The sequence below is a fragment of the Vanessa cardui genome, chromosome 16 (assembly GCF_905220365.1).
Source record: "Vanessa cardui chromosome 16, ilVanCard2.1, whole genome shotgun sequence".
NCBI classification, from domain to species: Eukaryota; Metazoa; Arthropoda; class Insecta; order Lepidoptera; family Nymphalidae; genus Vanessa; species Vanessa cardui.
The window spans coordinates 10,787,945-11,031,737 of NC_061138.1; the positions used below are offsets into that span (position 1 = coordinate 10,787,945).

Genomic DNA, 243,793 nt, shown 5'->3' on the forward strand with positions numbered 1-243,793 from the left:
ATTGCTAAACATTTGCCATTATTTTAAAAAAAAAGTAACTCAACAAAATATTGCTATTGCTAATTTAAATATTTAATAGTCTTATCAAATTAAAAAAAACTGATTCTATCCATTCCATTTTTAAATATATATTTTATCTGTTCGGCAACATTATTCCCACGGAATCCTAAAACGTCACGTAAACGTTAAGCGCGCCACGGTTTTGTGGGTCAATTTGCATTAAACTTTATCAGCCATCTTGGTTAATTGAGAACCACTGATGTTTAACCGTCGCCACTTATCTGATAGTTGCTGTTACACGCGATCTGCTTTACTCCAACGATTTTCGTTTTTAGCCCCTAAATAAATAAACTAAACAGTCGAAAACGAAATTTAAGTATTAAAACGTCGTTGAAATAATATCAACTGGTTTCCGTTACGTCACTCGTGTTTTTATAATTTACTTGTTGTCGCCCGCGGCTTCACTTGCGTTTTAGGAGTTTGGTTGTCATATGTTAGGCTAAAAAGTAGCATATATCCTTCTTTGGAGTTCAAATTTACTTCTTCTTCTTCTGCCTCGCCTTATTCCGTTACGCGGGGTCGGCTTTCCCAATCATGTGACGTCATTTGCATCGTTCTTGAGCGCCTTCATGTCCCTTTGGACATTTGTCATCCTAGTTGTTTGGGGCCTTCCTCTACCCCTCTTTTTTGTAGCGATGGAAAGACACTTCTTAACCACGTGATCATCCGGTCTTCTTCTTCATAACGTGGCCTGAACTGATAGTATCAGTCTAGTCTCAGATTTTTTTTGGGATATGGGAGCAACTTTGAAACTTCCCCTTATATATTCATTGCGCACCTAGTCTTTCAGAGTAGGAGTTCAAATTTACTTCATGCCAAATTTCATCAAATTCGGTTTAGCGGTTTGGTCGCGAAAGATCAACAGACAGACAGACGTAGTTACTTTCACATTTATAATATTACTATAAATTATGTCTACCTCTAAGCTAGATTTTTTGTGCCTATGAAATCTTGCATGCATTAAATAAGGTTAACAGAAAAAGTCGTAACAAACAGACGAACATTCCGATTTACAATATTAGTTGCGATGTTAACATCTAAATACTTGAATGGCTAATAAGATTCTGATATGGTATCGTTCGATAATCGTAACCCGTTAATGCAAAAAGGTCGTATGTATGTAAATCGTTTACGGCGAGTTATACTTTATGTGTTATTAGTATTCAATTAATATTTTATAACAGTTTCGGTGACTATATTCACCGTTACAGGACATACGACGTAAACAAGTGCACACAGTTTAATACATTCTCGTCTGATGAGACGGCAAGACGCGAGAGTGTAAACACTGTATTTAAATGTGTAAATGTTTGTTACTCAAGAATCCCACAACGGATTTCAATGAAATTTGGAATAGAGATAGTTTATAGTCCGGACTAGAATATAGGTTATCTTAAATCCCGATATGTTATCAATAAAATAGACTCTGTAATGAGACACTTAATTTCCAAGCGCGCTATGCATTTTTATTCTTATTGTCTTCTGGACTCTTAATATTTGTGACAGGAGCAATTAATTTCTAACAAGGTATTTTTTTTTAAATAAAACAATTTGTTTCCTAACTAATTATATATTTTATTGCAACTTATATTCATAATTATTTTTATTATTTTATATATTACTATAGATTATAATATGAAGGAAAGCTCTTTGTTTCGTTTTTCTGTATTTCAGATCTGTAACAAAATAAAAAAGTATTATTAAATATAGTAAACAAATAAATATTAATCTATCATCAATCAATCAATAAATCATTCTAGTAGTAAATATTTTTAAAAAATGACTCAAGAGCCGTGACACCTACTACACTATAAAATGCATATGGTATAGTAGATGAAATTAAACTTTGTAATATTTTATCAATTATTCTTAAAAGTAGATACCTATAAGACATCACAAATTTTACCGCTAAACAGTAATACTTAATATTGTGTTTCAACTTGTTAAGTGAGTAAGCCGGTGTAACTACAGAAACATATAACATCACAGTTCCTAAGATTGGTGGCGCATTGGCTGTGTAAGGAGGTTGATATTTGATCCGTTGCCAACGTCACGATTAACAATTACTATCAGGTCCATGTGACCACCCTCAAATGAAATTTCTCAGTGTATATGTAGGGGTTAATCTCCGGTACTAAAGATGGAATTCAAATTTTTTTAGTAACTGACGGATAAAATTTTCTTATCTGTTACAGGGTATCCTTATGGAACGTGGACACTAATATATTAAATGAAATAAAAAACATATATATAAATAATAATAAATAATAAATGTTCATTTCATCAATAAACAAGACAGTACAATAACATATCAAAGGTTAACTTCCTCTTCTGAGTGCCCGAGAAGAAATAATAATAATCAATATATCAATAATCAATATAATAATAATCAATGTCATATTTACTGAGAATTTACTCGTAGTCATAGTATATAGTCCTTATTCCAAATCGATATGATCGAAGTCCAAGCAAAGTCGCGGAAGGTAACCATCATGCAACCATTCGATCATGTTCTATAATAAAAATGATACGTCGTTTAAAAACATAATACTCATTCGTCTTAACAGGGGGTTGGTATCACCTGGTTTCAACAAAGAATTCCATTACTATAACTATAATTTACAAATTCTTTTAGTTATAAAAATGATGTTATATCTCTACCCCCAATTAAATAAAGGCAAATTAAACTGTTATATTAATATTTACATCCGACATATTTAAGATCATCCTCCCCTGATTTCATAGCAACAAGTCGCGTTGTATAGTAGACTATAGCTTGAAAATAGACTTAAATAATATTTAAGTTAGTACATCGCGGAAACATGTTTTTGTGTAACCGAAAAAATAACTAAATAAATATGCGTTTCGGAAATTTATCTTATTTGTAAAACACGACAGACGTGTTCGACTTTGCTTGTTAGTAATGAAGATATTATAATAAGAATTTGTGTAAAAAAAAAATAAAGTTAGTCTAATTTCATCGAAATTCTGCCATAGAATTTTTATACCACATTTTTATAAGACAAAAAAAGACAAGATGATAAAATTACCTTTTTTTTTCTAATTGTAATTCCTATTAGAAATTTTAAGAGATTCAATTATAATGCTTTAGTTATGATATGTATATTTCTTTTATTGCTATATTGGTATTGTGTTATACCTTTTTAATAGAACATTTTACTACAATAAATATAATTAAAACCATTATGATTCTTGTTCTATATTCATTTCACACAACATGAACAAGAAATATATCATAAAGAAAGAAAGAAATAAATCAATAAAGTATAATAAAAAGCTATAAGTTATCATGTTATCGCTCGCATCCTGTTAATGACCGTCCTTATTTCCTGTAACGGCATCTCATAAGCAATTAATTCCGGGGACACGTTATATTTGTGATAGATCGTTAATTCTGAATAGAATTTTATGATAATTACGTCATAATCAAAATTTTTTTAACTACCATCATAATTACTGTCAGCTTATTATGACTATTAACCGTGCTACGTAATGGTTCTCGGGGCGCTTTGAGGCTTCATATTTTATTGTTTTTTTTTTTCGTACTTCCTCTATAATTATAATTCTTAAATTTACAACACTATTTATTTACTCTGTAATAAAATATATTTTTTGTTCTTGATGAATAATGAAAGTAATAATTGAACAAGCGGAATTTTTTGCGTTTAAAAATTTATGAATTTTGCGCCACGCATAGTTATTCTAACAAGATTTAAACGTTCTTTCCGGTGTTATTACAGAGTGTGATAATGCAATGTGAATTAGAAGCACGTAGCTTTTTCGAAGGATAAATATTCTTTGAAAACGTTAAATACGAAGTCGCGAAACCGCGATAAAATGGCTTCCACACACTTTCGAAAAATCAATTTAAACCCCAAAAGAACGTATCATATTTTCTACCGCCACCCCACGCCTGCACGATAAGGAGACAAGGACGGGACATATATAAATAAGCAAATAAGAAAGAGATGGGTGACAAACAAAAAATTTTGCAGGAAAAAACATGGTCGCGAAAAAGTTCGTAGGGGTTGATTCTGAAGTGGCACATTAGTGTGCCCTACACTGAATTTGACTGGAGAAAAATGAATAATAACCACCCCCGGTGCGGGGCGAAACTTTTACGAGCATATTCTAGTGTCTCGCGGATATGAAAAAAATATTTAAAAAATCGTGTCATCCATTATCGAAGAAAGTCACACCAAACACATTAATTAATTCAAATAACAAAACTATACAATATTGCGTGATCGATCATAAAAAACCTTTCTTTGATGTTATCAAAAAACATTTCTATGCCTATCACTATAAGATCTATAGATACGAAAATATTTTGGGACAAATTCATTAGAAAAAACCGTTATCTATATTCGATCAATAAATAAACTGACTTCGATTCATCGAAATCGCTATCATTCTAACAAAATAATTGATTGTTTTCGAAAATATTAACTACCTTTATCTTTATTAGATATCGGAAGATCACATATTTTTATTTTATTTTAGGAAAACAAACTATAAGATAAATTTATGAGATATTAATATACAAAATTACATATATCAGCTAAGTTTCCACTGGTCATTAGACACATATTATTAAAATAAAAAAAAAGACTAACATACATAAAATCAAATATTAAAAACATGATGACGAAAATCTTAGGCAGTTATGAATAAAATATAAATTAACCCGTTGTGGGGCTTGCTGTCAAAATAACCCGTAGTGGCGCTTGCCGAGTCAAAATAACTTTTAAAAAAATGTGTGAGCGTTTTGTAACCGTTTTCGTCTCTCTGTTTTCTTAACTCTCTTTCTTTCTTTCGTCTTTATTTAAAGAAACTTATCCTAATTGATAACATGATATTGCATTAACCTAACATTAGTTAAGACCATTCAAGTATATAAAGCTACCATCGACTCGGAAAGTAGATTCTACCGAGAAGAGCGAGCGAGGATGACACCAGTTAGTCTTTACCATTTTAATTAAATGTATGTCATTTATGTACTATAAAATTTATATATTTCATAATCATAATAAATAACAAACATAATCCTGTTTTGAGTCATGTGTATTAATTTAAATACATATGACTCAAAACTTAATATAACTTAATATAACTATAATACATCAAGAGACTTATTATTCATTATTAACTTAATAAACCGAAAGTATGCTGTGATTATTAAAGTTATTAATTAATTTTAATAACGAAAATAACCACGTTAATTTAAAATATTATAAATGCTGTGATTGTTCTACAAGTAGGTTATAGATTTATCGGACTGTTATAGCCTAATATTTTCTGACGTTTTGAAAAGAAAGTGGTTTTCGACATACACGGGATTCCTAAACGGAAATTAAGTACATAATAATTATTAATATTAATACAATATGCCATATCGGCTTATCATCAAAATCATATTTTTCTGAGACATTCCAATCAACAAAGTTTCATAATTATCATATTTCATTAATCACAATTCGATAGATTTGATTATCAAATGGAATTCAAATAACATTCCTTAGTTATTTTCGAATAGTCTACTAAGGTGAGTTGACACGGCATAATAAACAGACTCGATACAGCCCAAGGGCTATAAACGTTGATTTTATTTAAATATTGTTTTATAGGTAACGTGAAATGTGTGCCGTATATGCACATAGGTATTAAAGTAAACAGTTAGTAAAGTTACACATTCTATAAAAGTCGAAGCATTGCATATGTAAAACAGAGTGTCTATCAAGTGCGTCACAGTCCGTATAATTGTACCGTCTCGTTAATAAATCGTGAACCAGTTAGTGACTTTCATTATCCTCTACACAAACCCAGCAATAAATGTTAGCAGATTAAGTTAACTTCTAAGTGAGAGAGAGATAGATATATATCATTATCGTATGAAGAATTAAAAATTGATAAAAGTCTTTTTGACTATATAGACTAGGATATTTTAAGATAGAAAAATACAGAGTTATAACAAAGAGACACAGGAACTATCATCTTAATACCAATGGTTGGTGATGCTTTTCTAATGAATGGTTACAATTTCTTGTATCGGAAATGTCTAGAGGCAGTGGTAGGTAGCTTACCAATTCCTTCAAAGAAAGGTTATTTTTCTGTATAGATTATAAATAAATCAATAAATAATAAATAAATGAATATGAGACAACATCACATACATTATTCTATTCCCAATGTAAGTAGCTAAAGCACTTGTGTTATGGACAATCAGAAGTAACGAAGGTACCACAAACACCCAAACCCAAGACAACATAGAAAACCAAAAGTTATCTACATCAACTCGGTCGGAATCGAACCCTGGACCTCGGAGTGGCGTACCCATGAAAACCGGTGTACACACAACTCCATCGGAGGTCGTCATTACTGAATGAATACTAAACAAAACACGTTGAAATAATTATATCGAGAAAATCAATTGCTTTCTTAAATTCTTTTTCTTGTAGAAAAGCTGTTACCGATTTTAGTATATGTACCTATATATCAAATATTAAATACATACTCGTATGTTCATCCAAATCCAATATTTAAATATCCTCGTTTAAGTTAACTTCTGAAAGTAGATTTAAAACTTTTTGTTATAGATTTAAATTCTAATAAAATACTATAGAATATTAAGAATGTACTGTACGGTCCAACATATATCTGAAAAATAAAGCTATACAAGATCTACAGTTTCGTTTTCGTTTCTACACAATTCACATGAAATAAACTATTCGACTAATCTTCTAGAAGCGTTCATTCCATTAGCATATAAAAAAAAAAAACAAAGATATCGAGATTTACATTAATTTTAATATGTAGTTGATAAATTAATTCAAATTAACAATAAAAATGTACTTTGTCATTTTACAATTTTATACCAAGTGAAGTTACCACCAGTTCGGAATGTAGATTCTAACGAAAAGAACTGGCAAGAAACTCAGTAGTTACTATTTTTCAACATTTAAAATACAAGGATATTGTAGTTAAATTCAATTACATATTATATAATATTTCCTGCATGGAAGTCAACAAGTGTTACGTATTACTTCACGCGTTTTTGTCATCTATATAGTCTTGAAATGTAACAATTATTATAAATAGACAAAACGTTATATTTAAATGTATAAAAACAAGAAACTAACTATCTATAAATGCACCACAAAAGTAAAAAGTAAAGTAACAGCCTGTAAATTTGCTACTGCTGGGATAAGGCCTCATCTCTCATTAAGGAGAGGGCTTGAAACATATTCCACCACGCCGTTCTAATGCGGGTTGGTGGTTGCAGGTTTCCTCACGATGTTTGCCTTCATCACGGAGCACGAGATGAATTATAAACATAAATTAAGCACATATATATAGTGGTGCTTGCCTGAGTTTGAACCCGCAATCATTAGTTAAGATGCACGCGTTCTAACCACTGGGCCATCTCAGCTCTTAGTACTCAACACCACAGTAGCTTGTAAAAGAACACGCATCGCACACGTTAATTTATTAAAGACATTGATGAAAATTTTACAGATCAAATCCGAAACCATATTTGAAACAGCGAAAACTTTAATTAAAATCAAATATTTACGACAACAATATCCCTGCTTTGTAAATAACATAATATAAAAACGAAGTCAAACACAAACAAGACAAAAGTGTTATACAAACTTAAAGTATTACTAAGTCGATTTTTACATTTATTCATAACAACTTTATTTAAGTAAAATAACACGTGACAATGTTTTTATATGATATGTTCTGTGATTGAGTTTTTTTTTTAAATAGCCGATGATTCATATTTTAAAAATATAATGTCAAGTAGGCATATTTCCAAATATAAAGCACGTACGCTTAACTACACCTGTCTGGTTTTTAAATCATACGAGCGAAACTCAAACATCTATTGAAAACCCAAAACAGGGAGTGCACCCCCTCTCTTACACCCCCTCGTTATTCCACTTCCCTTCTCCCCTTTCTTTCCACTAACTTCGCATCGTCATCCATATTACTTGGGCCTTAACTTATGTGAGGGTATACGATACACAATGTCAACCAGAAAGGAGCTTTACGTATCACATTATAGAGTTTAATTTTGATTATAATGAAAAACCAATTTATAATCTCTATCGTTACTTGATTTTGATCTCTAATAGTAATCTTGGAGAGTATAATTTCGTTTGCAGATTTCCAGATCAATTTTGAGATAGTAGTTGGTACTGATTCCTTTGCATTACTTTTTTCTTCTTTGTGGAGGTATTTTATGCGAGTTTAAGGTCTTATGTGTACAGTCGCGTAGCAAATGTTTATAGCTTTATGTGTGCCGCTGTCTGTACTTATTGGATTCGTATAGAATGTGGATTATTTAATTTGACCCGATCTCAGCTGCTCTTTCTTAAAAAATTACACTTTATCTGAAGATAAACGACGTATAACATACTATAAATATGGACATACTGACACTCGAAAATAAAATCAATTACTGAGAGAATGTATTTAATTTTTTTGCGTTTATATAACGGATATATTGGTTTATATATGGGTTTTATTATAGATATCAAATAGTTTTGCGTTGTCATTCCGTGCAGTCGCAATAAAATTATAGGTGTTAAGTATAATAAAGAGTCCATCTAGAAATAGACAAAAGAGGTTTTACTACACCTTTTTTTTCCTTTTTTGTTTAATAAGCTGCGACGAACTTTAATGTAAACAATATGATTGCTTATATCATCACGGTTATTATCACAAATATATCAGCACTTGAACATGTTGATAGAATAATATTTTGACCATGAGATATAGTCATACATATCTGTTAGGTCATAATAGTATAATTAATTATGTTTGTTTCTCGTATATATTTCCTTTGAACTCCCGCTAGGTATAAAATATACACATAAGACGTATTATGTTATGCTATGCATATTACGGAATGGTCTTCGAATTAATCGACCAGATCGCCTCGTAAGACACACTGTCCCTAGGAGCTCACTAATCCAGCACGTATCTACACAGCTCTCCTGAGGACAAGTGCTGAAAGCTGATGATGCAACGAGATTACATTATCGAATTAAATTCTAAAACATTATACTCGAATAGTCTTCGAAAAACATATAACGTAAAGTATATATTTATTGATATGGTGATGAATTATAGTATAAACTACATATTAAACAGCCAGTTAATAATAGCATAAAAATACTTTATTAACAATAAGATTTCAACTTTCATGTTTGTCGGTCAAACAGTGTTTATCTCGAAGAAATATACCGACATACATTTTTATACATGAGAATCAACTATTATTTGATACATATATATAAACTAACCTTGCTATAACACTAACACATGAACACTTTAGTTTTTACGTGATGCTAAGTTACCCAGTAAGATTGTTATATACGTATTACAACAGATACAGATACATTGTATACCATGGTTTCAACTATGTGTAAGGGGTAGGTATTTCTGTGCCCATGTGTGTGCAAAATTTAATGGCGATCTATTGAAAAGTTTTCATTGTATTACAAGCTAACTCACTTTAAAATTTATATAATTCCTTAAGATTCCCTAATCTTTCCAAAGACCCTTATTTGCCAACCCTGACGATTGACAGTTTCCACCGTCAACAATAGGTGAAAGGCACACGATTACTTTCAACTTGTTGATTCCTAATAAGCCAAAATGCAGTCCCTTTTACTCAATATAACAGGCAATTAGTGGGCTTGACAAATAATTGCGAAAACTTAGGGTGGAGTAGCAAATTAGACGAGGAAATTACGCGAAAATAAACCTTAACGTTAGCTATTAGAGTTTAATTTAATTGTGTTTTAGGTAATACGAAAAGACAATGCAGCTAAGAAAAGATGTACCGTTGCTTAATGACGTCACAACATTGTCCAGACGGGGATAATCTGCTTTTTGAACGGTGCTCGAGCGATAGATTGTTTATGAATAAAAAATTTCATCTCGAGAGAAAAATAAACATTTCATCTTTATTTTGATGGTATACAATTTAGCTATAAACGATGCTCAAGATCTAAGCTCTGTCTCACCTTTTATTTTAAAATTATAGTTATTGATATTACATAATAATCGTCTCAGCGTTGAAGGGCTTATTATTAAAGGGCTAAACAAATTTTAAGCCGTACTTCAAAATGATAGCGTCTTAAATATATATGTACTGTATATGTAATATCATATATAATATACTGACTGGATATACAAGTCCTGCCAGAAATCAAACGTATAACTTCAATATTTAAATTTATAAGCCAGTGAATTACAGTGTCAAATGATATTAAAACCGAATTTTATAAATGAAAAAGAAACGTATTTTATAATTATTATAATAATTCCGTTCAAAGACAGACTGATTCAAGAACATAGTTGATTATCATCAGAATATAAATCAAAAATATAAATATATATATTATATGCATTAATATGTTGAAATGAATTTAAAAAAAAATATGGTGAAAGCTTTCGTTCTCAAATTGATAATAATAAATAATGAAGAAATGCATTCTATCATAGTATTTATCAAAGAAATGTCTTGTGGAATGTATACTCGTGGTGTTTATAAAAGAGAATATTTTACGTTATTCCCAAAACATTTCACCATCACGATGTTTTGCGGAACATTTTTCAAGACAGCCCCTAGCGTTACTCAAAGATTTTTTAAATGGTCTAATCTGTGAGACACAGGCGGATCATCGGGAAATAAACATAATAACATATATCAGATTTCTATCTATATATTATAACAAGCATAAAAAAAACATATGCTGTTTTTGTATACTTATGGGGGTTTTACTTTTTCAGTAATAAGAGCGTCCAGTCCTTATGATAAGCAATATTGTTTTATTATACAAGATTATTTAAGTTACTTCGATGAGGACAAAAAACACAAAGAGGTTTTAATACTATCGAGTTAATAGTTTAATTTTGTTATCTGTACGAAAACACATAGACATGGAATGGGAATGAACACATTCGATAATTTAAATTTCGAATTTTCGATCAGCCTGTTCGAAATATTTAAAATCTGTCACCGCTCGTAATATGCACCAAAGGAGGTTCCCTCCCACTCTTTCTTGGCAGTTGTGATGCATCGTAATATTTTTGTGTCAGGCACATGCGTCTGTGACGTCACGTGATATATTGGCTTTCTGCGCCATTATAATCTTGATGATGACTTCCGTTTTTTGCTTCTAATCGTCAATATTGATTTCGGTACCAAGTACAAATATTCAATACTTTCTTTTACCGATTTAATCTCTTTGCGTTACTATATCTATGTATGTATATCATATAATAATGGTACAATAATATATTATACACTAGAATCCTATATAAATATATAGATTAACACATAAAAGACATCACAAAACAGTCGTTTAATTGCAAAAGTCAAAACTAATGCCTCTGTTTTGTCAATCAAAATATTGAGAATGCGTTACATTTATTCATGGTGGGTATTTATCTAATCCAGTTTTGAGACTTTATTAAAATAACAAGAGCATTAACTCTTATCTCAATCGTCTAAATTCAATGCATATATTACATACTAAAACCTTTTTCGAGCGCTATTTCTTGTCTAAATTTTATGTATATGGGCTTAGTGATTATAATAAATATTCTTTTATCCGTATGCATAAGTATTGACCATTAAAATAAGTATTTAAAGAAAGATACCTTACAACGTTAAAGGGTACGTTAAGGACAAATAGTTTTAAGGCTTCATAAGCAATAAATTGCGCGGATACGTTACGTTATAAAGGGAGTTTGATGAGGCTTCTTTCGATAGAATTAGCGTTAGAATGTTAGAAACTTTTAGGCACTTTAGCCATATGGTCTAAGACTTGTATGGCACGAAATTGTTGTACGAAACGAAATATTTATTTAGACCAAAGATTAGATATTATAATATCTGTCTGTGTGTGAGTGTTTCTATCAATAGTACATATTACACATACCATGATATTTTTTACTTAATATCATACATATAAAAGTTAATCGATATTGAAATTAAAATTTAGATTTAATACATATACTTAACATAATATTTTGTTCATTATAATGATAAATTATAATTTGTGGATCATATGTTTACTTTTATAACAGTTAATAGTAAAATAAGAAACATCAAAATCCCTCCAAAGCTTCCCTATACAACTACGTGTTTCAGAACATCACCACACCTCGCATTGAAGATTTAAAAAAAAAACGTATCTGAATATTCAGGCTTGCATTAATCTAAGCTCAAAGTATCTTATCTACGTAGATAAGACAAAAGTGAAGACGGGAACAAAAAGTACCTAACTACAAAGGGGCCCTCGTTTAGGCAACATTTTCCATCTCACGATGTCTACCTCATATGTATGGAAATAGGTTGTAAGACCGACGGCGAGGGGCGCGTTTTCATACATTATTTTTATTTTTTCATAAAACACTTCCCTCTTAAATAAATTCACTTATATGACGATGTTTTTCTATACTTATTTTATAATGTACGATTTGTTTGTTTGTATACAATTGTATGTAAGTAGTCTCTGGTACTAATAACCCAAATTTTATTTATTTTTTGACTGAGAAAGCATTATTGTATTTATTTTATTTATATGATAAAATTTTCTTAATTAATGAATTGTAACCTGTGTTTTGTGTAAGATTTCAGTCAATATTATTCAAATAATATGTTATGATTTAAACAACGACATACACACACCGTTGAGCTTAGCGCTACCATTGAATTACAAAATATACCCAAATTATTTTTAAGTATTCGAATAGTCTATATAAAACCTTCATGGTCCAAACAAATGATACATTGTCATGTTAAAATAAAAAAAAAATAAAAAGACCAGTAGAACGCATCCTTAGACTGTGTTATACATAAATATACGTCAGGTGCTCCCAAACTCTGTTTTACGAATTTATTTTTCTCCGAGATATTACGCGTGGAGATTTGTAGCTCACCAGCTATTTACCTTATATAAAAGTCTTACATAAAACTCGCTAAGGAAGATATATTGAATAAGTTTCACATGATCTAGGTTTATGAGTTAATGTGAGACATTTTGACGAAAGAAAATCTATGAATACAAAATACATTCGCTTTTACACCATATAGTTTCAATACTACAAAATATTTAATATCCCACATAAAGGTCTATAGGTGTGTATTGTTATTTATTGATGATTTATAATGATTTAATTCGAGTGTCTAGAATAACATTTTGTTATATGCTATAATTAATATGCAATCAACTTTAAAAGCAAATACGCCACTATAAAATTGGATATCAATCTGTGTATTTTCAAATAATCTATTAAAAATACGGGATCATGTATTTATAAAAAGTTTAAATTAATATAACACGAGTTGCTTTTCCTGACTTCGTTCGGATTCGGAAAAAAAAATATGTTACATCGAAAATCGAAATATTATCGAAACAAATATCAGTAAATATACACTGTGATTATTAATTAATCTATATATTTTTGAAAACATCAATATATTTCCACTAAATGTTCAATTGATTACATTAAAATCGGTACAGTAATGTAATATTAAATCTAAAGAATATTATAATTAATTTAAAATTCTATACGAATAGATTACTGAACGAAATTGCGTTTTACTCTACTGCTACAAAATTATATAGAAATTTCTAAACAAAAAACGTGAAATCTCAAAATAAGTACCGTTTGAAAACCATCACGTAATACATCACCGTAATCTCCTTACACTTCTCAATTCCGGCCTACCCCCCCGGGATTACCCCCCTACTTTATTACCGCGCTCGCAATAGTTGAATTGTAGGGAAATTATTTATTTCATTTTCATTTTGATTTAATACAACGAAATCAATAAAGATCATTTTGTAAAATTTATCATTGATAATATTAAAAAATAATAATTACATATATACCCTTTAAATATGCTTTTATTTAAAATGTTTATTAACCTATACTTTGTTCAAATCTAGGAACTGAATTTATATGTACGTATATATAATCTATACACATACCTTGTTTAATCGAACCGATTGATACCATATACGTATTAAAATCGTTTTTGAGCTCAGATTAAATATTATTTTAAATATCATTTTAAATTAAGAGCATCTAAATTTTATGCTATTTCCACACAACCGATAGTGCTAAATTTAAACAAGCATGTATTATATGTAATACTAAATATTAATCAGCTTAGTAAATATATCAGCTTGATTGCTTTAGTCTACATAGTATATAAGAAAGTCGCTTCCATACTTTTGCGCTTCTTACGTCTTGCGCTTCTATATCTCTCTTAATTACAGTATTATAAATAAACATACTGATTTTAGAGCAAACTTTTTATTTATACAATACATGCATTCTGTTTTTATTCATAAAAGAATCAATGATTTTTCTTTTTATATTTGTCCCTCAATCTGAGAGTTGTATACTGCCTATTATTAAAACGCGTGAAGTCAGGACGTGCCTAATAAATATTTAACATATATTTAGATCCTGCTGGAAAACCCCAGATATATCGCAACGATAACCCTTCTGACCTTTGCCCGTCCTACCAGTAGTAGTAGTAAACACAGGTACCATAAATTGCATAGAACAACCCAGCGATCCCAGTAAGACGTGAAGTTATTTTTACCCCTATTGCGTTTATTATTTACCTTAGAGTTTTAATTTTAGAAAATTATTCAATATGTAGCCTTTTCTTTAATTCATCCTCCTGCCTCTATCCTATTTTTTTAGTGCATAACTAGATTGAGTGGATCCGAATTTGATTTGGTATAAAACAAGCTTGGACTCCAAGAAAGCACTTGGGCTAGCCTTGTATGTCTATTACATCACGACCATTAAACGAATAGAAACTAATATGAAAGTAAGTTTACTTGTTGCCTTTTTAATATTGCTTGGAACACAACAGTACTGAGTATTGCTGGTTGATGTTAGAATATTTTATCATTATTGGTAATCCAGACGAGTTTCCACAAGCCCTGCTACCAAGTAAGAACAAAACCATACTCAAGTCAATTTCAAAATTACAATATTTAAGTTTAACAGTCAAACTAAAATACAAAAAAAAGCTACACATACAGTGCCATATCAATCTATTACTAATAGAATTAAAACATTGCGTATGTTTGTTAAAAAAAAAAACAAAGAAAAGTCACCCTATGGCAAAAAAATATAATTTACTTATATCCATTGAAGACATTACTAAGGCTCTAACAAGACAATGGCTCCCGTAACCTCCCCCCAAACGACCACCCTAACAAGACCCCCCGAATCTACAAGGTGATATGTACTAATAAAATATTTATTGAATTTTGTTTCTGTATGAAATGTATTTTATGTTTAAATTAAGTTTTCCAAAACATTGAGGATCGATTTCTATAATAATTAACGTATGTGTTATTTGTTAAAAAAAATCGTTTATAATAAATATAAGTATAATTAAATATTTAATAAACAAATTTATATTAATATTTGGTAACGATTTAAATAAATATTATGAATAGTGCATTTTTGTGTTTCCATTTGTAACGTTGTCAATGATACGTGTCTAACATAAAGAACAGAAAAAGAAATTAACGTTTGTCAATACAACATGTACACTAATTCATTAAAAAAAATCTTTATAACTTGTAGAGTAAAAAATAAACATATTGATCAACGCTCCTATTGTAAAATTATACGTTTGTAATATACATCATCCCTATACAAAATATATGTATTACACGAAAGCCTGTAAAATACATAAGTTATGTTTACTGTACTGTTATTATGAGGAACATTTAAAAAGGTAGCACAGTACCTATATTGTTTTGTTAGATTACCAATTGCAATTTAAAAAAGTCGGGTAATATGTTTAGTGTCGCACGAATCCGTGCGGTAAGACGGGTCAGGGTATAGTGTTCGCCGCCACCCACTTGGTGTCATGGTGCCTCGTTGTCGGTGATTGATGACGTAGGCGTGGCGAATCCAATCATTATCTGTGATGCATGGCTTTGGTACATCACTAGTTCGAAATTTGAAATAAATTAAAATTTAACTTTCTGATGTAATTAGCTAAGACTTTTTATTAAATTTGGAGAAGATTTTTGTTATTTCGTTAAAGCTTTTTATATTTATACATATGCTTAAATCTTTAATACTACGCAACGGATTTTGATGCGGTTTTTTTAATAGATAGAGTGATTCGAGAAGAAGGTTTTTCATATAATACATTGATAATTTATCAAAGAAACACTGATCATTTTAGAAGCTTCCACTGTGACGTCATATCATTGCATCCGTGCGAAGCCGGGGCGAGTCGCTAGTAAATAATATTTTTCGGAGTGCTAATTAATAATCTTAATTTCGAGCTGGCTAAGGAACAATAACACACTAAGGTCTCACTAAATTGTAATTACAGAGCTTAAAAGCCAAGTAGATACTGCGGCACGGTCTTAAAAATAAAAATAATAAATAACTATAGCAACGCTATTGTGTTCATACCTTTAGTCTATTCTTTAAGGACGCCATTTTTAATTCAACTCGACTCAATACAAGATTAGTCTAAAGCATGTATGTAACCTCTTTGTCTGGAACTCCTTTGATCATCTCTCCTCTGTATAGTCTGCATTTTTTCTAATTACCGCCTAAGATCACTCCAGTTTAATTACACTACACTTACGTTCCACTCTCGGCAAAACTCTATGACGTACTGAATCTTTTGCAAAAAAATTAAATCAGCATCTGCATTTCAAAAATGGAATACATTATTGCCAACCCTTGAATAATTAAAAATACGCGTGAACTCAAATAATCATGAAGACTTAACCCTTTGCATGCAAATTAGGTTCGGATGTGACGAAAAAATTACAACCGGTCTCGTTTCCAGGTGTGTTATTATTTTAACTGTTGCTCATATTATTCATTTTAATAATGGAGTACTTTACTTACAATGTTAATATATTAATTTTATGACTTTTTTTATTACATTGCAACAAAGTATTAAAACACATTACTGTAGAATTTTATAGTTGTCTAATAATTTTTCAACATATAAAACCTCTTTGAATATATTAGCTATAAGAACAATAAACCAGAGACAATGATTAAACGACGAACCTGCGTGCTTTACAAACGTTTCTAAAAAAAACCTAATGCAATCTTTTGTCTTCATTTCTTCCATATTTATATATGGTATGTGAAAAGTAAATTATAGAGTAAAACAGTGGCAGAAACGGAAATTCTTTCAAAGATCACCTACCCACCTGCCGCAGGGGGACAGAATTTGAATTTGAATACAGACGCGGAAGGGTTAAGACGTTCGCTTTTTGTACTGAACTTTGTTTGAACTATGAACACATTCCACTTGATTTCAAGCGATTCTATTGCTTATGCAAATGACATAAAGTCATTTTTCCTGTAACCTTTATGAATTCTAATTAATCATTTGTTGCATATTTTTTTAATTCTTATGCAAGTCGAGTGTTTAATTACAAAAGGATTCAGCATAAAGCCGGAATACAGAATTTCGTTATTTATTTCATTAAGTCACCCTAGTAAAAGTCCAAGAAACGGATTATACTATGAGTATGAAAATGTTACCATTATAAATTAATGTTCAGTGTTTACTATATTTTACTCTACAACAACAACAACAACAACCTGTAAATTCCCACTGCTGGGCTAAAGGCCTCCTCTCCCTTTGAGGAGAAGGTTTTGGAACATATTCCACCACGCTGTGCGGGTTGATGGAATACACATGTGGCAGAATTTCTATGAAATTTGTCACATGCAGGTTTCCTCACGATGTTTTCCTACACCGCTGAGCACGAGATGAATTATAAAGACAAATTAAGCACATGAATCAGAGGTGCTTGCCTGGGTTTGAACCCGCAATCATCGGTTAAGATGCACGCGTTCTAACCACTGGGCCATCTCGACTACTACTCTAGCAACATCGAAATATAGGTGAGCTTGCGAAATAACAAGTCGAGATTGTTATTAATATTTACGATCACCCGGACATAATTAGCATATTACTGATAATGTTGACACAGCTTCCGACAATATTCAACCCCATCGATTACCTCACAAAGACAGAATTCTCACGTACAAAAACACGTCCGTTCTCACGACTAGAGAAATCCATGAATACATTAACGCGTTATTAAGAAAAAAATCTTTTATCTATTCAAATCACTATTCCACTTTAATACTGGCCATAGATGAATTTAATTTAAATAAAAATGCACGATAGCGAAAGGGTTAACCATTCTTCCAAGTGTCAAAATTGCTCTTCCGCATCCTGTTGCAGAGGATGGCTCATTTGAATATCGAATGCGGATCTGTTTTGCATGTCTATGTCCTTTTTTAGGGCTTTCTTAGACGGGCTAAAGAATATTTTAACTTTTCACACGGCGTAACAGGGACGACAAAGCGCAGTATTGTCAGCCATATTGATTTTATGAATATATATTGTATGGGTAATGAGATTAAATATTTTCGTTTCGCTGTCAAATTCGTTGTTTAATGCTGTCGTAATGTTTTCTTCTATTGTTGAAATGATATATGTTTATTTTGCGGTGTTCCCACGGTGTAGTATTTTGATATGTGCTATCATTATTGCACACCCAGATTTGAAGTTTTACCGTAAATCTGCGCAACTTATGATCATTTTAAATTGGTGGTAAGGTTTTGTGCAATACCATTTTTTTTAGGTACCACCCACATAAAACACATTCCACTGTCAAAAAGCAATGTTCCTTGTTCAGTGTTATTGTCTTTCCCTTTGAAGGGTGAGTTAGCTCAATATCTTAGTACGCAAGGAATTTCGAATTAAGTATTTAAAAGATACTTAAAATTTCCGCTAATGGACTTACCTTATATAGCAAATTCAGCAGTTGTCTTAAAAGACAATTGAAAAGGAAACAAAAATAGAAGAAATTACAAAAACATACGTTATATAAAATAAATAAATATTTGACAACATCACATACATTACTCTGATCCCAATGTAAGTAGCAAAGCACTTGTGTTATGGATAATCAGATGTAACCACAGTACCACAAACACCCAGACCCAAGACAACATAGAAAACTAATGAATTTTTTCTACATCGTCTCTGTACCTATCAAAACCGATGTTACTACTCGACTACGGAGGTCGTCAAAAAGCTTATTTTTCTATGATTATTTTTATAAACAATAAATAGGTAACAAAAGAATATTCCAGCCATTGTCATTCGATATTAAATATTATCGATAAATTTAAGCGAACTCTATTAATGTCAAAAATAAATAATTCATTTGATATATTTCGTAACAGCGAGATAAAACCAATTGTTTATCGATTAATGATATGCACGTGAAATATAAAATGAATTTAAATTAATAAAATATTATCACCGAACATGCGAGTACTCGATAATAGCGTGTATCGGAACACAAGATTAATTGCGGCATTACAATAACAATTGATATTTTTATTGTTCCATATTTAAAATAAACAGTTGGCAGATCATAAAAATGGGTTTGAATAAATTAAAAAAATTGATTCGACGATCGATTCTTTATTCGAATTCGATTGTTGATATTTATAGGTGTTTGTTTTTTTGTAATAATATTTTCAAATTTAGAATGGATTTAAAAAGTTTCACCTTTGCCTTTTACGTTCTATTTTTTAATTTAAATTATATTCGTACATTATTCTTTTTTTAAAAGTTATCAAACCTTGTTTTTTAAAAATATTATTTATGATAAATATAAGTGCGTTTGCAATTACAAATAAAATAAAAACACAATTGAGATATACAACCTCGTGCAAATATCCAGGTTTTCGCAATATTAAGCAATAAAACGGGACGAATGGAAGAAAAATATTTTTTGCCGAGCAAGACATCCCAAGTACGAGTTAATCGTTCGTACTTAAAGTATAAAATATCGTCGTATTTAACTAAACAAACTTTTGTTTACATTGATGAATTTCTAAGCAAGTTAAATATGTTTATTTGACATATTTGATTCAATTTGAAACAAAAATGCTTAAGATAACCCCTTTGAAATGTTATGGGTTATATGTGTGTAGGGTCGTACCCTAAGGATGAGACAATTTATAAACAATAGTGTCTTTCTGTGACACATGTTTTTAGGAAAACATCAAATACACTCAAACATTTAAAATGGATTATAATATATATTTTGATAGAAATTAAATTATAATTATATAATCCTGACTCATGACTGACTTTTAATAAACCAACAACATTACTAAATCCAGACTTATAGATGGCACATTTCAAAACGTAAGTATAATCTCACCTAACAGACTTATTATTACATAATTAAAAAATAAACAATTGACAACCAAGAATATTGAGAAAAAAAAATCCGTATCCGAAAAAAAAGTCAACAACAAAAACAAAACCTCGTTTTATGAACAGACACAAAGAAAACGTAATAATAACATTGTATTAGGCGTGCAAAAAAAGAATATGTCCCGTCCGTAGAGGGCACATCCGTAATGCATTTGCATACATTAAACGACAAAGACTTAACCGTCATAACTTTGATATTTAATTTTTTACAGTTACAAGTACCGGTTTTCGACTATTGTCACGTGTTTAAAATATTTAAATTGAGAACAAAATCGTCGGGTCGAAACAATAAGCGTACCTTTTTGTACCAGTGTGTCTGTATTATTCAAGCGATAATCACCTCTATTGTAAGTCATTAAGTATCCGTATCGTGTACACTAATATAAGATGACAAAATTAGTAATAACAGCATGAAAATTATACATCGTGATTTAAAGTACTGTAATGTGATTCGGTATTTAGTAATTTGCACATTTAAAGGTACGTTAAATAGCGAAAAGCGCTTTAAAATGTTTTAATAGAATTTCATTATAATTTAATTAAGCGATGTTATTGCTGTATTATATAAAGATGGATTTAAATATATAATTTTCGCGGTTTTTTTATAAGTCGATGGAAATTTGTTACTAGCGTAGCTATTGGGAAATATGCATATGTATATTTTTACAGTAATTATATACTAGAATCATTAATGATTTGACAAATATTAGAAACGCTGATCAAAGTTTTATTAAACTATTGATTAAACATTGATCAGGAATTACATTGATAATTTATGAGAATATAGGTCTTTCTCAAAAACAAAGAAAGTTTAATTTAAATATTTCAGTTTTAAAAAAGACCTATTTTTTCCATAACGATATAAATTTAAGGCCAAATTAGTTAATCTGACTTTGATTAATGTTTAAAAACTGTAGTTTAGTGTTATAAACGCTTAAATTTTTCCGTAACTTTGTTAATTTTCAAATAAAATTTTTATTCTACTATGTCACATACATATGATTCAATTAAATAGGAAGCTACCGGTTCGAAGCATCGAGACCGGGGAGATGCAACCAAAATCTACGTAGTTACTCTTAGTGTGTTCAATGGTAAACAAACTAAGAAGCCCACAGTAACCCAAGATTTAAAACCCAACTACCATTTAATCACGATCGTACAATAAAGTTTTACATTATAAAATATATAAAGGAGAACCATTAAAAGCGTATCTTTACTGCGAATTTATGTACCTCTGTATAAACTGTAAACAATTGTTTTACATATAAAACAAAAATCATAAAATCAATTATAATTTTACTCTAACCAATCCCAAGGATTCTGCAATTTATACAAATAATATACTAAGAAACTTGATAAGTGAGAATAGAAATATAGATTTATTTAACACTACATAGCATGTATGCTTAAATCTTTAAACTACGCAACGGATTTTGATGCAATTTTTATTAATAGATAGAGTGATACGAGAGGACATTTATGTATATAGCACATGATAAATATAGTAAAGAAACACTAATAATTTTAGAAGCTTCTAATGTGATGTCGTAAATAAACAAATTCTGTAGTACATTTAGTATAAGCCGGGGCGGATCGCTAGTAATATTATAAAAAAATGTTAAAATTATTCGTCTAATAATCAAAACACGCATATTAATGCGGGTCTCACCACACCGGTCCGCATCGAATCGCGTTCAAACAGAGTGTCGGAACGAATCGTCGAATGACAATAAGATGCTAATCTTCAACACCTTTGCATTTGCATAATATTTGCGAACGGCTTAATGTCACTGCTCGCATCGGAATCCGTTTAACGGATGCTTTTGGCTAGATTTTTATAGCTGGTTTAGTTATATTTAGGTACAAATTATTTCAACAAAATCAACACATAATTATAACGTTTTTATGTTTTTATTGGCAGAACCTATCGCTACCTTTGATTTATTTATATTTCGAAATTCGAACAGTCTAACAATTTATAATGTTCGATTTTCAAAATTCAAGAATGATAGGTTGCAGCTATTTAAGATGACACCACACACATGCATAATGTGTTCCGTATTCTCAGTTCACTTTAATAAAACATCTTCATCAAAAGCCGATAAATAAAAATGTTACTCTGCCAGCATTTTATAAAACATACAATACACAAGCAAGCGCTAAGCTAGAAGTAGGTATTTTGTGTAAATAAGACGATAAAGCTGTATCACCAATCGCTAGCGGTCCGAAAGCCCGGCCGCATTATACGTAAGTATGTCTTTAAAAAAACAGCACACCACCTGAACGCGAGCATGTGCTGAAAAATCAATACGGAGCGTGTCGCGAACGCGTGATTCCAACGAAAAACTACTACGAGGCTCCCTCCCTACGCCCCACGCGGATTTTTCTTCACCCCACACCCCCCGGCTTAGGGGGACGAGAGAATGACGCAAAAAGATGCCCGCTTTTTTCTCTCTCGTGTGTTTTTGTTGACTGTCCCCCACACACGCGAAACACCGTCTTTATGTAAACATTACAAAGTTGAATATCGCGTGCCAGCAATATTGACATATAAACAATTGTCTCTGACGCATCGCAGACGAATGTCGATCGTAATTATTTATCATAAGGTCGATAATCGCGTGTCGGATTCGTCGTAAAGGCCCGTTCAAACTCGTCCGGGGGTATTGGGGACCGTTTCACTCGAATGCCTAATGACTTCTTATGATTTGATGTCGTGTAACGTGTAAGTTTCGTCTTTATTTGACTTCGCGTCGGGTTGAATGAACGCGAATTGTGTATTCGAAACGCGAAATTGGAAATTCAAAGCGAATACGTGTAGGAGCGTTGCAGGGAAATTATGTTGCGTTCTATCTCGTTATGCTCGAACCTCCACGCGTCATGGAAACGAAGGCGCCGTGTCTATGCTGTCATGCGAGAAAAAACCGCGTTATATCATGTAGATTTACAGAACTAATTCATAATTAACAAGGCCGAAAACACATAATTCTGTGCCGATACAATCTTGAATTTAAAAACAAATCTTTATTTTATACTTTAGTTCATACTCCCCTTAACTAACCTTTGAAAACGTAATAATATGGTATAGAAATGAAGAATTGTTTGTATGTAAACTAAGTTCAAACTTACAAAGCATTTCTTAAATCCGAAATAAAATACATTTTAATAATGAGTACTTCAAGAATAACTTTAATAGAAACGTTTGTATACTCTGTACTAATTTAGATTATTTTTAGTCTTAGTATCGGAAGTGGTCCAATGGTTAGCACATGAAGCCTTTCGATAAAGATATTTTATTAAGTGAACTGAACATACGAAACACACTATGTATGTGTGTGTGGTATCTTAAATAGCTACAACCTATCATCGAAAATACATTCTTAAATTTCGGAAATCGAACATTTTAAACATGGTTACATTCTAAAATTTCGAAAATCGAACATTGTAAGCGTGATTATATTCTAAAATTTCGAAAATCGAACATTGTAACCTATCATCGAGATTACATTCTTGAAATTTGAAAATCGAACGTTGTAACCTATCGTCAAGATTACATTCTTGAATTTCGAAAATCGAACATTGTAAATTGTTGCAACTGTTCGAATTTCGAAAAAATAGCGTTTAAAAATCTGCCGTATATCCACCAACAAGCAATGAAGAAACAATGCGAAACAAACTCCAAGAAGCCCTAAGTAGTCAGACAGATACAAACTACTAGTTACTTACGTGTTTCCGGCACAACTCTTGACCTTTCTTGAATTTTCCAATATATATATTTGTATATGTCTGACCTCTAATCAGATAGTACATTTCGATAAAAACTGATATCTACCGTGCGACCAATTACAAATGTGCACAGAGTAATAAAACTCACAGAGACAAACAGTGAGCGTACTATCTCGAGTATGAATCTTTTTATCTGTGATCTTAACTCGTTAGCATGGAATAGCTCGGGATTAAAAATAATTGTGGAACTGTACTTTCATTGAGTTGTCTCTTTTATATTAGTCTTTAAACATTTTAATTTTATGTTATTTCATATTAAATGCGAATATAGTTACAGGTCAATATAGGCGAGTGATTTGGGAGAGCAACTCAATACATATGACAAATGAATAAATATATAAGTATCGACACGTTAACCTTACTATTTCAAGGCCATAGCTGTCAAAGAAGTCTCATAATTGAGTATTACAATTTTGTAGAACACATATTAGAAGCAAACAATCATAAAACATACCTACATTTACATATAATAAAAGCTGTCTACGTGTCAAAAAAGTATGACAAAAAAATTTTACTGACCAGTAGTCGCCCGCGTCTTCGCTCGCGCTTTACGGTGTTGGTAGTCATGTGTCAAACAAAAAAAGATCCTATGTCCTTTCTTAGAGATCAACTTTGCTTCATACCAAATTGCATCAAAATCGGTTGGGCGATTTGGTCGTGACAGAGCAACAAACAGACAGACAGAGTTACTTTCACATTTATAATATTAGTACAGATTGTTTACCTATTACATTCATGCACATGACTCGTTAAAAAGCAAATTTATTTAAGTACTCTCGTAACACGACAACGACAACATTTTACACACAAATAAATACATAATTACAATCAATTTACACTCACTGTAAAATAAGTTATGTTATATTTATCTACACTGACTAATTTACATCACGCTTACAAAGTAAGTTTAACGATTATAAAATAAATAATTTATCTGGGTTATCATTACTCTGTGCAATAAATGCCACCGTAGCTTGTTATCTCACTATCAAAACGCCTTAAATGCTTTATAGATAGATGCTTTTAAGCCAGCAGTTACATTTCGATGACCCAAGATATCCTAACACTTAACCTGAATAATAATATCGCTATATAATTTTACATACATTTATGGATTTATTAATACAAGAACGCCTTCCTGCTAGATGGGATATCGCCTATATAACTGGTTACAACTTTCTAGCTAATAAAAATGTTATTTACGATTTAAATAACTATTATTCAGTTGAATTTATTAATTTTGAACAACATTTACGAATCTATTATTAATACATTAAATATATATATTGTATTTAAATATTGAATGTACGAATGTAATACATAAGTTTAAATGAATACGTGAATCAACATGTTTATTTCTTGTCATACTTTTTATATTAATTACATTTGAATAAAGAATTTTATTCGTATTAAAATGTTATCTCGTTTCAATAAAACTGTATTTGATTCTTAAAAAAAAAGAATCTGTTCTTTTTTCAAATTTATTATTTATTCTGTATAATTTTTATAATGTTGTTTAAGTTATTACAAGTAATGTGTATTAAATAAGTGAAATAAATAAAAATCCTCATGTTCTTTTTTTAAATTTATTATTCTATATTATTCCTATAATGTCGTTTAAGTTATAACACGTAATACTCGAACACATTTAATTATACCTTAATATCATTGGAGTATAAAATGATAATTTTGAATTTGGAACGTAATTCTAAATTAAAAATTTCGAACGAGATTGTTCGAAACTTTCAATAACGGATAACTTGGGCGCACAAAAAACAATTAAATTACTCATACGCCTATTTATAGGCACAATTAAGAAATAAATTATACGCGAACGGAGATAGAAATCTCTTCATGGTAGCGAGCTGGGACAAAGGTATAATGAAAAACAAACGGCGAGTACTGGTTGGTTGCAACTAGCCATTGTGTAATTCTAATTTAATCTGTGGTAATTAAAAATAATATATAATATATATGTAACGTTATTATGAACGCTTCCATTGCAAGTATAAATCGCATTTTAATATGTTAATGGTAGCCGTAATAAGGGTTTTTTCCTTTATTAAGTGTCAGATACTTTTGACAGCTAACTAAAGATTCATCACAATAGAGTAAATTGTTTGTAGGAAGGAAGGCATACATGCAAAAAAAGAAACATTTTTTTTTCATTATGAAGATTTGCATGTAAAAATGAAACAACTTTTTGTCAAACATTAGGTGTTGTAACCAGTTATAAAAAAAAACGCAATAATTTAAAGATATATTACTAATTTAAATAGTGTAGTTTGTTCGGATTACTTTAAAATATAATATTATATCTCTTAAAAATATGTTACAAGTATTCACTTATTATAAAGTATATATTTACAGCACTGATGTACATAAACAGTACATTTTCTATAAAATTCACTAATACTATAAACAATCTACATTTGTATAAAAAACAAATGAAATTATGTAGTGTAATAGGTATTTGTAATTCAATACATATATATGTTTATTTACTTAAAACATAAAATGTTCTTTACGTCAAATAAACTAAAAAAAATAGTTTTGGTTATATTATATATTATTACTTTAATTTATATTCATTTAATAGTTTTGAATAATCTAATGCTATAATTATTGTTATTAAACATTTTTTTTATCAAAATTTATTAAAAGCTTTTTATAATACTGATGTATGTGTTTATATTGTAATTAAATATTAATGATGTATTGAAACTTGCTGTAAATAAATTGTTATTTTTGTATTCAAATATAGTAACTTCTATATGGTATCAATTCTACAGCTATTCTTATTACTAGAAACAATTGACTCATAAAATACATAATAATATAGGTACATATATATTCTTATTAATATTTTTTACATAATTAAGTTTAAGCAACTTAATAAAATAATAATCATTGCGTATATAATGCTGTTGCGTTAAAATTGTTACACTGTTAAGTTTTGCCGAATTCAATACGTAAGTATTTTGACTCCATATTCAAAAATAGAATAATGATAAATTACCTTTCAGTGCACAATAATTAAAACTTCACAAAAAAACGAAAATTATATAATTTTCATAGAACTTACAATATTAATAGTTTAATAATATTATAATAAGTAATCAGAAAGTAACTTAAAACATAATAATAATCTGTTTTAATTTAAAATTAAAAACTAAACTCTTGCGCAATTTGTCGTTCCATCGTTATAAAAAATTTAAACGGAAACTCTTAACAAAATGGGGTGGAGTTGAATCTAATGTTTAAGAGTGAAAGAGATAGAATATGCAAAAAATAAAACGGGTGGTAGACAAGGACGGATATATATTCCGACATAAACCCCAGTACAGACAGACAACTAATAATATCTTTAAAAACTAAAGCAATGTTTCCACAATATCAAATATTAAGTATATTTTGATAATTTAAGCTTTTAGAAATCGTAGTATTACATGATACAAAATTGAATTAAGAACCGGTTCGGAATGTAGATTCTACTTTAATCTCCTTACTCTCGAACAATTCAATTATATAAGTAATTAAATACAATTAAAATATTATTTATTCGTCATGTAAATCGACGAATGTTTACAGATAATCTTAACAAGCAATACAACTTATTAATGAATGGTATTTTAAAATATCATATTATATTATAATTATAATATATATTATACATTCGATAATTGAAATTGACTCACGATACAGATAAAAAATTGCGTGTTGTCAATTTTAAATGAGTTAAAAACTAAAAGCACGCTATTTACACACAGACGTACAATTACAATGTAGAGAAATTCTGTTTGTTTTAAGTTTAATTATATATAAACATTTAAAGTGGAACACGCAAATGGTAAATTTAAATATTGTGTTTATTAAATATTAAATATTTAGACAGAAAAAATACGTTAACAATTTAAATATTAGCTACATTTAAGCAAAATATTTTGTTACTAATTTAATTGAAAATAAAATAGATTTGTTCAACTCCATTAAATTCCAATTAGATCAAAAACGACTGCATTTATTCCTTGGGTATACCTATCTTATAAGGCGTCTTATTGGACTTCGTAAAGAAACATACATCTTTATAAGACACGTAGAAATGAATATAAATGCGTAAAAGCGTACAGAATAAGATGTGAGGAGGCAATTTGGATGGAAAATGAGACAGTTTACTTTAAAAGTCACGTACCGGAGGCGTTACGCGCGAATTTTCCTTCACTTGCCTATAAATATTTAAATAGTATTAGCAATTTATTTTTATACTCGATTTGATACACGTGGCACCATCTAGTAATGAGCGGACGAAAGAAAACTTTTTTGAAATATATTATATATAAATTATAATATTTGTGGTCATCGATGTACAATTTCAATAAATAAATATAATTATTTTCCTCGTTTCTTATTTTCTGTTATTTATTAATTTATCGTAATTAAGTTTCTGTCGTGGTTACAGCGCCATCTAGCGTGAAATAGTAAGACTAGAGAACTGTTTTACAACCGTTCTTGACACACATCCACCCCTCTTGAAAGTGTGTATGTGTGGGTAGTTAAAAGTGGCGCTCAAAATTCAAAAGAGTCGACGAAAGAGGCAGGAAATTTTACAACATTATAAGAATTTTATTGTGAAATTTAAAAATATGGATGGAATTAAAAATGATGTTTTTCAAATACTATACAATCGAAATTCTTACTTGGTTACTTTCTTGTCTTAATATTAAATAGTAAAAGCATGGTCAGTACAGACGTAATACATGTGTTCTATTATTTATTTATATAAATGACAACTTCATAATTAAACATAATTAAAATGTATATTAGAAGCAAAATCTTGAAAAAATAAACAACTTTTTCATTTGAGTAATTATAGGCGGTCAAAATATATTTAATTTACTAGAAATTATCGCTAAGATATACCTGTATCCCTATATCCCTATATCCTGTATACTGTAATCATATAATATAGTTCACATTCTAAATTTAAAACAATCATTCACAACTCATCAATCAAACACATCAAAAAGTTATAAATAAGAAACAAATATATAATTAATAATAATTTACTACACGTAATATTATAAGACGTTCAAATATAACAAATTCCATTTATTATTTACAAAGACTTTCATATAAAGGCTTGCTGAGAATTCCTCAGTCTTTCACGGTTTTGAATTAAGCGTCGGCTCGCTAAGAACCTTAGCCCTCATAATGGTATAATAGCTACTTAGACATGAATGGACCTACATTGTGCGAATTCCGTGCCGTGAGAAATTATCGGAAAACCAAACACACATAATAACAGATTTTTATTTTATTTTATGTGTGTGTTAACAATTTAAAAATAGAATTTTATTTTATTTATGTCTTCAAGAACCACTAGCAAAAATTACATGTATTATTAAATACAATACATATTATGAAGTGCTATTTATATGTATACTATATACTTACAGTTTAAAGAAAGTTGCAGCATCAATTTTACAAAATAAATCGTACATATATAAAAAAATACTATCTTTATTAAGTCCATTTTGACGTCATAATCCAATTAAAGTAATAAAATTTTACATACTAGGTTTTAGTGTTACCAGTATCGAAAATGTGTGCAAAATTTCAATTTTATCGGTCATATGAAATTGGGTTAAAATTTCGTTGCAAGATTGAACGCGCTTATTAAATAAAACCTTGTTAAAATATTTTTTGCTTATTACAAGTCTTGTTTTCAACTTTAACTTTGACAAATTTAATTAAAACATAACTAATAATAACACATAAACACCTACATGTCTTAATAAAAATTAGTGTTCGATTTTTGAAAATAAAAATGTTTAATCGACTGTAAAAAAAGGTTCAATTTCTATTTTTAAATAAAAAAAACAATCTAAATTGTTTGCAGTAAAAAAATGGAAAAAATCCTTAATAAGAATAAGTATATTAATATCTACAACTTAAATATTAATAGTACATTTCATTAATTAAATAATAACAGAAAATTGAACAGCATCCAAGTACCATAAACAGCCATTTTCATTTTTTACGTAAATAAATAACTCGAATCTCCGAGATAAAAATATTTCAAATTACTCATGTCTTATTAATGAATACCGTCGCATTATTACCGTTAATTAACTATATATGTTTATTCGAGAGAATTTTACGATCAGAAAAAAAATCAATTTAGACAACTCAATTGCAATAATTATTCATAAAAATACAACAATTAAACTTGTTCATAACTATGTTACAGCTTTAATGGTTTTCACTTGGTGGCTGGACTTTTTGTAAATCGGTCTGGTTAGGTAGTATACCTCATTTGATCATCACCAATATAGCGGTATTTCTCAGTATTACTATGTTTCAGAAGGCAAATAAGCCAATATAACTACAGGGTACATAACGTGTTAATTCCCAATGTAAGGGTTGGTTAACTTTTGTTACGGCACGAAAGTCATTAGTATGTTACCATAAGGCCTATTTACATGACCGCCTAACTATGCCATCAAAATTGATTCCCAGTTACAACTACTTACGGTACAGCACTTTGACTGAAGAATCAGTTTAATGTTCTTTAGACTAGACAGCTTGTATTTGGTTGTATGACGTTTATCTCAATCATACAACAAAACATCGCTCAAATCAAATTAAAATCAAAATCAAAATAAACTTTATTCAAGTATGCTTTTACAAGCACTTTTGAATCGTCATTTTACAAATAAGCGAATCTACCATCGTTTCGGAAAGTAGATTCTACAGAGAAGAACCGGCAAGAAAATCAGTAGTTACTCTTTTTTTTAAACCAAATAATCTACCATCGAAAATAAATATATCCGTGTTACGGGTCACATGTACATTTGACCGGAAATTAAAAATGACTGTAGCACGGTATAAATAAAACCGCAATGAAATATAAGTAAAAAATATTCGTCGCAGGTATTTCTGTAAATTCGGAGGTCGTGTATTAATAACGCACGCGGAAATTAACCAAACGCACCTAGTAACAAATACTACAAAAAATGCAGCTGGATATTAAACATATATAAAATAAAGCATGATCCGGAATACGATAAAAAATAAAACTTTACTTCATCATCATCACGTATGTTTTGAAGAACTAGATGATTTTTATTACACAGCCATTAGCGTTATAATTTATTTCTTAAATAAAACAAAAAAAAACATTTAATTTTAAGTAAGATTTGATTCTTTCATTTCATATCTTTATATAAGTAAATATCTTATAATCATATCTTTAAATACAGATTAAAAAACGCAACCTTATTCAAGGTAACGCAATTCGTAAATATGATCAAATTATTTTAAATAATAAAATACCTATGTATTTTATTTTTAAAATTATAAATAAATGTTTTATACAAATATAAATACAACGATATTTTTAATAAATATTGTTTTTTCGCAATAAAAAATATTCAAAACTGTTGCTTCTTTAAATATATGTTAAACGAAACGAATGTTAAATAAGTTATATTCAAAATAAATACAAAAACATTTAAATTGCCGTATTACATATTAATTTATAAAATATTAAAATCGATATTATTCGATTCGATTCGAAAACACATTCGATATGTCATCTATAAAATCTAGATATGCTTAGTTTATAACAGTTTCATTTCGATGATAAAGCTGTTCTATTATCAAATTAATACGAAATAACTAGACACAATAACCGTGAAATAAAATACAAAATTTATTGTTTTACACTACAAGCGAAAGGGGTGTACAGTTGCATTTAAAAAAAAAAACAAAAGCAAGGTAAATCAGATAGCAAGCGATGCATGAAAAATGACTCTATGCTTTTAATTAAAAAAAAAAATATCACATTGACAATTGTTGGTCGTATAAAAAGTCTCTCCCTACACTATAAAACAATGGTGTGAAATTCGGATAGATTCTTTTGAAACATTTGATTTAAAGCTGACGTGTCAGAGTTTAAAATGTATATATTCATTCTGGGAGTGTTTTTTTTCGTTGTTTTTTTTTTAATAGTTCAGATTTCAATCGGACTTTCGTGCAGTTTATACTGGTTATAACATGCTTTTCATTTCAATTATCTTCGATATACATTTGGAATTTTTATATGGCAATATTTTTACTTAATTATTCGGAAAAATTAAATTTAATATTCCCCTGCGTTCCTTTTTTAAAAATATTATAGTTTTCAATTTGGGAATGCATTCGAATATTTTTTAATTGAGCAAATGTTCATTATTTATAATATTTTTATATAATTCTTAAATATTAAGTTTTAATGTTCCATCCCTCGTTATTATTATTTCTGTAAACAGCGAACACGGTCGGTTTTTAAGAATAGTTTTGAAAATAGAACTTGTTATTTTTTACTTATAAATGTAAATGTTATTTTTCTTATAAAATATAGGTAACTTCTTTATATCAATAACTTACTTCTATATATTTAAACTAAATTATATATAAACTTACCATCGGGTCGGAATGCAAATCCTAACTAAAGTTTGAAAACTAATTCATGTAACCAATGACAAAATAAAAATATTTTTTGGCTCCAAAATGATAAGCTTATTCTCAATGACAAAACAAATATAAGCAAACATGTTAGCTTATTCTTACGCCAGGATCCAAATAGGAAATAGAATAAATAGAAAAAAATAGGCGCTTTACGATTTCTATGTAAATTTTACAGTCATTGAATACGTTACAAAAAGAATTAACATTGTTGCTTTATATAAATGACTACATAACGAGCACCGTGGACATCATTATTTACGTCCCTTTGCCTATATAATTAACGATATTATTTAAATATCGAACAGATAATTAATACTTCTTCGTAAAAGACATATCAATTTCATAATTTCATACGTTTACGTCAGCGGCGTTCGACTTGTCTATGTCTAGACTTTAATTAATTAAAAATATGACGTCATACATAGATACATAATTAATTTAATTAACTTCATTACCATTTAATATAATCATCATTATCAGTTTTTAATTACATATTTTGTTAATTATAATCCAATCATAACATAATTTTACAAAATTTTATTCCATATTTATTTAATTTAAATGAATTTCTTCATAATAAATAATTGCATACTATTATGTTATAATAATTAGGTATTCAATGAAAATCCGTATATAGGATTTAAATTAAAAACTGTTGCTGTACAAATGATGATCGTATGGCATACTAGCATTTCTCAGTTTAATCGCAATTCTGATCTTCCAGGCGAAAAGATTGCCATTATTCCTGTTATCAGGGAGGCAATTAATTTTAAATATCAATGTTTTCAACAATTCTATAACATCAAAAATACTACATCATACGAATATTCAATATGGCTGTATCGATTATTTCTCAACAAATATTTAATTAGGTATATCCCAAAATTAAAATTCTATTCGAAAGCGTTCGAAATTTAAATTTCACAAAAATTAAATCGAACATCATATTAGGCTCAATAAATATTTCCCTTAAAAAAATATTTTGGATTCAAAAGTTACGTTTTATAAGTTATTTATTTTAAATGAAATTAAAAATACAGCTTATTGCGTTTAGGAGCGGTAAAAACTTTTTATTGTTTCATATAATTATAAATTTAAAACACAGGTAATAAATACTTCTCCATAATCATTCGTGTTTTATAAATGAATATTATATGAATAAGTATATAATGTAATTATAATTATAAACTATAAAATCAAATATCCCTGCAAAAAGTATAATTTATACTGAATGTATAGTGACTATTTAATTATATAACGCACTAATAAACGTGACACAGAATATTACTCACATTTATAATATTTTCAAAATGGCCGTCTGACATCGCGTGACTTGGGGTGGGCCTGACTGACCCGTGGAATGACCTAATGCGTTACACTTAAGTGAATGTGTATACTTGCGAAAAAGTTGTTTTTAAGATACTAAATTATTTTCAAGATATTTTAAAAACAATAATTTGTTAATTTAATTTAGTAAAATTGTATTGTAATTCCTATATGGAATGAGAAATTATGTAGTGAAACGCTTGTTAATTTTTTTTTAAGTTTCAGCAATATAATAGCGAATTTACGATTATTTTAGACAGATATTATCTGTGTGTATGAATATCTCATTTCTTACTTTCTTTGACAGTTTCACATAATCTATAGGTACTATATTATAAATGCAAAACTAACCATGACAAAACTACGGAACCAAATTTGATGAAATTTGATATGAAGCAAACTTGAAAGGAAGGACCAAGGTTTAGCCTGTAAACCGACCATTAAAACGAGAGTAAGGCCGCCTGCAACAAATAGTTTATCACATATTGATATAAAACTACGAAATCATTTGAAATATTTAAACATAATAACTATGCCCAAGATTTCGTTCGCGTTTAAATTTAACAGTAAAGGTATTGTTGTAGCTTAAGTTACTCTTCATTACATCAACTACATGCCAGTGAAAGTCCCGTCACAATCAGCACAGGCGATCCAGAGAATAGCTGGAACAAAAAGACAGATACATAGATAGACAAAAATTGTATTTTTTTTTTATTTTAAACATACACTTGCATTTAGTAATAAGCGGTTATTTTCATATCACAAACCGACACTAAAATTTATTATACTTAGGTTGGTATAGTATACGTACGTATAACTACCAAAACTACTAAACGCATTAAGCTATTAAAAACAAATCAAAATAACATTACTTTGAAAATCACAAAATTCCTGTACTTTTACGAAAAACGTACGACCAAACTACAGGCATATGTCATTTTAATAAATTATATTATTAAAATTAAAAAAAAAAACAATGATTATAAATGAATTTTTTACAAGTTTATTAGGTACTATCCCCATGGTATTCCGTAATTATAAAATATTAAGTATAAAACATAATGTGCTATGACTTCTAGCATTTAAAAATAAATGTCAGTATAGCCATAGGTGCGGTGTAAAATGTCCACGGGGAATATTACATAAATTAGCATTTTATTGTAACAATTCCAAGCACGCGTAGTTTCGTGTGGTTTTGAAACAACATAACACATTAATAAATAATAATACAACATTACTCAAATAATAAACAATTAAAAAATATTACACAGATAATAAATTTGTTTTACATGAGAACGTTTTCGAATTAATCGTCTTGGAATTTTTTATTTTCGATTAACGTGTATATTTAAACCTATGGAATTGATTTTCGTGAAACGAAACGTAATCTTTAGAAATTACATAATGCATACTAATATTATTAATACGATGGTAACTTTGTCTGCATCTTGTTCTTACTTCTTGTACGGGATAAAACGGAACGTCTTTTGTTGAAATTTGGTATGAACCAAACTTAGGTATTTTTAGGTGTAACTGCTGACGACCAAGCGTTAAAAGCGAACCAAACCACAGCCGGCAACTAGTATTACATATATACGAGATACGATCTTCTGTCGTTATACTATATATGTATTTATATATCAATATATTTAACTTATCCGTACTATTCCAAGTATATAATAAGTTTTATTTTATAAATTGGAATAGTAATTTTCAAAATTCTGTCCCAATAATAATAATTCGTTTAAATAATGAGGCGGACAAATCGGCCTCTTAGTGGTAAGTGATCACCACTGCCCATGAACAAACAGTATGAAATTTTAACCAAAGGATATCGCCAATGCGCCTCTAACCTAGCAACTAAGATATATCCTAGTAGTGTAATTCTAACTACCACAACTTTCACCCAAACTTAGTATGCATAGCTGTTTCATGATAGAATAAATCTTTAATGTGTGTTAGGTACCCGAAACTTGGTATTGGTTTTGATATTTCAGGTGGTTTAGAACGTGTCGCATTGTAAAACAAATAAATATACTCAGAAAACCAAAAATATATATATATATATATATATATATATATATAAGTTCTGAAGTAGTAGTAGAATTTAATTCCAGTTAAAAAAATTAAGACGAACAGTTGACAATAAAATTACTTACCCCGGGTTAAATGATCTTAAAATATTACACCATTACAAGCTAGCCACTACACATACGAGTCAATAAACAAACTATAACATATATGTATATTATATATGTTTATAATATAACATGTGTTTAGGGGAACGTGTGCAATTAACTAGAACTGATCGCATTAAAAAACTTCTAACGTCCACAAAAAAAACAGGGTATAGCTTCTAACGGCGAATCTAAAGATAGAACTTGCATAGATTAAATATGAAAAACAGACACACTACAGATAACTGGATTACTAATATTGAAATAAAAAAAAAATTATGACGTCATTTCTTTTGTAATAGTAATATGATATTTATTATAGTTAGCTAATCTCAAAAGTTATAGATTATTATTTTGGATTTTTTTTAAGGTTTGCGTACTGGTATATTGTACCGTAAAGTGGTCACAGCCCGTAATGGCGCCGTATTTTTTTATAGATATTTTAAATTACAAATGCAATTTCAAACATGGCAACTAAGCTGTTGCGTCTCCTGTACAAGTTATACTAAATTATCCTTCAAACCGAAGAACAATATTAATAAGTACTGCTTTTTGGAAATATATTATAATAGGTATGTTGAGTGGGACCTACCCAGAGGGGTTTTCACAAAGCCCTACCACCAAGTAAGGACTCGTTATCAAAACGATTCATCTCTATTTAAAATCAAATATAAATATTAATTTACAATCTGTTGAATTCTGATTTTCGCAAACGCTAATGTCGTATTAAATAATATCAACTTAAAGGCGTTTCTTAACTTTTAAATTTTTAAATGTAAACTACTTTTATATGTGTGTTAGCAAAATAAAACGATCGATGTCGAAATGAAAACAAAATCAAAATGATTTCTATCTATTATCCGACAGTAGAAATTTTACGAACTACTTGTTTATTTCAAGAAGAGTTTTATGTAATTAATTTTACTTTAGAATTGTTTATTAAATATGAATATATTTGTATAAATAAATAGATATTGGACAACTTTACATACTTTGCTCTGATCCCAATGTAAGTAGCTAAAGCACTTATGTTATGGAGATTCAGAAGTAACGACGTTACCACAAACACCCAGACCCAAGACAACATACAAAACTAATGAATTTTTTCTACATAAACTCGGCCGTGAATCGACCCTCGGTGTGGCGTACCCATGAAAACCATTTTACAACTTATTAATTTGGTGGTAGGGTTTTGAGCAGACTCGTCTGGGAAGGTACCACCAACTCAACGACAAACAACAATATTGTACACATTTTTCATTTATGTAATTCTCTGAATACTCTGTTGGTACATAAAAAAAAAAAAAATATTTAGTATGGTTATGTTCAAGTTTGAAAACTTGAACATAACATCTTAGTGACGTTACAGTACTGTCAATAAGCAGTGGTGACCACTTACCACCAGTTTAAATGGAAAACAAACTAACATATGAGTCAGTTCTGTTGAATAGTCTTCAACGCACTATTGCCGCTAATAACATAGCTAGCGAATATTGTATATTAGCATATGTGGGGGACAGCTGTTTGATTTACCTATCAAATGGTACGGTCATTCTCACCCTAAACGTTTTTATAGCTGAGCGAAAATATTACATATATATATTTATTTTTTATTACTTTTTATAATTTTATAAGTTTTTCAATTCGTTATTAGACAGATGGTGTTCAGACGTTTTAATGAACACCATGTATATTTGTCGTAAAGAGTCAAAGGCCGAGTGGATAGAAAACTCATTTGCGATTTTTGTGAGAAACGATGAAGGTGGGTTCGAATTTAAAAATCTTAAGAATGCCTGTATTTTATAAATGTTTTTTTTTATTATATGGGTAATATATATATATATATATATATATATATATATATATATATATATATATATATATATATATATATATATATATATATATATATATTATAATATTTCCGTAACGCTCAAAAGTACATAAACTCTACTTGGTGGTAGGGCTATGTGTAAGCCCGTCTGGGTAGGTACCACCCACTGATCAGTTATTCTACCAAACAACAGTACTCAGTATTGTTGTGTTCTGGTGTGAAGGGTATGTGAGCTAGTGTGAATATTACCTTGTGCCTGACAAGGGACATCTTGGTTCCCGAGGTTGGTGGCACATTGACGATGTAAGGAATAGTTATTATCGTCATTTTCTATGGTCTATGGAGACCACTTACCATCAGGTGGCCCATATGCTCGTCCACCAACCTATACAAAAAAAAACGGTATAAGTAAATGTCACACTGCTGGGAAAAACTATGCTGCTCCAAAGCGGGTTGGTGGACACATGTGTACAGATTAATTCAGGAAGTTTTACTTTTTTTATTGTAGGTAGGTTTACGGGCTAATAGTAGCCCAGATGGACCTGGTGGCATGTGATAACCACAGTCCAAAGATATTAGCGGTGTAAGAAATTATAAACATTAGGTACTCACACTGACAATGTGTCAACCTCAGGAGTTATATGTTATGTCCCTTGGGTTTGTAGTTACACCAGCTCACTCGCCCTTAAAACTGGACTGAATAGTTGTTGTCGAATATATAATGAGTGTGTAATGTATAATCCTAACACTAAATAACAAGTTCCTTTGAGGACAATTGAAAAAGCACTTGAACGTTAGTGGTACCCACCCGAGACTTGAATACGTGTCTATTCACTGGACTATTTCATCTCCTGCGTCACTTTCTAGTGAGCCAGTGTAGTTATAGGCTAGAAAGATGACAGTATACAATATTGCAAATAATATAGTAAAGATAAAGTAATCTTAGATTTACACATTTCGATTTGCTTAATACTCTGTATTATGTACTAAAACAATTCTCGATTAATATATATTTTAGTCATAATACGATACTAAAGGTATCAACTTGCCAACTAACATAATCACATCAATTTTACTTCCAAAAGTTCACGAATCCATAAATATTATATAATTAACATCCCGATCGATGGTATCGAGTCAATTCAATGTCATAGTATTTTGATCTTCTCTTGTGTAATAGATTATATAGTTATAGATAGAGTAAGATTGAAACTTTCTTACAGAACTGTATCGGGCGGCAGCGAATAGTGATGCCTTAGCCTATTCCTTTTTAGAATAAATAAAAAAATAAAGAGACATTACTCGGAATATTGCCATTCGAATTTCAAATATCGTTCCATTTAGAATCGAATTCCATTTTTAATAGTAGAGATGATAGATTTATTATATACACATTCAATTGTGATACTATGTTCTACTTCCCATTGTGACACAGACTCGGAATTACGAATTAATTTCCAAGAAATTATCACGAACGATTTAAATTAAAATTTTGAATCGATAGTCGTTGTGTTAGCTGATTCATAAGATTCCTCCTTTCTAATCTAGACATCTACCATTTTTACTATTATTTTAATATTATTTGTATCGTCATAGCTTTGCGTCCTAAGTAATTTATCCTAAAAAAAAATTGTTCTGACATTTTAAAATTTATTTTTCTAAATAAATTTATTTACATAATCACATTTAAATGTATTTTTATAGTATCAACTAATTACGATAAAATCATTAATTAAGGTTAATAAAGTAAAATCGCAGGAGATACATAAAATACATAAACGCAGCTTTTATGATCTAAATATATGTAGTTAATTTCATCGAACACTTAAGAACAATATAGCCTTCCTACTAGCGTTATTTTTATCATTAGTTCCTGAGATCACCGTCTACAGACAAACAAACAAACTTTACATCTTTACAATATTACTATAAGTAAAAACATCGATTGTTAAAATATCCTTTGAAAATGGAATAAATAAAGTCGTTCATTTAAAAGCCATTGAAAAATACATAGAAAAACGTATTATGTACATCGTATAAAAACCCAGCTAACGCATAATATGTAATTTATTAGCAACATATAACACCCTTATCGAGCGAGTTACTTGTAATTTATCTAATAACACCAGCTGTCCGCAAATGCGTCTTTGTTTAGACCAAGGTTCTATTCCTAGCGGATGCAATGCAGATGTTCGGATAGCGTCGCTTACACTTAATTCAGTACACCTGGTCGATCACGGTTCATTAGTTTAGTGATGTGTTAGAATATACTTACAAGTACACTTAAGTACTTAAGTGATGTGACTAAAATAACATATGGCCTATTTTACATGTAAGTAAATAAACTTGTCCGGTTTTATAGTTATTTATTGATATAAAATGTTTGTTTTTTATTGCGCCTGCGCACCAACGACTTATCTTTAGCCGCTTGCTTCGTTCTCGTTATGTTTTATTATTTATCTGTTGTTGTTATTACTTTTGAAGTTATAATCTATGTTAGTTTAAGTTTGATGAGCGTGTAGGCATGTGTCCGATATAACGAAATTAAACAATTGACGACCTCCGTGGTCGAGTAGTGTGGATACCGGATTTCATGGGTACGCCACTCCGAGGTCCTGTGTTCGATTCCCAGCCGACGCGATGTAGAAAATTCATTAATTTTCTATTCTGTCTTGGGTCTGGGTGTTTGTTGTACCGTCGTTACTTCTGATTTTCCATAGCACAAGTGCTTTAGCTACTTACATTGGGATCAGAGTAATGTATGTGATGTTGTCCAATATTTATTTGTTTATATTGTATACAGAGTCTTAATGAGGCCTTATTCTAAAATGGGATGTCGTCGGAACATCAGATGTCATCGATTCGATGTTGACGATAACCGTTTTCATTTAAAGAACTATGATTATCGCTCTGGTACGTCAAAGTACACAAAATACAATAACTATAATATTCCCTCTATCTCTCTTTAACTTTACAGTATGGTATCTGTGAGAAAGAGATGAAGCGAATGTAAGACAACGAGGACGAGAATGGGGTGGGTGAGGATAAGAGAGAAAAGGATGTGAAAGATCAAATGACATGTTGCGAAGACCTCCCCCCCCCCAATAGATTAGGACTCGGGCAGAGAAAATTGGTATATCATTATCAACACTCAGAGCGAATATGTTAGTCAGTTAACGTTGATGTTTAAACAATACCTGTGGAAATGATATTGGCAGACCATGGAGCCGTTAGGTCCGCGTCCAAGATGCTCATGCCAGTCCGATGATATGATAAATATAAATATAAATATGAGACAACATGACATACATTACTCTGATCCCAATGTAAGTAGCTAAAGCACTTGTGTTATGGAAAATCAGAAGTAACGACGGTACCACAAACACCCAGACCCAAGACAACATAGAAAACTAATGATAATCTACATTGACTAGGCCGGGAATCGAACCCGGGACCTCGAAGTGGCGTACCCTTGAAAACCGGTGTACACACCACTCAACCACGGAGGTCATCATATGATATAATATTAATATACAGTTATCATTAATTTTAAATTAGTCCATAACATTGATTCCATCTTGCTTAAGTTAGTTTAAGTTTAGAAAGCTTCATCATCATCATCATCATCTGCCCGTTTCCGTCCACTGCTGGACATAGGCCTCTCCAAGTGCACGCCACTGTGGTCTTTCTCCTAATAATAATATAATAATAGAAATATATAATAGTAGAATAAGAAAGCTTCTCGTTTCTTATTCTATGATATTACAATGTCTACATATCTCTTATTAAACATATTTAAAAAATACGACAACCGTTTGAAAGATGTAGTAGATACCATAAAAAAATCTCCTAGTCGAGTCGAGATGGCCCAGTGGTTAGAACGCGTGCATCTTAACCGATGATTACGGGTTCAAACCCAGGTAAGCATCGCTGATTCATGTACTTAATTTGTCTTTATAATTCATCTCGTGCTCAGCGGTGAAGGAAAACATCGTGAGGAAACCTGCATGTGACAAATTTCATAGAAATTGTGCCACATGTGTATTCCACCAACACGCATTGGAACAGCCTGGTGGAATATGTTCCAAACCTTCTCCTCAAAGGGAGAGGAGGCCTTTAGCCCAGCAGTCAGAATTTACAGGTTGTTGTTGTATAAAAAAATTATCGTTTAAAAATTTTTATAGGCTAAAAAGACCTTACAAATATAATTTGAATCTTGATCGATGGTAATGACATTTGTTTCTTTATCTTTAAATAACTGCGTTTCACAAAGGTCAATTATTAGGCCAGATTTTGTGTGCACAATACTAAAAGTCAGTCAGTCAGAATGTGGTTCGTTAGTTTGAGTAATTACTATTTAATTAACAAATTACAGTGCAGTAGATTTAAGCCGCTTTACGATTTTGGCACCAGTCTCACTCGCAGGCTGGCAGAACAAATGACAAACGAATATTTACGTTCCAAGCATTTCATCGGCTAAAAATTAGTAGCTAGTATATTATATATTAATTGTTGTACGTGTTTTATACGTTGGTCTTCGTGTGTTAGATATTCCTGTGCCCGCGACTTTCATCGCGTTTGAATTTAACAAAAAAGTTATTGATGTAGCCAAAGTTACTCCTTATTAAATCAACATAGTAACCAAACAACTTAAAGAAAACCTCCACGGAAAGAAATTTAATTCAAATAATATATTTATCGATAAAAGAAGACAAAGAGTTACACGTAAATTCAAAAATCTATACATACAATAGAATCGGAGTGTATTTTTGTAATATTAACATACCGCTAAGCACCCAATGCATATGTATGTACACACGGTTTATATACAAAAATAACACCTTTTTACAATATTTTGTTTGTCTGTTTGTTTCTCAGTAACGGCTGTACCGATTTTGCCGGAACTTTTACGGGTAGACAGCTTATGCAACAAGAAGTAACTAAGGGTACAACAATAACGTTTTATTTAAATTCAAACGCGCATAAAGTCGCAGGTACAGCTAGTTAACAAATGTGAAATCGTATGAGGCATATTCATACTGCTTATTAACTCATCTTCTGGAAAAGCTGGACCGATTTTGATGAGACTTATACTGGTAGACTGAGGCAAAAAGGAGTAACTTAGGCTACGACAATAACTTTTCCAAATTCAAACACAGAGACACAGGGAACAGCTAGTTAACTAATATAGAACCTATATGAGTCATGATCACTATATTTTAATTCATCTTAAATACCAATTCTCTAGATGCAAACGAATGCTCCATTTGAATTAGTTCTTTTATGGATTGCGGAAATTCCATCATATTTCAGACATTCATCGTCAATTAGAGCGACTTCCGATTGGTTTGTGGCGGATTCGATGAAGACAGCTTGATTGAAACCGTTATGGGTGCGTTCGCTGATGAAGGCGCGTTCTTTCACGTTAAATTAGTACGGACGTTTATTGGGTCGACATGGCCCAGTGGTTAGAACGCGTGCATCTTAACCGATGATTGCGGGTTCAAACCCAGGCAAGCACCGCTGATTCATGTGCTTAATTTGTCTTTATAATTCATCTCGTGTTCAGCGGTGAAGGAAAACATCGTGAGGAAACCTGCATGTGACAAATTTCATAGAAATTCTGCCACATGTGTATTCCACCAACCCGCATTGGAACAGCGTGGTGGAATATGTTCGAAACCTTCTCCTCAAAGGGAGAGGAGGCCTTAGCCCAGCAGTGGGAAATTACAGGCTGTTGTTGTTGTTGTTTTTTACTGGGTGATGTACCTGTTAACAAGTACTGTGAGTAAGTCTAGAGTCTAATCAAGAAGACTTAAGACGGCTAAGAGGTTTTTATTTTTATTTTAATTAATTTATTTAATTAATTAATCTGTAATCGTAAACCAAAACTCTTTCAAATTGTTATAAATAATAAGTTATAAAGAATTAAACCGACTTCAAAGTTAATAACCGCTAGTGTACTAAAAATAAAAATATATATCTAGAAAACTACTAGACCCCTTTTAATGAAACTTACACTGTTCCCAAAGTTAAAGGATACCATAGAATAAAAATGATCATCTCAATACGATCTTCTTTTAGTTTTCAAGAAATTGTTGGACAAACAAATTTTATGTATACATAAACTTATAAAATTACGAACAAGTGCTTGGAAGCCTATATGGATCATTTTCCTTGAAAGACACGTCGTTTTCACGTTTCAGGTATTAGCCGGAACAAACGAACAGACAAACAGACAAAATTTGTTACCAATATTATTTTACTATATATTTGTATATATATATTTAGTAAAAAGCGGTTATTTCAATATACAAAAAGACACTCCTATTTTACTTTATGTATAGAAATAGCCTTTCATCGAGTTGTAAGCTATATTTATCGATGTTTTATTTAACATGAGATTGAAATTCGCTGATAGGACGAGCTAAAATATCTGCGGAATCTTATTACAAAAACGAATGTCATTCCACAGGAAAGACGTATTGACTTTACGTAGTCGGAAATTACGTTCCATATTTATTGGACTTATGTCATCCGTTCTTTGCATACTTTGCTATAGACTATAAAAAAATCATAGAACAATTATTATAGGTAACTTAAGTATAGTTAAGTAAAAATAATTTTCAAAGTTCATTCGTGGTTTGTTATTTTGTTATTTGTGTAATATATTTTATTTTATTATTATAATCGCGGTGATATTAATATTGAAATAAAATTATTCGAATCTAAGTTCAAACACGAGAATTCGTGCTTTTTACTCGTTACACAGTAAGTTAACACGGCAAAGATCGTAAATAAACATTTTTATCAACCCCGCAATGCCACTTACATTACAATAAATTAAAAAATAAAATATAATAACGCCATAAAAACTTCTTTCTTAAAACTATGATAATTATTTGTAACAAAAAAATATTATTTAAATGTTATTCTTATCTCGAATTCAAAAGACACATCGCGAATACCAGTTCGGTGGGAACGGTGGCAATGACATTATTTTTAAAAGAAAAAAAATATTGTCTATGATTTTAATTTTGTTGCATTTGCATGCGTTACTGGTTCGGTATAATTTCTAATGAATTGTATGAATAAATTATAGGCAGGGACAATGTCTTCGAGAAGCTTGGGGACGAGGAAGCTGTAATTAAAATACGGGATGTTTTAGGGTTGGCACTTCAATGAAAATGTAAAAACAAATCAATTACTTTCATTATAACATATTTATTTTAGCTACAGTCAGCACTCTTTTTGACATAACCATTTTTCAAAATTGGAATTAGGTATATTTTCTTTGATATTTTTCTTGGATTGTTTGGTTTTAAAAGCTACATAAATATTAATAACTAGTAATCGCCCGCGGGTTCGCTCGCGTTTTAGGCCTATGTCCTTTCTTTAAGTTCGAGTTTGTTTCATACCAAATTTCATCAAATTCGGTTCAGCGGTTTGATCGTGAAAGAGCAACGGGCAGACAGAATTTACTATCATATTTATAATATAAATGTTATTATGCTAGATCATTATCAACGCGAAATATATTAAGATTACATTGTTATGTCATACTAAGTTACTATGGCAGAAGCGCCATAAATCGTAAAAGAAAATATTCAATTTTCGAACATCACATACAGAGATGTAAGTTATTACGATTACGATTCATCCGTCTGTCAACCCTATAATCTTCAATGGAACACTTCACTAGTTTACATCTCACTTTACCCTTTCTAATGATAATGAAAACCTGTTCCTTGTAACAATCACTTTTTTTGTTTTAACATCAGGACGTTTGGAGGGTTAAGTAATTGTGTCAACGCGTTGCATTGTATTGTATTTTTACCTTTGCAACTATAAACAAAAGAACCGTGACGGGTTAAACAGATGTGTAGCTACATTTCGCTGTTTCATTGTCTTTATAAAATAAGGTGTAGTATGTAGATGAGGTTTATTGAAATTAGTTTTTTTAATTTGTGGGAATCATTGACCCCATTTCATTCGGACGTCAGTATTGCATTGTGTAATTCGCTTTTTGTTTTTTTTTTAAAGTCGGCAGTTATTTTTATTCTGTACCGGTTGTTGGTTCTGGTTGTTAAGCAGACTTTTTTTTTTAATATTTCGGTGGCTGTTTATGGTTATTTAAATTGTTTGAAATATGAACGCGATTATAATTTTATCTGGTTACATTATTTTGTATTTCGAATTTCATTTTTGTAATTTTTTTTTTTTTAGGTACACGATGCAATGCGTATTCATACATACAGCCAACAAGACAAAATCGAGTAAAAGTCATACGAATATTATCGCTTGAATAAAAAATAAAAAAAGCAATTGTAAATTAATTGAAATACATATTTTTTAGAAATCTCTACAATTTCGATTCATTGCGCGATTATTTCCAAACATGGCCGAACAAAATATTCCGCAGAGTAATCAAACGAACAAATCATGCGTGAAATGATGTTCATGCCGATTTTTTTTATATAACAACCAATACCTATTGATATAAGGGTGATATTCCCGTAAAACTAAAGTATATAGACGCGTATTAACAAACTCAATAATACCTACGTAACAAGCGAGGGAGTGCATCTGATTTGAGAGGAAAAAACTTCATCTCGTAGGGGCAGCTTATAAGGATAAAGTACATGCGAGTACAGAACTAATGTTTTTGTATGTATTGTATATAATACGTCAAAAATTACGAATAAATAAGGCATTTATCACTAAAATATAAATGATATAAAGCGATACCTACTAAAATAAAAGGTGGCTAATTATAAAATAGGATATGTAATTCAATTGTTTTATTTTATTAATATACCTATGCTCTTGAGATGGCCCAGTGGTTAGAACGCGTGTATCTTAACCGATGATTGCGTGTTCAAACCCAGGCAGGCGTCATCATCATCATCATCATAATTCATCTCGTTCTCGGCGGTGAAGGAAAACATCGTGAGGAAACCTGCATGTGTCTAATTTCATAGAAATTCTGCCACATGTGCATTCCACCAACCAGCATTGGAACAGCGTGGTGGAATATGTTTCAAAGCCTCTCCTTAATGGAAGAGGAGGCCTTATCTCGGCAATGGTAAATGTAACAGGCTGTTACTTTACTTTACTTTTACTTTACCTATGCTCTATTCCAACCATTAGGGGAGAGAAGCCAAATAAACAACATTGGACAGCAAATAAACGTTATTATTACTTCATTGACTGATTTGATTACTATATGATCATCACAATGGATTTTCGACGTAAGTATATGACGTTTTAAATATCGAAGAAATAGTTATCGGTATGTTAAAAGTAAAATCAAAGTGGATTGAAATATGATGATCATAGTGTATTATAAATATAGATATATCAATCACATATTCTTAGTAGTAGTCAATGTGTTTGAGTCATTAGAAAAGCGCATGAAAAACGTAAGTCGTCAGTAAGGTTAACACTAACAGTAAATCCCACAGCTGGGCTAAGGCCTCTTCCACCTTTGAGGAGAAAGCATGGAGCATAAAACGCTACTCCAATGTGGGTTTGTGGATATATGCTATTTTATTGATGGAACTAAACAGCTTATAAATTTATATTGACATTATAAACGCTTTATTCATATTTAGACATATACATACTACATACAATATATTATTGTAGTTATTTAAATGGTAGTTAGATGTTAAAAAAGCGTGGAGTTAATACCTGTTGACTTCCAAGCAGTTGTATTAACTTACATGACTTTGTATTTTTTAAATGTTGAAAAAGAGTAACTACTGAGTTTCTGGCCGGTTCTTCTTGGTAGAATCTACTTTCCGAACCGATGGTAGCTTCATTTAATTATAAAATGATAAGTCAAAAGTGCTTGTAAAAGCCTACTTGAATAAAGTTTATTTTGATTTTGATTTTTTTTGGTGTTTTCTCCGCGACTGTACCTCATGAAGACCCTACTTGCTTGGATGAAAAGTTCATTTTCTTCGACGATTCCCTTCACTTTGAAACCGTACCCTGATACATTTTTAATAAATATTCGAGGGTGAATTTTTCCGCGATGCATTAACTAAGCTACGTCCTTATTTGAATGTAAATAAAGTCTTTGTACTTTAATAAGAGAGTGAATGATTGAACGATTGTTCTTTGCCTTTATTTAGACGGAACGCTTGACGCGACTTCGTTCGACGGAATTTTACTCTTATTTAAATATCCTTGCTTGTATTTTGGCGTGAAATCCCGCAACTGAAAGTAAACTAGTTTCACCCAATCTTGAATTTACTATATATTATATACTTTATTTTATGTGAAATCAAAAGCAAAATATATTTTATTCAAGTAGGCTTTTATAAGAACCGGTGGTAGCTTCACTTAATACAGTTGTTAAATGGCGATTCAAAAGTACTTGTAAAAGCGTACTTGAAATAAGTATATTTTGTGTTTTTTTTTTTTTTTTAAATTTGACTATCGTTATATTGAACAAATGTTATATAAAAATCATTAAAGTCAGGTCATTATAATATTAGATTTGTATTCTAACCACCATGTTTGATGAGTTCACGTGACCACGTGGTTAGTGTGGGGGAGAAGACCTCCTAATGGGGATGCTACCCCTAATATAAAATAATTTATGTGCTAGCAATGTACCTACTGCTTTGATTTTTTGTTGGGAATTTAATATAAGCGCGAGTAAATCGCTACAAAATGAATAATCTTTACGAAAAAACGTCGACCAAATCCATATATAGATAAACTAGTGATCCACCCCGGCTTGGCACGGGTGTTATACTAACACTAAATACTTTTTTTTTTATTTAAGACATCACATAAGAAATTTCTAAAATTATCAGTGTTTCTTTACTACATTGTCTATGTATTATATACAGAAACTTTCCTCTCGAATCACTCTATCTATTACAAAAAACCACATCAAAATCGGTTGCGTAATTTTAAAGATCTAAGCGTACATAGAGACAGACGGCGGTAAGCGACTTTGTTTTATACTATGTTATGATGATACTTAAAAACACCTACAAATGGAAAGTAATTCGTAGTCTAAATCATAAATGTAAATATTGTCTTAATATTTTAATAGTTATCTATTTTTGTAGTTTTCTATGTATTTTATATATTTACATAGACATTACGCTATATCATAGTATAGACAATACACTCTTTGTTCTCTTATGAGTAAATATAGCCCTACTTCACATAGACTTTCATATTTAACTATGAATTGTGACCGTTATAATCCAAACAAATAAAACTAGAAACTTTCTTTTCTATTTGATTAGCCTTTCTAGATTGTAAAATATATCTTTTCGCTAGTTATTTCATTGTTAAACAGCTAATCTATAATATAAAAATATTTTTGCTCAATGCATATGTAATACACGCTACATATACCAAAATAATATTTTTTTTTAATTTTGTGGGTCTGTCTGTTTGTTCCGGTTAATCTCTGAAACGGCTGGACCGATTTTGACGGGACTTTCACTGGCAGATAACTGATATAATAGGGAGTATCTTAGGCTACAATAATATTTCTTTTTTGTTAAATTTAAATTAATGTTAAACGGGCACAGCTAGTAAATAATAACGCATTGTGAGCGGATTTTAAATAATTTATAATGTAGGAACTTTTCGTGGTAGAATAGACTTATACTGTCCACATACTTTGGTTCCATACCAATTTGCCTTTGCCTAAGCTAAACTTAAAAAAAGTGAAAAAGTATGTATGTTCTAAATATAAATATATCCCCTCCCTCTCATTAATCAAACATCTGAAAGAGACGAGAAAACGACTGGAAATGATTGTTTGAGATTGTTTTTAATGGCTTTTCTTTTCTGCTCAATTTCGGAACAGTTTATTGCGTCTTCCCTTCATTGTTCAAGAATTGAGTGACATTCGTTTTATCTAAGGGTGAATCCCTCATTTCGCGAGCTTAGACACAATTGAGAGATTTTTATTCAATCATTTGTTTCGAAATTCAAAAATCTTCATCAATTTTTTTTTTATAGTCTTCATTGCACACAGAAATTAAGACACACATGCATCATTTATATGCTATAGGTATATATTATATATAGATGCGATGTGAAACAGGTGCAAAAAATATATATAAACATTTTCATGTACATACATAATGTTTTTTTTTTTTATATTTAACAAGCTGCTTCGCGAATTATAGACGTAACTCTTTCGCCCACGTGCGTCGATGTTTTTTTTTAAATTTATAACCAATAATTAATGTGTAATTTAACGAAAATGAACGAAGATTTTTGAATTTATTGCGTTAAAAATATAATACCAAGTTAATATTAATAATTACTATATCTTTACATGTTAGAATTGATATATGATAAATAATCTTTTAGCGTATATACCTCAGAAACTTTGGCCAAATTTCGCGTTAAATAGTCTGTTTATTAAAGAAGTAAACGTATATATAACTGCAAAGTACATATACGGTGCAGGCCAGTAAACATGAGTGTTCACCAATACGGCACATTTAATAAAACATATCTCATCATACTATCTTTCCTCTTACGCACACAAAATCCTTTACAAAATTTACCATTATACATATCAATAATATACATATATGTAAATAAATAATCAGCCAAAATATTTCCGTATCCCTTTCTTCTCCTTTCTTACGTAATATTGAAAATAGGAGTAAAAGAAAAATAAATTAAACCATCCATTACAGCGATAATCGAACATTGAGCCACCTGATGGTAAATGGTCACCACTGAGAGTCGTAAACATATTCGAAAATGCATCGTCTATTGGCTTAATATTTTGATAAGTACTTTCAGATAAGCGTTACAAATTAATCATTATTGTTTCTTAATTTAAATTTTGATACACTACAATATATATATTTGCATGATGTGATAACCTATAATTAAAAGAACATTTAAGTCATTGTCATTAGCTTTATAATATAATGCATGTAATAATGTTACTTTTGTTGGTTATCCAAATAAATAAATAAATAAAAATAAATAAATAAATAAATAAATTATGTCTGCACGTCTATGTATATAGTTTAATTTTTAATGTATGATATGAGAATAATTCTCAATTCACTTTTGTTCAATGAACAAAACAAAGCACGGAGGTACTTAGGTCTGAAATATCAACCAAGCGTTATATTACGCCTCAGCGATTCCAATCCAGATATACTAGAGGAGCCTTATTTTTCATCTCCAAGTATATGTACCTACCCTTACGAACTTCAAAGGAGGGGACCACCCCTTGTTAACAAACTTCTACCTATCTGCATTTTTATTTAAGTTTCGACAAAAATTTCCACCCCTTAATTCAATTTTTTTCGCTAGAAAATTAATTAGGGAACGCGTATATTTTTGTCGATGACGCCGTGTTTAATTTGAGGGCATTACGAGGAAACGTGTACGGGTTTATTTTTGTTTTCGACGAGGCTACATTGATTTTGGTACATTTTGATTTTGATATTTATCGGATATAATATCACGAATGCAGCGCTACCGTACAATCTGAGCTTTTGTACGCTCTGTGATAAAATGGCCGTCAGTATAAATGACTTAGTCTTAGTGCTCTGTTTGTTTATATTATGTTGTTTTTCATGCAGATATTTAAATAGTTATTTTATCAATCCATAATCGTAATTTGATATGTCGTCGATTTATTTAATAATTCTATATAAAACTACTTACAAATACTTAGTCGTTTGTCTACAATTCAAATATGTACATATATGGATACATTTCTTTCGAATAGATCAATTCAAATAGATTACGGAAAAATTGGAGCTGTTTCATTAATTTGAGTCTTTTTAATTAAAATTACAATAACTCACACACAATGTATGTATGTTTAATACTTCATGATGACCAATTGATGATATCGTAAAATAAATATAAATCACATAATATATAAAAGCGAGTATGAATACATTTTTAATAATTTAATAAAAATACACTGCGTTCTTTTTTTTAAATATAGATAATTAACTTTTGTATAATTTTAATATTTTTAAAACAAAAAAAAAAAGGTTTATAATCCTACAATTTAGGTATATATAAAAAGCATTCTTTTATGCACAAAAAATAATATTATATCGATTTCTTTTGAATACATAAATTAAAATAATCTGCATTCTATTTTCAAAAATTTCGAATCCCATAAATTACGTTTTAAAAAAACTCATGAACGAATGAATTCATGACAGTCGGCACAAGTTGGTATCTTCTAAAGAATTAATTTAAAGTAATATTATCACGTTGACCTCTTAATCCGATTTTTACTTCACCTCTGAAAGGTATAATTCACTCCGCCGTCACTTTTATGACCGTTCTTTCTCTCGTCTAAATTGGTTGTGACAGAAACCGTTTAACAACTTGAAAATATTTTTGGAATATTTACCTAACATGGATGGGATATCTTTGCTAAAATTAAACGTTTTTTTATTATTTAAATAGATTATTATAAAAAATATTTAGCTTTTAAAATACTGTTGTACTGGACTAATGAATATATTTTCTTATTAATCATAGCATATACATAAAAAATAATGCATAAAAAGCATATACATAGTTTTAAAAAAAACTTACACGTTGAATTAAATCACAACTAAAATTATTATCATTAAATGAACTTAATTAATGTAAGAATATCTTAATTAATCTTCAAAGGTAATCTTAATTAAACACAGAAAAAGGTTATGTATATATATAAAAACTGTCGTTAATCGTTATGCATACCAAAAACTCTTAAATTTACTGCCTTAAAATGTAAAGCCGTAAAGGTCGTTAACTTAAAAATGTCATTAATTCAAGCACAAAATTGATGCAATTTTGTCAATTATAGAAAACAATTTAAGACACATAATCCCATGAACACCCGTTACGGATCTAGCTACCGACTTTAATCCGTATTTGTATGTGATTTTTAAGATGAATGGAATGATTGAATGAATAAGAACCCGTTGCGAGATCTTTGAAACCGGCTGGAACCGCTTTTTGTTTCAGCCATTACTTTTTATTTATTTTCTCCTCAGTATTGCACTGAGGTCTGAGATGCATAGCGTAATTGGTACTCAGCTGGCAGATATAAACTTCAAAGTATGGTCTTGGCAAGCTCGCCTGTAATTATCATTCCCTATAGACCTTAAACAAGTACGCTGTTTTAAAAAAATCTTAAGTCCATTTTTATACAATTGCATTCCACCTTCAGAGTTGCCAGTACGTATTTGTTTTTATTGTGCTCTCTATTGAAACAATAGGAGACAGAATTAGCATTTTAATTAATTAAAACTTATAATGATGATTAAAAAATTTCAAGAGAAAATTCTTTGGGCGTGACAAGAGTCAAATACGAGTTATATTTGCGTTTCGATTTGTAACGTTTTTGGAAAATCGATTTCAATTTAAACTTTTGACTTATAACTGCTATCATTAATTATAATTTTAATTCTACAAAATAGAACTATGAAAAAAGATACAAAAACCTAAGACTATAAGTATTTCATGTGATTTGCAAGCTCAGCAATATTGTGCACAGTTCATGTATAATAAACATACATATATTAATTTATAATGCAACATCATTGTACATAACTGCTTATTTCCACTTTAATTTTACTCATTCCGATAACAGTTTTCCATTTTTTTTTGTTTTCACAAATCCAATGGAATAGAGTATAAGGTCTGTAAAATTGAGTGAGAATAATTTGAGTATGTTAATGCTCTTGTAGCTCAAGAACTAACACATTAAGATCTAAATATTAAATTTTTACATAGCCTTTTTTTGAAGTGAAGAGAACGTATGATTAACGTAAACTTTGACGGATTAGTTATCTGTGACAGGTATTATTTTTTTTATATGTGACTTCTACTGGCCCTTAGAGGGCGCAGATTATTTTGCCAACGTCACGTGCGAAACTGTTATTATTATTGTTAAATAATTAACCTGTTTCATCAATTTGATAAAGGAACGATCATTATGCTGCCTTTCTTTCAAGATCTTCTCAAGCTCTGAATTGTCTCTTTCCGAACCCGTGGTAAAAAAAAATCTCGACAAACAATACTCAAGTGTCTATATTTTGATTTATTTATTACCTGTCTGTAACTATTGTCAACAAATATTCCTAATACCCCATTGATCGTTTACAAATCGATGGCTCGTGCTACCGATAATGTGAAAGTTATAAAGAGAAACCAATACAATTGATCCTTTTAAGAAATGACTTGAAGCTGTCAAAAATATTTGCTAATTTCAACTCTATGGCCTTGGGATAAGGAACAATTTTTTTGGAGTGTTTTTTTACATTGTTAACTTTTTGCTACTCTAATCCGACGTGTGAACCGAATATTAATGGTAAGACGGTTTTTTTTATTATCTGGGGGATTTTTTTTACTGTCGCCACTTAACTCCACCACGGTGGATGGATTTAAATGAAATGTTTGTGATGAATTCGTTTTTTAAACGTGATGTTCAATTTCTTTTTTTTTTTCGTTAACAGTTTTTGTCGGTTTAAAAACGTGTGAAATTGACGGGATGTCTTTTTTTAAAATGTTTTTTTATATTTATTTTAGTTTTTGGGAATTGTATAATAATGTTTTTTTTATGTTTAAATAACATGAGAATAACTCTTTCTTTTGCGTAGCGATATTTACATTTCTGTTTTGTTTTTTTTTTATGCTTTTGCCCGATTTAGTTACAATAGCCGAAAAAAAAAAAACTATCGACTGAAGAAAAACACGTTAAGACGTCATAGCAATTACCTATTGTGTCTAGAGTACTGTGCCTCATAGTGTTATTAATTAATTGTAATGGTTCTTCTCCTACTTCTGTGGTAGGACTTTGTCCAAGTTCATCTGGATAAGTACCACTATTGTTGTGTTCCGGTTTGAAGGGTGAGTGAGCCAGTGTAACTACAGGCACAAGGGACATAATATCTTAGTTCCCAAGGTAAGTGGCGCATTGACGATTTAAGGAATAGTTAATTTTTCTTACAGCGTCATTGTCTATGGGTAATGGTGACCACTTACCATCAGGTGGCCCAAATGCTCGACCGCCAACCTATACCATAAAAAATAATAATAAAATAAACGTAACAAATATAATTTGATTTTTTTTGCTGTTTTTTTTTTACTTTTAGACGTCTCAAACACACCAAAAACATCTCGTAAGCACAAGCGTCACTCACACTGCAGCACGCTGACAGAACAATTCAACGTAAGATAAATAGATCGGTAACGACTTATTTCAAATGATAATATAAGTCCTATAATAATACAGTCTGTGTAACTACAAGCACAAAGGACATAAAATCTTAGTTCCTAAGGTTGGTGGCCCATTGGCGATGTGAGGGACGGTTAATATTTCTTTCAGCACCATTGACTAAGTTCACTGCTGACCACTAACCATGATGGCTCATTTGCTCGTCTAAATAATATCATGAAACACAATTTGTAGGTATTTTCAATACAATGGGTAAATGGTCGGCCAAATTAATCTCATGATGGTAAGTAGTCACTAATATTAATAGACAAATGTCTAATGCCAATGCAATAAAATGTAAGAAATAGAAATCATCCCTTACTACGCCTATGTATCAACCACCTATCTTCAAACTAGGATATAAAATTTTCATCTTGTCTCTAGTTATACTGAGTCACCCTTAAAACCGAAACACGTCAATTTTGTGTACTGCGGTTTTGCAGCAGAATATCTTCAATAAAACCTTCGTGTTATAATTAAAAAAAAAAAACTTATCCGTAATCCCTTACCAATCTTTATAGTATTTAAAATTAATAAATTCAGTTACAAGAGCTTATTTAAAAATCTCAGCTTATCGATCAAAGTACTTTATCATTTTTATTTTATTTCAAACATTTAATAGTGATTTTTACATTTAAGTAGGTATAATTAAAAGCATAATTCTTATGGTAAGACATGGCAATTTCTCATAAACTAGCGTGTTAATAAAGTAACAATGTGTGGGCGTGGCTTTAATGTTAATTAGTTTATATTACGATTGGCCAGTGTGGCGTGGGCGTTAGTTGAACTATTAGAGGTAATGTTAGAAGATGGCCGCTCTTGTTTTAAAACTAATGTTTGTTAAAAATATAGTTAGATATTAAATAATTATTAGGAAGCGCGTTTTAATTAATGATAAGATAGGAAAATACCATTTTATTGTTTAATTGTGTTAGCAAAAAATATATTCGTATATAATTTGAAAATGTATATTTTTGTATGAAAAAACATGTAAAGCATGATTTTATAATTTTGCTTATTAATTTACATAAGAATTAATTAACATTAAATGCTTAAATATATACAAATATGAACTAAAACTAGTTATAACTAGTATAAATTTTGACCGCGTGGAATGGTGGCAAGAATACTAGCTTATTAATTTTGATTCTATTAATTTTTCAGATGTAGCTGAAAATGATTTTTAGGAAACGTTCTAATATCTTTAATAATAATTGAATTCGTTTGGAATCTAGTCAATAGGTACTAAACCAATATACGTAAAACTTTTACAAAATATTTTAGAATAATTTTGTTAAGTACATAAATAGTATTTATTATTTTTTAAGTTAAATATAATACTATTCATGTTCGAAATGTTATGTTTATTATATTATAAAATATAACTACTTAAGTGTATTTAAAAAAAACATTTTAAGAATAAGGGCGCAATGGTTAGTTTTTAATTGAAGATCATTCGATTATAGGCTTTTTCGGAACTAGCTCTTTGTTTCTGTCAAATTCAAAATATTCTTAATTTAACTATGTGAAATTTAACCAGTCCACACTCACATAAGTACTTTTGATCTGTCGTATTAATGCAGAAAGTAAGCCTACCTTTTAGAATGAAGATTCTACCGATAAAACAGAGTAAACTCTGACCAATTTAATTTTCGATCTCATTTCAAATAAATCTTAAAAAAATAAGGCATATTGCATGATTGATATAAACTTTGCAATTAAAATGATAGAAAGGTGTAACTATTGTTTCTTGCTAGTTCTTCTCGGTAGGATTTACATGTAAGTAAGTTAATACTATAACATGAAATAAATGCTTTTTGATCCTAATTGAATGAGAAATGTTTTGATTTTGATTAAATTCAACTTCAATATGATAGTTACTGATATTCAAAGCCAAACTATCTGTTTAAAATAACGAGTAAAGAAAAGAAATTTATATGAAAATAAAACCATATCATTCCCAAAGTGTAGGTATCTGTAGGTACCTATATAATATATGTAGTCAATATATATTATTAATAATACCCTTGGCAGGGTAATGATTCTATATATTTTTTAAGTTGCCGCAGTTAGCAACAAAACAGTTTCATTATTGTCTTCCATGACAGGATCATATCAGTTTGTAATTGTTACTTTTAATACGAAGTAAGATTCATAACCCCTGGATTAAGGCTCAAGACATTTTAAGACCAAGATTTGAAGCTTGTTCCAACAAGCGGCTCTGATGTTGGTTGAAGGATACACATTAGACATCAGACAAGCTTGAAGGTTTCCTCACGATGTTTTCCTCCACGCTCACCATGATGTTTTATTTAACAATGATCAATGACACTATAGCAATATGTATTACTTTCAAATACTGATAGCTTTCATTATTATGTGTTAGAATGTTTCTTAACAACGCACATTTGCACAGTTATAAACACAAATTAAGTTCCCAGATTCATGTGTTCTAGCTTATGGGTCATCTTGGTTTGTTTCTAATTCAATAAAAGTATCACAACTTCCCACAATTTTGTCATTATTTTACGAATATCCATAGATAAATATGTAGGTATAAATACGTGATATATTATATACGGAATCAACCCTCAATAGCTTGTAAGTTGATCGTTTTGACGTTACATTTGGTTATAACTTTTACTATACGCAGTAGTTAGGAGAATCTTATGAAATAATCTGTTTTTATTATAGGGAGTTATGTTATAGCTTATTATAATAAGAGATACACAACTTTAGGGCTAAATTGTCGCGATAATTTTATTGGTGGTAACAGTGGGCTGCCGAACAAATTGGTCACCTAATGGCAAGTATACGTCATATACGTTAGAGCTGTAAGAAATGTATGTATGTCCCTTGTTCATGTAGTAACACTGGCTCATTCGACGGCCCTTAAACGCTTGTACCTGTAGTGTCAATTCGTCTTTCAATCTTGAGCGCATTCGTTTTTGGTAACTACCCAGATTAGCAAATACAACGCACCTTGAGAACTTGAATCTTAAATATATGTTATGTTTGGTAAAAAAACATCTTTTCATATTATAGATATAATGAAAATAATTTTTTTACCAAAGTTATTGTAACTTTCGAAGTAAATTGAATGTGTAGGTATATACGTAGGTAAATGGAAAAGTGCTAAATTATGATTATAAATCTATTAATTACGATCTGTTCATAGTTTTTATTAGGAGATCTATTTGATAGGAAATATGTAAATCTAAGATTTGTTTTCATTCCATTTTCGACTGGAATCAGGTACCCAAACTGTGATGTGTCAATGTACAGAACACGTAGACTTGAACCTTTTCTTGGCTGGATGGGGTTTGTTCAAGTCCATTTCGACAGGTACGGCTCTCTCAACATACACTGTACTGTCAACAGAATACTTGTTATTGCTGTGTATCTATTTGAGGTGAGTGAGTCATTGTTACAAGGGACATAACATCCTATTCCGCAAGATTGGCGCATTGGCGATGTTTTTTTTTATGTTATAGATTAGCGGATGAGCATATGGGCCACCTGATGGTAAGTGGTCACCATCACCCATAGACAATGACGCTGTAAGAAATATTAACTATTCCTTACATCGTCAATGCGCCACCAACCTTGGGAACTAAGATGTTAGGTCCCTTGTGCCTGTAGTTACACTGGCTCACTCACCCTTCAAACCGGAACACAACAATACTGCGTACTGTTGTTTGGCGGTAGAATAACTGATGAGTGGGTGGTACCTACCCAGACCGACTTACACAAAGCCCTACCACCAAGTAAATAATGTCAGTATTGGTTCATATTTTATACAACGTCAATGTGTGGCAGTTGTATTATCATTGTGGCTCATTTTCCATTAATATCTTTCTCGCTTTCATATCCTTAATACTTTTAAGAGCAGTAGGTACTCAAAAAGTATCGATAATTTTTGTATGACATCTAAATGTGATCGTTATCCCAAAAAAATATATCTCATTTACAACCGTAAGTTGCGAGGATACGTGCATCATTATTTCGGATCATATGTACCTACTATTATATAATATATAAGCAACCGGTATTGTTATTTAATTTTTTTTTTTTTGAGTATGAATTTAACACTGGTGTTATTTACCGAAGAAATCAGAAATCATGTACAACAATTACAGCAAGTGATATGCAAAATTGACTAGAATATTTTTCTATATTTGCAAGTAGAATGTAAGTTCAAGATAATGAAAATTTTCAGAAGAAATAGGAAAACATCCAATGTCGTCATGAAAAATAACTATATAAAAAATAAATATAAAAAAAAAATGTTCTTTTTAGATTTCAATATAGGGAACTAGCTGATATATTTATCTGTCTGTAAAGTGTTATAAATGATGCATCATAAACCTAAAGTAATATTTCATTTCATTATTTCATTATCTTCTCCGTCATAATATTATATTGCGTAATTTTAAATAACGGTCAACTAAAATACTATTACTACAGCTTGTGTCTAATATAGTGTACATATAACTTACCAGAGATCAATATGAAAATGAAACATACTGCTAAATACAATCATTATTGAAAGGTAAATACACAAATATCGAACACAGTTCTCATTGGACGGAACACTGATCAATAGATAAATAACCCAGAGTATCAATTGAGACGTTATATAATATTAAATAGACCCCAAAATCAATACCTATTATATACCAATAACAGAAACGAGGCATTACGTGGGGTGACGAATCAAATAAAAAACCCTTAGGGTGAGGTCCCCGAAATTTTTTACATCACTTTTTCTATAGGGGAACGTCGGGCAAATCGTACGGCTAATGTCAAGTCTTTATGTATTTATTTATGAGGTACAAGAGGGTATGTAAAGATAAGGGCCCTCCTTTTTGTCTGAGTTATGATCGTATAAGTACACTATAGACGTAGAATTGATATTGTAACAAATATATACTATGGTTCACAAAAGTATTAATGAAATGGATATTAAATGATATTAATGAAATTGCTTTTGTTTTTTTTTTATAAAACTATTTAACGTAATATTCAAGGAAATATACGAAGCGAAAATTTTAGCGTTAATTAAAAAAAAAACACTCCATAGAGGGTGCGGATGTTTTTATTATCTGTATTTGTATTATTTGACATTTCGAGTAAACGGAAATATTTTTATTTTATTTAACATTATAATTATCTATGAAATACAAATAATTAATACTATAAATGTTATGCATTTTATTTTCAAAATGCTTCGAATAATTATTTTACATTTATGAACATAACGTCATTTTTTTTTTCATTTTAATATTTATGATTAAAGCTTGTTATCACAAAACAGTACCAAAAATAAAATGTTATTAATAGCATTGATTTCATTTTATTATGATAAAAAACAATACACATAGTAATCTCTGTAACAATAAGTACTACACAGATAATAATAAAAAAGTCATGCAATATAATATTAAAATGAGCGAAATTTGAATTTCGAAATCTATCCACGGATATAAATTACCGAGCCAGCATTTTTCCATCGCAAAAATCGACGCGACGGTTTTAAAGATGGCTGCCGTGCCTCTTAGCACCCTATTTTTGTGTTCTTTCCACCCTCACCGCCTTCTGTTTATGCATACACCCTGTCGCCCCTCGCAAAAGTGCACCAAGTTTTATTTCGGTTTAAAATAAAATTAGTTTGACTAAGTCGAATGCGAGTATACTTTTAATTGGTCGAGTTTTGGCTCGCCTTTAATTAATGTATTATTGAATGCGGAACTTTATTCATTTCAAGGCGAAAAGTCTCTCGTACTTGTCTACGGTGTTTTCTTTCTGTTTCTTAATTACAGACTAAATTACTACTGAGTAATGAGATACTTGTACATTTTTTTAATATTCATTACAAAATTATTATTTATTTTATAAAAATAAACGCGGTAGCTTCAATGAATTAATTACACGTATAAAAATACACGAACATAGATGGTTAACTGATTCGAAAAATATGTTTTATTAGTAAAAAATAGAATAATCATTATGTATGTGTAATTAGCGCGTAATTCGTAGGAAATTCGTAATACTAGGAAAAGATCTATTATTTTTAATTATAACGAATAAATTTTAAAATAATATAATATGAAATAAAACGTATAAAGATAATATCAGCCTGAACGAGTTGAATGGATCTTGAAATACTAATTATGATGCTTTAAAGCAGGAACCAAGTTTGAAACAAGCGTGGCTACGAAAACTTCGGAACAAATAGCCGACCGAAGTTTGAGAGCCAACTCAAACAATAACAGACGAACTATCCTCAAAGTTTTTGTAGAAAACAACCTAATACCTGTTACGATTCAGCTCTTGACTATATTTTTCTTAGAACTTTACATAATCAATTTGGAATATTTTATAATTAAATTTAACTACATTAATGCACATAAGCTATAATGTTTCTTTAATTATTGTCTTTTATGTTCAAGATATATTTCTCATATCGTATAAATTTTGTCGATTTAAATTAATTTAAGGTTAAGATGAAAATGATAAAAAAACATTATGTTCATAATAGAATATTTTTTATATATATTATTGGTATTATTCTATCTATAATAATAAGGTTTTTGTAAATTCTCTCAAATGTACTGATCCTATTATTATGTTTTCACGATTAGATAAATTTTAGATTCAATATATAATTGTAGATATCAATCGTATTTATAAATTAAATATATATTTTTATTTCACGCCGTAAAATGGTGGTTTCAAACAATGTGCATTCATAACCCTAGTAATTATTTTAAAATTTTCTAGCGTGTTGTTATCAATAAAATTAAAAAGAAAGTATTAAATGTTATTTATAAGTATATGATATTAAATCCTATTCTAGTAATTGTCCCACTACAGAGTTTAGGCTTTTGAAGAAAAGGTAATATATCAATATGCCTTGTTATAAAATAAATTAGTCATCAATAGTATTCATGTTTAAACAATAGCTTTACGAAAAAATAACAGCAATATGTATGACGCTTTCAATAATAAGCCCATATTAGTTAAAATGGAAACTCAATTTTTATTCTTTTATATTAATCCCTAGTTACCAGGATAAAATCATGTTTAAAAATTTATCCAATATGGATAATTATTTTTCAATTTTATCTCAAGCATCCAAATATTTTTACATAGATGTATGTATGTATTTGTTTTATGCCCTACGATCATCTGATAACAACTAAGTATTTAAAAAATATAAATTTACCAACGAAATACGGTTCACGTATATACTCAAAAAATAAAAATAAAATACTTTACTTTGTTTTCGAATTTCGTGTTACCACTTAAAATTATTGCAATTTTTTTTAATTTTTCCTAATAGCAACATTTTTAATAAAATATTATAAATTTAATGCATAAGCATTTGTAAAAGAATAATTAATTGTATTTTTAAAAACAAATACATTTAAAATTCAGTTTGTTATTATTCATACATTAAAAAAAAAAACAAAATACTTTAACATGTTAATTAAATACAAGTTGTATAGTTCGACGTTTCTTGGAGGTCTCTTTGGCGTCGGGATCAATGTGTGGGTCAATGATTCTTTATTCCTGTGTGTGCTTCCTTTTAGGATAGTACTTGAACAAGTTACTCTTTTTTAATTACGTTATAAAAAAATATAAGCTGTTAAAAACTCAATATGTATTATTATATAATTAACCTACAACAAATATCTTTATTACTTGTAAATATTGATAGTTAATCTTTCTTGCTCTAAAGGCAAATATTAAGCTGTTATTGTATCTTTTGGGATGTAAGTTTAATTATAGAAACTTCTATAGCGTAATTGTTTTTGTTATTGTCTGCTTTCTTACACCAAAGCAAGCTGTCGTTGGTTAATCGCTTCTAAGATAAATATAACACTAAACACCAATACTAGTACTTAGAAAGAGTCTAAAAGTATTTTTTTTTTACGTGGTTAAACGAATTGTACGTAAAGTAAAATTAATACCAGCATTTAGACACAAATCTTTACAGACGTATAGACTACTTATTCTCATGTTAACTCGTGATGCAAGCTACTTTCCCATGATCATGTTAGTAGAGTGCGCTAGTTACTGGCTCAGCCCCAATTCAAACGGGGCACAAGTCCGCAACTAAGGCGCGGGCACGTCACCCTCGTGGGCGCGACCGAAGGGACACACCCTCTGGCTCGCGGTATGGTTGCATGCTACTGTTTATTCTTATTGGATTTTTTTTATATTTAAATATACTTTATTTTTTTTAAATGAATCGTGACTTAAATATACTTTATATTGGTATTAAAATGATCATTTAAGCAAAACTATCATGCAATGTATTTACATTTATTATTAATGCCATGCTTGGTGATGAATTTCTGTCAAATTCTTCTTCATTTTATTATTATTTTTTTATTAAAATTATATTTTACCTACTGACTTGGCTAAACAATATAATAATTGAAATATAAAATAATTTATAACTTTTTGTTATCATGTAGGTATATTTATGTGTTGTGGTTTGAAGGACGAGCTAGCCAGTGTAACTACAGGCACAAGGGACATAACAGCTTACCTCCTAAGATTTTTGGCGTATTGGCAATGTATTGGCCTTTTTGTGACGTTGACCACTTACCATCAGGTGGAACATTTACCGAAACGCACAAATTAACCGTTAATTAAAAAAAATCTTAATCTTTATTAATTAAAAATGTAACAAATTTTAACTTAACCGTTGACTCACAACGGAACAGCTGAATATTCTTAAAAAACCTTCCGATAACATTTTATTGAACTAGTAAGCCTTCAAATCGAAACATATAATATAAATTACATGTTATAAAAAACATATGGCATATATAGTTAGTATGGAGGACCATATAAAATACCTACTGAATAAACCTTATTTCAACTTTAAATCCCAAGAGATATACAACTGAATTTTCATACCTACATATATATTTTTAATTGATATTTGTAGAAGCCGATGTTCGTGTAAAAATATACCATAAAAAATATATGTATATTTGAACCGTTATTGAAACTTAAATATTATATTGACTGTATTTTTTTAAATGTTGAAAAAGAGTAACTACTGAGTTTCTTGCCGATTCTTCTTGGTAGAATCTACTTTCCGAACCGTTGGTAGCTTCACTTAATTGTTAAATAACGATTCAAAAGTGCTTGTAAAAGCCCATTTGAATAAAGTTTATTTCGATTTTGATTTTGAAAACGATTCCAAAAAATCTAGATTCTAAAGGGAAATAACAACAAGAAGCTATATATATTTCAGTATTGAATTTTATTGAAGTACTAATATAATAAATAATGCGTCATTATTATCATATTTATATTATACATTTGTAAATACGATACACTTCTCTTGGCAGTCGGTCAACATGGCTCCCACACCGCGAGCCCTCCTTAGCAGCGAGGGAGGGCGACCCCGCTTTCTTTCTCTTATTTCCACTTTTTTCGGGCGCCATTTTTGCCACGCACGCGCACTGCCCCTGTACGTCGAATAGCATCGATTTATTCAATGTGTAAATAAAATAGGTATAAAGTGATATGGACTATTAACTGGGCAACGAATTATGTGGCGGTTTACGGAAATTATTATTATTATATAAATAAATAGAAATGGAAAAAATATATGTTTTGTTTTTTATAAGATATTGAGGTTTTCTTTTCCTTATTGATTTCATAAGCTAGGATTTATAGTATAAATTTATTTATATGGGAGGTAGGTATGTAAGTTTGAACGCGTTAATCGCAGAAATTTGTCTAATTTGAAAGAGATTCGATGAAATTAGATTTGATGAAATTTTATAGAATAATAGGATATGACGTCATGCTAGGACCACGATCATCGAGCCAAATAACAGATTTAATAAAATAGACACTTAATATCTGAAAGTACCGCGTACAAATCAAGAAGTAATTAATAATAATAAAAACAACGTTAAAAGATTTTTTTTCGCGAAAACGGTGTTAGCTCTGATTTTGATGGACGGGTCAATGTGCTACCCGATGGTGAATGGTCACCACCGCCATTGGCAATTCGTTACATCGCTAATGTGCCACCAACATTGGGCTCTAAGATATTATATCCCTTGCAGATGTAGTTACACTGGCTTATTGAACCCTTTTCATCAGAATACAACAATACTAATTTTCTCTTTGGGGTAGAGTATTTGGAATCATACTCGTATCATACAATATCATAATCGATTTAATCATAGGCTCACCCAGACCTGATTTGTAATCTTCGGTTAAGATACGACTCCATTCTTGGCTGACAACCATGAAAAAATTTTGACCAATTACGTTTACCTAAGCTATATAAGAGATAGCCTAATCTTTACCTCTTTGATAGATCGTTTATGAACTTATATCATTAGACTCCCACTTAAATGATTTACCAACCCATTACCCAGGTAATGGGGCACAATTATGGCGGCCGGATGTGCCGGGCCGAGTTCCGGTAGCCAGATCAAACCGGATATTACCACGCCTCCGATGGAATCCTATGGCATAGGTGAGGATTTTTAATTTAGTTTTCTGATTCCTAATTATCCTTTTTTGATTAGTTTTCGTATGGATATGTTCATTTAAAAAACAATAACATTTTATTATGTTTTTAATCTATTGATATTATATATCTCTACATTATTTTTTAATTTTTTTTTACGGTATAGGTTGGCGGACGAGCATATAGGTCACCTGATGGTAAGTGGTCACCATCACCCATAGACAATGAAGCTGTAAGAAATATTAACTATTCCGTACGTATCGTCAATGTCCCACCAAAATTGGGAACTAAGATGTTATGTCCCTTGTGCCTGTAGTTACACTGGCTCACTCACCCTTCAAACCGGAACACAACCATAATGAATACTGTTATTTGACTACTGTTAATTTATTATGAACTAGTTGGCGAAAGTGGCTTCAATTTCGTTATCCTGGTCAGTATTTAGATGGTAGGCAAAAAAATTATTACCCATTAATTCCTGAAGGTTCGAGCTTGCTTCATACAAAATAAATTTCAATCCATTTAAGGACACAAAATAAAACCATCAGTAAAGATGTCTCCTATGGTGGGGTAGGTAGGTTTGGTTTAAGAGATTATTCGGCACTCCTCACGATTGTTCATCATTCACATTCGTTCATAGAGTTTTACGAGACAAAAATTAAGCGTAATCATAGAGTCCGTTATATTTTTAATCGATCTACAAATTAACTAAATAACGTTACAATTCGATAAATAACGTTATAAACTGTTATATAACGTTATTGACAAATAATATATGATCTATATTATGAAAGTAACTCTGTCGCTCTTTCACGAAAAAACCGCTGAACCGAATTTGGTGAAATTTAATATGAAACAAACTTGAACTCCGAGAAAGGACGCAGCCTACTTTTTTACCCAACACACTAAAACGCGAAGCTGCGGGCGACTGCTAGTTATACATAAAAATGATGCAAGTTAAATACCTATATAGGTAGCTAGTAGACAAAAATTCAGCGTTATTTTACACATCAAACGCCAGACGTAAACAGGTTTGCTCCGAACATGCTGGTACATAATTGGATAACATGTCCCGACGTGGCTCACAAAACATCGGCTGCGGTTTTGTTGATTAATTAAATAATTTGCAATAAACTCTGCGTCCTTTCGAATTATGACGTCATTTATATCTTGATTATTATATATGTTGTTATTAAATTTTACATACTAACTCCACTCTATTCGTTTCTCAAACTTATATTTAAAAAAAACATTACAAATCACTTATAAAATAAACATGTCACTAATTTGGCGGATGAGCAAGTGGTAGCCTGGTGGTAAATGTTCTCCACCGCCTATAGACAAAGACATCTAGCTGTTTGGTGGTAAAATATATGATGAATGGATGGTACCTACCCAGGTGGGCTAAACTACATCTTAATACATCATCATCATTACATATTATTAAACAAAGTCGCGTACCGCTGTCTGGCCCTATGTATGCTTTGATCTTTAAAACAACGCAACAGATTTTGATGCGGTTTCTTTTTACCTATAGATAAAGTGATTCGAGAAAAAGTATTTTGTATTTATTACATGAACAATATAGCAAAGAAACACTGATAATTTGTAACGTTTCTAATGTGACGTCATAAATAAACAAATTCTGTAGAATATTTAGTATCAGTATTGCATCCGTGCGAAGCCGGGGGCAATACTGACTTTGGTACCAAGAGCATAAAAAGGCATTAGGTACATATGTTTTTCTCTCATTGTTTTTGTCGAAATAATATGTGTGTGTGTATCTGTGTATACAGATATACACACAACTGTCAAATGTAATAATTAATATTTTATGTATACACATAAAATATGAATATGTTGCGTTTTGTAATTCACAGGCAAACATATATTTCACATTGCTACGTTATTTTTTGAATATTATAAAGCCATACTTTTGGTACAATATACATAACTTACTTACTGATCAACTCAAGAAAAAATAAACATATAATAACATATATGTAAAACATTAATCGAACAAGCGAAGAAGCTTAAGATAGTTAATGAACAAACTTAAATATAACTTAAAGTTAGTAAAATTCCTAAGCTAACATTACATGCAAGACCAGACCAGACTAGACGGTCTCAGCTCACGATATTTAATACTTGCAGAATCCGACTCATCTTCGTCTCGCCCTGGACCCTATTACTAACGCTTGGAATAATTAGAAGACCGCTTTAAGATCGAACTTACAAAGTGTTTTAAGCTTAAACGGACTCCTCACTTAAATCATTATAACTTGATACTTTAAACAGAATTTTAATACATAGCGCGCTTGGAGGGGCGATCGAATACCTTATTATTAAAAATATATTACAACAAAATGAATAGATACATATAATTTGTCAAGATTTGAAACACGCACTACAAAGATAAACAGACAGATAAACAAACAGAGAAACAGCTTGGTTTTATCAAAGTTAATTAAAATATTCCTTTATTGTGATACATTATATACGTTGTTGGCGTGTTATAATAACCTGTGGTGTTTTAAAATATCAAATCGACACCACCAACGCATAGAGTTGTATGACAAATTTTTTGATTTTTCAGAAGAGCTATTTTTAACTTTCATCTTTGCATTGCTCAGCCACCAAATACAGTTTATGATTATTTTGGTACGCAGCATAGATTGCAATGCAAGTCTTTATAACATATAAAGATTTTTTATTGAAATAAAAAATCATATTTTAGTAAATCGGTAAGAATAAAACCTTACGACTTTATTTGTGTTATCATAAGATCTTTACTTTCATATGATACGACGCATATAATCGTAAGTTACAGTTACGACGTTATAGTAACGTTTCATGTCGGATTTAGCAATATATTGTCCTTTTTACAGTTTATGACATTGGAGCTGACCCATGGTTTACTTGTACACGCTCTATTAGATAAACACAAATCGTGATAACCGGTGACAGAAGATATACGCGGTAGTTTAAATATGATAAGACTATTTAAAGAACAAGACAAAGCGAAAAACACGGTATTTAAAGAAAATATGGTTTTCACGTATGTGTAGTATTAATATTTTAATACATTATGGTACAAAATCTCATTATTGCCAAAAATCATGTTACGACCTTATGCGTAGGAGGTGTGGAAATACCTTCCTCGGTTCAACGATTTGCTTGATGACTGCGTGTCCTATCAGAATAGACCACTCGAATAAATCAAAAACTGGACGCCTAAGCATTTAATACCCTCATCTCTGTCAAGAAATCTTTTATGCTAATTAAGAGTTCTCACTTTGATAAAAATCTTTCTTCATAATTTGATTGAACATTCGACGCGATTGTACTTGATTTGTTGAATATTCTTTCGTTTCAGTTTTAGGAGCCACATGTACTTTCACAACGAAAAGTGCGATTATCAAGAATATATTTATGTACCTACTATTTCCTAATTAATAGACTATTAAATTCGTTCAAAACATAGTACAGCTATTAAATTAAAAGGTCTTTGAGGTTAGTTATTAAAGTTTGACAGCTGACAACAGCTTATTGACGTCACACTGCTGCACTAAGGCCTCTCCCTTAGAGGATGGATACTACAACAAGAATTTCATTGAAGTTAGACGCATGCAGGTTTCCTTGTGATGTTTTTCTTCATCGCCGAGCACGAGATGAATTATAACACAAATTAAGAACATCAAAATTCAGTGCTTGCAGGTTTGAACCTGCAATTATCAGTCAAGATGCACGTTTCTAACGACTGGGAAATCTGAGCTCTAAAATGTCTATGAATTACTTTAATTAAGTAGAAATCATCTACAAATCATTATTAAAAGTAAAAGGTTACTTTTAACGTTCCCACATTTAAATTTTGTCACTCTAAAAAAAAATATTTTTATTTAATCGTTAAAGTTCCTAAGCATTCATACGATTCACATGAAAACGTATTCCGATTAAATCAAAACCCGTTCCATCGAAGATACGTTTACGATTCCATATAACTGACGAAACACATCGCATTAATTACGTATAAACTTCGTCAAACATCAATAAATATACTGTTGTCATTATAAAAATTCTTCGTAAACGATTGAATTGATTAGACACAGCGATTAGATCAACCTCCCAACGAGCGACGGTAGCCTTTACTGTATTAATTCAATAGCAATTTTCACACCTTCGATGTCAGGGTTGAAAGATATGCTTGAAAGTGGGACATACATTCGAATTCACGTCCGACAGATGTTTTGCCACCGGTCCCTTTAAGGAACCGTTCGGTTGATTTTAATACTGCTTTAGAAAGCGATTGATTTGGACATATCATTAGCTTGGAAGTAATCTGAGATTTGTTTATTACGCACAAATGACGCTAATAAAATATTATTCAATGTTTATAGGAGGTATGTTATTCAAATAATATCGATGAATATTTGAATATTCATGATCTAGAATTCGTCTTTGAAAAATTGTTTTAATAATCGCTGATGATAAGTTTGATTTATTGTTTATTTACATTAATACGTCTTTAGAAATTTTTGTATGATTCTAGAAACGATTTCTCAACCTTTATTGCGAAAGTAAGCTCAGCTAAGGGCTTCTTTTGAGAGAACACTACCACGCTGTATTAATACACAAAGTCGCAGATTTTACTTTGACACATGCAGTTTTAAACTGTAGGAAACGATATCAGCTGTGAACTCTAATTAAATAAATAGAAATTTGGAGCTTGTACAAAAATGCTTGGTTAAGATAATCAAAGCCATAATTTTTTGTATTGTATAGTAAGATTGGTATGTGGTCACCACCGCTTTGTAGTAGATAAAACCATTCCTTTACAACTTTGGGAACTTAGATGTTATGTCCCTTTTGTTAGTTACATTGACGTACTCTTCAAACCGAAGAACAAATACATGTTATGAAGGTGGTGCCTATCCAACCGGACGCACAAATTCCTGCCACCATATAATATTTCCGGTGCCGAAATATTATGAAAGGGACTTTTCATATACAGATGTGAATTATTGTATTGTTTAATGAATGTGTTTGGACGTGCCGTCTTTTTTATGGTATAGTTTGGCGGACGAGCATATGAGCCACCTGATCGTAAGTGGTCACCATCACCCATAGACAATGACGCTGTAAGAAATATTGACTATTCCTTACATCGTCAATGTGCCACCAACCTTGGGAACTAAGATGTTATGTCCCTTGTGCCTGCAGTTACACTGGCTCACTCACCACAACACAACAATACTGAGTACTGTTATTTGGAGGAAGAATAACTGATGAGTGGGTGGTACCTACCCAGACGGTAGCACAAAGCCCTACCACCAAGTAGCTTGCTGTAATTGTACGGCCGACTTTAATTAAGGAAGGCCTGATCACTGGATTTGGACTTATAACGTAAAACATGATTGTATCAATCTCCTCTTAAATAAAATAAACTTGATTCAAATATGCTTACTTACCTATATCACGACGAATATTTGATATAGGGATCCTATATGCAATACCAGTCGCCCACTGCTCGCGTTTTAGGGTGTTGGTTGTCACGTGTTAGGCAATAAAAGCCTAGTCCTTCCTTGAAGTTCGAGTTTACTTCGTAACAAATTTCATCAAAATCGGTTTAACGTCGTGAAAGAGCGACAGAGACAGAGTTACTTTCACATTTATAATTTTAATATAAATTTACTAATCACCTTATATACTTTAACTATGTTACACTGATTTCATGATCACTGATTCCACCAACCCGCATTGGAACAGAATGGTGGTATATGTTCTCTCTCCTCCCTTTCCCTCTCCATAATGGAAGAGGAGGCCTTATCCAGCAGTGGAAAATTTACCGGCTCTTACTTTACTTTACACTGATACATTAAATACTGTTATATACGTATTCTCGATAAGTATATAACCTTATATCAATGAGGATGAAACGATAATGACTGTAGATTTGTCTCTCCCCATTGCAGAATCCTTAAAAAAATGCAAATAATAATTATATTCAAATAGCGTCCAGGTGTCCGTTAGATCTCGAAAAATTTCAATAGAATTAGACTAAGCATACTCTATCAGAACAATTCCTTAACTGACCCCATCGTGTCAAAAAAATTAAACCCTTCTACTATATCGTACATTAGATTTTGAATCTTATTATAATGGCATTACGATTGAATTTTCGTTGTACATTTTTAAATATCGAACGCAAATGAACTTATGTTTGTCCGATAGTCCATTGTGGCAGTGACCCCTCTTTATACAGCCATGTATTGACAAAGCGTAATAATGTTCTGTGTTTAAAGAGAATCGCAGGTAAGCAGATGTGTGCGGATTTCTACAATGGGCTTAATCGGACGTCTGTTGACCTTGCATATATTAAAAAACGTTTTCTAATAGAATAAATTATAGTTACCAATGGTTACTTAATAATTTGATAAAGACCATAGACCAGGTGATGCGGTTTTGGACCAGGTGACTGAAGGGAATCGGTCATAAATTAGCAATTAATATGCTAATATAAAATTCAAAAGCAAATTTACACGTGGACATATCAAATTAAATATCCATCAATAGTGTCTAAATATAAATGCTAATATTGTCATTGGGTGACTTAATATTATCCAGGCTGAATGCTAAAGAAAACCAAGCAACTTAAGATATATCATTAAACCGTAGTTATCTTGATTTAACTGATGTTACGGTGTTTCAAGGAATAACATTGGATTCTAAACTTCAGTAGAATCCTCATTTATCATCCCTAACAAGAAGACTCAACACTGCAACACATAGTAAAGTAAGTAGTAAAGTAACAGCCAGTAAATTTCCCACTGCTGGGATAAGGCCTCCTCTTCCATTAAGAAGAGGGCTTGGAACATATTCAACCACGCTGTTCCAATACGGGTTGGTGGAATACACATGTGGCAGAATTTCGATGAAATTAGACACGTGCAGGTTTACTGACGATGTTTTCTACCACCGCCGAGCTCGAGATGAATTATAAACACAAATTAAGCACTCGTTCTAACTACTGGGCCATCACAGTTCTGCTGCAACACAGCACCACATGCGCCTACTAAAAGATACAGCTCGTCTAGTATGTTTTAATTATTTTTATGCGATAATCTGATGAGACTAAACTGATATTGAATCTCTTTTTATCTTACAGAAGAGAGCTGCCTGGATTATTTGTAATCTTGGAGAGATTCCCTCTGTCGCCGACAGTCAGGATGCTTTGAACAAAGTTAGAATAATCACAGCGACACAATATGTTTACAATAAAGTTATGTTTACTGATTTACAGTAATACTGATCGCTTTAATAGAATCAGTGATAATCATTGTATATACGCGGGTAAGCTAATAACGACTTTCCGACATTTTCGACGAATACTATAAATCCTTCTTGGATCAAAGTATTCATTATTATATTAAAATTCCATAGATAAGTGTCCTCCTCGGCACAACACAACTGATTTGAAAACAATTACGATGTCTTTAACCTAGTATAGGAGCAGTGGCGAATTTAGAAATCTGCCGCTAGTAGGCTACTAAATTTTTGCCGCCCCTACATTTTATGCAACATTTACGATTTGTGTTCTATAGTCCTCATTACATCGGTTTTTTCCCGTTATTAGTATGATTATAAACTAGGTGATATTTCTGTCAGTAACTAGATTATTTTTCCAACCCGCTATGAAGTGACGAGTAAAAGGATTTTGGACGTAATGTGTATACATATAATTATAAGTTTTTTTTTTAATTTCTGTAAGACAAATTTTTGCTAAATTTGCCGCCCCTCTAAATCTGCCGCCCTGGGCTCTAGCCTACTAGAGTCAGATACTGATTGATGATAATAATAAAAGAGTTAGTCATCATAGTTACAGCCTTATAAGGGCTGTTTCTCATTTATTACACTCATATTAACAATTTTACCAGTACATTACAGTAACGCCTCTTTTACTGACTAGTGATTACCTGTAATTTAACAATCTAAGATTAGATCAGTAGTGCCAGGCAGGCGACTAAGTTGATTTCTTTTTCATGGTTATTATCTTACAAATATTTATAGGTTGCGCAAGATAATGCTTACTTTGTTCTTAATCACGTAAGTCCTGTTCGAATCCAAATCTCGTGTCGAATCTGAAAGCATTCGTGTAACAGCAATATACGAATGCTCCCGGTCAGGGACGCTCTAAGCCCATATTTGTAATGACTCTTCGTTTTAATTATTATGTAAACCCATTCTTAGCTGATATATCTATGAATTAAACATTAATTTTTTAGATCTGTCGAAAACTAAAATTTTTATTCTCGAAGTATTAAAAGAAAATAATGAAAAAGCACAAAATCTGAGTAAAATTATTTATTTTAATATATTTAAAATGTATAATATAGAATTGTATATGAACATTGTATAACGAAATCAAGTATCTGTATTACAGCGCCATCTATTAGCACGAGAATAAACTACACCCTATTATAAATGTCATATTACTTTGAAGACGAGTGTTTTATTTAGTTACGTAATTGTGCAGGAGATGGCGCTGCTCTCATACAAATTTTTATATCAATCATTAATCATATCTGGGGGCACGGCAGTGCCCCCACCAAGTCGAGCAAAAAAGCAGCACGGCCGTACCATCCTTTTCTCGAAGCAATTCAGGCCATTTTCGACCCCCTGTAACTTCGTTGTGGATAAAACTAGAAGACTGAATTTTCAGTAACCATGCAAGCATTGTAAAGACACGGTATATTTCAAATTTCATTCAATTTGAACTAGTAGTTTAAGAATTATAACGGGTCAAAGTTTCTTAATTTTGTCACTCACTCACTGACTCACCGATCATCAAAATTCTAAGGCACTTCTAGCAGACCTAGAAGCTTCAAATTTGGAATATAAGTAGTGTTTAGTGTATGAACCAAGGAAAAACTAAAATAATTAACAAAATGACAAAATTAAAAAAAAAAAAAATTACAAATTCAAAGGAAGATTATTTATTATATTATTATAATAACAATATAATAAATTTATTATATTAATAAGCTTTCGAAAATGTTTGTTAATTGTGTAATTACGTTCTCAACTAGTGCACACTTATAACTACAAGACCAGACTAAACTATGACCATGTTTCTTTACATTTCCAAAGACCGCTTTTCCTGTATTTATTTATTATTTTTTAATTTATTTTATAATATTATTAAATATTTGGATATTATGTATTATTATTTTTAATAATAAAATTAATATTATTAATAATAGTATATATTATTAATAATAATATACATATTAATATTTTAGTGTATTAATTACATAAAATATGGATATCGGTTCTGCAGTATTCACATCCGGTCAAGCTTACGTGGCACTTTCGAGAGTTACAAGTCTGGGCGGTTTACATCTAATTAACATCGACTTTGGAAGTGTTAAAGCGCAGGAATCCTCAATTTGTGAATACAACAGACTAAGAATCATTTACCGTCCCGATTTGTCAAAAATTTTAACATCAAGGCCTCCCAGAAAAACACATAGAGATAGGGAGTGGGCTCTTAGAAAAACTGTAGCTGAAGCTCAAGAAGTAGTACCGGAAAAGAGAAAACGGAAGGCTACCTACAAAAATAAGAAAAGTTAATAATTCAGAGAGAGGGCTTTAAGAAAATTCTTTGCTGGTAGATATAAGTAGAAGGTACCGAAAAGAAAAAAAGTAGAACTGTCTACAAAATACAAAAAGAAATGAGATTCCATCAAAAACAATACTTGTCAAAAAAACCAAGTCTCGCAACTCAGTTGTTCTGCGGTAAAAAGTTGTGAGATCCATGTAATACCAAGTCTTATCCATGTAATACTTAAGCGACTTCCTGTCTTAATACGTCCACTCCCTAAGACCACGATCGTGGTCCATATATTGACTTGGTCATCGCACTAAATAATTTAATTAACACGTGTTTTTATGCGATGGCCGAGTCAATATATGGACCACGATCGTGGTCTTAGGGAGTGGACGTATTAAGACAGGAAGTCGCTTAAGTATTACATGGATAAGACTTGGTATTACATGGATCTCACAACTTTTTACCGCAGAACAACTGAGTTGCGAGACTTGGTTTTTTTGACAAGTATTGTTTTTGATGGAATATTATTATTACCAAACAAAGCACTTCTAAACGAATATATTCTATTTATTCTAGTGGTAATCATTAAAAAAAAAATTTAATTGACGTTTTGTACTATCACCGTTTATTTACTTTAGGTAATTATTTACTAAACAAGAAAAATAATTATATTTATTCATTAGTTTTTATTCGAATCGACGGAGTAAAAATATAAAATACATACAACTTTTTTAATTATATTTGAGTACAACTTAAGAATTAATAACATGAAATGCTTAAATATATAGAAATATGAACTAAAACTAGTTAGGTACTGTATAAATCTTGACCGCGTGGATTGGATTTGTTGGTGGCCCCGTTGAATCACAATTCTGATCCTCTGGGCAAAAACGAACCAGCCCTGTCACCAGTGGAGGCAATAAGTCGAGGTGTTATACTTTCGATGAAGCATTTTTCACCACTTTTCCAAGGACCAAGCGTTTCGACAGCAAAAACATACAACTTAGATTTAACACTCCATACTATATGCTAACAGCTCTCTTGTACCACGAACTACAAACAGTTCTTCATTATTATATCTTAATACAACCAATGACTTATATTTATTGCACAAGACAAGCAGTTCTAAATTTAAATTATGTTTCAGTGAAGGAAAGAAGCAGTAGGGGAAGTTATGGATTAAGCTGAAACGATCATGCAGATGTGACACAAGAGTTTTTATCATTTTCTATTTGTCTTTTAGAATATTATAGTCAGAGCCGGCCTTAACCATCTATGTGCTCCTGGCTGGACATGTCTTCTACGCTCTTTGATATGAACAGAGGCAAACAGCAAAGATTAAAGTCGCCCCTTGCAACAAAAACATGGGACATCTTTTTTTCTATTACGCAGTCAGCGTTATTGCACGTGATCGAACACCGACTCTAACATTATGGCTAATATGGCGTATGGTATTGAGGTTATGTCGGACGGGTACAGGAGACTCCAGATCTCAGCACCCCCAAAATTTGGCACCTTGCGCTGTCGCCCCATCGCGCATTTCTTCACGTCAGCACCGATTATAGTGTAATGATGTGGTTATTGATTTCATTCTTCAATTAACAATACCAGTTATTTTTGATCGATTTGATAATGGGAATAATTGTAACAGTAATTAGCATATGAACAAACATTAAGAATATATAATCTACATAAGATTAGAACTTACTTGATAGAATGTATGTCTTCAGTAAAACTATGTCTAAAGAAAGCCATTCGGCAGTTTTGTAAAAATAGTAGCTGTAATAGTATTAGTTAAATTAAATTTTTATTTTATCTTTTTCACTTTTGGCTCCATCTTAGGTAAATCTAGTAAAGATTTAGCGAAAAGGCATATAAAAGTACGTCATACATGTAATTTACGACACATATTTTGTTCAGAAGAAAATACAACAACAATCAGTAACCTAACCATAAGTAATGATCAGGTTCATGTAAATGAAGAAAGAAAGCCATTCGGCAGTTTTGTAAAAATAGTAGTTTATTTTATATTTTCCGCTTTTGGCTCCATCTTAGATAAATCTAGTAAATATTAAGCGAAAAGGCATATAAAAGTACGTCATACATGTAATTTACGACATATATTTTGTTTGTTCAGAAGAAAATACAACAATAATCAGTAACCTAACTATAAGTAATGATTAGGTTCATGTAAATAAATACAACAATATCAAGATATAAAGAAATCTATTGTGTAATAGGTACTAAACGTAAAAATGTCCGAATTTATAAAGAATAAAAATAAATTGCTGAATCTGAAAGACTGCTCTCGACAACTGTCTGTTTCTCTGGCTTTTTCTCATTCGACTTAATGAGTTGACCGTAACCGTAGAGCAAAATCTTAGTGCCGGACAGCGCATCTCGTATACATATAAGACAATGAATACAATACTAAACTTCTCTAAACGACTTATACCACAACACAACATAGATGTAACAGCGCCAAAATTCTTAAAACCTATCACATCCGAATTAAGTACGCTATCCTAAATTACCAATATTTATTTCTTATGTGAATATGATCTTGACACAAACGTAATGACTTGTAATATCATATGAACTAATATATTCCTCAATTTGACGCGTCACTGACGCGATAATCTGTAGCGACGAATAGCGTCGAATGCCGCGATAAGGAGCTATTTCTTTTAGTTGTGTAAATCCGCAGTAATCGGTTTTATTCAATTTGACGATGCTACATCTAAGTTGTGTCGTACTAGACATATATCATAAATTTTATTTCCAAAATACCGATAGCAACATCGCCGATATAAAAATTCTAATTTCAAGATAATAATCATTTAATTCCATTTCAAAGATCTTCATCTGTTTTGACTCCTGTGAATGGAATAGACTTTACATTTACACGATTGATCATATGTTTATCACTTTTTTTTTATTGAGTGAATTCATAAGTGATAGGTAAAAGTCGTGTTCCTTCTTCACACCTTTCTTTCCTAGAAAGTATGGATAAGTATTAGTGGTCGCCAAGTAGAATATCCCTTCGTTAGTCTTGTTTACATTTAATCCCAAAACATTGGTCACCACAGGTCGCCTGTCGAAGCAGTTTTTGTTTCTCGCTTGTTGCACAGAATCACATTGTATCGCGACAAAGGAATCACGATACCTCAATGCTGTCTTCCAGATCGCATGAGCCCTGACGTGACTACAGAATGATGTGCACATCATCCAAAAGAGCTCCCCCGGTTGATTTTCCCCACCATTTACATAAAAATTAACATGGCCGACAGGAGCCGCCATGCCAAATTCATCGATATTTGTATTAATTGTTTCCACAAAATCAGCATCACTTTTGTCGAGCCTGTCCTCTGGCCCTAGGTTCCTGAAGCAAGCGCCAGCAGGGTCGAGTGCTGTTATTCTAGATATGTTCATTCCAGTTAAGAGTCTATAGTTCTTGGCAATGAAACTAGCCGTATGGGCGCCGAGACTTAAGCCGAGAATTTCCAACTTCTTCGGGTCCAAGCCTTGTGCAGTGAGATCAGCTAACATCTTGGCTGTGTGCATTCCAACGGGACGCATGAATCTCGCAGCTCTGAAAATGAAAAAAAAAAACTTGTATTATAATATTCAATTAGAGTACATAGAACATAGTTGGTAATAGGAAAAAAGAGACAACCCATCCCACGCACCATATATTTCATGCGAAGCATGCAGGTTTCATCATGATAGTTTCCCTTACTGCAGTCACGATGTAAATTCTAAGACAAATTAAGACAAGCGGACAATATTTCAGTTAAGATTAACTTCATATGGATATGTAGTATATCCCAAGGACTTGTTGTAACAAACAGGTCCTCATAATTTTAATTAAACAAAATAGCAGTGAGTCAACTACAGTGAGTGAGTAGGCTACAAAAGTGATAACTGAAAGACAATTGCATGTTGCGGAGATGAGAATGCTGAGAGGAATATAAGGTATTACGCGAATGGATAGAGTAAGGAATGAGTACATAAGAGGAAGTTTGAAAGTGACACCGATAGCCGAGAAGTTATGTGGAAGGCGGCTATCATGGTATGGGCATGTAATGCGGAGGGATGAGGAACACATTGTGAGGAAGGCCTTGAGCATGGATGTGCATGGATATAGAGGTAGAAGACGACCAAGGAAACGATGGATGGATTGTGTGAAAGACGATATGGCTAGAAAGAATGTTACTTGTGAGATGACGTCTGACAAAGAAGTATGGAAGGAGAAGATATGCTGTGCCGACCCCAAATAAAATTGGGATAAGGGCAGGAGGATGATATATATATGCGAGTCAACTTACTGGGGATATTCCACTGTTGTGAACGTATTCGTGTCCAAACGCAGCACGTTATATCCAAAGTTTTCGTACGACGCGGCCATGTTAGAAGCCAACGGGAAAAATGGACTATCCAAAAATCCCCCAACGTACAACATAGTATTCTTCCTAAAGTCTATATTAGGATCTTTGGCGAGTTCATTGGTCTGAAAATAGTTGTACTTACGACGAATTGAACTATTTGAATTTTTCACATATATTCTGAGGTATTTGAGAGTGCCATTATTTATAAATGCTTCTTTGGTTGATCCTGGACCTGAAAAATTATTTAAAATCGAAATCAATTATTTACTTATTTTCCATTAATCTTTTACTTTTCAAACGGTTAAGTCAATATCGCGTGTAACCCAAGTTATGCTACTACACACTAATGCATATCTGCCGATAATTTCAGAGCAGATCTGTCAACAGTGCTGTGTGTGAGATGTTATCCAAAGTATACAATATGGGGCTGCGAAATATAGAGCTGCGTTTTATTTTACTCTTAGTCTGGTGGATAAAAATCGGACACTACTTGAGATATATCGGACAGATTTTGACTGCTTTTCGTAAATTTTTCTAATAATAGAGAAATTTACAGGCTGTGATTTAATTTACATTACTTTTACTATTGCAGAGGTTCATAATTAGTATTTATATGTTTTTAATTTGAATCTTTGTTGAAAACGATTTTGCCTCCTCAAGTGTCGAATATTAAAATGATTGTCCAATATTGTACGATTTCTCGTAACATACGTTGCTTTAATGGAAACTGGTGCACTGGTCCATTCAATCGGAAACAAATCCAAAGTATTATTGTTCCATCCTATAACAACTGATCAGTTTACTTACCCAGGTGAACTATATGGGCAAAAATTATGAAAAAAGTTTTTGAGATAATTTGTTATCATTGAAAACAACTTACAATCTGATAAAAACCCAGCTGGATAGCCCTCGAGCTCCTTCGAACTTTTCATAGCGAAACAACTACCCGCCAAAAGTATCACACACAACAGATTAAAAATCATAATCATTGAAAATTAACTGTCAAAAAAATATTAAGACCTCGTATACACTAAAGGAGCACGTCTGATCCCTCAGAATTTCAATGTCGCTATGTCAAGGATATGTTATCGTCCTTATTAATATTGAGCCCATTATTAAGGGCTCGTAAATATTCATATATTTATTTTAACTTTTTTTACATATAACAGGTGTTATACATATTATATCCTTGACAATATGGAGTAAACTTACCCATTACTGTGAACAACGTTAAAAGCTTCATGCTTTTATTACAATTTATTTATTTTTTAAATATGTGTTAATTTATAGTTAATAGTTATTTCCGCGCTTGAGTTTGCGTAGGTACCTATTTTGAAATAGTTTTAAAAATATTTTTATATGTTGTTTAAAGATTACTATTTTAAGAAACGTATAAAAAGATAATTCCGTAATAATTTTGATTTGCACGCGACATTGGCGAAATACTTTGTGCCTTTTTTGATCGTTCCGCATGGTCCCCTTCATTAATGAGGTGGTGAAGCTTGCTGCGGCGGTCGAGTCAAAGTTGTACACCCTCTTCTCATCCCACCTATCTTGGAAACCACACCCAAGTCTACAAGTGTCCGATGTATGCGCTCCCGCTAGGTAAACCCTATGCTCAACACACCGGAAGCGGAAGCTCGAGTCCACTATCCAGCTTGACTTAGGCCAGGAAGATCACGGGAAGAGAGTCACGGGTAAGCAGGTATGTGCGAATTTTCACAATGTTTGTTGAATTTGAACTAAAATAATGGGTAATAATAATACCCATCAATGTTTGTTTAATGATTTGATAGCCTCGAAGACCTTGGCCAGGTGATGCGGTATCGCACCAGGTGACACGGAAGGGAGTCGGTCGTAAATTAACAATTAATTGAAAACATATATTTAAAAGCAAATTTACACGTGCCCATACCAAGTTAAATATCCATCAATAATGTCTAAAATGGTAATATTATCGTTGGGGTCTGTTTGGGTGACTTCGTCTAATGCAGGCAGCATCATCATTCATCACATTTAACATCCTAGGAAAGTTTTGTAAGTAGTGCCCTAAGAAGTTTACATAATTGCAGATAATTAGGGGACAGATATGATTTTCTTTAAATGATGTGATTGTCGTCATTTATACTTCTATACTAATATTATAAATTTTAAAGTGGTTCTGTCTGTCTGTTTGTCTGTCGCTCTTTCACTAGAAAATCAATGAACAAACAATGAAAATTTGATGAAATTTGGTGTGAAGTTTTGCCTAACACATGATAGCCAGCCGCGGGCGACAAGTAGTTGTAAATAATAATTGAGACATCATTATGACTACATATGTGACTGCATAAATGTGAGGAATGTTTTTATTTTAATTTAATGTCCTTATGTCTACACGCGACTTTGCTATACCACCTCAGACGACATTACGTTGCACATCCACCTCAGCATTTCATCTCCGTTACGTGAAGCTCCTTTGTGTGCCACGATAGTGCTGGCCAGTTAGGTATATGAGACTTTAGTCTCTTACACCTCATTTACGGCTGTAATACTAGCCGGACTTTAGTTCCACTTTAGTTCTAATATTATTCAATCAATTTTGGGCGCATTATAAAATTTTATGCCCCATACTCGAGAATGGTTGAAAGAAACAAAACGTTATGGCGATTGGAGAGAAATTCAAGCCCCTTCTCGTTTTATACCTTTTTAAAAATTAGTTAAATATGTATGGATCCGACAGAAGACATCCTTCAGCTTGTCGTAAGAGGTGTTAAAAGAAAAGGGACCGATATCTTATAACTCGAAATGTTGATATTTATCGTTAATTGGTTATTTAAATGTATTTTACAAATATATAAAATATACATTTATATTAATATGTATTTCTTAACTTTCTTATTGTGACTCCTATGTACACATAGTACTAGGAGTCACACTTTTAAGGAACACACATATGTACAGTCGGGGTAAGAAGAGGTTCGTCACCTTAAGATCTATTTTCGTGTACTTATTATGGATCTGCTTTACCGATCGAAAATGTATGACACTGACTGAAGATATCATATAAACATATAATTTAAATATGGAATGTCTAATTACGCCATTAAAAGATTTCATGTTGATATGAAACTGGGCGTAGAAAAAGATGTTGCACTATTTTGAACCAAGTTATCATATTATGTAAGTTTAATTTTATATGCAGTTGTTGGTTTAGTGCTTTAGTTACAAAAGTTTAAGATTTGATTAAAGAATGAATTTGAAAAATGACGATGGCTTTCTTACTCTGACTGTACATACTTCATATGGATCCTAACTACTTAGATGAAATCACGAGCTAAACCGAGGACTAATATAAAAATTATATACTTTAAATTATATTTCAACTAAGTTTGTCAGGATATAGTCAATCAGTACGTTGTGGTACCAATGATTATATATGATGTCATTAACATATGTCAAATAGTAAATAGTTCTGACAAGAACAGAAAGCACCAAGTGATGCCATTAGTAATATAATTGAAGTCCTGACAATAACGCTTTCCTTCTAAAAATTCTATCTTCAAATCTTCACTTCCGTTGGAATCTCACGCGCACTGTCGCCTAACATGAAAATGTCACTAAAATAAAAAGCGAAGGAAAAGGCGCGAGAGTGAGACAATCTATTCCACGCATCTATCAACGCGCAGAGCTACTAGTGCTTCTTTTAGTATAGGTTTTCTAATTGGTTTAATGTTTTCTTGTAGTTTCATTGGACAATTTCAATTTAAGAATTCAATTATTTTAACTATTTACAATAAAATATTACTCAGCCATTCGTCTTGAAATTATCGAAAAGACGCAAAAACTAGATTAATATGATTTATTTTCTTGTATTTATATTTATTGATTACATGCATAAACACATTAACTTACAAACAGATTACATACATTAGTGCTATTGATATGCAACGGCATCTATGAGAATTAGGATAAACGATACACTATTACAATGAATGTCAAATAAAACGTCGGCGAAAGGCTGCTTCCTCAGACTATCCTAAGAGGCCAGAACTTAAAGTGACAGCCTTCAGTTTGCTACCTGGGTTTTCACATCGATCGATCGATGCAGAAATTTCAAACTGTCAATAAGGCGATGTGGCGTCATGCTGTGGCGGCAGACTCCCTAAGTTGCAACTAAACTAAGTTTTTACAGTGGCTTCCTCCGCTCGCGACTGGCACATGCGGTCCCCGCCTAATGCATTCTCTGAGCATCCAAAGGCGAACTATCCAGATTTATCAGATGCGATGCCTACCTTTGATAGTAGGAGTTCCGATGTATGAAATTAAAACATCCACCGAGACACCTTGCACGCACTAAGTTCGCTTACGCACTTCTATGCGGCCACCTCTACGGTATTGACCTGATACATACAACCTGACGGGCCTCAAACGACACAACTTGGCTTCTTAGATCCCTACCCATTGGGTCAGAATCGTTGACACTGTAGCTGTACCATTGAGGAAATCATCAGGCAAGATGGGCCTCAAGGCGCGTATCCGACTTGATCCGTAGACCAAGCAGGAAGAGCTGTTGCTGAATGTCATATATAGACGAGTGTTCTTTTCAGTTAAGTAACTCCACAAGAAATGGCACTATTTCAATTCAAAAATTTATATGAACATTATAACAAATACAAGGATTTATAAATTAACATATTGTATTTATTCAATCTGTCATCATTGAAAACATTTTATTTTAAACTTAAAATGTATGTCAAATAATTTTGATAATAATTTTATATTGTATGTTGTTTACTGAATAAGTAAACAACATACAATATATTTACATACAAAATTATCTATTTTGGAATTCAAAAGAAGTACACTTATCACAAACATTTCACTTAACAACTTACATAATTTTAAGTTGTAATTCAAAAACTCGCGTTTTTTCAATCAATCAAAGTCCATTCAATGTCAAAGATGTCTTTACCCACTCCTGTCATTTTAATTAATCAAATCACATTTTTATCACGTCTTTTTCATTAAGTGAATTCGTAAGAGATAAATAAAAATCGTGTTCCTTCCTCACACCTTTCCTTCCTAGAAAATATGGCGGCGTGTTAGTGGTGGCCAAGTAGAATATGCCTTCGTTAGTCTTGTTTACATTTAATCCCAAAACATTGGTCACCACAGGTCGCCTGTCGAAGCACTTTTTGTTTCTCGCTTGTTGCACCGAATCACATTGTATCGCGACAAAGGCATCGCGATACCTCAACGCTATCGTCCAAATCGTATGAGCCCGGACGTGACTACAGAATGATGTGCACAGCATCCAAAAAAGCTCTCCCGGTTGATTTTCTCCACCATTTACATAGAAATTAACATGGCCGACAGGAGCCGCCATGCCAAATTCGTCGATATTTGTATTAATTGCTTCAACAAAATCGGCATCACTTTTATCAAGCCTATCCTCTGGCCCCAAGTTCCTGAAGCAAGGGCCAGCAGGATCGAGAGCTGTTATTCTAGATACATTCATTCCAGTTAAAATTCTATAATTCTTGGCAATGAAACTAGCCGTCTGTGCACCGAGACTTAAACCGACAATTTCCAACTTCTTTGGGTCCAAGCCTTGTGCAGTGAGATCAGCTAACATCTTGGCTGTGTGCATTCCAACGGGACGCATAAATCTGGCAGCTCTGAAAATATTAAAAGTAATCTTTTTTTATTGTAATGTACACACAAACATAAATTATCATATAAGAACATACTTGATAAAAGGATTCTTATAATTTCGTACGAAGCATGCAGGTCTCTGCTAGATATTTGATATTACCGCACGCGTGACATAAATTCTAAGGCAAATTAAGCACAATAAAAGTATATTGCGCTTTTCCCATCTTTAGGTATTTATTAGGTAGAGATGAAAACCTCTGATTATTTTTATTTAAACAAATAGCAGAGACAACTTACCGGGGGTATTCCACTGTGGTGAACGTGTTTGTGTCCAATAGTAGAACATTATAGCCTGAGTTTTCATACGCCGCGCCCATGATAGAGGCCAACGGGAAAATTGGACTATCCAGGAACCCCCCCACATACAACATAGTATTCTTCTTAAAGTCTATATCTGGATCTTTAGCGAGTTCATTGGTCTGAAAGTAGTTGTACTTACGAAGACCAGAACTACTTGAATTTTGTACGAATATTCTGAGGTGTTTAAGAGTACTATTACTTATAAATGCTTCTTTGGTTGATCCTGGACCTGAAAGAATATATTCAATTACTTCATTATCATCATACATTAAATCATTAAATCATTTCAGATGGTAAAAATTGATACGTATGAACGCTATACGAACGCAAAGATAATATTCCTGTTTATAGCAAAAGATATTCTAGTCTTAGTGTAAATCTGGTGACACGGAGTACTTGGATGTAAGCTTTATTCCCTACTTGGTTAGGAGACATCAAAAATAAGATTTTATAATTATAAACATGGCTATTTTTATTTTTACAGTTACTTGAAACATATTTACTTTGTTTTTTATTTTTATTTGATGGCGCCAGTCTCGTGAACAAGACATTCGTAGATAATGTCGAAATATCGAGCTTCACTAAAAGAAAACAAAAAACATGGTAAATATCCCGTTTTAAGTAACTATGGCATCAAAAATGGTCATTTTTAAAACAATACAAATTTCAATAAAAATTGAAATATTGATTTTAGGAATATGTCGGAAGGAAGTGCGTTTCCATGAACGGGTTAAAACTATTTATTTTGCGATACCAAATCCGTTTCAAGGGTGAACGCCAACCTAAGATATATACTATCTGTAGAATCTTACTCATATCATAATATGACTCAGATTCCACAGATAATGTTACGAGAGGATGAGATTATTTACTTTTTGCAAAAAACAAATTGATCTCGAATATCTAAGACCCCTTTTTATCACTCGTGGTTATCTAGATTGACAATCAAAGATATAGCTATATCGAAAAAGAATAAATAGAAGAAAATTCTTCTAACTTAACGAAAAATCTATTCCAGTATCTATGTTTCCTTGGCTTTGAAGATTATTTCAAGCAAGCGCATTCCACCCGAAGACTAAGATATTAATTAAAAACAAATATTTGCTAGTTTTTTATGTATTCTTAATTCAAAACTTAAAAATTTAAATCAGCAAAGGTTTTCTTTTAGAACAAATTCGAAAATCACCGGGAATACGACCGTGAAATTTCTGGATCTGATATGCGATATTGACAATAATCATTACAAAATTTGTAGGATACACGTATCAAAATGGCATATCACGAATACTTTAATGTTGTCTTAGATTTTCGCGATTATTACACATTGAAATAAAACTAGCTATAACGGATTTGAATCGCGTATATTAATTATTGTTAACATCCCGACGTTTCGAGCACTTTACAGCGTTCGTGGTCACGGATAGACTGATCAGAGGTTTTATTTCAACGACTACTTTAACATACGCACTACTTTAGTTAATGGTTGGTTTGCATTTTGTGTAGTACTTGTTGAAATTTAAAGATAATAAGACGGATGATTCTTTTGAAACAAGATGACAACAAAAAAGGTTTAATGATATTTGATATGAAGATTTAAATTTGGAATATCATTGTTTAGATCCATGACGCATCACCGTATTACGATAATCACTTATAACATAAAAAAATATAGCAAAGGATGTTTGTCATTATATATCTGCTATAGTATGCATATTATAGCAGATTTATGTTAATTTTTTTAGTAGTATAATCAAAATTATTTGGAATGGTATTCGTATCATAATCTATTTTTAATGTATGTATAAAAAAAGCGTTATCAAGTTCTATAAATTTATAAATAGTCAATTTCTTTTTGAATAAACTTATTGCATCGTTCGACTAACAAAATTCTTATTCCAAGATCATTTATAGAACGATAATTTTCATAATAAAGTGGGTAATTGTTAAAATTGTTATCATTCTTAACTGCAGTCTATTGTCCATTACGAAAAGTTACAATGTCTATAGAGGCAAAATAAAAAACCTGATGGGCGATGTCACTGTAGGAAATATTAACCATTCTATGGAATGGCACCAAAACCATTCTTTTGATAGCATCAATGGATCATTAACCCTGAGAACTAAGATGTTGTGTTCCTTATAACTGTTGTCTGGAAGACAACAAAACCAAATATTGCTGTTTTATAGTAGAATATCTGTGTATGTTTCTTACCCAGAATAGCTTACAAAACGTCCTGTAGCTAAGGCGCATTGACGATTTACAAATCTCTAATCTCTCTCAATGTATAAATATTAATACGCATTGATGAACACTACCGATCAGTTGGCCCGTATGCTCTTTTGACTATACCATAAAAAACGACATTTAAATTTAGACCTAAAGTAAAACCACTTAGATCACTTTCAAGTTTCATTAGGATGATTATACCAGTGACCCGTCCCGGCTTCGCACGGGTGCAGTACTGATACTAAATATACTACAGAACTTGTTTATGGATGTCATTACATTACAAATTTCTAAAATTATCAGTATTTCTTTACTACATTGTCCATGTATTATAAACAAAAACATTTCTCTCGAATCACTCTATCTATTAAAAACACCGCATCAAAATCCGTTTCGTAGTTTTAAAGATTTTTTACATAGCGATATAGGGACAGAGAAAGCGACTTTGTTTTATACTATAAATAAATAATAAATAAATATGAGACAACATCACATACATTACTCTGATCCCAATGTAAGTAGCTGAAGTACTTGTGTTGTGGAAATCAGAAGTAACGACGGTACCACAAACACCTAGACCCAAGACAACATAGAAAACTAATGGTAATCTACATCGAATGGGCCGGGAATCGAACCCGGGACCTCAGACTTGCGTACCCATGAAAACCGGTGTACACACCACTCGACCATAGAGGTCGTCAACTATGTAGTGATGCTGGCGACGTGAGTATGACGTGGAAGAGATGACAGTCCAAAAAGTGATATTTTACGATATATAAAGAGAAAGATATTACGACCGTGAACCACTAGACTTATATTTTCAATATCATCAATCTGATAAAGACTACAAGCCTTACTTGTTATATATAACGGCGGAGGGCCATCACCACAGTTATAATTCATGGTTTCCTTTGTGGGCGTCTATCGGTGGGTGACGTAGGATCAAGAAAACACACTTGTACAATCAACCACAGTATAATCACTCAGTAACACAGTTTAAGTAGGTAACCGGAATGCGCGATGGTTCTGTGACCGCACGCGCCGAACGCTCGGAGAGTAGTGATGTCCGACGTTCCCCTCTGGCGCATGCTTACACAAACTCCATCGAGTGCCACTACGTGGCGCTGGCGTTCCGGAAACGATTCCATAACGTAGTCTCGTGGTAGTGGTATACGTTCCACTAGATGGCGTTGACCGAAATAATTAACCCGGTTGCGACACGGCCATCCTGCTTGCACACGCCCACGTGTGATTGTTAACCTGCCGACAAAACATACCACAGAAAACCTTGTTCTGCTCGGCCACTTCTGACATTACATACACATTGGATAAATAAAGAAACTCTTAGACCACTACAGTTTAATTTCTATTAACAACTCAGCTTCAACTCTACTTTAAAACAATATCGAACAATAGGAATTAAAAATAATCAAAATTACAATCACAGTCAAGATCACCACGCCAGGCCAGATACCACAGTCATTTTATTCCTCATTAACACTATACTGCAACATTATCTTTAAAGTTTACAAAACTCTACGAGTAAAAACCTCTAGCGCCACGGCTCTCTAGCCGACTGGCAATCACATTGCCCTGCCGCATCCACCGCGTGGATCGAAACCTTGCATATGCCCATGTGTATCACCCCGTGACTACACACCATTGTGGTCTCTCTTAGACCCCGACCTCCGCCTGAGTTAAACGCGCACCGCGCACCCACGGTCTACTTGAGTTGCCTCAAGAGATGCCGACTTCTACCGGGCTACGACTACGTAATAACTACAGGTACGGTCGAACACAATACGGCCGCTAGCACCCCTTACTCGTCTACACACATTAAGCTTACTCGTCTATACCGTTACAGCTATCATCAACATCGACTGGTAAATGACCTGCTGGCATCTTTCTCAACCTATCGTGTGCATATTTGTACGTACGCTTTGAATTTAAAGCCTTTAACATGTAACGATCACCATCCAAAACCTTAATCACCTTAAACGGACCTTTATACTTCGGGTCTAACTTTGTTTGGTTCCGTTCTTCGTTTTCTAACAATACAAAGTCACCTACTGCAAAATTCTTAATTTTAGCCTTTGTTTTATCAAATCGAGCCTTATCATATTCCGCACCTTGTGTTATATTCTCAGCCGCGCGATCGCGAATTTCGTTCAAATCAACATCGGTCTCTATTTCGCTACACATCAATGACAACGGTCTTGCAACTTTCCCGATTAAAAGTTCAAGTGGAGAAGCTTTTGTAACTCTATTCATTGTACAATTTATTGCTAGTTGAACCTCGCCTATAGTATCCTGCCACGATTTATCACCGCTTGTTTCTACTGCAGTTAACATTGATTTAAGAACACTCATAACTCTCTCTACTTGCCCGTTGGCACGAGATGAACCGGTCGCTATCAGATGTAAGTCAATATTTTTACTAACACAAAAATCACGAAATTCCTTACTCGAAAAACAACGTCCTTGGTCAGCTATTATGCGACTTGGAGCACCAAATAGAGCTGTACTTTTAGTTACGGCTTGAATGCTACTTTTAGAGTCAATGTTTGTCGAATGAAAGAGCAATACATACTTCGTAAACGCATCTATTAACACGAAAATGTATTCTTTTTTATCGTTTTTGCCGCTAAGTTTACCCGTCGCGTCTATGTGAACCGTATGCCATGGCGTCGTTACTTTAGGTATTGAATGCAATTCGGCTTGAACTTTACCAGAATGCGATTTCGCTACTTTACATGTAACGCAATTATCAATGAATTTTCTAACATACTGAGACATTCCCGGAAACCAATAATAATGAAATAGTTTTTCAGTAGTCTTTTCGGCACCAAGATGAACAATAGCGTCGTGAAAGTTATTAACTACGGACCATCTGATAGCACGAGGTAAATATGGTAAACTCTTAGTTCTACCGTTGCGCTGTATTTTTCGATGTAATATACCCGACCGTAACACATAAGTTTTCGCTAATTGTTCATCTAAACGATTTTCTTCTAAGTCAGTAATTATTTTTGAAATCTCAGTGTCGCGCTGTTGTTCTGCTTGGAGCCAGTTAGAGGAAAGCTCTGTTACGTCAACGCATTTTGGACTAACACGATCTATTGCTTTTGAATCAAGTGACAAAGGATTTCGCGAGAAGAAGTCTACATGCGACATACGTTTTCTCTCTCTGTATACGACATCAAAATCAAATGATTGTAGAAAGGACTACCATCTATGCGCCCGAGGAGTGAGTTCCTTTTTCGTTTGAGAAGATTTTAATGAAGTACAATCAGTAAAGACGGTAAACTTTTTGCCATGAAGATATTGCCTAAAATGCTTGATCGAATTTACAACAGCGAGAGTTTCAAGATCGTACGAGTGATACTGGCTTTCTGCTGGAGATGTTCTTTTACTGTAATAAGCTACTACACTACGTTTATTATCTTTGACTTGAAATAAGATTGCTCCATAACCTAAACTACTCGCGTCTGTATGCAACTCTACTGGAAGCTCGGGGTCATAGATCGATAATATAGGGTCACTCGTTAGAACAGAAATTACTTTTTGACGAATGACTTCATGTTCAGGTTTCCAATTTAATTCGCCTTTCAATGAAGTTAATCGGTGCAAGGGAGCCATTATTTTAGAGAAATCTTTAATAAATTGTCGAAAATAAGACGCTAAACCTATAAACTGTCGTAGTTGAGTCACCGTTTCAGGGGGCGGTAAAGCAGTTAAGGCCTCTACCTTTCTACGATTGGGTTTAATCTGACCGGACTCTACTTCGAATCCCAAGAACTCTACCTTCGTCTTGAGGAAGGAGCACTTCTTGAGGTTCAAAGAGAAACCAGCTTTAGTCAAAACTTCCAATACAGTGTAAAGTCTCTGTAAACCTAACTCTACGTCGGGTGAAACTATCAAAATGTCATCGACATAAACAATCACGTAATCATGAGCTAGATCACCTAGAGCGTTCATAATAGCCCGTTGGAATACTGAGATAGCGTTCTTTAAGCCAAAAGGCATGGTTAAAAACTCATATTGTCCGTCATTTGTTATAAAAGCAGTCATTTCTATGGAATCTTCACTAACCGGAATTAAATGAAAACCACTGGTAAATCTAATTTAGAAAAATATTTGGCACCGTGAAGTCGCGCAATTTGGTCAGAAATAAGAGGGAGCGGGTAACGATCGGAGACGGTGTTACTGTTAAGCTCGCGGTAGTCTATACACATACGATCGGAGCCGTCATGTTTCTTTACTAGCAGTGCCGGACTCGCGAATAGAGAACAACTAGGCCTAATGATATTAGCTTCTAATAACTCTTTTACACGTTCGCGTACAATACTACGTTCTTCTGTTAACATTCTATACGGTCGCCGCTGCACCGTTCGATTCGAATCAATTAATTTAATCTTAAGCTTGCCTGTGTTTACACACGTTGTAGGTAAACCGGTAATAAAATACTCAGAAAACTGATTAAGCACGTCCAATAGTTTAGATTTGTGTTCACCGGACACACCTGTCGTAATAAAATCTAATCGTAATGTATTATCACTATTTTGACTGATCGAATTTACACAACAAACCTTAGTGAACGAAAGCTCGGTAGCTGTCATATTTACCGCGAAACCACGATTTAAAATCTCACGGCCTAACATAACGTTACTTTGCAGATAGCTGTCAGGTAAAACATGTAATAATATTTCTAGAGGGTGACCGTTAATCACAATACAACATAAAATCTGCTCTGTACTGAATGCTTGTGTTTTACCAATACCAGTCATAGCAACAACATTATAGTGGCGCTTGCCACTGAACTTTGATGAAAAACTGTCTTTAACTAGCGAGCATTCAGCACCAGAATCATATGTAAACTGAATTAATTCACCTTTGTGTATTAATGTCCCGGACGGTGGCTGCACCGTGCAGATGTCGACGCGTCGCTCGCCGCCGTGTGCGCCGCCGATGGCGGGCCCGCTGCCGCCGTGGCTGCTGCTGTTGCACCGCGCGGCGATGTGACCCGGCTTGCCACATTTAAAGCAAACCAAGGTCTTGGCTGCCGGCTGCTGCGATGCTTGACTCGATGATGTTGTAGGTGTAGGCCGTCCTCTCGTGTCAATCGTTTTACTTCTACATTCAATTCGCTTATGACCACTTTTGCCACAATTATAACACTGAACTTGGGTCATCCTCGCTCGCTTCATGTCAGTTGTATTTGACAGCTCACTGGTGGTGTTTATTTTGCGCTTGAGATGTGAAAAAGCACTCAGTTCTTGTTGTAATTTTTCTCTTGACGTAATGTTCGTAGTAAATGCCATGCGCTGAAGTCGCGGCTCGAACTGTGACAAGTGAGCGAGTACTGTTGCTACGGCGATTTCTTCTTTGTTTACGTCTTTCCATCGGTTGGTCAGCGACGAAATTAATCGACTTGCAAATGCGGGTAGTGTTTCTTTTTCACTTGGTTTCTCAGCACTCATCTTAATGAGGGTACCCGCCAATGTTTCGGTCGAAATAAATCGTGTTGCGAAGAGAGCTTTGAATTCAACCCACGTGATACCCTCATAGGCTATTTGAGATAACCAAGTTGATGCTTCACCTTTTAGCGCCTTGCTGACCGCCAAAACAAGTCGACCGCCGCTTGGAGGATTTTTGGCGAAACACAAGTCAGCCGTCGAACACCAGGATCTTGCATCAGCATCCTTTTTGTCAGGATCGAATGCTGGTAGTTCTTCATGGTGGGCCGGCTTAGATGATTGCAGGGCCTCAATCAATGCTCGCATGTTCTGGTTTTGTTGCTCGAACATTGCACGCCAGATGTTCTCATTGTTTTGATCCAACGCTGATCCCGCTTCTGATGACGGCGGAGGGCCATCACCACAGTTATAATTCATGGTTTCCTTTGTGGGCGTCTATCGGTGGGTGACGTAGGATCAAGAAAACACACTTGTACAATCAACCACAGTATAATCACTCAGTAACACAGTTTAAGTAGGTAACCGGAATGCGCGATGGTTCTGTGACCGCACGCGCCGAACGCTCGGAGAGTAGTGATGTCCGACGTTCCCCTCTGGCGCATGCTTACACAAACTCCATCGAGTGCCACTACGTGGCGCTGGCGTTCCGGAAACGATTCCATAACGTAGTCTCGTGGTAGTGGTATACGTTCCACTAGATGGCGTTGACCGAAATAATTAACCCGGTTGCGACATATATATTATTCTAAACTTCGATACAGTGATAACATATATATACATTGTTTATTCGCATCAAAATAAACTACATAGTAATTTTCGCATCATTGTCCGTTAACAAACAATGGCGTTACAGCTATGCAGTCGACACTAATCGTTTGAAAAAGAAAATACACAGACTTTGTTAAGATTTATATGATTAAGCATTGACACGTAAGTAATCGTAGAACGTGCTCTTGTAATAAATAAGATCAAAAATGAAATTGAAACAATTTTATATTGGAAAATCTCCTTATAATTTTAATACTTCATAATAATTACCTATTTTCATTATGAAAATTATCGTTCTATAAATGATAAGTTAATCGTGGAATAAGAATTATGTTTCATAAGTTGAACATCGATAGGAAGTTTGTTTGTGTAGTCGGGGTAAGAAGAGTTTCGTCACCTTAAGATCGATTTTCGTGTGCTCATTATGAGCGGTAATCTGCTTTACCGATTGAGAATGACATATTGCGTCGCAATGATTTGATTTTTAGTTTCAAAAGGTACTAAGAGTTAAAGACTTGATAAAGGAATTAATTTGAAAACTGACGAACTTTTTCTCACTATGTACAAAATCGGGCTCATTATTATATTTCCAGTATAATCATGTAACTCCTTTTTTATTTCACTCGTGTAGTGTTGAAAAATGACTTAAAATAATATAATAACAATGTATAATATGCTAGAAACGCCTACATTTTGATAAAACATGTCACTTTCTGACATTTAGTGATCGTGCTCTGCGGTGACTCACGCACTCAGAATAAACTTATTGTCATAGAATCTCTCCAAAATATATATTGAAGCAAAAGTTATTGTACTTCAAATATTTTTACATTCCAGTATACTTTGTTGGTGCTAGAAAAAAGGCCTTCTCTCCATTTTGAAAAGACTTCAGCGCTTAATCTTGGTGGATACATATGACAGATTCTCATCCGCTCAATGCAGGTTTCCTCACGATGTTTTCCATTACCGTCGATATGAACTATAAATACAAATTGAGCACATGCATTATCGATTAAGTTCACATTTTGTAACTACTGGACCATCGGTACTAAAATATACCCTCAAAAGTAACTATATCTGAAAGTTGTAGACTAAAAATTATATTATTACCAACGCTCTGTACGCGTCGTATCTTTAACTAAGGAAAATACATCGTAATTTATATTAGGGTAAAAAATTACTTAAAAGTAAGATACTAATAATTGAGTTAAATACGTTTATGACATAAATTAAATATATTATACTGTAAAATTTACTGCAAGTAGATTTTATAATATCGATAAGGGAAATGGGGAACTGATGGTAAATTGTCTCCTATTCCAGCCTTCCAAACTATAATATAAACACTTTTAACTTGCAAATACCCTAAACTAATTGATTACCCTATTATCAATAACTTTTGCACTGTAAGAAATTTATAAAGTGGGAAAGTGAATAGTCCAACAATAGAACATAACCCAAAGGCTTTGCTGTAATTGACTGGTTCTATTATACGTCAAATTAAAAACCAATCCAAAGTTCCATTAATAGACCCTAAATCAGCTGATCAATGTTACCAGGCGAACCAATACGAGTCCATGGTCTAAAAAGTAAAATATACTATTAGTTTTTGAGTAAAATTTTATCATTAAAAACAACTTACAATCAGCTAAAAATCCAGCTGGATAGCCCTCGAGCTCCTTCGAACTTTTGACAGCTAAACAACTACCCGCCAAAAGTAACGCACACAACAGATTAAAAATCATATTCACGGAAAATTAACTGTCAATATAAAATATTAAGGTCTCGTGTACACTAGAGGAGCACGTCTGATCCCTCACAATGTCAATGTCCTAGTGTTTATGATCTGTTATCGTCCTTTAAATTTACTCTGAAAAACGTTTCCACAGATAGACGTCTAACGACGAATGTATTGTCTTCGTAAAGATAACTAAATATTAAAATGTTAAATGTATATATATTTATTTCAATCTTTTGTTGTTATTTTAATCGGCTTATTGCGCCACTAATACTTAAATATAATGTAATATTTTCAGGCATTTAAAGTTTTAATTATATGTCATAAGGATTTTGTTAATATTGTCAATATCTGTATGATAAAGAGATGTACAAAAATAAATGTCGCTTGATATGGAGTGAAATTACCCATTATTCAGAAAAAAACCGTTGAAAGATTGACATAATACAATAATACATTTTGAGCAATTTTGGTTATGAATATAGGTTGATTTAGCGTTAAAAAAAGTAATGCGTCAATCTAATTGTCATATTCTAGGATACCTCAAACTCGTCCGATATTTATATCATGTTATAATATAACAAAGAACAATGTATTCAACGATAACTAGATAATAATTTTTACAATGGAAACGCGCACTATGTTCTAACCCTAAGTGTCGTTTAAGCCTCAGTGACGCTACAGTTTTTCTCTTCCCGTTGTTTCAAGGCCAGGCATTATATTTTGCCACACAGGTTAACTACATAATAAAGGCCATGAATTCTCTTATTAATAATGTTTATAGTTATACAAAGAAATAACATATTTTCCTGTCATTTTGTTATAACTACAAAACAAACTAGTTAAAATATATCTATAAGAACAAATATAATAAATAAAGTTCTACCTTATAGTGCGATAGAAACAACCTTTGTTTAAAGGACATCGCACACTTTACAAGGCAATCTCAATACTATTACCTAATATTTCCATGAAATCTTGATTATAAAAAGAACACAACTAATTAAACAAACAGATAAATAGCTTGATATATAAAATAGGTTTGAAGTTTACAACTTTGTACCTACAAACAATTCAGTTCAACAACAATTCAGTGGTGTAACCACGAGAACCGGTGTACACACTACTCGACCACGTCGTCGGACTTAGGATTACAATAATTAAATAATATATAACACTAAAATATATTTAAAACTGGAGCGTCAAAACACTTGTTATATAAAGTAAAGTGTACATACATTGACAATACATAAATATAAACAGTGAATACGTCTTCATTTTAGACAGCTTAGTTTTTCAGCATTGTATTCTTCTTGGGGAGCTTACGAATGAAGCTACCTCGTGCATTTAAATAACGCGCGAAAACGCTACTTGGACAATATAGTGCTGCAATGGGGTCGGTGACGTCACTTTGCTGTATTTTAATCTGTGGTACATTAGTAGAAAAGCAAGGTTTACAACAAAGTGACTTCATAATAAGCCCGGCCAATGAAAAAATGCATTTTTATTTATTGATTTTTGAATAAATTTAGTATTATTTTCAAGTTTCGTTAGAAAATAACCACTTTTAAACTAAACACTTAATAACACTAACACTTAATATACACTGATTACAATAATTTACAATTTATTTTTCGCATTGTCAAATAGCCTATTGATTCAGAAATAAATAAATATGTGGAAATTTTCAACGGCACTAATACTATGAGTATAATTGATTTTGCAAGAAATGTCACATCACGTAATAATTAATACCATGTTCTATTTATGTTCTTCGTGTATAAAGTGAACTACGTACGCTCATAAACTATTTTTTTTTTAAAGTAACATGCGATCTGGTTGCGTCTTTGCTGTGTGCAAGAATAAAATAAGATTGTAAGGATAAATTGTTGAACGTATTTTAAAATGCCCTAAGTGCGAATTCAATTGGATTATTAGCCACTTGAATAGAAAAGAAGTATTTTTATTATACACACTAGTGTATATACTCGCCCGCAGCTTCGCACGCGTGTTAGTTGTCATGTGTTAGACAATAAAAGTAGCTATGTCCTTTCTCGGAGTTCTAGATTTCTTTCTTCTAAATTTCATCAAATTCGGTTCAACGGTTTGGTCGTGAAAGAGCAACGGTCAGATAGGCAGAGTTACTTTCACATTTATATTAATATAGATATACTAATGAACTTAAAGCAATTCTCGGTGAGTCTGATTCACTCAGTAGAATAATTCATGTCAGTTATTCTACTGAGTGAATCAGATCGACCGACAAAGCGCCCAACAGTATTGCTTTTTAATTCATTCTTAAAAAAACTGTTCATGTTACTACAATATCTAAACAAAAGACACACATCCAGATCAACTAAGTTAAACTTGTGACGTCACAGTATATTAACAACAGCATAATGTCTATACACAAAAGTATTGATAACTTTGAAGAAATACAACGGAGACAAAATTGTTTATACACGAGAAGTAAAGACAAATTTCCGTCCAAATGTTTGCTTAGTCATTTCATCCTTTCTTGGGCAAGGTATTAACTTTAGCTAATTACGTCATGAATAAAATCAGCCTTATATTAGTTATATAGGTTTACATTTAATAAAAGATATAGATGCAAAAAAAGTATATTTTATACTAGTATGGCTTTACATTAATTTTTTTAATAACTATATCAAATGACCTAATTGATTGCATTTTATTTAATTACTTTCTCTAATGTATCTCTATACTCGTACTACATCTTGTGTTGCTTTAAATTAATCTAAAATATATTTTTGTTTTGAATTTTTGTTATCATGAACAGACCTATTTATCAGATATATTATCTATCAGAGTTATTGAATTCATTCCGTATACAATTGCATCTTAAGTTCGTTTAATTTAATCAGTATTAGAGTATCATTAAAATAAAATAAAAAAAACTGATACAACTTTGTCAAAAACAAAGTCAAAGTCAAAAATCTACCACCGGTTCCGATCAGACCTCGGAAATAGCACCTCGGACCTGAGACGAACCGGCGAAAGAAACTCAGCGCAACATAGCAATAAAGATATGTATAAGTAAGCCAATATGTATAAGTAATCAAAACAGTTCATATTCAGTTGATCATTTTGTTATTATTAATTCTTGATTATAAAATAATAAAACTGTACTTTCTTACGTTATAAAAATTAATAATGATTGTCATAAACAAACAGACATAAAATTTATCGAGCAAAATCAAAACGCCAATTAATGTCAAAAGTCAAAACATACCGCCATTACTCTTTTGTCAATGACAGGAGTAAAGTTCATTATATAATAATAATTAATTACAATTATTATTGGTAATTTTATACAATGTATTTATAATATTTATTTATTGTATTTTTATTATTTCAAATTCTAGCTAAGTATGTGAAGGTAAATAAAAACTACATTAAATATGTAAATAAAATAAAATTTTAAAATGATATAATACATTTTTTTTAAATGAAACAAATCATTACACCTCATCAACAACAAACAGCAAATCGTAACAAATCATTATAGCAACAAAAATATATTCCGTTGCAGGCAAATTATTATTTACAATAATTTTACTGTGTTATAAGTTCTGACTTTCACACGTACTAATATAGCATGGTGTTGAATCTTAGATATTCTACAGCTAAACAACAGTACGCAGTATTGTTGTGTTCGTTCGTTGTGTTATGACGATATAAGGAATAGTTAATATTTCTTACAGCATCATTGTCTATTTGTGATGGTGACCACTTACCATCAGGTGGCCCATATGCTCGTCCGCCAAACTATTCCAAAAAAAAAGAATACTAAAATCCCATAGATAATCATGAGGTTTCTTACGTAATAGGACGTATTCTAAAAAATAATAAATAAATATGCCCTAAAAGAGCTCTACATAATATATGTATATACTTGGTGGTAGAGATCTTGTAGGTCTGGGTACCACTGATCAGTGATCATATATTTTACTGCCAAGTAGCAATACTTATGTGTAACTACAGACTCAAGGGATGGAACGAAGGGATGTTCGTCTTAATTCCCACGGTTGTTAGCGCATTGCCGATGTAAGGAATACTTAAATTTTATTACGATGCCAATTGCTATGGATGAAATAAAGAAGTCCTCAAGATCACGTGATATATGAAACTAAATACTACATAAAATATCTACTTACATTCTTCATTAGCCCCGAATAAATCGAAAATTGTGTTAATAAGATTCACGTCACTGCCGTTTTTCGAATCCAGATTAATTATATCAGCGTTTACAACTAAAAAAATTTTAAGGATGAATAGTGCAATCATTTTTGCAAACACACGCTATCGTGTAGTTTTGTGGAAGTTATGTACTTTTATCTATTTTTAAAAAATAAATCATTTACCTTAAATACGAGGAAAAATTCGCATAGATTTGGAACGCGATACGCCTGAATAATAAAGTAAACCAAGATTGCTTTGTTAGTTTGTTTACGATTGTAATTTTTTAAATTTATTATGAATTTTACTATAAAAAAGGACGTCTATAATATTTTTATTAACTTGACAGCCTTGTTAATCTAGTCAGGTGACGATTTATCTTGCGAGGGAGAAAAAGATAGCTAGCTGGGAAACCCTCAATAGGCGTTAAAAGTTCTCAATTATAATTATATATGTACATATATTACTATCAGCCGATCTTATTGATATTGATCGTTATATCATTACCAAATTACATAAAATCATTATAAATTGTAGTATGTGTTATTCTGATATATAACCTATATTATTGTAAAATTGCATGCAAATCCGTTCGGTAGTTTTTTCGTGAAGGAGTAACAAACATATATACATCCATCCTCACAAACTTTCGCTTATATCATATTAGTAGGATTTATGAAGGCGGATGTAGAAATTTGGCATTATAGTGACCATCATCGATAAACACGTTATAAGAAAATTTAGCCATTCCTTACATCGCCAATGCACCATTAACCTTGGGGAACTAAGATTTATATCTCATGTGCCTCTTGTACACTGGCTCACTTATCATAAAACTACAACACAAAAATATTATTGTTATAAATAACAACGATGGTTAGATGTTACCTACTTAGACGTCCCAGCACAAAGCCCTACCACCAAATAAACCAAGCACCCGAAGAAAGGTTTGAAAATATCGTTCATATTCACTGGTCATATCGACTTATCAGACTATGACGTGAACTTCATTTACCCAGTAGTTTACGACAGTATCTGACTTTTCCGTGACCATGACCGAAATCAAACGTCAGAAGCATCCATGATGATAATATCTGGCTATGTTCAGTTTAACGAAGGCCAATTTTCGTCATCCAGGTATTCATTTAAACCACTTATATTCTTGTTATTAACATACATTCCTCAATATATGTTTGATCTGTCTGCATAGATATTTGAATTTTGAGATGAAATGAATCGCTGGCGTTAAATATAATATCAATATGACTTGACTTGTTTTTGTGATTTGACGCCTTTCAATTTTATTTTCTGTGAAGATATAATGTTATATGTCGATACAGATAAACTAGAAAGAATTAATGGAAATGGCTAATTTTAATGGAATCCTATATTTGACGTAAAGTGACATATTTTATACGTGTTTTAATTTTGTAATACACTTTGAGTAGCCATGAGTAGCCAGATAAGACTATGGCAATTTTGCTGTCTAGGAATTTGCAAACATTTAAATAATAAGGAAACACTAAAATCATATTTAAATCTCATATTTTAAGGAAAACATTTTTATATACTATATAGAAGTTGGTTTACTACCTTAACCGACAATAAGGTAAGGGGGTACATATTTGACGCGTATAGTACTTATATGAATTTTACTTTTATTACTAAAAACTGCATTACTAAATATTGCTTTTTTTTCATTAAATATAAGATCAACATATAATAAATCCCTAATATATAGTAACAAATTACTTTTAAATCGTCGGCTCTACTAAAGACTACTTACTAGTTAATATCTTGATTTAGTTGAAAAATACTACATTGATATATAATCACAAATATATATGCTTAAATAATAGCAAAATATAAATCAAAAACAAACGATGGTAAAGTCGCGGGTAAACCATATTCCTAACCCGCATTGCATTATGCTTTTATTTTCAATACATTTACATAATTACACAATACCATACCATTGATAAGTACAGTAATTTGAATACATATACAAAATTAACTATAAACATTATCTTTTTTGTGTAACAAAACGAAAAAAGAGATAAAAATAGACTCTATTTACAAAAAAATATTCTACGTTTTGTACTATAGCTATTTTGACGGTATTCATAATTGCTATAAAATTTTTGCAGGCGTTTTTCAATTTTTGTATTTTGCCATTTTGATTTCATTTTTAATCGATTATACTAGAAGCAATAATTAAATTAATTATCTTGGAACCAATTAATTTTATTTAATTAGAACACGTAATGCATTGTTAAATAAAAAGATGACAAGAGAAATATTACATAAGTAGGACACTTGAGTAGGAAAAAATATAGTTAAATAATAAGCAGACATGTCCAATCTTATAAAATCTAAATTACAATACACGATGAGGAAATCAGATATATTCCCAGTTGTATTGTTCTGTAATGACAAGCACGTACCTACACAAATTATAAGTAGTACCTATGAAGTAAATATAATGACGTAATATGATCAGATTAATTACAGAAAAACATATCACATACATATTTTTGAAACAATCTTAATATTTTAAATAATTTGGAATTAATGGCTGGCTTTTACAACCCTTTTTTTTCAAAGGTACTCTGGTCTTTCGAAGACGGAAATCGGGTTATGTAGGGTTTTTACCCTGTAAAACCAATGCGGTAGCCGTCTCCGGCGCGAATCAGAGAGGCTACTTGTCAAATCAAAATATTATTTAATATCATATTGTATTGATTAATATGTCTTATTTACTAATGTTGTTTTGATATGAACTTTAAGTTGTTAATATGCGAAGTTAAAAATAACTCGGGAGTCCTATTAGCATAGGTACCTATAACGCATCCGAGACTGTGTGGTGTATGCTCTATTTGTGGCTTGGCGGAGCTCCTTTCAAGGGATGAAGGCTGCTTTTACTGGTATCGACATATAATATCCTTCACCAATATCATGTGAGATGGAGAGGGAGGCAAAACCATCTTAAGATTAGAACAGAAGATCTCATATTTTATTTAACGTTATTAAAATTAGTTACATGAATCAAATTATATCATACATTCATTGGATTGGCTAGGATCCTTTATTGGAAATAACTCATTTTAATATTGATTACGCCATTAAAACCTCCATGCAAAGATGGCTCAGATCGAGTCCTGATAAATCGTTCATATATATATTTTACATACAGCGTCAGTCTCTACGTTAGTTTATGAATAAATTTATAAACATTTTTATTCTTACAGATAAATATTGCTTTTAAATGACATGAATAACAATTTTGAAAAGTCGTTGTAGTTGAGCGTTACTTAAGATTATTGATATAATATTGCAATGAAGTGTATAATATAGGTACGTATACAAGGAAGTAAAGAGCGGCGTAGGAGCATGATGTCATAAGCGTCACATAGTTTGCCGTTGACGGACTACGAATTTAACCCCCAAATTGCGGCAATACAATTAATTACAAAACAAATAATGAAAGAAAATATTTCTTTTAGTAACGAAACTCCACTTTTTTTTAAAGAAATATTCTTTCAATAAGAATACATTTTAATACTTTGCATCTATCTCTACATTTTATATATATCGCCTTTTTCGTTTTCAATTTTAACCAAACATGTAGCAATAGTCAAAACACGTCACCAAGAAACATGTTTCAGAATATTTTATTAATATATAATTGTATTTTTTTAGATATATTGTCTAAAAAAATACAAAAAACCAACGTATATTAAAAACGATTCTGTCAATTGTGACGTAACTGAAAATAATTAGATATACTTCAAACCTTCCTCATAAAAAGAGAATCCGCCTAGTAGTGAGATATGAACTAGCTGCTTATAGTACGACACAAATTAGATGTAGCATCGGAAAATGCAGTGGAATGAAAATAAAACCGACTACTGCCGATTTACACAACCAATAGAAATAGCTACCTATTGTGCTATTCGACGCTATTCGTCGGTATAGATTCTCGCGTCAGAGAAAGGAAGTATATGTAAATCGACGTGTCAAATTGACGAATATATTAGGTCATATGATATTACAAGTATGTGCAAAGATCATATTCGCATTGGAAATAAGTATTGATAATTTGGGATAGCGTACTTAATTCGGATGTGATCGGTTTTACGAATTTTGCCGATGCTACATCTAAGTTGTGTCGTACTATACTTACAAAGATTACTACCTCAGCTGTACTTAGACTATCCGATCTTACTTTGTATAGATGTAAATAAAACGAAAGATGTAATCAATCGGTACAGGGGTCCACTTTTAGTAATAAATATAATCCCAAACGTGACTGACTTCTGTAAAGCAGTCATTTTCTTATTAGAAGCACTTACATCGATTTATCTCGATCACAGCTACGAGCTGTTTTTATATAATGTTAGGCTTTACTCGTATAATCAATCAGTTGATTCTGAGAAACTGAACCTTCCGAGAAACGTTCGACTTAAAGTGAGGTTACATTGATTTTGAATCTTCCTTGTAGGAAAAATGCTTTTCGAAAAGCTATGCAATAAATTTTACTTTAATCGAAAAGAAACAAGTTCGTTTGTTTTTATATGTATGACGGTAAACGACGAAATTAATTGCTGGGACCTTAGGGAGGAAACCTGGTAATGTGTGATTCTTATCGGCTAAAATCCTTGTGATGACCATCCTCAGCGCGGATCACAGAGGGATAGAGCGTTTGGTAATTTAATGTGTGACGCTATTTTATGAAAATCAAAATCAAAATATACTTTATTCAAGCTACCGCCAGTTTAAATAAATATGAGACATCATCACATACATTACTCTGATCCCAATGTAAGTAGCTAAAGCACGTGTGTAATGGAAAATCAGAAGTAACGACGGTATCACAAACTTCCAGACCCAAGACAATATAGAAAACTAATGATAATCTACATCGACTCAGCCGGGAATCGAACCCAGGACCTCGGACTGGCGTACCCATGAAAACCGATGTACACACCACTCGACCACGGAGGTCGTTAGTGATGATCATGCAATGAATTTGGAATGTCTATTCTACCGAGCGCCGAGAAACTCAGTAGTTACTCTTTGCCAACATTTTAAGTACAAAGTTATGTTAGTTAAATTACAATTACATACAATTAACTTACCTACAAGTCAACATGTATTATTTCCAAGTTTTAATATCATCTATATAATCTTGTGTCGAATAAGATACTTTATTTATGAATGCTCTTTTAACAACTTATTTTAATGTATGAATGGACGGTAAAAGTTATGCTCATCCCGACATTATACGGTCAAACACTTATAGAGATTATCTTTCAATAATACACCTCAAAATGAAATTCTTACTTAGTAGACGCAGACCAAAATGAAATTTTCAATACTTAATATTTAAGGCTGTGCTGTTTGTCAAACGATTTTAAAAGTATAGATAGATGATAAAGCCTGTGAGCTTTTTCAACCGACTTCCAAAAGGAGGAGGTTATCAATTCGTCTGTATTTTTTTTTTTTTTTTTTTTTTTTTTATGTTTGTTACCTCATAACTTTTCACTGGGTGGACCGATTTTGATAATTTTTTTTTTGTTTGAAAGGTAGCGCTTCCCGTGGGGTCCCATTTTTTTATTTTTTTTCCGATGATGGTATCTATGTGAAAACGACATAAGTCTTAAATTTGCCTTATGCATATGTGCGACAAATAGGTGAATAACTGAAAATCACGTTAACCAATTTTGATAATTCTTTTTTTATTATAAAATATATACTTCTAGGGTAATTTGGTGAAAGTTTGGTAAGGTTCTGAGCACAAGATCCATGACAAAGTAACGGAACGAAAGGGAACGGAACAATTCTGAGGAGCACGTTAGCGATACTCGGTCGAATCTTTTATTTATAGGTTATTTGGATATTTGAGTCACCTTCCGTGATGTGGTTATGTTTATGTAATTATCATAGTCGAATATTATAATCAACTAGCTACCCACCCCGGCTTCGCACGGGTGCAATACTGATACTAAATATACTACAGAATTTGTTGATATACGACATCACATCGCAAACTTCTAAAATTATCAGTGTTTCTTTACTATATTGTTCATGTATTATATACACAAACCTTCCCCTTGAATCACACTATCTTTTAAAAAAAAACCGCATCAAAATCCGTTGCGTAGATTTAAAGATATAGGGACAGAGAAAGCGACTTTGTTTTATACTATGTAGTGATGGAACTCCTATACGGCTCGCAGTTAGGGTGCGATATGGGGCAGAATTTCTTACTATCTTTAATCAAATTTTGTGTATGTGATGTGATGTCATATGATGTACGAAATATAGTTGGTCTTTTTCAAAGCTTTTTTGCTGAGTTCGATTACAGCTCTTTCGAGGGATCCTTGTAGTTTACGCCGCGTGACGTATTAAATCCGCATTTTCGAAAGTCTATTTTTGCTTTATTCGCAAGTTTCCTTTGAAATTGTCCTCGAAGTAGTTTCTGACTCATATAAACGGAACGCTTAATCTATCCATATTAAAAAAAATTAGTTAGTCAACATCAGCTTCACTTAAAATCAAAAAATAAATAAAAATTTTAACAAAAAGAAAAACCGACTTCAAACAAAACACTATTTTAAAACAAATGAATATGCACGAAAAAGTAATAAAAATAATTGCGTATTCAACATATTTTTTAGAGTCTTCCTAAGTTAAATGAAATGAAAAATATTAGACTACTTAAAAGTCGATTAACGATTATATCATGTAGTTATAATTATTGTTATATTTGGAGTCGGTGTCAGCCAATAAAACCCTACAGTATATCTATCAAAAAAACAATACGAGAATACTTTAACAAATATGTTTTTTACAAATTCCCTTTTACACAATAATATACTGGATCAATCAAGGGGCTCCTATCGCTTCTTTCTTTTGATTGTTGGGGCAAGGGCACCGTGGCTGACACCGGCTCCAAATATACCAATAACTATAACTACATGATATAATCGTTAATCGACTTTTAAGTAGTCTAATATTTTTCATTTCTTTTAACTTAGGAAGACTCTAAAAAATATGTTGAATACGCAATTATTTTTATTACTTTTTCGTGCATATTCATTTGTTTTAAAATAGTGTTTTGTTTGAAGTCGGTTTTTCTTTTTGTTAAAATTTTTATTTATTTATGTTATAAAAACCAAGGGGCAAACGAGCACGGGCTCACCTGATGGAAAGTTATCACCACCGTTCATTAAGAGTTCTTAAGAGAGTAAAATGTTCCAATGATTAGAATCCGTGCGTCTTAAAAGATAATTTTGAGTTCAAGCCCAGTACAGCATAAGTCGTTTTATCAAAGAAAAAAAGAGTCCATAGCCCAGCAGTAGGTCATTTAATGAATTGTTACTGTAATAATGTTTAAATGCATGTGTACGTACATACGGAGTACAATGGTTCTATTTTATTTTATTTGTCATACACTCTTCAGCCAAAGAGCTATATTACAAATTTACCTCGTAATATACTAGTACCTAAGTTAGTATTATTTTGTTCGATTTTGTAGGGTAAATAACCAATGCTACGATTATTTATAAATAAACATACACCTCGCAGGGTTATTTAAAAAAAATATCGTTTGTGATATTCCCTTAATAGATTTAGGTCACAATGGCCATTCTTACCTTAGTGTAGCCTATTCCGCAGGATATATTTTTACGCGCTTAACAAAAAACGGGATGGTTTAGACTTTTAACAACTTCCGGTTGCTACTAATGATTGATTTACGGATAAAAACAAATAATTACTTATTTTTTGGTTCCACCTCGGGTTTGGACCTCGGGCTTTAAATTTTAAGCTACTAAACAAACGAAACGGTTTTGTATTTGTTTTCACTTTTTTTTACTATAATTATTAAACACATCATCTGCTAATAAAATCATATGAATATATATTTAGTTAATTATGTCATATACTATCTCCAGTCACTAAGTAAGAAGACTTAGATTTCGTTAGTATATTATAGACATACATATATTATATGTGTATCGTCTGTTACTTAGATAAGAAAATCGCTTTAAAACTCGTCTAGGCACTGATAATACAAATTAATGTTTGAAATTATATTCGAGCTATTTAAACTAGATATTAAATATTATATGAAGTCATAACAGTGAGTGCTTGTAAACACAAATCGAACTATTATTATAAACTGCCTCCGATCGTATCGAGCGCTACAGCCTCGCAGTGTAAGCTATCGTAATTCTCTTACCATTTATTTCCTATATCTGCTCCCACCACGAGCTGAGAAAATGGCCGACTAGTGTCAGTGTTGCGCGCGATTCGAGGCGCACGCGCATGCCGCGATCGCGTACGATATTCCAATAATAAACGAGATTCAACGAAATAATAACCGAATAGTTTTTAAAACGAATACGATTTATTTTTAATCTGTGCAGTGACAGTTTTTGTGATTACGTAATTGTTTTTTTTTAAATACAATTGCAACTCAAAACAAGTGTATTGTTAGCTTTGTTGACGCGAAACAGCTGTCAAAATATTTTTCATACTATCAAGGTAAGTTAAGTCCAAAGTATTTGCAGTTTTGTGTTATATCTTTCAAAATATAAATAATTAAAAAAACTTTACCATTTTGCTTTGGTTGGCACATCAGATTAACATTGACAAAAAAGGGATATAATTGATCAAAAAAAAGTACTTTTTTAGCGACTTCAAAAAAGGGGGAGTTTCTTAAGTCGACTGTATTTTTTCTGTTTGAAAACTTGGAATTATTATCTCGAATTATTGAACGATAAGGATCTTCCGGCTTAAATAAATTGTCAGAGATTTTATAAATAATATAAAAAAAAATTATTAGGTAATTGCGTCAAAGTTTACCTATTTCGTATAGTAAGTGAAATAAGTTATTTATGTAAATCATTTAAACAGGCGAGACATCTTAACGAACAAAATACATATATATTATATTTTCATACAAATTCGCGAATTTATATTTGAACATTTGATCAAGTGTTCACTGAGAGGTTTGGGCTTCTTGCATTTTTTATATAAAAAAAAAACATAATATAACCTATTAAGTCCAAATAAATCATATTATTATTTCATATAATAAAGAAGCTATAATATCATTCTGGGAAAATGTAGTTCAATTGCCGATCGATAAGAATTATCCTGTATATCAAATTTAATTTAATTTATTTATTTGTAGTAATTTTTTTTTAATATTTAAAAAGAAATAGAACATTCTAGTAGGGAAATAGATAAACGTAAGCAAAGTAGCAAGGAATGACTTACTAAATTCAATCAATAGCATAATTGAGTCATGGTTTGTATTGGTAGGGTGCCATAAAACGAGTAGTATATTTTGGCTCAGTTATGATCCTGACTATCAAGAGTCAAAATGGCCCAGTGGTTATGCACGCATCTTAACCGATGATTGCGAGTTCAAACCCAGGCAAACACCATTGAACTTTCATGTGCTTAAATTTAGTGAAAACATCGTGAGGAATCCTGCATGTGTCTAATATCATAGAAATTTTGAAACGTGTGTGGAATATGTTCCAAAACCCTCTCTTTAATGGGAGAGGAGGCCTTAACGCAGCATTGTGAAATTTACAGACTGATGTTGTTTGTTGTTGTATGATCCTAAGAAAATGTCACATATACCTAAAGTGAAATGACCATTTAGAAACTTTACTGCGTCGATGATATACATACATATTGAGATTACCAAACTGACGATCAGTTCTAAAAAATCTAAACATACTAATATCAACGTCAAACAAAAAAAAAAAAATCAAACAGAAACAAACAGAAACAAATACTTGATACGTATGGTAATCGAAGCCGGTACAAAGCTGGAACCAGTTACGGGATCATCATAGTACGATACAACTATGTTTTAACATATTTCATGATTATTATTGTTTAATATTTCACTTGTACTTTCGTGTCCTCTATGAGGACGTTACCTTCCCTAGATATAACAAACAAATAAAACATAAACATATATAAACATATATATTGATTGACAAGATGTCACAGTATCCGAATACCCTTAAAAAAGTAAATAAAGTAGATACATGATCGAAAATTTAAGCTTCATTACTTAGTATAAAACAAAGTCCCTTACCGCTGTCTGTTCCTATATATGCTTATAGATCTTTAAAGATACACAACGGATTTTGATGCGGTTTTTTGATTATATAGAGTGATTCGAGAGATAGATCTTTGTGTATAACACATGGACAATGTAATAAATTAACACTGATTATGACTACAAAAAGTTAAATATTCTGTACTATATTTATTGTCAGCATTGCACCCGTGCGAAGCCGGGACGGGTCGCTAGTGTATAAAAAATATGTTGTCAGAAATGGGATGCGAAGATATAAAATATAGATATAATACAAAAACATGTACATAACAATTTTAATTACACGTAAATATGTTTTAGTACAATGACTGAATTATACAGCGTTTTAATGTTTGTAATAAAAGTTAAAATAGTTACTCACGATTCAGGTCACGAACTTGATGTTTTCCGGACGAAAGTTAAACTAAAACTATACATTCTCCACGCAAGGACATGTGAGGTACGAGCACAACTGGCGTCGTTTGTTAAGATTAGGAAAGTGCATACATTACACTAAATCAGATCGATTTAACTTCAAAATAAGAATAACAGGGTTCTTACTGGCCATTATTTTTATTTTACAGCTACATATTACATTATCTATGAATGTCTTGTTCACTAGACATTCGTAGATAATGACGAAATATCGAGCTAATAAAATAAAAAAACAAAAATATCCCGTATTAAATAACTGTAATGCTGAGAAAAGTCATGTTAATTTAAAATCTTGATTTTAATTATGATTGAAAATATTAATATCGATACGATTATTAACGCTATTGTTCTTTATAGCTTTCATATGATTTATTTTCGAATGTATAACTTGAAATAGTACCGATCTTTAAATGACCAGCTGGCCTAGTCCTGTGCCATGCGACATATACTGTGCTAATATCTATATCAAGTCTTTTTAGTTCATCTATTTGAATATTGTAACAGCTCAACAAATCAAAATTACCGATCGAAATTTCATAGTGCATATGCATTTTTTTCACCTAAATTTGTTAAAAATGACACTAAAACACAATTGTACTAGTAGTTACAACACGTAAATTGACGATTGCTGGTTCAAATCTCGTGCTCAGTGGTGAAAGAACACATCTAAGCAATTCATGTACTTATTTCAAATATGCACTATAACTCTAAATAAATGCCAAGCCTTAAAGGGACTGGGAGCTTACTTTAGCCCAGAGGTGGGAAATATACAGGCTGTTATAAATAGATAGATACATACACACTATATGACACTTATAGTATACGATACTTATAGTTCTTCGTATGAGATTAAGAAAAATATAAAAAAATCTAAGACACCGTTACAAACATAGTATTTATATATTTAATGACAGTAAAGGAGCAGGTGAAACAGCAGATGGTCACAGTCGCCAACGACCCGGAACGGTGGTTGCCGTCAAACGGTAACCATTGTGTGACTGTTTACTCGTCTCAACTACCTCTACAATTATGAACTACTATTTCCCGCTTTGACCGTTCGATGGTTATCGTTTATCTTCAGCTGCAGACTACAAATCAATACATGTTATTAAAACTTTGAAGATACTACTATACGTTAATAAAAAAAACACGTATTTTTTTAAAGTTCTTTAGAAACTCCATGAAATGAAAATGCGTCACAACAAAAAATAAATCAATATTTGTTACGTTTTAATTTTGTGTGAAGCACTCATATTTTTTCATTGTTTTTAAATAAACTTAATATTGACTACAGATTAATATAATTGAGCATTGTATTATTTTTTATAAATTATATTAAAAATAAGTTAAGTAAGTGTAATCTTTTTTGACGTCTAATTTATTTTTTGACTTAAATTATTACATTTATTTTGTTATTGCTTTTAATTAAAGATCAACTTAAAGAAATATATTTTACGTTTTAATTAAACTTGTAAAATTCAAAAACTAAGAAATTAAAATTATAACAACACTATATTATTTTCAATGTATATTATTTTCAATATAAGAAATTATTCAGCAAAAAGGTCTATCAATAATGCAAAACTTTTTCGTTACAAGATTGCATTCATATTGCGAATTTACGTGAAATATAAATCATCTCTTAATTATAAGAAAAATGTGTTATCAAATAGAAGTAATGATGAGCTTTTATTTCCGCATATAAAACATTTACTATTACATGTAATTATTTAACAGTAAAATGGCAGGTGGTTCTAATTCCTCGAGATCACCGACCCGGAAAGGAGTCTTGGTTGCCAATGGCCTATCTCGATTACAAGTTACAACACTTATTAGTCTGATTACGTCATCGATTTTTTTGAACAATAACATTTAATAAAATCACTTGAGTGTTGCCTGTTAATAAAATTCGCATTTTTTTCGGATCTTCTGTCATACTCAACTCTCGTATGTTATATTCGAATAATGAATACGTTTGAATCATAAGTGTAACTCAAACTAAAAAAAAGTAATTAAAGTAACAGCCTGCAAATTTCCCACTGCTGAGATAAGGCCTCATCTTCCATTAAGGAGAGGGTTTTGGAACATATTCCACCACGCTGTTCCAATGCGGGTTGGTGGATGAGACACATTCAGGTTTCCTCACGATGTCCTTTTTTGTCGATGTCGTTTCCTTCATCGCTGAGCACGAGATAAAATATAAACACCAATTAAGCACCGATACATAGTGGTGCTTGCCTGGGTTTAAACCCGCAACCATCGCTTTAGTTGCACGCATTCTAACAGCTGGGCCATCTCTGCTCCTGTAACTCAAAGTAGAGTAATCGTAATATTGAGTCAAGAATTGATTGTAATAGTGACAAAACTTTAAATTGGTCTTATTGGATCAATTAAGAAACGTAATTAAAAAACGTATACAATTTTTTATTTATCTAATGAACACAGCATTGGAAATAGATTATAAGAAGTCTGAAGGATAAAATGAGAAGTTAACTAGAAGAATAGCTTAATAATATATTAAAGTATTAGATTGTTAAGTGAGGAACATAACTTTAATTGTAAGTACATTCTATGTCTCGGAAAGCATGAAAAACAGCTAATACTACGTCTGATTTCTTAAAGATTGTGTGGATTTGACATATCCCGTAATATCTTCCTATGTTATATAAGTTAGAGAATAAAGAGCACACTCATGCAATATAAAGCCTTCAGATTGCCAGCCTTTGATAATGAACATCCAAAAATGGCATACACATATTTGAGCAAATTAAGATTTAAAAAAAAAATTAAGTTTGACAATTGCAACACATAGCGGTAAAAAAATCTTTAGCATTCCATTTTTGAATTCCGAAATCAACTTTTACTTTAGCGCAACGTAATACCAATCAAGTTATATCTGTCATAAATCTCTGTAATGAAGTCACCGTATAAACGTTTTCCTTCTATAATGATGTTATAGGCGTAGGCTCATGAGCGCACATCGTTGCGTAATCGTTACGTATCCGTCGACATCGGGTGAAAAACTACTTCCTTACCCGTATAATGAGCTGATTACATCTATAAAAACGTTTAAAAATTATATAAAATATGAAAACTATGCGTTTTCACTCGTAATCATTTATTCTATTTTTAAATAATAATAATAATAATAATTTATTTCAAGTATCAATGACTCATAGTGTTAGTTACAAAATTTTCTTAATAACTATGTTAGTGTTATAAAAATAATTTAATTATAAGATTAATACATATTAAATAGGCATAATGCTCCTTATCACAACTACTAGCTGTAGACAACAGGTCCAGCCGAGATCTTACAACAATTGTTGATAAATTTACAATCTAGTCTACCAGCTATCATTCCTTTTCTTATACATTTTTCGTATAAAAATCTTTTAAAAGATCTGTGTTTTATACATATATATTCTTTACAAAACAAATATAAGGCGGTTATTTTTCAAGTGGTTTTTTTAGTTGTTCCGTTGAAGAAACTCTTAAAGTATATTAAGCCTGTTACCTGCGGCTTTGCTCGCGTATAAAATATGAATATATTTACTAATTAACTTAATATTACATTGTTGTAAGACCTTTTTGTTTACAACACTTTCTTCAATTAAAAAGTAGCCTTCTCAATCTCCGATTTGTGTACGAAATTTCATTTAAATCTGTCCAGCTATGGCGTGAAAGCGAGACAGACATTCAAACAGACAGCATTTATAATATTAGTATGCATTTAGTTTGACCACATTTATTGTTGCTGAGTTAGCTCTTTAGTTAAAAATAGTGAACAAAGAATCATAATTAACTGTTACGATTCATTTTATAATTTATCACGTTTTTGGGATGAAAATCTGTCACGTGTATGTATATTATCCACTTTGAAACAGCGTTGTGGAATAAACTCTGAATCTCTCCAAAAGGAAAAGAGGTTTTAATACTTTGTCCGGCTATGGAAAAATTACTGGCTGTTTTTTCTCTTGGAATTTTATTTTTTAGCCAGCACATACTTTATTAATATAAAGTAGCGAAGATATTGTTTGTTATCTCGCAAATTGCAGTGGGTGGGACGTGATCCAGTAACAACGTGCGCGGTGCTTTAAAGTACACGTTGACATTACAATCCGAAGGTCGTCTAGTGACTTTTCTATCTTTCCATCACAAGTTCATTACGTTATATATGAATGGCTCTGAGACTAATTCTGGCCATTACAGAACAGATGCTATCTCATGCAAAATGTACAGTCGGGGTAAGAAAAGGTTCGTCACATTAATCTACTTTCGTGTGCTCAGTATGAACGATAATCTGCTTTACCGATCAAGAATTACATATTACATTTCATACAAAAGGTACTAAGAGTTTAAAACTCGATAAAGGAATAAATTTGAAAACTGACGAAGGTTTTCTTACTCTGACTGTACTTCTGTGCATGTCTCGTTTTAAAAAATGGATTTCGTTTTTGCAACGCGACTGTCAGATTAAAATTTACACAGTCGTATGAACTAAGATAGAAATACAAATTATTACCTTTAACGAGACTGCCGAGTGATTCTGAATATACCAATGATTTAAAACGTATTATAATTTACCATAACATAACTGTATATCACCCATATAATAATGCTGCAACTCTTCTCCTGTTTTTATAACAAAACTTCTATTATTTATACAAGATTTTATAGAAAAGCTTGGAGTTAATACCTGTTGACTTCCAAGCAGGATATATTAATTTCAATAATTGTATTTAACTAACACGCCTTTGTATTTTTTAAATGTTCAAAAAGAGTGACTACTGAGTTTCTTGCCGGTTCTTCTATCTAGGTAGAATCTACTTTCCGAACCGGTGGTAGCTTCACTTAATTTTAAAATGACGATTCAAAAGTGCTTGTAAAAGCCTACTTGAATAAAGTTTATTTTGATTTGATTTGATTTGATTATGAATGGAGTACTAATAACAATAAGCTTTTGAATAGTCATAGACCGTCTTTCGTTCTAAAAATCAGTCAATCCTTAGCATATAATTTATAGTTTCATAATACGATATATAATATACATTATATAAGGTACTTGATCGGACGTTTTTCGCTGTGCTGCTACCTTCTTTAAAAATATTCTGTTAAGATATTCGTAGATTTGCTGGACAGACAAATATTTGTGATTTTCTTCAAGAAACCCGATATAAAAATAACCATTTAACACAATGAAATTAAATAGTTTTGGATTTAATTTTTTCGGTTAAGAAATACCAAACACATATCAAGATAAAAATAAAAAAATATAATATGGTTTGGGCGTAAAAACATTTGTATTCCGAATGTATTCTGAAAATTATATTTACTAAAAAAACAAAAGAGTTGATCGTATCTCATCTAAGAAAACCTCCCAAGAGTAACATCAAGAATGACATTTACTGTATACGACATAATAAACACGTGCTTTTAAAAATAATGACTTAAATTATATATCATTAATATCTAATGAAATACAATTTCAAAGTAAATGCAGTAAAACAAATAACTATGATTATCCAAGTACGTAAATAGATTTTATTAGCACAAACATAAATAACGCTGGGTTTCTGACTCAAGTCAACAAATCTTTCCAGGGCAAGACATTCACATATATAATATAATCCAGCAGATATTTCAAAGATTAACAATAATTATTTATTGTTACATTAACTTTTTCCCTCGAATCAAAAGGGAAACGCTGCTAGGATTCTTGATCATATATACAGTATTTTTTTTTAATTCTCATTTGTGTATAGTTAAGGCCTTAAAGTTAATAAATTCCGTACATTTTTTCTTACAAAAAATATTTTTTTATTTAATTAATTATATGTCAAACACATTAATAATTATAATATAAATAAATACAGTGAAATTATTTGGTCTTTGAGAGGGTAAGAAATCGAGACACGATAAATCGTATCGTACACTATAAACAATGTTTTCAACTTGTTTTATTTTATAACTATAGCTAGTCTTCTAATTACAAGCAAGTTATTATAACTTAAGTGTAAGTCGTTAAGTAAATTAGATTTAACAAACACAAATACGTTTGCGTACTTATAATATTTGTGAGTTCATTTGCAGTTAAATTATTTTATGGGCAGAGATAGTTCAGCTGCCCAGGACCAGAGCTCGTCTTTATCAAACGAAGATAAAAGCTTCAAATTTCCGGCAAGAGCCTGTAATTTTTCATGATTATAATTAGAAATTAGAATTATTTTCATCCTCTAATTGGAAATAAAACATCATGAAACTTACACCATGTGTATTACTTATTCCGACACATGTATATTTAGATACTTTAGTAGAAGAAGCTCCGAACTTCCTTAAGATGATACCTTGGATCAGCAGCGTTCTATTGCGTGGTGATGAACTGGTAGTAAAGGTTTGCAGATTGAAGAATAACTAGTCTATTACAGACAATAGAAAGAGTAAAAACGAGTAAAAAAACTCAGTTAATGATGATGATATCATCGCAAAATAATATCACTTGAATGTATGAAATAATGTTTGGGTATAGTACATAACGCGCTATTAACATATTTGGAACTTTCAAGGAAAGAGTGTTCACTCTTTAAAAGCCGGTTAATCGGCTGCAATGCTTTTGGTGTTGCAGATGTCCAAGCAGTGGTAATCACACTTTTTTATGGTATAGGTTGGCGGACGAGCATATAGGCCACCTGATGGTAAGTGGTCACCATCACCCATAGACAATTATGCTGTAAGAAATATTAACTATTCCTTACATCGTCAATATGCCACCAAGCTTGGTAAGTAAGATGTTATGTCCCTTATGCCTGTAGTTACACTGGCTCACTCACCCTTCAAACTGGAACACAACAATACTGAGTACTGTTATTTGGCGGTAAAATAACTGATGAGTGGTTGGTACCTTGGTTACCCAGACGGGCTTGCGCAAAGCCCTACCACCAGATGAGCCTTCATACCCTACCATTAAAGAATAACTTGGCATAAGTTGATATGTACAACAATACATAGTTACCTATGGTCCAGTAATATAGTTCCATATCTATTTTTAACATATAAGCTAGTATTTATTTTTGTTCGTCAGTCTGATGTCAACAAATATGTAGTCTGCCTCTCTGTCTTTATATAATAATAATTCATTTACATTTCAACTAAGGTTTACTTTATATTACGTATTACCATCCGAGTCATAACACGTGCTGGTTATTTTTAACGATTCGTCATATTTTACCTACAGTAATAATCTCGTATGTACTGGTTGTATAAAAATATATCTTAGAATAATATCATAATTGGACACGTGGGTTCGTATCTTAGCTGGATGAATATAATATATTTAAAAACAATATTTGATCAGATATACTAAGTGGTATAAGTGCGATGGTGTTTTTTTTTTATATTTGTTAAGCACATACGTCTTAACTACTTAAAAGTTGGTTATGTTAAAAACCAAATAATATAAATATTTGTTAAATCAAAAGTCACACAAGCTGTGTGGACCACGTTTTACGAGAAGGATGGAATGCTCCGCTATGCTAAACTAGCCTCCGAAAAAGTCCAATATAAAATAAACGCAAATAAAACGTAAAACAATGGATGTAGCTTAAATAAAAAATAGTATGGTGCTTAGCATACACATTGTTAGACACAGGGTACCTAACACCCCATCCTCCCCACAGACGCGTTCGGAAACTCACTGTTAAATATATAAAATCACAAATGATAATACCAAAAAATTCGAAAAAACTTATATTTACTAATATGACCTTCGATTCTTTATTAAAGTATCTAAACAAAATTTATCCTATAAATAAATATGCAACATAAATACGATAAATTTGCTATATATTTAGTAACATTATTACCAATCATGGATTTTGTGTCAAAACTTCGGATGTCACTATAAAATATATTGACTTTAATTTTATGATAATGTAATGTATTGCACAAACTTTAAATACATCATATATATCATCGTTGATTCGTTAAAGCATTCAAATATGGAATAAAATATTGTGCTCAATTTTCAACTCATCATATTATTTATAAACAAAAAGTTTTTATATGTTAACACGAAACTTATAACCATACGTAATATACCTTACATTTAACTTTATACATTTGTGTTAATTTACTTAATTTAATAAACAATAATTAAATCATACTGTTTTACGAACGAGACATGCTAATGAGTGTATAATTGTTGCATTTTAAAGCGTTACTAGAAAGGTTCGAAAATTCGACCTTTATATATTTATTCAAAAATGGTCAAATCAATTTCACTATACAAGTAATTTATGTTATATGTAAAGATTATGAGCAATCATAAATTCCAAGTTTGAAATTTAAATCTATCTATATGTTAATCTTTGCTACTTCTGTATGCGTTGATTAAAACGCTTCCACATAGTATTAAGTTAATTGGAAATATATTATAGATGGATATTATACGACTATGAATCTTCAGGGACCAGGATTTCATAACGTAATGAAGATGATCGCTTAATTAGTAGATCATGTCTGTAAATTTGTATTGATAAATTACATGTTAAATGTAATACTGTAGAAAATTAAACGTCAAAATTGATTATACTTTTTACTTATATTTATTAATTTTCGATTTTTCGAATTAAAATACCTTGCAAAAAAGTTTTTATCACAATATTGTCATCAATATTAAAAAAAAAATCTATATTACAAGACGGTGATTCCACACTGTCCGTAGACAATAGCATTTTAAGAAATGCCAACCATTGGCTTGGTTACTTGAAGCGGTAATTACACTGGCTCACTTTTCATTAGGTACGGTATGTACCTAACGATACAAATAGTAGATTATAAAATACATATCTGATCACTGGAGTGGCACTCAACACTAAGTTTATTCACTTGAGTCGTTTTAAATTGTACCAGGGATACAGACAGATGTAGAAGAAATACTTCGTAAAATGAGTATTTATTATAATAGTATGTTGTCGTCAATATTAAAATAAATCTATATTACAAGACGGTGACTCCGCACTGCCCATAGACAATAGCATTTTAAGGAATGCCAACCATTGGCTGGGCTACTTGAGCCGATAGTTACACTGGCTCACTTTACATTGGGTACGGTGTGTACCTAAGTTTACAAATAGTAGATTATAAAATATCCGATCTGTGGGTGGCACTCAACACCAAGTTATTTGTTTGAGTCGTTTTAAATTGTACCAGGAGTACAGACAAATGTAGGAGCGCCTTCATGTTTCCTATTTCATATAACATCTAATGTTTGCGTGTTCAGGATCAATTTTCATACAAAACGCCCGAGGCCCAACCGGACCCTGATAGACTTATCTTTAGGAATGCTGCAGTCAACTAAATACTAGAATCACGATTTTGAAGAACTTCTCATTACACTGTAAATACTTTATTGAGTAACTGATCCTGATACGGACAACTTATAATATAAAATAAATTTACTAGCTAGCTGTTTATCTTTTTTATCTATTTAGAGAAATAAAAAGAAAGTATCTGTTTGTGATTTCTAAATTACTATCTTTTTTACTTGGCGCTCACACAAGCATCAATAATTTTTATTGTCCGTCTGTCTATGTAGATATAAAAAGATCAAATTGATTAAGTATATACGCACATTTATTTAGGTACCTAGAAAGGCACAGCTAGTCAATAAAACTAATATTAAAAGTATTGTAATCACTGAATGGATGAACCTAAACAGTAACCGATAAAAGTGAATACATAATATCAGTTGCACTGATTTAGCATATATTTAATTAACCACTTATAATAATTAATTTCATGCGACATGATGAAGAAAATTTCGTAAGAAAACCTGCCTATGACTTTTAAAATGCATGACATAAAATTTAATAATTGTGGGCTATTAAGAATTGTATAATAAAATACTTTATCAGTATACATAACATAATTAAGTTAATTCAATGGAGACATTTTGCAACCAGTTATAACCGGTTTGTGACACAAAAACGTTTTACGCAAGCTTACGTAAGCCATCTTCGATTTTTATTTGAACTTCAAAAGGAGTCGCTATACTTATTTACATAATCTTCTTCTATATGCATAAAATAACTTGGCCTGACTGACTGATTCATCATCGTCGTTAAGGCAATGGATTTTGGTGAGTATAATCGTTTCATTGAGCAGACACACACTAAGGAAGGAATTTTCGAAATTCTACTCCTTAGGGGGTAATAAAAATAAGGCTTGAAACTTTGCATGGAAGTCCGTCGAAACGTAGAACAGAGTAAATAGGCCAGCAACAGCTAGTTATAATATTCATTAAGCTGTTATAAAACCTTTTTTTTATCTCTCTGGAAGAATATATTAACGTGATTCTCTATATGAAGTGGGATATGGAGTATTGAAACCCAATGAACACCAATCTTTTGGAAACGTAACACAGGTTTGCTTACCGCCCAGACTGTTCGGCGTCCTTTGTGGAACTCCATTCATAGAGAGTTCCCGGGTTACATTCAATTTTCAAGTAAAGTTTTTACAGAAAATAATGTTGAAAGACTCCATACTGTAAAGTTGTGGGTCAAGAGCAAAATATAGTTAATAAAAAAACTTTAATAGAAAGTTATCCTCATAAATACGGATGTCCTTTAATAAGTTAACAATATAAAATTTATATCAGAAAATGCAAAGCGCTTAGTTGATGTTATAATATTAATATATGTTTATGTATCCGTGTAACCGCTTTTAATTTAAACTATTGAGACGACAAGCGTGAATTTCTTATTGTTGTCAGTATGACTAAAACAAATATTAAAGTATACAGTTAGTATTAAGAAGCTAACGAATCGAAAAATAATATTATTCTAACTAAACCGTACATAACCAAACTTAACGCTTTATTTTGTTAAATCTATACTAATATTTAAAATGCAAGTAACTGTCTGTTACCTCTTCACGCTTAAACTGCTGACCCGATTTGGATAAAAATTGTCGTTGAGATAGAGAGCCCCGGGGAAGAACATGCCACGTTTTTAATTCACGTGAAAATGCCGGATACGGTTTGTATACAAAAGGTACTTTTTTATAAATTTCGCGCAAGTAAAATCGAAGACCCGATATGGCCCAGTGGCTAGAACGCGTACATTTTAACCGATGATTGCGTCTTCATACCCAAATAAGTACCACCGAATTTTCATGTACTTAATATGTGTTTATAATTCATTTCGAGCTGTGAAGGCAAACATCGTGAGGAAACCTGCATGAGTCTAATTTCAAAATTCTGCCACATGTCAATCCACCAACCCACATTGGAGCAGCATGGTGGATTATACTACTAACCTTATCTTCAAAGTTGTAAACAATAAAACTACAAAAGATATTTTAGTTTAAGCTAAAGAAATCAATAACAATGTTATAACTAAGTCGCATATAACCAAGCTTTACGCTTTATTAAATATCGTAATAAAAGTAAGCATCTAGAAGCGTTTTTTCGTTTAGTTTGAACCGTTAATTTAGCGTAAACTAAATCGCAAGCACAATTATTGGTATGCGTTACAGTTACTCTCTAGGGATCCGTTATACTGTTATTTTAAACAACTTTTATTTATTCACCAATCAGCGTTTTGATAATCTTTTTAATCGCGATAATTTCAAGTATAAATTAACAATATGGGAATTAAAACTTTTAATAATACCAATATAACCTACTGAATTATATATGTTATTAAAATCTTTAAGAGATCTTGGGACAATAGTAGCGAATTTATTACATGACTATATATTTTTGATGCTTGAGTATCATCTCTACAACGCACGTCATAAATATATGTTTTAAGTCTAAAGGCATGCGAAATGTAAATATTAATATTATGTATGTATATTTTAAGGTACATTTCTCTTTGGTAATGCTTGGGCATATGCTGTAACTCATACTTACACACTTCGTACACTACACTTCGTAAATATACACACTAATATACACTTCGTAAATCGTTCATGAAATTTTCGAAACCGAGTAATAGTGTGACGTGGTTTTAATATATTATTCTACTGAGTGTTTCGTTTTATCAATTCAGTAAAAACTTTATGCTATATATAATCAATAAAAAATTTTAAGAGTGGTTGCTTAAGAAAATCTTACTGAAAAAATGCGCATTCGATCGTCGCATGAGTGTAATAATAAATTTAATATATTTGATTCAAAAATAGAACATGGAATCTGATCACAGTGCCTCATTCAGTATTCAATTTGAACTAAGTTCCTCTCAAACATACAATTTAAATTGATCCATCAGTTTAGAAATTAACAATTTAGTGACATATTAATGCACAAAAGAATTAAACAATTAAATATATTAAGTGAATTGACTACCAAATCATTTAATGACATTCTCTTTACTCATCGTGAGGAACAAGATAAGGCTCTACTCGTATCATATCGTTAAATCAAAAGCCCAAACGTTTTTTATTAATGTAAAGATCCCTGCGATGTTTCATAATGACAAAAGTCGTAACGACGTTGTAACTACGTGACACTATTATCTATGGTCTAAATACATAAGCAAGCAATTAGAAAAGTTTAAGGTCGTATGTTGAAGGTAAAGCGGAGAATTCCCACGGTAGATTAGACTATACCAGTGTCCAGCGGATTAAACAGGTCATTTGCCTTAAAGACTAATTTATTATTGTACAGTGACCTTTAGGTTGTGATTAAGTGTTATAGATTTATTTTTTAATTTCGTTTTTAAATGGTTTGGTCTAAATCTGTTGTTTCGAGTTTTTGTTAGATATTGCGATGTAAAAGTAAAGTAAGGGAGAGCCCAGTGGAAATCCCAGTACAATACTGTCATCTTAAAAAGGTTCCCATTGTATAGGTTGATGTATGTGACTGTTTTTCATCCGAATTACACAGATTACTACTCATAAGTTTTCTTCAACGCTTGAGGGTGAAAATCACACTAAAAGACAGTATACAATATATACAATATCCTCGGGTTCGAATCCGCAATATTCGGTTCACACAGATTGCCTTTATGCCACATATATATGACTGTGTGATTTATATCAATGCAAGGAAAAAAACAAATTTTGGCAAACTCGCAACGCTGGTTGCTTGGTGACGTCAACTCTCCTTGGATATGCTTGGGCTGGTGTGCTTAATTCTCCTCCCAAATAATCTTAACTCGCTAATCTTTGATTAATTTCCGTAACTCAAAAATCCCTTGACTCTAAACTCATATGACATCTACTTACCAGTAGATGGTTCTATCCTATTCTGCTGTTTCAACAGGTTGCATATACACGACAATTTATTACACTTTAAGTATAAATAAATACTAAAAACAGATGAAGATAAGTAGTCTCTATCTATCTATAATCAAGTCTGGTAATATATCTACTTAGATCCTAAATCTTACTCTAAAGTTACACCATGTCGAATTTAATAATATATAGACTTATATAAATACCATAATCCAGTTGTTAAGTCTAGAACAGAAATGTGGTTTTTATGGTATGAAAATTAAACTATAAAAAAGCCTACCTTCACTTGATACCTTCTCAAACTTACAATTTCCTTGAACAGCAAATTATCTCTCAAAATATTATCAACTATTACGTACACTCAACAGCTTTCAAAGGCATTGCCTTCCATATTGAGAAGGTCATTACGATGACATCACTGATATCGAATTCAGTATCAAACGACGCGTGGGCCATCTTATAATGGTGCTTGCGTTTTATTAGCAAATATTGTTTGTAAAATATTATTTTCAAGTTTACGGCTAATCGAACTTGGTACATGCATATGCATATAAAACTAATTTTACACATTATGTTAGATATAAACGTACAGTTAATTCGCGTAAACTTTGTTATTGCGGCGACCCAGCCTCTATTATCGTATCGATTCATCTGTTTGTGATTAAAATATTTGGGCACTGTTTCATTGATTTGCATGAAAACTGGACCATTTTTCCTAGTACAGTAAAATGCAGTAGTACTAGATTTAACATTTTTTGAACAAATGCCTACTTGTAATTATTATTATTGATATTTTAATACTATCCACTTTTTATAAGACTTTTGTAAATAGAGTTTGACATGAATTCTATGCTGTCAAAACAATTGTTACGACAATTAATATACATTTAAGGACAAATGAAATGGTAAAACATAATATAAAAACTAATTTTATGAGGCCTTGCAACACATGGCTTTAGCTAGTCATGTATAAATTAATATTAAATTTGGCAACACATGTATCAGCAAAGCTCAATAATGTTTATACTTTCCTAATTTTCTGAATGTTCATTGGTCGATAGCAGCAATGACGTAGAGACTAGGCGACCAATGAGCTTTCAGATACAGCCACATTAGTTAGTGTAATATTGCGCAGTTCGAAAAACTGGAGGTGTTTATGAACCAAAATGAAACGTCTTAATAAAACTGGAGAACATACATAAACTTCATACAATTGCATCGTTATGGCTATTTATAATAAGACAAAGGAGATATACTATGTTCTTCTAGTACTCTACATACTAAACTCACATCATATTCACACTTAATGTTTACCAAATATTTTTCATCAAAGTATATTTTGTATGTGCACAAAGGTGTGGCAATAAAGTTCAATTTCATTTAACATATTTCTCATGTAAGTTTATTTTCTTTATTTCAATATAATAAAATCAAATATGTTCTCATAAAATTTGAAAGTACGTACACGTTTAACATAAAATATGTACGTATTAAAAACGGAAGAATAACAGCATAAAAGTGTTTATACACAACAAAAACGCTTCTAAATTCCAGAGTTAACTATAAAACGCCTCCGCAGCATAATCTGCATTTACGTCTAAAAATATCTTTAAAGATCATCGTAAATTCGCGAATTACTTGTTAAACGTATGAACAATCGTTGAAACATTAAAGTGATAAACAGAACAGTTCATCATAAGTAAAATGAATGACCTAAAGTTTAATCAATATTTTAATAATATCATAGTAGTACTAGTTTCAGAAATGAAGTATGTCACAAAAACTCACATAGTACATATTTCCGATCCCAATCTATGTTTCCGAGTAAAATAAAAACGAAACAGAAAACTCACTTTAAACTTTGACTGTACGTATAGTTTTATTATAGCGTTTTTAATTCATTCAAAATATGTAGGCAGCCTTGCAAATCGTGGTAAATATTAAATCAACTTGAAACTAAGATGTTGCGTTGCTTTTGTTTTTAGTTACACTAACTCACTCACCCTTTAATCTGTTACTCAATCGTAAACAACAAAGTAATATTCCTAAGCAGTAAGTTATATGTGTGGGTGCTTGCAAAACCACTCACTAAGTTTTGTTTTATTTCCAAAAGAAAAAAGAATACGAAATATTCAAATCAAAATGAATATCATAATTTAAATAAATGCTTTTATATCTCAAATATTTAACACTAAACTTGGCGCATGCTCTACCGTGCAACATAAAACATTAATCTCAACAAAGATATGGCGACCAATGCTCCCGGATTTGCTTGTACTTTACGAACAATTCACACGCAGCTAGCAAACGCTAACTACTTAAAAATCAAATTAATTCTGTTCTAGTGCGTATAAGAATGTGAACGAACAATGTACGTTATTGTATTGATATTTGAATTTCGAACGGATTATAATCAAGAATTAATTGTCAAATTGTCAGTTAGTCGTACATCCTATGCTTTTTTAGTTCTTGTCGAAATTTGGTCACGTCAGCCAAGTTCACAAGTGTTTTCATATAGGTGCTCTATCTCCCTCTTAATTGGTAGAGACAACAATCCGACACGACCAAAGAGAGGTAATATGCAGGACCAATGGCTTTAATGAACTTTGAGTAGCACGACAATGTAACACTTACAACTACCTTACCCTAAGTTGTTACTGGGAAATTCTTCTTGAAAAAGAAGACAACTATATACTGGCAAGTTGATGACCAAGACTGATATATAATATGTATTAATTAATTAATCACGTCGGCGATTATAATTGATTCCCTTAATTTATTATATTAAAATGTTGTACTGGAATTTAAGACATAACTCAGAAACCTTGGCTATTGAGCATAATCGTCAAAAAAAGTGTCAAAAAAATTGACATGATGATAAAAGCAGTATGGAAGGTACAGTCAAACAGTGGCGTTGTCACACATTTTAGGCTCAATATACTCGTAAAAAAACGCCATAATAAATATTAATTATGTCGCCAAAACTAAATAAAAGTATGTTGGATTATTATAGATAGAATTGAAAGAGAAAAACTATTTCAATTGATATGATATCCATTAGTGTATTTTATTTGTTCTTTATATTAGTGTATAGGAATCTAAATTTGAATAACATTTCTGTAAAAGTAACCTGTAAATTAACCACTGCTGGGCTAAGACCTCCTCTCCCATTAAAGGGTTTGGAATATATTCCACCACGCTGTTCCAATGCGGGTTGTTGGAATGCACGTGTGGCAGAATTTCGATGAAATTAGACACGCATGTTTCCTCACGATCTCTTCCTTCATCGCCGAGCACGAAATGAATTATAAACACAAATTAAGCACATACATATAGTGGTGCTTGCCCGGGCTTGAACCCGAAATCATCGGGTATGATGCACGCGTTCTAACCACTGGACCATCTCGGCTTTAATAAACTATACTTACTAAGATATTTTGGAAATTAACTTTAGTAAATAAAACTAAACTTTAGTAGTAGGAAAGTGTACTTTGTATGAATTAAAAGCGCACGAAGACGCGACTTGGCGCTAGTTATAAATAAAGTTGTCAATCAATCATAATTCATAGTGAAATTCCACTCATAGTTCCCAGCTTATTTCGTCGAACATGGAATGTGAGAATTATAACATAAATTTATTGCGTTGTAAATCAAGTGTTAATCCTGTCGAAGGCGTGTTTATAATGAGTTATATGAAATCTATTTTAGTGTAGGTTGTATAATGAAACTGAGTAAGCGAACAAACAATGATTCTTGTTACATTTGGGTCACTCGACTCTCGCCAGCTCTCTGACGTGTTTTAATTACTCTGAAAAGGGATTAACGATGTTCTTTTTAAAGTTTATTAACAATTATGATTATGTTTATCATAAATTAATTTGTATTGTTTGAAGTTAAAATTGGTTTTAACGGTTTTAGCTTCGTTGAAGTTTTAAAAAAAATTCAACAGTTTTTTTATTGTTTTAAGCATGTTGAGCGAAGATCGTTTAGAAGAGCATGACTTTTCACTTGCTTTTAATTCATGAAGAGCGATTAAGGGAAACATTATCATCCTAATTCTTTCTGATTGATTTGACGTAGAGCTTGCATTGGATGAAAATTTACCAGATGGATTCCTTGGTGAATTGGAGCCACATTTGATTAGTGTAGTTCTTAGTTCCTGACAGAAACATTAGAACACAGCTTCTATTTAAAAAAATATATTAAAACTAGATATATTAACAACAATATTATGTATATTCACAGTAACATTGATGACTTTGATAAAATCAGTGATAATCATTGTATGTGCACTAGGAGTAAGGATAAGCTTATAACGCCAAGTTTCTGACTCCGCAAAGTCAATAAATCCTTCTTGGGGCATGGTATCCGTTTCTATAAAAAAATTCCGCTAGAATCTACTAACCGAACCGGTGGTAGCTTCACTTAATTGTAAAATGACGATTCAAAAGTGCTTGTAAAAGCCTACTTGAATAAATTTTATTTTGATTTTGAACTCTTGCAACACTAAGCGAATAACAACGAATTGGCTATTCCGCTAGAGAATCGTCTTCGAATCGACTTGAGTTTTGGAGGAAGTGAAGAATCTGTCTAAAGGAAATTAACTCCAAATAAAAGTCCAATGATTGATAGTATACGCGATTATTTAACTGAATGATTGTTCACAGAAAACATCCGTGGTGAGACTAAGAGCCATGAAGACTTAGAGGAAACGAACGAGCTCAAACGAACGAGCTTACCATTAGGTGGCCCATATAACCTAATGGTAAGTGGTCACCATCACCAATAGACAATGACGCTGTAAGAAATATTACAATTCCTTACATCGTCAAATGTGCCACCAACCTCGGGAACTAAGATGCCATGTCCCTTGTGCCTGTAGTTACACTGGCTCACTCGTTTATGACTACGAAACGATGGACGCTACTCTGACAACGCTTCAAATGAGTACAATTAAGTTAATCGTCGTAGCAAATCATTTATTTATTTTTTGTCACACAACTGCAATTGAATCGGTGAATTGAAAGACAAAAATCAAAACTATTTATAGATAATTCCATAACGGTTACTGATTCAGTGATAGTGGGAGTCGTATAAAAACAATACAATAGCGACAAGTGAAACGTGACAAATACATTGTCTGTATGTACTGGTTCCACTTCGAACACTTGCGCATCACAATAACCTTGCATAAAAGGAGCTGAGATGGCCCAGTGGTTAGAACGCGTGCATCCTAACCGATGATGATTGTTCAAACCCAGGCAAGCACCACTATATATATGTGCTTAATTTGTATTTATAAGTCATCTCGTCCTCGGCGGTTAAGGAAAACATCGTGAAGAAACTTGCATGTGTCTAATTTCATCGAAATTCTGCCACATGTGCATTCCACTAACCCGCTTTAGAACAGCGTCGTGGAATACGTTACAAACCCTCTCCTTAATGGAAGAGGAGGTTTTATCCCAGCAGTGGGAAATTTACAGGCTGTTACTTCACTTTTTCTTATTGTTGTCAAATTAAACACAACCACCGGTTCGGAAAAAGGAACCCATACCTGAGAAGAACTGACGAAAGAAACTCAGCGGGTCTTTTTCTGTCAAATTCATTAAATACATATTATATATGAATATAAACAGCAAGGAGGCGATCGTAACATTCCCAAAGTGTGCTATCAAACATAAACTTACTAAATGTAGTGTACCTTTCGCAAACAAGTGTTTATTAACGAAGTATACTGGTCGTAAAAGTCGTATCTAAATTCGACCATAACTCGATTCAGGTACTTTTTTCTTTTTTTTTATGCCTGAGTCTCACCTGATGAAAAATGACTAATACCGCCAATGGAAATCTGTAATATAGCCTTGCAGTTGCGGTGCTGGCCTCTATGTGTATTTCTTATCTTGAAGGTTCTTAAGTCGTATTGGTTTTGAAAAACCGCCGGCCAAAGGTATAAGTATAACATACATATTTTTCAGTTCGAAACATTCCATTTTGGATATAGTTCTTTTTTTTTAATGAGAATACTGTTTCAAAAATTTAAAAACAAATGACAATAATGCCAGTAATCTTAATTCACATTTTTAGACAATAAGATGGGATAGTAAAGTTTTATACTTACAATTACTACAATTGGTTTTTATGTACCTATTGCATTTCCTTCATAGATGTAACAGACATCGCTGTCCATCCCGTTGTTACATCATAATATTTATAATTAGAGTAATTTTTTTTTGAATGTTTCAGTAATTTATTGCCGGCCAGAATTACAACCTAAATTGTTAGATACCGAAAAACTTATAAAATCACGCATTCAAATTAAATATAACTAATAAATTCAATTTAAAAATCGATTAAGATAATAAACACGTAGTATAAATTGTCCAGAACTCAAAGTCATTCGATGTTTATTCGAGTTATTTATATCGATTAATCATTACAGTGATCGGTTTCCGTGAGGCACAAGCGATGACGATCCAATGTGACATACCGATATTGATCATCATTACCATAAATATGTCAAGGCTTGTCAGTCACAGCTAAAGCTGCGCTCACGCATGTTATATTTATTCTGTAACACCTGTGTTTATTCAACGGAGATGTATGTTTTAGTTTAATAGTAACATGTGTGTCGTTAGCATTAATTAAATTTTAAAATAAAATCTTAGATTTCTTGAAATTTTCTTTTAAAGTTACGAACAAAATAACTATAGCAATGACTAATTACCTAACTATTCTACCTTGAAGGCCATTTGAAATACATACAATAGAGTAGATTTAGTATTCTTTGTTTAAATAATTTATTTCCGTTTCTAGACAAAGTTGTGTACATTATAACGTAAGTACTGTATTTTATATAAGATATAAATAAAAGACAAGATGTATAAGTTAAAAAAAATAGATGAAAATAAACTATAATCAATATTCACTAATTATTAATATGTAATAAATACTCTTTTCTAACTTTTAACGTCGATTAGTTTCATTAGTATATTTATTATCTGTGGAGAATGACATTCGAAGGTGGACCGGTTATCCGTTTTGTGAGCACAATGCACTGATCAGTTATTCTACTGCCAAATAGCGCAACTTTCTGGCTGGCTTTAAATAGTGAGTGAGTCAGTATAGTAACAGGTATCGTGTTAGGTTAGGTATCTTTAAATGAGGTGAAAGCCTACCATCATGTGGCTCAAATGAATGCCTGGTATTATTTAATCGAAATTAACGTATGTTTCGAATTGTCATTCAACAACAACAACAGCCTGTAAATTTCCCACTGCTGGGCTAAGACCTCCTCTCCCTTGGAACAATTCGGGTTGGAGGAATACACATGTGGCAGAATTTCTATGAAGTTAGTCACATGCAAGTTTCCTCAAGATGTTTTCCTTCACCGCCGAGCGCGATATGAATTATAAACACAAATTAAGTGCATGAATATTCAGCTGTGCTAGCTCGGGTTTAAACCTGCAATCCACGCTTTCTAACTACTGGGCCATTGCGGCTCAATTGTCATTCATAAATACAATATTAGCTACATTTGCAATTAACGTTTTAACGATCCAGAGCAGAAATCTGTTTACCCCGCTATTTCCGTGTACTATTCAATAATATTTTGTTATTCGCGGCGGAGGCTGCGTGGGCGCACATTATTCATGCAAAACTACTTGTGTAGGCACGAAGGATTTTGTTCTCGTTTGATGCGGGTGAATAAAAAATTTTAGAGCTTTGTAGGCCATTTTGTAAACATACAAACATAATAAAGCAATATTAACAATAATTTCTTATGTGTTTAGAATAATAACATTATTGAAAAGTATAAAAAAAACAAAAGCGTGTTATAAATAAATATTACTTCAATGGTATTTAGAATATCAAAATCCTATATACCAGCTATTGCTGGAGGGATTTTTGATTTATACATAAAGGAATAAATGTGCTATATATTTTGAATGATAATATATTTCTTTTACAATTTAGTTTTTCTTAATCCGTTAATTGATTAGTTCTGCAAGAATGATTTGTCAAATATTTACTTTTGTCAGCCGGTTTGGTACCAATCCCTTTAGATACTTTTTACGCACAAGCACACGACGTTATGATTTATTTAAATACTAGTTGTTTCCAACAGTTTCGCTAGCGTTTTAAGAGTTAGTTGTCAGGTTAAAAGTATATATCATCAAGCTAGCTTATTTTGGCCGTCTAGGCGTAACAAACACAGAGTGACAAAATTTGATTTAGCATTTTTAATATTAGTATAGATTTATGACAACTTTATCTTTAGCGATAAATATATACATATTTATTCCAGAATTGTGTAAATTAATTATTATATAGATCAGTATGATAATTCACATGTTTTAATTATTTCCTAAATCCACTCGAGTATCGCCCACAGACCAAAAACGTTTTTTCTATATTATTTATGTTCTAAATAATAATATTATTTGAAGACTTGTTCTAATTATAAATAGTTATTTTATAATCCGTATTGTCTATTGCCAGAGCCGTATTTTATCGAAATTTAGGTTGGGGAAAAAGTCTTTTCGCATATAGTATGTATGAACTTGTAATAAAATCTCTTTGGCTATACCATTTGTATCTGGCTGGTTTTGGTATCATTAAAAAGTTTTAATTTTAAAGAAGGCACTTCCAAATTCAAATTAGGAATTTGTGTGATTTTCATTTGTTTTTGTTGTTGTTAAAATGAGTGAATCTAAAGAAGAAATTCGATACATTTTAAAATTTTACTATAAAAAAGGTAAAAATGCACTCAACCCGCGAAAAAAATTTGTGATGTTTATGGACCTAATGCAGTATCTGTGAGAGTAGCGCAAGTTTGGTTTAAGCGTTTTCAAGCCGGAAATTTTGATATCAAAGATGCATCTCGCTCTGGTCGCCCTGTTAGGGACAAAATTGATGCCATTTTTGAAAAAGTGGAGCAAGATCGGCATATTAGTAGTTACGATGTAGCTGAAGAACTGGCAATTGACCACAAAACGGTTTTGACTCATTTGAATAAAGCTGGGTACACAAAAAAGCTCGATATATGGGTGCCTCATGAACTCACTGAGAGAAACCTAATGAACCGTGTACTCATTTGTGATTCTTTATTACGACGTAATGAAACCGAACCATTTTTGAAGAAGCTGATAACTGGTGATGAAAAGTGGATCACATACGACAAGAACGTGCGAAAAAGATCGTGGTCAAAGGCCGGTCAAGCTTCACAGACTGTGGCAAAAGCCGGATTAACTCGCAACAAGGTAATGCTGTGTGTATGGTGGGATTGGAAGGGCATCATTCATTATGAGCTGCTACCGCCCGGCAGGACCATCAATTCAGAACTGTATTGCGAACAATTGATGAGATTGAAGCAAGAAATTGAGAGAAAGCGGCCAGAATTTATCAACAGAAGGGGTGTGGTTTTTCACCATGACAACGCTAGACCTCACACATCTTTAGCCACTCAACAAAAATTACGAGAGTTTGGCTGGGAGGTATTAATGCATCCGCCGTATAGTCCTGACCTTGCACCTTCAGATTTTCATCTGTTTCGGTCTCTGCAGAATTCCTTAGGCAGTGTCAGGTTAACATCACGAGAGGACTGCCAAAACCACTTGTCGCAGATTTTCGATCATAAGCCCCAAAATTTTTACAGCAATGGGATCTTGTCACTACCAACAAGATGGCAAAAAGTTATGGAATAAAATGGCACCTACATACTTTAGTCAAATGTGAATAAACTATAAAAAAAAACTTTTTGAATTTTCATATAAAATACGAAGAAACTTTTTCCCCAACCTATTAATAACACACTTATTGCATGAGTTACTTAATCATTATCTAAAGTTATATTTTAGAACATGTTTTATGATAATTAGTTAAAGTTATAGTTTAGTGGAACTTTTATTAACGTAAAAGGTAATTCGAAATTCTCACGTCGACAAGATCGTATCGAGTATTAGACGCAAAAAAAATGTTATGAAACGTTATCTCACGTGTCCGGCTAGCTTATTTAACCAAAATTAAATTTAAATAATTTATTTTTAAACATAATAAATATACCAACTTAGTATTTTACTAACAATGATTATTATTAGGTATGAGGACTAAGATAAAAAGAGTAACTACTGAGTTTCTTGCCGGTTCTTCTCGGTAGAATCTACTTTCCGAACCGGTGGTAGATTCACTTAATTGTAAAATGACGATTCAAAAGTGCTTGTAATAGCCTACTTGAATAAAGTTTATTTTGATTTGATTTGATTAACACTCTTTTAGTGACTTAACTTGTCTTATGTAAATACGACTTATGATAACATTAATTTACAAATATTCTTCTTAAATTAAAAATTAAATGTCTATAAAGAAGAGTGTGGTTTATTTTTTGAACGATCAATTCGTTTTAGTAATAGTACATTAATGTATCGATTCAGCGAAACGAAATTAATGCAATTTATAGTTTGTCTAAAAACACTTTACAAAAACTTAAAAATATCCAGTAATAATCAAAATAAGATGTGACTTTGAAATTATACCGAATTCAACACAATATATATCATCAAAATTGCTTCAAAAACAAAGAAGACCAATGATTAAGAAGCTCTGCTTTTTTGAAGTCATTTCAAAATATGTGTATTGTCTGACGGATCATTGAAAACAAACGAATTTGACACAAGCCTCTTAATATTCACGACAGGTTCGAGGGCATTCACACATTACGAAAGTTTGTTTTCAATTCACATTTTTTTTTTATCAATTAAGAATTTTGTTCACGATTGACATCATTTGAGTTTTGTATTTTTTTTTTATCCAAACTTCTAGGAAGACGAGGATGTCTTCAAAATAAAATTTATTTACATTATATTGAGTCTTTAAGCAGAATTAATTTAAAAAGGCTGTTGACTTGGTTATATAGATTTGATAAGACAATCTGGATAATTACTACATTTTAATTTTAAAATACATTGTATTCGAATATCATAATTAAACCTTTTGTATAATTTGCATGGTTCCGGTCGAAAGGTTGAATGACCTCTACTAATCACAGAACAAGACATATTACGTCTTTGTAGTAAACTCGTATGGCGTTACGTATTAGTGGTGTTAATTGTTTAAATTGATTAGTGGCAATTCTATGGTCGGTGACGACCATTTACCGTTAGGTCAGTTGTCAAACTGCCTTATAGTAAGACACTTTTATTCAATATCTTACTGACTGGTCAAGATCTCCTCCTTAAGAAGAAGGATTGGGCTTTAGGGTACAAATCCGGTCAAATGTAGACACACACACACACACATGTAACAAACTATCTTCTTACTCAAGCAGATTTTTTCGCGATCTTTCCCATAACTGCCGAGCACGAGATGAATGATAAAACAAATTTAGGATACGAAAATTTGATTTTTGCCCAATTTGAACCTGTATTGTATTATATCCACTGGCAAACTCGGCTGACGTTTAGTTATATCGTAACTATAAACATAAATTAGTACGTTTTCTTGACGTTTTTACTTTTGTTAGTTGACGATTAGTATACTATACAATTCTACTCCGATTATTAAGAAAGGAATATTATTCAATACAGGATTATACAGACGATAAAATGCGTGGAATTAATACTTGTTGCAATCCAGGCAAGATATATTACATGACAACATGACTGTATTTTTAAATGTTGATAATGAGTAACTAATGTGTTTCTTGCCGGTTCCTCTCGGTATCTACTTTCCGAACCGGTGGTAACTTCACTTAATTTAGTTGTTAAATGACGATTCTAAAGTCGCCACTATATAAATATATAATACTCATATTAAAATCTCAATAAATAATTCTTCAATTACCTTAGATTCAATTGCTCATATTTATTAACAAACTTGTATGTCCAAGTCACCCACGACGAAGCCCACACGCGGATTTGAAGTGTTAAACGAACGTAATGCTAGTTCCGAGGCCATTAGCGACAAACATTTATACTATTGGGCAAATATTTAGACCTATTCGAAGTCCAATTGCAGCATTCACTAGTCACTATCACTACAAAGAATAAAACAAAGTCGCTTTCTCTTTACCTATATCCCTAGGAATGCTTAAATCGATGAAACTACGCAACGGATTTTGATGCGGCTGTTTTAATAAATAGAGTGATTTGAGGGGAAGATTTTTGTATGTAATACATGGACATAATGGTAAAGAAACACTGATGATTTTAGAAGTCTGTAATGTGATTTCGTAAATAAACAAATTCTGTAGTATATTTAGCATCAGTATTAATCCCGTGCGAAGCCGGGGTGACTGAAAAATTTTGATGAAATGTATGAAAAAATAAGGACATCGCAATAAATATCTTAGTAGCTCAGCGTATGTTATTGCTTATTAAACATAATTCAGTGGTTTTATATAAATGGAATGCGATTTGTCTCATCTCATTCTGAACTGATTCAAATTTCCCAAAAGATAAAGTCAATACATTTTTTTCAACTCCAACCCGACTTCATAATAAAGAATAAATAATTAAATATAAATATTGGTAAACATCACACACATTACTCTGGTCGCATTGTAAGTAGCTAAAGCATTTGTGTTATGGAGAATCAGAAGTAACGACGGTATCACAAACACCCAGACCCAAGACAATATAGAAAACTAATGAACTTTTTCTACATCGACGATTGGAATCAAACCTGGGACCACAGAGTGTCGTACCCATCAGAAACCGGTGAACACACTACTCAACCACGGAGGTCGTCATAAAAAAGAAACACTTTATACAAGAATATAATGAAATCCTGACCTATTCAATTTTACAATAAATGAAAATTCATAATTATTGTTGCTAACACTACACTATTCCGCTTGTGAAAATAACAACTTTTATCTTCAAATTTAATGGTTGTCATGATATAATAACACAGTATATATAAACTAGTCAGTAACGAGGGTATTATATGTAAAGTCATGATCTGAATATGTCAACCATCTACATATATACAGTTAGTGTATCATAAGTAACGGAGCGTCGATGGAGTCGCGTGCTGTTATTAGCTTAACACGCTATGACGCTTACTGTAAACACGGGATAACAAGATACGTGGTGTAAATTATAGGTGATTGCGGAAACGGAAGGCCTCCTCTTCTATTAAGATCGCTTGGAGCATACTTCACCACCTCACACACAGATCGTTGGTGAATCTTTACTAATCGTTCACTTGGAGCTCTGTGCAATTTCTACGCGGTAGACCAAGCACGCGTTGTATATTCTAACGCTAAATAGTAATGGTATTGTTGTGTTCCCATTTAAAGTATGAGTGAGCCAGTGAACAGACACAAGTGACATGGACATCACAAGTTTGATGGCATCGTGGTTATGTAAGAAATGGTTAAAATATCGCACGGCGTCATTTAAAAGCACACTTAACGCTGTGGTTAAAGAAAAAAAGATATAATAGAATCACTTCCGAACCGAGGATATATGTACATGTAACCAAATAAAGCACTTGAAATCTCAGGGATGTTTTCCTAGAACCGATGGTCTATGATTCAGCGTTTTTATGATAATACTTGAATAAATAATGTTTTAAGTTTAATTCAGACTAGGTTATTTCGTGTTATCAACAATCGTGTTACATTTTAAAAATATTTATGGAAATAATAAATAAGTATCTATGCGCTTAATGCGCTGGACGTTTCACTATATCCAATTTATGATAAGGCAGATTTAATGTAATCGCTTTTTTTTCAACTTGTATGAGAGGTTTTTGATGTTCAAGCGCAATCTAGTACGTGATAGAGATGACGTTATAGATGAATATTGCACGCTTCGCAAAACTCATAAGAGTCAAAAGTGCAACTAGATATTTTTCAGACTTTTGTAATTTATTGGAGTAACTAAAGCTATCTAAGAAAAGAAAATGTAGCAGCAGCAGAATTAAAAATAACAATTTTCAATATTATTATATTGATACTTTGAAGCGTAATCCAAACGTTTTGGGATAATATCATCCCCCCTCACAAGCCTACCATATAATTGGATTGGTAAACAGGAATATTAGTAATTTCTTTAAATGTCAACTAGATAGCTGACAATGAGCTCTCGTTCACAGATTCAATTATAGTTATCACATTAACTAAAAGTGAGTTAAAACCATATATATTTAACACTAGTAGTCGCCCGCGGCTTCGCTTGCATTTTAGGAATTTGTTTGTCGTGTGTTTGGCAAAAAAGTAGCCTATGTCCTTCCTTGTAGCTCAAGGTTGCGTCATACCAAATTTCATTATCGTGAGGAAACCTGCATGTATCTAATTTCATCGAAATTCTCCACGTGCATTCCACCAACCGCGTTGGAACAGCGGGGTGGAATATGTTCCAAAGCCTCTCGTTAATGGAAGAGGAGGCCTTATCTCAGCAGTGGGAAATGTACAGGTGTTACAAGATTTCATCAAATACGGTTCTTCGGTTTGATTATGAAAGAGCGACAGAGTTACTTTCACATTTATAATATTAAAATAATATAGATACTTTTAGCTTGCATCCCTGAAAATATATTTTAATTACGATAGTTTTTCAATCAGATAGAGCCTTTAAAATAGCCGAATGTCTTATCAATTTAATATCAAAGTGCACGATTTCGATATCGTTATCAACCTCTCATCATCTCGTCAGATAATATTCTCACTATTAATTATCCGTCTAACATAACTTGTCAGTAATAGTCTATATTAATAAACTAGCGACCGCCCTGACTTCGCACGGATGCAGTGATGATACTAAATACATGAAATACAGAATGTCTTTCGACAGTCTACTGTTCTGGACTTCTTTGAAGATAAGATGGCCAATAATGTAGTACATTATTTTGATTTATATCGTACGGTTCAGTCAGAGTTTGCATTGTAAGGTCAAAAATCAGTGTACTATATTGTGCATGTATTATATATATGAACCTTTATCTTGAATAAATTTATATCTCCCTATTGAAAAAAACTGCATCAAAATCCGTTGCGTAATTTTAAATATCTAAGCATACATAAGGACAGACAGCGGTAAGCGACTTTGTTTTATACTATGTAATGATAAAATGATTACGAGACTATGTTTGGTACTACTGAACCGGTGGATATAAAACTTATACTAGTATGCATCGCTTTGAAGGTTTAGTGCGTAATTTAATTATATAACTAGCTTAGTCGTAGAGCTTTGTGCTAGCCCGTCTGGGTAGGTACTAACCACTCATCAGTTATTCTTCCGCAAAATAGCAATACACAGTATTGTTGTATTCCGGTTTGAAGGGTGAGTGAGCCAGTGTAAATAAAAGCACGAGGGACATAACATCTTAGTTCCCAAGGTTGGTGGCACATTGACGATGTAAAGAATAGTTAATATTTCTTACAGCGTCATTGTCTATGGGTGATGTTGACCACTTACCATCAGGTGGCCCATATACCATAAAAAAATAACTGCGCTAAATTTATAAAACATTTCCAACCTTCACTTTTATCTCCTTAGTTTCGTCAAAATTTATTCATAGTGGATGTCTACACCTTATGAAGAATCTACTTCGCAAATTTGAAGTTTGTATGTGTTATAGCTTCTGAGATTGGTATTACGCTTTTATATACAGTGATAAGTAGCTATGCTTCGCAGTTTGACCCCCTTTTTGACTGTAGACGTGACAAGCGTGACGTGTATGCACCTACATATCTGTCAGCTTTTGATATTAATATATGTACTTACCTATTTTTATTATAAATTTCATTTTGTAAATACGCGCATTGTTTTAGAAATTGTTACATATATTCTATATCTAATCTTTATGTCTGTCTAAAAAAAATCGGTTGCAGCTTTACCTTTAATTCAACTGTAACATTTCGCACAATCACTTTGTGGAACAAGCTTTCGCCGGCGGTTTTTCTGAACCGATACGACAAACCTTCAAGAAAAGAGCGAACTCTTTCCTCGAAGGTCGGCAACGCACTTGCAAGCCCCCTGGTGTTGCAGATGTCCATGGGCGATGGTAGTCACTTTCCATCAGATAAGCCTCCTGCTCGTTTGCCACCTATTCCATAAAAAAAAAACATGACGATTAATGACAATGAAATGAGCTATCTTGAATAAGTAATATTTGATTTTGATTTTGATAGACCACATATCATAACCTAACCGAAACCATAACTTTTGCTAGAGCTTTGGTACTAACGCTTACATTTGAAGTTTTGACGAGAGCTTTCGATTTTGAGTGAGAATCTTTTGATTTTGTAATTTAATTTTAAATTGAATGTGGCATCGATACTCATCTCATCCTGTTCAAAACTCAGTAATAAAAGTGTGCCTATACACATACGGACAGACATAAACACAGATAGTACAATTATATTTAATAAATAATTTTTTTTATTTAATATATAACTAAAAAAAATATATAGTTTGTTACTCTCTTATCAATAATATGCATAAAACGTCATTGACATTATAAAAAAAAAAACAAAATATCAATTTTTAAAATGCTAAATATATACATATATCCCGTACTAATCATACTAATTTAATGTTAAAACGGCTCAATGTACAGTAACATTTGAATTTGGAATGCTACATAAGTTTTTTTTTCTGCAAAATATACCTAATAATTAGTCCACCCCTATACGTTGCAGGAAACTAATTTAATAATATATATGTATGTCATTCTGCATGTATACTTGACAAAGTAACGGTCGTACAAACCAGTGATTGAAGTTTCATAGTAGCTATTAACATGTAACATTATTTAGATTTGTGTCAACCATGCTATATATTCTTTATGGCTATATCTTCAGTAATATCGAAGAGACAAGTGCTTTATAGAAATGGCATATAATTCGTATTTCGAAATAAAATATGTTGATGATGTCAGTAATAGTAATGACAAGTGGAAAAGTGTTCTATACTTATGTTATAAAGACGAAAGTCAGACGAAATCTGTTAGTTCGAAATCACAAGCTAATACGAAATACTTTCTGTGTCTGTGTGAATACGTGGGCGAATATTTTATGATAAATATTACTATATTTTTAAACAGAATTTTAATAGGTATATTATTGTCAATGATTAGGAAATTATTTCAAAATAATAAAACTAAATGCCTTACAGCTTGGCGATGTCTCCGTCTCGTCCAATGAGAAGACTCGAATGTTATATATCACTCTGTAACTCTAATGCGGATTGGTTGTAATACGTGTGGAATAATCGTGTGATACATGCAGGCTTTCTCACAATGTTTTATTTTACCACAGATCATTCATTCGTCAAACCAAAAAAACACCTAATATTGCAATAAGCAATTATCGTATATATAAATACAAATATTTTGCATATTGCAATTTAAAAAAAAAAACAAATGAACGGTTCAAAGAACTGAAGTTAAAACAAACTGGTACAGATTTCTCTTTTAATGATTATAAATAATTTATCCTAAACACTATACTTAGTAACGGGTCGCCGTATCTGTGTCAGTGGGATCACGCAGCATCCTTGCCGCTTTCGATCGCCTCTGGTGGAGTTTCTCCCACGAAAACGATCGTAAGAACGAAATTATGACCTTTACGTATTTTGTTAAAGATTTCTCAAAACATCGAAAATATCCTTTCACTACTTTTATTTAAAACAATATGAAGGTACTTAAAATTGCTGTACTCAATTAAAAATTGACAATTATTTATTGAAAGTATACTAGCTAACTATGCGACATTGTCTTACTTGTTCATATGTACAAAAAAATACGAATCTGAAACACGTTCCTACTTCTGGTATAAGTTTAATGTAAATTGGTTTAGTATATTTAAATATATGTATATATTACTATCTTTAGGGATTGTTCTATCAAACAATTAGTGAAAGAACAAAGTACATCTGTGTTTATACAGACATTTTAATTTTTAGTATATCTCCTGTGCAGCTTAAAGTCGTACCAGACACTAATTATATATCCTATCTTGAAAAGCGCAAATTAGTAAGTATGCCAGTGATCCCAATTAAAGGGTAAATTAACCAGTGTAACGATCGACACAAGAAACGTAACACAATAGTACCCAAATTTTGTATTAAATTCTTTATAATAGTTTCTATAATAACGATAATAATTACTAAGCTTTTTACCGATTGTTCTTGGAATCTACAATCCGAAATGGCGGTAGCTTAACTTTTAATTCTGTAATATGATGACACAAAAGAGCTTTTAAAAATTGATTTTGGCCTTTTTTATATTTTGGTTAATAATTCTCACGGCGTTACTGTCTATGGGGATAATGACGATGGCCATCAATTCGCCATAGTCCGTACTCTAATCGGACACATTCCAACGACGCAGCGATATTCCTATCAACTTCTAAGCTGCAGTTATCTCAGTTCAATACAAGTGACGTATAATCGACCAATAGCATTCAATTATATTTCTCAATATTCAAACAGTTACAATGTTGTTAATTATTCTAAGGAGACAACAGCTATACTACCGAGTATTTAATCTACATAATTTTACGACAAATTTATACCGTTATATAAACGTTAGCCGCGTACTTCGTTAGAGAATTAATTATTTCAAAGCCTATAAACTCTTGACCGCTTTAATACTATGATACCTCTTAGAAATTAAACTCGGATTAATTGTCAATTAGTATTCTTTCAGAAACTCCTTGACAAACATCTTTAGTGTTAGAAATAAAAAATAAAAAAAAATCTTGAACGAAAATCAATTATCTGTCTTTTTTTAAAATTTTTTATTGACAAAGAAAAAGCATTAGGCCCAATCAACTCAACCAATTAAACCCCAGACTTAATACACGTAATATATCGTCATGTTAATTATTTACCTCAAATTCAAACGAATTATTAATTTCTTTAATACTATTAATACTTTTCGTTATTTCAAGTAAGCTATTTAGATCCCTTAAAAGTATATTACCAAGTGCTGCTGCCATAACAGCTGTTGTACTTTGGTAATTGATAATAGTCTGATGGTACTAGTCGCATAAACTGCACTCTTTTTTTACAATTTTATACGTTCACCTTTTTCACATTAATTACTTTGACTGACATATTTATGTTAATTTTAAAAATATATTTGATACTAACAAAAAAAGCAACTAGTATCGTCAGTTAGAATTTGTACAATTCCTTTATATATCTATTGTATCTTCGCTCTTAATTACTCAGCTCATAGCGAATACTAAAACTCAGCAGTGATATGAACAACAGCATTAACGTTTAAAATGGTATTATAGATTTAAATTTAAGGTGCACTAAGTATAGATCTTAATAATTATATGTTTTATAACAGTCGATTAAAACAATTAAAAAAGAAGCTTTGTATAAAAACTTCAAATCATTTTTTTTCATTAAAGTATCAAAACAAAACTTAACATAACCCCATACATTAACTTAACTGTTCCGTTTATCTTGATCTCCGGCTCCGTTAGTATCTGGACCGTGACCATACAAATTAAGTAAGTAACCCTAAAATAAACGCATGCAATAAAGATCCTTATAATCATGGTGATTGAGGCTGAATTAGTCTGATAACATCAGATATGATATCCCTATTAGCCTCATTGTACATTCTAGTGTCAGTGTTTATTATATTATCAGGCACAGACAATTTATATTATATACAAAATGTATATACATAAACGAAAACATTTATTTTTATGCTATTGGTTGGCGAACGAGCATATGGGCCACCGGATGGTTAGTGGTTACCACCGCCCATAGACAATGGTTCTGTAAGAAACATTAACCATTTCTATCGCCAATGCACCACCAACCTTGGGAACTAAGATGTTATGTCCCTTGTGTCTGTAGTTACACTACATCATCATACATAGTTACATCGATTAACATATCACTGCTATGTCGAAAATTGTTCAATTAGCGCAATGGTTATAGCTGTTTGTACGCGCTAAAGGTCTAGGGGTTCAGAATCTCGTTTATACAAATACTAGTTGCCGCCAGTGGCTTCGCTCGCGTCCTTAAAGTTCAAATTTGCTTCACAAAATTTCAACAAATTCGTTTCAATAGTTTGGTAGTGAACGATCGACTGACAGACAGTTACTTTCACATTTATAATAATACTATAGGTTTGTCATGACTTTATGATGTTGTTTTTTTTTAATACCATTATATATATCCACTATTCACTATTTGACGACCTCCGTGGTCGAGTGGTGTGTACACCGGTTTTCATGGGTACGCAACTTCGAGGTCCCGGGTTCGATTCCCGGCCGAGTCAGTGTAGATTATCAGTAGTTTTCTATGTTGTCTTGGGTCTGGGTGTTTGTGGTACCGTCGTTACTTCTGATTTCCATAACACAAGTGCTTTAGTTACTTACATTGAGATCAAAGTAATGTTTGTGATGTTGTATCATATTTAAAAAATACAAAAAAGACTTTTAAAATGAAAGCCAAAGTTACCTTTTAAAATGTTACCTACCGATCAGTGGAAGTCTTACCTTAATCGGCTTAAACATTTCGAATCAAATAAATATAACGACAAAAGTTTTACTGTATGTAGACATTATGTTACACATTTTATATTATTTGTATTGATTATATATTTAGTCCTTATACTTTAAAATTTAAAAACTTATACAAATATGCATTCTTCTTACACACATTTAATATCCATACGAATATTATAAATAATGTAAACTTATATGATTTTAATGTCAAATAAACCTAGACATTACCGAACCCTCTCTCCTACGTACACGCGAGAAATGCCGCGTCCAAAAACCAGTGCCATAGAAAACAAATATAAGAGATCACAAAAAATACAAATAAAACAAACACGGTAATTATATTTGAAACATCTATTATACTTTTATTTATTTTGCCTCGTAACTATCACCTACCACCCATGAAGTTCACTGACTAGCCTCGACAACTCAAGCGCGGCCGCACGCTTGTCATAATCTATGACAGGTAAAACGGCGTCCACACGTTCGGACCAATTCAAATGTTTATAAAAAAAATCAGTAATGTATTAACATCGATAATTTAAAAAAAAAATGTTCCAAATTTAAATATACGAAACAAAATTTCGAAGCGATAATTTCAGTTGTGATTTAATTCAAATGAAATCGGGAATCTATTCTAATTTTAAATATAGTATTATATAGTAATGTGCAATGTTTTTAAACGAACTATGTAGTTCAGTTAATAACAAACCTTCTTTGCGGTTAATATTGTGGAGGGTTTTTTGTGAGTGTCTAATGATTGGGTAGCTATAGATATATGTGATATGGATATGTCTTGACTTTTCGATTCCATATTTGACAGCACTTTAACGTTATTAAAAGTAATTTATAGATCATACAAATATTTAGGGTAAAAAAACTTAACAAAAGGTCCTGAACTTCCTAATAGAATAGAATCTTTCATAGAAGCAAACAAACTAACGATTAAAATTTTAATTGATTTAGAAAACGTTCTTACAATTTGTATTTAAAAAAAAAGATATAAAACCTTTTTTATACGAGAATCCTTTAACATGTCAAGTGCAGAGTGGCTATTAGGAAGATCTACGCATAATTTAATATGCGCTCCGAACGCAGGCATGGGTAAAAAGTTAAAAGCTTCTATAAATAATTAGCCTAAGAAATGCATGTAAACTGGTTTATCGTTTAAACGACTTCGAATAATGACTATTTATTTAACACTTTTTTTAGACTCTTGAGTTGAAAATTGTTCCAAGTTTATTTCTTAATTACATTTAAACAAATATATTATTATAATAATTACATTTTACTTATTGAAAGCATGTATTCTTGATGCATTCTTTATCATTAAGGTTTAAAAGAGTCAGCTCTTCAATCGCCTACAAATAAAACGAAGTCAGTTTCTCTGTCCCTATATCCCTATGTATGGTTAAATCTTTAAAACTTTTTTTTTTTTTTTTATTACGCTGGAAAAACGCTTTGCGCGCTTCCCCCACGTGATGGAAAGTGGGGGGGTGTGTGGGACTCCCCGGAGCCCTGAACGCCGAGTGCGCCCAAGCACACCGGGTTTACCCACTAAAAAACCAGCGGTACCCTCTCCGTCTTTCGGCGGACGCCACGGGATCGCTTACGCATGCTACCGTGACGCCCTGACGGTCGGCCCGCTTATACGGGCCTTCAACAGCTAGGGGGGATTCCCAGGGTACTGGGACCCCCCCTGGTCCCTACGGCGCCTATTGAGGCGGAGGGAGAAGATGCGCGTAGCGCCTTTTCCTTCTCCCCGGTCGTCTTCTGCGGCATGACACTTTCGCAGAAGGAGCGCATCTCTGACCAGCACACCTCGCTACCGAGCATGGTGTTGATAACGCTCGGTAGCGAGAGGTCTCCGCCCATAGTCGCCGCAAGGATGTGCCTCTGGGGCCCCCACGCAGCACACTCGTACAGGGTGTGGTACGCCGTGTCCACTGGCGCACCACACTCGTGACAGGAGGGTGACTCCTCCCGCCGCGCTATCCCGTGCAGGTACTTACCGAAGCATCCGTGTCCGGTAAGTACCTGCGTCATTCTATACGACAGTGTGCCGTGCTTCCTCTCGACCCAGCGACTCAAGTGGGGACGGATCGCCTCCACTGTCGCTAGGCCCGCCGTGGGAGTCCCCAGATCCTCCTGCCATCGGGCGATCAGGGCTTGCTGGGCTAGAGCCCTGATCCGCCCGATCTCCGCCGACCCTGGACGGTCGCCGCGGTCCCTCGCCTCGACCCGGAACCGGTACACTTCCGCGAGCACCTCCGCCTGGAGCTCCCAGGGCGGATCGCCCGCGAGAAGTGTCGCCGCAGTCCACGACACCGTACGGTAACCTCGGATGCCTCTCACCGCTATGACCCTCTGCGGCTTTCGCAGCAGAGCCCGATTTTTAGCGGTGAGGGCGTCTATCCAGATCGGGGCACCGTACAGCGCCATCGACCTCACTACGCCGGAATAAAGACGCCGGCATAGCGACCCCGGCCCTCCCACATTCGGAAGGAGGCGACCAAGAGCGGCAGCGGCGTTGATGAGCCTTGGGCCGAGATGAACAAAATGCTGCCCGAAGCTCCATCGTCCGTCCAGGATCAGGCCCAGATACTTCATCTGGGCCTGCACCTTGATAACCGTCCCCTGGACGGTGATACTCGCCCCTCGTGGGGGTCCTTTTCGTGGACCGTGAAAGAGGAGGGCCTCCGTTTTGGATATGGAGACCCTCAAGCCCAGCATTCCCATGCGGTCCACGGTGAGAGCCGTTCCGACTTCGGCAAGGCGAGCCGCCTCCCGGAAGTCCCGTCCAATCGCCGTGACGAGAGTGTCGTCAGCATAACACAACACCCCCATCCCGGGAAGGATGGGAGCCTGCAGGAGCCAGTCGAAACCGACGTTCCATAGAATTGGGCCGAGGACCGACCCCTGTGGAACGCCGCAGCCCACTCGATGCCGGACGATCCTCCCATCGACCCCCGCCCAGAGGATCTCCCTGTCCTGGAGGTACGCCTCCAGCAGTCTCCTCAGATAGGTCGGCACCCCATGGTATCGGAGTGCCTCCCGTATCGTCTCGAAAGGGAGACTGTTGAAGGCGTTCGCCACGTCAAGCGACACAGCCAGGACGACCTGCCCCCGGGCCACCGCTTCCGTCGTCCGAGTCTTCAGGGCATTCAGGGCGTCGACTGTCGATCGGCCCGCCCTGAATCCGTACTGCGCCTCCGAGAGACCCGGACCGACCTCCTTCCTCCGTTTTCCCGTCTCGTTCAGCAGCACAATTGGCCTGTATGCCGAAGGGGAATCCAACGGCCGACCTTCCTTCGGCAACAGGACCAACTTCCCTTCTTTCCAAGGCTTCGGAAACTGCCCGCTGCACAGACACTCGTCGAATAGCTCCCGAAGCCTTGCACCTAGGTATTCCAGGGCGTCGCACAGAATACGCCCTGGAACCCCGTCCGGACCCGGCGCCGTCTTCCTGGCCCTCAAGCGACCGAGGGCCATCTCCATCTCCCGCTCCGTAATCAGTGGTGAAACCACTGGGTCTTCGATCACGGAGCGGGGCGCCATCTGCGGAGGGACGTGCTCGCCTGGATGGGGGAAGAGTTCCCCAACCAGGCGAAGGAGGAGTTCCGGTGGCATCGTCTCGATGACGGGGGCGCCTTGGGTGCGGAACTTCCCGCGTACACCGCGGTACGAGCGCCCCACGGGTCTCGATTGAGGCCCGCCAGAAGTTCCTCCCTGGCCTTCTCCTTGGCCTTGCGTATCGCCAGTTGCAGCTCTTTTTTCAGCTGGCGATAGGCGTCCAGCAACTGTCCCTCCAAATCCGTGTCGAGGCCGTTGCGTCTTCGACAGCGGACGTAGGCCCTCCGTGCCCGACAGCACGTTGCCAAATCTTTAAAACTACGCAACGGAATTTGATGCGGTTTTTTTAATAGATAGAGTGATGAATGAAATGAAGAGTGAGAATTGGTTAATTGGAACAAATTATGTACCAAAAATGCTCACGAATCTATATATCTATTCTTGAAAAAAAATATATAAAAATCCACACACTAATAGCTAAGATTAAATAAACAAACATATACGAACGTGAGGAAGGAATTTAATTTGTAACATGTTCTTATTTACATTGTATATTCGTGTGCGAATATCTTCTGCTCGTTACAACGTGCGCAGGCACATTGCAAACAAAGCGCCGCAAATGGTCCATTATGTTTTGACTTATGATTAATAGTACTTGACACATTGTGTACAATGTCTAGTGTCGAATGTGAACTGGTTTTGTATCTGATTTTGATTATACACACAGATAAACAATGCATATATTATGATTAAATTGTAAAAAGAACATTAATATATGTACATAGTACGACACAACTTAGATGTAGCATCGGCAAAATTCGTAAAACCGGTCTTGTCCGAATTAAGTATGCTATCCCAAATCATCAATATTTACTTCTTATGTAAATGTGATCTTTACACAAACATAATAACTTGTAATATCATATGATCTATTATTTTCGTCAATTTGACACGTTGATTTGCACGTCTGGTTGATCTGACGCGAGAATCTATAGCAACGAATAGCGTCGAATGGCGCGATATGGAGCTGTTTCTATTGGTTGTATAAATCGGCAGTAATCGGTTTTATTGAATTTTCCGATGCTACATCTAAGTTGTGTCAAAATCAAAATAAACTTTATTCAAGTAAGCTTTTATAAGCACGATTGAATCGTCATTTTACAATTAAGTGAAGCTACCATATGTCGTACTGTACATATAACATCCGAAATATGACGTCATTAAATTAATTACGATGATTCATTTAAAAATAGTTTCTTTGTTCGTTGAATGATATATGTAAAAAATATGTGGGAGAAATTATCCGATCGTAGGTTTTAGCTCAAGGTCATTTTTCAAAGGCCTGATCAGGCCAGTGAAAGGCTATTGGAATTTCAAGGGATTCTCATTAGCAACTCTGGAGTCAGAAATTTGCATTGTTTACCTTTCCACAAAGACACTTCCACTTTCTACAAGAATAAACTTTTTGTCGAATTATGAGAGAATGCTTGTGTTTTCGTAATTTTATGGCATCGGTAGGCTGATGGTCGAATGGGCTATTTGATGCTAAGTGGTCACCACTGACAATACACTAATGTCAAAGTCAAAGTCAAAAATATTTATTCAATATAGAAGTGTTTACAGGAAATTAATACTACTATTTTGGCTTTAAAATTCAATTGTATTTAGTGTTTCAACAGTACCGATCAATCTCATTCGTGTCTTCTCCATCCTACGTGACATTGGCGAAATAATCTGTGCCCTGCCGGCACAACTAAAAACCAATAAACTAAGAATTGAATTGAAGTGTTTACATCGCACGTGACATTGGCGAAATAATCTGTCCCTTTTTGGCACAATAAAAGCCACAAAAAAAGAAGAAGTGTTTACAATTACTTATTTATAGTGCAGGTGTGACAACTTATTAAACGTTGGACCAAAAATGATACCCAGGCCCATTCTTAAATTTATTTATTCTTATGTAGGAGAGAAATAACACTAAACGCTATATGGTCCTTATTGTACAGGCGGAGCTGTTAGTAACCAATGTTTGCTTATTTGCAATTAAAGTTAAGGTCTTTCCTATAACTTTATTACTTACGAAAACTTACGAATCTCTATAAATTCTTGGTTATAGTAATCGGAAATGTATGTAAAAATTCATTCGATTTAAGAAGGTCATAACGTTTATTTATTTATTTTTCGTTTTGACCTTTATTTGTGCCAGTAACATTTATGAACTATGTATTTTAGTTTCTAAAAATTATTAAATTTTTTAACTTACAATTTCATAAACATAAATATAAAGACATTAATCTCGTTGTATTATAAGATCAGCAGGACATTTCAAAGATCCTGTATGGAAGTGACGTCACCGATTTCTCAAGTCGTCGCAGGCAACCGTGACGTCATATACCTGTTGTTCGAAATGTCGTAACACGTGGCACTCGACTCTCGGACAGTTCAAGTAGATTATGACTCATATGCTATTTTAATATTATCTTACAGCTTTATAACATACATAAGTTACTTTAAAATTTATAACTTACTCACTAAGGACTTTCTTTTAAGCGGTTGTTTAGTCAAAAATGTATTCTCTCTTTTTAGTATATTTGATTTGACATTCGAGAGAATAAGACGTAGCATTGTGTGAACCATAAGTAACACCTGTAAATACAGTTTTAAGTAAGATTAAGCCCGGATATTACCAGTGTCGTTTGATAAGAAAATTATAGTTGTCCTTTCTTAAGCATCAACCTTACTTGGTACAAAATTTCATTTAATTCATTTCAGTATAGCCTCGAAAGCGAAACATATAAATTGACAGAGTTACTTTTGCATATATAACATTAGCATAGATGTTCTGAATTCCGTATCTATGAAATATAATGTTACATGAAGAGACAATTATTATAACTACGAAGACTTCATAGTAATTATACAGACATTAGTTGCTAGACAATTTGACAGTCCTTAATTTATACGATCGCGTGGTTGGTTAATACATTATAGATCCAATAGCTTATTTATACATATATATTTAAATAACCGTGTATAATATAATGAGTCAAGGTCATTCAAGATTGACCCAGCGTTTCGCCTTATTATTCATGTGCATTGCTTATTCGGCATAGTACCTTGACGCCGTAAATGGTGCGTCTTAAGAGTTTAATTGAGCTGTACATAATACACGTAAGCAAGTATTGCTCATGATTATGTATTCATTTTATAATATCCGATTAATCCGTCTTCTATAATAATGTATAAAAGATTAAACCGACTTCAAAATTAGTACCTAGTAAACTATATATATAAAATATTTCTATGAAACTAGTTATATCTGTATTAAATTTTAATCTTATTTTTTAATTTTAATAAATATCTAGCTAGCAATAGGGCGCAAAATTCATGTGTACCTAAGACTCAGTGGCGGGTTTACAAATAGGCTAATTAGGCTGGAGCCTAGGGCGGCAGATTTAGAGGGGAATTTGTTATTATCTTACAGAAATTAAAAAAAAATCTTATACTTATATGTATACAAATTACGTCCGTAATCCGTATACTCGTCACTACATAGCGGGTTAGAAAAATAATCTAGTAATTGACAGAAATATCACCTTGTTTATAATCATACTAATAACGGGAAAAAACCGATGTAATGAGGACGATAAAACACAAATCATAATGCTGCAAAAAAATTGTAGGGGCGGCAAAAATTGAATAGCCTACTAGCCTACTAGCGGCAGATTTGTAAATCCGCCACTGGCCTAAGTCCCTTCGCATAACTTGAGACAGTTCTGGAAGAAAACTTATAGCACATGAGGATGAACTAAAAACACAAATGCATATGAAAATAAAGCCTCTCTTGCCTTTGTAATAAAAAAAAACTTTAAATTTTCTTTAAATTCTTTATAACACAACCTTCGCATACTGTGGACTACATTTTTGTCATTTACCGATTTACGTGGGAGCTGCCGACTCGCCTTGAGAATCGGAAATGATCGAATGTCACTTGCTTACATTAAATAATTGAGAACCAATAACTTATATAACGTAACTAGCAACCCGCCCCGGCTTTGCACGGGTGCAATAGTGATACTAAATATACATACAGAATGTCTTTCAACGTTTTCAGCTTTTTTGTAATAAGACAATACAAGCCATTATATTTGCTTTTTAGATCTGTAAAATCTTCGAAAATGTTCATATATAATTTAGATGCTGTAACACCCATATTGATCTATATTAAATGCACAATGTATTTAAGGTACTTAATTGGATAAGGGTTGTATTTTTATTGTAAACTAGCTGTGCTCGCGACCTTCTACGTTTGAATTTAACAAGAAATAAATTTAATTGTAGTCTAAGTTACTCCTTATTATATCAGTTATCTGCCAGTGGAACCGTCAAAATTGGTCCAGCCGTTCCGGAGATTAGCAGAAACAAACAGGCAGAAAAAATTGTAAAAAATTTTATTTCGGTAAACGTATCGTGTACATACATGTGCATTGACTAAAAAGGGCTTTTTTAATATTACAAACAGACAATCCAATTTTATTATATGTATAGATTGTTGTAATTTTTATAATTATTGAATGATTATAACAAAAATATTTGATCATTCAAACTTATAGGTTTATATTCTGAAATTGTAAAACAAAATCAATCAATCAAAAAAAAAACAAACAAAAGTGCATGTTACAGTAAAAAGAGAAATTAGGCTTTTAGAGAAAGTACCGTACAGAGTAAACGTTCTTATTTGCATTGCATTCCAAATAAACTGAGTTACACAACCTTAACAGATCCGCTTAAAGACGTGCTCATTGTCCGTTTGCTATTTGTACTATTAATATATAATAGTTTTACGTGACTTTGAATATTTTTACATAAAATCGATTTTAAAATCGATAGCTATGTAATAGAACAGGAAATATAAGGATTATAATAACGGTTATATTTAATATTTTATTATCTTTAAGACAAGTTTTAATTATTTCAGCTTGTCTGTTTGTTTCACATTTTATGATGGTATAATTGTTATTGACGTTAGAACTTTGTCGAATAGCTTATTTACATATTTTACAATTATTATATGTTTGTGTAAATTAACAGCCTATAAATTTCCTATTGCTGGACTGGGGCCTCCTTTCCCATTGAGAAGAGGGTTTGGAACATATTCCACCACGCTGTTCCAATGCGGGATGGAATGAATGATGGAATGCACATGCGGCAGAATATCGATGAAATTAGACACATGCAGGTTTCCTCACGATCTCCTTCATCGCCGTGCATGAGATTAATTATATACACAAATTAACCACATATATATAGAGTAGTTCTTACCTGGGTTTGAACCCGAAATCATCGGTTAAGATGCACGCCTTCTAATCGCTGGGCCATCTCAGCTCATGTTTGTGTAAGCATAATGTTAATTTTAGTTTTATGAGTAATAATATCAATAAGATTAAGTATATACATTTACAAGCCTTATATAATACGACACAATCTGAATGAAGTTTTATGTTTCTAGTGCGCTATAAGAAAATCCACATGCAAAGAATTGTAATATCGTTACAAAATATCAAAACAAATACGCCTCTTTCAGCAGTCACTCAAATTTAATGGGATATTTGATTCAACATAGTTCTCCAATGAATCACCAATCACTATGAATCAATTCTCCTACGTCGTCGGAAAAGAACAACTATTGTGTGTCATAGAGATGCCATCTTATCGATTTCTGTTTATGCAAAACAACAACAGCCTGTAAATTACCCACTGCTAGACTAAGGCCCTACCTTTAAGGAGAAAGTTTTGGAACATATTGCACAACGCTGTTCCATTGGATTGGTTCTGTTCATGATATAGTTTTATTCAGTTTCTTTATCTGAACCCAATGAATTAGAAAATGAGCCTGATTATTAGTTACGACCGCCATCAAAGACATTGCTGCTGTGTGTATATTTTTGCCTTACATATGATAATCAAATCAAATCAAAATAAACTTTACTCAAGTAGGCCTTTATAAGAACTTTTGAATCGTCATTTTACAATTATTTTTATTTATTTATTTATTTCTTTTTATAATAAAACATATACATTAATATATTTCACAAGCCATTAAACCAATTTAAATTAATTAAGTGAAGCTACTACCGGTTCGGAAAGTAGATTCTACCGAGAAGAACCGGCAAGAAACTCAGTAGTTACTCTTTTTTAACATTTAAAAAATACAAAGTCATGTTAGTTAAATACAATTACTTAAATTAATATATCCTGCTTGGAAGTCAACAGGTCAACCACTAAAACGCGATCAGAGCCGCTGACGACAGCTAATTTATTTATTTATTTACTTAGGACAACCAACAGTAGATACAATAACACATTGTATACGTACAATATAACAACTTGAATCAAGGAAAATGTTCTACTAATTACAGATAGTCTCGGCATGCACTTATAACATTACAATACACATATTTTATAAAATATTTTTAAGTGAAAACAAATACATATAACAATTCCACTAAACTATTAATTAATCAAGAAATATTATTAATTAATAATTAGAAAATAAATATAAAAGCATTAACCATCTAAACAAAAATTAACATTAATATTTATATTTCTCTAGATTACAACATTTCATTGAATTAATTTGTATTAGGAGTAATAATAACAATACACTAATTTGATCATAATATAACGATACATATCACGTACAAGAATTTAGTACAAGTATAAATTATAAAAAAAAAAAACAATTCAAATAATCGAATGCTCCACAAAGATAATAATAACTAATAAAATAAAGGAACGTGCAAAGCGTGAATAACGGTGACCCTTCAATACAATCGTTAATTCGTTCACAGTTAGTTGTAATGATAGCCTGTAAAAACGGAACCTTCCTTGAACGGCACTTGCTTTCAATTAGCCGCGTCCTAAGAAACTAAATTATTACCTTCTCATTGAAACTGGTGCACGCGTTCTTTGAAATCGATATAAAATCGGCGACTTTTCTATTATGACGCATAATATTTGTCATTTTTTTAAGAAAACGGTCCGTTTTCTGTGTAAGTTTGTATGTGTATTGTGTATTTATGTGCAAACATTCCATAAGGAATTCCTTCAACACAAGTTGCATTATATCAGACTGTATAGTTTTAGGCAAAATATTGTGCGGCAGTTAGTTATTTAAAAAATAATATAGTAATAATAATACATCCGTACGTTTTTGTTTTTTTTGCTTGTATGTGTGTTTGTATGTAGGATATACTAGCTATTTTTAAATAAACACCGATAACTTCATAACATAAAAATATGCGATATAAAATCACGATATCTATTGCCTATAAGTGGAAACACGATTAATATTTTCCTATATAAGGACTTACATTCACGGAAACATTGTATATCACGTTGTAAAACCTTTGAATTCCAATAAAAAATATCCATTTCCTACTCACACATGTGCAAAACAATATACACACTTATATATCACACATATAAAACGATATCGATATATTTTCTATGTGTGTATAATCACATTGTTTCTACATATAAAACCTCTTTTTAGTTCTAAAAACCTATACATACGAACAAAGAACAATCGAATTTATAACAAACATTTATATGCTAAGCTGCGCCCAACCTCGACACATATACACAGCCTTCGCCGTGTATGGTGTATGACGTGTGTTCATTCATGAGTTGCCATTCATTGATTTATGAATCCTATTGTGTAGGTAGTAGAGGTCATTATTCAATGACTATCTATTGCAAATAGTCGATAAATATTTAACAAATACTTAGAATACCTACCATATAAACACAACTTTTTTTTTTGTTACTTAAAAGTAGCACAAGCCTTACTTGGCAGGTACCACCTAACTTTACCACCAAGCAGTACTTTGTATTATTGTATTCCAGTTTTAATATCTATAGGCAGTGGACAGTGGTAACCACTTACCATTAGGTGGCACAATGTATACTATATAATGACCGTCATTAGTGGTTTTACTTTGTAGAGTATTCTGTAAGCACATATTCGAAACTCACCATAGATCACTAGCGTGAAATGTCACGTGGTAAGCGACTTTGACTATAATTATTAACTGACTGTCAATATTTCACGATAAAGCGAAGTGAATTCTTACAGAATCGCACTAGTGTTATCAATAAAATTGTTATTATAATTAATGCTTCTGTTTTGCCATTTAATCTATATATAATCAATACAAATATTATATATGCACAAGAATGTCTAACTGTCTGTCTGTTGGAAAAACCACTGAAACGAATTTAGTCATACATACATTCATACATACATTCATACATACATACATACATACATACATACATACATACATACATACATACATACATACATACATACATACATACATACATACATACATACATACATACATACATACGTACATACATACATACATACATACATAACTTCATGTTTATACTGTACGGGTAGTCTCGAATCCACTTGATGGTAAGTAGAACGAAACTCCAAACGCGAAGGCAACCAGTAGGTACAGTCAGCAAGAATGTGCACCAATCGTCTTCGCCATACCGGCCTGCAAGACGCCTCGTTTGAAGGCACCCAGGTTATAAGAGGAGTACACGTCTGCTGGAAGAGAGTTCCATGTTTTGGCGAGAGTTGCCAAATATATTCGATAGGATATATGTCACAATTACGCGGTGATATCGTGAGCAAGCGTAGATTTGTGTAGGAAAGGAGAAGCAGAAACACATTATATGAAGCTTGAACTCCAAATGACATAGGCTATTTTAAGCCTGACGATCAATCCCTAAAATGCAAACCCGCGGAAAACAACTAGCCAAATATATTTTGGAATATATTTAAAACGGAAATTAGTCATAAAGTTAATTAAAAACTAAGTCCCATCTCATAAAAGTTGATTTAAGATTTGTCTTAATTTCTAATGTTTCAAACGACACAACAGACAGGCAGAATTACAATTGCATTAATACTACGAGTGTATTAACATTTTAACAACTACAATATATAACAGTCGCCATTACTATAAACTAATTTAAAACTGACAGGTTACAAAGAACTGTAATTTGTCGTCGCACCTTTGAAATAAACTTTATAATAATAGCATTTGTCAAATTAATATTCACGCGTTAACAAATTACGGTAGAATATATTTAACAGTGATAGTAACAGCCTGTAAGAAGACCTGCTCTCCCATTAAGGACAGGGTTTGGAACAATTTCCATCACGCTATTCCAATGCTGGTTGGTGGAATGCATATGTGGTTTACTTGGTGGTAGGGCTATGTGCAAGCCCGTCTGGGTAGGTACCACCCACTCATCAGTTATTCTACCGCCAAATAACATTACTCAGTATTGTTGTGTTCCGGTTTGAAGGGTGAGTGAGCCAGTGTAACTACAGGCACAAGGGACATAACATCTTAGTTCCCAAGGTTGGTGGCACATAGACGATGTAAGGAATAGTTAATATTTCTTACAGTGTCATTGTCTATGGGTAATGGTGACCACATTCCATCAGGTGGCCCATCTGCTCGTCCGCCAACTTATACCATAAAAAAAAATGTGGCAGAATTTCGATGAAATTAGACACATGTAGGTTTCCTAATGTTTTCCTTCACCGCAGAGCACGAGATGAATTATAAACACAAATTAAGCACATATATAAAGGTGCTTGCCTGGGTTTGAACCCGAAATCATCGGTTAAGTGCGTTAATGCATGCGTTCTAACCACTGGGCCATCTCAGCTCAGCCAGAACATATTTAAAACTTATTTAATTACATTAGTCAATACAGACGATAGAGCTTAATTTAATCACAGAGCTAATTCTAGTCATAATGACACTTAAGTCAGCATTGAGTGCAAAAATGGATTCATTCATAATTTGACGTATTTATTAAAAGACAAGATATCGCCTCTGACTTTGAAAAAAATGTACCGATAGTAATTACTTAAAAAGGCCTTTACTTCGAATGTACATGTAGATGCTTCTTTTGCCAAATTATAAAAAAAAATGTTAAGGAACGAACGTGTGAAAGGTTACTAAACAAATAGTGAGTTTATGATTGATAGCACACCTTGGGAATGAAACGATCCTGGCTATTTCTATTCATATTGAATATATGTATTTGATTACTTTGACAAAAAATAAAGAACCGGTGGGTTTCTTTCGCAGGTACTTCTCAGGTCAGGGTGTTTCCTTTTCCAAACCGGTGGTAGTGTTTAATTTGACTATCGATAAGTAAGTGCTTCTGATATTGAATAAAGGAATTTGAGTTTGAGTTTTCCGTATTGGTTGCTTTCTATTATTATAATTAGTAAGTTTAGTTTATTATGTAGTATATTTAGCGCTATCACGTAAATAAAGTTAAACAATTAACTATATGATCCTAGGCGATGTATTCACTCACTCATGGTCAAGCGCATTCGTGTCATTTAATAATTGGCCAATGATTCGAAACGCGTGGGCAGGCAGGGTTGCCAACTTATCTATTCATATAAACAAAATGGACTATGTGATTTATCTATTAGTAATGGAAATTTAGCAGATTGTTTTATCTTTGCCGATTCATATATTCAGATGATTTGTTAGTAACATATTAATAAATTAGGTATTATTCAACACAATAGTATACATACAACAATGAATCGTAGAGTGATGTATATAAAATAACTTACTTTATCATTTGATAGAATAGGAATAACTGCTGAGTTTTTGCCGATTTTCTCTATAGAATCTGCATTTGGAACTGCTAGTAAGTAAACGGTTGAAACAATTTTGTTAAATAACGATTCAAATGTTCTTGTAAAAACCTACTTGAATAAAGAGTATAATAATTTTGGCCACAGAGAAACCTTACATGAAAGCTTGCTAGAGCTAGAGTTGGTAAAACATCAAAGCATAGAGAATGCTTCATTCAAATATATTCAACCGAAGAGCCATGTTGTCGTTGTTGTTAAAGAACTATAAATATATGAGTATTATGTATATAAATATTCAATCACATGACTTCTCATTATGTTAAAAAACAAACGTGTATAAATGGCATTTAGCTCAAGTTTTGTTGTTGTTCTAAAAATATACATATAATATATCTGAGTCATATGAAGTGGCTATTTTGGTCTTATTTCTTAAATCACATTCCATTAAAGCGGAGAAGAAACATTCATTCGCCATACTAATTAAAAAAAAAATTATAACTTGTTGGTTTGACTAGATTGAAACTTTACTTTACTAAAAGGGATAAGAAAATAACAATCCAAATATTTGTTATGCTTTTAGCGTGGCGGAATAAGCTCTAAGGCTCTTCTCAGAAATGGAGAACAGTATGTCGCAGTAGGGTTTTAAAATAAATAGGTATAATGTATCCAAGGAACAATAACTCAATTTGAATAATATTGGCGGCAATAAAAACGAAATTACTAGAAATAATATATAAATTAAATATTTAAGAAAATTAACATTAAAGAAACCGCGGAGATTCTTACGCCTGTTCTTCTCAGGTCCGAACTAGTTGTTGATATTTGACTATTAATAAGCAAGTGACTAAAGATTTTTGACTTTGAATATGTACTAAATTAATGGATTTAAAAAAAAATATGTAAACAGTTAATTGGAATTAAAAATAAAATAATCATTTTTAAATTTTTAATTTCATAATGTAAACTGGCAACCCTTAACAGCGATGTCAATGAAATTCGCATTTTATTGTTAAAAATTACTGCAAAATATTTATATATGTTACTTAATATGGTTTTGATTGTGTTACTTTTGGTTTCAGGTATTTTTATCATTATTGGAGTAATTATACGAGTTACCGTAAGTAAATTTACAATTATAATTCTTAATATTCAATTATATACGAATTAAATGCAATGATCGAGCAATTTATAATATAAAAAAGATACAATATTACTTTTGAATCAGTTGCCAACCCAAAACGTGGAATCGTCAATGAAAAATCATATATTAAATTAAGAAATTTAAAAATTATTTAGGACTCATTTCAGTGCATAGATAGCTTTAAATCCTGCTTGAAAACCAACATTTTTATACAAATGTACTATAAATTCTTGCCTTATCTATACTTATATTATACGTGCGATAGTCTGTCTATCAGTCTGCTGCGGTTTCACGGTTAAACCACTGAACTGCATTTGATAAAATTCGGTACGCACAAGCCTAAACTCCAAGGAAGAATATAGGCTACTTTTTATGCCTACACTTTACGACCATCCCTTGTCACAACAAATCAATGCACAAAAAGCCTCAAGATAGCAGGTGTTTGATTTCCAGGCAGAAATTTGCATATAAATTAAATTGACATAATATGAATCGATATTTTAAAGCAAAAAGAAAATATTGAAAAATAGACGAATTACTTTTTTTGTTTTGAATCAGTACAAAAGTGTTATCATGAGCATATTTTAATCGAGAATATTTTGATATCGATTTTGTAATTCCGAATTTCGATTTTAAAGCAAATAATTTAGAAAAAATCGACGAATTCCTTTAAACTCATCTATTAAGACGAGTCGCCCACGCTCGAGGACCGTACGGGTCACATCGTGAGGCGATGAGAGTTAGATCTTCCTAACACTGTCAATACCAACTGCCTTATTATACTGAATTTATCGTTTGTTATTACGAGTAACACCCACCGAATAGCACCATTAGATACATCTCTTAAGCTAAGGGAAATAGTTAATTTTGAATTCATTGTATTAAATATTTCCTATTAAAATATTTTCTTAGCAGATAGACAACTTATAGTATGCCTGCGTAGATATACCGGGGGCAGTGGTACTGGAGCCTGAGGCTTTGTTCAAAAGGTTGTGTAATTTGATCGTCTGAAATAACTTTGGTTAAACTTGACCGCAAATAAATTAAAATTTTACGTTAAATATCTAAGCAAACACACTATGTTCGCATTAAAGAAAAAAATATGTTTGCCGAAAAAATATGCGGATTTAATTGTAGCAATAATGTCGCAGCAGATGCGTTTTCATCGGTTCCATTTATTAAAGAGTCCCGTTGTTTTTTTTATAAACTGAATATCAGATCTTTATGAAATTTAAATGGGACAATTTCACAAAATATAAAAAGAAAATAAAAACAAAACACAATCTCTTGCTAAAATAAAACAATTAAAATCCTATATAGAGTTATGTTTAAAAATACAAAAAACATTATACACAGACATTCAAAATGAGAACTTATTAACTCTTTTTTTTATAACGATGATATATGTATAATAGATAATAAAGAAATAATGGAGTAGCTACAACATGTTAAGCTTTTAATTTAACGAATTATGCAAGTACAGCTAAGTACCGATCACCTAAAGTAGACCAGCGAGATCGACTTGTTTTGATTTCAGCAGAAAATAACTGAAAGTAGTTCGATTGTGATTGTTGTCTAAATTATACAGACAATGACCTAAATTAAATTTAATCAATTGTATTAGCGGTATACGAACGAATATTAGTTTGCTTACATTAAAATAAATGTCAGCTGTTGACATAATTATGTCGATCGAAAATAACTGTTTGTAATTTTAAATACAGCGTAATGATAATATTGTAACTGTTCTCAGTAATATAATGACAGAAAAATTAAATAAAATTTTGTATTTTATGTTTCAAACCGACTTCGAAAAGGATAAGTACAAATTGGATTGTGATATATACTTTTATTACATTTATCAATCATTTGGGAAAGGATAGGTGGTAACGGTATTGTATGCTTGGTCCAGATTATCTGTTTGGTCCCATTTCATTGAGAAAATTTGTATATATTTTTTATATTACTAACAGTCCGCTGGGCTTAGGGCGCCTATTAATAAGATTGTTGCTTTGGAGTTTGGAGCTTATTTCACCACGCTGATTCAATCGATGCCCCACATGGCAAGGCTTCATTGAAATTAGATGTAGGATGTTCAAAAATAGCTTGAAATTACTTTATTTCAAGCCGGATGTTTAAATTTTGCAATATTTTTTGCAATATATTATGCAAGACATTATTCGTCTCGTCTATGCTCTACAATTTATCTTCTACTAAGCGATGAAAGCAAACGATTTATATACTAATACTATATAATACTCGTGTTGGATGTATACATGTCAAGCTTCTTGTGTGTTGGCGGGACCTCCAAGCCTTATTTAGATAAGAGTGACACCAACAAACTTCCAGTTTATATAACTCTAGACATCCTACTCAAATATTGAATATTTACTATAGTTACCTAGCTCAAGTAGGTAAAATTTGTTTGTTTGTAGAGGCAATCTCGGAAACTAGTGATGCTAGTGATGTAATTAAAGAGTCGCTGATAATATGTTACATTATCAAGGGTAAAAATAGATATTTATATATATTTTTTGTACCCATGCAAAATCGAGGCAAGTTACTGGTATTATATGAATATAGTGTGGTTATGATATTAATAGCCTGTTAAATATACACTTTTGGGCAAAAGCTCTGCTATTAAAGAGAGGATTACCACAACTGTGCTTTTGCAGGTTGAGGTATGTACATGGTCTAAGAATTTCTTCCGAAACATGCAGGCTTACTCACGACTTTTCCTTAACCGCAGAGCATGAAACGAAAGCTCAGCATTGATGTGAACCCATAACCTTTACTTATAAATCACGTGCTTATTTATAACCATCGTGCAAATTTAGCCTTAAATACTTTAACAAAGTCAATAAAAAATTGTGGAAAATATTTCAAATTTACAAACATTTGAATAATCATAATAAGTAACACACACGCATACTAAATAAACTTTTCTAAGTAGTTAACTTAATGCTTACATAATTTATTTCAATTTGGTACTAAGGTAATGTATTTGTAAAAAATGAGACGTGAAGTGCGTATGTATATACTGAGTATCATTATGGCCTCTATTTGTGAATCGATTACGTATTATTTATCTTGATTTGTCATTAGTTCAGCGAATCTTAAGTGTCATTGGAAAAAAAAGTAATAATAAAAAAAGAAACCAATGAAAACAAACTAATTTATAAATTTTCCACTTTTAAGTGATGCTTCGGGTTGATTTTGACTACTAGACTATAAAATGAAAAAAAAAACATATAAATTTTTGTAATGTAGCGAATAACAAATCATTGAGTTTATTGCCGGTTCTTCTCGGTAGAATCTACTTTCCGAACCGGTGGTACCTTCACATAATATCGCTGTTAAATGACAATTCAAAAGTGCTTGTTAAAGCCTGCTTGAATAAAGTATATTTTGATTTTGATTAACGAACATACACTATAACATCATTCGACTTTAAACTATAACATACATATTCGATTAATAAATAACCGATTTTAGTAATTGTAACTAATATTTTATTGATTTTAATAACTTATTATTACGCTAAAGTAACCAGTATGCGTTTCTATGTCATTCATGTGAGTTCAATCTTGGTACAGTTGATGACGCTCGTGTGAAAGTATCTGAAGTACAGTCAACTCACAATAGGGTCGAAAGTCGTATCGGTGTGTATACTGTCATTTTGAGTAAGCCACGCTTACAGTGGCTATATATATTGGCAACGTATAAACCAATTAGAATTAAAAGCACTGCTTTAAATTATGTTATTTAAAGAAACACAGACTTTTTAATTTGCTAGGTTTAATTTTTCAATTATTTTTTTAATACGTTAATAAAAGAAAACAATTCAATATGTTATCAGTACAGAGAAAAAAAAATTAAAAATTTTGTTATTGATATTTAACTCCTTAATTTTTCTCTTCGTGTGTTTCTTTGAAGGTTGCGTCTGTACTGAAATGCTTTCACCGATAAATCCTTGACTAGCTTCCTCGACACCACTCTGCCCTCGGCTTTCCCAAGGCAATTGGAAATTTATTAAATCTATGCTTATAAAATAACATGCCCTGTCTGACTAATTCTTTATCACTGAGTGTAAACTAATCAAGTTATGGCCATGAAACTTAGTGAGTAGTATTGTTTTATTAAGTAGAATGACTAAGGAATTAATTTTGAAAATTCAACACCTATAAGGGTGGATTAAGGATTGACAGTTTGTATTTTCATTATTGAATATGGGAGCATGATATTTTTTTGCTAAACTACTGGCTTAAAACGAGTAGATACGTAGTTAAGCATTTCTGAATATTCAATCTTAAGGAGAGTAATACACACTGATGTGGCAATCTGTAAATATATTCAACGTTCACGCGTAAAACAGCTAGTTAACAATCAAATACCAATAACCTAACACGAGTTTTTAAATTAAATTATAAAAAAAAAATATATGCTATTTACATTACATTCCTAAATGTCGCCTACGATCTTATACTAAATAGTTTTGCTTGAAAACGCGTTTCCGTAAGAAACGACATATTTCTCGATCGAGAAATATGTTACTTTATATGCAAACTAGGATTCGAGCAATTATCTAGCTCCATATGGACATTAATTTAAAACGATTTAATTTGCAGCATCCGAACAACATTGCTATGATACTGAGATAATTAAATACAGTATATCTTATAAATAAGATAGGTAATCTGGCAATTGGACCTGATGGTAAATAATGGTGACAGATATCGGCACTTCAAGATCAATCCTCTAATCATTAATGCCTCACTGATCTTGAAAACTAAGATGCTATGTCTCATGTAAATGTAATGTAAAAAGTAAAGTAGCCTGTAAATTACCCACTGCTGGGCTAAGGCTTCCTCTTCCATTAAGGAGAGGGTTTGGAACACATTCTGTTCCAATGCGGGCTCATGTGGCAGAATTTCGATGAAATTAGACACATGCAGGTTTCCTCGCGATATTTTCCTTCACCGTCGAGCACGAGATGAATTATAAACACAAATTAAGCAAATATATAATATATACAATATATTGGTGCTTGCCCGGGTTTGAACCCGAAATCATCGATTAAGATGCATGCGTTTTAACCACTGGGCCAACTCAGCTCATGTCTCAGTCTCATGTACTTGGCCACAATGAATGACAATTCAAATCAGAATAGAGCAATATTAAGTATTGCTATTTAGCGGTAGAAAATCTGATAAGTGGATGGTACCTACATAGGCTTACACGAATCCAAGCTAAGAGTGGGCATACCGCCCACTAAACAATTAGTCTACTGCAATATATGTTAAGCTTTGTTTGAATTGTTTAGTTAATTAAAAAGATAGCACACAAGTTTTTAAGCAATTGGTATATATATCGATACTGGTCACTCTTATCAGATCTAAGGATTTGTTTTAAGTATAACATAGTTGTAAATTTTTAGTATGTTTGATGTCGATGTACCTAAATAAATACCAAACCTACTTCTTTAAAGGCGAGACGTATCTGTCTGTGGACGACTGAGAAAACTATTTGTGTATTATGACTATTTGTCAATTAAAGCATTGTTTATAATGCCGTCAAATTAAATAGTATCTCAGAAATAATAAAGCAATATTTCCGTCTTATGTCACGCTGAAGACACGGCTTATTGGATATTTTAAAAAACGAATAAGTTCCAAAATTCATATGAAATACTAAAAAAAAAAGATATATTTAAACGAAGTCAACTTATAAAGGTCGAATTTCTTAATAGGCAAAAAGACACACATGCAAATTTACATTTGTAAACAACGCCAAATACAAACGAAAACTGCAAGGACGACGCACACATGGAAAGCGTTTGCAAGTGTGTTTCATATCTGTATAGAGCACACTAATACAAATTTACTCACACTGATACACTTAAGTCTGTGTGGTACGTACATACAAAGCTAATAATATATTATGAGTCGAAGTCTGTTGTAAAAGCAATCAGCTCTCATAACGCGATATGGTATCAAGTTGCGTAGTTTGAAAATCGAAAGTACTATACATGAAGCCGGCAATGTGTACAGTTAGTGAAAAAAGTCATTAAAATGTTCATACTTCATTTAAAATTAAAAAAAAAATGTGATCGTGATATTACATTAAGCTGGAATATAATTTTAGTTATTATATTTATGAATGACTTCGTTTATTTGTTTCTTTGTAACGTTTTAAAGTATGAACTACACAACCGACTATTATTAAATTCGTATTAATCGTTGTAATTCAAAAAAATACACTGTGTCTAGTAATTATACGTCTCATTAATTAATTTAATTAATTAATTTAAATAAAATAAAATAAATAAATATGAGACAACATCACATACATTACTCTGATCCCAATGTAAGTAGCTGAAGCACTTGTGTTATGGAAAATCAGAAGTAACGACGGTACCAAAAACACCCAGACCCAAGACAATATAGAAAACTAAAGATAATCTACATCGACTCAGCCGAGAATCGAATCCAGGATCTCGGAGTGGCGTACCCATGAAAACCAATGTACACACCACTCGACCACGGTCTTCATTAACCGTTAATTCATCACCGGTTGCCATTTTTGTATCCAAATGTCATAGTCAAAAATGATAGCCCAATATCTCATTGTGATACACGATTGTGCCTTTGTTTGTATTGCCTCGTTACGTTCGATTTACGTCAGTGGACGAGAGGAATGATCCAAATGTACTTTAATTTTATCTGCGCACGCACGCTCGTAATAGCTTTTAGCTGTAATCAAATAATTCATTGTATTATTTGTGTTCATTTGAGTGGGATTTTTTAGCGAGACGCCAAACACCAATACTCAGTGCTGTATTCCAGTTTGAAGGATAAGTGAGCTAGTTATACAGTAACAAGGAACATCACATCCTGATTACTTAAGTTGGTGACACATTGGCGATCTACACACACATACACAGGTTTGGCCGCCATCAAACCTGTACTATGTAAAAAGAGAACTATAGTAATAAATATAATGTTGTATTGACTAAGATAACATAAGCCCGTTCATAGCTGATTCTTTGTCAAGAAGGAATATTATTTTGTAAGCGGACAGTCAGAACTTACAACAGTATCTCCAATTCATACAACGCATAATATTGACGTCCTTGTCAACTGCACGACTTGTTCTATCTTCTGCTAGCATGAACAAAAGAGACAGATATATATCTAACCAGTGAAGCATGAAGAGCAAGACTGAGAAGTAATTTTACTTCGTATTAATAATCTGTGCAAGCTTGTCAATACCACCCACCCTCAATTAGTGTATCGACAAAACTTGGTTTTAATTGTCTGTGGCGTCGATGTTTGAATTTAGAACGAGTGATTGATATTTCTTACACTGTAAATTTTATGAGTGCTGGTGACCGCTTCACCGCAAAGCCACCTAACTAACTAATTCTCCCTAAATTTGTAAAATATAATAAAGTATTATTACTTGAATTATTAACGATTATATGTATTAAAATTATAGTCCTTTTACGTGTGTTTCCAATTCCACGCGACGATCACAATCTATTATATCCGGTTAAATAGAAAAGTAAACTAGTAAATATGCATCAGACTCCACAGTCATTTTAAACACTCAGCCTGATTTATAGAACAATTTCAATATTATGAATGAATTTGAGTTAAATTGATTAAACATTAAAAAACCCCACTGTTATTTATTTAACTATAATAAATTTATCACGTGAATGTACTGCCCCTTTTAAGGAATTCTCTCATAAGGCTCGAGGCGTGTAAAGCGCCACTTTGCATAACTCAGTCGATATAGCAAATAATAGCAAACAGTGAGCGTGAGGTAGTTATAGCGTGGGTGCCGTTTATTTACATTTGAATTTATTTGGAGTTACATATTGTATATATTGCTATCAAGCAGACTTATTATTTTACTACTTTCCCGGCTTTACCCTTGTATGAATAAGAAACCTTAAAATGTTCGACTTTTTAAGGTTTGGTACTGATACTTTGACAAACATGAAAAATTTTGAAACTAATTTTATTTTATCATTAAACGATAAAATTATCGAAGGTTGACAAAATCAAAAATAGAATTACGTAAACAGCGTTTCATATTAAACGGTTTTATTTAACTCACCCCGTTTGTTTTATTTATCAATGTATTATATTTGAATATATTAATTTATAATGATTATAGCCACTTATGGTTGGTGATATTTTGTGAAAGTATATTATTATAAAAAAAAACTCATTCATGCATCGTTAGAACTCCACCTGTTATCCATTGAACTATGTATCACAAATTTAAATGACTATCAAAGTCAGTGACATTTTTTTAAAAGTAATTTTTGGAATTTTTTATGCGATTGTACGCATAAAACAAACAAAGCAACCGGCTAGTGAAAGTGATCGCAATGATTGCGCCCGCGCCGGTGCTCGGACGAACCGGTATGTTACCGGCCACTGTAACCGTACGACGCGCGTTATGTCAAAGCCTTATATATTCCTAACAACAAACTAGTTTCAAGATTTTTTCTCAACTATTCTTTATAATTTATAGTTCCGTGAATCGAAGGCATAGATCCTAAATTCGCTGATTCGAATTTATTACATACTAGCAAACCGCCCCGGCTTCGCACAGGTGCAACACTGATACTAAATATACTACAGATATTTTCTTGTTCCTTTTCTATATTGTCTATATATTATATATAAAAACCTTCGTCCCGAATCACTCTATCTATTAAAAAAACCCGCATCAAAATCCGTTTCGTAATTTTGAAGATCTGTGCATACATAGGGACAAATAAGCGACTTTGTTATATACAATGTAATGAGTTTGTTAAAAATAGTCTTTAATCGAAATGAGAATGTATTCGAAATATAAATTTTCGTTAAATTCGCGATCAATGTCAAGTCACGTATTGGCATAACTGTTATTTTAATATATGTTCCATATATAAAAAAAATCTCTAAAAACTCTAACCTAATTTTAAAAACTAAAGTTCGATGCACGAATTATATTAATTAAAAATAACAATTTCATCATTTATTTCAGATCAAATTATTACACCACATAGTGATATAGACTTAAAATTAAATTATACTAATCTCCAATATACATATATTTATTTATATATTTTTTTATCCTTCTTGCGAGGCTATGATAATGTTAATATGTTAATTTCGTCATAACCAGTTTCGATTTAATAATACAGATGAGGATTAATGAATAAGCTATTTAAATGTGAACTTTTATTCCAACAATGACAGGTTAAATTAATAGGTATTTGAAAATTATGATGAAATAAAATTAAACACAATAAAAATATATACGTGTATATTATAAATTACCTCAAAAGTTACAACCCAACATATATATTTAATACAAAAAACAATTACATTAAATAAATAACCTTTAATAGTATTAATATTCAAGTTATACATAACAAAATATACATATCAATTACAGTTAGAAAACTTCCCGATCAAACCTATCTTATGATGAGAGGATCAAACCTGGTATGAGGTTAGCTAGGTTAATTTTATGTTCATAGATGACTACTCCGTTGGCATAGAGGATAGTAAGGATATCGATTCAAAAGATTTGGGTTTAAGCCCCAACGTGAATTGAACAAAAGTTATTGGAGTTTTCCTTTCAAAAAATTTCTCAGTTATAACCCAGAGCCATTCAGAGTTGCTATGTTTACACTTCATTCGGATTATTATTTATCTGTATCTTCACACACATTTGTATACTATATTTCCTACATAGTTTTCTGATCTCCCTTGAAATCAGCCAGTTTGGCCCAAACAGATCAGAACAATATAATCATCTCTATCACTACTGTAATTTATCTCCTTACAATGTCATCCATTATATAGCACCCCTTTACCAAATACCAATATAAAAAAAAAACATAGCACATGTGATACTTAAAAGTAAACACACACATACATACAAAACGTAAAAACATGTCAAAATGGAAATAAACAATTACACAATACTACAAATAAAAAGCATATGTAATATCTTTAAGCCCTTCAAGCGCTTTATTTGTGCTTTAAGGTTTTTCTACGGATGTTCGCAAATCTGCTTAACGCGTTAAAGCATCAGCCATCAGCCATCAATTAGCGGTCGCATTGTTCCACGGTATCGCTTTACGACATCCGAGTCGGCACGAGAAAGCTAATGTATGTCACAAACCGTATTGTTGAAACACAAACACTGTCAGCGACGTTGAAAAATGCGTGCAATTTGTCCGTCCGTCCGTTTGGTCTTGCGTAAGTCTAGGTCTGTTTCCATTGATATGTTGCAAATGCTTTTTTTATATCGCGATACCTCAAAACGCCCGCGGCTTCACTCGCCTTCGGTGTTAAGGATAAAAACTAGGCTGTATCCTTCCTAACAAATTTCAACAATTTCGCTTCTGTGGTGAAGTATCAACAGACAGACAAAAATATAATATTACATTTATAATATTACTAGTGTTAGTTGTCATGTGTCAGGAGTCATGTATCATGTGTCAAAAAAGTAGCCTTTGTCCTTCTTTGGAGTTCAAATTTGCGGTTTGGTCGTGAAAGAGCGACAGACATACAGAGTTACTTTCACATTTATAATATTAATATAGATATATCATAATACAATTGTGTATATATATATAGTCTGTATGTTTAGTGATATTTTTAGTGAAAACGTACGTATCAATGTTCTTAACAGCCTGAGTCTGAGTCCCAAACAGGTAACGGCTAAACTCTTTCCGTTTTAAGAAGGCACAATAGCTCCCCTGATGGCTTCCGTAGCTAACATCGGCAAGCATAAGAAATAGTATTCATTATATTAGTAAACTAGAGACCCGCCCCGGCTCGCACGGGTGTAATACTGATACTAAATACTGCAGAATTTGTTTATTTACGACATCACATTAGGAACTTCAAAAAAAACCTCATCAAAATCCGTTGCATAGTTTTAAAGATCTAAACGTACAAAGGACAGCAGTAAGCGACTTCGTTTTACTGCTGCTACTAACTATATTATTCTTTTTGAGACATATGTGTATAACTTATGCATGTGTGTGTGTAATTTTTGTTAAATTCAATAAATATTTCTAAGAATAACGTTAACTCCGGTTAGCGTCGGCAATTTTAGTACGAAGTAGGAAGACATGTCGGTTTTTATGACGTCTGAATCAATCAGTTCTGCTGCTATTTTTTGCAGTGTAAATTAAGCGTCAGTATAAATTATTAAATATAATTTATGCAAATGGATCCCGTTATATCGATAACGATTAATATTTTATGCCAAGTCATGTTTAAAAGTCATTCAAGTGTATTAAGTTAATTTAAATGAGATAACATTAACACCGAAATGTTAACGAATTGTAGTGTTAAAAAACGGGCGTTGTTCTAGAGATTTGAGTATCCAGCCATATATATATATATATATATATATATATAATAGGTAGGGCTTAGGGACCTCCTGATGGTAAATAGTCACCATTTCCTATAGACATTGGTATCTTAAGATATTGTAATCATTCCTCATATATCTAATGTCCAGTCAAGCTTGGAGACTAAGATCATACCTTGTGTTTGTACTGGTTCACTTAGCCCTCAAAGTGAACAACAAAACTATGTATTGATTTTGGGTTGTTGACAAATGGCAAGTAACTACAATTAATTATTGTAATTTCTTATAATTATGATAATATTGTTATTGTCCTCACTGATTTCGAGCACGGTTATCAACTTCAACGAAGACTAGAAGTGTGGGAGAAATCAACACAGCGCCAAATCAACCATTAAATAGAGTTTTCATATAGTCTTGATACTATATATTATTACATATATCATCTATTATCAATCTATCTACGCGTTCATTTGCAGGATCAGAGCATACGTGCTTCCAACGTAAGGAAGTGTAACACTCCTAAAATCACCACTGATGTTTTCTTGAATAGTCAAATACTATTTTAGGCGACGCGATTTGAATTTTGAATCAATAACTTTGGTTCCGTATAAACACACCTTTTGTAAAAAAATCCTGGATGGAACCGGGTTACGTAGATTCTTATCTAATGCCGCAGTTTGAATTGTTTTATGTCATTTGTTAATAAATTAAATCATTTTAAGACTATTTACATGCTATAAGGAAAATCTTATGAATATTAACTATAAATTATATGTTATATTGTTATTATAACTAAAGAATAATTATTATATGTATAAGGATATAAGAAATTCAATTAATGGGCTAGACACTGGTAAGCCTTAAACTCGATATATACATTATTTTTATTTTTGAATCAAAATAAAAATGGAAATATTCTTTATTCAAGAAGGTAGAAAGTCGAATCAAATATAAAGTTACCATCAATTCGATAAATATATTCTACCGAGAAGAACCGGAAAGAAAATCAATAGTTAATTATATCCAGTATTTTTATTACAGAATACGTCAGAAGTACTCACTTTTATGTATCGTGCCTTTAAATCAATAAATACTTAAATCGTTTGTTAAGTAACATGCTTTATTTATCAATGATTTTATGACACTGGCCTCACATTTTTTAATAAACCAAGTCAAAAATAACTCACAGCGTATCCATTTATTTAATTAATTATAAAAATATATTTAACGCGAATGGAATCGTAGGACACATCTAGTGAACACTTAACATAAGTGCCGCTAATGTAATTATGAATTTGCAACTTTAACTCCCCAGTCTCGCAATCTGTTTCTCAAGCGACAAACACGAATACAAATATTTTGGATTCCCGTCATTTTCTCGGGAACCCTAAAAACGTGTTACATAGTGCAAAATCCCTTATAATGAAGTATGAAGCCGCGTAAAAATGCTTTTTACATCACTTATATCCACTTAATTCTGTTTAAGATATTTTAATGCGTACTAAGGGCGCTAAAATGTTGCCTTGATTTGAATTCGCATAGACTAGGAATATAGAAGTGGCATGGAAAAAATCTTATATATACGCAGATGGATATTTGAAATGATATTCTTTTACACGGCTTACAGTAGAATGAACTGAAAATGGTACATAAGGTTAAAGTGTTATTGCTTCCTCCAAGCGATCTTTGTCTCTCTATTATTTCTGTTTCTGTTGTATATGGTTATATAATACTCGCTGTGAGTGTTAAAGTTATTATAGCCTTATATACTCCTTCTTACATCAGCTATCTAGCAGTCAAAGTCCCGTCCAAATTGGTCCAGCCGTTCCAGAAATTAGCCGGAATTTTACATTCTACCACCTACCAGATGAGTCACCCAAAGCTAGCCATCAAGTAAATTCTATTAATACATATTACATATTAAAAAAATATCTAGCATATTATACAAAGTGGAAATTTCATGGTTTGTTTGAAGGCGATCTAGGAAGTCAGATTTTAAAATAACGTGTTAAATGAAATAATCATGAGTTGCGTCAACAAAAACATTTTAATATAAAAATGATGACGATGACCTTTCTCTAAGGTTACAAACTTATTCCGACCACATTGATAAAAAGACAAACAACTTTGACATTGAATTAACGCGTCGTCATTGGTCGAGAGCTTAAATCATTCAATTCAATCGTTCAATCATTCATTCAAGAAGGCTTTTAAAGGTCATTAATGTTGTCGTATCTTTGAAATAATAAATAAAGTGTAAAAGTGTCGTATTATAAATAGAGATATATAAATCAAGAGCTATTTGTAGTTCATAATATAAGAGATATATTTGCATATCGCACGGAATATGTAAATGTGAAGTTTGTTTATTTTAACTCTTTCAATTCGAAAATACCTTGGTTATATTTAACATCACCCATAATCAGTGAAACTATGCGAAAAATTTAAGTTAAATGAGTAAAATATCACTTATATTTTTGAAGAAATATATATTGATACAAATTATTATTTAATTTCTTTGTACTATATATGTTAAGGCGCGTTGCCATTAAATTAATATTTTTTTAAGAAAACAAATAATTTAATCTATTGTATATTTTGTGATTTGTACAACTTAGTCGTTCCACGAAAATTAAAACGTCTTTTAAGGACGAGCGTCACTCATTGAATGCAGGGTGCATTCATTGAGTGACGCTCGTCCTCCTCAATGAGTGACAATTAATCAAAGTGGAGGGGCGCGCTTTCTTTAGTATATCTATACATCTGATGAGAACGGCGATGCCGCTTTTACTAATGAGATGTTTAATCATATATGATAACAAGCACAGAGGAAAGGGATAATAAAAATTAAACTCTTGGTCATGAGTTTAATTTTTATTGTTACTACCATATACATGCATACAACATTGTTATTACCAATATAAAAACATACATATAAATAAATATAAAATATTCAACTTTATTTAAAATTTTAAGTATCAATTTTGATGTAATCCATTAAATAATATGTATATTTTTTCCATTATCTATAAATATAATTGTAATCAATTTACTCAATGCCATTTCTATAACTGTTCTGAGGTCTTCATTCACTCAGCTGAGTTATTTTTTAGATCTTCGAAGAAGGTACTTCATTAAGATGCTGATTACCGACATATGTTTAACGAGGGTACACTGACTTGTTTACCACATTATATTACTCCTCTCTCAAATGCAATGTTTACCTAATGGCTACTTTGCAAAAAACCTAATTAGTTGAGGAAAGTAATGTAGGTAAATAGTGAAATGTGATTTTTTTATGGTATACGCGGACGAGCATATAGGCCACCTGATGGTAAGTGGTCACCATCACCCATAGACAATGAAGCTGTAAGAAATATTAACTATTCCTTTCATCGCCAATGCGCCACCAACCTTGGGAACTAAGATGTTATGTCTCTTGTGCCTGTAGTTACATTGGCTCACTCACCCTTCAAACGGAACACAACAATACCGACTACTGTTATTTGGCGATAGAAAAACTGATGAGTGGGTGGTACCTACCCAGACGGGCTTGCACAAAGCCCTACCACCATATATTAAACGCCAGTAGTGTCATCTGCATACCTATTACATTATTGGTTATACATAGTATAAAGCAAAGTCGCTTACCGCTGTCTGACTCTATGTATGCTTAGATCTTTAAAATTAGGCAAAGGATTTTGATGTGCTTATTTAAATAGAAGAGTGATTGGAGAGAAAAGTCTTAAGTACATATAATACATGGACAATATATTGAAGAAACACTGATAATTAAAAAAAATTAACTGCATTTTGTATCAGCACTCGTGCTAAGCGGGGTCTGAAGATATGTGAAACTAAATTATTATGTACCTGTACTATTTCACTGGCACACTCTCCCATCAAACTGAAACACAACCAATCAGTAATCACCAAACAGTAACACTGTATAGTGTTACTGTTTGGTGATATGATATATGATGGGTAGGTGGTAACTACCCAGACAGTTTTGCGTAAAGCCTACAACCATGTTAATAATATCTATGTAAATGATTGTCGGAAAAGAGTAACTACTGAGGTTCTTGCGAGTTCTTCTCAATGGGATCTACATTCTTGACCGGTGGTAGCTTTAAATTTATTATTGTGAAATGAATGATGATTGATTCAAAAGAGCTCGCAAATACCTACTTGACCTCCCACTACATTTTCAGCATATTTAAAGGAACGTCAATAGCTTAAAAATCAGGATTGAACTTGCTACTTTCACATCTTGAAGTTATATATTAATTGCTGAGTTATTGAGATTTCGAATCTGAGTTCTATCTACACACCGTTAGCTAACATTAACTGGAGTTTCCAAAGGATATACATCATTCAAAGTTAACACGCTATATTTTGATTAACCCTTGAACCTTGTACTAACGTCCCGTCCATATATTCAGCGATGTTAACCAGTAATGCGGTTTCCGCAGTTGAATTTCGAATCAAACGTCAGCACATAGTTTAGCTGTCCCACCTTTTGAACTAGAATTATCTCAGGTCTTTATACATATATCAAAAATCTTATATGAGAACATTTCCTACTGCTGGGATAAGGCCTCCTCTTACATTAAGGGGAGAGTTTGGAACATATTCCACCACGCTGTTCCAATGCGGATTGGTGGAATGCACATGTGGTAGAGTTTCGATAAAATTAGAAACATGCAGGTTTCCTCACGATGTTTTCCTTCACCGCCGAGCACGAGATGAATTATAAACACCAATTAAGTACATATATATATATATATATATATAAGTGGTGCTTGCCTGGGTTTAAACCCGAAATCATCGATTAAGTTGCACGCGTTCTAATCACTGGGCCATCTCAGCTCAAATACCTTAACAAACATAGTATAGTCACTAGCTGTTACTTTACTTTTAAATTTCAAAATACAATAACAATAAAAAATCGAAATACAAATAATGTATGGATAATGAGTGTTGTTTGTACGTCAGTCAAAAATGAGTTTCTTTTGAACCTTTGACCCTCAACTTTCACACTGAACTCATTCATCAAACCATTGTTACTATATTTGCATTTCAACAATGGCTGAATTAAGTATTGCAATATTTATAAATCAAATCATTAAAAGAGAAACAATATAAAAACCTAATCGAATGAAATCAAATTAAACTTTTGAATCGTCTTTTACAACTAAGTGAAGCTACCACCGGTTCGAAAAGTAGATTCTACCGAGAAGAACCGGCAAGAAACTCAGTAGTTACTCTTTTTCAACTTTTAAAAAATACAGCCATGTTAGTTAAATACAATTACATATGTATGTAATATATCCTGCTTGGCAGTCAACAGGTATTAATAGCTATTGAGTTAGATAACTCATTTATCTGTTCTGCTGTTTAGTACTCATCTCCTAACTAGTTAAGCTTGAACATAATGTAAATTCAAGGTCAAACTTATTTATGTATTGTTCTTCCTCTTTCCATTGTAATGGACTCCCGATATTTTATATTGATATTTTTATATCGTGAGTCCATTACGATGACAAAAAGAGCAGATTCATAAAACAACAACTAAGGCTAAGGTCTCTTCTCCCTTTGAGGTGAAGGCTTGAAACACATTTCAACACGCTGTTCCAATGCGGGTTGATGGAATACAAATGTGGCAGAATTTCGATGAAATTAGACACATGTGTATTTTTAACGAGATGAAGTATAAATACAAATTAAGCACATGAATATTCAGTGGTGCTTGCCTTTGTTTGAACATGCGATCATCGGTTAAGATGCACGCCTGCTAACCACTGGGCCTTCTCATCTCTGTTCATAAAAGCACTTTTCAGTTGTCTTTAAAAAAAATCCTTTTTATAGATACCAGAGAAAATAACCTAAATGATACTCACTAATTACTCTTTATCAATTATATAACTAATTATTAATTAAGTTTCATTTATTTACGATGAAATGTATATATACTATATTTCTATGCCCAAACCCATATAAATAGGCAAAAATATCAAGCATACAATTAATATTTAAATTGAATAATACTTTCTTCGTATCTTTGTAAACGTTTGAGAAGTTTCGAAGTTAACTCAGTCATATAACTCCGTTTTCTACTGTCACGTGCGTTTGGGACACGATTTTGATTAAACTTGCATTTTTATTTCACTTTCATTGTTGCTTCTCTAACTTTCAATTTCTATCTAAATTCAATATTCCAATTATTGTTTTTTTTTTATTTCAATTTAAATACAGACAACCTTTTTTATTTACTATGAATTTAAAATGTATAAATCTCGACCGCGTGGAATGGTGGCAAGAGTTACTTAGTTTACTTGGTATTTGTAATACATATATACCTACCTAATATATGGTGTAATGATAGTAGCGCTATAAAACTACAATCAGGTTTTAAAAATTGTACGATTATTTATTCCACCGCCAAACAACAGTGCTCAGTATTGTTGTGTTCCGTTTGAAGGGTGAGTGAGCCAGTTTAACTAAATGCAGCCATAACAACTTAGTTCCCAAGGTTGGTGGCGCATTCACGATGTAAGGATTAGTTAATATTTCTTACAGCGTCATTGTCAATGGGCGATTGTGACCACTTACCATCAGGTGGCCCATATGCTCGTCCGCCAACTTATACCATAAAAAAACCATCTATAACCGGAACTATTGTGCTTAAAAAACCGCTAGTATTTATGCAAAAAATAGTAAAAAAAACATTGCATTTAATTTACTTATAATGAAATTACCTTGAACTATACCTTCAGAAGTATTATATCGCTTATATTGCTAGACCATTAACGTATACGTCATATAACATTATCACAGAACTGTTAGAAGGTATGATAATTAAATTACTGGAGTTGGGACTGGTTGTGAGGTCACTTCCGGTGTTTATATTTGATATTACATTAAGAGGTATTACTCTTATGACAGATTTTTAACATGTATATTGTATATCTTCCTTACATATATATAAGATATTATATCAAATCTAAATCTAAATCAGAGGCGAGATGGCTCAGTGGTTAGAATGCGTGCATCTTAACCGATGATTACGGGTTCAAAATCAGGCAAGCACCACTGAATATTCAAGTGCTTAATTTGTGTTTATAATTCATCTTGTGCTCGGCGGTGAAGGAAAACATCGTAAGGAAACCGGCATGTGTCTAATTTCATTGAAATCCGGCCACAAGTGTATTCCACCAACTCGCATTGGAACAGCGTGGTGAATCATGTTCTAAGCCTTCTCCTCAAAGGGAGAGGAGGTCTTAGCCCAGTAGTGGGAAATTTACAGACTGTTGGTGCCATTGTGGTTGTCAATTAAAATAAAAAAAACTTTATTCAATTAGGCTTTCACGAGCACCTTTGAATCATCATTTAACAAGTAAGTGAAGCTACCACCGGTTCGGAAAGTAGATTCTACCGAGAAGAACCGGCAAGAAACTCAATAGTTACTCTTTTTTTATATTCAATCTAAATCATATATAATGGGCTAGTTGGCCCCTTGGATACATATAAGGCATCGTCATGATAAGGTTCTTATTTCTTATTTGACTAGCAATAATTTATATGGCAAAAAAACTTGCGGTGTCAGCTAGTACAGACATATATTTTATAACTAGTCTAGACGAAATATCAATCGCACTTCCGACTTAATGATATCCTATCCGCGAAACTACCTTTCGGCTTGAATAACAGAGAAAACCGCATCCTCGTGGTATCGTGTGTTTCCTCTGACACAACCGACCACTGTTTGTCATGTGCTTAAGGTCAATGACTCTATCTAGTATTTTATGTCTATATGAGGCTGTGAGATAGGTGAACACGAATTGGTTTATGTTCTTAGAAATTCAACTTTGAAACTACTTAGTACAATGAAATGTTTCTAATGATTTTCAAGGCTAAGACTCTTTTGAATAGAGTTTATTTTAATTTATTTATAAGTGGAAATGGAATGAAAACCCACCAATGAAACAATATTTTTACGATAAATGATTAAGACAGAAATGGGAATCCTAACCAATAGTCGCAACCAAATCAGCACATCTCATGGGCAGTGGTTTTTCATGTACGTTATCAGTTGTTTTCAACAAGATGGACTGAATATTGACGATTTGTTAGGGGTTGCGGTTAGCGCAATAGCTATCGTTGTAGAGATTCTTCAGGGAGGCCTTTATCCAGTAGGGGTCGATATCTGGCTGGGATGATGATTATGGTGAATGAGTTGCATGTGTTAGAACCACTTCTGAAGCACTTATATCCACAAATCCTTAAAAAACTGTCATCGAGCAATCCCTTCATCTCATCTTATTATTAGCATAAGATGTCAATTTGCCCAACAGTGTGACATCTACTTACTTATTTGCAAAAGGGAAACTATTCATAATTTTTTTCCCATATCGAACAAAAGCATCGGTGTGTGAGATCAACTTGTACTTGGGCGATTTTTAAACAATTAAGTTAAATGCTTTCGAATCTCCCACATAAATATACAGTTAATAGAAATTCCGGCGTGCATTCGAACATCCGGTTTAACAGTCCAATCAACGCATAAAAAACGAATACTAAAAAAAATAATAATTTGTTACGAATTACAACATTAATTTTTTTTTGTTTAACGACTTGTTTACATCTCACTACTGTCTCGCTTTAAGAAAAAATATATTGTTATAGGAATTAACTTATTTTCTGTGAGCAAGCCCGTCTGAGTTGGTACCATTTACTTACGATATATTTTACCACCAAATAGCAGTACTTGGTATTGTTGTGTTTAACGTACATAACATCTTAGTCCCCAAAGTTGATAATGTATATAGGCAGTGCTGATAGTAGCCTTACTATCTATTACTATCGGGTGGCTGATGTTACTTTTCATACATGCATAGTGTTTTTCAATAAGATATATATGCCAATGATATTTTAAAATAAAATTAATACTTTATGTCTATGAGATAGTAACGTCTCCCTTGCTAGCTAGCTTGGTATTAAAATAGCCTTGAACTCGAAAATTCTGTTATTGATATCGACCCAAAAATTTGTACTATCGAACAAAAACCAAACAACTAAAACCTAATCATATTACCTATTTTTTCTATTTTATTCGATTGTCAATACAAAGTCGTATCTCACCTTGAAACCAGTGTGGCTGTGACAAGATCTATATAAAAACATGAATTAGATATTATCGCCATGTCGAAACTAACGAATATGAGGAACGTCAACCTGATCCATAGATAGCGTTTGTTAGTATAAATATTATGAGGTTAGCCCACGTATGATTTCGGGAGGGGCAGCGGACGTGCTGCGAAAGAGATCCCGCAGCCTCCCCGTTTCCGTACTGATGGCGACCATCGCAGGGTTTTTGGTGAGTACAATCTCACATAACTCGACATCCTCCCCAGGAGTCGGCTATCTATGAAGATTTAAAATAAAAAAGAAAAAAAGGGCCAAGTACGATTTAACAAAAACGTCATGAACACTAGCAAAATTATGTTGTCTTAAATATTCGCGATTACACATTGAAATAAAACTAGCTATTACTCTACCCGGGTAGAGTCTACCCGTGACCACGAACGCTGTAAAGTGCTCGAAACGTTGGGATGTTAAAAATAATTATTATACGCGATTTAAATCCGTTATAGCTAGTTTAATTTCACTAGCAACATTATCTGACTATTGAGGGACTATGAACATTGTCACTATGTAATGTAGAACGGTATAATGATTGTATTAATTCTAGGACTTTTCATATTCACTTTTCATAACACTATGGGATTATATTCGAATCAGTTAATCTGAGTGTCGGGTAGTCTCTTACTAATGATTCTTTATTTAAATTATATTTATTTTAAAGAATAACGATTTTTTTCGGTTGTGATTAATAACTATATAAGATGAATTTAAAAATAAAAATAAAAAAGTAAAATATCAGCAATATGGATTAAGTGAATCTCCATCCAATATACATAAAGTAAAATATATATCTCAGTATCTATGATCACATAGATACATATCTATTTATAGATAAAAATATTCTGAGCCAGTTGTGAAATTTCCAAGTAATCCGAGATTAACTACGCTTGTAATTCATCGCTAACGAATGAAGTCTTTGATACTTTAATTATCAATAGTGTGTTCTATTGCTATCAATAAATTATTATTTAATTAAATAGTTTGTAACGAGTTTCTGATTGCGCACAATTATAACAATTATTTATCGGAGGTAACTATCAGTTCCAGTTATTTCGTACGTCCCGAACCTTTATTTTTAAAAAGTATTTCTTTAGTTAGTGACTCTTTATTATTTTTTTTCTGATTAATCGAAATTATGACACAATCAAAGAACATTAAATTACAAATTGAGTTTTTGTTAGTTTCAATAAATAAGATCTGATATACTCACTCACACTCAATCACAATACAATCTTTATTTATCATGCAAACGAAATAAAACCATTTTTTTAATCAATGACGTATTGTCAAAATATATTATATTAATACCAAGTAATATTAATAAAATCTACCCAAAAGGGCTTACACCTACCTAATTGACCTACCACCAAGGAAAATTTCTTCTCAATTCACTCACAACTTAAGAAGTCGTTATAAAAAAAACTACTCATTACTTTTTTTGTCTAAATAAATTTGCAGTAGTTTAATAGCCAGGCAAGAAAATTGTAGATACTTCATTTGACAAATAATGCCAGCGAATTAAATAACCCATGCGTAGTATGAGAACCTTTCATTGAGCCACGAGGTTGTCTGTCATCGCATTATCTACACCATGGATCACGATCTACACCATAGATCAACACGTCACGTTCAAATGACACTCAAACGATGATCTCATTGCGTTTTTGCACGATTCGTTGCGCCTGCGCACAGTGTTGACTAAACGTAATAAGCTCACTTGGTTTGACAATTTTTTTTCTACTTTATTTTATACGTCATAAGATTCATTTTTAGATTTATTGTTCAGCATTTAAGTAGTCATTCTGAGAACTAAAGCTATCACTGTTTTTTTTCTAATTATCACATCTCTATCATACCCTAGAAATAGAATATTATTGCCAATATGTTAGTAATTAAGTTCGAGTATTTCTCGTAATATTAATTAAACGTTTTATATTAAATACCCGAGATGAAATTATGAAATTAAATACCCAAAATAAATTACATATGGCACAGTAAAATCGCTTAATAAAATGTATATGTGCATACAATACATTTAAAATAAATCTGCCATGAATCTGAATGGTGACGTCACTTCCTTGACCAGGGCACACAGTTTTCGTTCTACAATAATTACCAGTTTTTTATATTATCATTTACGTCATCATCATTTTGGATGCCAGTAAGCAAAAAATGGTTAGGTTAGTGGTCGCTGATACTTTGGATTCCCCCCTACCAAGCTTCTAACAAACAAATGATATGCCTACAAATCTTTATTATTATAAGCACAATTATTACTAAATAATTTGTCATTTCATTTTTTGAACTCGTCATACTTACTTGCAAAAAATCTTTAAGAGCCTAATTTGACCACAAAATACTTAATATTTAACAATACAAATCTCCAAGCAACAAACTAATGCGTTATATAAACAGTCAAATAATACGTATGTCATACAAATGGATGCGATTACTTTACACAATTAAATCAAAACCCTATATATCCCTTCAAAAGGTTAAAACCTGCCATTAGGGTTCAGATAATCTCAAATAAAACAATGGTGACCGTTATGTTGTTACTAAGATAGGGCGATTTAAGTAGACACAGACCATTTCTGGACATAACAGTCGCTCTGTACAAGGCTGTAACAGTATAAACCTCGTAACGTAAATCCAAGATGTGCAGTTCATTATAATCCGACAACATTGACATATCGTCACTGTCATCTTGTTAACCTGTGTGCGTGTCTGTCCTGTTCACGTCATATTGGTGTGTGGTCCAAGATGGCGGCTACAAGAACTAACATTGTGACGTCATTTTGTTTAGCTGTCACTTTTGACATATATTTCGTGGAATCATCTCTTACATAGGAGTCTTAATGCAAACCGATTCGATTAACAGTTAAATGTATATCTGAGTAATATATAAATAAAATGGTTTTATTGCTGAATTATATTAAATCACAGATTAGGTTTAGATCTTTGTTCTGAGTAATTAACGTTCCTGCAAATTTTACTTAAATCGTTGACTGTAACTGCGCAATTTATATAACATAAATAGCGTTTTGAAATAAAATATTTTGTACAATCATCAAACCGCTTGCGCGTCTCCATTTTAACCTCGCACGTCCTATAAATACCAGTCCTTCATTAAAATAATATTCCCCATTTCCATTATCCGATCTGTAATCACTGTTTGAGATTTAAATTCCCCGAGGCTTCCGTGTCTGTGGAAACAAATAGACAAGCGACAAGGACAACGTCCATTAAACTATTTGCTTGAACATTCAAAATCTATGTCCGTGTGGACAATGGTTGATCTTGATTGACCTTTGGTCGATTTACAAACCAAACAGTACTTGTTTATTTTATTATTATTATTCTCACAGTAGGTGGAGGGGCAAATAGTTTTGTTGATAAATAATTAACCATTTTTTTCATCTCCAAGGTTCCATCAACCTTGGGAACTCAAATATAACAAGGGACATAATTATTCTTTGTTACTTCACTTTGAAGACTACCTTATTGATCTCGTGGCTAGCTGCAGCATCTCGATAAGTTCCAAAATTAAGAATAAACCAATAAGGGCTAAGGGGTAAAGTTTTGGTCATTAGTAGATTGGTATTGGTATTTCGGAAAGTTTCAAACGCTGTTAATTCTCATACTCTCGTATCGCATCGATTCGTCGTTTCATCAGGTGATGAAAAGGATGTAAATAATGCACCTGAGTTTTCGCACAAACTGTTTTACTAAGTCTTCATTGAGAATAGCCATCGTGACCGGGCTCAATAATTGGCATTCATAAAATTAATTCATTGTCAATATTGCGGAACAGAATTAGGCAATTAAGTATGGGAATGGTTGAAATATGACACACAGCCAAACAATATATAATTATATATGTACATTATTTTTTCTGTATTTCATACTAATTATTTTACGTCTTTGTTACAGAACCAGGGAACATATCGAGCATTGACGATTTAGGGTAACCTATATTGATCCCTATTTAAAATCGGCAAATTTAGTATTAGAAAAACATCTATTAATAAAGTAACAGCCTGTTAATGTTCCACTACTGGGCTAAGGTTTCTTCTCGCTTTAAGGAGAATGTTCTGGAGTTTATTACACCACGCCCCTCCAATGCGGATTGGTGGACATCTGGCACAATTTCAAATTTCAGATGCAAGCTTTCTCACGATGTTTTCCTTCATCGCCGAGCTCGAAATGAACGATAAACACAAATTAGGCACATGAAAATTCAATGGTGCTTGCCTGGATTTGAACCTACTATCATCGGTTAAGATGCACGCGTTCTAACCACTGGGCCATCTTGGTTAGAGACCAATAATGAAAAAAGCAAAAATTAAAACACATTTTGTGATTTAAATCTTCTCATTATAAACTCATAGAAACAGCTCAAGACTAAAGATATGACCCAGATAGGTAAGTTATCTAGATGGCTAGATAAGTAAGCGAGACCTAGATATCTAGGATCTCTAACTATACGCCTTGCTGGCTATATTTCAATGTGACGAGAAGATATTATCGGCTCAGCCCTTCGGTTTACTGCGGGGTAAGTTAATGTGAATTAAGATGCATACATATCAATGATAGATATATATCTAGTCAGAATTGCCATCGTAACGATCTGAGGATCGCTGATTAAGTTCGGAGCTGAGATGGCGCGGTCGATTGAATAATTGTAGCCATGAGAAACTCGTGGGTTTTACTTTGAACAAGTACAACTGTATCGTAATATGTCTATATCTTGATTACCGTAAGAATTAATAACATTAAGTGCTTAAATATATACAAATATGAACCAAATAGTTGGTGTATAAATTTTGACCGAGTGGAATGGTGGCAAGAATGCTAGCAACATTTCCCCGTTGAATCGCAATTTGGATACTCTCACTTCAAATAGTATTACCGATATAATATGTTGAGTTGAATAATTGAAGCAAATTGTCACGTGATGAACCGACGTGAAGACATAAATGGTCAAAACTTTGTTATACAAAACAATATAAACAAATAGTAAAAGTATTATCTAAAAGGAATCGTTGAAGTATTATACGTGTGTGTTTGGGTATAGTTTTGACTTTAATATAAGGTGTTCTTTTTTCTACAAGCCACCAAAATCGTTTGCCCTATAACATAAAAAAAAGAAAAATTGTAAAAAGTCGTGTTGATTGATACTCGCTCTTTCTAACGACTGGACAGTTAAATATTTTTTAGTATTAATTTGGTATAATTACAATTGTCAAGTTACGAAATATCGCTTCGGTGAAGGCATTAATTTACTGATAAACCGTTAAACAAATTTTTATGACATTCTTATGAATATAGCTTGACCCGTGGCGAAGAACATGAGTTCTTTAAAATCAAAAACATTTACGAATGACATTTGATTTCGAAATTTAAAATATTTGCTTAAAATTTACTTAGCTGCTGAATGGTATGCCTTCGAGCAATGTTAAAGTCGCAAGTTATTCTTATAACTCAGATTATCGCAGCCTAAATAGCCAAGTGGATACAATACACAAGATACACATCTTAACCAAACAGGTCAACCCACTGAGTTTTTACATGCGTGCGAAAAAAAACCGCAGAGAAAATTTCTTGAAAGAAAATTCTCATTTAAAAAAAATGTTATGTATGATATCGATATAATCAAAATGTATGTAATAACACTCAAACTTAAATTAAAACTAAACTAACAGAAGGTTCATTAAAAAATAATTGAATGATTTTCAAAATAACACATTCCCCTTTGTACGTGGGATCGATTCATCGATAATTACCACGAACAAAAGAGAAATATGTAACAACACTATCCACACAAAAGGCAAGAGACCCTTAGAGATGTGCCGCCTAACAAAAGATCGATGTCGAAGCGCGGGTGGCTTCGATTTTATAAATAAATTATTTTTAATTGAAACGTCACTCAGTATAGGGCAATGCGCGTGCGACTATGCTCTTATTGCTTTTATTTTATATCAACGTTGATGTGAATAAAAAAGTTAATTTATTTCAACGCAATTAACACGTGAATGCGATGTATGAGATAATGTCTGTTGCTTAATTTCATTAGATTATAAGGTCCATCTGAATAGTAAAAAAAAGTATAACGGATATTACACTCCTACAATAGATACCTTGATTGCAGGCAAAGAAGTATTTATGGGCGAGATTTGAACGAAATTGATAATTTAAACCTCACTGAATTGACACCCACTCAGATAGCGTTCCCATGTTGGTCAGGTGAATTAAGCTACCAATTAAGCTAGCCAACTATTTAAGCTTAACCAACTTTTGAAGCAATATCAATTTGTTTGAATCCATGTTGCAAATTTAACAGAATATCTAATGGTGCTACAAATAGACTACAATTAATTCGATCTCATCATTATATATCATATAAAAAAGGGGAAGTGCAAACGGGTCACGTGGTGGTCAGTACAGCACTGAATAGACATTGGTGATGTGAGAAATATTGGCGCATTGGGTATAATTGTCCCTTACATCGTAACCTTGAGAATTAACTTGTTCTGACCCTTTTGCCTGTAATTACACAGGTTCATTCACCTTTCAAACCGAAATGCAACAATACTATGTATTATTGTATTTAGTATTACGTCGGGTATACATAACCAGTAGCCTAAAGCCCTATCAATATTTTATAATAAAATAATCATTTAAATGTAAATACCTCGGAAAGTATATTCTATGGAGAACCAAGAAAACTATCCGCAATTATCAAGCGGTTAAAATACATTTACTAACAAATATTCTATTAAATGTATATACAATAAATAATAGAGCTGAAATTGCCCAAATGGCCCGTACATCTTAACCGATGATTGCGGGTTCAAACCCAGGCAAGCCAATGAATTTCCAAATGCATTAAGCACATGCGCTTATAAATTCATCTTATTTCTCCACGGTGAAGAAAACATCGTAAAGCGTGTGCCTTATTTCATTGAATTCTCCTATATGTGAATCCACCAACCCAAATTGGAGCAGCGTCCGCAGAAGAGGCCTTAGCCCAGCGGTGGGAAACTTACAGGCCATTACTGTAAAGCTATTGCTGTTAGAATAATAGAATGCAACTACACTGGGGGTAATTCTACTAATGACAGTAAATATGCGACCCATTCCGACCCAATTTCAAATGGGTTTACAGAATAGGACTCTGAACGCCAATGAGAAACTGACAATTCGTTCCTGGGATAAAAGATATTTATTGACTAGCTGTTACCCGCGGCTGTGCTCGCGTGGAATATACATATTTACAAATTAACTTAAAATTTTACGTTGATCATTGGCATACAACGAGGTCTTACCTCTTCCTAAAAATGCCTTTGTCTTTAGGCTGTAGACTATTTTTGAAACAAATTTCATTCAAATAGGTCCAGTAGTTTGGCATGAAAGCTAGACAGACATACAGTATTATAATATTAGTACTGATAGTGTGGATTATATTTTTTATGTTAAATTTAATGATTAAAAGTATTCATTTAATTCCAAAATTCTTCTGATTAATATCAATATCCCGTAGCTTCAGCTCGACCTTTTAAATAAAAATAATGATCCTAATACCTTTTCGAGACAACTAATCCGTAACGCGATTAAACTTTGTATATTTATTGCTAATTTATTCTATTTGATAATAAGACCTACCTCAACGAAAGATTTGTTGAACGGTGACTTTCTATTTGAAATTTTATTCCATTTTGAACTTTAGTACTTAATAAATAACGTTTAAAATAAATCACTTGTGTAAATTAAGTACCGCAAATTATACATTCCTCAAATAGATGGGCCGTTTTATAATTAAACACGAATTAAATGCAAATGTGTTATCAATTTATAATTGTTTTATTGTTAAATTAATTAATCATCAAAGAAGAAGGGCAAAATCAAAATTTACTTTTCTTAAATCGTCTTTTATATTCAATGGAAAACTTGATATTGTAACCGCTTTAACGCAACTCTATAAATTTATCTCAGTAATCTATAGATAGGTAATAGAAAGATAGATTGAAATACGTTAAAGATAGAGTAGTCATGTTCATTAAAATCAACGTTTTGCTTTAGTAATATTTTAATATCTGCTCGTTAAGCTCTTTAGCGACTGAACTGATTTTAGTAAAATTAGTATAAAGCAAGCTTGGGTTTCACGCAAGGATATAGGCTTAGTTTTTATGCTTTATACCTGATGAGCAATAATCAAACACGATACACGTCGTGGGCGGTAACTAGTAGTACATACTCACATTAGTACATTGTCATTTAACAACTATATTAAGTGAAATTCCCGGTGCCGAATGCAGATTCTACCGAGTGAAACTGACAAGAAACTTAGTAGTTATTCTTCTCCAACGTTTAAAAATACAAAGTCATGTCAGTTATATACAATTATATATGTATTAATACAATAGTTGTACAATACTTTTATCCTACTTCTTTTTTTATATTCTATTTTTGCATTTTATTAATTTTGTGTTGCTTTCTTTTTTTTTGTTTGTGGTGTGTAATAAAGTATTATTAATTCATTCATTCATTCGTTCAATAGTCAGGATTGCCGTTTATCAATAGAATAACATATAGATGCGTAAGACCTACTTTTATCAAATCATACCATCAAGTGAATACTAAATATAGTCAAAACTAATACTGCCTTATATTACAGATTTATTTTTTAGGGTATCGACTGGTGGACTACCAATGGGTTAACGGATGGTTAGTGGCCATCACCGCCCGTAGACATTAGCGCCGTAAGAAATTATAATCATTCCTTACATCTCCCATGCGCCACCAACTCTTGTGCCTGTTAAACTGGCTTACTCACCTAGCAAACCAAAACCAACTCAACAATACAAAGTATTGTTTCTTGGCAGTAAAATCCAAAAACAAGTAAACAGTCTTCATAAATGACAATTAAAAGTTATTCTATCGTAATATAACGCGGAAATATAAAAATTTGCAGCTGTAAATTGAAGCTCGCGAATATAAGATAAGGTTCCGTATACTCCGATCACGAGCTTCATAAAGTAAGTTAGCTGTATTAGATTTAATAAAAATAAATCTGCGAGAGCGTCGCTGTTCGCGCTTTCAATTATGGAACAATCTAATATCTACTGGATGGATATTAAATTGAGTTTTATAATAAATAAATAAATATTGGACAATATCACACACATTACTCTGATCCCAACGTAAGTAGCTAAAGCACTTGTGTTATGGAAAATCAAAAGTAACGACGGTTCATAAAAACCCAGACCCAAGACAAGATAGAAAGCTAATGAACTTTTTTTCTACATCGACTCGGGAATCGAACCCGGGACCTCGGAGTGTCGTAACCGGTGTACACACTACTCGACCACGCAGGTCGTCAGTCGTTTATTTCTTGTTTATCTTTTGTTATCTTGCTATTATACGATGATATTTTTTTAAACAGTAACGAACAATGGCTTATAAGAATCTGCCCAATGTTTGAGAAAAAGTTGTCCGATGCTTTGAAAAGTAAAAACAAAAATAAAAGTAAAAATCAGGTCGCCTCGTAATAATCTAATTATTTATTTGTGTTTTCTTTTTTCGGAAATGAAAATGTGAAAGCGGGTAAAGTAAGGCGATTTGTTTAGTGTTGTTTTTTTATTCCTTATTGGCAAATGACTTTATTATCAAACAATTCCTTACCTCAATACATCGGCATACTGTTATTATCTTTTTCTTCTAATTTATTTACTTTAAATAATTTTCTAAACATAAAATATAATTTAATGAGTTTAACAAATATGAGGAAGTATCGCCCCTAAGATACAGTGTATCCTAATAAAGGTCTGTAATATATATAATATATCGTATCATATCGTAAACCAATAAAAACATTATTACTAAAAAAAAAAACATTTGCATTTTAAATAAGACATTAAAAATACAATATCATCAAGTTTTTGAGTTGTTCACAAATTATTTCCTCATTGAAGTCAATAAACGATAGACAATTATTTTTTGCACATTAATCTTAAATTAATATGCATATCTGAATACAATATTATTAAGTCTTTACGTCTAATCTTTATTTTTATTCACCATTTTCACGGTCTTGTTCAGATTCCTTTTTTTTTTACTCTTAATCAATGTTGTTTACAATTACTTGCTTCTTTGCATACGTGAAATCCGCTCATACTATCATTTTTTTTTTATTAACGGACGAGCATATGAACCACCTGATGGTAAGTGGCCATAGACAATGACGCTGTAAGAAATATTAACTATTCCTTACATCGTCAATGTGCCACCCACCTTGGGAACTAAGATGTTATTTCCCTTGTGCCTGTAGTTACACTGGCTCACTCACCCTTCAAACCGGAATACAACAATACTGAGTATTGCTATTTTGCGGAAGAATAACTGATGAGTGGTTAGTACCTACCCAGACGGGCTAGCACAAAGCCCTACCACCAAGTAAATGTAATTCTAAATTATTAAAAATGTAAAAAACAAAGCTAAACAAATCAAGTTCGAGTTATTACCCTCCGTACTACGTAAACTGTATGCAGTACTTATAATACCGTTAATAATATTACCAGTAATTTATATTGTCAGTTGTTTAAATGTTTCATACTTTTAATTCAATAGGGCATTAAGTCACGTGAATGAGTGTTTTTTTGGTCTTGGAGATAAATTACTCCATTCAGGGAATTGAAATGAGGTGTTTTGGGATCGTCTTACGATACATTGAACTAAGTGTTTTTGATACTTTTCCTTATATTTTTATATTTGTTTTAAATAGATGCTATTTTAATTGTCATTTATTATTTATTATTATTTAACACTTTTTTGTACACCACAATTACAATCACAAACAATTACAAAATATACAAACTAATAAACTAATGTTGAAACAAAAGGCGGCCTTATACAACCTAAACACATACAAAAATAAATAACAGTAATAAATATCCAATAATATGCATGCATGCATAATATTTAAAATAAATTAAAATACTACACTTTAAGAATTTTACTTTATTAAATCCGTATACATCCCTTGTAAATACATTTTATTTAAAATCGATAAAATATAAACATTAATGATAAAGTTAAGGCTTCTGTTTGTGTAAGCCTTTAGAATCACTAAAGTTCCCACGTCGTATATAAAGGTATTTTCACACTAAGTAGATAAATAATTAAAAAGTATTCACTCAAGCTTCGAATGAAAATATTCATGAACATGTCACTTTGTTTTCAAACAATGTACACTGATAACGATATCGCGTTAGTTGTATTAGTCTATGTGTAAAGATAACCCTGTTTACTTTTTCAATGCTAATGGTTAATAATAATATTTTTTTTAATTTGTTCACGTTTTATTGGTCTGTAAAGATTAATAATATTAAGCTGTTCTCATTTACCAATTTAATCACTACATAGTATAAAACAAAGTCGCTTTCTCTGTCCCTATATTCCTATGTATGCTTAAATCTTTAAAACTATGCAACGGATTTTAATGCGGTTTTTTTTAATAGATAGAGTATTTCCAGTGGAAGTTTTTGTATATAATACATGGCCAATATAGAAAAGAAACACTGATCATTTTAGAAGTTTCTAATGTGATGTCGTAAATAAACAAATTCTGTAGTACATAAAGCATCACCTTTGTAGCCGAGCGAAACCAGGGCCGGCGCTAGTATACATTAAGAAAAAATATCCGTTACAGTATTGAAATAAAATACTTCGCTTAGAACATTTCTTTCATTCATCGAACTAAAACTACAACAATAAACAACTCCAACTACATTATAAATTTAAGGCAACATTATCTTGAAGCTATATCTCCACGTCTGCCCTGGCTATCCCATAGAAATTCCAGGGTGGAATTGTATACGCCATAATATCGTAAAATATGGGAACAACAGTTCTTCTAACAATAAGAATTTCGCAATTTATTATGACGATTACAATCGCATTCGATATTAATGCTTCGTTTGTATGTGTTGAGTAAGATAGTAACTCGACCTACTAAACAAACATTGTACAACAAAAACAGCCTGTAAATTTACCACTGCTGAGCTAAGGCCTCCTCTCCCTTTGAGGAGAAGGTTTGGAACATATTCCACCACGCTGTTCCAATGCGGCTTGGTGGAATACACATCTGGCAGAATTTCCATGAAATTAGATACAAGAAGATTTCCTCACGATGTTTTCCCACACTGCCGAGCACGAGATGAATTATAAATGCAAACTAAGCGCATGAACAATCAATCAGTGGTGCTTGCCTGGGTTTGAACCCGCGATCGTCAGTTAAGATGCACTGGTTCTAACCCATGGGCCATCTTGGCTCGAACAAACATTGTGTATTTAATAATTGTGGTATACATCAAAATATGAATACGTCACGAAGTATTGTGCGTATAGTAATAACGTATATGAGGAATGAGAGTACAAATCGATCAATGATCAACCAGTAATATAAATAATTGAATAAGCAATCAAGACTAATAATGGCTACTTGGAATTCTATATTCAAATATTTGCCTCACACGTCTCAGTATTAAATAATCACCCAATAATATATTCCGTTACGCTTTCAAGTTCCGACAAAGGCAAGTGCGTGCCGGCTCGTTCAAATACTTGCCGAATGTAAAGAAAGCATTACACCGCCGTAGTAGCAGGTCCGGTTCCGACCCAATTCCTTGGTACTAGGCGATCATAGGCAGTTTATCATATCTGACCGTTATCTACTGCTATCCGCTTCGTTTAGTCCGTTGTTTAGTTCGCAGCTTGCCCTTGCGGATTTGAGGGCATTGGCCGAAACGTTCTAAAGATTCCTAACTACTTATGCTGCCCTGGTAATTTACCTTTATTGGTCAAGGCTGAAAACGTTCACTAAATTCATTTTTTGTATCTTTAGATTACAACAAAGTTATTTTAACAATGTAACAAAGATTTCTAGAATGAACACAGATTAAATCAAAAATTTATATAAATATTTGAACTTTTAAAACGATTAAAAATTAATTATTTTATGCTCAAGAAGGGTGTATATATGAATATCATGGTCAAAGAAGACGATTTATTTCTTCTATCGTGCATTCACCATTAATTTTAGAACTACAATACTTCCAATAAATACCACAGATTATTCAAGATCTGACTAATTATATTATGTCGAATTTAATGTCAAAATTTGATGTTACACCTCTAATTTGAATCTTATAGTACTTTTACTGATATCAATAAATTTAATGCTATCTAGCTCTTACCACTGTAACTCACAATCCGATTTCTTCACGACTAATCATGTGAATGGTCAATATACTAAAATACAGTATCTAAAATTCCAAGAGATAATAATCACCCAAGAGTAATGGCGAATAATTGAAGTACCCAAAAAATTGCGCTTAACAATTTAAGTAGCATGCTTGTTTGATATAAAAAAATCAAATGTATGCAAACGAAAAATGATTGCTAGTGATTTAACAAACGGTACATAATTGTATTTGTTATATCCTTAACTTTAGCCGGCTTATTATCTTAATTAATCTGTTATATGTTATGTTGTTAGTTCATTATTAAACCAAGAATAAGTATTGTTGTATTCCGGTTTGAAGGGTGAGTGATCCAATGTAACTCCAGGCACAAGACATAACATATCGTTCTCTATATTGAGAGTATATAGGTATTGTAGAGTACACAGATCTATGATAACATATTAATGAATATTAGATTTATATTTTGTGTAAATATATATTAGGGGTTGTCCATTAATCACGTGAGGCTTGAAAGGGGGGGGAGGGGTTTGATAAAAATCGCGAAAATAACACAAGGGGAAGGGGGGGTGTAGTAAGATATCTCGTGTATTTATTTTTTCGTACAATGCGCGATTTTTAAACAAATATGGTCCTTAATTTCAGAATAAAATAAGATTATAGTTTATACCTGTATTTAAATTAAGATAATATTCAGAAAATTTTAAGATTCGTTGTAGGTACTAAAAATACACGTGATGTTGAGAAGGGGGAGGGGGGATGGTCTTAAACCTCACTACGTATCACCAATGGGGGAGGGGGGGTCAAAAAATGCTAAAAAAAGATCACGTGATTAATGGACAACCCCTTATCTGTGTTATCATGCATCTGTCATCGAGTGACACATATCGCAAAAGCGCGGGAAAATAGAATGTATAAAAATGGCCGCGCGGTGAAGACGGTGTGTATGCAAAGCGAGCTGATATTTAAATATAATATCTATTTAATCTAATTGGTAAATTGATCTTACGTGTACAAGTATGAAATATGTAACAGAAGTGCAGTGGTGACCACTTACGATCAAGTGGACAATTCTCCAGTCAATACCAGTAATAGATACCTATGACATATAAGTGCAAAAAAATAGCTTTAAGCAACTGTAATATTTAAAAAACATGAGAATATATATAAACAATAAAACTATATATTTTATTGCAACATAAATTTTTAATTTACATATGAATAAACATCGTTAAAATTAATGGAAATGTTGTCATTTGTTGAATACGTCTAATGTTCACCATCTGACGCTAAAATCGCAATTCGTTAAAAAATTCCAATAACAGAGATAATTAAATTAGTAAAATATATATATAAATAATCAAAATGTCCGTCTGTGATTCCAAAATGATTTTTTAAGCTTTCAAAACCAACCCAACTATGATTTTCAATATTCAAAAAATACAAAAAAAGAATAACCCGCTGAGTTTCTTTCGCCGGTTCTTCTCAGGTCAGGGTATTTTCTTTTCCGAACCGGTTTCAATTGACCATCAATAAGAAAGTGTAATACTTCTATATTGAATAAAGTTATTTTAGTTTGATACAAAATTTACAAATTTGGTTTTTAGTTATTAAAGGACATATTTCCAGATACAATAAAAACATCTTTATTTGATTTAAATTTACCAAAGTTATGCTCAAAGTTTACGTACAATTTAAAATAACCAATAAAACTCCTATAGATCTTTTAATAACATAAATAATAATTTTGACACGAAAAGCCGCGAGGCATAATAGATATTATTATAATAAAATTTTATTGCATGTCACAAACCTACAGTATCGATATTACTGTTAATATGTTATTTATGTTTAACGGGTCCTGGTTTTTCTATAATAAATAAAAACGATTGTTAATGAATATAGACTACACAATAAAATTGCAAATTTGGCTAAATGGTTGGCTTCGTCGTTAATCTTATGCTTAATGGGTGAAAATGACATGCATTTTAATTATGTTTGTAGTAAAAAAGACAAAATTTAAAATTGAATTAGAAGATAATTAAAATAAATAGTTGCTGGAATAAACTAAAATTAAAATCTTACTCCTAAAAAGTATTACGTAATCACAAAAATAAAGTATATTAGTAACTCCTTATCGCATTTTCGTAGTGCTTTTTAAATATCCCACAGCTGGGCTAAAACTACCCCTCTTTTTGGTAGAAAATGTTTAAAACTGCACTGCCCCTAAGCAGGTGAAACTTCACGAGTCGTTTCTATTGCACGAGATAAAATAAAAACTTTTATTTGATTGAGCTTTTTATTCGATTTTGAACTAGTAATCTTCGGCTATAATTCACGTACTCTAATCACTGAGCCATGGAAGCTACAATTTATAATAATGCAAATTGGCTGAGCATCTCGAACGACGCCGATTCCGATAGTAACATCGATACAAAATCGATATGAAAACATGGCCCCAATTAAAACGACCGACAACCTGCTAATGACTTATTCGAACACTACTACATTCGGGAAGATCTTAAACTAGCATGGAATTTACTTTAGAAAATACTGGCAATTATCCAGGAGTCCAAGATAATAGATTACACTTTTTTTTAAATATAGAATATCGACTTGACTTAAAAATAAATATAAAAAATATAAACTTTTTCATTTGAATTTCTTTTTTTTTAATTTGTTTCAAGTAACTCTGTTTTATGCCTAATAATATTTAATTTATCACACGAGTTAATAAGTTTAGTTTCTTAACTAGACCTGTAGAGTATGATGATAATGATGATGATGATGATAGGTATAAATAAACTGGAAACTCACTACAGAATTTTATTGTAAAATTACAGAAAGTAACATGCGACGTTATTATAATAATTACATATATCATTTAAACGATACTAATCATTATAGCGTATCATCGTAGGTTTTCATCATATCACGAGTGAGGCTCGAAGTGAGTTGATACAGAGTATCTACAGAGCTATTTCCTTAATGTTAAGCCATCAAGTTTCTTACTGTGGAAACAGTTAACGGCTTTCATTTAAATGATAAGATTTATATATAATCGAACAATAACCTATAAAATTAACTTCTACAATAATCTTCAGATTATAAAACTTTGATTAATGTCGGATGCTACTATTTTTTTTTTTTAATTTGAGCTGTATGATCATTGGTCTTTGGAAGCCGATGACCAATAGGAGTTCAGTAGTTAATCTGACTTTGATCATAGAATGGAAGATAAACTGACAATTATCTTTCAATTGTCATCGAACTCGAAATTATCGGTTAAAATGCACGCGTTCTAGCCACTGGGCCATCTTGGCTCAACGTATCTTAACAATTGTAATTAAACTTTTGCATAACAACAAATCAATATTTGTTAAATTTCAAGCCCACGACCCAAGGTAAGGTCCTCGTATTTTACCCACTAGGTTATTTGGCTTATTCGTCGTTATCTAAGAGATACATCCGATAGGTACATGGCTACCAATTAAGACCGACACCTGTCCGTGCCTTGCTCCTGAAGCACCGTGTGATACAGGGTCACACTAATTAGAATCGCCTTGTCGTCTGGGCTTGAATATCGGTAAATACTCAGGGTTCATACACACTGGCGCGCTGATTTTCATACGAGATAGATTTACATATATGCTAGAAGATATGACAATGTGAGGCCCATTAACGGTACTAAGTATACTACTAAATAAAGCGGCTTGATAGCGCTGTATATAATATTAAATATAAACATAATAAAAACTAAGAGGCGCTTGCACGAATTTCAAAGAGCGATCTTTTCTTCTGATTGACGTATGCTATTTAATAGATCATCTAGTTTTATCTTCCATAGATCACAGATAAAAAATAAGGCCGTTATATGACGTTCGGAAGTGAAACATCGATCGATCGATCATTCGTTATTAAAATAATCGATATCAAGAATTTATAATTCGAGAGCCCGTCCTAATTTCAATCCATGTAATTTGTTCAATTAAGTACTATTGATTTGATTGTGAGAATGGGATTTTTCAAATAATACTTTTTATATATTAATATAAAATAAATAAATGAATATTAGACAACAGCACATACATTACTCTGATTTCAACGTAAGTAGCTAAAGCACTTGTGTTATGGAAAATCAGAAGTAACGACGGTACCACAGACACCCAGACCTAAGACAACATATTAGATATGACTTCAATATATACTAATAATATAAACGCCAAAAGGAACTCTATTTGCCTGTCTGGATTTAGAAGTAAAATGGCATATATATCTCCACTGTTTTTGAGTCATAAGAACATAGGCTATTATTATTAAATCTACCCCTTAAAAGGGGTAAAATTGGGGGGATGTTTTGTGTATTATAGGTATTTTTTTATAAATTTCACGAGCAAAGACGCAGGTTTAGTTAGTTTATAACAAACCTGTACATATTCCGATCACGTATGCTTCAGAACTATTCATATTGATAGCATTATATTGCTTGAAATTACAACGTTCGTTCCAATCTTATCAGTGGCTTATAACTCGAGCCTGGGATATCAGTAGCGTGTGCCTGAAAGCGGCCATTAGACTGAAAATCATGGCACCGTCAATAAAACTAAAGGCCACGGTACCGTTGGGACACACCCTTATATACGATAGACGCCGTGGAGTCGCTTCCACTTACAATATATCATTAACTAACGACCCGCCCCGCTTCGCACGGGTGCAATACTGCTACTAAATATACTACAGAATTTGTTTATTTACGACATCACATTACAAACTTTTACTTTTCTTTTCTTTACTAATATAGTAAAGAAATACTGTAAAGTAAACTGTCAGAAACTTCTAAATTCATCAGTGATTATTTAGTATATTGTCCATGTATTAAACCTTCCTCTCGAATCACTCTATCTATTATTAAAAACCGCATCAAAATCCGTTGCGTAATTTTAAAGACCCAAGCATACATAGGGACAGACAGCGGTAAGCGACTTTGTTTGATACTATCTAATGATAATTATATTACCTTGTATGACTCAAATGTTTCAAAAATATCGTTAACGCAATTAATATTGCGTCAATTATTTTAGGTGCATAATATAACAACATTAATAAAGTTGGATATTTCAAATATGTAAAAGGTAAAATTAGAACAAACTAATTTTTATCAAATTTTAGAAGGCCTTTATTACATTGTTTAGATTATTATTTACATTAATAGCGATTTTATCGTTAAAAATATTCAACACTTTATTATACGTTTAAAAAACGGATAAAATATTCGCAAAAAGTAATGAAACTTAAAAAGCATTATAATGTCATAAAGGAATAAATTAATAATAAGTCGTGTATAAATACCAAGGAAAACAAATGTAGACGGAAAGTATGTAGACAGTTGAAACATACAACACATAAATTAAATCGATTCGTGATATCGATTTAAATCATAGTATTATGAAAAGTTATAGAAAGGACTTAAATAATATACAATGAAAAATAACATAGCAAAAAAATAAATACATTAAAACTATACAGACAAAATATAATTAAAAAGAAAACTCAATCCTTACCATTAGGTGGCCCATATGCTCGTCCGCCAATCTATATCATAAAAAAACGCTATCTACCTTGGTAACTAAGGTATGTCCCTTGTGCCTGTAGTTACACTGGCTCACTCACCCTTTAAACCGGAACACAACAATACCAAGTACTGTTGTTTGAAGGTAATTGTTTGATGAGAGCGTGGAACATATTAGGTATACCTATTAGAAATATTGAAGAAGTACATTCTAAAGAAATCTCAGTGTGCCGTTAAATATTATACAATAACTTACAATCTTCATTATATGATAAAATTTGTAATCTAGCAAGTTTAGATCTTGAGGCGAATTTTCATCAGTAGGTATCGAACCAGGAACTCATAAGCTGAGCTCGTAAAGCGTAAGGTACAGCTCGTTAGGGTTCCAGCACACTGGCGTCTTAAAGTAAAATAAATAATCACATATAATATGACTGCAATCATATAACTTTAAAAAAAACTTTGAATTATTCTATTACTCAGAAGAAAAAAACACTCCATTTCTTCTATATAGATACTTCTTAACGCGAAACATACAATCAAAGAGTTATAGTAAAATCTGCGAACTGAACAATTTTTTTTCTGAATTCAAACGTAAAAAATATATATAAAAACTTATTTTATTGTATTTAAATTCTCTGCGAAAACAATTTCTGTGTAAGTCTTGCACGTACAATATGGAAGCAGAGATAAGAATCAAGTAATTATCGAGTATGGTGGTAAAATATTCCTATATATTGTACTACAGTCTACAGATATTACGTGCGGTACGCTCCGATCGTACAAGTGAAAACATGCAACTAATTATTACAAGGAAAAGGTTTTCTATATTTAAATTCCTTGCGAAATGTTGGGACTTTTTGTTCATAATTCAAGTGTTGCCATTTTATTTATTTATTTATTTACGTATGTGCGACGTACTAGTTTTTATCTGTGGCTTCGCTTGCGTTTTAATTTTTTTTAATTTAACAGACAGATATATAAAGTTACTTTCGCATTTATATTAATACATTTTTCACTCTTAACAACACTACCGGTAATTTGTAATCGCTTTTGATTTTGTATTTGCTTTTTTCTATAATGTGGCCATGCTATGACAAAACATATGTTTTTTCTACTAAAGTGAGTTAATGTGAATAAGTTTTTCGTTGCTGTTATCTTTCACAGTTGCAAAACAATATTACTTTTTAGTAAGACTTTCGTACATACATTTTAACATACGCAAGTAAAGTTTACAATAAGTCATTTTATGAATTGTTAATATTTAAAATAAAACAGTTTCGGAAAGCACTTCCAACGAGAAGAAACGGAAAGAAACTCATATAGTTAGCTCTTCTGTTTTCAAATAATGATAATAATTTACTTATGTTCCGGCTTAAAGAGTGATAGAGGTCTTAGTTCTCAAGATAGGTGGCACAATAAGGTTTTAGAAGTTACTTAATATATTTTACAACGACATTCTCTATGATCAATGGCCAATACTTACCATCAGATTAGCCATTTCCTAGTCGAACAATTTCGATTAAAAATTTGATTTCATTTAATGATAAAGTAAATGAATAGAACTTATAAGTAACGTACCTTTTAAGTTTGTCTATTTTAATATATTAACACACATAACAATACGCCGTAAAGACATGTCCACACATGTAAAACTTATCAACAGCAAATAAAACGAAAAAAGAGAAACAAAAGAAGTAAGACGTTACAAGATCTGATTAAACTTGTTTTTAGAAACGAGTCAAAGACAGCATAATGACTCCGACGAAATAATTTAATCCTAAAGGTTACGTTAAGTGTTATTTATTACCCAAACACGCCTTAAGTGCTGCATTTCTCAAGACCAGACCTTAATCGATATAAGTGTTATCATTCACTTGCTATACGTATATATAATGTCCATGAATACAGACTAATACATTTTAAAGACGAAATTAATGAATTATTTACCATTATGATAGGTATTTTGGCATGGACTTTGGAGGAGTATTTCTTTAGCATCTTAGAGCCAAAATAACAAATTAATAGGTTCCGTAGTAACCAATAACATCATAATAATCATCGATATAAGTTGGCTTAAAAAGAGGAGAGGAAGAAGAAGTTTAATTAATGATTTGTTATTGATATTGTAGTATTTATTTCTCTTCTCATGTCGATATATGTAGTTAGAAATGAATACGGATCCCAGAAACAACCAAGTATTGCAAAATAAATTTTAATACACCTTACTTTACTTTAAAATTGTAATCATTTTCAAAAATGGTCGATGCATGAATTCAATGAGGTTTTAGTATATTATAGAATTATCTCAATACATAGGACGTTTTAAATATATAATAAGATATCATAATTTGGATTCAATGTGTGGAAAGTTTTTTTGGCGTCTATGTACATAAAATCCAGATATCTTTAACAGCGGGAATAAACTCGCATCTTGCTGACGCGTTCCATCTGAAGCTGTATCCGTACATTCAATAAGGTATAATTGTACTAGAACCTAATAGTTTTGGCAACAGATTTCAACATCCCACTGATGGGCAAAGCGCTGCCACTTTTATGAAGAAGCTAATCCCACCACGCGGCTTCAAAGCGCGGATATAAGCTAATTATATGATTGTAGTAGAATTTCATTTGATAAATAAAATACAAAGCGAGTAAAAATATCAACGGTGTCCTGGTTGCTTGTCCTGGTTTGAACCAGCAACCTTTCCTGAATCACGTGATCAATCAATCAAATTATTAGAAATCATTTAGACTCAAAAGTAGAGACTACTTTTTAAGTGTAAACAGGTCATTATGTGCAGTTACATATTAATAGAACGATTTGATGCATCACAGTGTAAATATTTTGTTTTTCAGCAATAAATCAGAAAGCAATTAAATATCTCAAGCAAAGAGAAATTATTCGATGTAGAAAGCCTTTATTAACAAAATTTACGAGCAATGAAACATTTTGTTCCCATCGATTTATTGCTATCAACATCGTTAAAAGCAATTTATGGTCTAATGCATCATTGCTTCAAGTTAAAAAACCACTTTATAAAACCTCAGTTTACCTACAGCCATAACGAATAAAGAGATCAAGATAGGTTTGTTTAAGAAATAAATACTTTTGCACATAATTACAAAACATACTTGAAAATAGACTTTAATGTCTTGATTTAAAGTATCTATTTGAATACGTGGCGGTAAATGCAAGTTTGTCGAAGAGCTTGAAGTCAAGGTCGGCGAGGTTGCGTGCGTAGCGAATCGGATGTGAATCGTAGATGTCAAAACAGATAGTTAAGGCGTTAAGATGTTACGAGGATGAATTAATTCAGTTGCAACTTTGTTTGAAAACACAAGCGAAGTAATAAAAGTATATATCGTAAGTTTATTTCCAGCGATCGTTCTTTTTACATACTTCTATTTGTAATTAAAAACGAGAGCTGTGTGATATTATGTTTTAAATAAACTTATACAAAAAAAGTTCTTAATTTAAAAAGGAATTAAAAATGATATTGTTGTGAGTTGTCAATATTATTTCATTAAGACGTACAACACAATGAAGATAGAGAGTAATGGATAGAGAGGGGAAAGTCACCTATGACAGTTTTCGTCAGTTCACTCTACTAAGCCGCGTAAAAGACTATTGTCAAATATACAAATAAATCATAAAAATACAGGCACACAATAGAAGCATAGCTAATTGACAGTTACTGTCTTAGTTAATATTATTATATGTATATACTTAATTTTAAGGATACTTAAATTATTTAATTTGATAAAATATTATTTTATTATATGTATGTGTCGCGCATATAACAAAATTTTTCTCGAAAAGGACGCGGAAATTAACAAGTAATAATAGTGTTTAAATCTATTTTCTTATTCACTATTTAGGTCCTCATTTCACCATTTCATAATTTCATTTTATTTTTCATTGTCATAACTTGTTCATATTTTTCTGTATAATTTTTTCATTTCATTTATTGTTTTTTGTAATGTATACAATATATTCTTAAGTGCTGATGTTATTTGATTTTTATAAGTGAAATATTTCGTCTACAATCTGTGTTCACATAGTTGTTGGGTTATAACTTAGCTTGCTATAATGTTTACTTATATATTAAATGTGTATTTAGTTATAATCTGTTTTGTGGACCATAAATAAATAAATAAAATAAAATTTTAAATTGCTCAAAAGTACCTCAAGAAAATAACTCGGTACGATATGTCACAATTTAAACTTTTGAAAATCGAACTATTCACAACAAATCAAATTAGAACTAAAACATACCTTAACAGATAAGAAATATCTAACGACTAACTATCAGCTGATAAATAAATCATCAATGGGAGCTGTCAAATACCCAATAATTATATCCTTTGTTCGATCAGCGTATTAGTTTTGTATCAACAAGGTTCTGAAGTGGATATTATAAGGTCCGTTCGTTCACATTTCGTTCGGATTAGATATTGCTTTAATTATCCTGTCAGTTTTAAATATTATTTTCATGTAATCCATAGGCTGCCTTGAGGCTTATTAGAATTAACGGTTACGTAGTATTAAGTAATCAGTTTTGGACCACTTTGCTGGAATGTTCGTCTAGATCTTATCATCAAAATGTGACTGTGGACTAATTACGGTTTCGTTCACTTTATACAGCGTTATTTGCTTGTGAATTTATGTGCGAACTTGCTGAGTTTTTGAACTAATCTGTCGGTCTAGTGGCTTGTATATTCGATAGCAAATTCCAAAGTCCAACGTTCAAAATTCAAAAAGTTTTTAAGTTTTCTTGAAAATAAATTTGAATTAGCAGCCTGATGCCCATCGTTTCTTGTATCGGAAATAATGTAAAATCGTCTGTCCTAAACATAGCCTTAACCAATCAAACCGGATTTCCTTTGCATTACGAGAAAGAGAGAATGGAATATGCAATCAAAGAATTAAAAAAAATGCAAACTTCTATCTTATTTTATAAAGTAACAGTTGGTTGTGATGCCACAGCTATCAGGCTCACATTCCTCCATTTCATCCCACAAATCGAGAGCCGAGATGGCCCAGTGGTTAGAACACGTGCATCTTAACCGATGTGAAAATTCATGTGCTTAATTTGTGTTTATAATTAATCTCGTGCTCGGCGCTGAAGGAAAACATCGTAAAAAAACCTGCATGTATCTAATTTCATGGAAATCTGCCACATTTGTATTCCTTAGTAGTAGGAGACTTTGGCCCAGCAGTGAGAAATTAACAGGCTGTTGTTGTTGTATCTGACAAATGTTGATTTCATCGCAATGTTTTCACAATTTAAGCAGCAAATAAAAATTCAGATGAAAACTCAGGAGTAGAATTGAACTCGCTATCTTCTATTCAGATCCATGTGTGCTAACCCACACGACGATATCGGCGAACTATCTGAATATGGACCAAAACCACATGATATTATAAGCCAAGATCTTAAACGGATACTTAGGAGTGCATTACCATTTTCATATTAGAAAGTTCGAACCCATGGCTGAATACCCATTGAATCGTGGGAAACGATAACAGAATTAATTGCTTCGAATTATTTCAATAACGCTGCGCTAACGCATTCGAGCTGCAGAATTTGCACTGTATTCAAATTTTCCATTCCATTTAGTTGTTCAAGAGCGTTATAAATTCTCCAAGTACTTATGCAAACGATATGTTTAGGTTATAAAATGGGAAATTCAAACATGCCACTGCTTTAACGTAAGGTCACAGTTGAGTCAGATTTTAGTATTCGCTACTTAGATTGTTTATACAGTGCGTTAAACTACACGGCGAGAGCTGGCTAGAGGCTATCCTATTTGTGACGTCACTTCTGTTTATTTTTTATTTATAAATGGTATATTTTTGTTTTACTGACATTTTTTGTTGTTGTTATTGTTGGCAATAAAACTAAATAATTTTTAATATTGATGCAGTTAATAGACCTTATCAGTCATGATACGATATTTATTTTGGGAAAACCATTAAATCCCTTTAAAACAAACTTTTTTTTTGCAATTGCAAAGCATTTTTCAATCCATTGCCGTTTTATTGTTAATGCGTTGTAATAAAAATTAATATTAATATATATTTAATCAATTAAATATAAATTTAAAGAAAAAAAACCTGTTTTCATTCTTAAAAATAAAATTTATGTAAAACTACCAACAATTTAGAATTTAGCTTCTACCAAAAAGAATAACATAATCATATACATATAATTTTACTACTAGATTTATACTTCTCAGAATCCAAAACCTTATATCGACTACTACTAATTTTAAAGACTATAATTTTAAACTATATGAAAACCACGCTACATCTTCCATATATCACTACCGGGTTCCATGACAGATTATAGGCGTGGCCACATTATATACTCGTATGCATTACTGCAATAAAGCCCAGCCTTACCGCGGTTGCTGTAATGAGAAACAACCCTTAGGGCTTAGGGCATCCCTCATAAAATACCTTCAATTATAATACAGATACAATATGTAATCTATCAATACAATATATTGTCTGTATGAATCGCTAATACTATACAGCACTTATCGTATACTTATGTAATATATAGTAATACTGTGCAATACTTATACTAAATATACTACTGAATCTTTTTATTTAATTTTCTAAAATTCTCATTGTTTGTTAACTATACTATTCTACATATTGTATAATAAAGCCTTCCTCTTGAAACACTCTATTTATTAAAAAAAAAGCATTAAATACCGTATCGTAATTTTAAAGATCTTTGCTTTGACTGCTTAGAAAGGGACTTTGTTTTATATTATATTATATAGTAATTAAGATTGTTATAAATGCGAAAGAAACTCTATTTATCTGTACGTCTGTTATGTTTTTAAGGCATGAAGCAAACTTGAAGCAGAACGAAGGATAGAAAATATTAATATATTGCTAATTTCCGCCCGCTGCTTTACCCTCGACTGAGAAGGGTGCATACACATAGTAATGTTGCTTTTCCTGACTTTAATCTATCTTTGTGATAAATTTCATTAAAATCAATTCTGTAGAATAGAAAACAAAAAGAAAATAATTCATGAATTCCTTAATATTATTCTATTACAGCGAGAACGCCGTAATGAACTTACCTAATGAAACATTTTCTATACAATGGTTTAAAACAATCGCATAAAAACAACATTTTCATTTTGAATGAAAAGACCGCAAAAACAATAAGACGGAAAAACAATGGGTCGTTTGAAAATATAAGCTTCTTGCCTTTGCAACTTTAAGCGACAGCGTTTAACTTAGGTATATAATCTTTCTTTAATAATACGTAATTATATAACTGTTGGGTATAAATTAACTGTACATGAAAGATATTATGAATATTTAAAATTTGATTTTTTAAATGAAAATCTTTTTGATAAAAAGTAAAGTAAAAAAAGTAAAGTAAATTTCCCACTGCTGAGATAAGGCCTCCTCTTCCATTAAGGAGAGGGTTTGGAACACATTCCACCACGCTGTTCCAATGCGGGTTGGTGTAATGCACATGTGGCAGAATTTCGATGAAAATAGACACATGCAGGTTTCCTCACGATATTTTCCTTCACCGCCGAGCACGTGATGAATTATAACCACAAATTAAGCACATATATATAGTGGTGCTTGCCTGGGTTTGAACCCGCAATCATCGGTTAAGATGCACGCGTTCTAACCACGGGGCCATCTCAGCTCTTTGATAATAATATTTATAGTTTCGTGCACGTCTACGACCTGATCGAAACTTATACAACGCAATGATTTTTAGTCGACAACATCAATTATTAAGTAAAATTCGTATAATCGAGATATTTCGATATTAAATCTATGAAATTAAATGATATGACATTTTAACGGCGAGCGGTAATTTTAATGTTTGTCGTTACGCTCAGAAAGATGATGAAGAATTTTGTTGATAGTTGTCACAAACTAAAAAGAAACTATATATGTTTGATAATCACAGCATTTATAGAAAAATTAGATGATAAATTGTTTTGTTTTATTTATTTCATCCAAACGAAGCCGGGTTTTTGCAATAATTAGCAATAATTTGTATATACTTATGTATGATTCCTTACCATTAAAACTCATTGGTGCTTGATCCAATATTACTCTTGGACATACCATGACATCCATAGAACTCGTACATAACAAGCTTAAGCCTGGTTCATAGTTATACCTCATAGTAATATTTATGCCATCAAAATCCAAGAAGGAATATCTTTTTCGTGAAAATTAACATTTCATGGTAATCAGTCAAACGACTCCTATTCTGAAATAGGTATACAAACATATATTTTCATCTATAAAAATTGTTTAATGCTTACTGATAAAGTTTATTTATAATAGATACAAGAATTATATTATACATCATATTTACAAAAGAAAAATATGTTTTGATCGCTGTTTTCCTGACACTTGAATCTTGCAATTTAAAGGAATTCATGACATGCCAACAATAGGCTGTTGAATTCGTTATTTCTAAGGCTTCTACATTTCACGACTTCCAACAACAAATTTGTGAGAAATTCTGTGTGAGGTTCAGATTGAAAAAACCAGGTTAAATACTGACTTTAGGTGAAAAATTACATATTTTAAAAATCATCAAGAACAAACTTACTAACTTAACTTTACTTGGTGGTAGGGCTTTGTGCTAGCCCGTCTGAGTAGGTACCACCCACTCATCAGTTATTCTACCGCCAAATAACAGTACTCAGTATTGTTGTGCTTCGGTTTGAAGGGTGAGTGAGCCAGTGTAACTACAGGCACAAGGGACATACCATCTTAGTTCCCAAGGTTGGTGGCACATTGACGATGTAAGCAATAGTTAATATTTCTTTCAGCGTCATTGTCTATTGGTGATGGTGACCACTTACCATCAGGTGGCCCAAATGCTCGTCCGCCAACCTATAACATAAAAAAAAACAAAAGTGATAATTATAACATATACATTTCTATCATCAGCTTGTAATAAATTTATTTTACGAAAAATTTACATTCTATATTCTCATAGCAACTTAAAATAATGACGCCCTTCTGAGCTTTCCGCCCACGCAGCCATTTAACGGCGACTACACAAATGCGTTGGATTATAATTGAAATGTGTACCCAAACTTACTGTACGTACTATATTGAGTACTAAGAAGGTTTCTTGCAAGAATAAATTAAAATACACACTGCCCTTCAAAAAACGTTTCGAAAAGACCATTCTGTGTTGCAGATGTTCATGGACGGTGGTAGTCACTTTCCATAAGGCGAGCCTTCTGCTCCATTGCCAACTAACAAATAACAATTATAAAAAATAAATAAAAAAGAATAGACTTACGCTACGCCACGCTCCAAGACTGACTAGGGACGTGCGGAAACATCGATTTGTGTATCGTGTCGTATTTATTTAATGGTTTTTATCTGATATTTAAATTAAGATTTTGTCGACCTTTTCCTTATGAGTACACTCATTCACTGTTGGACATATTATTCCTATCAAACGTCAAATCTGACATGACGGATATCATTTCTAAAACTTTTATATTTATATACATAATAAACATATTTGTGTTTCTATCTTCTATGCGTTCCTAATTCTATTCAAACTGCTGTTCTGTGTACATAATAGCTATATAATACCTAGCTATACCACAATAAATACTATGTGTACTTGGAAATATCTATATAATAACCAGCTATGTACTAATATCATAAATACGAAAGTATAACTGTCTGCCTATCAGTCGGTCTATTGAAACGAATTTTATGACATTTGGCATTTGGCATAAAGATTGAACCACAAGGAAGGACGTAAGGGTACAAGGGTTTAATGCATAAAATTTAGAAATCCCCTAAAACGTGGGTATGGGCAAACACTAAACTGACTCAAATAAAGTCGTATACTATGCAACTTCTCATGCTCGCTTGCGCAACAAATTAAACTGATCACTATAATTTGATACCGCTGTCTCTCTGGTGCGAGACAACGCAACGCTAAATACAATAACATATTACTTTTAAAACAACGCAATTAATAGTTTGTAGCGAAATCATCCATCCATCAAATCTGATTAGCGATCAGATACAATACACATTGTCTAATTCTAATCTAGGGTTGTCGAAATTTAGAAATGAACTACGCGTCTCGGGTCGTCACAGATAGTCTTATTTCTTTAAACTTTTCTGTAATATAATATCAATTTATTTTTACATTTAAACCTTTCCCTTGAATTGCTCTGTTAATTGATGAAAGCCACATCAAAATCCGTCGCGTAGCTTAAAAGACAAGCGTACTCGTAACGTGACTCAATTATTTTTTTCTACATTCTCCATTTTTATTACGAAGCAAGAAATTCCTTGACTAAAGTCAATACTGGTACGAGTTTGACTGCCCTTTAAAACGACCATTTACTTCATCTGATTATTTTTTATAACCAAAATGAGAATTTACTCTGATCGAATATCTAATTTTCGTTAAAGGTATTTGACCTAATATAGTTTCCATCCTCTGATTTATTGTCATCCTTTAACTGAAATATTTTGTGATATAAAACCTCCTTGTTAATATATACTATACTAATAGTCGCCCGCGGCTTCGCTAGCGTTTTAGAATGTTATGTGTCATGTGTTAAGCAAAATAGTTAATGTCCTTTCTTGGACATCAAGTTTGCTTCGTATGCAAATTTCATCCAATTCGGTTTAGCGGTTTGGTCGTGAAAGAACGATAGGCAGACAGATACTTTCACGTTTATAATATAATAGATAAGCCACAAGCAGGATAAAGTAATGATAATTAAAAAATAGAAAAAATATAAAATGAATTATTAGTGAAATCTTAACTTTCAAAGTTGAGTCTCATCAAAATTTTACTGTTAAAATCATTTTGTGCAACCTTAGTGAAACCCTTCAAATTTGTTGTGTAATATGACTGAGAGATTGTATAGTTTTAAAATGCTCAATTAATTAATAGTTTGCTCAATTTATGATCAATCTTTTGTGAAGTCAAGGTTATATGGCAATAATAGTCAAGTATTACTAATTATTATAAACTTTAAATATAATGCAATAGTTACTATTCATAGAATATTAAAAAGCATCGTCAGTATTTGAACCTTTATTAATAGTATTAATAACGTACATATATTAAAAAATTGTATAATATAATATTTTACCTTCATTAATAATATTAATCATATTTTTTTATATTTCTCTCAAGATAAAGAAATGCAAGTTTTAAAGTAAATAGACTTCATCAGGTAAGCAGTACAGTAGCGCAATTCTGTAAAAATCTATTCTCACTCGTATGTATGTCATGTTGTCATTTTCGTTAGTGAAAAATAATTATGAAAATTAAATAAATGTTACAGTATACGTATGTATAAGAAGTACACTTAAATATTTTGATTTGGAGTCATAAAAGCGCATTAATATTTGTATACTAAAATGAAAAGTCGTAATTTTTAGTTATAGTTGTCTTTCGTCTTTCCTTGGGGCTGAATATTCCTTTATAAAGAACGTTATCAAATTCGGTTCAATAAGAGTGTTAGGCAAAAACTGTCATTTCAATATCGCGTGCATATTAACCGATGATCGCGAGTTCAAACCCAGGCAAGCACCGCTGTTTCATGTGCTTAATTTGTTTTTATAATTCATCTCGTGCTCAGCGGTGAAGGAAAACATCGTGAGGAAACCTGCATGTGACAAATTTCGTAGTAATTCTGCCAGACGTGTATTCCGCCAACACGCATTGGAACAGCGTGGTGGAATATGTTCCAAACCTTCTCCTCAAAGGGAATGGAGGCCTTTAGCCCAGCAGTGGGAATTTGCAGGCTGTTGTTGCAATATCATCTGGCAATTCGATAAACAACTTTTCTTAAGATAAATAAATATATATTTTTTAATATAAAATTTTCATATAAGGTTGTACGTAAAATGTGTTTAAAAGCCTGATTCCCTCGCATCGTTTATTTCACGACACGGATGAAGTAAATTGTAAGTCCCCGTTAAGTGAACACTTTCACATAATATATTCTCTTCGTACATAATACTATGTCTTAGAAACTTAGAAAGCTGCGCTCTGGACAGCGTAGGTGTGGTTCTGATGGCCATTTTGAAATTTCAAAGCTAGGACATGAGAAATAGCTGAAGCTGTCAGTAAGAATGATTTATTAATTAACTAACTTCTAGTACTAACTAACTAGAGCCGGATTGCCCAGTTACCTTAGCAAGCATTGAATTCTCGTATGCTTAATTTGTGCATATAATTCGTCTCATGTTCGGTAGTGAAGGAATACATCGTGAGGAAAAACATTAGTTGAATGAAAATGTCACTTGTGTCTCCAACGCGCGTTTGGACAGTGTGCTCTCTAAGAGAGTTCTAAGGGACCCAGCAATGGAAAAGCACTCCCAACTTTCAGACTCTGACCAACAGGTCAGGTCGTATATCGTTTTGTTGATTCTAATTAGCAAATTTTATTTAATAATTTAATTTGCACATACCACCAAGTCGAAGTCTTAGTTACTACCATGTAAATCAGACATGATCAGAAAGAGTTCAGACCTGTTTTCCGAAACACGGGATAACCTTCCAAGTTCCAAACTCAGTAGAAAAACCCAATAACTATTTATGGCCTCAGGATCAGTAGGCTCAGCAGTCAAATAGATAACATAACAGACGATAGGAAGAAACGCCAAAGCAGTAAATTTGTCCATTTGGAAAATGAGGTTTACTAACTTAACTTTAAGCCTCAATTTCCACCAATACTATTTTGGCACTTAAGCTTTTCTTATTGCATTGAATATATATTTAATCTGATTAATAAATATTGTTTGCTATTTTAAATTCGATGGTATACAATGATAATATACATTACAAAAACTATATCGCAATGTTACATGTAATTTGGCGGATTGTTGATGTAATCGATACCTACTATAATTGGAATTATTTCGTATTAATAATCGATGTTTTGAATCTTAACCACTGTGTTTTGTATGCCTATATAATGTACAGTCAGACTAAGAAAACCTTCACAAGTTTTCAAATTCATTCTTTTATCAAATCTTAAACTCTTAGTACCTTTTGAATCTGAACATCAAATCATTGCGACGCAATATGTCATTCTCGATCGGTAAAGCACATTATCGCTCATACTGAGCACACGAAAATAGATCTTAAGGTGACGAGCCTTTTCTTACCCAAACTGTACAACCTGGTAGACGTTGTTTGTCTGTATATAAATACCAATTGTTATAACGGTTGAATGGTATAGCAATTGATGCTTACGCCGTTGAGCCTCGAATCAGAACGAAGTGGGTTATATAAATTCCTACTTCAAGACAAACACAAAAACACACATTTGTGCTAATTTCGCGTCAAAATATATAAATCTCAAAGATATACACTACCATATACATACGTATATGTACAGATAGATATAAGAAACAAGTCATCGAATTCAAAAGTTACATACATAAATTTTCAGAATCAAATTAAAATCTTACATAGAAAAGTAGAACTTTGGAGCACCAAAGTTCTACTTTTCTAGTCATACTTTGCATTAAGGGAAAAAAAAAGTTTTATGTCATTAATAGGGCAGAAAATTTTATAAATAAAAGACAAAAAGTCGATAGCCAAAAATATGTGATAAATAATAAATGAAATAGAAACGTAAGTGTCGTCCCTACTTTTATATGTTCTATCTTATTTACCCCAAAATTTAAAAATCGAATACCGTTGTTTTTTTGCACTAGATAACAAGTTCATAAAGCTAACCATTCCTTGTGTTTTTTTTTACACTGGCTCAAAAACACAACTGTACAAAGATTTACTGCTTGGCGGTAATACTTGGCGTACAACATTATATGAAAACTTTTTTTATTAAAAAAAAATATATTTATTTTACTTCAGAAAAGTTGTTTATCAAATTTCCAGATAGTATTGAAATTACAGCTTTTGACTGTTTATTGAACCGAGTGTATAAGTGGTACCTAACTAGATGACGGATGGTTAAAGTTATTTCTTTATTACAATTGATGTTTACAGCCGGCCTTATTTGAATCGAAAGCGCTTGTAAATGGCTAATTGACTTAGTGTTGAACACGCAACACTCGATCCCGGTAACGCGAGACATCATTATTCATGTAATCGCCAAGCAACTGATCAATTAGACTTGCATACAAATTAAACAAACATCAGCGAATACAATCGTATGCGAGCCGCGATTTCTTCAATGGAAAGTGCATTTGAATTGCTATTCGATAGACTCGCTTTGTTATCGAAATGTTTATATATTTCGATGATGAGAATACAATTCTTAATATAGCATATATTTGTTTTAAGGACTTTGTATTAGTAAGGTCAATCCTTGTTTGTCTTGATGTAAAGTAAAGTAAAGTAACAGCCTGAAAATTACCCACTTCTAAGCTAAGGCCTTCTCTCCCATTAACATATTCTTACACGCTGTTCCAATGCAAAATTAGACGTATGCAGATTTCCTCACGATGTTTTCCTTCACCGCCGAGTACGAGATGTATTATAAACACAAATTAAGCACATATATATTGTGGTGCTTGCCTGGGTTTGAACCCGAAATCGTCAATTAAGATGCACGCGTTCTAACCACTGGGCCATATCAGCTCTCAGATGAGCTATAAAGAGAGGAAATTGAAGGATAATCACATTTCCTTCACACTTAAAGGTGGTCGATTTTAGTGAATTTCTTAATTAAGTTTATGCTGAACGGCATTTGCTGGGTCAGCATATTGATTGACTAAAAAACATTACTGGAAAGTATATCTAACAAGATAAACCGAATTGAATTGTAGCTACTGACTTTCTTACTGGTTATTCTCTGTAGAATCTACATTCCGAACCGGTGGTAGCTTCACTTAATTAAGTTTGTTAAAACATTCAAAAGGTGTACTTCAATAAATTATATTTTGATTTTGATTTTGTAAAGTATGTAAAATATTGGAATTGTGCAATACGGTCTGTATGAAATACCTATTCTATTTTAACACAATTTTATTGGGAGGATTTATATTTCAGCGTGTTTTTATGAGTTTATTTAATCCGTTAGGAATAAAATGTACAAGTTAAACAAACATCGGTTTCCGTTTCAGATTTTATTTCTTCTAAATAAAATTATAAATACGAAAGTTTGTTCAAACGTTTTGTAACTCAACAACAGAATAACTAGAAACTAAAGGAAACCATAGAAATATATAGAAGACGAATAAAATAGATAATTAAAACTGTAACATAATTTTAAATGCATATAAGACTAAGACGAATTTGCTCTAGTTGTAATTATTCTTTATCCTTATCTTCCTGTACTTATAATAATATTGTAAGAAAGAGATACAGGATCGTTTGATGATTCGTTGTTTACCCAGCGCTGTAGAAAATTAAAGCCTTTTAAAACGTCAACGCGCTTCTAACCATGAAATCTTAGATGCTCTGTCTCTTGTGCTCGCAATTTCACTCGGTCATTCACCCTTTACAGCAACATTTTATATTAATATGTAATGTGTTTGACAGTAGAACAGCTGACGATACCACTTAAACATATGAGCTCGGTTAAAGACGCGTCAGATTAAAAGCCACTGAATGTCTTAATGTTGAGCAAAAGTCACTCCTTTCGTGTCATTTCATCCGATATAACCAAGTATCCTCATTATGTTCACTGAGTATGACATTACTTATGAACACGAATTAAGCACTTGTAAATTAAATGGTGCTTGCCAGGGCTTTACATAGAATTTAAGTGTAACTTGTACTACAATAGTTTTTTATATAAAAAAATCAAAAGACCTTACACACTGGCTGGCATTAAAAATAAAAAATACATTCAAGTAAATTTCTTTGTTATATGTAAGTTTTTAAAACAGAAAAAATTAAAAGATAGTCCCTCGTCCAAATCAAACTATCACATATTCTGTGTACCACTTGATCAACAAATGAGCAAAAGCTCTTCAAAAATAAGGTCTATAGTCTTCTTATGAGCAGCCACACAGCAAAACCCTTGAAAACTTCGATGGGCGACGATACTTACTGAACTGCGCTTGCTGGCTGTTCCATATAAAAATCATTTTTGTCAACGTCAGCTAAAGAAACACTTTAAAGCTATGTAACAAAGACACTTGACGCTCAGCTCGATTGTGTTATATTGGAAACCAATAAAAAACGATAATTCAATGCGTGTCCTCTCGTGTATAATAAAACATTCTGCACTTTCATGCGTATTTATTATCCTCGAAAATCGTACAATTCGAAATGTCAAATTTTAAATTTCATTATACGTCAAAATATCTACCACCGGGTATAAAAATTACTTGAAAGAAAGCTATGTACCGTGTTATAAATATGCACAAAATATCACATATTGACAGATTGCGTACAAGAAATGATTGGATTCCAACCGCACTCAATATTACTGTTATCACTATTACATATATTGTGTCCTATATCACGATCGAGTTTACGATCTAATTACGAGATTACGGAATAAATCTATAATTTCAACTCAATATTTTTGTATTATCTATGTTAAATGAAATTACACGACTATAAGCAACGCTATCGTCATTATGAATTCTAACACAATTTCACATGAAACGAGCAACAAAAACAGTGCTTCTCATTATTATCAAGCGTAGTGTCAGTTATTTTTTGTATTAACTTCTTGACCTGAATCTAATTAATCTGAATCGAAATTGATCAGTGGTTAGGAATGAATTATATCAGGGCTGTCAAAAGAACTCCCTCAGTTGACTGCCGAGACTATATATTATAGTATATCAGAACATCTTCATTTACTGAAGTACTAAGTGATAATGAATGAATGAATGAAGGAATTATACTTTATTGCACACCACAAACAAAAAACAAAAAAAAAGCAACTCAAAATTAATAAAATACAAAAAAAGAGAGGTAACTATATATTTCACATTTTTTAACATTAAATTTCGATAATTTTAAAACTATTCCGTATTAAAAAATTAAGCAATAATTTCAAAGTACAAAAGATATTAAGAACAAATAAAACAATTTAATTATATATGATTTTTTTAACTTTTTGTATGTTGTTTATTTTTTTATAAAATTGACAGCCCTATAACAAAAAAATGATAGAACATCGTGTCGGCGAATGTCTAGCGAGAGTGATCTCATTCACGATCAGGATGATTCGATACAAAATTGCATATTATCTTGTCGATGGGTCACTCGATAACAACATCAACCGATTATTCGATCACTAGGTTTTAAGGTTAACAGCCTGAGTGATGTGAACTTATCGATGATAATTTATCGACATCTAACTTTTATTCAACATCATGTAATTAAAAAGATTACTATCTGTAATATAATATTAATTAAATACCACAGATTCATAAATTTTCTTATCGTATCAATCGAAATGAATTAGATTCGACAAAAACGTGTGAACCGGTAATCGATTCTTTTATTGCTTAAACGTATGCAATATCGACAATCGAATTCCTATCAAAACAGTGGACTGTATAGGTCAATATCGCTACCAAACCGCAAATTACTTGCTCAAGGTTATCACAAAAGGTCAATAATATTATACAATCCATTCCTTTGTTGCAGGTCGACCTACAAATCTTATGGTGGTTCGACGAATATGACATGAAGTTGGGTTATGATGTGCAAGATGCCGCGCAGTTGAATTAAAAAATGTTCCTGTGTGTGTGACAAATCAAAAATGGCAAATAAAGTAAAAAACAACCACTACGTGGCGACGCACCGTTCGGGGATCGATTCTCCCTCGTCGGGGGGTTACTTGCATCGTTCTTCGAGGGATGAAAACGACAGCCACCGAGCGCCCTCTGAGAGGACGCTTTCAGAATATACGGTAAGTACACGTCTATTTCAATATTCAGATCTAAACGTTTATGTCGTACTAAACTTCGGACACGACAACCGAAATGATACTACAAAAGATGATGGAGCCAAAATAGTATGAATAAGCAAAGATACAATCCCTATTCCTTAATTCTCATGATCCAATAGGAGCCCTAGCGCTTGGAGAGTCCAGGAGAACCAAATGCTTTACCAAAACACTTTCCATGATACAAGAATGTAAATACTGCAAAGAGACATAAAAGCTTAACTGTCAAGGTTATTAGCGCTTTGACGTGATGTAATAGTTAATATTTTTTACAGCACTAATTTATATGCTCGTGGTAGCTTCACTTAATTGTTAAATGACGATTCAAAAGTGCTTGTAAAAGCCCACTTGAATAAAGTTTATTTTGATTTTTGATTTTCTTGGTGACCATAGAAATAAGTGCTTTAAAAAATATTTTTAGGTAAAGCCACAATTTTTCTTCGCACGCTTTGAACCCAGGACCTCTAAGCTATCTATTAAAGTAAGTTAGTTAATGGGCATTTTCGCCAAAATGTCTACCAACCCACTCAATGGGATGTCCCGTGCAATAGGTCCAAAAAACTAACGTTTTTTATGACTTTGTAAGTGTCGTGTTATTATTAAATGGTTTCAAATTACTAAAGTTTTCTTTTTTATTATGTTGTTTGGTGAGAAACTTACAACAAAGTAATAAAACTAAACTCAGAAATGTGACATCCTATGTCTCCCAGTACTGTCCCCTTTTAGAAAGTCGGCCTAGTATACACTTTTTCTTTGGGATTTTGCTACTTATAACATATTTCAAACATTTTAGATAATGTAAGATCAGATTTAGTTTTAACGTAATGCTAACACTTTATACACTTAAATACAATATTTTAATATTTTAATGTTTATATCATGTCCCCTCGTTTTTGTCAACTGGACATGTCCATGCACCGTGACTTTAAATGATATTTAATTTTGTACTGACTTTTTTCTACCACTCTCCGACTTTTTATCTAAATAGCAACCCCAAATCGAACTGGTAACATTAGCAGCCATTTTGAATGTCAGTATTTGTTGTGTCAGTCTTGAGAGTGCACGTTTGGACCGGTAACGGACTTTTTGCAGAGCTTTTTCCATCATTGTCCGGTAAGTGTTTTACGTTTCTAAAATGATTTTTTGTAATGTTATGTTAAGGCAATGATAGTTTCACGTGACGAAATTATTTGTAGATTTTGGTAAACAAGAACAATTCAGTTATCAAAATGTTTTTGAGGTATGAAAATTAATCTTAAGAAGCTAAGGTGTGGTACCGTTACGTCCTGTCCATTACCAAATGGCTGGTAACGTATAGCCAGACCAAAATAGTAACGGGCAGGACAGTATTGGTATGTGGGTACACTGAGATAAATTCTTACTGAAATTACTAATAAAATTTGACTATTCCTTAATGTTATTTAGAGAATGGATTTTATGTTTAGGTATCAGAATGGCACTTACCGCCGCAGAAAAAATGCAACGGTACAGAGCACGCATAAAAAGTGATCCTCAAAAATATGAAGAGTATCGTAAGAAGGATATAGAAAGACTTAAACGTAAGCGAAAAAAGATTTCGGAATTAAATGCTACGGAAAAAAAAAGTCAGAGAGATCAGTGGGCAGAACAGAAACGTAAGCAACGTGCTAAAAAACAAAAACCGACTGCAACGGAAATCAAATTAAAAGAAGACGAGACTAAAGAATTAAATAAAAATGATAACAAGGCCGTAATTTCCAAAGTGAAATATTTAAGATCCAAGTGCTCTAAATTAAGCAGTGAGTCTAAGAAAAAAGAAGAACGGATAAAAAAACTTCAAACTTTATGCGAAAAACTGAAAAAAAGAAACTATAGATTAAAATTAGATGCAGAAAAACAGATCAAAAAGCGAGAGAGTATAATCCAAAAAATGATAGCACGAGAAGAAATTCTAGAAGATACAATGAAAAAAACTTACAACCTATGTGAACAACGCTCCCAAAAAGCAATACTAAAAAGATTAATTACAAATGCCAAAGTAAAATCTTACGTAGCCAAATTAATCGGCTTAAAAGGAAAAATCAAGAAACCGAAGCCGAAGAATGCTAGTCTTGTACCTGAGGAAATAGTCAAATTTTACGTCAGGGACGATGTTAGCCGCTGTACGGCTGGGAAAAAAGAATGTCGCACATATAACAAAGACAAACAGCAGATAAGGTATTTACTGAACACCATACAGAACCTCTATGAGAAGTATAAGAACGAAGGTGGAAAATATAAATTTACCACTTTCTATAAGTACAAACCATTTTATGTTTTGATACCACACTTAGGATCCAGAAATACATGCGTATGTGTTAAGCATAATAATATAGAACTGAAGTTATCATGTTTAAAAAAAAATTGTGTACTTGAAAACACCAATTTAAAAGAAATACTTGCAACACAAACATGTGACTTGAAATCTTTTGAATGCATGCATGGAAAATGCACGAAATGCAAAAATATTCCTGTTATATATGATGTGAATGTGCAATTAAATCAAAATGCTACCTGGTATCAATGGGAGACAATTAATCATAAGTACTCCAAAACAGAAGGATCAGTAACTACAGAAAAGATGACAAAGAAAACAGTGAAAGCAGAGAAAAACGGAACCATTAATAAGTTATTACAAGACTTTGAAAACGACCTCAAACCTTTCAAGAAACATTATTTCAATAATATTCACCAACAAGAAAAATACCAACATATAATAAATAATCTGAAAAAGAACGAAGCGGTGGTAATATGTGATTTCTCAGAGAATTATGAGACCAAATTAAGCGAAGAAATACAAAGTATGCATTTTGGTGCCTCCAAAGGCCAGATAACGCTACACACCGGAATGGTATACCTTCACGAGATGTCACAATCATTTTGTACTATATCCCATAACAACATGCACCAACCACCAGCTATTTGGGCACATTTACTGCCTGTACTAAAGATGATAAGGGATGAGTTTCAAGTAACAATTATACATTTCTTTTCTGATGGCCCCACGTCACAGTACAGGCAAAAAAATAACTTCTATTTGATTGATCTGTTCACTCAAACGATGGAACTCGAGTATGTGACATGGTCATTCTTCGAAAGTGGCCATGGTAAAGGAGTTGCCGATGGGATAGGTGGATCGGTAAAAAGAGCTTTAGATCGACAAGTTTGCTTTGGAAAAGATATTAGAGACGCTTCCGATGCTTACCATATTTTAAAGGCCTGTATGAAAACTGTGAAAGTCTGGTTAATCGAGGACAAGGTAATAAATAACATTGTTTCGATAATACCAAATAATATCACGACATTGGTGGGAACCATGCAAATTCATCAAGTAATTACAAAAGGAGACGGTATCTTGTACTACAGGGATATTAGTTGTTTCTGCTCAGAACTTAAAGGCGTATGCAGCTGCTTTGGCTTGAAAACTCACTGCGTCAGATCGATTACCGAAATTAAAGACATTTTACAACCAGTAACCTCGAACTTACCTGATAACGAAGTATCCTCACCGAAAATTACAGCAAGAACCTTGGATTTGCCTGTAGAAGACGTCTCCTCGGATATTACACCAGCCACCCGGTTATTAAATGAAGTTGATACAATGGGTATTGCGTCAGAAAACCTGAATTTGCCTTTTGATGCAGATTTAGATTTGATAGACGTTAATTTAATGCCTATACATATTTTACCTGACCCAAAGTCAAATTCTCCAGAAATAATCAAGACTGTGGCTGTTTTGCCAGATAATACCTATAAACCATATTATCCAGTACCAAATTCTACGAAGCACGATATATTAAGTAGCAAAAAGGAGGACAAACGTGTACCAAAAAAAATCACAAAGAGTAATGCAACTGTACCAAAAAAGAATATCAAATTCCTAACTTGTAGTGGCTGTGATTGTTCAATACTGAGCAAAAAGGCAAAATGTATGGCCTGCAATCATTTTTTCTGCGACGAGTGCGTTGGTGGGGTTTTAACTATTGATTACTTGTGTGATAAGTGCTTAGGAGACAGCGATTAAGGTAGTTAGGCTTACTTTCATACTGTTTTGTTAAGGGTAAAATGTTTTCATTAACTCTATATATGTTTTTACTTTTGCAGGTTGAACGAGCTACTCTTGTCAGGAATCAGGGTTCTGTTGAGAGTTGATTGCTGTTAGTAGTAAACTCCCAAAAATGGTTATTGTAGTGGATATCGACAAAATATTAACGAAGGAGGATCTACTGCAATATTATAACTATGGATTAAGGTGGCCATGGGACGAAACACATTTTATTATTACCAATAAGTGTCGCAACTGTGATGAATATGTTATACAAGGGTACAGACCATACCATTTTTGCCTACCAATGACCAAGAAAGATATTAAGGTACTGCTACAAGAAGTAAATTTTTGGTGTTATAATTGTGATTCTTCTATATATGATCATTATGTCACAGATGAATGTGAATATTGTATGAGTGATAGGTAATGCTAAACATTGCCTAGCCTACCTATAAAAAATGGATATACCTATATATTATTCTCAACTAGTGAAATTTAAGGTATAGCATTCAAACTTGGATATTTTTTATTAAAGCTACTTACTTGTTGATGTTGTTGTTGTAAGACTAGTTAATATATTTTATTGATAAGATTATCTGATTTAATAATGAAAACAGGTATTAAAAGACTTATTGTTTTAAAGATTTGAAACTGTTGTTTAATAGGTATTAGGGAAGACTGTTGTTTTATAGATAATAAGTACAAACAATTATTGTGCCATTTCAAAGTACCTTATTAGAATTATGTGCTACTTTCTATAATAACATAGGTATACGTAAACAATATTTTTAGTAGCAATTTGTTCGCTTGAAGAAATCGAAAAGAAAGTTCCTTTGTGTAAATAATTATTTTTGTAGAAGATTTGCTACAGTAGATTTATTTTTGTTCTTCTGTTTATGTTGAAAAACTGTGTTATATTGTTTTTTTGTTCTAATTAGGCCAATTGTATAAGATTGTTCACTGAAATGTCAAGATGTTGATTAGGTATATGATCTGTGGTAAACTTATGTGTCTTAGAAAACTTAAGTACTTTCAATTAATAATTAAAATTTGATATTGAAAAAATGTCTTTTTCTAAACCGGTGTGCCCTCAACTTTACTATGTCAGGACCGTTACTGGTTAGTCTGGTATACGTGACTGTCCCTCGAAAAGTAAAATAGTTTTTTACGATTTTTCTATACTTTCTTAAAATAATTTGAATATATTATTTAAACACTTTTAAAACAAATACATTTTTAGTTTAATGTTGGTATGGTATTCTAGATCGATCACTAGTTGTTAATGATTTAAAAAAGATACGTCCGCATTTTAGTAAAAGGTAACGGTTATGACAGTTTTTTTTCCAATAACTAATGCAAATCTTTCATACATTTAACTGAAATTTTGGGTTTTATTGATAGGCATATTAACAACAAATACACATCATTTGAAGCCCGATCATAAATTCAATTTTATTTCTGGAGCAGTTTATTCTTCGGTTACGGTCATGACCAAAAATCGTACCTAAGTTACTATTTCTTTTTATATTATTTAAAATATGGGTTATAATGTAAAATAAATACATTTCTAGAAAAATATATTAAATTTATCTCACAAATAAACCTACAATTAGCAAAAATATTAAAGTAAACATTTTAATGTCATTTTCAAATAGATCTAGCAGTTAAAAAAAAAACGCCCTAATAACAATTTAAACAGCAATACTTTCTGCCACTGAGATTGCAGGCATTATATACAGAACTTCTCAATTCTTATTATATAGTAAGCGTTTCATTAACAGTGTAAGAAAAACTTCGAAATTTTTTATAACTAAAAATCATTAAGAAATTAAGAAGATAAATCAATCGTGACAAATTATTTCATTATTAATATAAAACCTTACACTCATTTAATAAAAACTTCACAAATGTTATATTTGTATAAATTCCACGAAAACAACTATTAAAACAAAAGAAACAATAACAAAACACAGCACTCGTTAATTTTACGCATGTATAACATGCTCGACGAAGCACGCGAAAACAATTCAGAACAAAACACGAATCAATTATAATTAACTACCAATAACGCCTTGAAATCGACGCTTAAATAGTAAACTTGTATTTAATTAACACGAAGAAAGTACCACACTTTTATGAATGTGAAATATTGTATGTTTTTTACCGAGTCACGTAAATACGGTTTAAATTAAATTTGGAATAGAGATAATTTATAAGGTTGCCTGTAAAATAATGGCTCAATTTTAAATTCAAGTACGAAATGGTTATATCAATGATGTTCTAGTAAACAGATATGTCATTAACGCGCAAAAAGTGAAGACTAGAAAACGTCCTAATTGGGACGTTTGCCTTCATCAGTCGTTTTCATCCTAATTATGCCAGTAATACGTGATATCATAATTATGTAGTAATACGTTTTGCGTTATTAAAACATCTAGTTATCCCTTTCACTTATTGTTTTCATCAAGCTATTATTTTTACTTTTAACGAAATGTAAATATAAACTAAAATAAACGGTCCCCGGCGCGGTACGCTTTTTTCTGTTGTTTAGTATGGATGTGATGTGATGGACTTTTTACTTTTTTTTAATTTTGTTTTAAAATTTTTAGGTGCAATGGTTCAGCAATTTAAAAAAAACGTCAAATAACAAAAGTTAATGATTCTTATTTCGGTCAGTATTTCATTAAAAATGCGATAAGTACGTCTAATTACTAAACGAAAGCTAGTTTGACAATGAACGCATCACATCTTATGATAATTCCATTTGCGTTCCGTCGCGTTGACGCAAAGCGATTTACTTTACATAATCAATACGTCCGCAATCCGACACACAATTAAATTAAATCCATATACGTTTATAGAAACTATTCCTTTGTTAAACATTATCAACCTCTTTTTAGTATCTTGTCATCCAAATACTCGTGAGAAAAAATTTCAAGATAAACAATCATATTAATGATTAGTGTTAAAATAATATGATACTTTATTAAGAAGGGTGAGTGAGCCAGTGTAACTACAGGCACAAGGTGCATAACATCTTAGTTTCCGAGGTTGGTAGCACATTGAAGATGTAAGGAATAGTTAATATTTCTTACAGCTTCATTGTCTTGGGTGATGGTGACCACTTACCATCAGGTAGCCCATATGCCAACCTATACCATAAAAAAATATATAACTGAAACAATACAAAATTTAGATCCTTAAAGAAACACTTTTATTTGTTATATAAACTTATTCATGAATCCAAAATAAATTTTATAATAATCTTTGCCTGAATACAATATTTAAATTTACAACCTTGTTAGAATTTAAACCAAAAACAGCCTATTAGTATTTAATCCGTCTTATTTTACAAACAAAATCACGTTGAAATACGTAACTAAGGAAATAGCAAACGCCACAAATCTATACACAGAATCAAACACGGGCGCACATCAAACGCATTTGGAACCGATTAAAATGGCATGAAAACATACAACGCAGCTGGAACGCTGGGCTCGTATTGACACGTGACGATTCCATAACAATCTAAGAAATAGACGCCAGCGATTTCACTAATCAAATTGTCTCATAATTTTGTCCTTTATTATTACTGTTTACCCGCATTGGAACAGCGTGGTGGAATATGTTCCAAACCTTCTCCTCAAAGGGAGAGGAGGCCTTTAGCCCAGCAGTGGGAATTTACAGGCTGTTGTTGTTATTACTGTTTTTACTATGAGAGTAAACCGCTTTGTTACGTAACGCGTCACATAGCAGACGTCGCGAAACGCACCTTGTTTTACCTTATTTGATCCCATTTGCGAAGTAAGCAAACCCTATCAATATCTGTACAATTCAAACTATTCAGTAAAAAATAGCTAGCACACTTTACAACTAATAGTTATCCTGTGAAATAACTCAAAAGTCCTTTCTGACAAAACAAAACGTCTCTTGGTAACTTATATTACAACGTAGTAACGTTGACTCTAACCTATCCTTTACTTTTCAAAAATCAAAATCTTTAGAATACTTTTATTTATCCTTATTCCTTTAATATTATACATATAATAAAAGTAGAGTGTCTGTTTGTAATATTCAAATAGCCCTGTTTTACTCGATGCATATGTATTTATACACGGTACACTGTCTATCTGTTTGATCCGGCTAATCTCTGGAACGGCTGGACCAATTTTGACGGGACTTTCACTGGCAGATAACTGGTATAATGGGGAGTAACTTAGGTTAAAATTTTTTGGTAAATTCAACGGCGTACAAGGTCGCGGGCACAGCTTGTATATGATATGTTCATTACATGAATATTAAATCTTTATATATATGTCTCCTTCTACCGTAACGAAAATACTCTTAACTATTCGATACGTCTAGACTCATAATTTAGCTTCAAGGATTTCATTAAGAAGTCTCACATATAAGGCATTAAATGATGTCGGAAAATAAGAGAATCATTTAAATTGTTTTGTATATTAAATTCTCTAATAGCGCTAATAAGAAAATCTATTATTTAAAATATTATTTAGGCGCATTCTATAGTTGCAATGAAACAGTAGCGTAGCTATCGTAGGGCCAGGTGGTGCAGTGCACCAGGGCCCCGGAGTTCAAGGGGTTCAACCTTAAGCTTCTGAAGCTAAAAAACCCTACCCTGTGCACAAGATTTCTTATTTGTTATCTATAATTTGAAAGAGTAATTATAGAAAAGAGGGATGAGGGCCCGATTCTTTTTCTATGCACCGGGGCCCTTCGTCGCCTAAATGAGTAAAACATGTATAAATATGTTCAAACTCTATTACTTTGATAGGGATAGCTGGGTTCAACTCACAACAAATTAGTAGGAACACCCTGATATGAATATGTAGTTGGTAATTTTACAATCCCGTCAGAAATAACGAAACGGATTACTTCGCCTGATATTTATGATAATGTAAGATTGCCTTCCTGTCATTTAATAACTTCGATAGTAAACATTGTAAGTGCTGTGTTGTGCACTGTATGTAGTATGTATGTAGTATGTATGTACGTATGTATGTAGTAACTTTTCTGCATATTTGGGAACTGTCCATTGAAAATAGCTATCATGCCCTTATCAGTCTGAGGAACTTCATCATCAAAATGAATTTATATACCACATCAGCGCGCTTTTCATTTATCAATAAATTGTTGCATTTTTATGTTAATATTTTACTTATTTACCTTAAATACACACAAGCTTAGCTTACAAGCTTATGTTTATTTCAAATTGGCAACACAAATCCCAAATCACCAAAAGGTCTTTGTACACATCTGCCTTTCTGTCAAATCTACATAAATATGTCTTTAAGTTTTTTAATATATACGTGGATAAATCTCTGCACAAAAGATTATTTTTTAATGTAAAAGAATAACAGAGAAATATATAGTCTCTAGTCGCGGCTTCGCTCGTATTTGTAGCGCGCAGGGGGTGGGGAAGTTCTGGCGGTGGTGGAGCTATATAAGATATAAAATTTCATGATAAACATAGTAAGTACAAAACTAAATCGCGAAACTAAACAAATTAAAAAGTGACGTTATTTATAAAATTCGTCAGAACTAGACCGGATTTCAGAAGCACCATCACATTTCAACGAATTATTTTAGCAAAAATAATAACTTGTCGTAAAATTTCCAAACGTAACTAAAACGTAAACGTAAATGTCAAATGTCCACGGTTTATGGAATTAATGTAATGAAATAATATTCGGTTTTGAACGTAAAATACATTCGCGTATGTTATACACCAATCATAAAATCAACAACCTTTACACGCCGATGTTTGTATTGTTGTTCGAGTCGCTCCTATTTCGACGTCGTAACAACGTTTATTGCAAATTAAGCGGTCATAACCCGTTCTATTACGAGCCGGTCGCTTTCGCAAAATTCACGATTTTAATTGAATATTCTTACACATTTAAAGTCCTATATTACTACAATAACATTTTATTTTGTTTTTCACCATTATGTACCGTGTAATTATGGTACTGTTTATTTTATAGAACCTTTGGAACTGAAGTCATTGCTTAAGCAAAATGACCCCTATTATTAGCGCCATTAGGTTTTGAAATTAAAATAGCCATTATGCTGATGCTTATTATTCTTAATTTTTAGATGATAGACGAGAGGACACGTTCCCCCTCCGGTGGTGAGCATAGGAATGGTCGACGGCATCCCACCAATGGATCACCACGGGACTCCGGCTCAGAGGTCTACGTCACTAGCGCCGCCTACCGACCGCCCTCTGAAATTAGGTAAGAACGACCTAATTATACGGATAATTATGAAACCAGCACAATGTCCGATTTAAAAGCCCTCATGTCCTGGTTCCAATAACTCTGCCCAAGTAATCTATACTAATGGTAGGTCCACACGACACAGACTTGACACAGAATTCTATTGAATTTGTCTTTGCAACTTAGCGACGTTTACAAAAGTAGGTTTATTGGAAAAGTCTGAACTTTGTATGAAAAAGTCGAAAATAATTGAAGTCTTACCTTTTATAACATTTTCCCCGTCTCTAGTTATAAGTATTCGAACCGAGCTTTGCAGGGACACTGCTAAGAAAATTATTTGATATACTCTGCATCCTCGAAACAAAAAGTCGGAGGTAATGAAAATTCCGTTCAGACATTCTTGGGATAGACTTTCTTACTCAGAATTGTAAGACGTCCGTGCCGAGTCCGTGTCGTGTGGGCTTGCCATAAAATTATAAATGCGAAAGTAACTCTGTCGGTATAATGCTTTTTCAAGGTCAAACCACTGGACCGAATTTGATAAAATTAGGTATGGAGCAAGCTTGAACTCCACTGAAGGACGTAGGCTATTTTTATATCTCACACTAAACGACCAACTACTAAAATAACGTAAATAAATATAAAACGCAATGGAAATTGAGAACAGCAACTTATATAAAAAATACTAGCAGACCCGGCCACGCGTTGCTGTGGCTGAGTGATTAAGGAAGGATTTAAAAGACAAAATTTAACACAAATTAACATAGCATTTTTAATTTCATTTTATTTATAAATACTCTGATAACCTTTAATTAAAATAAATCACAGTTTATCACATTAAAGTTTACTGAAGCGCCAGTCGATGTACAATATTTTTGGTCAACCTGTCTTTTGTTAGCACAAATAAACTTGATGGTCTTCCTACACGTGAACAGGCCACGTATAATTGCCCATGGGAGAAACATGGATTCTCTAAATGTAAGCCGCAAATAGACATTGTTTGGCCTTGTGACTTATTTATAGTCATCGCGAAAGCTAAACGAATAGAAAATTGCAGTCTTTTAAATGGTATTGGAGAATCTGATGGTATCATTGGAATGCGTGGTAACAGAACGATTTCTCCTTTAAACTTTCCTGTCAAAATAGTTGCTTCGAGAACATTTCCGGTGACTTTTTTTATTACCAAACGTGTACCGTTGCATAGTTTAGGGGGGTTCAAATTACGCAGAAGAATAATCGGTGATCCAATTTTGATTCGAAGATTGTGTGGAGGTATTCCTGTTATGTCTAAAGAATTTAAAAATTCAATTGGAAAATTCACTGCTTCATTTTCATCAACAGTAGTGTCGATTGACTTGAACGACATCAAATCACCTGGTAATAGTTGTTGTATCTGGTAGTTAATTAGATCTACATCAACATTTTTCGTTGCCATAATAGCACGATTACTAAGCCAATTATGATTTAGATAGTTATTTATTATATCTGGGAATACACTTTCGATCAGTTCATTTTTAGTTTGAACAACAGTACAGAAATGTTCTGGTAATCTTATGCATTGGGTATCTTGATAAAATCGTACTTCACCGTTTCCAATATCTAATAATTGCTGAGAAAATACTTGTGCTGCCGGATCATTTTGGAGTTGTACTCGCATGTTTTTTGTCAATCTTAGAGTTTTGACGTTTCTCCATAAAAATGATTGTTTTAGACATGCATTGATTTCATCGGCAAAAGTAGAGCGAGGAATGACAGGCAATGTTTGCCGGAAATCACCAGATAATAGTAAAATAGCACCACCAAAAAGTCTGTTATTACTGTTTAAATCCTGCAAAGTTCTATTTAATGCTTCGAGCGAATGTTTATGAGCCATGGTACACTCATCCCAAATTATGATTGAACTCTTCCGTAATACTGCAGCCATTCCGCTCCCTTTCTTAATGTTACACATTGCATTTGAATTATTATGGATATCTAGTGGTAGCTTAAAAGCAGAATGTGCTGTTCGCCCACCATCTAGCAAAGTAGCAGCTATGCCTGATGATGCAATTGCTAATGCAATTTTTTTGTGTGAACGTACTTTCGCAAGGATCAACGATATCAAAAATGTTTTACCGTTTCCACCAAGGCATCCTGGTGCATCCAAGAAGAAAAAACTGCCTTGTTTAGCATCAACAGCCAACATAATCCGATTGTATATACTTTTTTGTTCGTCAGTTAATAATGGTTCATTGTTAGCAACAATTGTAGTTAAATCAAGATTATTAAATTGTTCTTCTCGCTGCAAATCACTGTTTACAATTTCTGTAGCTGGGCGATTAGGTGATGGCATACCATAATGATTAAGTGATGAATTTGAGATCATAATACATAAGTCTTCAATCAATATCAATGCTTCATTATACATATATGGGGTGAAATCTAGATTTGGACATTGGTTTGTTTGTTTAAGTCGGTACAGTATATCCTCAGTCATGTAGTTTTTATATTTTTCCCACAGTAAAGAAGACTGTGTTAGAAAACATGTCGTCAAAATAATGGCAAATAGTTGACGAATACAACTCGGCGAGGACGTTAAAGCAGCATCAGCAAGTGTTAAATCCCAGTGATTGTCATCTTCTAAAAGTTGCACTCGCGACATGCATCTTGATACGTACTGAATACTTGACCATTAACTATTCGTAAAAAATGGAAAGATATCGGTCCAGGGACAATTACCAACAACAAACGCAGAAAGAAGCACTCACGTTGTTTTGGATGTACTGTATAAAGTCTTCCCAGTGTCTTAGCTTTAAATATACCTGCTATCGAAGGATGTGGTTCTCCTTTTTTATGTGGCTCCCATTTTTTAGCGGACGTATTCCATGTAAAATAGCATGGAATATCGGAATATAAAAATGTTTTTGCGAATTGCCCAAATACATCAGTTTTTTGACAAAGTGAGAAAAATTCAGTTAACGTCGTTTTTGGTGGTTCAAGTGCTCTTTGGACAACATTCTCTTCAGTGAAATATACACGTTGACCATTTTCAAGATGCACTGCAAGATGTTGTACAGAAGGTTCTCTTTGGTGTATGGGAAAACTAAGTATACGCCAGATAGCTTCATTGCTACTAATGTATCTTCCTAATTGATATCGTGCTATTTCGTCATTTTCATGTATATTTTGTACTCCAAACATGGCCAAATCACTGCCCTTGTTGACGTACTTACAAATGTACTTGATGTATTTAATGGAACTACAAAGCTCAACATTAATATGAGCCTTGTACGTTTTTGAGAGCAGTGGTGAGTATGGTACCACCCATTGATTGTCAATTTTTAATTCGGTAGAATTTGACATTCTCATTTTAAATGTTTGAAAGCAAGAATTAAACTTTCGTGTCTTACGCAAAAATAATTTTGAATCATTTGAAATGCCAGAAAGAAGAGATTTCAAAGGTTCAGGCGGAGTAGGGAGTGGTAATAATACAACTTTCCCTGAGGCACAACACATGCCAGGTGATTCATTCCGAAATTTTAACGCCTGACAATGTTTGCATATTTTGTTCATCGCACCCGTAGTAACTTTGGGATCAGCTGAGTAATTAATGTCTGGTGCATAATTAAACCCAAGACGAACAAATGATTCACGTGTTAATGCACGACTGGTTCGCTGCCTTTCTCGGTCTCGTTCTCTAATTGAATCTATGTGTTGTCCACGTGCAGCTCTTGTTCTCGATAAATATTCTTGGAGACGATTATCACGCTGTTCTCTTGATTCATGCGCACGAATATCAGCTATGCGAATTCTTTGAGCTTCATTTCTTTCTGCTCTTTGTTCGACTGATTCGTGAGCTCTTTCAAGACGCCGTTGTCGAGCTTTTTTGCTACGAGCATTGTTGAGGTTAGATTTTTTTGGTGGCATTTTACTGAAATTTTTATGTGAATAAATTCCTTGTACTATTATTTTGTTGTTCTTATATTTCACTGCATTATGTAACTGTAAATTAGTAGCTATATAGATATCCAAAATAATATACAACAAATGAAAATAAAATGAAAAATGATCCAGAAAAAGTCCAAGATCCAGATGTCACAGAGAGTATCGATCAAAAAAGGGCCAGCACCACGTGTAGTGGAAAATGAAATCTAAAATTCAACGGTAGCGCCATCTATGATAAGTTAATGATAAAAGGTCTGACAGATTTCTGTAAAAAATCCTATGTGAGGCGCCATCTGTTCGAAATTTTCGTAACTTACAATTAATAACAACAATCAACTTTGATAATCAGTTTATTGTTATTTATAAATCATTGAGGCCATTAATCGAAATGAAAACTATCCTATCTCTTAAGTTGGACCAAATTACACATAAATGCCAAATTTCATCAATATCGGTTGAGTTGGTGAAGAGTTCACTGGGAACATACATTGTGACACTGGATTTTTATATATTAAGATGAGATACTAAATCCAGTCCCAAATTATGTATAGGCATTAGGCATACTACGTTCGTAATCCGTATACTAGTCACTACATAGCCGCTACTGACAGAAATATCACCTAGTTCATAATCGTACTAATAACGGAAAAAAGCCGATGTTATGAGGTCGATAGAACACAAATCATAAAGTTGCAATTTCGGAAAAATGTAATCAATCTGATTGTGAACAAAACTAACGTATTGAATATCAAAAGTGAGCAGGGGCGGCAAAATTGAATAACCTACTCGCAGTAAATTTGTAAATCCGTCACTGATTAAATCCTTTTCCGCAACTCACTAACTCTTTAGCTATAAGTTTTATGTACATTACTGATAGGAGGCACTACAAAAGACTTAAAACATAATATAGATTATAAAGGCTACACCTTTTTAATTACTATTTCTGACTTGGTCTGATAAGGAAATTACTTAACATGTGTTTGTGGTAGCTTCAATGTTTTATTTAATCAAAATCAATTATTTTATAAATCAAAGATGACGTATTATAATACCGCTATGTTATCATGTGGTAATTTCTTAAACGATTCCTCGTAGTCAAGCCGAAAGATCACGTAACACGTCGAGTTATGGAAATACACCCGTCAAACGTTCAACGCAAGTTAGCGTTTATATAAGAAAAACGTTTTTGAAAACGTTCAATCAAAATATTCGACAACCTCCATGGTCGAGTAGTGTGTACATCGGTTTTCTTGGGTACGCCACTCCGAGGTCCCGGGTTCGATTCCCGGCTGACTGATATAGAAAATAATCATTACTTTTCTATGCTGGGTTGGGTCTGGTTATTTGTGGTACCGTAGTTACTTCTAATTCTGCATAACAAAAGTGGTTTAGCTACTAACATTGGGATCAGAGTAATGGATGTGATGTTGTCTCATATTTATTTATTATTTATTTAAATCGGTGGTAAGGCTTTGTTTCCCAAACAGACTTAACTCGAGTAGACTCATCATTCATCAGATATTCTACCTTCATGTACAAATATGTATTATTGTATTTCGGTTTGAACAATAAGTCAATGTACCTGCAGTTACAAGCACAAGATACATAACATCTCAGTTCCATGTGTTGGTAGTATATCGCGGATGTAAAGACTTTAGTGAGCAGTATAGATCACTTACAATCACTCATTTGACTATCCGACAAACAAAAATTGAGCATTATTGTAAATTACGTTGTTTTTCATTAATTGACTCAATATCAGTACTAAATAACGCAAAAGTGTAAATATTCGTGTAAAAAAATTGAATATACCTACCTATACGAATTTTCGTCATTTATATTGAACCCGCATTGGAACAGCGTATTTTCCACCATTCCAAACCTTATCATCAAAGGGAGAGGAGGCCTTAACCCAGCAGTGGGAAATAAACAGGCTGTTATTGTTGTTATATTGAAACGCAGCGTTTAAAACGTCGGTCTGCTTCGATAACCGCGAAACAAAACCATTACATTAAACGCCAAGATTGATGGTAAATTACCCATAGAAAGCGCAATCGCTGCAACGGTGTACGGCTCATCCACACCACATACAGGCTCATGGTGTAATCTCCATAGATTCGACTCAATTACCGATATTGTCGGTGTAACGGATGTTTAGCGAAACATCTACTAATATCACTATTAGCTATTTGTAGCCACGATATTGCACATAGAAGCGTTCAGATATAACTTAAGTTTTATGTATGTAGTATTATGATAGATTATTCAACCATCTTGTTTCAATATTAAGGCTTTTCCTAAGACTATATTAACCAATAGACTTATCAAAGAATTCATTAAATCAAAATCAAAATATTAATTATTTGCATATCTTCATAGAGAATCTTTGGAATCGTCGTGATATCTAGTTATCTCATAATAATTACCACCAGTATGTGCATTCTACCAAGAAGGATTTTTAAGAAAATACTCTTTTCTATTTCTAACAATTCACGTTGGTACGTTATTTAAATAAAATATATCCTTTACGAAAATCAAGTAATTCGTTCGCTGTTTAATCATCATTATCGTTAAATGGTATAAAATACAGTCGCTTACCACTGTCTGTCCCGATATAGATATAGATACCTGCTAGATCTATAAAATTACGCAATGGATTTTGATGCGGTTTTTTTAATAGATAGAGTAATTCGAGATGTAGGTTTTTCTATATAATTTATGGACAATATAGTAAAGGAACACTGATAATTTTAGAAGTTATGTTTTGTCATAAATAAACAAATTATATAGTTTATGTAATATCATTATTGCTAACTATAACTATATACGCATGAATTGCGTTATAAATGTTATTCATTTAATAAATAGGCCAAGTAAAAATGACCATGAAATTTTATTACACACGACTTCGATTACATAAAAAAAATAGAAACATAAAAAAAAACACAATTTAATTTCCCATTGATTGTAAATACAGTATAACGTACAAAGTCCAATGCATTTGAACGTTTGATTTATCACCGTACCCTATAATACAATTTATAACTCAAATGTATCTATCTATAATCTGGATACCGAGATTGTAGGTCGAACGGTACTTGTATTGTGTCGCAGAGATACATCTCTACGTATTATAGCTCAGAAGACGTATCCTACGTTGCATCTAATACTATTCTCAATATTTTGCATATAATTGTATGTAAATAAGTCATAATAAAATCATTACGAAAGTATCAAGGCTTGTGATTTTTTACAATAAATTGTGAGGCGAATTTCATTGAATGCATTGAGTATTTTTAGACGACCTATGAGGTCGAGTAGTGTGTATTGGGTTCGATTCCCGTTCGAGTCGATGAAGAACAAGTTCATTAGTTTTCTATGTCGTCTCGGGTCTGGGTGTTTGTGGTACCGTCGTTAAATATTTCTGATTCTCCATAGAGCAAGTGCTTTAGCTATTTGCATTGGGATCAGAGTAATGAATGTCATGTTGTCCAATATTTATTATATATAACGGCTGTGCCCGCGACCTTGTATGCGTTCGAATTTAACAAAAAAATAATAATATTTTAGCCCAGTTACTCCTTATTATATTAGTTATCTGCCAGTGCATATCCCGTCAAAATCGGTCCAGCCGTTCCAGAGATTACCCGGAACAAACAGACAGACAGACAAACGTAGTAAAAATATGATATTTTGGTATATGTACCGTGTATACGTATACATATGGATTGAGTTAAAAATAGCTATTTTAACGTTACAAACAGACACTCCAATTATATTATATATGTATAGATTATTTATCGATGCTTTTATTTTTTATAGTGAGAGGATCTTAAGGGAAAAGATCTTTATTCGGTTATTTTTTTTATATACATACATATATACCAGAAAACTGTCTGTATATAAGATTAACGTGTAAATCAAACGGTATTAAACTTGATATACAGCACCATCTACGTGAGCTTTCATATCATACATTTAACGTCTCATATCTATAGTATCTTCCAATCACAAGACAAAAGCCAAATAAACAATATTTGACGTCTAATTAATGCGATATCGTTTGCGTAAAGGGGAATTATATAGTATTATAAATATAGGAATCAAGAACTGTTACTTATCTATACATATAATAAAATTTGAGTGTCTGTATTAATGTTAAAATAGCCCATTTTGGAATGCATATCTATATATACACGGTACATATACCAAAATAACATTTTTTACAATTTTTATCTGTCTGTCTGTTTGTTCTGGCTAATATCTGGAACGGCTGGACCGATTTCGACGAGACTTTCAACTGATATAATAAGGAGTAACTTAGGCTAAAATAATAATTATCTTTTTGTTAAATTCAATCGCGTACAAGATCGCGGGCACAGCTAGTAGACAATATGTCTATTAAGAAATCGCATACAACATATAAATCTAAGGTTTGATTCACAGAAATCTAAATAATTTACCTTATTATTTAGATATCTGTGGTTTGATTGTCTTCGTACTTCGATTAGAATATTATTTCAAAACCCATTGCGTTACTATTTTGATTTCAACAACATTAAAAATATAAAAATTGAAAAATTCCCATCCTTAATCTTTACACGATGAGTTTTTCGATGTAAATTCCCATAATTATGTATTTCTTTTACTTTCTTTACGGGTCCTTTATGTCAAAGCATGACGGTAGACGGTACCATTAAGTAATTTTGGCTCCCAGAAAAACTACAGTGACTTTTTTTCATTTCGTTTTGACGGCACAATAATTTCTTTGAGGAACGCCGACGACACTGGTGACTCGATCGTTCCTAATTGCAGCGATAATAATGATCATAAGCTACAGATTAACTTTAATACTTACATGTAATATTAACGGAATAAATCACTTCATTTGATAAGGTTTATAATTAGAAAAACAACAGTAACTACTGGTAATGACTATTACACGTGGGTAGTATATTCTAATATCATTATTAAACAACCTAAAAAATACTAATATAATAATATAATATAATAATAATAATAACTTGGAATAAATCGATTTACAGACTTTGTAAAACTAGATAGAAAAAGATTACATCTTATTTGTACCCGTAGATGTAGATATAGTTATATATTGAAGAATATACATAGAAATATTTTTTTAATTCTTGCTTTTTCAGTTAGGAGAGTTGATAATTATCTGCTTGCCAATGCAATAGTATGCATGGATTTTACATATGAATCGTTTTCTTGAGTCACTTTTTTTTTATGAAAGCCGCATTAAACTCCGTTGTGTAGTTTAAAAAGATCTAAACGTACAGACTGCGGGAAGCGACAGTGCTTTATAGTCTATAGAGATTATTATTAAGGCTATACGTTTATCTAATATCTATTTGTTTGTCTATTTTCATGAAAAATAATGATGTCGCTTTATGTCCAAGCCGAAAGTAAGCCTCCTTGGGTTCTTTTAAACAATCTCCGAGTATTATAAATACTTCGAACGCACTTTGGTCGAATTCTTTTTTTCTGGACGTTCTTTGTCCATATCTTGACATCTTATTTATAAACATTTATAGGTCTTCGCATGACTAAGGATTTTCTTTAACGTTCCTGTTTTTTTTTTTTTTTCTAATTATATCGAACTTTCTCTTTAAAGTCCCGGACTGTCCACCCTACACAAAGGGACCAATCAAGAAATCTATCAAGACGTTACTTTTTTCTATGCTTATGTTCTCTAATGGGCCGTAGTGTTGACATTCTTCAGTTAATCGTTTGAAAAAGAATCATCGTTTATACGAGCCATTGTATGAAACACAAATAGAATAAGAAATATAAAATGGCCTTGAACAGGACAAAGCTCTGTAGGTACACGTCGGCATAAACGTTTTATAGTTTTACTTGTGATAACATTTTGTTTTGTTTCTAAATACAACCAATTAAATACCAGTCAATTTAAATTTCCAATGCAGAGGTTTAATATAATGCTTAGGCAGGTTTTTGATTAATGGTCTTTGATTTGATGATTAAATTTAAAAAAAAAAGCCTAGAAAATAATGAACCAATATAATGCAAGAATATATATATTGCAAATAGATGGGTTGGTCGTAGCGGGGGCGTACTGGCAGATCGAGATTACAATTCTAAAAATTCTGGGAGAATTTTCGCTTAATAGTAATAAATATAATAATATACATTCTTTTATTATAATGATGTTCGATATTCAAACTTTTCATCAAAATCCAATTAAGCTATCAGACAAACAAAGCCTGGTGTCACTCGTTTACTAAAATAAGTGACCGTTCATCGTAGGCTGTATACATTAACACCTGTACCTCAAATACGCGACACGGTCGAACGTTAAATAACGTTATGTCACACGATCGTGACATCCCAATTCGACCTTGTCTCGGAACTAATCGTTCGGAATCGTGACTCGATTCGTAACAACATTCGATGGTCAAATAGTATTTATTTTATTAGCGAGCATAATTTATAATCAATACAGATACGGTTTTTCGTTTGATTTATAATATGTTGATGTTAAACTGAACACCAATTGTTAGCTAAATTAAAAAGGATTCTTGGGGTCATTCCTTTGCTTTATACTATGACGGTTTACGTAACAAAAAAAATAGTAAGTAGGCTTGGGTTAATGTAAACATTAGTTGAGCTTAAAACTAATTCCTTGATATTCAGTTATAGTCCTAGAAACTAAACTGCCATATTTCGGACTGATACTGAGAATTTCTTGAAGGATTGAAAATCCTTTTAATTTTAGTGACGTTCGAACTCGATATGACATGATTTCCACTTTAACTTTTTAAATTAACCACTACGACACAGACAGCAAATTGTTGAAAAATTTTAATGTACAAAAAAGATATACATATTTGAAAAAACACCCTGTCACTTTTAATTAATAAACCCATACTTATGAGAGCAGTCGTCTAGAGTCGAGATGGCCCAGTGGTTAGAACACGTGCATCTTAACCAATGATTGCAAGTCGAACCCAGCCAAGCATCGCTGTTTCATGTGCTTAATTTGTCTTTATAATTCATCTCGTGCTCAGCGGTGAAGGAAAACATCGTGAGGAAACCTGCATGTGACAAATTTCATAGAAATTCTGCCACATGTGCATTCCACCAACCCGCATTGGAACAGCGTGATGGAATATGTTCCAAACCTTCTCCTGAAAGGGAGAGGAGGCCCAGCAGTGGGAATTTACAGTTGCTGTATGAGAGCAGGCATTGAGAATCAAATTATTCACTTCCAGGCTTAACAATCAGCTGTCGTATCAACATATACACCCAAATTGCAAGTTGCAAATGGATTCTGAGCATAATTAGTACAGATCGTAGTAGTAGGTCGTATATCTTTATTATAATAGTAGTTGTCGCCCACAGCTTTACTAGCGATTAAGCTATTGGTCATTAGGCGTTAAGCATAAAAAGTAGCCTTCCTTGGATTTCAAATTTAAGCCATACTAAATTTGAACGTATCAGGCCAGTGATTTAGCCGTGAAAATGCAATGGACAGAGTGACTTTCCTATTTATAATGTTAGTTAGTATAGATGTTACTTACATGTAAATGATATAATATGAACATAGGCTTAAACAATGTGTATACTTAGACAATGTTCGAAGTGGTTTCGAAATAAATACAATTTAGTTATTTTGTACCTAATTAGATTGCTAATACATTAAATATTTAATACATATATAAAAAAAAACAATAGACGCATTTTGAATTTTGCTGCAATCGATTCAATGTATTGTCATTTTCATTTCTTTTGTAATTTTCTAAAAGAAATTAACAATAAGAAACTGAAGCTTGGAAATAATTCCAAATGTCATACACAATATTAAGACATATTTAAACATTCAATGTGTATCTACTTCGTGACGTGAACATATATTTGTATATTGAATTTCTTCATTCGTCTTTAGATTTAAAGACCTCAATAACTTCATCTGTCATTATTGATGTTGATATAGAATCATTAACCTAGTTTGTTATGTTGTTTCATCATTTCAATAGTAATGTACAAGGCACAAGACACTATGACTTGTCTATGGTTTATTTTGTTGAAAACAGAACTAATGCAAGTTTAAAATTTAAAAACATTTATATCACAGATTAAATATTTAAATTTGAATAGAACTGTTCGTATATTTTTATAATAAAAAAAAATAGATATATTTTTATAGTCAAGTAAAAAATTTAGCAATTAATTGCATTTATACTACGTTTAGTTTTCTTTTATTTATTACAGAAATGGTTTTGAATTATTTATTGTATGAACATATACTGCTTTTTTTTAATTTCCATGTATTATTTAAATATTTTCTTTGTAAATGAACTCTTATTTTTATTTCTTAATTTGTACATTTATAAAATGTTATTTCCATTTTTGAGTCTCACAAAATATAAATGAAGTGGAATTTAATGTTTATTATTAATAAAATAATTAATTGATTCTCAGCCGACAGTCGAGAGCACCGCGTAGTGTTTACTCATACAGAAGTGCCGTGGCGCCATCTGTTGCCTCCACACATCGCTCCAAAGTTTCCAGAAAGGTACATTTAATTTTTTTTTTATCATTTCATTTTATTAACAAAAATATTTATATATTTATTCTTGTTTATTCAAAAACAGTTATAACAAACACTTTCTTTCTTTGTTCTAAATGAAAATACATGTGTATCATTATTTATTTTAGTCGTTTATACCTCAAGTTATAAAATTATATAAACCAATATCATCAAAGATCTCAAAATCATCCAAAACATTTTTTTTGTTATAGAAAAAAGTTATATAATTAAGTACAAAAGTTACTGGAAATATAAAATATCACCCGCATTTAAAACCTGTAACGAATACAAACATAAAAAACAAATGCATATCTGTACGTATATTATTAAAATTGATAGAATACTTTGAAAATTAATTGAATCTGATAAAATTATCGCCAAATCATTATGAACGCAATGTTTCCAGGCTGGAGTGAAAGTGGACGCGATGGCGGCCCCGAACCCATTCTGCCCGAACGTAAAAGGCATGTGCTGCCTCATGCTGCTGCTGAATCTCGGCCTTATCCTCGTCACACTCGGCTTTGTCATCGTGCTGCAGTTCTTTGAACCGCTCTTCGTTTGGTAAGCATCATTACGCATTTCCCCCACATGATGTAAAAAACCAGCGGTACCGACTCCGTCTCTACGGGGGGGCATCCCGGGATCGCTTACGCATTCTACCGTGACGTCCCGACGGTTGGGCTTCCAAGCTAGAGGAGTTCCCGGGCTACAGAAAACATCTCTACTCCCTGCGACGATTACAGCTGGAGGAGAAGCGAAGCGAAGAGAAGCGAAGCGCGCGCTTTTTATTAACTTATAATCAAGTCATGTCATAATCATCACTTGACCTTAATAGCTCAGCTGTGCAGATGTGAAAGTCGCAGGTATGACCATTTCGTATATCCACATCTAGTAAGGTTTTGATAATTCTGTTCTTAAGGAAAATACAATTTGATAGATAGTTATTGTGTGTAGGGAGGGCTTAACTAAGCTTACCGAGAAATTGTCGACCTAGATTGTTCCAAGATAACGGAAGCTGACAAAACATCTCTGTTGGATATAAAATCTATATATCTAAAAGTAAAGTAAAGTAACAGCCCGTAAATTTCCCACTGCTGGGCAAAGGCCTTCTCTCCCATTAATAACATACTCCTCTCCAATGGTTGGTGGCAGAATTTCGATGAAATTAGACACATGCAGATTTCCTCACGATGTTTTCCTTCACCGCTGAGCACGAGATTAATTTTATGATATTATACAAATTAAGCACATACACATATATAGTGGTGCTTCCTTGGGTTTCAACCCGAAATCATCGGTTAAGATGCACGCGTTCCCACCACTGAGCCATCTCGGCTCTTAAATGAAATCTATATAAGAACTGACTATTATGGGGATAAAAGTATTCATACTAAAAGTGTTACTAACTAAAAGAGATGAGCATGAGCGTAGAGGGAGAGGAAGAAGACATGGATGGAGTGCGTGTGAATAAGAGAGACGGATGTGTACGATCAAATGACGATGAATAGAGAAAAATAGAAGTAAAAGACTTTCAAGGGCAGGGAAAGAAGAAAGAAATGAACATTGCTCATAGTATCTACTCGTTTATTCCTAGTGTAATATCTACATGTTTCGTTCGGTTGCTTTGCATTGGTCTATTAATCCCTGCAATATATAATTTCAAATTATACTTATTTTTATATAAAAATATATGCAATAATAATAAAAAACACATTATCTATGTCGATGAATTCCAATCAAGACGTAGCGTAGCGCCGCGCTTATAAATCTAATCCCAGCTTTACACATTCACAACTAAGAAAATGGTACAAAAAACGTCAAAGAATTTATCAATAATGTGTTCCCACGTTACAAAAGTGGGTAAACTGTTTCGAAAACCAGATCATAATGCGGCTTACATCCATACACCTCTTCCCAACGACGCAAAGCGCGATCATTCTCTATAGAACATTAAAAATCAATTTACATTTTAAAATAGTTCGCGTACAACGGTAAATGCAATTTGCGACAACAATATGACATTTGTACGGGCGTTTTTGATTTTAGAACGCTTCTCACGAGATCTCAGACGGTCAGGAAAAAAAAACAGAAAAAATGTAATGACTATCATTAATTTCTATTGTGATTATTTCCTCCTGATATTCGTCTTTCTTTAGTGTGATAAAGTTTTATGATTAAAGGTCAGCCAACCATGAATTCGAATGCGTATGAAAACAAAGTTACAATACATATTATACCGTATACTGTTATCGTATGAAATAGTTATACTCAATAATCAATAGACGGGTCTAGAATCATACGATTTTTAATTTGTAGACAATATTTTCAAACAATGAGCTCCAAATAAATAACAATGTAATTCAATCATAGCAAATATAGACCATCCAGCTTATAAGATTCTTTTTGTGATACACTAATGCCAATAAAACAGTTACACTAGTTGTTTCTGCGATAGATTTTTTTCTTTGACTCTTTTGAATATTTTTCAACTGTGTACAAATATTTCTGTATAGTTGTCGATTTGCTAAAACCATTTTTCTTCTTCAGGATCCTGGGTATAGTCTTCCTTATATTCGGTTTCATCACACTCGTGGGCAGCCTCATATACTGCGTAGTGCTCTGTCGAGAGAACCCGTACCCCCGCTACCCGGACGACTTCTACTGGACCCACCACTGGTCTAAAACCATTGGACCATCGGAAATCCACTACAGTGCTAGTGAAAAACCATACAGACAAAATGGACACGATAGATACAATAAATACAACGGAGGTAAATATTCTGATAGGGAAAGTGCTAAGGGATATTCAGACAGAGAGAGTAAATTAAGCAGGTATTGATTATAACGAATATAAAATTGGCGCCAAACCGCGCTGTCACATTTCGAACGTTTGACAGATTTGTGAAATTAATAAAGAAATTTTAGAACAGCTTTACTAATTAAGGCCTAAAATATAAATCATACAGGTTTTTGACCGTTAATGGAAATATAAATATTTTTAGTTTATAAATAAATCATTATGATATTCTAGTAGATATTTAAGTATTAACTCAGATTAGTGTTCAATCAACACTATTTACCATATTATATTTATTTATGTCATGAAAATAAACGTGCGCTTCCATTAACGTTTAAGTTTAAGCTTTTATTATTAAATCTATAAAATACAACATAATTCTGAAATAAAAAAAATCATTACGAGAAAATTATTATTCTGTACTTAATATTTTAAGTAAGTAATTAGTTTATTTATAAATTGTAAATATTATAATATGAATCTCTGAAATAAAATGCCATATTAATTTACCTGTTATTTAAAAAGTAATAAATATTTAAACTAGAGACAACTCCAATAATGGTATATATATTTTTTTAGTAACTCGATAGTTGGGAGTTTATTATGAATTTCATGTAAATTAAGGAATGTAATACATATTATGTCAAATATTGCTAATAAACGATTTTATTACTACAAATTGTTTTAATTTATTATATTATAACAAATCAACGATTATAACATTTGTGACTACGAGGTTGCAGATTACGAATTCCTGATTTTAAACTTTCAGCGAAAACCAAAGTTTTAACTTATGTGAACCTTCACAGATACAAATATTATGATTACAATTATACTACTTCTAGCCGTGGAGGGCGGACTGCAGGAGCATAGGTCCCATTTTTGTACTTCTGATTATAT

The 243,793-nt window shown here is 32.3% G+C and overlaps 4 protein-coding genes across 5 annotated transcripts; 2 read left to right on the top strand and 2 right to left on the bottom strand.

Moving 5' to 3' along the window:
* Positions 1-78,367: 78,367 nt before the first annotated feature.
* Positions 78,368-80,774, bottom strand: LOC124536395 (lipase member H-like). Its single transcript, XM_047112927.1, has 3 exons — positions 80,723-80,774; positions 79,783-80,074; positions 78,368-79,046 (listed from the first exon to the last, which is right to left on the bottom strand). The coding sequence occupies exons 1-3, from the start codon at positions 80,772-80,774 to the stop codon at positions 78,368-78,370; spliced, it is 1,023 nt and encodes a 340-aa protein (XP_046968883.1).
* Positions 80,775-84,768: 3,994 nt separating this feature from the next.
* On the bottom strand, positions 84,769-100,409 carry LOC124536448 (lipase member H-like). 2 transcript variants are annotated; one of them, XM_047112993.1, is made up of 3 exons: positions 95,954-96,141; positions 85,777-86,068; positions 84,769-85,502 (listed from the first exon to the last, which is right to left on the bottom strand). In XM_047112993.1, the coding sequence occupies exons 1-3, from the start codon at positions 96,054-96,056 to the stop codon at positions 84,824-84,826; spliced, it is 1,074 nt and encodes a 357-aa protein (XP_046968949.1). In that variant the 5' UTR covers positions 96,057-96,141; the 3' UTR covers positions 84,769-84,823. The 2 variants fall into 2 exon arrangements, with proteins under 2 accessions (XP_046968949.1, XP_046968948.1); XM_047112992.1 differs by lacking the exon at positions 95,954-96,141 and adding an exon at positions 100,228-100,409 and having other exon boundaries at positions 84,770-85,502.
* An 8,119-nt stretch (positions 100,410-108,528) lies between these two features.
* LOC124536219 lies at positions 108,529-243,568 on the top strand. Its single transcript, XM_047112708.1, has 6 exons — positions 108,529-108,799; positions 216,995-217,259; positions 227,479-227,618; positions 239,988-240,081; positions 240,503-240,657; positions 242,644-243,568. The coding sequence occupies exons 2-6, from the start codon at positions 217,110-217,112 to the stop codon at positions 242,933-242,935; spliced, it is 831 nt and encodes a 276-aa protein (XP_046968664.1). The 5' UTR covers positions 108,529-108,799; positions 216,995-217,109; the 3' UTR covers positions 242,936-243,568.
* LOC124536218 lies at positions 219,381-222,500 on the top strand. Its single transcript, XM_047112707.1, has 2 exons — positions 219,381-221,338; positions 221,418-222,500. The coding sequence occupies exon 1, from the start codon at positions 219,751-219,753 to the stop codon at positions 221,335-221,337; it is 1,587 nt and encodes a 528-aa protein (XP_046968663.1). The 5' UTR covers positions 219,381-219,750; the 3' UTR covers position 221,338; positions 221,418-222,500.
* Positions 243,569-243,793: the final 225 nt, after the last annotated feature.

Excerpts from the sequence above, each read along its gene's own strand:
- LOC124536218 (XM_047112707.1), top strand. The coding sequence starts at position 219,751 with ATGCATGGAAAATGCACGAAATGCAAAAATATTCCTGTTATATATGAT.
- LOC124536448 (XM_047112992.1), bottom strand. The coding sequence starts at position 100,357 with ATGATTGCACTATTCATCCTTAAAATTTTTTTAGTTGTAAACGCTGAT. Across the intron at positions 86,069-100,227 it reads ATTCGGGGCTAATGAAGAAT|GTCCAGGATCAACCAAAGAA; the intron begins GTAAGTAGATAT and ends ATATTCTTTCAG. Across the intron at positions 85,503-85,776 it reads ACCACAGTGGAATACCCCCG|AGCTGCCAGATTTATGCGTC; the intron begins GTAAGTTGTCTC and ends TAATATTTTCAG.
- LOC124536219 (XM_047112708.1), top strand. The coding sequence starts at position 217,110 with ATGGCAAATAAAGTAAAAAACAACCACTACGTGGCGACGCACCGTTCG. Across the intron at positions 217,260-227,478 it reads GGACGCTTTCAGAATATACG|ATGATAGACGAGAGGACACG; the intron begins GTAAGTACACGT and ends CTTAATTTTTAG. Across the intron at positions 240,082-240,502 it reads GCTCCAAAGTTTCCAGAAAG|GCTGGAGTGAAAGTGGACGC; the intron begins GTACATTTAATT and ends CAATGTTTCCAG.
- LOC124536395 (XM_047112927.1), bottom strand. The coding sequence starts at position 80,774 with ATGAAAAGTTCGAAGGAGCTCGAGGGCTATCCAGCTGGGTTTTTATCA. Across the intron at positions 80,075-80,722 it reads AGCTGGGTTTTTATCAGATT|GTCCAGGATCAACCAAAGAA; the intron begins GTAAGTTGTTTT and ends ATAATTTTTCAG. Across the intron at positions 79,047-79,782 it reads ACAACAGTGGAATATCCCCA|AGCTGCGAGATTCATGCGTC; the intron begins GTAAGTTGACTC and ends TTTCATTTTCAG.